Genomic DNA, 262,201 nt, shown 5'->3' on the forward strand with positions numbered 1-262,201 from the left:
TTATTGTTTTCACTGATGCTAACCATACCTGAATGAGCTCAGCTCGATTTTTCAGAGCTAAAACGAGTGACAGAAATTAACATTATGCTAACAATTTAACTTAGTGCGCTAGCCAGGTTTTTATTTATCAAAATGGGGAGCACCTGGTTCATTAATTACATGGGACTCTCTGTTGTTAGCTGGAGCTAACTAATTGTTACTATCAGCCAGTGATGAAGACTTACTTTCTTGAAAAACTTGCGTATATCCATGATTTCTTGCTGTTTGCCGCATGTATGCTAGTGTGTCCGCAGGTATATACGAGCGGAGTGTAAAGTAGCAGTGAAAACGAGGACTGGATTTTCAGTAATGTGGATGTCCCCTGTGAACAACTGGAACGGATTGGATAACGAAGCACTGACGCTACCTTAACAGTGTAAAGTGAAAGGAACCAACCGAGTTATGATCATATTTATGTGAATAGCGACAGGTTTATATTATTATTTCTTTAAACTCATATTCCTGCATCTTTATATTGAATTTGTCTGCAAGTTCTGTAAAAAAAATCGAATTAAAAAAACAACAAAAAACTAAACACCAAATTATTTAGGGGGGCTTAAGAATATTTTAGGGAGGCTTAAGCACCCCTAAAATAGGCCTAACGACGCCACTGCCCACCCCTACTTCACATCACAGGTCAGTGTCACACTGCCCCCTGCTGGTATGGTTAATCTGTCTGCTGTCAGAGTGGCCTTCACTCCAAGTTCTGTAATTTAGAAAAAGATCAAAACTATAAAATTGTTGCTCTGAATGCTTAAATAAAGTGAATCATTAGTTTGAGTTTTTGCAGATACACAATTCAACACACTGAACATCTACAGAGACTTTGGAGTGACGTGTTAGACAGCTTCCAATCAAAACACCAAATGAGGGAGTATGAAGGTAACAAACTCTATGCTGAGCTCAGAGCAGCATTTGGTTACCATATTTCATCTTGGTTTTACTTTAATATGCCACCTATGTGTAGATTTTCATTATTAGCATTGTTACAACTCCAAGAGGTAATCCAAAATATCCCACTATATAATCCAGCATACATGCCAACAGCATAACTCAGTGACATAATCTTCACTACACACACTGTTGATGTTTTCAGATCAGATAAACATGCATGAAAAGAAAATCCACATGTATGAAACCACAGCTGTTCAGTAAATATACAGTTTGTATCGTGGGTGTGTGCTTGAGTGCTCACACACTTAACATGGTTATATTAGCATTTTAACCAATAATCTCAATGAAATGTTTGGTTTATGATACAAAATATAACACAGAGGACGTCATTTAGAGCAACAGAGGAAGAAAAAAACTATTTCTCACCTTCAGTGTTTCCATGGTTGACTGTACTGAGCACTAAAATAATGAATGAAACATCATCAGACATTATGCAACTGACAAAATCACAATAAATATATAAACTGAGGCTTTTTAAAGGTAAGTTTTCAGATGGCACAGTTATTGCTCATCACCTAATTTATGTGTTTCTATTAGCTGTCAAACAGGCTGAAAACATGAAAAAAAAATCTAGTCTGCTGTGTTGAAGCCAGTGGCGGAGCGGGGGGGTGGCTTACTGGGCTTAAGCCCGGGTTGTTTTTTCAGAAGCCCCAGAAGTTTTTGTTTTATACAACTGTATAAAACAAAAACTACACACAATATTCGAAGCACATAGCGCACACTGTGGGAATTTACAACTGTGCGTAAATCCCACCTAATATTGGTATGATCCGAGCTCAGACACAAAGTGACTGAGCGAGGGGGCGGGGGGAGCTGCTGCCTGCGAGTGTGCTGTTGGAGAAGCGCAGCCAGGCAGACAGAGGAGAACTGAAGTTTGACCAGGTACCAAAGCAAATCATTCATACTGTGCAAATAATGTAAATATGACGGTGCATCATGATAGATTGATGTCAAACGGATCACTTGACCCATATTACGTTACTTGCTCTTCAAGCGAATCAACAAATGGCGAAATGAAAAGCCGAACAACAACAATGCTGTTTCTTTAGAGAGTCTTAGCTTACATGTGTGTTTATTTCATATTTTCAGTTGTTTCCCTCCACGGCTAAATAAATCGGTTTCAGTAATGCACTGATATACAAGAATGGACATAAGGGGCTTCTTTCAAAGAAAAAACTCTGGTAGATGTTATTTTGTATATTATGCTTTGTGTGTTGTTCAGTATATTTCTATGCAAAACAAGAAGAATTTCAACACACAGCAGTATATTCACAGTTGAAACCAGATATTTACATACACTTTATGGAAAACACAAGAACATTTTTTTTACTGTAGAACATCAATTTAGAGTAAACTTGTTTTGTTTTGGATGAATAAATATTGAAATATCTTTTGAATTAGTTAAATGCCAGAATAAAGAGACAGAGCTTCTATTTTTATCACTTTCATCAAATTTAGGAGTACATATACACTAAGTTTATTGTTCATTAATAAGAAAACTCCAGACGATTCCATTCTGAGCTGAAGAAGCTTCTGATAGGTTCGTAGAGTCCATGTGAGTAAACTGGTGGCACACCTGTGGATGCATATAAGGCAAAACACAGAGCCTGTTTCTTCAACATGGGAAAATCAAGAGATGTAAACCAAAACACCAGGAAAAGAATTGTGGAGCTCCATAAGTGTGGCTCAAGTTTGAATACAATTTGGTGCCATTTACAATTAAGAAATACAGATAGTTTCTCTCTTTACTCTTAAAGTTAACAAATATGTTTTTATATTTATCAATCTAAAAAAAATAAACATTTAGTCTGATTTGATGTTACAATTTAAAAAGTGTTTTTATCTGAAGAGTTTGTAAATATCTGGTTACAACTGTATATTTGATGATGTTGGTGTTTGGTTTGATTGTCAGCACAGAGAGGGAGAGAGAGGAGCAGAGAGGGAGAGAGAGGAACAGAGAGGGAGAGAGAGGAGAATGAGGACAGAACAGAGATGAACAAGAGCAGGTGAGACACATGTTAGTCAAATGGTTGTTTACCAAAAGTATCACCGTATCATAGGTCCTCATGTATCTCGTACCTAGTGTTTCTTTTTAGGTTTGTTATTTTTCAAATTCTATATTTATTAAGTTATGCAGGCTTGTTTGCACAACAAGGCTAAATAATTATATAAACTTTTCTCAATCTAAATAGTGTTCTTTGGTAGAATTAAAAAATAAGTGTAGTGCAGGTCTATGAAGATTTTTAGTGCTACTATCATCTAGTTCTGGTTCTGTTTTGGTTAAATCCTAAGTAGTCCTGATTTTGAACTGTTGTAGTCCTGTTTTAATTCTGGATCAGTTCTGGGTCTGGTTGAATTGGGGTTTAGTCCCTGTGTCTTGATACAGGCCCGACTCTGTTCTGCCTTGCTGCTTAATTAAAAAAACTAGTTTAAGGTGTCCTGCACATGTGATATATATTTTTCCCTATATGAAGTCATTCTTTTTTTTAACAAAACTCAAAACAGAGCCTATTAATCTTTCAGTCATTTCTAACCACCCCCCCCCCCCCCCCCCCCCAATCCCACATGCATCATACTACCCTTTAGGGCTAAGCCCCGGGTGTATCAAATGTCTGCCTCCGCCTCTGGTTGAAGCTGTCAGGTAAACAGGTTAAAGCAGTGATACAGTGTAATTGTCACCAGTGAGAAACATTTTCCTTCATCGCTGCCATTCAAACAGTAAAGGTGTGTATTGTACTCACAGAATAACCCCAGCAAACAGAGCAAAGAGTGCCCCATCCTCACGTCCAGCCCTGCGCGCTGATCTGCATCTAATCTCAACGTGTTCGACTTTGCATTGATAATAAATGCAGAACAAAGAGAAGCTGCACTTAATGTAGATAAGACCAGAGTTTATATTCAGCGCCTCCTTCTATCACCTCTCTGTGCTTCCTTCCTTTTACACAAACCTCAAACAGCTCCTGTAGCTTTGACTGCAGCAGTTGTGTGACGTGTTCATGTTCAAACTTTTTCTTGTTTTGTGATACACAAGTGTCTTTCAATCCTCTGAAACAAAGTTTTAATTTTGTCGTTTTTTTCTTAGCTAGCTTCTGTATAAATTCATTTTATATATTTTCCTTTTCGTATCCAAGAAATTCTTTTTTCTTTTTTTTTCCAATGAAAAAACAAGTACTGAAGTACCTGACTTGTACTTACAGAAAAACATACAGAAATGTAAGCTTGTTGTTAAAACTTCTTAATTTTTTGTTTTCAGTTATTAGTTTTGAATAATTTAACTTTGGTTTGATTTACAGATCTATTACATTGTTTAATGAAGAACGATAATATTGATTTTACTGAAAGGCTCAGCTTCTCCATCACAGACCAAACTCCTCCTGGATGGAGCAGCTTAATGTAACTGCAGAGTCCAGCAGACAGATAAATATGAGTGAAGTATTAATGTTTGTTTACAAACCCATCATATGTTACAAGTTAAGATTTTGTGGGTAGAAATAGAAATTATTTTATTTAATTCACAGATAGATGAACTTTTACAGCACGTCCATACAGAGACTTAAAGGCAGCTGCTTTTCAGCGTGAGAAACAAGCTGTTCACATTTTCTCATGATGCCCACAAAGATTTCTTTTTCCTTTACTGTCTTATCACCACAATGATGCTATTTTTGTCTGTTTTCACACACTGCCATGCATACTTTAATGTAGCAGTGGAAATTATTGCTATTATTTCAGTACAGGCAGGTCATATAAACATGTGTCATGCACACAAAGGTAAAAGTGAAATTTCCACTGTGCTCTTTGTCTGAATTCCTTGTTAACTTTCTGCTGTGAGCTGATAACATAAAACAAGACATCTGCTAAGCTGAAGACTTTAGGCTGAAACCACAGGCTGCATTTCCTCCTTTCATGGTGAAACAAACCACAAGGTCTGCCAGTAGATAAATATAAGCATGTAGCAGAATAGACAAGGACCAAAAACTGTCTTTCACACACAGATGCATTGTAGCTGCTCGGAAGGACTAAAATGTTCTTCTGTATTGTCACTTTTGCAGTTTGATGTTTTATTATTGTTTGATGTTGCTGCTTGAATAAAAAAATGACTTCATGTGTGCATTTATTGGAGTTTTATTTCAATGTTTTAAAAGTTTTACATAAATTAAAAACATAAAACATTCCCAATGTGGAAAACCTTTCAAAAGATGAATTCAGAGACACAAACATGGATCAAAAACAACTTGCACTGGTGCTCAACAGCTCAAAATGTTTTCACGTCTTTAACTGAGGTTAAGCAGCACAATAAATAACACACTAAGGGAAAACACATTTCAGCAGTTATATATTTAATTAGCAAAAATTAGAGAACACTGGAAAACAATAAGAATAATATACTGTACACAACTGTACAGAATAGAATAGAATAGAATAAAATAAAATATACAATAGGATAAAAATAGAATACAAATGCTATATACAACTGAGTAAAAATATAACTTTGTCAGAAAACAGTATTGCACTTAGTCTTATTGCACATGTGTGTGTTTGATCAGCTGCAAAAGTCTTTGTTGTGGAGTCTGACAGCAGTGGGGAGGAAAGACCTGCGAAATCTCTCCGTCCCACTCAGTGGGTGCTGCAGCCTGCCACTGAAGGAGCTGCTCAGTGCTGTCAGAGTCTCCTGCATGGGGTGTTGGGTAGCAATGAATTGAAAATAGAATAACTAGGCTTTCTGATGTGGAGAATAGAATAGACAATGCAGAGCATATTCAGGTAATGCCACCAGGCGGCACCCTGGTAACTGTTATTGATACATTTACATACACATGTATAATAACTTGCATCTTGACAGTTACAGGATAGAAATACAGATACTCAGAGTTGCACTGATGACCTCTTTGTTTTCTCTTTCAGACAAAAAGAAAATAGAAGAAATAAAAACAGTCACCAGTGTAGTTATAGTTGTTCACCTACTTTCTAGGACAAGGTCATGATTGCTAGTGAAGAGAGAAAACCATCTACAGCACATACTGAGGTGTTAGAGCATATGACCAGCAGTGTTTATCACCATCATGCTGACTTCAGGGGAAAACACTGAGCTAGCTCAACCCAGCTGGTTTAGTTTACCTGACTGAGCAGGAGCCTGACCTGTACCTCCACCTTACTGTGACTAAATGTTTGTGTTTGTGTCATATTTTTAAATTCTTGTGCGATCAGTTAATGATCAAAAGGGAGCGTAATGGAAAGGTTTAATCCTTCTACTTCTTTCAGTCATGCTGACCACGATTGATGCAGAGCTTTAGTTCTCTGTGATGTTCTGTCTCCATCTTTCATATGAGATTCATCACATGTACAAGTTATCTTTTCCTTTAACTGCATCCTGTGACAGCAGCACACAGAGAGCTTCTCTCTGTAAATGTTCTACTTCAGTCCTCTGTGTCAGATACATGCAGACTGCTGTCATGCTCTGAACTCTTAGTGACCGCTTTGCAGATAATGCATCTGTTTATTTCAGGTTTCCATGACAACACCATTACAAACTGTTTAAGTGGTTGTTTTGTTACTTTGTGAATAATCTCATACAGGAAACAAAAATCTAAGATAAAATGTTCAAATGTGAAAAGATTTTATTTCTCCTTCAAACTACAAAAGCACAGAATGATCAGAAACAATAATATACATATATGCACGTTTAATAAGAAATAATTCTTATTTATATAATGTACGAGATCTTTGGACAAACACAGTTAAAGTATTTGTTGGTGCCCATATCAGTATTTACTTGTGAAACACTGCAAACACTGACTTTAAGTTGTGCTGTCAGATACTAAAGATCACATATTTCACACTTTGTTCTCACTGCTGTTGGAACATGTTAGATACATTCAAGGTTTATTACAAAATCTTTATACAAATAACTGAATATAAAGAGCACGAATACACCTGCATTTGTTTTATGCTATAAGAGAGCAATATGTCTGATATTATGATGTAATATTGTAACTGTACATAAAGCTGAGCATGTCTGATATTTGGGCAGCAGAGGAGCAAGAGTGGCTTCATAAAAAGCTTCTTCTTGGCTTTGCTGCTACAGCTCTCCTCACTGACCTGTAAGACAAGGACAAAAAGACAAAGTGATTTCCAACATGTAAAGATATTATGAGCTGAAGACATTTAATAATGTGAAGAATAAATCAGCCTGCATGGCAGCAGAATTACTGAGAGAGCTTCCTGATGTGACTTCAGAATAAACTGCTGCATCAGCTGCAGGACTTGATGTTCCTGTGAATGAAGAGAAGATCATTGAAAACAATAATATCATTAACCAGGAGGAAACTGGATGTCTCCACTGATGCAAAGATAGAACTAGATTTTATTAACCAAGTAATTAGTACGCATGAAAACCTAAATACAAATATTAATATAAACAGATTTACATTTTAGGAGCAGATAAACATGTTGAACAACATTCAGTGGAGATGATGGCAGACTTTGCTCACCTTTGTTTTTCTTGGCTTTTTCTTTTTTGGGCTGTTTGACCTCAGCATACATCAGACTGTCCTCTAAAAGAGACGTCAGAGCTCAGCACACATTTGTTCAGCACAGATATGATACAAAGATGTTGGATACATATGAACTTTAAACTTTTTACAACTAAAGTGAAAGAAATCTAAGTAAAAATCATTTGTTGCCTGTGACACTTCAGCTTTGCATGTGTGTGTTTTGTGATTGAGGTCTGGGTCAGAATCTGTGGATGCTGTGATTCAGTAAAGCTGAAACACTGATTAGTAAGTGAATAACTAAACTCCATGTTGACCTATAATTACCTGCAATATAATGATGTGATGACACATTCAAGTACAAACACTGAATGAGACTGTTGTGACTGTACCTGCAGCTGCTGTCTTCACATTAGTGTAAACAGCACTCTGCTCTGGTTTATGATGCTTCCCTGTTAAGATGATCGAATCCACAAAAGAAAAACATTTAATACATTTTTGGTAAATGGCCTGTATCTGTATAGCACTTTACTAGTCCCTAAGGACCCCGAAGCGCTTTACACATTCAGTCTTCCACCCATTCACACACACATTCACACACTGGTGATGGCAAGCTACGTTGTAGCCACAGCCACCCTGGGGCGCACTGACAGAGGCGAGGCTGCCGAACACTGGCGCCACCGGGCCCTCTGACCACCACCAGTAGGCAACGGGTGAAGTGTCTTGCGCAAGGACACAACGACTGAGACTGTCCAAGCCGGGGCTCGAACTGGCAACCTTCCAATTACAAGGCAAACTCCCAACTCTTGAGCCACATTTTTAAATATTTCAAAAACTTTCCAGGCTTTTTTTCTACATTGTATGTTTTGTGTACTCACACTTATTTCCAAAGTTTTCCAGTTCAATATTAGAGTAAATGACATCTGGAGGTTTATCTGCACCTGAAATGTTCATATTTTAGTTACACAATTGTAAACCAAGGACATGGTGCCAGTTTCCTTAAATTAAAAGGCTGTTTCATCTCTAGCTGCTCTGTGCTTTTCACATGATGTACTGCACCAGTGTTTCAGTGGCTCACACATGAAAACCAACATGACAGATCTTTCAAAGATAAATGAAAAAACAGAAAAACCTTTTACAGAGTTTCATTAGTTGTGTTTAAATCAACAACAGGACTGTCAGATATTTTCAGAGCATGAACCCATCATGGTGTTACTTTTTGTGTTGTTCTGATATGAAACAACAACATTTGTGGATTCTTTCAGTCGAGTTAAAGATACAATCAGGTTGTAAAATCCTGTTTGTTTCTGATCTTTTGTGCATGTAGTCAGTTGGTTATTTGGATGTTTGTCCAACTGAATTTTAATAAAAAACTGAGCACAAACTGAATCTAAGACATGTAAAAGTTAATGGAGATCTGGAAAGACCACATGTGGGGGAGACAAGCGTCCTAGGGTCAGCTGCAGGGACAGTAGGGAGACAGGCAACAGTGTCTAGCAGGTGTCTTCCTGCCTGTGCTTCCTTTAAGGTCCTTGAATGGTTGACCCGGGTTTTGGTGTTTTGGTTTCTCTGGTTTAATATTTTTTTTATTGTTGACATTAGGGCTTTCTCTTATAATGTTATGTTTACATTGTAGTTATCTTTTTATTTTTTAGTTAATGAGAGGTTGTTTATCTCCTTGTGTATTCTCACTCTGTTCTTTATCTCTTTCCATGATTTGTCTACGGTCTCATGTGTCTTAGTCCAGGTCTCAGTGTCAGTCATTTCCTGTTTTATTCTCCCCTGTATCTTGTGTCATTCTGTTACCTCTTTTCCATTAGTAACTAAAACACAGTTTTCAGGGTTTTCCATCAGATCCAGTAGTACTATTTTAGTATTTACTCAGCCGGAGTTCCAAGTGATCCGAGGTGATCCCAAAATGTGACGTCAATAGAGTACATGCCACCGATTGACTGGTCAGTGGCATCACTCGATGAGTTATGAGAGCGTCTTGTTGATAAAAAACAAAAAGGACATTTTTGAAACCGGGCAACCCGGAAATGGCTACACAAGCAACACCGTGGCCCCCGAGTCTATAGAAAGCCACAGACCGAGCAGCAGGTATACAGTGTTGGGAAGGTTAATTTTAAAATGTATTCCATTACAGATTACAGATTACATGCCCCAAAATGTATTCTGTAACGTATTCCGTTACGTTACTCGATGACAGTAACGTATTCTGAATACTTTGGATTACTTAATATATTATCATGCTGTTTACAACTACCTGGCTCCCAGTTGCTTTTAGGATTGATTTTAAAATTTTACTGCTGGTTTTTAAGGTTCTTAACGGTACTGCACCTCCTTACCTGGCAGAGCTTCTTAGCATTTACCGCCCCAGGAGATCTTTGAGGTCAGCAGACCTGATGCTTTTAGATGTTCCCAGGTACATGTAAGGACAAGAAAGACATTGTGGACAAAACAAGACACCCCCCATAATCTTTAGTGACAATATTGTAGTTAGTTAAATGGTCTGATTGTTCACATCTGTATTTTCTTTGATTGTGGTAAAATAATGTGTGCCCCAGTCTCCAAAAATGACATAGTGCAGGAAGCGTAGTTATTCCTCCGTTACACCACAAGAGGGAGTATCCCCTAAAATGAGCAGCTCTAGCGGGAGTAAAGAAGCCAGCCACTACCCATAAGGCAGTGCGCCTATAAGCGTTATGTGAGACTGCAAAAGTGTGTAACGCTGTGCTATGTCCATGTATATATTTGCAGGTAAGCAGATACAAGATGGTAAATAACTTAAAATGTGTCTACAGATGAGTCCACGGGGTTGCAGAGAATGTGGGAAAGTTGGCCGTTAATCCCCACTATGTGTCATTAGTGTATAAGTTATTGGTAGCGATGTGAATTAGCTGTGATGCTAACGATTAGCAGCTAGATCTGATTCATTAGTTTGTGTGGAAACCTCGTGGCACTTTTGTGGATTTATACCTGTACCGGGCTGTAATCACAGCAGATGTAGACTGGTGGATCACACTACCTTGTGTTTATGTTTATTTCATTGTTCCACTGTAAGAAATATTAGTGATTTGAGTTTAAACACTACCCATAAGGCAGTGCGCCTATAAGCGTTATGTGAGACTGCAAAAGTGTGTAACGCTGTGCTATGTCCATGTATATATTTGCAGATGCAGTAAAGGCGAACTCACAAAGCCACACTGGTTTCAATTCATTTTAATTCAAGTGTGCAACAAAATTTGGTGGCAGCGGTGGGATCAGCGGTGCTACTGAGAAGCAGTGTGAGATTACAGAATCGTCACCCACAGTATGGAGTTGGAGCAACTGCAAGACCAGCTAAGTGAGAGCTTGCTACAGTTAAGGTCAGATCAACTACAAGAAGTGTGTTTACAAGCTAAAATCTCAATCGGAAAACAGACAAAGAAGCACACGCTGATCAGAACAATAAGTGAAGCAGTTGAAACAATTATTGTAGTGGAGGAAGAGGAAGTAGCACACACATTCCTGGACAGATTAATTAAAACTGTTAAAGAATTAAAGGAAAGAGATGACCCTACACAGGAACGTGAAGAGAGTGTCAGTAGGGATGCGGTTGCATTGGCCAGTCTACAAGAACAATATGCAGCATTGCAACTAAGTTTTCAAACCTCAACAAAAAGGTTAGAGGAAGAAATGGCAAGATTGACAGACAGAATGGCCTCCCAAGAAACTAGTCAGGGTCTGGCTGCACAGTTACCTACTCGTCCATCACCGTTACCTGCTTCACCAGCAACACAGCCCCCTGAAGTGACTATACGCAGGGAATTTAGAATCAGTGGCCAAATTGGGGAACGGGGTCAGAAAGACAAACTGTCATACTCCAACCTGATTCATCAAATCGAAATGGGACTTAAAAAGAATCACAGCGAAGCTGAAATTATTGAAGCTGTTGTTAGGGCCATAAGCCCAGGCCTAAGTCTCCGTGATATGTTGGAGATTAAAACAGACCTCACCCTCATGCAGCTTCGTACCATACTGAGGGGACACTACAAGGAGGATAGCTCTACTGACCTCTATCATCGGCTGATAAATATCACTCAAGGAAGTAATGAGTCCCCACAGAACTTTCTATTTAGGGCAATCGAGCTGAAAGAAAGACTCCTAGCATCATCAAGGGAGCCAGGGACAGATGAACAATACAGTGTCGAACTGATTCAGAAAAAGTTTCTGCGAGCCGTTGGCACAGGTCTGATTAGCGACAATGTGAAATACCAGATCAAACCCTACCTGGATGATCCAGCAGTCACTGACGATGTGCTGATTGCAAAGACAAATGAAGCGGCCAGCCTTGAGTGGGAGAGGCAACAAAAATTCAGAAAGACCACCCGAGAAATGAAAGTAAGAGAGATAAAAGCAGAGGCACAGTCAGTGCAAGAGGCAGCAGTTGGTGCAGTGGGTGGGCAAGACCAGCAATTCTCCACCTCGACAAAAGGTAAAGCTGCTAAAGCACCAGCAACAGTGACACGCAAGGAAACTGAGCTGTTTGATATCATCAATCAACTAAAAGGGGAAATAGCTGAAATAAAAGGAGTGATTCGTGAGTCGCACCGACCTTCTCCCTTACACCGCCCAAGCCTCAAACGTGGCTGCAGGGATTGTCAGGACAGCAATAGAGGAGAAAACTGCGACCACTGCTTCAAATGTGGACAAAGTGGGCATTTGTCTAGGGGATGCCGCACCCGGAGAAAACTTCCAGACAGGGCAGAGCAGATTGGTATGTCAGCTAGCACAGTGAACCCACGCCCGTCACCCTCTTTTCAGCTACTAAACCAAGGTGAGCAACAACAAGATGTTCACAAACTCTTGACGGACAGTATAAAACATTTGGAGACAAAAGCAGCAGCCGCCACACCAGATAAGAGGAATGAAGCGGTCTCCGTCAGCCTCCTCTCCCCAAAACGAAGAGCCCAGCTCCTCAATCTTATAGGGAGGAAGCACCTGATCACCTGCCTGCTTGAGGGAGTAAAAACCGCAGCGTTGTGGGACACGGGATCACAGGTTTGTCTCATAAATGAAAAATGGAGACAACAGAACATCCCACACCTCAAAGTTAGGAGTTTAACTGAAATCATTGGGCCTGGTATATTAGATGGGAGGGCAGTAAACCAGACACCAATCCCATTTTCCGGGTGGGTTGAAATCAAATTCAGGTTGCCCACAGAAGAGGCTGCACAGTTAGAACTTCTCGTGCCAGTATTAGTAGCTCAGGAAGACGGGGTGGCGGAGGAGCCAATAATTGGCTTCAACGTGATTGAATACATGCTAGAGAGGGGAATAGAGCCACCTCATGCTGTAACAGAAGCTGTTAGCACAGCATTCTCCATTGACTGTAAGAAAGCTGAGGTCTTTATAAAGGTGATGAAGAGTGGAGACGACGGGCTAGGTGAGGGCAGAGTGAAAACTGGGAGAGAATTAATGAGTATCCCACCTGGTCAGACAAGAGTGGTCAAGTGTAGTGTGAGAGCAGGCCCACTCCCAGCAGGTCAGGATGTACTGTTCGAGCCCAGCCCCTACCCTCAGACGTCAGAGGGATTGGAGGTGCAAGAGGGCGTTGTCCATTTACAGCAAGGCAGCTGGTCCCGTATGAGCCTCCCAGTCACTAATACCAAAGCTTATGAGATCATACTGCCTCCGAGAACTGTTTTGGGACAAACTCAGAGGGTTCGAACTATTTACCCAGCAAACACAGTGACAGTGGAAATAGAACAAATGGGAACAACAAGATCTACTGTAGAAGCAACAGCTACACCTCCAGCTAGCCAAATTGGGGAACAGGAAAACAGAACAAGAAGCAACAGTGAAGGTGTTTGAGACCCCCCAGTTCCCCTCGACCATCTCTCTCCGGCACAGCAGCTGAAGATCAGGCAGCTATTAAGGGAGGAGAGTAATGCCTTTGCTCGTGATGAACACGATGTTGGCAATATCCCCTCACTGCAGCTTAAGATCCGCCTCAGCGACCCCACACCTGTTCGCCGAACATATACATCAGTGCCTAAGCCACTTCATAAAGAAGTAAAAGAATATTTGGAAGACTTGCTGAATAGAGGGTGGATAAAGAAATCAATATCCCCCTACTCCAGCCCCATCGTATGTGTGCGAAAAAAGGATGGCGGCCTCCGCTTGTGCTGCGACTATAGGGAGCTAAATACGAAGTCAATCCCGGACCGCCATCCCATACCACGCATACAGGATATGCTCAACACATTGAAAGGAAGCTCCTGGTTCTCGGTCTTAGACCAAGGGAAGGCTTATCACCAGGGCTTCCTGGAAGAGTCAAGTCGCCCTCTCACAGCATTCATCACACCCTGGGGATTGTATGAATGGGTAAGAATTCCTTTTGGGCTGTCGTCTGCACCGGCAGAGTTTCAGAGGTCGATGGAAGAATGCCTTGCAGGGCTGCGGGACGACACATGTCTGCCTTACTTGGATGACAACCTTGTTCATTCAAAAGCATTTGAGGACCACTTAAATGATCTAAAGCAGGTCCTGCAGCGTTATCAGAGCCATGGAGTGAAATTAACACCCAGGAAATGTGAACTGTTCAAAAATCAGGTGAGATTCCTGGGGAGGTTGGTAACTCAAGATGGTCACACCATGGACCCCGCTGACATTGCGCCTGTCCAAGCCTTAAAACAAAGGAACCCCACCACCATTGGGGAAGTGAGGAAGCTGTTGGGATTCATCTCATACTATCGCAACTATATTCCTAACTTTTCGCGCATTGCAAAGCCACTCTATGACCTGCTCTCCTCAGAAAAGCCAGGGGAAGGGAGAGTCAGGGCGTCAAAAGACAACAAAAAGACAAAGAATCAAGGGGGTCAGCTACCATCCTCTCACCCAGTGGTATGGTCAGCTGAGCATCATCAGGTGGTCTGTCAGCTCGTCAACTTCCTCATTCAGCCCCCCGTTTTAGGTTATCCTGACTTTGAGCAACCATTCATCTTACACTGTGATGCATCACAGGAGGGACTTGGAGCTGTGCTTTACCAAAGACAAAATGGGAAGCTAGTGGTTATAGCATATGGGTCTAGGACCCTTACTGCCCCAGAGAAGAACTACCACCTCCATTCAGGGAAGCTGGAATTTCTTGCCATGAAGTGGGCCATATGTGAGAGGTTTAGAGATTATCTCTACTATTCACCACCCTTCATTGTCTACACTGACAATAACCCCCTCACATATGTGCTGACAACGGCAAAACTGAATGCAACCACACACAGATGGGTGGCTGAACTCGCTGACTTCCAGTTCTCCATCAAGTATCGACCTGGTAGAGCTAACAGGGATGCAGATGGTCTCTCACGAATGCCCTTGGATATGGAACACTACATACAAACGTGTACAGAAGCAGTGACACCTGAGGTCCTAAACAGCGTGACTCAGGCTCTGGCTGTTCAGCTGCAGGGAAGTGAACCCTGGCTCTGCCCGTTAAACATCTCAACTGTGGTAGAAGAGCAAAGTGAGGAGGTAGGGATGTCAGGTCTGGAAATCCCTAAGGCAAACTTAAGAGATGCACAAAAAGAGGATTCTGTGATCGGGGAAGTCCTGAAGTATGTCATCTCTAATCGGTGGCCAAAAGGCAGAAAACAGGCAGGCAACAAGGAGATCGCTGCTCTGGCAAGGGAAAAACAGAAACTGCACCTTGATAATGATGGTTTACTGTACAGGAAAACACTCAGCCGAACACAGCTACTTCTGCCTAAGAAGTTCCATTCGCTCATTTATAAAGAACTACATGAAGACATGGGTCACTTGGGGGTGGAGAGAGTTTTGGCCCTCATTCGGGATCGCTTTTACTGGCCTCACATGCAGAAGGACGTGGAGCACTACATAACACAGGTGTGTAGTTGTCTAAAAAACAAGCGTCCCCACAAGCCCACCAGAGCCCCACTGATCAATATCACTACAACGTACCCGTTTGAGCTGGTCTCCATTGATTTTCTACATTTGGAGAAATGTAAGGGAGGGTATGAGTATATCCTCGTGGCCATGGACCACTTTACACGATTTGCTCAGGCTTATCCCTGCAGAGATAAAAGTGCCAAAACAGCGGCAGAGAAAATATTTGGAGACTTTGTGTTGAAGTTTGGTTTTCCCACACGGCTCCATCATGACCAGGGAAGAGAGTTCGAAAACAAACTCTTTGCCAAGCTGGAGGGATACAGTGGAGTCAAGGGGTCCAGAACCACACCATACCACCCCCAGGGAAATGGTCAGGTAGAAAGGTTCAATAGGACACTGCTGGCCATGCTTCGGAACCTCCCAGAGGGGGCAAAAGCAGACTGGAAGGCATCCCTGGCAAAGGTGGTCCATGCGTACAACTGTACGCGCAGCGAGGCTACTGGATATGCACCTTATTTCCTCTTGTTTGGGAGAAACCCCAGACTCCCCATTGATATGATTTTTGGTCTCACAGCTAATGACCAAAGCCCTTCTCATCAAGACTATGCTGAGAAGTGGAAGATTCGCATGCAGGACGCTTACAAACTGGCCTCAGCAACAGCCTGTAAGGAGAGTCGACGGGGAAAAGTGCTCTATGACAGAAAAACACATGGTGCAGAGCTGTACCCAGGGTGCAGAGTACTGGTCCGGAATTTTGGTGAGAAGGGAGGACCAGGGAAACTGAGATCCTTCTGGGAGGACCAGGTGTTTCAGGTGACACAAAGGAAACATAAGGAGAGCCCAGTATATGAGATTAAGCCAGAAAATGGCAAGGGACGTGTCAGAGTCGTCCACAGGAACCTCCTGCTGCCGTGTGACTTCTTACCAGCCGGAAAAGTCAACTCACATGCAGAACTGGGAAAGCAAAAACAGAAAAACAACAAGGACAGACATGAGCGGCATGAGCAAGAGCACAGTTCGGAGGATGAAGATGACTGGAGGGCAATCAGAGGACTGGCAACAGAACAAGGGGAACGTGGTAGACAGTCCTGGTGGACAGAAGCATCAGAGTTCAATGCAGAAAGTGGAGCAGGCAGTAGGGAGGATCTCTGTGATGACAATGACAGGGAACACCAGGAGGATTGCGAAGAAGAGAATCTGGGCGTGAATGATATAGAACACCAACGCGACCAGCATGACGAGGATACAGAGGCACAAGAGGACATTAAAGACACAGAGCAGACGCACCAGCTCGAGATGGAGTGCAGTGACCAAGAGGACACTGACCAGTCACCTGCCAGTGTGAAAAAGTATCCTTTCAGAATGAGAAAACAAAAGCTAATGTTTACTTACCACAAGTTAGGACAGCCAACGTTAGCACTTGAATAAATACCTCAGACACAGTCATATGTTACATATTGCAGTAAAGCAGTTATAACAGTTACATTTTTGGGTTTTTATTAATGCTTATTAGAAGGATAGAAATATTAATTCTGTTTTGTTAGCTATAAAGAAGACAGTGGAATGACCTGTAATGAGAATGGCACCCATGTCATGTAGCGAGGTTATGTCCAGGTGAGAGCACCTTACTCAGTAAAGATGCAGATACCCGTGATATGGATGGAAAAGCAGTGGACTGTTATCGTGCACAATAACACCTGCTGCGACATATGACATGAAGGGGAGATACATGTCATGTGTTTCACTGTGGCTAGCAGTGATGCTGAACTCTGACTCCTAAAGGGATGTAGCCTCCTACGAGCAATGTATAGTTGCCACATAAGGACTGATATTGGTAGAGTGTCGGGACGCCATTAACTTTTTGAGGGGAGAGTGTAAGGACAAGAAAGACATTGTGGACAAAACAAGACACCCCCCATAATCTTTAGTGACAATATTGTAGTTAGTTAAATGGTCTGATTGTTCACATCTGTATTTTCTTTGATTGTGGTAAAATAATGTGTGCCCCAGTCTCCAAAAATGACATAGTGCAGGAAGCGTAGTTATTCCTCCGTTACACCACAAGAGGGAGTATCCCCTAAAATGAGCAGCTCTAGCGGGAGTAAAGAAGCCAGCCACTACCCATAAGGCAGTGCGCCTATAAGCGTTATGTGAGACTGCAAAAGTGTGTAACGCTGTGCTATGTCCATGTATATATTTGCAGGTAAGCAGATACAAGATGGTAAATAACTTAAAATGTGTCTACAGATGAGTCCACGGGGTTGCAGAGAATGTGGGAAAGTTGGCCGTTAATCCCCACTATGTGTCATTAGTGTATAAGTTATTGGTAGCGATGTGAATTAGCTGTGATGCTAACGATTAGCAGCTAGATCTGATTCATTAGTTTGTGTGGAAACCTCGTGGCACTTTTGTGGATTTATACCTGTACCGGGCTGTAATCACAGCAGATGTAGACTGGTGGATCACACTACCTTGTGTTTATGTTTATTTCATTGTTCCACTGTAAGAAATATTAGTGATTTGAGTTTAAACACTACCCATAAGGCAGTGCGCCTATAAGCGTTATGTGAGACTGCAAAAGTGTGTAACGCTGTGCTATGTCCATGTATATATTTGCAGATGCAGTAAAGGCGAACTCACAAAGCCACACTGGTTTCAATTCATTTTAATTCAAGTGTGCAACATACAGATTAAAGACTAAGGGAGAGAGGGCTTTTGCTGTGGCTGCACCCAGACTGTGGAACAGTTTACCTCCTCACATCAGATTCTCCACAAGCCTAGGAACTTTTAAAACTGCTCTTAAAACTCACCTCTTCTCATTGGCCTTTAGCAAGGTTTAACTTATTGTTTTAATTTATTGTTTTATCAGTGAGGTGTTTTATGTACTTGCGTTTTATTGTATTTTATATTTGTATTTTATTGTACAGTACTTTGGTCAGCCTTGGTTGTTTTTAAATGTGCTTTATAAATAAACTTGACTTGACTACGTGAATGTACTATTGCTGTGTGATTTATTACTATTACTGAAGGTCCGCGGCTCCGAACTGTAGTAAAGGGACCTCTGACTAATACGGCGGGGTCCGTGTCGGCTCGTAGCCGAAAAATAGCTTTACTTTGTTGTCTGGGTTAACTTTTCTTGCAAGAGACAGAGAGAGGCGTTGAAAGGCTGCTTCAATGGAACTTATTGTTTCGGAGGAAAACACGAACACGGTGTACAGTCGAGTCTTAATAGCGTACCTGGGCTTGTCAGGCACTCTTCTTGGCTGCAGTGGTTATTATTATATTTACATGCTTCCAGCTCCCGTTTTTGCTCGATGACAACTCGTACCTTTCCTTTTTCTCCCTCCCTCGCTCACACATAACGGGTGTGGCCGTCCATTCTCCCTGCAGCACGGACTACACTGCCCATGAGGCTACATTCTTTAGAGCTATACCTGTAGCATTCTGCCTATTAGCTTAGCACAACAACAACAACAGCAACAACAAAAAGGCGCTCTCTCACCCAAGAAACACGCAGAGAGAGAGAGCGTCACCCTGTAACCATGGCACCTGGAACAACAGAACGTAGCTGTCAAACAAAACCCAAACAGTCCTGACCCGCGACAATATGAAACAGGAAAGTACCGCAGTGTAATCCATTTATTTCAACAAAGTAACTGTATTCTGAATACCACCTTTTAAAACGGTAACTGTAACAGAATACAGTTACTCATATTTTGTATTTTAAATACGTAACGGAGGTACATGTATTCCGTTACTCCCCAACACTGCAGGTAAATCATCGCCGTGATGTTCACCTTTGTTGAATCATTTATGACAAATACTAATTAAGTCATGGGGTGCTCGACCACGTCACTATGACGATGACCACACACATTAGGTGGTACTTGAGCGTGATGGAAAACCAGTCGATCTGAGTAATTATTAATGGAAAAGAGGCGTTAGTTATCACCAGCTGAGTTCACACCTGTTACTCATCATCTCATTATCATGTGTTTTATAAACTGCCTCAGTTTTCCTTTGTTTTGTCACATCTTTCCTCATAGTTTGTTTTTCTAAGAATTGTAGAAATGTGGTTTCCAACTTTTATTTAAATTTGGATTTGTACTGAGTTTAATTTCTACAACAAAGTTGTCATTTAGTTTAGTAACCCTGAAAGATTCCTAATGTAATATGAATAATAATAAAAATAGAAAAGAGGCTCTTACACTTGGACTGTCTGCAGCGATACAACAAGAGCAGGAGAATAATAATGAGAGAGACTCCACAAACCAGTCCAACAATCAACCACACAGGAGATGAAGAGCTGTCAGCTCCTGACATGGTTACTGTAACACAAACAGAAATTAATTATTAATAAATTATAATCTTATAAATAAATACATTCATAAAATGGAGCCAGGTGACTTTGAGAATTAAATCAGACAATCTAATGTTCCTTCTCAGTCATTAAACTCATTTACAAAAATGTATGTTTTGATCCTGCTCACCTTTAACTGACATCCAGCTCTGTGCTGACTCTCTTCCTGAGTACTGACACTTGTAGAAACCTTCATCAGACTTTGACACTGCAGAGATCTTCAGCTCCCCTCGGAGATCATTTTGAATAAGTTTGTCATTGTGATAGAAAAACACATTGGAAAGTATTTTTTGTGTTCTCAAACTGCAGCTCAGACTAACAGAAGCTCCCTCAGTCACAGGATGAACAGGACTCACCAGGATAGGACCATTACCATCATCTGTGACACAACCACACACAATTGTTTCAGTCACATCAGCTGCTGCACACTTTGAGAAAAAGCTGACAAACAATAACAAGAACAGATTGTACAAATGTTCATCATGAAGATCTGATCTTGGATATTTAAAAACTGCTGTATGTGTTTTATTTTTCCCACATGAAATGACTTCACATACAGCAAAGCTGGGACAAATGTTCATTTGATGTCTGAATCATTCAGATCCAAGAAGTAAATGTATAATAACATACTCTGTACAGTGATGTTGACTGCACTGCTGAACTCTCCTGATCCAGACTCACACCAGTACACTGCAGTATCTGACTTTGATGTGTTGATGTCACATGTGGATCCAGTCATTCTCCTACAGTCAGAGTACAGTCGGCCGTCCTCAGAGAACTTCCTCACTCTCCACTCAGTGAAGTTTCCCTCACAGGTCAGTGAGACAGAGTCAGAGGTGAAGTGTTGCACTCTGTCAGGACTCACTGTGAGAGACGCTGCTGAATGAACATCTGGGAACAACATGCAGTGAAGACACAAAGCTCACAGATGTTACAATTCAAAATATCAAAATGATTTTAATGAGGTCAATCTTATTGAACACTTCTTGAATAAAGGTTACAACACAAAATATCTTCATTGAAAGGACAGAGAGAATCAAACTGACCTGCAGACCAGACAAACTTTGGTTGACTGTGATCAGTGTGATACTCTGGGTCTCCTCTTCCAGCTCTGCACACATATCCTGCTGTGTGTGTCTGTCCATGAATGATGTAGGAGTCCTGTGCAGTCCCACTGCCATCAGGTAGCAGCTCATAACTGGAGGATTTCTCTGATAGATCAGCAACAGCTTTATACCAGTAGAAGCTCCATCCTGCAGACGGATGTTCAACCTCACAGTTCAGAGTTACTGAGGCTCCAGGACTCAGCCATGATGGAGACACAGTGAGGACAGGACGGGGTTCATCTGATCAACAAAGATTTTCTCTCAATGTTTCGTCTCTTAACTCTGAATTCAATGTCGCTAAAATGTTGACTCACAAATATTTATGATGAACTTTAAGAGTGAGACTATCTAAACATGTCAAATATCTCAACATGTACTAATAAAAACACATTTTTACAAACTGTTTCTATTTCCAGGTTAAATGAACTATGACTCTACTTACTGTCAGAAACTGTCAGTGTGACTGAATCACTCCACTCTGTTGTTTCATGCTGTGAACTTTTCATTCTGCCCTTACAGCGATAGTTTCCACTGTTGGATGATGAAGCAGATCTAATCCTGTATTCATTTTGATTTGGAGCTTTTATCCTGCTGTTTGTTTCCCACTCATAATCCCACTCAGTGTCTCCTCCATGGATCTCACATCTGACAGTGATCGTCTCTCCTCTGTATATCTCAGACCAGTTTGGATACAGAGTCACAACAGGCCTGTTTGAGGCTGTTACTGTTCAAGAAAGTACAATAAAAACACATGAATGTCAAAAATGTTAATGCCTTTTGTTCTTCATCTTCCTCCTTAATCAGGAATTTATCTGACTTCATGTTAAACTCACCAGTTTTCCCAATCCTGACTGACTGGCTGTCCTCTGTGTAGTAAACTGGGTTTCCTCTTCCTCCTCTGCACCTGTAGAGTCCTTCCTGTGAGACACTGATTTGTCCATTTGAGTGGAAAACTGCATCTTGTGTGGTCAGGGCTTCAGAGGATTTCTCATCTCTGTACCAGTAGTATTTCCATCCAGATGATGATGATGGGTTCACAGAGCAGGTCAGGGTCACACTGCCCCCTACTGGAACAGCTGTGTTATCAGCTCTCAGTTTGGCCTTTGGTTTATCTGCAGTTCAGTTTAGAAAAAGAACAAAAGTCAATGACTGAATCAAACCAGTTGAAATAACTTGGTGGAAATATGTCAATAATAAATATCACATAACTTTAATGGTGAAGCTACAACAAACTGTACAACTATCACACAAACACAACACTAATCTTTCATATTTAATTTGCTGCATTTCTAAGTTAAAAACACACATGAGGAACAATCAGTGGATTTAATGTTTCTTAGTGGATGTGGTGGAGCAGCTGAGACAGATTCAGCATTTGTTCTGCATTTCATCTTTCATGTATTAGAGCTGCACAGCAGAGAAGTTACTCTCATATGTTTTGTTCTCTTCACTGTGAATAAAAAGCTGCTGTTCAGGTTTTTGTTGTTGGAATAAAAACTAAACATTTTACTGACCAACATGAAAGACAGTTATAAAGCTGTAAGAAAGAAGAAGTGCTTTTTCCTTATTTAGATACTCTGGATGAAAGATCTTACATGATACAGTCAGTGTGATGATATCACTCCACTCTGAGAAGAAATAGTCCCTTCTGCCCCGGCAGCTGTATCCTCCACTGTCAGACTCAGTAGCTCTGATGATTCTGTATTCATTGGATGTTGGAGGTGTGTTTAACTTGGCTGCTCTCCATTCATACGTCCACTGAGCTCCTTCACCTCCCTGAATCTCACATCTGACAGTGACTGTCTCACCGCTGTATATCTGAGTCCAGGATGGCTGCAGGGTCACAGTGGGCTTACTGGGAACTGTTCCCAGAAAAATATCCAGTTAGAGACAAATAGAAACATAAAAATTCTGATGTTTAAAACATGAGAGTAACGTGAGTGAAAAAAAATCAACCTCAAACAGGCTACAGGGTTAAACCACACCTCGGGCCAGTCTGACCACTGATAACTGTTTTTGATCACGGCCACATCCCACTTAGTAAAATAGCTACAATCAGCACAAAGACAGTCAAAACCAGGCCAGAGGCAGGATTGTTTCATCAGGATGCACTGAGATATTTTCAAACACCCTGACCTGTAGCCGGTTTTTGATAGCATACTGTGCTACATGAAGAACTGTATAGCACAGCTGCACAGTAGCACAGAGGAAATAGCTCCACAGGGTTATACAGGTCACCCAGAGGATAGTCGGCCATCCTTTGCCCTCACTTGAAGACCTGCACAGCTCCCGCAGTCTCAGGAACACGAAGAAAATCCTTCAGGATCCATCTCACCCAGGTCATGCACTGTGTGAACGTCTACCTTCAGGCAGACATTTCAGAGCCATAAAGACAAAAACTAACAAACTAAGGAACAGCTTTGATCCCTCAGCCATCACCATGCTGAACACTGAACAATCAGATCCAACACAACTCTCATACAGTGGGGCAAAAAAGTATTTAGTCAGCCACCGATTGTGCAAGTTCCCCCACTTAAAATGATGACAGAGGTCAGTAATTTGCACCAGAGGTACACTTCAACTGTGAGAGACAGAATGTGGAAAAAAAATCCATGAATCCACATGGTAGGATTTGTAAAGAATTTATTCGTAAATCAGGGTGGAAAATAAGTATTTGGTCAATAACAAAAATACAACTCAATACTTTGTAACATAACCTTTGTTGGCAATAACAGAGGTCAAACGTTTACTATAGGTCTTTACCAGGTTTGCACACACAGTAGCTGGTATTTTGGCCCATTCCTCCATGCAGATCTTCTCGAGAGCAGTGATGTTTTGGGGCTGTCGCCGAGCAACACGGACTTCCAACTCCCGCCACAGATTTTCTATGGGGTTGAGGTCTGGAGACTGGCTAGGCCACTCCAGGACTTTCAAATGCTTCTTACGGAGCCACTCCTTTGTTGCCCGGGCGGTGTGTTTTGGATCATTGTCATGTTGGAAGACCCAGCCTCGTTTCATCTTCAAAGTTCTCACTGATGGAAGGAGGTTTTGGCTCAAAATCTCACGATACATGGCCCCATTCATTCTGTCCTTAACACGGATCAGTCGTCCTGTCCCCTTGGCAGAAAAACAGCCCCATAGCATGATGTTTCCACCCCCATGCTTCACAGTAGGTATGGTGTTCTTGGGATGCAACTCAGTATTCTTCTTCCTCCAAACACGACGAGTTGAGTTTATACCAAAAAGTTCTACTTTGGTTTCATCTGACCACATGACATTCTCCCAATCCTCTGCTGTATCATCCATGTGCTCTCTGGCAAACTTCAGACGGGCCTGGACATGCACTGGCTTCAGCAGCGGAACACGTCTGGCACTGCGGGATTTGATTCCCTGCCGTTGTAGTGTGTTACTGATGGTGACCTTTGTTACTTTGGTCCCAGCTCTCTGCAGGTCATTCACCAGGTCCCCCCGTGTGGTTCTGGGATCTTTGCTCACCGTTCTCATGATCATTTTGACCCCACGGGATGAGATCTTGCGTGGAGCCCCAGATCGAGGGAGATTATCAGTGGTCTTGTATGTCTTCCATTTTCTGATGATTGCTCCCACAGTTGATTTTTTTCACACCAAGCTGCTTGCCTATTGTAGATTCACTCTTCCCAGTCTGGTGCAGGTCTACAATACTTTTCCTGGTGTCCTTCGAAAGCTCTTTGGTCTTGGCCATGGCGGAGTTTGGAGTCTGACTGTTTGAGGCTGTGGACAGGTGTCTTTTATACAGATGATGAGTTCAAACAGGTGCCATTCATACAGGTAACGAGTGGGGGACAGAAAAGCGTCTTACAGAAGACGTTACAGGTCTGTGAGAGCCAGAGATTTTCCTTGTTTGAGGTGACCAAATACTTATTTTCCACCCTAATTTACGAATAAATTCTTTACAAATCCTACCATGTGAATTCATGGATTTTTTTTTCACATTCTGTCTCTCACAGTTGAAGTGTACCTCTGGTGCAAATTACTGACCTCTGTCATCATTTTAAGTGGGGGAACTTGCACAATCGGTGGCTGACTAAATACTTTTTTGCCCCACTGTATACAGTGTTTACATTGTTATAGCACAGTCTCATGTTTACACCTGCAGGTACGGCTGGTATTTACATCAACACTGTAACAAAGAAACAATTGTATTGTTGTTTGTTATTAAAACAAAATCTGAAACTTTTCACTGCAAGATCTCATTTTTCTTTGGAATCTGAACTTTTGTAGCTAAAATACATTTTTTAAAGGTCTGAATTGTTTTGTTGATGTTTTTTGGAGAGCACATTCTCTGTGAGGGTGAGTCCTTAATCTCACAATTGTGGACTTAAATCAAAAACAAAGTTCAATAAATGTTTCTATTTTCCCACCTCTCCAAGTAATCTTAATGAGCAGAAAACTTATCTGAGGGTTAATAAACTCACAGCTATTAGATAAAGTTGTTAGCACACATTACATAATGACCTCTTAGTGTGGTAGAAATAAAACAATTAAACTCACGAGTTTCTGTAACAGTGACGTCACTGCTGTCCTCTGTGTAGTAAACTGGATCTCCTCTCCCTCCTCTGCAGTGGTACAGACCTCCTTGTGAGACACTAATAACTCTGTTTGCTTCATTTCCTCTCATGAGCTGAGCTTTAGAAGAGACTGAATCACGTCTGAACCAGTCAAACTTCCAGCCAGCAGAGCCCTCCACAGAGCAGCTCAGTGTCACACTGCCCCCTGCTGGTAGGATTGAACTTTGTGCTGTCAGTGTGGCTCTGGGTTTACTTGCTGCTGAAGAAACAAAATAAGTAAAACATTAAAACATAATCAAGGATAAACTTGCTACAGTACTGATCACACTTTAAACATTCACTGATTAATTTATCTACAAACACAAACAGTAATTAGTAATGGGATGGGAGTAGAGAACTGGATTACAGTTGTCCAAGTCCTGGGAATTGTTAGTCTGCCTGCTTATCGATCCAATTTATGAACTCTCGCTTTCAGAGGAAAATGGTGGCGCAGTCTCCAGCGTGGATGTGGAGACAATCACCCACACATGCAGGGCCTTGTGTCACCAGGGTGCAGGGGAGGCACCCCCCCACCCCTCCGGGTCCCCTTCTGGCTGTCTGTGCCTCAATTTTATCTCACAACTTAGACATTCATATTACTCACACTCTTATAACACATACATATAGGATCTTGGGGGTGGGCACGCTAGACGGACTCCAAATTACAATCGGTTGTACACCTCACCCCTGGCGTTGTTGCCCACCTCTCAATTTTAAATACACGTAGACATTGAGGGCTAACAGGAGGGACTATGCGCTTACCTGCTGCTCTCTGGCAGGTAGCTCCATGCCCTCCTGGGTTTTAAAGGCACCTTAGAACACACATGCATCAACACTACAATGAGTGGGTGGAGGGAGGTTTGGAGTTTTCTCTCACCCCCATTCTCTGCGACCTGCTGGAGCGGGGGGGCTAGGAGGAGGAGTTGGCCATCCGACTGCGGTCTGGAGTGTGGGGCCTCCCTGCTGCTGCGGAGTCGGGGCGGTCTGCCTCTCCCCACCGCAGAGAAAAGGGTAACACCACCTGGGTCTGGGTGCAGTTTCCCCCTCCAGGGGCTAGGGTACCTACCCGGGGTATAGAGTGCGCTTGGGGAGTGTGATCGTGTGTACAGTGTCTCTCTATGTCTGTCTCCACGTTGGGTGAGTGTTGAGTAATTGCATATGAGAGCATGAGGGTGGGAATGGATGTTTGTATCTGTGTGTGCCTGTTTGTCTGTGTCTATATGTCAGGTTGGGTATCAGACGCCATCTCTCTGGGGACATCTCAGGCCAGTGGCAGACGCCCTCAGACATCAGTGCGTTGGTGGTTCTTTGTGTCTGGGGATGGGCGCCAAGGTACACACCGGCTCACTCCTTGGTGGCTGCTTATCAGGGCCTGGAGCCTGGGGCTCGCTCGGGCCACTTCGGAGGTGGGGTGCCCCCGGCCTCTCGGCCTGGGGCTCGGTCACTCAGGCACAGCTGGCTGCCGGCGGAGCTCACGGGCGCGTCACTGCAACTCCCCCTGGCTTCTGCTCCGCGGCTGCTGAGTGACCCCTCATCTGGGACTCTCCTCAGCTCTTTCTGGGACAGTGGCGCGGCTGCCCCTCTGTTGGTCTTCCTTGGTCTCTTGTGTTCTGGGGGCCTCTGGATGTCTGGAGTTTTGATCTCCTCCATACCTGCTTCATGCCCTGGAGGACGGGGCTGTGGCCCCCCCACACCCTCTAGCAGATCATTACATGAAGGAACCTTTTAAATACAAGCGCGTCCATGCTCACAGGTGTACACACGGGTGCTCACAAACACACAAACTACACCCTTTTTGGCTCCTACCTCAAAGCACACTGTGTTCTGTTGATCTTACGTGCTGCACAATAATGTTTAATATTTAGTATTTACTGTTATATTCCCATAGATCATCGTGATGTTGTTTATTCTATTACTCTCGTTTTCTTCTGCTTGTTTTCTTTTTTCTTTCTCAACAGGTGATCCAGGTGATTGATATATGTATTTTTTGTCTGCTTATTTTGTTGGTTTTTGTTTTTTGCCCTTTATCCCCGTCCCTCTTCCCCGCTGTTTTTTCCCCCTCTTTCTTTCTCTCTTTTATTTTCCTCATTCAAGTTTAAAAAAAAAAAAAAAAAAAAAAAAAAGTTGTTCATGTTTCTACAGTAAAATCACCATGACGACCGCTTTAAAGTTTCTTTGTGCTGGTTTTGTGTAAGAACTTTTTTGCTTTACTTTTTTTGAGAAATGATCCCAACACTGATCCCAACAAAGAGGGGAAATACCTCCAACATGCACAAACATTTGACCTCACAGCCTCTAATCTGCATGAATGTCTTTGATATTCTGCTTAGAGATGGTGGCGACTCTCAAAGTGGAGCCAATGAGAATCAATAAATTCTTATCAATTCCCATCCCTACCTGCATGTGACACATTAGACTGTTTAACAAACTAAAGATTTCACTGATTTATCATTCTCTTATCAAACTGTCATCTCTGTACATTCCTCTTTAAACTGCTGATATTTTAAGAGCCTCCATGGTGTCTCTCCTTTCTGTTTGCACAGTGAGAAAAACTGTTGTCCTGAGCTGCCTGCAGACAGCTGGATCATTGTTGGAGTTTTCCTGTTAAGACAGATGTAAACATGAAAACATTAAATGTCAGCATGAATCATGGTCCAACTCACATGAAACTGTCAGTCTGAAGGCATCACTCCATCCTGTTAAGAGATAGTCACTGCTACCCCAACATCTGTAGTCTCCACTGTGGGACACTGAAACTCTGCTGATCCTGTATTCACTGGATGTTGGAGGGCTGTTTGTGTTGGGTGCTGTCCATTCATATTTCCACACCTTTCCTTCACCTCCCTGAATCTCACATCTGAGAGTGATTGTGTCACCAGTGAATATCTGAGACCAGCTGTGCTGCAGATTCACAGCAGCCATAACTTTCCCTAACAAACAAATAAACACAAATATTAAATTGAAAAAAAAAAATCAACAAGGAATAAAAAAAAAAAAAATCATATTTATGTGTTACTTTCATTTAATCATTAATTTGTGTTATCTCACAACAAAATTTCAGCCTCACCTTGTTTCTGAATTGTAACTGCAGCACTGTCCTCTGTGGAGAAAACTGGATCTCCTCTCCCTCCTCTGCAGTAATAGATGCCTCCTTCTGAAATACTGATCGTGTGCTCTGATGTTCCAGCTCCTATTTTCTGAGCTCCAGAAAACTGTGAATCACGTCTGAACCAGTCAAACTTCCAGCCAGCAGAGCCCTCCACAGAGCAGCTCAGTGTCACACTGCCCCCTGCTGGCATGACTGAACTTTGTGCTGTCAGTGTGGCTCTGGGTTTACTTGCTGTTGATGTTACAGGAAAGACAAACATCAGACTGTCAGTTGTTTCAGGAAAAACTGTGTTACAATAAATAAAGATTTTAAAGAGAAAGTAAAAAACTTCAAGAATCATTTTAGAAATATGCAATTTGTTGTTTTTTTCAGTAAGTGCTTAATAGTAATGATCAAACTTTACACATTCACTCAGTCATTTAGCTTCTAGCACCAAACAGAAAACATTTACCTGCATGTGACACATTAGACTGTCTTCATGCACAACTACACTACAGATTCCCTCTGATTTATTCTTCATCTATTCAAAGACAAATGTTACAAATACAAAGTACTTTATCCATGTTTAATCCATGGTCAGTTTGTTTGTGTCCCCTCTACTTTTCCCTTTAATAATAGTCTAAAATCACACTACACTGAATGGTGTCTGTTATTGTTCGAGCACCGCGACCATCGCTGACATGGTTCCAACATCATGTTTATGTAGTTTTCTATGATCTTAAATTTAATTACAGAGGAAAACTCAACAATCAGAGAGGCTGACAGACTCCAATGAAGTCTCCAATAAAATAAAACCACACAGGAGTCCTTTGAGTTTAATTCTGCTAAAGATGGAGTTTGTGTTAAGTCTAATTGTTGAATGTTGCCATTGTGTTTCTTAAATTTGTACAGTCTTAGTTCAAGCAGTAGGATCGAAGCCATTCCTTTGATCCTGACCACTTCTCCAACCACTCTGTGCTGGGGGAGGTTTTATTGTAGATACATCCTATCTGAAAGATCTGTTTCTTTTGATGTAAGCTTCCTGGGTTTACGACCCTTTGGTCAGCAGGAGGACACACACACACACACACACACACACACACACACACACACGCATTCTCACATAACACACACACACACATTCTCACATAACACACACACACACACACACACACTTACAGAAGTTCACACATATACATAAAATGCTTTGTCTTAGAACCAAGGGGGCGTGGTTTTGTTCTGACGTGTTTTGTGTGAACTGTCTCCCAATAAAAGGTAGCAGGAGGAGGTCAGATCTGGGGGTCATTTTCGTGGTGGACACAGACGAGGCCTCCCTTGCGCAAATAATCGATCGATCGACTGTCTTGTTTTCTTCATGATGAATAAGTCTCTAGAATTAGCGGGGTTTGTGGAAACACAGACCCAACAGTTTGTGTTCCTCATGAGACCAAACTTTCCAAAATGTGATTGTTGGGTCTAAACTCAGACCCCGCTGTATCTAAGACTTATTCCCATGAAAGAAAAGCAAGGCAACAACGTTCGATTTCTTGCGCAAGGGAGGCCTCTCGTCTGTGACCAGCACGTTGAAATGACCACACTGGTGGCCTCCTCTCGCCGCCTTTTATTGACAAACTTCAAACAATAGTTTACAAAACACCTCCCCTTGCAACCCCCCTTTGGTTACAAAGACAAGGCACTGTATGTAAATGTATACACTGAGTGTGTGTGTGTGTGTGTGTGTGAGAATGTGTGTGTGTGTGTGAGAATGTGTGTGTGTGTGTGTGTGTGTGTTATGTGAGAATGTGTGTGTGTGTGTGTGTGTGTTATGTGGTCAAAGGGTCATAAAACCTAAAAGCAGGAACAACATCCTTGGTCATAAAGAGGGTAGTCTTCCCCCACACCCAATGTATGGTTTACCAAAGATAACACAGTGAAACCATACAAAGGGTAGGAAGCTCTACCAAACATCAAACAGCTCTTCAAGTTAGGATGTATCTACAATAAAACCTCCCCCAGCACAGAGTGGCTGGAGAGGTGGTCAGGATCAAAGGAATGGCTTTGATCCTACTGCTTAAACTAAGACTATACAAATTTAAGAAACACAATGGCGACATTCAACAATTAGACTTAACAGTGATCAACCTGTGGAGGGTCTTGTTTAACGCTGCCACTGCAGCTTGTCTAACATCTGATTGGTTACCATGTAGAGTAAGTCAGCACAGATCAATACTAGAAAATCGACTGCGATGAACTGGTGGTACTGTGGACGTGGGGCAGCCAGGTATCCCAGAATGCATTTCAATTGACAAGCAGTAATTATAGTGCTATCGAGTATAAGTAAAGTTTTAAAATACCCTGTTTGTCTGTCACCAAGTGTACTTTTTTAATCCATACTCAGTTTGTTGCTGACGGAGTGTTTTGAGCTCTCGATGCCACAAAGCACGACTCCAGTCACACAGTTTAACACCCACACTGAGTGAACACTGGACATAATTCACTGGGGTTGTATCTGTGGGGTGATGTTTATTTCATTGATTTATTTAATGCTGATTAAATCAGTTTGACTCAGATTAAAGTTTCATAACTGCACAGTGTTACTGAAGTTTAATGTCTGACTGGAGCGCTTGTTGAACTGAAACATTCACTTGCTTTTTCTATGATGTTCACATGTGTTACATGTTTTTAACCATTAATTTTGAATTAAAACTAACATTAAAAATATTTTTATACAAGAAGAAAAGAAATAATTTCTACCCTGAGAAGAAACGTCTGAACCAGCATGTTGATGCTGTTCATGGACACTGAAGACTGCAGCCTGTCCACAAATGGTTAAATGATCAGTTTTGTAATATAAACACAAACTGTCTGTTATCATGTTTGAAAGTTACTAGAATAAAAAAAAATAAATTAACATCTGATTTGTGATTTTATTTAATAGGCAGATGACTCATTTTCCCAATTAAAGGTTAGATTAACACAATAAGTAATTTGAAATAATCTGGATGAAAGATCTTACATGATACAGTCAGTGTGATGATATCACTCCACTCTGTGAAGAAATAGTCCCCCCTGCCCCGGCAGCTGTATCCTCCACTGTCAGACTCAGTAGCTCTGATGATTCTGTATTCATTGGATGTTGGAGGTGTGTTTAACTTGGCTGCTCTCCATTCATACGTCCACTGAGCTCCTTCACCTCCCTGAATCTCACATCTGACAGTGACTGTCTCACCGCTGTATATCTGAGGCCAGGATGGCTGCAGGGTCACAGTGGGCTTACTGGGAACTGTTCACAGAAAAATATCCAGTTAGAGACAAATAGAAACATGAAGTCATTTTGAAGCCTGGTTTTCTTTTTGCTGTTGTTCAGAGGAGAAAGATTTACTGCATCCTGGTGACACTTTAACTGTAAATGAAGTTGGATTTAAAAATCAGTGTTTACATTTATTTACCGTGTGGTACACGTGTGTGGTGGCCCACTGGTGTATCTGACTCACACAGCCTGTTCTCCACACACTCCACATTTATAAAGTGATCTACAAATCCTAACATTACAGCTAACAGCTGCATTTTCCCTTTGAAGAACCACTTACAGCTACAGAGACAGGGAGTGAAGGTGGACAGTATATCCTTGTTTTTATGGCAACAAATTTACCTTGAAAGTGGTACAACTGTGTATAATATGATTCACAAGCAGAAAGTAAGATTTACAGATGTGTGCAGTGATTTGTGTGCAACTTTTCAGGTCTCCAGTTCACACAAACTATTGTACAAATGTGTCGACACAAACCTGAGTAACTGCTGATCATTGAGGCACAAATTTTAACGTCTGGATTGTTTTTCATATTTCTTTCTTTAAAATTCATCGTCCATAATTCAGAGATGATAATAAATATACTTAATACAATACAAGATGTCTTAACAAGAAGAAGAGCTTTTTTACCTTTTAAGAACTTTTTAACAAAACTTTAAAGAGGAGAAAAACAGCACAGGCCTGTGCAGGCCTACTTTAAATAAAGCATCATTCTGCAGGTCTGTTTGAGTTCAGAATAAGTAAATAAAATGTAGCTGTGGTCCAATAATTGTAAAATAAGAAGAATAATCATGAAAACTATTTGTATATAATTATGTCTTCAGTCCATTTCAATGAGCGATCATCTTCTGTTGTTTTCATGCAGCCACAGGCAGCCCTGAGTATAAAATACATCAGCTCAGGGTCGAAAACATAAAGATATTTATTGCACAATAACAGCATATCTGGTGATAATACACAGCTCACAACAGCTTAAATACATGTGGACGAGTCACCTGACACGCACAGATCACGTCTCGTGCCCACGTGGGGTTTTGAGTCTAATTTAACTGCCAGCTTCACACAGATCCACAAATGTGAGCTGCTTTCAAGTCCCGGTGTGAAACAAATGTGTACAAATCATTGCTTGTTGATCATGTCGTGCACATTTGTAACACTTTCAAGAGATATTTGTTTCCTTGTGGAAAGCAGACTTTGTCGTGTTGACGTGAGTGTCAGAACGGCAGGTTTCTCTCCAGATCCACGGCTCTGACCCACGGAGACCTCTGGCTGATGCTCAGTGTTCTGAGTTTGGCTCGTAGCTGCTAACTAGCTTTCTGCTCTGGGTCAACTTATGGCAAAGTGCAGATATGGAGAGAGGCGTGGGAAGGTCACAGCAGCACACTTTTTTCCTCTGGAGGCGGTGAACACAGTGAACAGCTGGATAATAACATGTGCCTCACAGCTGAGCCTGTCAGACTCTCTCTGGCTGCAGTAGCTGCTGCTATAAACACACTTTTCTTTTTCTCACTCTGTAAACTTCCTCCTGCAGATGTTGGGGATGTTGTGTGGGACTTTTATTTTTCATTTTTTCACCCAAAGCTTGCGGGAGCCACAGCTGAGGGGCGGAAGAGCCGCGGGTTACCGACCCTGATCTGACCTGATGTTAGCTGAGCTGTTGATGACCTCGGATGAAAACATGTTCAGGATTAACCCTTATGTTTGTTTGTCTGTTTTTAGGGCTCTATGGCTTAATACACAGTCTTTCATGTCCACTTAAAGTCAGTTTAATGTGAGGAAGCATTTAGAAAGAGAGGCCAAAAATATTTAACACAAATATTAAACACAATTTAAAGACTAACAGCAGCTAATGAGCAATAAATATGCAGTTTTTCTAGTCTTTTCTGGAGTTGATGCCACAAATTTTATTTCTACATTTCTATGAACGTGGCTCAGGGAGTTGGGTGGCGCATCTCTAACTGGAAGGTTGCCGGTTCGATCCCTGGGCTCTCTGTCCTGGTTGTTGTGTCCCTGGGCAAGACACTTTACCCTACCGCCTACGGGCCGATGGCAAGATATGGCAACCTCACTTCTGTCAGTCTGCCCCAGGGCAGCTGTGGCTACGAGCTTTCCTCCACCAGTGTGTGAGAGTGAATGAATATTGGAATTTTAAAGCGCTTTGGGTTCCTTGAAAAGCGCTATATAAATGCAATCTATTATTATTATTATGAAACACATGAGAAACTTAAATAACAGAAAGTTTAAAACTCACAAGTCTCCACAACAGTGACGTCACTGCTGTCCTCTGTGTAGTAAACTGGATCTCCTCTCCCTCCTCTGCAGTGGTACAGACCTCCTTGTGAGACACTAATAACTCTGTTTGCTTCATTTCCTCTCATGAGCTGAGCTTCAGAAGAGACTGAATCACGTCTGAACCAGTCAAACTTCCAGCCAGCAGAGCCCTCCACAGAGCAGCTCAGTGTCACACTGCCCCCTGCTGGTATGACTGAACTGTGTGCTGTCAGTGTGGCTCTGGGTTTACTTGCTGTTGAAGAAACAAAACCATTGAAAAAATTAAATCATCATCAAGAATACATTTCTTACAGCACTAATCACACTTTAAACATTCACAGAGTAATTTATCTACAAACACAAAAATTAATTAGTTTCCCTGCATGTGACACATTAGACTGTTTAGTCCACTTGCTTATTAATCCTGTTTATTGGTTCTTGCACTGTCGCTACGATCAGCTGATTCCTGTTTGTATCAAAGGAGGAAAATGGTGGTTCAGAAATTACTTTTATTGTTACTGCACAAAGGATGGGAACGATGGTAAAGTGGAGACTGCTGCAGGACAGAAACAACAACGTGATCAACTGTTAACACAACTTCAGCTCTTCACAGTACCTGCACAGACAGTACGCTAACACTAAGCTAGCCAATAACCCAGAGTGATGAATTTCAACAGGTAAGAAACTGATGAGCAGTCAGGCTGCAGCTCCGTTTCTACCTGTTCATGCCTCTACAGTAGAATCACCATGACGACCGATTTAAAGTCTCTTTGTGCTGGTTTTGTGTAAGAACTTTTTTGCTTTACTTTTTTTGAGAAATGATCCCAACACTGATTCCAACAAAGAGGGGAAATACCTCCAACATGCACAAACATTTGACCTCACAGCCTCTAATCTGCATGAATGTCTTTGATATTCTGCTTAGAGATGGTGGCGACTCTCAAAGTGGAGCCAATGAGAATCAATAAATTCTTATCCATTCCCATCCCTACCTGCATGTGACACATTAGACTGTTTAACAAACTAAAGATTTCACTGATTTATCATTCTCTTATCAAACTCTCATCTCTGTACATTCCTCTTTAAACTGCTGATATTTTAAGAGCCTCCATGGTGTCTCTCCTTTCTGTTTGCACAGTGAGAAAAACTGTTGTCCTGAGCTGCCTGCAGACAGCTGGATCATTGTTGGAGTTTTCCTGTTAAGACAGATGTAAACATGAAAACATGAAATGTCAGCATGAATCATGGTCCAACTCACATGAAACTGTCAGTCTGAAGGCATCACTCCATCCTGTTAAGAGATAGTCACTGCTACCCCGACATCTGTAGTCTCCACTGTGGGACACTGAAACTCTGCTGATCCTGTATTCACTGGATGTTGGAGGGCTGTTTGTGTTGGGTGCTGTCCATTCATATTTCCACACCTTTCCTTCACCTCCCTGAATCTCACATCTGAGAGTGATTGTCTCACCAGTGAATATCTGAGACCAGCTGTGCTGCAGTTTCACAGCAGCCCAAACTTTCCCTAACAAACAAATAAACACAAATATTAAACTGAAAAAAAATCAACAAGGAATAAGAAAAAAATCATATTTATAATGTGTTACTTTCATTTAATCATTAATTTGTGTTATCTCACCACAAAACTTAGCCCTCACCTTGTTTCTGAATTGTAACTGCAGCACTGTCCTCTGTGGAGAAAACTGGATCTCCTCTCCCTCCTCTGCAGTAATAGATGCCTCCTTCTGAAATACTGATCGTGTGCTCTGATGTTCCAGCTCCTATTTTCTGAGCTCCAGAAAACTCTGAATCACGTCTGAACCAGTCAAACTTCCAGCCAGCAGAGCCCTCCACAGAGCAGCTCAGTGTCACACTGCCCCCTGCTGGTATGACTGAACTTTGTGCTGTCAGTGTGGCTCTGGGTTTACTTGCTGTTGATGTTACAGGAAAGACAAACATCAGACTGTCAGTTGCTTCAGGAAAAACTTTGTTATATAACAAATAAAGATTTCAACATAAAAACTCAATAGTAATTTTAAAAAAAATCCAATTTATTTTTATTAATTTACAATTTATGTATTTTTTTAATTCAGTAAGTGCTTAATAGGTCACGACCCTGGATGATGGGTTAAGAAGATGGATGGAGTTCAATAATAGATCTCAGGTTTCTCAGGTAGGTCGGTCCCTGATCTCAGTGTGATCATCACACTTGATGCAAACAGGCACCAACAGCACAAGAACAAAAAAGTGTCTTCAAAGCAAATTTGATGAGAATCAACAACTGGCAGCAGCACACATGAGGACAGCACAGGTATCTCAGCTAACTGTTAGCCAGCTAGAGAGCCAGGAGCTAACACTGGATGTATATAACATGATGAAAACTTTATCAGAGTGAATCAAGAATCAGGTGAGACTGTTTTTATGCTCAGCCATCAAACTGTACTCCTAAATGCAGAGACAGGTGAACTATACACTGTTAGCTGATCTGAGGCCAGTTGATTGTGGTCACTCTTATTATCAGATTTTTTAATCTGTTTTTTATTTAAATGTTTGTTTTAAGGATCATGATCACATAAATATATATGCATAACCAGTGCACAGTCAGCAGCATTTATCAGTCATAATTTACACAGATGTTTTTCATACTGTAAATGGTAAATGGCCTGCATTTGTATAGCGCTTTTCTAGTCCATAGGACCCCAAAGCGCTTTACACTACATTCAGTCATTCACCCATGCACACACACATTGGCGATAGCAAGCTACATTGTAGCCACAGCTGCCCTGGGGCGCACTGACGGAGGCGAGGCTGCCAGACACAGGCGCCACCGGGCCCTCTGACCACCACCAGTAGGCAAACACGGGGTTAGTATCTTGCCCAAGGATATTTGGCATGCGGCCAGGATGCAGCCTGGGATCGAACCACCGACCTTCTGATTAGTGGCTGACCTGCTCTGCCACCTGAGCTACAGCCACCCCTATATGCTATCCCCGACCCCAACCAGGGCTGTGATGTGATAACAGAACTCTTCTCTGTTGATGATCAGCCTTTTCTTTTTTCAGCATCTGTATTTCCATCGTCAGACAGCAGCTCTGCTCATTCTGTATTTATTGATCATGTTTGATCCACAACTTCAAATAAATTATAAAAACAAAATAATTGTGTATAATTCTGAGCTGCAGTGGTGGAAACTACACATGTGCAGGTACTGAAGAAACTGAGATCATCACATCTGTGTTTAATGTTTGTTACGATTTTCTCTGATTTTGTTACTAAACTAAAACAAAGAACAATATGACTCAATGAAATGTGTCCAACTTACATGATACAGTCAGTGTGATGATGTCACTGCAGACTGAAAGACTCATGGTGCAGCAGCTGTATCCTCCACTGTCAGACTCAGTAGCTCTGCTGATTCTGTATTCAGATGTTTGAGGTCTGATTATCTTGTCTTCTCTCCATACAAACATCGACTGACTTCCTTCACATCTGACAGTGACTGTCTCACTGCTGTGTATCTGAGGCCAGGATGGTTCGAGGATCACGGTGGGCTTATTGGGAACTGTTCACATAAACACATCAAGTTAGAGATTGATGGAGGCATAAAGCCATTTTGAAGCTGAACTGATTTTTATTGCTGCTGTTAAGAGTCAAAAGATTTACTGCATCCTGGTGACATTTGGACTTGAAAATAATAAGATGTGTTTTTATGAAACAAATTAAAGCAGTTAATTAATATTCTGAGTAAAACCACAGAGTGACTGCACAGAGCTGCAAGATTTAACTCACTCACTGTTTATAAACCCATTTAGTATCTTAAATAAAACGATGCACAAACAGAGAAACAGGATGTGATTTAAAATGGTGCATGAAATATAAAATATCAGATTAAAATTATGCATATTATATGAATGTGAAGAAATGAAAGAAACATTTCTCACCTTCAGCATTAACGTAGAAGAGAGAACCGAGCACTAAAGTAAAGATTAAACATCATCAGGATCAAACTGACAGAAAATCAAAATCAAAATGAACAAAAGTGTTTTTAAAGATTAATTTTCACATGACACAGTTACTGCTCATCAAAATATTTCTGTGCATAAAACACTATGAATATATGAACTTGTACACAACAGTGAGTCAAGTGCAACAAGCAGCGATGTATCCAACACGATACTCCAGACTAAACTGAACCAAGGAACCAGCCAACATTTGTCTGTAACTTTCATAAACATCACAAATATGCTTTGTTCAAACTCTCACATAAACACTTCAAACCAGTGATACACTCTAATTCTCCCACATGAGAAACACTTTCATTAATCAGTGCCATTCAAACAATGTCACAAATGTACTTACACAATAACCCCGTCATGCAGAGCAAAGAGTGCCCCATCCTCACATCCAGCCCTGCTGCACTCTGATCCTCAGCTGATCTCAAACACTTTGACTTTACATCAATAATAAAAAGAGAAGCTGCATTTAATACAGATAAGACCAGAGTGTTTCTTCTGACTGTGGCCTCTCTGTGCTTCCTTTCCTTTTATACAAACCTCAAACAGCTCCTGTAGCTTTGACCACAGCAGTTGTGTGACGTGTTCACATTTCCTGTCCACTGCAAACATGCAGGCTTGCTTCTTGTGTTTGCTTCTTACCTTCTGTTGTTTCAGGTCAGGTGACATATTTACCAGGCCATAGTCATGTTTTATTATTATTTATTTTTATTCTTTTATGTGATTTGTGCAGTGTCCTGTGTGGACATCATAAAGCTGCGATATTTTATCTCGAGTCATCTTATCAGTCAATGTTTGTGTAGATCCACAGACATTTATTGTGCCATACATGAATGCTGTCTTCCCAAAATGTATTGTTTTCAGTTTCTGGCCACCACACTCACTCACTCTCCAGGATTATGCACAGACAATGATCTCCAAATATTTATTTGGTTTCATCTGCTTCCAATATCATATCAAATATCACTCATACGAAGGTGCCAGTGTTCACATTTTGAACAGACAAGTATGGTTTGAAAGAGGAGTGAAAGAGGCCGTCTCTACTGTGAATGACCATCATTAACCAGAGGTGGTGCCTTATGGCGTCAGCTGTCAGCCAACTACAATCCTGTTTTGAGGTCTCTTCCCAGGCACATCAACCCCCACTAGTATCTTTCTTCAAGTGACCTCAATACATCACATGATGGGGTGAGGCAACCTCTCACAGCATTCTCACCCAAAATCTCCGGTGATAATTTCTGAATAAGCCAGAAGTTTTTTTGTTTTTTTAGTGGAACTAAACTCACATTTACCGCTTGGAAAGTCTGAGCAGACACACATACTGTGAGTTAACAATCCAAGATGGCAGCACTGAACCTAAAACGACAGTCAAACTGTAAACTTTTATTTGTACTGCCACTCTTTTGTATTTTTGAATCACTAAATAAGCCAAACACAGAGCACTGATTAGCTTTGATTCATGAATGTGTTTTTTAAGTCCAAAAACTTATAGGTCTATAATGACCCACACCTTTTTTCACAGCTTGGCTCATGTGATGACTCACGTCATTAATTGTGAGTCTTTGACCAACTTAAAGTAAAACCCTCACTGAGGTTGTCTGTGAAGGTTCTCAGTCATCCAGGTCATCGTAGTCAAAGGAGCTTGCAGAGAAAAGCGTCTGGACTTCTTTAAGTTGCTTGAAGACGTTTCACCTCTCATCCGAGAAGCTTCTTCAGTTCTAAGGTCAAATGGTGGAGAGTCCCAGATATAAACCTAGTGGGAGTATCCCCCCACAGAGGGACAAAAGGACCCCCTGATGATCCTCTAATCGCCTGAGCCAAGGGTTACTCCCACTAGGTTTATATCTGGGACTCTCCACCATTTGACCTTAGAACTGAAGAAGCTTCTCGGATGAGAGGTGAAACGTCTTCAAGCAACTTAAAGAAGTCCAGACGCTTTTCTCTGCAAGCTCCTTTGACTAGGGATGGGTATCGAAAACCGGTTCTTGTTGAGAACCGGTTCCCACTGTTTCAATTCCTTGGAATCGTTTGCCACTTTTAAAAACGATTCCCTTATCGATTCCAGACGCCCCGAATGACGTCATCACGTTGAGTAGCGTCTTTTACCCAGTAGGAAACACGGCGCCTGAGCGGCACAAACGCTCAAAAGTTTGGTTACACTTTATGAAAAAGGATGACAACAGGGCAACGTGCAATACTTGCAAAGTAGAGATTTCATCAAAGGGAGGAAACACTACGAATATGCAAAAGCATTTGCTCAAAAAACACGCGATTGCTTTCAACGAATGTCGTGTTTTTGATCCGCTCCGGACTAGCGAAGCTCAACCCAGTAGCAGCGGTAGCGTTTCCACGTCCTCTCCCGTTAATACTGCAGGTAACTAATCAATTAGCATTGCATATTATCAGAATCAGAATCAGAATGGGTTTATTGCCAGATGTTGAGGTTTACAACATTAGGAAATTGCTGCGGTGCTTCAGTGCAACTGAGTGCAACTATGTTAGCGCGATTTACCTTATTACAAAACCTGCTATTACTGTGCGTTGCATTTAGATAACCATGATGAGAGAGACAGAGGCTGGCTGGCTCAGATGCTGGCAGTTCTCGCTGCAGTCTACCGTTAGCGTCTCCTTTCAGGCCAGGATAGACGAATGTCACCGAGCAGTGTCTAAGTTTGTGGTCAAAGGTTTGCACCCATTTGCCACAGCAGATGCCCCCGATTTCACTTTGGTAAGTGAATGTGTTTAATTGTAGGCAGGGACATTACTGGATATTCTTGTGTAATTGCTACAGAATAATTTATGTTAAACTTTGTTATTGCTACAGGAGAATATTTATTTTATTATTTTACATATACATTTTTTTTCCTGGGGACCCTGTGACACCCCATTGAAGAGCCGTAGGCTGTGGATCTCTTAAGATCTCACTGTTGGGTTTGTAAGGCCATGTTACTCCTAAATTTCTATCTTGTTCAAAGAGAAGATATAAAACACAGTTCTAAGCTAATCGACTTTAGTGTTCTCCTTTTAAAAAAAAAAAGAATCGATAAGAGAATCGATAAGGAATCGAATCGTTAAACAGAATCGAAAATGGAATCGGAATCATTAAAATCTTATCAATACCCATCCCTACCTTTGACCCTCACTGAGGTTAAAATACCTGAGACTCTCTACTGTTTGCTTTTAGAAATGAAAAAAGCCTCTTAGATGAGAGGTGACACGTCTTCAAGAAAGCTAAAGAAGTTTAGTCACTTTCCTTCCAAACTTCTTAGACCACCATGAGCTGGATGACTGTGGTTCATACTGTTGCCTCACAGGAAGAAAGTTGTTGGTTAGAATCCACCAGCTGGGCTGTTTGTGTGAAGTTTGCATCTTCTCCCTCCACCTGTCTGGGTTCTCTCCAAAGTCATATATTATTATGTTAACTGGTGATTCAGGTGATTGCCTGCAGGTGTGAATGTGAACATGAATGGTTGTCTGTCTCTCCATAACCTGTCTAGTTGGACCTCATCTGTCACACTATGAAAGCTACTATAGGCTCCGCCCACATTAGACTCCAAAAGGACAACACAGCAGTGAAAGCTTTAAGGTGTGGTAACTTTGTGATTGGCTAATCCCCTCCATATGAGCATAAGGTGTACCTCAGTTTCTCACTTCTCATTCTCAATATACAGTCTATAATATTAGTAATAGTTAAAGCCTGCACACACAGCATCTATCCTTATTCTGTCAAACACTTTCTTACAAAGATAACCTTTGATTAAGGTTTGTTGCAGTATCATCTACACACACTCACAAACATGTTGATATCGAAGTGTTTTAGATTGTTGAACAGCAGGTGTGTTTTTCCTTCCCTCCACTTTTCTGTGGGAAAGGTAAAATACATTAAGATGTTACTTCATGTTTTTATGTTATTTGCAGTTTATGTGTAAACATAAGTGCAAAAGTTTCAGTACATATCAATATGTCATGAGGCTTGAAGACAGCAAGTCTCTGTGATACTGCAGAGTCCAGCAGACAGTTTGGAGTCAAACACTGACGTCATCATCACAGGTGTAGGAACCATTTCTGTAACAGCAGCCAAACAGACACATTAGTATCAGTAGGTTTAGATGATTTACTGGCTCCTCTGCTGGTTACAAAGCAGTGATTATACTTTGGAGTTTTGTGTTATACTGTGAGGAACTGGCCTGTTTGGAAGTTGCAGTAAGAAGAAAACATGTCTGTATATGATGTTGTGGACAGAGAGAGTGATGGATGATTTTATTTATTTCAGAGATAAATGAACATTTACAGCACGTCCATGCAGAGACTCTTAAAGACATGAGCGTGAGAAACAAGCTTTTCACCGTTTCTCTTGATGCCCACATGCTTTATTTATCCTTTAGTCCAGCATGTGTCATCACCACAATAAAGCTACTTTTAACCTGTTTTCACACATTGTCATACCTGCACATTTCCACTGTGCTGTGTTGAGATTAAAGAAGACAAACGTTAGACTTCAGGCTGAAACCACAGGCTGCATTTCCTCTTTTCTTGGAGGCCCAGACAGAAATTTTGTGGTATCAGATTTTCAGCAGATAAAAATAAACCTACAACAGTCTTTTACACACATGCAGTCATCACAGTCTGCTCAGAGAAACAAAGGGGGGTCAGAAAAGAATTAAAGGGTGACCCGAACCACTAGGTTCACATGTCATATGTAGTCTTGTCTACACGCTGAGGCATCTGTCAATTAATATTAATCTGAAACATCATCACCCTCCTTTTTTCTTCTTTGTGTGTGTGTTTGTATTTAGATTTGTGAAGTTGTGCCCTTAATCTTCATAACATCAAAATCAATAATCAAAAACACCAGCAAAGTGCATCATGATGAGACCCAGAATCAAAACATTACAGCAAAGCTGAATACACTAGTGTATATAACACCCAGCAGTGTGATAAATTGTGCTGAGAGAGCATCTGCACCCCATAAGACCAAGAAGCCAAGAACACCAGCATGCTGTGTGAGAAACATGCATGAAAGTCAGAACACCTCTGTCAGTGCATTCACGTGGCTAGTGGGTCCTCTCTGTGGCTGACTGGCTGTTAACCCAGTGAGTGAGAGTTTCTCCCACTGCATTGGGCCGTATCCTTCTGCTGCACTAAAGGACAGTTTTGCAGCCATGTAGCTCTGCTCATGTCATGTGCAGCCTTCCCACATCACATAATTTCTGGGCATGACTGTGGAGTCCAACAGAGCCTCCATGTCCCTCACCCCGAATTGACAGCAGACCTTCGGGGTGTGCCTAGACCCATTTGGGCTTCACTCGTGGGGTCAGCTCCTGAGGCTGAGGGCTCTACGGTCAATAGGTGTTATATCAGTCATTGGGCGTCTCTGACATAAATATGCTGGAGCTGCAAGCTGTCATCCTGGCACTCAAGCAGTTTCTGTCATGACTGTTAGGGTACCATGTTATCATCAAGACAGAAAGCATGGTCACAGTAGCCTACATCAACAGCTAAGGGGGCCGAGGGTCTCCCCTCCTCTGCACGATAGCTACCAGACTGTGGCAGTGGGCTCACCCTGTTCTACTCACTGAAAGCAGTTTATGTGCCAGGACCATTGAACGTGACAGTGGACATTACAATATGTTGAGGGGGAGCCCGATCCAAGAGGAGTGGAGACTCCATCCAGAGGTGGTCCACCAGATCTGGAGTCGCTTCAGAGGGGCAGAAGTTTTTTTCCCCCAGAGAATCGACACATTGCCATCTGTTCTTCTCCCTGCAGACAACTTGGTGCACTCCTCACCACAGGCTCTTCTCTGTGCCTTCCCTCCATACCCCTCCTCCAGTTATTCCTTCACTAGGTCCAGACCGAGGAGTTGATCCTGGTGACCCCTCTTTGGCCACACATGCTAGTTTTCAGTTATCCTGCCAGTCATGACCAGGACACCCCCGGAGCTCCCTGTTCTGAGGGACCTCCTGTCCCAGGTGAGGGGGTCACTGTTCCATCTTTTCCCAGTAGGGCTCAGGGTGACAGCCTGTACCCTGAGAGTGAGAGGCTCCATGCCTGGCCTGATCTAAAAGTGAGAATGCTGCAGGAGTTTTGTGTGCCATCCACCAGGACTGCCTACTGCTTTCTTCGGGGGCTGTTTGCCTCCTGGTGTGCGGCCTGTGTGACCCCATCTGAATTTCACCTGTCCAAGTCAGTGGAGTTATGAATATTCCTCACAGGGGACCTGCACAAGGAGGCAGCTGGGAGCCAGGTTGCCCTGTGCCATCTCTGTGCTTTGGCACAGAACTTCTTACTTATCCGGCCGTTCAGGAAGACAGACCAGCCGTTTGTGAGCTTCCACTATGGAATTCTGGTCAGACCCTTGTCTAAGTCTCGATTGTCCCACAGGGTTGTGGAGGCCATTCAGCAGGCGTATGCCTCTTCGGATGTTCCCCTCCCTTCCAGAGTGCGGACCCACTGTGTCACAATATTAAAAATTTTAATCACTTTCAGCCAATAATCAATATACATATATTTTTTAATTAAAATTATTAACCTATCACAGAGAGAGCTGTGTGTGCATGCAGCTAAATTTGTCCACCACTACAAACAGTCACGTGTTAGAGAGCACAGCTCATGCAGTGAAAACCTTGTGTGCTGTCCATGGTGCTGAAATAATATCAGTTTAATGTATTTTAATATCACTACTTATTAGTCGTGTGCAATACTGCAAGATTTGGTATCAATCTAATACCAAGTAAATACCAGGCCTATATCGCTGATACTGATACCAGTACCAATACTTTTTAATAATTACCATCATCAGTGTTGCTAATTCTGAATGAATTTTCATGACCTTTAAGACAGCCAGGTTGCTTCTTAGATGAAACTGCAGCAGTGCGTACAGGAAAGAAACAGAAAGTAAAGTATCGAGTTCATTACACTCGTAAGGAAAAAGAACGTGTTGGTTGACCAGGAGGACTGGGAGACTATGACAGATACAATAAATTATAAATGGATTATGTCTCCCTCTATTGGCCACCAGCTGTAAACACAGTCAAGTGATTGTACTTGGAAGCTGTGTTCAGAGTCTGACATGAGAAATATGGGAGAGGAACTATATCTGTATGTCCACACTGACACTTACTCTTATTTACCATGGGCCCACCAGCGGAGAATGCGCTTTAGAAAAGAAGAGAAGCTGAGATTTACAGGGATATTTGGTGTATTACGGTACAATCACAATAGTGTAAGCATAGTTTGATTTCCAAAAATGATAACACTTCGCCCAGTCATGAAGAATTTTCTTAATACTGTTTGTTTAAAGAAAATTTTAACATATTTAAACGATGCCTTCTCTGTGCGATCAATGAATGGTGAAATAAAAAATGTGATATAGGCTTTTAGGCAAGAAGCAAAAAATAACTTAAAGACCTCTGGAATTAAAAAAAATGGTATAATGGTACTGGTATACAGTACCGCGATGGTACGAGGGAAATTTCTTTTGCAGTTCGTCTGAAAAGCTGCACTTGCGCTTTGGCATCTTTTAAAGATCATTTGTTCCATCTGTGAGGCAGAACAACCACTCACAAAGCAGCAGCTCGGCATGTGACATCACACATATGACCCATATTTGTGATGTCACACCTGCAGGCCTATAGAAAAACCCGGACATTTTCATCAGTCTCGAAAATCCCCTCGGACAGAACGTGAAAAGAGGACATGTCCGGGGAAAAGAGGACGGTTGGTTACCCTAGATCACACGCTATCGCTGTCTTAACACAGAAAAGTCAACTCCGGCTGGTTTTACCAGGGTGACTCGCACTACTGTATCTCTCGACCAGTTGGGCTCGAGAGAAACGGTTACTGAAAGATGAGAAGAAAAACATTACGAAACTTTACGGTGCATCATTAGAATGCACGGTCCAATCACAGGTAAGTAATGATGACACGTGGAGCACTTGGCTCTCCACAATAGAGAGAGATTTGCAATATAAAAAGAAGGATACACAAAAAATTGAGTGGGCTAGGCTCAAATACTTTTTTGTACTAGTATAGTTCATATTTAAAGTTGATGTTGTATTACATTTCATTTATGTTAAATCTGTTTCCACTTCACTATAAATCTGAAAAAACAGAGTCTGTTTTTTCTCCACTGCTGTTCCACTGTCATACGAATACAATAAAGTATAACGACTGCCAGGTGTTGAAAGCTTTGGATTTTCTGGGGAAAAAAAGGGCAAAAGCTGTCACTTACAGTATGATTTCTGACACTTTTACAGCCAAGATTATGATACCTGGTAAAGGGTCTTTTAAAGGACCTACCTTTGAACAATGATATCTGCTGTTGTTGTTGTTGTTGTTTTCTGTCTGTACCATTCGGCACTGTATTTTTGTCTGATATTTTTCTAAATGAGAGTTTTCATCAGTTCTCACAGTGTGGTATTTTTCCTAGTACAGGTAGATCATATAAAATGTGCAGTCCACACAGAGAACAAGTGCAGTGCTACAGGGGCACACCTGACACTTTTGTATCCCTTCAACTAAGGAAATACTTTATATTTATATCTGACAATATCAGCATGTAGCTGTCAAGAGAACAACACTGTGCTGTTATTGTCTGCATTTCTTGTTGCCTCTTTGCTAAAACAAGTCATTTACTTTTTCTCTTCAACCACAGGCTGCTTTTCCTCTTTTCTGGGGGCTCAGGCAGAAATCATGAGTCACTTTCAGCAGATTAATAAATAGGATATAGCAGACAGTTAGAAAATACATTTTAATCCACATATAAGCATCACGGGTCACTCAGAAGAACAAAGTCGTTTTGTCGTGATATTATTTGATTATTTTTAAAAGCACCACAATTATTTTACACACATCAAACTGTAAACAGCATAAAAGACACAAACATCACCTACAGAAAACAATTTGATCACACACAAAATGTTCTCTGTCATGGCCTCAGTGATGACATGAATAACATTGTAAAATCTGAACATTGACAATAAGTTTTTGTGCATCACAATTTGGAAACATGTATATTAACATAATTCTTATTATTTATTGTTACTTATATGAAAAATATGCAATAAACATCTCCATACAGCAAGCTTTTGTTAAATTCCCCAATTCTTTGATCTTTGCGCTGAAGGAAGAACAACACTCGGTGTATAAATGCTCAATCAACAATCTCTTTAATCGATACAATTCTCTTTATTCCATACAACACTTTGAGCATTACAAACGGCCAGACGGAGATGTGGACAGGAGGGTGTCTGGCAAAATCTCGAAGTGTCTGACCGTTTCTCACACTCTTGTAGCTTCAGCCTCCCTCTAAACTAAGCATTTACATTTTTTCTCTCTCTCAGTAAGTGTAAGTTATGACCTTGGCTTCCTGTGCAGTATGTTTTGTTCTTTCTAATCAGACAAATAAGGCTATGATTCTCTGCAAACAGCATTTCTTATAAATCAGCACTATAATGCATCATAAGACAGTGTAATATTTCATTCCTGTTTTTTCTCAGAACAAATGATCAATTAATTTTATTACATGTACATGGGGATTTTCACAGTTCAGCATCAATCATCAAAATCTGCTGGGGCAGTCCCAACAGCACACAGAGGTCAACAACCTTTGTCTTCTCAAAACTAGGCGCCTGCTAATGTCTCTCTATCTGCTGTCTCCCTTTCTCGTGTCCTTGCTGCCCATTTCTTCGCACACTGTGTTCTCCTTTCTGTCGCCTCTGCTTCTCACATACACCTCTGACTTATTCTCCCAATTCTGTGTGTCTGCTCTATGTGTGAGTGTTTAGCAGCTTGACCTATGGCCTACTTAAATGAATAACGAATACAATGCTTTACTATCGTTAATACAACTAAATCCCTAATACTAAAATAATCTATTCTTACACTTTAAAGATAACATGTAAAATTCAGCAGGAAGTGAGTGAACATCTTATAGAAATAAAACAAAGAGACTGAAACAAACTCACAGAACCAAATCATGAAATTGTGTCTTGATGGAAACAATGTCCCACACCATCCACCCTCCACTTATTACAACAGAAATAAACACAATAGGATTTTAATACAAAGATGAACCTTATAATCAGTCTTCCAGTGTTGATATTAAACCAAGAGCATGTCATTGTTTACACTGACGTTGTTGACGTTGTTCGTGAGTCTTGAGTTTTGTTGAAATAATCTTTTTATGGACCTGAAACAAAATCAGAACAAATACGAGTTTGAAAGTGAAAAACAAAGAAATAATGTTGCCAAAGATGTGATGATGCTTTCTGACACGTTCATGCTTTAATCACACAGAACTGATCTCATCTATTTTATTCAGACATCACAACAGCAGCAGAACACAACTAAAGCCAATCGTATAAAAAGTGATTCAGCTCATCAGCTCCACAAACTTTAGCAATGATGTCACACATTTAACTGCACATGTAATCTGATTACTAATGATTCAGTGTGTGTAGAGTTCACATTTGTACCTGAGGCTGATTCAGGATTCACATTATTGTAGTCAGAGCTCTCCTCTGTGCCATCATGTCTGCCTGTTGTGATGATGGATTATTGTAGTTAATAACATGGAGACTGTCTTCCTCTAAAATTACACAAGTTACAAAAACATTTGACCAATTATTACATTTCATGTTTCTTGTACTCACTCCTCTTATCAAGACCTTCAAGCTGAAATCCAGATGTGACGTTGTTGTATTCATCTGCTGAAATAATGAAGTTTGATCAGTCAGAATAAATATTTACATTTCTTACAGCTCTGCTATTATCAAAGTTTATACTGTTTGTACCACTTCCAGTGTTTCCAGAGCCTCTGATTGATTCATAGACTGAAAGATCACCTACAAGTCATTGAAAATAAGAAAGAAGGAAGAAAAATATTATTTATTTTTGTTTTTGTCACTGTTTGCTGGAAAACTGAGTGTTGAAAACTGTATTAAAGAGAAAAGTAATAATTTCTGGTCTCACCATGAAGAAGAGAGGAGTAAACCTGAGTTTCATTCTGGTTGGATGTTTGTTGTGAAGCAGAGCTTTGATTGGTGCTCTGAGACTGAGTGAGACTGAAACAAATAATGAAAATTTAATGAGGAATAATTCAAAGTTAGCTTCATTTGAAGTTATATAAATGAAACTAAACTGCTGCACCAACCTGTTACAACAGGGTTCTGTAAAAAGCACAAAGATTATTACATCAGTTTGTTTAAAAGTGTCACAGCATTAAAAAAAACATTTTTCACCCTTTATCTGTTTATAGCAACACATCAGCAGCAGCACGACAATAATTCCACTAACAAGTCCGATGATGAACGGAACGATAAATGAACTTCTTTCACATCCAAAACCTGAAACTAGAAAATGTCAGATTTTGGATCTGAAATCTTAATATAAAGAAACAAAAACTGATGTTTACATTGAGATTTTCTGTTTCCTGTCAGAAACTGTCAGCATGACTCTGCTCTGTGGTTTCATGTTGTGACTCCTGTTCTACACTACTTGCAGTCTTACTTGTAGAATTGTTACAGAACTAATTGTGAATTTATGTTGATTTGGAGATTTGCTGAAAATGATTGTTTCACATTCACAATCCCACCTAGTCTCCCCTCCTTGGATCACATTCCTGACACTGATTCTCTAGACTCCACATTTTACATGACTATTCATGTTCAACCATTTCCAATAAGAACATTTTTACAATGCCAAAGAGGTTACCATGAGATATAATGCTGTTTGGCCTTCATAGTAATCCTCAATCATCTATCTATTCAATATTGTTGCTGAATCCAAACTCACCAGTTGTGTTAATGTGAACTTCTTGGCTGTCCTCTGTGTAGTAACCTGGGTTTCCTCTTCCTCCTCTGCACCTGTAGATTCCTCCTTGAGATACTCTGATATCTCTGTTTTGTTGATCTCTGATTTTACCTTCAGAGGTTGTTTGGGTTCGTCTGAACCACTCATATTTCCATCCATCAGAGCTCTGCACAGAGCAGGTCAGTGTCACACTGCCCCCTACTGGTATGATTGTTGTTCCTGCTGTCAGTGTGGCCCTGGGTTTATCTGATGTTATGAAAAAGGAAACATGTACATTTTTCATCCTCTTGACTAAAAATACAAGAAAATACATTTAAACTTTAAAAACTCCCCAGATGAAAGAACAAACTTTTTTCTCTGCACTTTAAGACAGTTTGATTTTCTGTTGCTGAATTGTGTCTATGTCAACATGATGCCAGAGCTGCAGTAACTCTTACATCACAAAGTAAGGATAGTAAAACTATTTGTCCATTTTCTGGCCTGAAGAAGTTACACTGAATGTAAACTAATGGAGTTCACTGCTGAAGGAAACACAATGATGTGTTAAGAGGGAAATGTTTGGTGTTTGTTTTATACTGTATAATAGAAAGAAGTCACCTTTTGTGAAGGTTTAAATGTTTCTTTTCCTTTTTAAAACTATATTTTTATCTGCTGTTGCTGTTATTATACATTAAAACACATACATGTAGTAATGATCGATTACAGCATTTGTGAGCAAAGTAACAGGTAAAATACAGCAGTCCTGGTTAAAGTTTCAAATTTCACAGCATGAAAAAAGTTTCCATAACAAAATTAATTAAAGATACTCTGTATTTTATACTATTTCTGAATATTTGAACACACATTATGAATAAATGCTACTGGTTACAGTGATAAAGCAGGGAGGTCTTCACTGATACAGTCAGAGACAGTAACTAACATCAAATATCAAAAATCACATCATTAATAATATCAGTAAATCAAACATATCCATCACTTATGTGGTTCTACATTCACACACACACACACACTGAACTGGACCATCTTCAGGTTCTGTGAGTGACTTTAAAGGGCTCAATCTCAGTATCCTCCTGCTGGAGGTGACTAGTGGTGGAGATTATGGTAGTCATAGTAACAGTAACAATATTTTTATGTTTATGTTATATTTTTAACTTCCCTCCCTCGATTCTCCTCCATCTGCTGCTTTGCTCTGGTGTCTTTTTTGGAGTGAAGCTGGTGTGGCTCCAACCATAAATGTTTTCAATTGAGCTCTAAATCTAATTGGTCATCATTGCTTTTTGTATTAAACACAGTCATGTGTGTGTTTTATTTTAACAAATGGCAGTGTTTTATGAGAGGACAGGCCAGAATGACTTAAAAAAAAATACAAACTGTAGATTTATTGTTATTTGTTGTAAACTACTACTACTACTATTATTATTATTATTATTATTATTATTATTATTATTATTATTATTATTATTATTATTATTATTATCTCTGTTTATTTCTGTCAGTATTGTCCTCAGGTGATGGAGCAGCAGGTCAGCATTGGCGTCTCTATACCAGCTGAAAGTTCATGACACAAAGTGGTGACAAACTGTCTACAATGAGGCTACTATCAGCTGCAGCTCTTTGTCTGACCAACAATGTAACATGCTTTGTAGACCATTGAATTCATCCTGTGCTGACCATTATGACATTTGTCAAATGGAGATCACACAACAAACATGACTTACTTGATGCTGACAATGTGAAGGCTTCACTCCACTCTGTTGAAGAATATGAGTCATCTCTGCGTCGACTCTTACACATGTAGTCTCCACTGCTGGACTCAGAAACTCTGAATGTCACATCATTATTGTGTGTCCAGTGTGTGGGTGTGCTGGGTCCTCTCCATTCATACCACCACTCAGTGGTTTCACCTCCTTCCTGCACCTCACATGTCAGAGTGATCGTCTCACCTCTGAATATCTGAGGCCAGTTGGGTTGTTGTTTTACAACAACTTTATTGGAAACTGTTTACACATATTAACAGTTGAGATACAAACAGAAACATGAAATCAACATAGAAAACTTCACATTGTATGTTTGATAATCATGAGTGAATGTATATTTCAAACTAAATGACTGAACTCACAGGTTATCTCAATGGTGACATCATCACTTATATAAGTGTAGTAAACTGGGTTTCCTCTTGTTCCTCTGCAGCTGTAGATTCCTCCTTGAGATACTCTGATATCTCTGTTTTGTTGATCTCTGATTTTACCTTCAGAGGTTGTTTGGGTTCGTCTGAACCACTCATATTTCCATCCATCAGAGCTCTGCACAGAGCAGGTCAGTGTCACACTGCCCCCTACTGGTATGATTGTAGTTCCTGCTGTCAGTGTGGCCCTGGGTTTATCTGATGTTATGAAAAAGGAGGAAAATTATATAAATATGCAGATGATTCATTAAAATTGCATAAAAACAATCAATCATACCTAAAACAGATCTGAAGATTTTCAGTTAGTGACTCTGGGTAAATGGATATGGCCCTGGGTCTATATGCTGTTATGAAAAAGCAGGTAAGAAAATATACACCTGATACAATGTAAATGTAAAATATCCTAAATTTTAAAAGATTTCTTCAAGTGACTCAAATTCCAACAAAACAAAATCTACACAAATATTTTCTTTATATTGTTTTTTCTTTCCTCTCAGTTTAAGACATTTCAAATTTTCTCTGATTTCTGTCTCAACATGGTAACAGAGCTGCAGTATAATGAAGGGAATGAGACACAGAAGGAGAGCACAGCTGGGAGTAATAGACTATGTGCACATTAGCATATGCTACTTCCGGTGGGGAAACTCCTGTAGGGCGCTTCGTTTCCGGTGTTATATTCGCTCCTTGTTTACTGCCGCTTTTTCCAAAACAAGTCAACCAAATTGATGAATCGAGGTGAGATTTACATTTCTCGAGATGTCTTGGGCATTTACGGAATATATATGTAGATGCTGTTCATAGACCTGTCGATATTTTTCCCCCGCGCCTCAGAGCAGAACAGAGAAAGGATTTAAATTCTATATTTCTCAGTATTTGTAAACAGCGGTCCCTCGTTTATCGCGGGTGTTATGTTCTAAAAATAACCAGCGATAGGTGAAATCAAGTAGCCAATTTTATTTTTTTGATGGTGGTAAACGTTTCGTCGACATTGTTGTGTTTGTTGGGGAAAAAGCAGTTTGACTGCACTTCAGAGTCACACTGCTAGCCATCGATGCAGCGATTGTGTACTGTGCAGCAGAGACGGCACAGAGGAGATCGTCTGCAGCGATCAGGACGCAGGACACAATGTGATGTAAAAAAAAAAACGTGCAAACTTGCACTAACAAATCTGCTAAACAGCGAGTTGAAAGGTGAACCGCGTCATAGCGAAGGACCACTGTAATTTTGAAGGTAAGTCACAACATACCCTTCATAAATACTAATGTATAGAAACCGTTACCAGCAATCATTCATTTTTTGTGTGGCTTTTTTCACGGTTTGTTAACATGCTGTGTAGGTGTGTGCTTGACTAGCTGATATCGACATAACAGGGAAACATCTGGTTTGACTATTCTTCACCTGTAGTTTGAATGCTGAACATTTGCCTGTTTAAATCATAAGACCAGTCACTATACAGAGATGTGCTTCTGAATGTGGACGATGTGTCTTCTGCTGCAGTGATGCAGTTCTGCTTGTGTTGAGTGATGTAAACAACTGATTGATCTAAACTCTTTAAACGTCAAAATTGATCATTAGATTTTTTTATGACACACAGTGGTGAGTGTTCCCACCTTCTGCTCTTTGTAACTTAACGCGATCTTTCAGTTTTTGTGTTTTGGACATGATTTTGGAGGATGTCTTCACAGTAGCGATTGACCACAAAGTAAAGCTACCAGAAATGTACAACCCCAGATCCTGTCTCAAACCAGGAAGTTATCATTTTCTCGTGCACAGGGTCTATTAGGGGGACGAGACAAGGGAAACAAAACTAGAAACACTGACATGAGACGCAGACCTTCAAAGTAAAACAGGAAACACACCGACTGAACTCTAGACATGTAAACTTAACAGAGACTGAGACAGAACATAGAGACCTGAAACGTGGGACAGAAATGCACAGAGTAAACACAACATGAACACATAAAACAAAACCTAAGAACTAAAACCGTAACAGCCATAACTGATCCTGGGGTAATAATAATAATAATAATAACTACAATAATCAAAACAGCAAAGGACTCAGAACATAAAACATATTATAAAATACCAAAACACACGAGACTCAAAATGCTGAACCGTGACAACTGGAGCATCAGGGGCCAAATCACAAAACACGTTTATGAATGACTGAGCCACACATTTAATTTCTGACTGATTAACATATTATCATTAAAAATAAAAACAGTATTATCAAATATTATAACCCCATTATTGTTTATTATTTTTTAACTTTATAACACTTTATATATTCAGAAATAACTTGGCAGGTTGGGGCCGTAAATCACTTTGTAACATAAGTTTTTGTCATAATATTATCCCCCTCTGATCTCCAAACTTTGGGGAATCCATGTTGTTTTATTTCTTATGACATTTTAAACTCACCAGTTTCCTGAATGATGACTGGATCACTTTCTACTGTGAGTAAATTTGTCCCTTTTATACGTCCTCTGCAGGCGTAGATGCCGCCTTTAGAGGTCACAAGTTCTCCCTTTGATTCACCAGCTACTTTGGTCTTCTGGTTAGAGTAAACACTGGGTTCTCTGAACCAGTCATATTCAAAGTCAGCAGAGTTCTTCACATCACAGGTCAGTGTGATGTGAAGAACAGCAAAACTCAGTGAGATAATCTGCACTACACACACTGTTGATGTTTTCAGATCAGATAAACATGAAAAGAAAATCTACATGTATGAAGCCACAGCTCTTCAGTAAATGTACAGTTTGTATCGTGGGTGTGTGTTTGATTGCTCACACAGTTAACATGGTTATATTAACATTTTAACCAATAAATCAATGAAATGTTTGGTTCATGATACAAAATATAACACAGAGGACGTCATTTAGAGCAACACAAGAAGAAGAAAACAGTTTCTCACCTTCAGTGTTTCCATGTCTGACTGTACTGAGCACTAAAATAATGAATGAAACATCATCAGACATTATACAACTGACAAAATCACAATAAATGGTACCACTTTACAATAAGTCTCCCCTTATAGATGCTAATAAATAGTTTATAGCTATATTATTAATTAATCTGTAAATGCTTTATAAACCATTATTAATGGTTTATTATGCATTAGTTAAGGGTGAGAAAAAGAAAAAAAACTGACCGGTTTGTTGCCAAATAGTGAGCCAAATGTGTTCACCTATATATTTTATCTAGAGTTGCTATATTAAACATTTCAGACTAAGTTACTATCCTGTAAGCACAATCAGCATTTGTAAACATATTTTTTATCATATAAAATTGTACTTCATAAATGCATTATAAATATCCACAACTATCAATTGGAGCTTTGTTGTAAAGTGTAAAGCATAAAACCATTTATTAATGACAAATAAACATTTATAAATGCCAAACTGGAGACTTATTGTAAAGTGTAAAGCATAAAACCATTTATTAATGACAAATAAACATTTATAAATGCCAAATGGGAGCCTTATTGTAAAGTGTAAAGCATAAAACCATTTATTAATGACAAATAAACATTTATAAATGCCAAATGGGAGACTTATTGTAAAGTGTAAAGCATAAAACCATTTATTAATGACAAATAAACATTTATAAATGCCAAATGGGAGCCTTATTGTAAAGTGTAAAGCATGACACCATTTATTTATGACTACTAAACATTTATAAATGACAAAAGAGAGTTTTGTTGTAAAGTTTAAAACATGTCAACATTTATTTATGATCAACAAACATTTCTAAGTATTACTAGGCATTACTATAAAAAGTATAAAGCACCAACAGTTATTTAGCATTGCTAAACTTATATACAAGCCCTTTAAAGATAGCTAAAACTATATTAAGGAAACAAATCCCATCCCTAAATCCACCACTGGCATAAAACAAAGGAAAATTATAATAATTATAATATAATAAATTATTATACCTTAACTGAAACTGCACAGCTGTATTATTTACTCTACACACATTTATACAAATCAAAAAACAAAACAAAAAAACAATAAAATAAACTAACAGGTAAATCTCTTAGTTGTGTGGAAACTCAACACATATGTGAACAGATCTTTGAAAAATGTTTGGTTTTGCACATCTTTTCTTCAGTTCAATATGCTCAAAAAAACAAAACCACTTAGAACAAATTAGGGTTTCAGACAGATTTCCCTCTTCGAATTGGAAGCAAAGTACCAGCGGCCTTCATACTTTCTATTTTGTTTTTTACTTCATCACTGCCTTGAATTGCAGCCTCACATCGCTTAGCAAAAGCTAGTACCGTATCTCCACTAGGCCTGTTGGACAGTAGCTCCTGGTACACATTGGGGACCGCAATAGCAAGCTCCCCAACTGATGAAGTGGACACAACAGTGTTCCTGTCTAGCCCATGCTTCTGAAAAGCTTTGGTCATGGTCTTCGTCTTTGGAAATGTCTTGAGGAGGGATTTGTATCGCAGCACAATGTCATTTGGCGTTTGAACTGAAAATGAAAACAAAGCAAATAATTAGAAAAGCAAATGCTCAAAGCATACTAATCTCTCTCTCTCTCTCTCTCTCTCTCTCTCTCTCTCTCTCTCTCTGTATATATATATATATATATATATATATATATATATATATATCAAGGTCAAGGTCAAGGTTCTTTATTATTTGTCACATGCATAGTTATACAAGTATAACACACAGTGAAATGTAGCCTGACACGCTCCTCGACATGTGCAAAAATTGGGGGGGGGGGGGTGTAGAGGAAGAACATTATATACAGTGGGGCAAAAAAGTATTTAGTCAGCCACCGATTGTGCAAGTTCCCCCACTTAAAATGATGACAGAGGTCAGTAATTTGCACCAGAGGTACACTTCAACTGTGAGAGACAGAATGTGAAAAAAAAATCCATGAATCCACATGGTAGGATTTGTAAAGAATTTATTCGTAAATCAGGGTGGAAAATAAGTATTTGGTCAATAACAAAAATACAACTCAATACTTTGTAACATAACCTTTGTTGGCAATAACAGAGGTCAAACGTTTACTATAGGTCTTTACCAGGTTTGCACACACAGTAGCTGGTATTTTGGCCCATTCCTCCATGCAGATCTTCTCGAGAGCAGTGATGTTTTGGGGCTGTCGCCGAGCAACATGGACTTTCAACTCCCGCCACAGATTTTCTATGGGGTTGAGGTCTGGAGACTGGCTAGGCCACTCCAGGACTTTCAAATGCTTCTTACGGAGCCACTCCTTTGTTGCCCGGGCGGTGTGTTTTGGATCATTGTCATGTTGGAAGACCCAGCCTCGTTTCATCTTCAAAGTTCTCACTGATGGAAGGAGGTTTTGGCTCAAAATCTCACGATACATGGCCCCATTCATTCTGTCCTTAACACGGATCAGTCGTCCTGTCCCCTTGGCAGAAAAACAGCCCCATAGCATGATGTTTCCACCCCCATGCTTCACAGTAGGTATGGTGTTCTTGGGATGCAACTCAGTATTCTTCTTCCTCCAAACACGACGAGTTGAGTTTATACCAAAAAGTTCTACTTTGGTTTCATCTGACCACATGACATTCTCCCAATCCTCTGCTGTATCATCCATGTGCTCTCTGGCAAACTTCAGACGGGCCTGGGCATGCACTGGCTTCAGCAGCGGAACACGTCTGGCACTGCGGGATTTGATTCCCTGCCGTTGTGGTGTGTTACTGATGTGATGTGATGTAGCATAACTTAAGCAGCAAGGAAGGTGATAAGTAAATAGCATTAGCAGACAATTGAAGTTCTTTTTAAGCATACTTTATTGCTAGCATCTCCCTTTTACCATAAAACAATCAATCAGGCATGCAAAAATCCCACTGGCTTTATACAAGACTTTGCCCACACCTGACCTCGTTAGTCCCTACCATTGAACAAAATAGGTCAAACCAAATAATACAATTCTAAACAAAGAACAGGAATAAAGTCATGCATGAAACTGACAAACTCATTTACTCAACTAAATGGTTTGTAAAGTAAAACACTGCATACAATATAACTCAAAAGGCTACTTTAAAGAAAACAAACAATACTATACAAAATGAAAAACCCTCCATTTGGTTACACCCAGTGATCCAATCATTGACCTCATGACCCTATATAAACAGGAAGTAGTGGGCGGCCCTTCCCATACACCCGTCTCACATACAGGACCTGAATGCACAACATGGACACCATGGTAAGTATAACCAAAGCAACATAAAGAAACATAATTTACTAGACATGTGCCTGTAAACAAAAGAAAATTCAGATGATCTGATGGTTAGTAGTGTTTGCTTTAAAACACATGCATGGATGTAAAGAATGTAACTACTGCTACCACAAACAAAACCCGGGATATTGTGTGTTAAGAGAAGTTACACCAGCACTGTCTAAATTAAAGCATTATGGCTGACTGTAAAATAACAGAACACAGAATAACAATATACGCAAGTGACAAATGGCAAATGAATTCTGTCCTAGCCACTTTGTCACAGTGACCTTTGTTACTTTGGTCCCAGCTCTCTGCAGGTCATTCACCAGGTCCCCCCGTGTGGTTCTGGGATCTTTGCTCACCGTTCTCATGATCATTTTGACCCCACGGGATGAGATCTTGCGTGGAGCCCCAGATCGAGGGAGATTATCAGTGGTCTTGTATGTCTTCCATTTTCTGATGATTGCTCCCACAGTTGTTTTTGGTGAGTTAATGACCTTCTTAAGGAACAATCCCACTAGGGTTTAAAGTGCAGTCGCTTTCTTACCAAGCGCCTTAAAACACTTGGAGATTTACATCTACTATGATCTGAGTCAGTGCACTAAAATAGAATCCAGTCTACATGGTGATAACAAAACATGGTGATAACAAAACATTAGTGTCCTAAAAACGGTACAGTCCATCCTCTTTGGGCAACAGATGAACGACTGGCTTCCAACAGGGAAATGATCTCCCCAGTATTTCCTTTATGTATTTGACAATCTCAAAAAGTGATGTCATTGACAAATTGCAATGGGTCACTTCTCTCAACAAGAATTTCTCTAGAAGGTGGTATATAATATAAGGTGGAAATAATTCACGTGTCTTCAACAGCAAACACCATTAAGCTGAAGTTAAACCTGCCTACTGGGAGTTTAAAAAAAATCTCTATTTATGGCTGGACGAGCTCTAATCTTCCTTTAGGAAGCAAGTTTCATTTAATAAGGAGTAGGATCAGTGTAGTACTCTTTTATACCTTGACTAAGGAAGCAGTTTACTGTTAGTCTGCATTAAAAATTGTTTAAATCTAGCACTGGCTTTAATCACTGCTGTTAAATATTTAATCAGTGTCTTCTATGATTGGTTACATTTTATATTAGGATGTAATAAGCATCAAATTATCACTGATGGAGAAACAAACCTTTCTTAGATAAACTAAACCAGCTCCACTCTGATCTGAGTCAGTGCACCTGATGAAGACCCTGGAGCGGTTGGTCCTGGCTCAGCTTCGGCGCCTAATAAGCTCATCACTGGACCCACTTCAGTTTGCCTACCAGCCTGGCATTGGAGCGGATGATGCCGTCATTCACCTCCTACATCGTTCCCTCGCTCACCTGGAGACCGCTGGAAGCACTGTGAGAATCATGTTCTTTGATTTCTCCAGTGCCTTCAACACCATTCTTCCCTCGGTTCTAAAGGACAAGCTGGTGAACTCTGGAGTGGACCATCACCTCACTACCTGGATCCTGGACTACCTCACCGACCGACCACAGTATGTGAGGACTCAGGGCTGTGTGTCGGACAGGGTCGTCTGCAGTACGGGGGCCCCACAGGGAACGGTTCTGGCTCCGTTCCTCTTCACCATCTACACTGCAGACTTCTCCCACAATTCCACCCAGTGCTTCCTGCAGAAGTTCTCTGATGACTCTGCAATAGTCGGCCTCATCACTGATGGGGACGACAAGGAGTACAGAGGTCTGACCCAAGACTTTGTGGACTGGTGCCAGCTGAACTACCTCCAGATCAACGCCAGTAAAACCAAGGAACTGGTGGTAGACTTCCGCAGGCACAAGCATTCTCCACTGCAACCACTGAACATCCAAGGTATGGACATTGAGGCTGTGGACAGCTACAGGTACCTTGGTGTTCATCTCAACAATAGACTGGACTGGACTCATAACTCAGACGCCCTCTACAGGAAAGGGCAGAGCAGGCTGTACCTGCTGCGGAGACTCAGGTCGTTTGGGGTGGAGGGCCCACTCCTGAAGACCTTCTATGACTCTGTTGTGGCTTCTGCTATCTTTTATGGTGTGGTCAGCTGGGGCGGCAGCATCTCTGCTGGGGACAGGAAGAGACTAAACAGGGTGATCCGAAGGGCCAGCTCTGTTCTAGGATGCCCTCTGGACCCAGTGGAGGTGGTGAGTGACAGGAGAACGGCGGCTAAGCTGTCATCCCTGTTGGACAACATCTCCCACCCCATGCAGCAGACTGTGACAGCACTGAGCAGCTCCTTCAGTGGGAGACTGCGGCACCCACGGTGTGGGACGGAGAGATTTCGCAGGTCTTTCCTCCCCACTGCTGTCAGACTCCACAACAAAGACTTTAACTGATCAAGCACACACATCCATACATATGCAATAATACTAAGTGCAATAATCCTTTCTGTCATCGTTGTATTTTTACTCAGTTGTTTATAGTATTTGTATTTGTATTCTATTTTTATCTTATTGTATATTTATTTTATTTTATTCTACTGTATATAGTATTTTATTTTATTCTATTCTGTACAGTTGTGTACTGTATTTATTCTTATTGTATTCTAATTTTTGCCTCATAACTTTTGCACTGTCCACTTCCTGCTGTGACAAAACAAATTTCCCACGTGTGGGACTAATAAAGGTTATCTTATCTTATCTTATCTTAAAATCTAATCCAGTCTACAAACAACCACGTTGGTAACAAACATGAGAGTCCTCTGATCACATGACCTGAAATGGTCAAATGACTGATGCTCTGTTCTTCTTACTAAAACATGTTTATGGATCAGTATGAATCAAACAATAGGAGTCAGTGATGTACTCACAGAATAGGCCCAGCTCACAGAGCAAAGTGGCTCCCATCCTCACATCCAGCAGTGACACGTCTGAAAACTTCTACAACTTTCTGTAAAGAGAGAGAGTGAAGCAGCAGCACAGCAGATACCAAAGAGCTGTGAAGGAAACAAAGAGTTTAAAACTTCTACAACTTTCTTTAAAGAGAGAGAGTGAAGCAGCAGCACAGCAGATACCAAAGAGCTGAGAAGGAAACAAAGAGGTTTTAAAACTTCTCTCTGCTTCCTTCCTTTTACACAGAAATAACAACTTAACAAGGTCTGACCAGATTTTTATGAAAAGGCCTTTAACACACAGACTAAACTGACCAATAACAGACAGACAGTAAGTTTCATTACACATATGTGAGCTGACTGAGGGTTAAAGAGGAAATGAGGAGAACAAAAGTCCAAGACTTGTTTTAAGTGTGAAAAACAATTATTTTATTTAAATATTGTTAACATAAAATAATAACACAAATAATTCTCATAAAATATTTTCAGTGAGAACAGCTGCAGTAAAAACAGATGATAATAACTCATTTGGAAGGTTAAATATTTGGATACAGCACAGCCACAAACACAGCAGTTATATGAATGTTGTAAGTGGTGAAACAGGAAGAATGTAGTTTTAACATTTGTGCTTTAAACCATGTTTAGTTTTGTTTAGTTTAGTTTAGTTTAGTTTAGTTTAGTTTAGTTTAGTTTCCTGATCTATGTCTGTTTTTAGATTTAACACTGCAGCAAAGTTTTACAGAGAATAGTCACAAGAGAAAATAACCAGTGAGCAGCAGTTCACTGGGTGAAAATAACTCAATGTTAGAGGAGAATGGCCAGACCACTCATTGCAACCGAGATATGCAGAACGCATATCTCGGTTGCAATGAATGCACAACATGAAGTAAATGTCATATAGCAGCAGATGACCACACCAGCTGCCATGCCTGTCAGCTAAGAACAGGAAACTGAGGCTATAATTCAAAACCAAAACCTGACAACATGAGTTTGTAAAAACATTGTCTAATCTGATGAGTCTCAGTTTCTGCTGCAACATTCAGATGGTAGGGTCAGAATTTGGCATAACATCATGAAAGCATGGATCCATTGTATCAGAAATTAGGCTGACTGATACTAAGTGTCTTTTACAGAGAACAGATGCAAGAGATATGCATCGCCATAAGAACAGTTTCTTCCCCTCTGCTGTTGGACACATGAACAATAACCATATGACTGTTCCCACCACTAACACATGACCCTACGCTGTGTTCACTGCATCATTCCATGTTTGGCACTGATCACCACCTGCACTCATGTATATATCTTTCTACGTAGCACTCTTAATTCTTATTCTCATGTATATATCTCATGTATAGCTCATGCACATATCTTTCTACGTAGCACTTTTAATTCTTATCCCTACTTTTATTTTTTCATGTCTATTTAAGTGCTATTTATGACACTATGTTTGCACTGAAGCACCGCAGCAATTTCCTAATGTTGTAAACCTGCTCAACATTTGGCAATAAACCCCTTTCTGATTCTGATTCTGATTCTGAGTGTCTGATCATGCAAATCAAATTTATTTCACTTTCATCTGCAAATAAAGTTATGTCCATGTTTCCTTTTTTAGGCTGTGGGACTATAACCTTTAAAGTTTAAATTGATCCAGTTTAAAGTTTCAGAGCCTCAGAAATCAACAGCTGCACTGGGAGCGCACTCAACAATAAAACAATTAATGGGAATAAAAATGTTTCATTCATCGCTCTGTGCTCTACATCTTCAGGTTAATGAGTTTCTACAGCATTCATATCTTATGTTTGATATCATTTACAGATTTTTAACCACTATTTAACAATATCTCTGCAGCAGGTGGCACTATGTGTCCCTCCAAACTATCAAAGCGCAGCTGATTCACAGAAGCAGGATTCAGCTTCGAGAGCAGAGTCCTGCAAATGTGTCGACTGTGTAGACTTTTCATTGGGAGGGACTTTCACCCACCCAACACATGCTTCGTGCATCCTCTAAGGTCCTGACTGCACGCTGTTTGAAGTTGATGATGTCAGCGTCTGAAACAGGAGCTTTGCTAACCTCTGACCTTTCCTACTAAAGTGTTGAACATTATGATCATTCAGCTGTTAGTGAGGGGAGGAGCTGGGTCCCTGTCTGTCTGCAGCAGTGCTGTCAAATTATGCCTCAGCTGGAGGAAGCCAAGACAAGACTACTGATATCAACATTGATATGTTGATATCAATGTTGAATGAGCAGAATGAGCAGAATGAGCATCTTCATTCTGTTTTAGTGATGATTACTAAGGAAGTGTCAATTTTGGACAACCCTACTCTACACACGTACAATGATAAAACTACTCTGATATGTTCTGTCTCTGAAGTTTCACTGCAGATATTTGCGTTTCTAAAATGCAAACATCTGCAGTGATCTTTACTCTTCTTAACATTAAAAAGTAAAAATAAAAATCTAATTATTTATTGAGTAAAGAGAAAAATAACAATGTCTCACCATCAGCATTAACGTAGAAAAGAGTACTGAGTAATGAAGTAAAGATTAAACAGCATCAGGATCAAACTGAGAGAAAATCAAACAAAACAAACAAACTTAGAGCATTGTTTTAAAAGATTCTTATTCATATAAGAAATTTTACCACAGGTGACTTGAATTGGTCACATGATAGGGTGAGGCAAGGTCTCCCCTGAAATCTCTGGTTAGAATTCCTGAATAAGTCAAAAGTTGACAGTCAGAATTTTTTTTGTGGAACGCTTCCTCAACTCAGATCTCCCACTCTGAAAGTCTGAGCAGACCAGTGTACTCTGAGTTAACGATCCAAGATGGCGGCACTGAACATAAACAGGAGTAAAACTGTTATGGTTCGAGGTCGTTTGACCCAGCAGTTTGAGTTTTTTGTGTTTTTGTGATTTCTTTGTGTTGTGATCTTTTAGTTTTCTATTAGTTAGTATTGAGTTTCGACCTGGTTTTGCTTCCAAGTTTAGTCATATTTCTGATCGATGTTTTCTTGTCGCTGTGTCATTTCCTGTTTCCTGTCTGAGTCATGAACTCTGTGTTTGTTCCTTAGTCATGTCCGTGTCTCGTCTCCTTGTTCCCTTGCCACGTTCCCCTCGTACTTCCATGTCGCCTCTGTCAGTCTTGTATGTCCACGTGTGTTCTGTGTCCAGTCATGTCACTGTTTTCGCCTCCCATTTCTGCTTCTATGTCCCCATGTCTGTTTCTTCCCTGGTTCAGGTGTCTTTTTCCGTTTTTTCTGTTTTATTTTGACAGTATCACGTCCTGTGTTTGGTTTGTCTTCCTCGTGCGTCATTATGTTTATTGCAGTTGTGTTTCCCGTGTGTTCCACTTCCCTCGTCAGCCTCTTGTGTATTTTTGGTGTGAGTTTTCATTCGTTCGTTGGCAGGTCATCTTTTCACCATGTGCCATGTTTCTGTTCAGTCAAGTCTCAGGTATTCATGTCCATGTTAGCCACATTCAGGTTTCATGTTCACTGTGTCTAGTGTTAGTTTTCCCCAGTTTAGTTTACTGTTAATATCGTCCTAGTTTCTGTTTGCTTTTGTTTATATTGTTGATCCAGCCTAAAGTAAACGGTTTGTTTTTTGTTAAGTTCATTCCTGTCTCAACCGTCCGCTTTTGCGCTCGCGCCACTCTCCAGTCATCTGGCCACAACAAAGTCTGTACTGCCACTGTGGTGTATTTTTGACTCACTAAAAAAGCTGTGATTAGGTTTGAGCACCAATTAGTCAAAAAAACAAGTATTATGCTGCACTGCTATTCATACCTGCGTGGCTCTAATTTACCAAGAACCAAAACAAATCCTGTTTCCTAGCTTTTTCTGCAACATGCTAACTCAGGAGTGACGTCACTCCCAATTTCCAACATCCGAGTTCAGAGGTGTCTTCAATGCAGCATAATGACCCAAACCTTTATTCACACCTTCGCTCATGTGATGACACACATGATTAGTATTGGGTATACGAACCTTTTTAAGAGACAACTCCCACTGGAGTCTCCACTGTTTGCCTCTAGAAGTGAAGAAGCCTCTTAGATGAGAGGTGACACGTCTTAAAGAAACTTAAAGAAGTTTAGTCACTTTCTTTCCAAACTCCTTAGACTACCATGAGATGGATGACTGAGAACCTACACAGACATTAAACATTAAGAAGGTTGCAGGTTTGAATCCACCAGCTGAGGATTTTTGTGTGGAGTTTGCATGTTCTCCTTGTCTGGGTTCTCTCCAGGTACTCTGGCTTCCTCACACAGTCAAAAGTCACATATTATTATGTTAACTGGTGATTCAGGTGATTGCAACTAGGTGTAGATGTGAACATGAATGGTTGTCTGTCTCTCCATAACCTGTCTAAGTGGAACTCATCTTTCACAATATAAAGGTTATTATAGGCTCGACCCAAATTAGTCCAAAAAGACAACAGAACAACAGAGCAGTGAATGTTTTAAGTTGTGGTAACTTTGCGATTGGCTAGTCCCCTCCATATGAGCATGCAGTGTACCTCAGTTTATCACTCAAAAAGCAAGACAGTGGCCATTGTCAATATACAGTCTATAATATCAATCTAAGTTAAAGTATGCAAACACAGCCTCCATCCTTAATCCTGTCAAACACTTTCTTACAAAGGTTATAATTAAGGTTTGGTGCAGTATCATCTACACATACAAACATGGTGACATCCTGGTGTTTTAGATTCTTTAACAGCAGGCGTGTTTCTTCTTCCCATTACTTTTCTCTTTGAAAGGTAAAATACATTAACATATAATTTCATGTTTTTAGCTTATTTGCAGCTTACACATTTTTGTGTTATACTGTGAGGAACTGGCCTGTTTGGAAGTTGCAGTAAGAAGAAAAACATGTCTGTATATGATGTTGTGGACAGAGAGAGTGATGGATGATTTTATTTATTTCAGAGATAAATGAACATTTACAGCACGTCCATGCAGAGACTCTTAAAGACATGAGCGTGAGAAACAAGCTTTTCACTGTTTCTCTTGATGCCCACATGCTTTATTTATTCTTTAGTCCAGCATGTGTCATCACCACAATAAAGCTACTTTTAACCTGTTTTCACACATTGTCATACCTGCACATTTCCACTCTGCTGTGTTGACTTTAAAGAAGATGAACGTTAGACTTCAGGCTGAAACCACAGGCTGCATTTCCTCTTTTCTTGGAGGCACAGACAGAAATTTTGTGGTATCAGATTTTCAGCAGATAAAAATAAACCTACAACAGTCTTTTACACACATGAAGTCATCACAGTCTGCTCAGAAGAACACAGGGGGGTCAGAAAAGAATTAAAGGGTGACCTGAACCACTAGACTCACATGTCACATGTCTTCTTGTCTACACGCTGAGGCATCTGTCAATTAATATTAATCTGAAACATCATCACCCCCCTTTCTTTTCTTTGTGTGTGTGTTTGTATTCAGATTTGTGAAGTTGTGCCCTTAATCTTCATAATATCAAAACCCCGGAAACACAAGGAAGGTGCATCATGATGAGACCCAGAACCAAAACATTACAGCAAAGCTGAATACACTAGTGTATATAACACCCAGCAGTGTGGTAAACTGTGCTGAGAGAGTATCTGCACCCCATAAGACCAAGAAGCCAAGAACACCAGCATGCTGTGTGAGAAACATGCATGAAAGTCAGAACACCTCTGTCAGTGCGTTCACGTGGCTAGTGGGTCCTCTCTGTGGCTGACTGGCTGTTAACCCAGTGAGTGAGAGTTTCTCCCACTGCATTGGGCCGTATCCTTCTGCAGCACTAAAGGACAGTTTTGCAGCCATGTAGCTCTGCTCATGTCACGTGCAGCCTTCCCACATCACATGATTTCTGGGCATGACCGTGGAGTCCAACAGAGCCCCCATGTCCCTCACCCTGAATTGACAGCAGACCTTTGGGGTGTGCCTAGACCCATTTGGGCTTCACTCGTGGGGTAGCCCAATCCAACAGGAGTGGAGACTCCATCCAGATGTGGTCCACCAGATCTGGAGTCACTTCAGAGGGGCAGAAGTAGACCTTTTTTTCCCCCCAGAGAATCGACACATTGCCATCTGTTCTTCTCCCTGGAGACAACCTGTTGCACTCCTGGCCACAAGCTCTCTCTCCATACTTCCTCCTCCAGTTATTCCTTAACCGGGTACAGACTGAGGAGTTGAGGTTGATCCTGGTGGCCCCTCTTTGGCCCTACATGCTAGTTTTCAGTTTTCCTGCCAGTCATGGCCAGGACACCCTCGGAGCTCCCTGTTCTGAGGGACCTCCTGTCCCAGGTGAGGGGGTCACTGTTCCATCTTTTCCCAGTAGGGCTCAGGGTGACAGCCTGTACCTTGAGAGGGAGAGGCTCCAGGCCTGGCCTGATCTAAAAGTGAGAATGCTGCAGGAGTTTTGTGCACCATCCACCAGGACTGCCTACTGCTTTCTTTGGGGGCTGTTTGCCTCCTGGTGTGCGGTCCACCAGCTGGACCTCCACAAGGCTGCAGTTGACATGATCCTTTGTGTGTTGCATGCTCTGTTGGTCCAAAGGCAATGATGAAGGTGACACAGGGGTTATCCTCTGGCCTAACTCTGGGTTGCTGCTGATGACCTCGATTACCAATCTTGGGTTAAAAATTGACTCTGCACTTACCTTTGATGGCCACGTGAATGGGGTGGTGAAATCGTCATTCTATCAACTCAGGCGTCTGTCGAAGGTTAAACCTTTTCTTTCAAGGCGTGACTTGGAGACTGTTATCCACACTTTTATAACCTCACGCTTGGATTATTGTAACTCCCTTTTAATAGGGGTTGGACCGGGCACTCTGACACGCCTGCAACTAGTACAGAATGCTGTGGCACGGTTTTTATCCGGTAAAAGGAAATTTGAGCACATTACTCCGGTTCTGGCCTCCCTGCACTGGCTTCCAATTGAATTTAGAATTCATTTTAAAGTTCTTTTATTGGTTTTTAAATCTTTAAATGGTCTGGCACCTGCGTATCTGTCTGATTTGCTGAAGCCCTATGTCTCCACTCGTTCGCTCCGGTCAGCTGAGCAGCTGTTGCTCTCAGTCCCCAAATCACGGTTGAAACTGAGAGGAGACCGAGCGTTCTCTATTGTGGCTCCTAAGCTTTGGAATAATCTTCCTCTTCAAATTAGGCAATCGACATCAGTGATGGTTTTTAAATCCAGATTGAAAACGCATTTTTATTCACTGGCTTTTGATTCAGTGGTTGACTGACTTGTATCTTATTGTTTTTGCTATGTTTATTATTTTATCGTATTTATTATTCTTATGGTATCTGTTGTGTTTCTTTTGTTCAGCACTTTGGTCGGCCTTGTGTGTTTTTAAAGTGCTATATAAGTAAACGATGATGATGATGATGACCTATTTGAATTTCACCTGTCCAAGTAAATGCAGAGTTACGAATCTCTCCCACTGGGGACCTGCACAAGGAGACAGCTGGGAGCCAGGTTGCCCTGTGCTATCTCCATGCTTTGGCACAGCATGTCTTGCTTACCCGGCCGTTTAGGAAGTCGGGCCACTTCGGAGGTGGGGTGCCCCCGGCCTCTCGGCCTGGGGCTCGGTCACTCAGGCGCGGCTGGCTGCCGGCGGAGCTCACGGGCGCATCACTTCAACTCCCCCTGGCTTCTGCTCCGCAGCTGCTGAGTGAGCCCTCATCTGGGACTCTCCTCAGCTCTTTCCGGGACAGTGGCGCGGCTGCCCCTCTGTTGGTCTTCCTTGGTCTCTTGTGTTCTGGGGGCCTCTGGATGTCTGGAGTTTGCTCTCCTCCATACCTGCTTCATGCCCTGGAGGACGGGGCTGTGGCCCCCCCACACCCTCTAGCAGATTATTACAAGAAGGAACCTTTTAAAAAATAAAAAACAAGCACGTCCATGCTCACAGGTGTACACACGGGTGATCACACCCACAAACTACACCCTTTTTGGCTCCTACCTCAAAGCACACTGTGTTCTGTTGATCTTATGTGCTGCACAATGATGTTTAATATTTGGTATATTTATATTTGACAATGTCAGCATGAAGTTGTCAAGAGAACACCACTGTGCTGTTATTGTCTGCATTTCTTGTTGCCTCTTTGCTAAAACAAGTCATTTACTAAACAAAACATTTTTCTCTTCATCCACAGGCTGCACTTCCTCTTTTCTGGGAGCTCAGCCAGAAATCATGAGTCATTTTCAGCAGTTTAATAAAATGGATAAAGAAGAAACAACATTTTTATACACATGTAAGCATAACGGGTCACTCAGAGGAAGTGTTGTTGTGATATTATTTTGATTAGTTTTTAAAGCACCAAAATTATTTTACACACATCAAACTGTACACAGCAGAAAAGACAACCTACAGAAACAATCATTTTGATCAAACACAATTTTTTCTCTTTCATGGCCTCAGTGATGACATGAATCACACTGTAAAATCTGAACAATGGACTATACAGTTTTTGTGCATCACAATTTGGCAACAAGTAATGTAATTAACATGAAAATTATTAATTCTTATTAATTCTTATTATTAGTATTATTATTATTATTATTATTTGTTGTTGTTACTGATATGCAAAAATATGCAATAAAAATGTAATACAGTAAGCTTTAAAGATCGCAGGTAAAATCCAGGAGGAAGTGAGTGAAAGATAAATAAAGATATTTTTTTTAAATAAGAGACTGAAACAAACTCACAGAACCAAATCGTGAAATTTTGTCATGATGGAAACAATGTCCAACACCATCCAACCTCCACTTATTACAACAGAAATAAACACAATAAGATTTGAATACAAAGATGAACCATATTATCAGTCTTCTGACATTAAACCAACAGCATGTCATTGTTTAATATAACTGCTGTTGATCTGGATGCTGGCAGTTCTCTAAACGTTGTCAAAATGTTCTGAGTTGGATTTTGTTGCTGATGTTGTTCGTGAGTCTTGAGTTTTGTTGAAATAATCTTTTTATGGACCTGAAACAAAATCAGAACAAATACGACTTCAAAAATGAAAAACAAAGAAATAATGGTGCCAAAGATGTGATGATGCTTTCTGACCTTTTACACTTTCATCCTTTAATCACACAGAACTGATCTCATCAGGGAAACTTACACTTTCCCACATTTTAGCTGCATGTGTGTTTGAAATTTAAGAGGCTCATTATTTTATTCAGACACCACAACAGAAACACAACATAACTAAAGAAAGTCGTGATTCAGCTCATCAGTTTTACAAAACTCTGAAACTTTAAGAGTGATGTCACACATTTTACTGCACATGTAATCTGATTACTAATGATTCAGTGTGTGTAGAGTTCACATTTGTACCTGAGGCTGATTCAGGATTCACATTATTGTAGTCAGAGCTAGGGATGGGTATTGATAAGATTTTCACGATTCCGATTCCATTTTCGATTCTGTTTAACGATTCGATTCTTTATCGATTCTTTTTTTTTTTTTTTTTTTTAAAGGAGAACACTAAGGTCGATTAGCTTAGAACTTTGTTTTATATCTTCTCTTTGAATAAGATAGAAATTTAGGAGTAACATGGCCTTACAAACCCAACAGTGAGATCTTAAGAGATCCTTAAGAGATCCAGCCTATGGCTCTTCAATGGGGTGTCACGGGGTCCCCAGGAAAAAAAAAATTGTAAATGTAAAATAATAAAATAAATATTCTTCTGTAGCAATTACACAAGAATATCCAGTAATGTCCCTGCCTACAATTAAACACATTCACTTACCGAAAATCGACCGTCTCACACTTCTGGGTGCAAATGGGTGCAAGCCTTTTACCACAAACTTAGACACTGCTCGGTGGCATTCGTATATCCTGGCCTGAAAGGAGACGCTAACGGTAGACTGCAGCGAGAACTGCCAGCATCTGAGCCAACCAATTCGTCGACTCCTTCAAATGCGGCCGACAAATGCGTCCTTCATTTCCCCGAATTTGAAGGATGGGTCGGGTGTGTCCTTCGTGGCCAACCATATCCCAGAATTCATAGCGCGGCGCAGCCAAATTTCAGCTGCCAACAATTGCGGCCGCTGCTAAGTTTTAAAATTACTCTTATTAATCTTTCTGGGTCACAAAATAAACTTCTAACATATTTTCAGGCGAGAAAGAAGCTGTGTAAATTTCAAATATCTGCTTGGTTTATCAAGACATCGCATATTTGCAAAAGTGCGCCGACGTTTTTGGAGACGTCTGTTAGCCACCTGCTGGATAGCAAGCCGGGGGGTTCAGTGGTCACTCGAGCCGGCGAGAGCAGCGGAATCACGGCTTCGTCGTTTTCAGACCGCCGCTCTTTCGCTACTCAGGTTAAACATGACATATAAGTCACTCGGATAACTTAAAAATGTAATTGTTTGCCTTTTTTCGGTGTTTTATTGGTTCCGGAGTAAATCGCTTTGGCTGAGATCAAAGTTATTAGATTATTAGATTAAATAAAACGTTATTAATCTATCTGGTGGGTTCCTCCGGGATTTTCACACAGCTGAATAAACGTCAAACAGAAAACTGATTAAACAGAAGTGTGAGACTGTCGAGAATTTACGCCAGTGTCCTGTTATATTTTAGATAGCAAGGAGCAGACGGCCAAGTTTATTAAACTCCACCGAGACAGCGGTGACGCAAATCTGAAGGCTAGACGCAAATCTGAAGGCTAGACCGTTCCGTTTCACAGCCTCGCACTTCCGGCCTTCTCAGTCTTCGAAGGACCCAGCCCACGTAGACCGCGAAGGCCGGGTCCTCCGAAGGATGCAGCCGACGTTTTGGAACACAGCTTCTGTCCGTCTCTCTCATCATGGTCGCCTAAATGCATACTAATGGCAGGTTTTGTAATAAGGCAGATCGCGCTAACATAATATGCGCTGTTAGTTGATTATTTACCTGCCGCATTAACGGGAGAGGACATACAAACGTTACCGCTGCTGCTGGGTTGAGATTCATGAGTCCGGAGCAGAATTAAAAACACGACATTCATTTAAGGTCATTGCGTGTTTTGTGAGCAAATGCTTTTGCATATTCATAGTGTTTCCTCCCTTAAAAGAAATATCTACTTGCAAGTATAGAGATTGACAGACCACGTGACTTTCGTGCATTGCATGCCGGGAACTCGTGGCAAAACAATCCAAGTACCTGCATCAAATGCAAGCATTTGCAGCACCGCAAAACGTTCATTCTTCGGTTCCAATGAATTCTTGCTTTTTCTTTGCCCCCCAAAAAGGTATGTACAAAACGAAGGAGAACAATGCCGGTCCGTACAAAGACAGACTTGATGAAAAGACAAAGAAAAGATACGAGGAAAAAAATCAAACCAGTGAAAGGGTCAGACCCTTACGAGCACACAGAGGGACAAAATACATTAGCATGCTGCCCAACTTTCACCACGCTTACATTTATAATTATACGGTTCTTGGAGTGAGTGCATACACTCATGAAGTTTAGTAACTTCAGGTCACTGCAACAAGCCCAGGTACAGTTTACCGACGGATGGGTACAGGACCTTGAAATGCACCGTGTAGAAAGTAAAGACCATCGTACATATTTACCAGTCTCACAAATCGTCTTCATAAATACACATTCGTTAACCGTTTATTAATAGGACCTTTGAGCTCAATGGTAATTAATTAGTAGTGGAAATTATTTCTGGTAGCATCACAGAAATGTAGCAGTGACAATAATATTGTATGCTGTAATCGTAATGGGCAATTAGTGATACAAAACAACTGTTTTATCCTGTGAATAAAAGTATATGTTTTTGTCAATGTACCATGGTAATAACAGAAGCGAAATGCAATATTGTGTCAGGACCAGTGTTGGGACTAACGCGTTACAGTAACTACGTTATTATTGTGGTAACGAGCACGGTAACTAGTTATTATGCCAAAATCAGGAACGCGTTACTCGTTACTGGGATTTAGATAGGGTCGTTACTCGTTACTTCATGTGGTGGCTATCGCGGAGCTTCCACAGATTCAGTAACATTAGCAAGTGGTGGAAGCCAGCAGGTGGATGAAGGAAAAGGGACGCAGAAGGAAAAGAGACCCGAGGCGGCCGCCGGTCCAAGTGTGAACTGAACTTCAGGTAAGAAGTTATGACCTGCAGTCTCTCTGGGTCAGATATAAACCAAGTTTAGGTGGAGTTTATTTTCGTTATTCTGACTTTTTCCGTACTGCGTGCTAGCTAGCATGACGGAGTTTCTATACAGCTGGGTGGGTGCTATGAAGTTAATGATGTTGAACTTTATTTTGTTCATAAGTTATTAGAGTTGCCAACCGTCCCGTCTGGTATTCAGAGAAAATATTACGCGTTTCTTATTGAGGTGAAAAGGAACAGTTTGTCCCGTAATTCAGCTACAATGAAAAAGGCACAAAGCTGGAGTTATTCTGTGTCTTTGCTGCACAGCTGCCTCTTCCTCTCTCATCCTCTCACCCTCCCTCTCCCATTTCTACTTCAATCATGAAACTGATCAATGATCAGCTGATCGTCTTTTCTCTCTTGTTTGTTTATCGCTCACTTTGCGCCGAAAGAGAAAACCAGCGGATGTCGCGCTAAACAACAGCAGCACGTTTAAGCTTGATCAGCTATTGTTAGAATTTATTTAATATTAATTTCTAGTATCAGCTGATGTTTGCTGGAGCCACAGCTGCAAAAAAGCTGCTGGTCATGATATGGTTTGGATATCTGGTGAGAGGGAAACATGAAGATGAAACCAGGAGATGTCCTTACTGGATCATCAGAGCTGAACAGGTGATGGAGAAACAGGTTTACCTTTTAGGTCACATGAATGAGTTGAAGGGAAGTTATGAACTGTTTCTGAGAGACAAATAACCCCAGGATCCTTTTTTAGGTAGCTGACAGCTGGTAACTGTGCAGGGGCGGGTCTAGCAAAGTGTTGCCAGGGGGGCATGTAGGGCATTAACAGGGAAAGGGGGCCACAATGAAATACTTTTCTTTCTTATTCTCATTTAAAATGTCTAGCATTTAAAAAATAATTATCTGAATCTTACAACAAACGATTGATAGATTGATGCATATATACCATCAAAACAGTGTTTATTTTCATTCAAAGGCTTTATGATTTTTCCTATAATGGTGGGCGGTCTCTAGTCAAAATGCCCAGGCCAATTTTCTGTCCCAGTCCAGCCCTGTATGCAGCTCATCTGCAGTCTGGTGTTACCTACATCTTCCTATTCAGAAGGCAGAATTTCCGAGTTCTGAGTACAATCAAAGCACCACAACTGCAGTTTTTGTGTTGGATGTAAAAGGCGCACATGACACTGTGACGTAGGCTAGAATCATGGCAGCAGTCAATGACGGTCCAGGCGTGGGATTTCTCTCGTGGAAATATGCACGTTATCATATCCTTTCTATTGGTAGGTGGCACAGTGCACTTGTGGCAAGTAAGCAAGCTAGAAGACTGGCAAAGTTATGGAAGCAACACATTAACAAGAGAATTCTGAGTAAAACCAAAGTTACTTTCTCTTAAAAGTAACTCAGTTACTTTGAAAGTAACGAGTAACTTGAAGTAACTGAGTTACTTTTGAGAGAAGTAACTAATAATGTAACTAAGTTACTATTTTAAAGTAACTTACCCAACACTGGTCAGGACAATTTACTATTTATGCACAATAAACAAAGGAGCATAGCGCGACAATTTCTGTTCAGCGCCAGACGTGCTTGTAACCTATATCACCAATTATGTTAAGAAAAATGACGTATTAACTACTACAAAACACTGACCTTTGTGGAAATGCTTGGAGCAGACTAACATGTGAGCTGGAGTGTTCTGGGACGTTATATTTGGTCTTTGAATGGCTGCAATCCAGTCGCCTCTTTGTTACTTCGGAAACATGGCTCGAACAATTTCTCTTCAACGACGTAATCCGATAACAACTGATCTCTTTACCCGTCGGCTTTCCGTGGCTGTCATGCGACCGGCTATTGCAGTTAATAATACAACAGCTTCTTGCCATTTTTTGTGTTTCTTTTTATCGCTGTTTAACTGATTTCAATTGAAAGCCTGCGTGCGCTAGTACCTCTTGCCACGAGTTCCCAGAATTCTTTGCAGTTTTACCCCTGAGTGACGTCACATTTTCAATCTCTATTGCAAGTTGCCCTGTCGTCTCGTAAAGTATAACCAAACTTTTGAGCGTTTGAGCCGCTTAGTAAATGACGCTCCGCAACGTGGTGACGTCATTCGGGGCGACTGGAATCGATAAGGGAATTGTTTGCAAAAATGGCAAACAATTCCAAGGAATTGAAACAGTGGGAACCGGTTCTCAACAAGAACCGGGTTTCGATACCCATCCCTAGTCAGAGCTCTCCTCTGTGCCATCATGTCTGCCTGTTGTGATGATGGATTATTGTATTTAATAACATGGAGACTGTCTTCCTCTAAAATTACACAAGTTACAAAAACAATCGACCAATTATTACATTTCATGTTTCTTGTACTCACTCCTCTTATCAAGACCTTCAAGCTGAAATCCAGATGTGACGTTGTTGTATTCATCTGCTGAAATAATAATGAAGTTTGATCAGTCAGAATAAATATTTACATTTCTTACAGCTCTGCTATTATCAAAGTTTATACTGTTTGTACCACTTCCAGTGTTTCCAGAGCCTCTGATTGATTCATAGACTGAAAGATCACCTACAAGTCATTGAAAATAGGAGTTATAAAAGAAGTTAAATATAATGATTTATTTTTGTTTTTATCTAATAAAAGTTTTTTTTTTTTCTTGATAAGAAACTGAGTGTTAAAAACTGTAATAAAGAGAAAAGTAATCATTTCTGGTCTCACCATGAAGAAGAGAGGAGTAAACCTGAGCTTCATTCTGGTTGGATGTTTGTTGTGAAGCAGAGCTTTGATTGGTGCTCGGAGACTGAGTGAGACTGAAACATTTAGCAAATAATTTAAATTTAATGAGGAATAATTCAAAGTTATTGTTGTGTTTAAAATGAAACTAAACTGCTGCACCAACCTTTTACAACAGGGTTCTGTAAAAAACACAAACATTATTACATCAGTTTGTTTAAAAGTGTCGCAGCATTAAAAAAAAAAAAAAATTAAAGTCGATCAGAAAATCTCTCACTCTTTATTTTTCTGTAGCAACACATCAGCAGCAGCACGACAATAATTCCACTAACAAGTCCAATGATGAACGGAACGATAAATGAACTTCTTTCACGTCCAAAACCTGAAATGAGAAAACTCATTTCAGGTATATAGGTATATGTGTGTGTGTGTGTGTATATATATATATGTGTGTATATATATATATATGTGTGTATATATATATATATATATATATATATGCTAAAATCCAAGAGAAGTAATAAATATATAATTTATATATAAATATATAAATTAATAATGAAAGAAACAAATGACAGAGTCAGTTGTTAGAACCTGCTGAGTGGTGTCTCTAACAGACAGCATGAAATTTTTAAAATTTGTATTGACGCAATTGGATTTGTGAAGAATTTAAATTTAGAAAAACAAAAACTAATGAATACCTTGCACAGTGAGTTTGACTCCATTACTGAACTCTCCAGAGTCAGACTCACACCAGTACACTGTAACACCCTCCTGTAAGCTGTGGATCTTATAAGAGGATCCACGCAGTTTCTGGCAGTCACAGTGAGACAGGAAGCCGTCCTCAGAGAACTTCCTCACTCTCCACTCAGTGAAGTTTCCCTCACAGGTCAGTGAGACAGAGTCAGAGGTGAAGTGTTGCACTCTGTCAGGACTCACTGTGAGAGACGCTGCTGAATGAACATCTGAAAAAGTGAATATTGTAAACCTTTTACTAAACCTCTGCATGTTTCCAAATCTTTATTTCTTGTCACACGTTAACACTCAGTCTCTGTGTTCATCTATTTATCCTCTTTTCTACCAGTATTTTCTTTTCCTCTCTGATTCAGTCTTTTTCATCTTTTTTAGTTTGTTGTTCATTTCTTGGGCCCCATTTCGTGACGATCGTGGCTCAAGAGTTGGGAGTTCACCTTGTAATCGGAAGGTTGCCGGTTCGAGCCCCGGCTCGGACAGTCTCTGTCGTTGTGTCCTTGGGCAAGACACTTCACCCGTTGCCTACTGGTGGTGGTCAGAGGACCCGGTGGCGCCAGTGTTCGGCAGCCTCGCCTCTGTCAGTGCGCCCCAGGGTGGCTGTGGCTACAATGTAGCTTGCCATCACCAGTGTGTGAATGTGTGTGTGAATGGGTGGATGACTGGATATGTAAAGCGCTTTGGGGTCCTTAGGGACTAGTAAAGCGCTATATAAATACAGGCCATTTCTCACCACCCTGTGACAGCTGAGATACATCTGTGGGTCCTCAGTCATTCTCAGGTCATCGTAGTCGTGAGCACTTGAAAAGAAGGTAACTGTTTCCTTCTTTCCAAGCATTCAAGACAGCTGGGATAGACTCAATGTTCCCCACAACCCTGAATTAGAGTTAAGGAAGTCAACAGATGAGTGGATGTTTGTTTCTTTGGGCCTGTCTGTGTCCTCTTCTTTTCAAAATAATCTCCTCATTTTACTCCCCCCATGTGTAATCTGCCCTCCATGTTTCCATGGTGGAGAAAAGGTTGTAATTAGGAAATACCTAATTAGAAAACATAAAAGTACCAGTCATCTGCCAATATGGGCTTTAAATCTCATTTTATCTTTGTCACTGGAAATAGAGGGTAAATAGTCATGGAGAGGAAAGACAAAATCTCTCACCTGCAGACCAGACAAACTTTGGTTGACTGTGATCAGTGTGATACTCTGGGTCTCCTCTTCCAGCTCTGCACACATATCCTGCTGTGTGTGTCTGTCCATGAATGATGTAGGAGTCCTGTGCAGTCCCACTGCCATCAGGTAGCAGCTCATAACTGGAGGATTTCTCTGATAGATCAGGAACAGCTTTATACCAGTAGAAGCTCCATCCTGCAGACGGATGTTCAACCTCACAGTTCAGAGTTACTGAGGCTCCAGGACTCAGCCATGATGGAGACACAGTGAGGACAGGACGGGGTTCATCTGTTCAACAAAGATTTGCTCTCAATCTTTCGTCTCTTAACTCTGAATTCAATGTCACTAAAATGTTGACTCACAAATATTTATGATGAACTTTCAGAGTGAGACTATCTAAACATGTCAAATATCTCAACATGTACTAATAAAAACACATTTTTACAAACTGTTTCTATTTCCAGGTTAAATGAACTATGACTCTACTTACTGTCAGAAACTGTCAGTGTGACTGAATCACTCCACTCTGTTGTTTCATGCTGTGAACTTTTCATTCTGCCCTTACAGCGATAGTTTCCACTGTTGGATGATGAAGCAGATCTAATCCTGTATTCATTTTGATTTGGAGCTTTTATCCTGCTGTTTTGTTCCCACTTATAATTCAAGTCAAGTATTTCCCATATGAACATCATAATGTCAAACAGGTTAAACAAATGTCTTTCTGTTTGGTCTTCAATGAAATTTAGAAACATGAATTCACCTTGTATTGTGTTTTAAACCCAAATTTTAAAAAAAGAAGTTAATCTAAACTGACTGGCTATACTCTGTGTAGCAAACTCTCATCTTCCTCCTCAGCAGAAACCTTACTGTGAGACTGATTTGTCTATTTCACTGGAAAAGAGGATTTCCTGTTTCTACACCTGCAATTCCATCATGGGTTTACCAGGGTGTCACTCACAGCCAGACTCACTCAAGGCTCTTATTTCAGTGTAAGCTGCACTGTATCTTTAATATTTAATTGATTGTTTTAGAGATATATTTGTTGAAATGATAGTAAATATTATATTGAAGTATGAAATAATTTACTGATTAGACTCTAGAAGAAGCATATCTTCTACTGCAGAGATATGAACACTTTCTAATTCTAAGGTTTTTCTTTAACAGTGAGAAGAATAGTGGAAATCAACATCTCTGGAGTTGTGTACTTGTAAAACTTGTTTTGACTGTGGGAGGATGCCAGCGTTCCCATAAGGGAAGATGTAAACATCACACAATGGATTCCTCCCAGTAGACCCACCTATGGCATCAATTTCAAACTGCCATGTCGCTTCATTCTTTAGTTATCACATTTACAAACTTGTGTGTCCCCTTGGCCTTAGAGAGTAAGACCTGAACTAACTACATCGTAATACAGTTTCTGCAAGTTTCTGTAATCCACGTGTGCAACAACATCAGAAAAGAAAAAAAACTTTTAAGTTTATTAAAAAAAATGAAAAAAGTATCTGTTTAAGATCTTTGCCCACTGAAAGCAAAAACTATTTAGTGAGCATCACTAAGACAGCTACAAAGTTGTATCAAAAAGCAGCATTTTTTTTTAACTATTATAGATGAAAGATCTCCAACTTACATGATACAGTCAGTGTGATGATATCACTCCACTCTGAGAAGAAATAGTCCCTTCTGCCCTGGCAGCTGTATCCTCCACTGTCAGACTCAGCAGCTCTGATGATTCTGTATTCATTGGATGTTGGAGGTGTGTTTAACTTGGCTGCTCTCCATTCATACGTCCACTGAGCTCCTTCACCTCCCTGAATCTCACATCTGACAGTGACTGTCTCACCGCTGTATATCTGAGTCCAGGGTGGCTGCAGGGTCACAGTGGGCTTACTGGGAACTGTTCACAGAAAAATAAATAGATATCCAATTAGGAGAAAAATGCTGGGCTCACATGAGGCATAACTGCCACATACATTACCCTTAGTACAGCTGTGAAGTGATTTGCAATTTGGGAAAAGAGGTGCGAGGCAGAGTCTCACATCTTTGATATACAGGTGATCTGAGGCTACTTGTGTATTAGCTGCTTCTAATTTTAAACTCTTCAATCAATCCTGTTCAGATCATATTACAGGACTCCTGGGTTGTTTATAAATATCGGTATGGAGAGTAATTTGCCTTAAGTGTTAAGTGTTGCAAATGTGTACAACATAATCCAGAAGGGTAAAGTAATATCTACAGATGTGTACAATAAGTGTGTAACTTTCAAAGACTCGAGAGCGCCTGGATGACTCACACACAAATACAAAGCAATCTGACCACCAGTGTTGGTCAAGTTACTTGAAAAAGTAATCAGTAACTAATTACTGATTACTTCCCCAAAAAAGTAATTCCGTTACTTTACTGATTACTTATTTTCAAAAGTAATTAATTACTTAGTTACTTAGTTACTTTTTAAAAACACTATTTACAACCTGAATAGGTGATAAAGCGATAGATCTTTCAGCCCAATTCTACTTTTTCTGCATAATCCATCATACAAAATGTAATCAAATGGAAAAGTCTTTTTAAAACTTGTTTTATTAATTTTAATCTTTTAACTTTATGCATCAAGCAAAAATTAAATTATATGCAACATTCTCTAACTGGAAGAAATTTGTTTAACATATAAACCAATTTTCTGCACATTCCAGCACATAAAATAAAATATTTTCTTGGTGTTTACACTCAGTCTTTCAAATAAATGCAAGTGAAACACAGCAGAAAATAAATAAAATCAAAGACTCAGCGGTCCTGTTGCTCTGTTTTCACCTGTATAGCAGGCGGATGTTTGCCCTGGTGCAGGTGTGCCGCAGCGGTCAGTGGAAGGATACGCGAGTTTCTCTGTGAGTTTCCCATTACGTCATAGCGCACTCGTGCTCGCTCGGAATTAAGGGGTTTTTTCGCTGTAAAAAGAAGTTTTCTTCCCACGCAGTGAACAGCGGACGCTAATGTTTTTGTCACTTTTTACAGAATCAAACTCAAAGTTCAGTACTTCCACGCTTTAAACGCTGCACGCTCATACTCTCTCTGCACTCCATTATCCATTGTTGATCTGCACACAGCTGTTGCCACGAACGTCGCACTCACTTACTTCATTTTCATGAGACACTGGCAAAAGAAATCACAGTTTTAGTAACGCAGTAATGCAGCGTGCTTACGGGAAAGTAACAGTAATCTAATTACCTTTTTTGCAATAGTAATCCCTTACTTTACTTATTACTTGAAAAAAGTAAATCGGATTGCAGTAACGCGTTACTGCCCATCTTTGCTGACCACACATAAATCTATTTTACAAATGAGTAAATCCAAAAGTGAATAAATACTGATCAATTATGTACGATTTATTAAGTTCAACATCATGAATCCAATAATTTTACTTTTTAAAAAAACCTTTAACACACGTGGACAAATCGCTTGATACCCACATGGAGATCTGAAACTAACTTCATGCTGCCGGCTTTGCACAGATCTGCAAATGTAAAATGAATTCATGTCCTGGTGTAAAACTGCGACATCTTGGCTTCCAGTGTTTCCCTGTGTTTCTTTTTTCTAAATAAACGAAACTACATGTAACCACTTTTACGAGAAAACATATATTTATTATCTACAGACACCACACAATAGCCTGCCATATCCTGACATGTTTAGGATTATTCATTAGGATAACATTAATCTTAGCCTGGTTTCATTAGAGAATGGTAAGATTACCATCAAAGTGTTATTCCATTTCACCTGGATGATTTCTATATTCAAAATAAACAGATTAGTTTGCATATACTCACTGCAGAGGATGATCCACAGTGAAGTGCAACCAATGTGTCCTCCATCTGCTGACTGGCTGGCTTTTCCAAGCAAAAAAAAAGATCAACACCTCACTTACAAAAACCATATAAAAAACCTAATACGAAAACATTTATAGGCTACTGTTGAGTGTCTGTAATTGGTAAATCTGTGTTTTCTAGTAAAAGGGGTTACGAATTGTTCCGTTTATTTAGAAAAAGAAACGCAGGGATACACTGGAAGCCTAGATATCCCAATTTTACACTGGGGCTTGAACGCATTTTACATTTGTAGATCTGTGCGAAGCTGGCAGCTCAAACCCCATCTGTACAAAACCCCGCAAGGGACATTGGAGGAAAAAAAAATGAAAATGAACTTTTGCAGGATCACGCAAAATAGGGCGCATCCATTGAAGGGTGCATTTGAAGGCCGATTATGTCACAGCCAGGCGACGAAGGCTCTCCATTCGAGTCTGCTCCAAATGTGTCCTTCGTGGCCCAACCTATCCCAGAATTCACAGCCAATTCCAGTTTCCAACAATGGTGGTAGCTACTTAGCTTTAATATTACTTTTACTGGGTCACAAAAGAAACTTTTAAGATATTTTCAGGCAAGAATGTAGCTGTGTAAACTTCAAATATCTGCTCAGTTTATCAAGACATAACATATATTTATATTTGCAAAAGTGCTCTGATATTTTAGAATTAGAATTAGAATTCAACTTTATTGTCATTGCACATGCACAGGGCAACGAAATGCAGTTTGCATCCATCCAGAAGTGCTTTAGTGATATAGATATATTACAATATATATTAGCAATAATATAGATATGTGAGTATATTACATAAATGGGTCTATTATGGTATGTTATAATGTACACGGTATGAAGTATGTTGTGAATATTCTATAACTATAAGTATGTACAGGCTGTAGTGAGTACAAGCTATGTACAGGATATGAACAGGATATAAATATGAAAAACTATACAGAATATGAAATAAATAACTTTACAGAAATCTGAGATATACAGCTATACAGAAATGGGAACTATGCAAGTTGTAAACAGTTGTAGGGTTAAAAATTATCGAATGTACAGAATGATTATTTACACAGAGCTATACAGTAGTGCAGTTAAGATAAGTGAGATATAATTCCTACAGAGGCTATATAAAGTGCTAGTGGTTGTGAGTGGTGGTTCAGTCCATGTTATTATTGTGTGTTTGAGGGTACAGTTGTCCATTGTGGGTGTGTGTGTGTTCAGTCCATGTGTTAACGTGGGTCAGATGTCAGGAGGCGGAGTTCAGGAGTCTGACAGCTGTGGGGAAGAAGCTGTTCCGGTACCTGGTGGTCTTAGTCCGGAGGCTCCTGTAGCGCCTCCCAGAGGGCAGGAGGGTGAAGAGTCCATGTGATGGGTGACTGGGGTCTTTGATGATTTTCCCAGCCCTTTTCAGACACCACTTCCTGTAGATGTCTTTCATGGCAGGAAGTGGTGCTCCGGCGATGCGCTGGGCAGTTTTCACGACCCTCTGCAACGCCTTCTGGTCCGAGGCAGAGCAGTTCCCGTACCAGACTGTTATACAGTTGGTCAGGATGCTCTCGATGGTGCAATGATAGAAGTTCACCAGGATGTCTGAGGACAAGTGGTTCTTCTTCAGAGTCCTCAAGAAGAAGAGGCGCTGGTGAGCCTTCTTGACCAGCTTGGAGCAGTTGGTCGTCCAGGTGAGATCCTCGGAGATGTGGACTCCCAGGAACTTGAAGCTGCTCACACGCTCCACAGCCGTCCCCTTAATGTGGATGGGTGGATGTGGGTCAGCATTCCTCCTGTAGTCCACGATGAGCTCCTTGGTCTTCTCGGTGTTAAGCAGCAGGTTGTTTCTGTCGCACCACTCAGCCAGACGATCCACCCCCTCCCTGTAGGCGGCCTCATCGTTGTCACTGATGAGGCCAATCACCGTGGTGTCATCTGCAAACTTAATGATGGTGTTGGAACCATCAGCAGGTCTGCAGTCGTCAATCAATCAAAGCTTTATTCGTCACATGCAGGTTGCCCTGCAGTGAAATGGGACCCCCCCAGACCTTACACATATAGCACAAACATTACATGGGGATACAGGTCGGAGATTGGTAGAATCAGAGAAAAAACATTGAAATGTACACTACAGTGGGGAAAGTACAAGAGGAAAAAGAGACCCCTACTCATGCTGTGCTTCCATGGTAGGACAGGATGAGAACAGGAAACAAAAAAAACTCCTTTGCACAAAAAAGCACATAAATGTCCACAGCACAACATTGTGAAGACATGACAAGCCACAGGGGTGGGTGGGGGGTGAGGAGTAATCCGAAGAAACACAGCAGCCACCCTGCACAGCGCTATCATTCCAGCGCGGCACACAGACCCGCCGTGTTCCCTCGCCGGAAACAAGCATCGAAGGCGTTGGAAAGGGAGGGGGGATGAGTGAGTGCCTATCAGTGTAAGTGTATGTGTGTGCGTGTCCATAGTTCAGCGGAGACAGTGTCCTTCGCTCTATCAGGCTAAGTAAACAGTCTGCCAGCCAACCCAGGTGGCCTTCATGGGACGGGAAGAATAGTCATCACACAGTCGTTATCAGGGAGTTGTTTTGGTGGGCTCCAGCCTTGGGCCTAGCAGCTGGCGCCGTGGTGTCCAAATGTTGAATATTGTTGATTTCTCCTTTGTGAGCAGCTCGAATTTAGCACTCTGACACTGGTCCCTCGATCTCCCGTTGGAGAGCCGCGAGCCTCCCCATGATGGTATCAAACTTCTGTTCCATGGTGTTGTCAGTCTTTTGATTCTGAGACCTCACAACTGCAGTGATCCGTTCCGCGATGTTTTCCAACTGTCGCTCAAGGGTGTCATTTTGAGCAGGCCTTTCTCTGATGTTTCCCCTCATACGCTCAATGGTGTTGTTTTGAGCCTTCACAGCAGCTGTAAGCGTCTCCAAGGTGTTGACCATATTACGTTCGTTGTGAGAGGTCGCGCCTCGTCCCGTCGCTTCGAATCCAGCGGGCAGCCCTGTGGGGGTTTGAACAGCCGGTTCCGCTCTTATTTCTCTGATAAACCAGGGCTAAGCCAACGCCGATCAGCATGAACCCTGTTATCATGGTTCCGAATAGGTGGGTGAAGAGGGAGTAGAGGAAAGGGCTCATCACACAGCCTTGTGGTACACCAGTGTTCATCCTGATTGTAGATGAACAGTGGTTATCCAGCCGGACATGTTGGGGGCGGTTGGTCAGGAAGTCCAGTAACCATTTGCAGATGAGGGAACTGATGCCCAGGTCTGTCAATTTTCAGAGACCTCTGACCGTAAAGTCAAGGCTCACAAGAGCTGGTGAGAATACTGCACTGCCGGCACATCGTGCCTCGACCTCCCGGTCAGCTGAAGGATGCGACCTTGCTGTTACTGTCTCCAATCAGCTCGCTAGCTACTGCATTCTGGGAACACGGTCCAGTATGTAGCTAAATCCATTTTCAGTTAGTATGTTTAATTATTTTATTTTAAAATTTATATTTTTTTAAGACCATTGTTGGTTTTAATCTAGTTTAAACCACACCACTCCACTAGATTTAGCTGAGATCTGAGCAAGAGCAAATGTCAACAACTGAGTGAGAGGGGCTGTTATTGTGTGTGTGTATATGGATAATAGCAAACACTGAAATACATTTCTTGCATGCAGCAATGAATTTTAGATGCTCAAATTAAACTTTTCTTCGCTCAAAATAATTTTCTCCTCAAAATGCAACATTTGCGTTTGCAAATTCTTTTTTATGTGTGCTCAGAATAGAGGCACAAAAATAATGCCATACAAAGCCATAAACCAGATTAGTGGCCTGTTGAATGCTTAAAGTCTAGGTTGGCATTATATTTGAAAATAAAGTAATTTTAACTTGTCTTTCTAAAGAATTAAATTAAATCCCACAGTTGAATCATAAGAAACATTTTGGGGTTGCCTATGTTACATATAAACACTGCCATATGTTTTATCTGGTCCTTTTTCTGATTAGAAACTTTATATATTGGAAGTTGGCTTTTAACAAGCATGTAATGATCCATCCATCCATTCGCTTCCGCTTATCCTTTTCAGGGTCGCGGGGGGCGCTGGAGCCTATCCCAGCTGTCATAGGGCGAGAGGCGGGGTACACCCTGGACAGGTCGCCAGTCTGTCGCAGGACTAACACACAGGGACAGACAACCATTCACACTCAATTTCACTCGCACATTCACACCTATGGGCAATTTGGATTTTCCAATTAACCTATCCCCACAAGCTGCATGTCTTTGGACGGTGGGAGGAAGCCGGAGTACCCGGAGGGAACCCACGCAAACACGGGGAGACCATGCAAACTCCACACAGAAAGACCCCGGCCTGATGTTGGAATTGAACTCAGGACCTTCTTGCTGTGCGGCAACAGTGCTAACCACCGTGGCACCGTGCTGCCAAGCATGTAATGATTACATTTAAATTAGGTGGGCCTTTTTTTAAGCACATATCTCTTTAGGCCCAAATTGACTGATAATTATCCAGACTGACAAATGGGACATTGAATGTCACCTTTCTGGTGGGGAGGGAGCCTGAGATTGTCTAAATTGGGGTCTATTCTATAGCAAATGCAGAAAATAATGTTTTAGGAAAGTAAATTAGTTGGTGTTCTAAAAAATACGATTGTTTGCTTGCAGGACACCAGGAGAGATGAGTCCTCCGTCACAGATGGTGCGGTCAGTGAAGATGGTCACCTGCAGCTTTAAGGTCATTGCATCTCCAACCCACATTAAGGATAATAAAAAATACTTTTAAAAAAAAACATCCGAGATCGGGCACCAAGCCCCAAGTGCGATAGAAGGATCAGTGAATGTGAGAGTAACTGACCTGAAAGACAGGATCATGGCGAAGCTTGAAACCTGGATCCCCCATAGCTGGTTACCAAGACTACGTGAAGTACCCTCAGAAGGTCTACTAAATGATGTGAATGCTACGGACAACCCTACCGCCACGATTACCGAGACTAACAAGCTGATCTACATTACGGCAGCAGTGATCATTGAGATGCTTGGCTACAAGTTGAACAGCCACAAGGAGCAATACCCCCCATGGAGAAGGAGACTAGAGGCTAAGATCAAGTTAGCATGGAGGGAGGTTAGCCAGCTATCAGAGCTGCAGAAAGGTGCGATGAAGAAGGTGCCTAAGAAGTACAGCAAGCTGTCCATACCTGAGGCCTTGGAAACTGCAAAGCAACGACTCACAGCCTTGGCCAGCCGCTTGAAGAGGTACACCAGAGAGATCGAAGGCAGGAGAATAAACCAGTTGTTCTCCACAGAACCAGCTAAGGTGTAGTCTTAGTGGCAGGGGAACAATATGACAACAGCACCGCCAAGGCTGGAGACGGAGCAATACTGGAAGAGCATATGGGAGAAGGACGCAACCCACAACAGCAATGCTCAGTGGCTAGTGAATCTGAGGGCAGGCCAAAGCAACATCCCTGAACAGGGTCCAGTAACCATCACAGTGGCAGATATCCAAGAAAGGGTGTCTAGTATGAAGAGTTGGACAGCACCAGGAGCTGACATGGTTCACGCCTACTGGCTGAAGAAGCCTACTGTACTCCATGAGCGCCTGGCAGCACAAATGAACCAGTTGCTAGTTGATGAGAGACGAAGGCCAGACAGTCCTGATCCTCAAGGACCCCCAGAAGGGACCAGTCCCATCCAACTACCGACCAATAACCTGCCTCAGTACCACATGGAAGCTCCTGTCAGGCATCATACTGGCTAAGATGAACAGGCACATGGGTCAATACATGAGTGGGGCACAGAAAGGGATTGGCAAGAATACCAGAGGTGCAAAACTCCAGCTACTGGTAGACAGAGCAGTCGCCCGAGACTACAAGACTAGGCTGACCAACCTGTGCACTGCCTGGATTGATTACAAGAAGGCCTATGACTCGATGCCCCACTCCTGGATCCTGGAATGCCTGGACTTATACAAGATCAATGGGACCCTAAGAGCCTTCATCAGGAACTCAATGGGGATGTGGCGTACAACACTAGAGGCCAACTTCAAGCCCAGAGCACAAGTAACCATCAAGTGCGGGATCTACCAAGGAGATGCTCCTTCCTCAATGCTGTTCTGCATAGGCCTGAAACACTCAGTGAGATCACTGACAAGACTGGCTACGGATACCAACTACAGAATGGAGCAGCTGTCAGCCACCTCCCGTACATGGATGACATCAAGCTGTATGCCAAGAGTGAACAAGACATTGATTCACTGATCCACAGCACCAGGATATACAGCAGTGACATTGGAATGTCGTTCGGACTGGAGAAGTGTAGTTGGATGGTAACAAAGAAAGGGAAGGTAGACAGAACTGAGGGGATATAACTACCAGAATGAAACATTGCAGACATAGAGGACAGCTACAAGTACCTGGGGATTACACAGGCAAATGGGAACCATGAAGAGGCCACTAGGAAAGCTGCAACCTTCAAGTACTTGCAGAGGGTCAGGCAAGTCCTGAGGACTCAGCTGAACGGTAAGAACAAGATCTGGGCGATCAACACCTACGCCCTGCCCATGATCAGGTACCCTGCTGGGGTGATAAGCTGGCCAAAGGAGGAGATAGAAGCCACTGGGCTGTGGATGTCCGGGCCCAGGTCTCCTCCACGCCAACTTCATGCTCTGGGGGCTATATTGTGTTTGTTTGCTATTTTCTTCTTTTAACAGGTGATCCAATGGATTTTCACAGTGTCTTCTTTTACTTTCCCCCCTTCCCCTCTATTTTCTTTCTCCCTTTCTTTCTCTTTCTCCCTTTCCATATAATTGTCTGTCCAAATTGTAATAACTTAAAATAAAATAAATAAATAAACAATGACAATATAGATTAATCAAGTGGAACAATGTGGCATTGGCATATTTTGTCCACTTGAAAAAATAAATCCATTGGGCATCTTTCCTGGCCTTCAGACAACAATTCTGATTGCTAAAGTACCGAACGGGACAGGCAAAAATAAACTTAAATTAAATTTAAAAAAAAATATTGGGCAGCAGAAACCCGAGGAAGAGGAGGGGCCATCATGGAAGGACAGGCCCCTTCATGATATGTACCACCGGCAGATAGAGGAAGTGGCTGACATCCAGAAGTCCTACCAGCGTCTGGACAAAGCTGGACTGAAAGACAGCACAGAAGCATAAGATCCATAGAGGCTGTGGTCTACCACACCAGGCAAGACCCCAGGTGCAGGCTGTGTAAATATGCCTCTGAGACAATCCAGCAGGCTGTGTAAAGATGCCTCTGAGACAATCCAGCACATAACAGCAGGGTGCAAGATGTTAGCAGGCAGGGTATACATGGAACACCATAACCAAGTGGCTGGCATAGTGTACAGGAACATATGTGCCGAGTACAGCCTGGAAGTCCCGAGGTCAAGATGGGAGTTGCCCCTTAGGGTGGTGGAGAATGACTGTGGTAAGATCCTGTCGGACTTCCAGATACAGACGGACAAAATGGTGGTGGCTAAACAACCGGACATAGTGGTGGTAGACAAACAGAAGAAGACGGCTGTAATGGTAGATGTAGCAGTTCAAAATGACAGCAACATCAGGAAGAAGGAACATAGAAGCTTGAGAAATCCTAAGGCCTCAGAGAAGAGCTCAGGAAGATGTGGAGGGTGAAGGTAACAGTGGTCCCAGTGGTAATCGGAGCACTACATTCTAAAAACTAAAACTCACATTCACTTAAATTTTTTGAGGCAACACTTTTACACTTAAAAATACTGAGTAGATTGGAAACCAGTCAAATCTGTTTAATATACTTGATAAATTGAATAACTAAAGTTTAAACATATTAAGTTGAAATAAACTTAGTCCCTATGGACCCCAAAGCACTTTACACTACATTCAGTCATCCTGAATGTGTGTGTGAATCATTCAGTCATTCACACACACAGTCACAGACTGGTGACGGCAAGCTACATTGCAGCCACAGTTGCCCTGGGGCGCACTGACAGAGGCGAGGCTGCCGGACACTGGCGCTACCGGGCCCTCTGACCACCACCAGTACACTGTAAACCCCAACAGTCTACCTGACTTATAAAGTTTGTGGATATAACAATTAAAATTCCTCACAAAGTTGAAACAACTTAAAACTTTTCTGTTCGGTTAACGATTCAAACAGTTATAATTGTACATGGCTTAGAAGTTAAGAGTAAATACTGCTTTCTTAATTATGATTTTTGAGTAAATGTTTTTTTCCGAGCTCCGCATGTGGACGTCATGACGTCTTCTCTCTAACCTGAACGACGTTGACAGAAAATTCTGTTCAATATGGCTGCCCTTCTCGAGCGACTGGAGAACACATTTGGAGAAACTTGTAAGTAAAACTGAACCTTCGTTATGTTTATTTTTTCCCGTAAAAAAGCAAGTATATTAATATGTTGCAGCCAATAACTTGTTTTCGAATGCGCTGTTGTGTTAAAAAGCACAGACCCAGGTGGTGAATTGTTGTTCGCTGTTGTTCGCGCTCTTTTTCAAACATAGATTATGTCGTCAGTTTTACAGTTTTAACGATTAAAACACAGTTTTACTAAGAATCACACATAAAGAAAGGGTCTTAGTGATATTTTAACGACCCCTTGCCAACGCAAGAAAGTTGGCGTTTTTACAACAGCACTCTCATTGTTCGGCAGGGTTTTTTTTTTCCCCTTCTCATTAGCATCGTTCAAAAGTGACTTAGCTAGCAGTGGTAACTTCTATCTAAAACAATTGAAATATAGCAAGGTGTTGTATATTTAGTGTGCTGATAAGGTTTTCAATATTTTTATTTTTTCTTCCAAGGCTGAAGACCAAAGACAAAAAGACAGAAGAAAAAAAAATTCAGACTGCAATTAATTTCAGGTGGAGACAGTAAACACAGGTGAGTTGAAAAATCTATTGAAGAGTCCTTTCTTCATGGTCATTAAAACATTTTTAGGTTAAAAGACCTGTGTCATGAATCGCTGTGCGGCAGGCAGGAGTTGGACCCAAAATGCAGGACTCAGACTTAGGGGATGAACTCAAAATCACAGCTTTAATTGCTGCTCACAGAAAACGAGCATACAAAACTAAACTGGGAAAATATAAACTCACAGCTTGCAGAGAGGCACACGAGGAAACACACAGCTTGAGGGACAACACAGCACTGACTCAGAGAAACACAGGGTTTAAATACAATGGGAAGTAACGAGGGGAATGAGACACAGAAGGAGAGCACAGCTGGGAGAAATCAGAACTGACGAGACAAGGGAGCAAAGTAGGATACACTCACATGAGACACAGACCTTCAAAGTAAAACAGGAATTAGCACAGACGCAAACTAGACTAGGGGAGACAGAGCAACTAAGAAACACAGAGGGCAGCTACCAAATACTCAGAACTAAACAGAATACAAGAACACCAAACTAAGACACTACACTAAAGAATACGCTGGGACAACAAAGAGAACTAAGAACATAATACAAAAAACTCAGAGGCACAAGAAACTCAAAACACTGGGTCACTGACCCAGGACCGTGACAACCTGTTTTTTTGTTTTTTTTAAATCATGCCCTGGCTTTGTCACACTGAATCATGTTGAAAAGATCTATTTTCATGGCTCCCCCCATTACCATTTCCTTGTACTTCTTTCTACCAGTCTATTTTATTTTGTGACATTAACATCTTAAATGTACCCCTAATTATTAATAGCTGTGTTAGTATTTATAATGCATTTTTTTTTTTATCATGTGCAGATCTACCAAGGGTCAGTGGCACAGTTCACCTTTTGTGGTAAGTTATAACACTTCATATGTGGTCACACAAGTAAGTTGTTTCATCAGTTGTTCAGTTCTTATAAAATGTTGTATAATTGTACCAAATCACTGAGGATACATCCAATGTGTAAATCACAATCAACAATTTTACTGTGATATTCGCTCGTGTTTAGAGAATCTCCATTATCTTTGTTACTGAGTTTCCATTTTTATAGGGCCAAATTTGTATTAAAAATTAATATTTTCATATGATGTGAAATGACTCAATCATTTCTAATTTTTAGAAGAAACCATTCATTAAGTCCCTTAAGGTGAAGATTTCATATATTGATAATGATAAAATTAACACAAATTAAAACTTTCACTGATAAACACACAATTTTTCCTTGCTTTGAACCCCATGTTCTATATAGATTACAGCTCTGATCTGGAGAACACTATTTTAAAATACTGTGTAGGGTTTTTGTCAAATGATTAAGAAACAGACTCTCTGTCACAAGAGACAGAAAGGTTGTATCTTAAAAGAAAAGTCTCCAAAATTTAGTAGAGTCTGATGTCATGCAGTTTCATAAACATGTATTCTCCCCAAAGAATGACACCTGAAAACTTTGCGTTAAATGAACTTTTCTTTTCCCTTTTTAGGAGGCGCCTGATATCAATGTGAAACGCACTGCAGTACTTCGTGCCCTTCCTGTATACCTGCGGGAGGAGGACCCAGAATTCTTTTAGACATGTAATGTAAGTGTATTTATGCATTACTTAAATTCTGCCAGTAAGATAAAATGCTATGGATTTTTTTAAATACAATTTAATACCCTAGCAGCTACCAAATTGTACAAACAAAATACCCTCTCTTTAGAAAACCCTCACACAAACACACACACAGGTCAGGAGCAGGGCACAGGCGTATCACAGCACTATGGCTATGCTGCAGGTGGCCCAAAAACCAGGCTGAAGTCAAGATTTAGTTTCTTTTTGAGATAAAGTCATGAAATAAAAAATTACTTTTTTTTTTAGAAAAATAACAAAAATACAAATTATGTAATGCAAGAAGCTAACACGTTAATGTACATTTTTCAAAAAAAGTAGAGTACCCTAACTCGTTACAAAGTAACCCACTACACTGCTGAATGTTTTGCTAGATTACAGGTCATGCTTGTCACATTCTCTCAAACCAACCTTACTTATTTAATTGGGGCGATCATGGCTCAAGAGTTGGGAGTTCGCCTTGTAATCAGAAGGTTGCCGGTTTGAGCCCTGGCTCCGACAGTCTCGGTCGTTGTGTCCCTGGGCAAGACACTTCACCCGTTGCCTACTGGTGGTGGTCAGAGGGGCCGCTGGTGCCAGTTTCCGGCAGCCTCGCCTCTGTCAGTGCGCCCCAGGGTGGCTGTGGCTACAATGTAGCTGCCATCACCAGTGTGTGAATGGGTGTGAATGTCTGGATGACTGAATGTGTAAAGCGCTATACAAATACAGGCCATTTACCATTGATACTGTGTCTATTCCAGGCGGACGCATTGGATGAGTCGACCCTCATTGACACTTCAGTTGCCCTTCTCACAGTGGTTACCGACGGCGCTTCCCAGTCCAGTCCATTTTACTTCCTCAAGCATGGCTGTTGTGGTGAAAGGCGGCTAGGTGATGCGTGATATTCCCAGATTTGCAGATGCATTTTCTTTATTGTTTAGCTTGATCTATGCTCTGCATTTAGACTACCCCAGGAAGCTGGTTCACACATTTGCCTTTGTCCAAAATATCTTCATGGGGCTTGATGACGGCAAACCCCTGAAACCCCTGCCTACATGCTCTTAAGGAATATAAGGCAATGTTTGTTAGGACACGCACTCTGTTACTGAGCACTTTGTTTGAAGCACTTTAAGCACTTTAAGTTTACTACAGGCTTTGGGTGGATTTAACTCCATCAGTTTACCTAATTTTCCTATACTTGACTGCCTTATCTGGTTATTTGGAAGCTGATCGTCTTTGTACCCATTTTAAAAAATTGTTTTTCATTTCTATTTTAAAAAAAAGTGATTAGTATTTTACTTTTTGTTTTGCATTTTTGTGTATTTTGAGAAAGATGCAATTAGGACTGATGTCGTCCTTTGTGATTTTATAAAAAGATAAATGTTCTACACAGAATTTATAATGCTCACTTTATGGTGCCGATGTCCATGTTAGTTGTTTTATAAAAACATTTGTGATGTTTTTAAATTTTCATGAAAAAATGTTAAATAAACAAAATGTAAAGTAACTGAATTTCCGTACTTTTTTTTTTGTTAGTAGTCTACACTCAAACATTGAAACATAAATATCTTTTAATTAATAATCAGATAATTTGAGTTTAGGTTGTAATATAATTGCATTGTGTTGCATCAAAATAATAAACTACAAGAAACACAAAAATATTGAAATTAAAGTATACAGTCTTTGAGTAAAGCTCAATTAATAAAATATAAAATATAATTTTAAATTTTTAGGTTAACAATAAATACAAATTTTGAGTACCCCATACTTAGAAGATATGAGTTTTTGTACTTAAATCTTTTGAGGTAATCAGTTTCCACAAAAGTTTTAAGTTCAGTCAACTTGTTCGGGTTTACAGTGTAGGCAGTAGGCAACCAGTAGGCGACCGAGACTGTCGGTGCCGGGGCTCGAACCGGCAACCTTTTGATTACAAGATGAACTGCCAACTCTTGAGCCACGATCACCTCCTAACATTCGAATATGAATTTTATTGTATTTCACTGGTAGTCTAAGTCTAAAAAAAACAAACAAACTAATATGTAGTCGTGTGTTTCATAATACATGTATGAAAAATGTAAAAATGTAAAACATTGTTAAACATGTTAAACATTGCTCCTTACCATGCATGGAGGGCGACATGGAGACATGACCTATTGCAAGTTCCCGTTCTTATCATTTAGCGAGACACTTAGTTCTGCTTTTCTGCATACCTCATACACACAGTTTAAGTTCATTGAAAGGTTGTATGTCTATGTATAGTATGGTTGGAAACACGCACATGCACCTACACACACACACACACACACACACACACACACACACAGAATACAGACACTGATGTTGTTCAGATATGCCTGCTTAAGAATGTATTTGTAATTGCATATTCATGAATGATTGCTTGCTGACAATAAAAAGGGCTGTAGTGAAGGAATCAGTCGAAGTGGGCTGAGTTCAGATGAAGGAATCTTTTCCTCAACTTTGGCTGACTTGCCTCGCGAGCCACAAACACAAAGAGCACCTTCTTGCCCTGTTTTGTCGTGCAGTTATTGGTCTTGTGTTCCAGCGGGGTTTTGTACTTTAAGAAACCCAACAGTCCTTCTTTCGGTATACCAAAAATAGAGGCGGCTGCTCGACTTGACTGAGATGGATGCCTTCCTCAAACCATGATCCAAAGTGTGCGAGATGAAATCACGTGCGGTGTCGTGAGATTTAACATTGCTATATTATTGACTTACTTTACTCGAACATGATATGAACAATTTAATATACCTTCTCTGCATATCATGTAGTTTCTACACTATATAGTTACACTTAACTTTAAAGCATGAGGCAATTGTGTTGAATACACGCAAGATGCTTACATAAATCCAAGAGATGGCCAATCCCTTTTTTCCAGTGTATAATAAAACATTAAGTTTTTGTACAAAGTATCGGTATCAGATCAGTATCGTTGCAGCCCTAGTACCCGAGAACTTTAACATTTTAATAAACTGTAGTTGACTCTGTGTGTTGGTTCCTCTGAAAGCTGATTGAAAATTTCAAAGACAAATGGCTTCTATAAAAATAGTCAAAGTCAAACCTTTTAATATATTCAGTTTAAACCCTTAAAGAAAGCAGATGTGGTGATCTGAAATGAATGTGTTATATAAACTTTTCTGTTCAGATCAATAACTTTAGACATCATTAACCCACTGATTACTCTGCATGACAACATGATTTAATGGTTGTAAGTAGCAAGGATTTAAAAAAAATGTTGTTTTAAAAATCGACAATAAGAAGAGGGTGACTGCAATTCTCCGAATTTTCTCAGAGTTTTAGACTTTATTGTTTACTCTAAATGAAATGTTTAAACTCACAAATTTCTTTAACTGTGACGTCACTGCTGTCCTCTGTGTAGAAAGCTGGATCTCCTCTCCCTCCTCTGCAGTGGTACAGACCTCCTTGTGAGACACTAATAACTCTGTTTGCTTCATTTCCTCTCATGAGCTGATCTTTAGAAGAGACTGAATCACGTCTGAACCAGTCAAACTTCCAGCCAGCAGAGCCCTCCACAGAGCAGCTCAGTGTCACACTGCCCCCTGCTGGTATGACTGAACTTTGTGCTGTCAGTGTGGCTCTGGGTTTACTTGCTGTTGTGTTTACAAGGGGAGGGGGGGGTACGTTAGATTATCATTTACTTCAAGGAAAATAACAATAATAACATAAATTAATTAATAATAAAAAAAATCATACCTCAAATAGTAATTAACCTTTTGATCCACAAACACCAAAGAGTAGTAGACAGATATAAACATGAAAACATGAAATGTCAGCATGAATCATGGTCCAACTCACATGAAACTGTCAGTCTGAAGGCATCACTCCATCCTGTTAAGAGATAGTCACTGCTACCCCGACATCTGTAGTCTCCACTGTGGGACACTGAAACTCTGCTGATCCTGTATTCACTGGATGTTGGAGGGCTGCTTGTGTTGGGTGCTGTCCATTCATATTTCCACACCTTTCTTTCACCTCCCTGAATCTCACATCTGAGAGTGATTGTCTCACCAGTGAATATCTGAGACCAGCTGTGCTGCAGTTTCACAGCAGCCAAAACTGTTCCCAAAAAAACAAACATTTAAAGAAAAATCAACAGGAAACAAACAAAAAAAATGAATTAAAAAAAAATCATAGTTATAAATTCTAATTTCAATTTAATCATTATTTTGTGTTTTACTTCACAACAAAACTTAACTCTGACCTTGTTTCTGAATTGTAACTGGAGCACTGTCCTCTGTGTAGTAAACTGGATCTCCTCTCCCTCCTCTGCAGTGGTACAGACCTCCTTGTGAGACACTAATAACTCTGTTTGCATTATTTCCTCTCATGAGCTGAGCTTTAGAAGAGACTGAATCACGTCTGAACCAGTCAAACTTCCAGCCAGCAGAGCCCTCCACAGAGCAGCTCAGTGTCACACTGCCCCCTGCTGGTATGACTGAACTGTGTGCTGTCAGTGTGGCTCTGGGTTTACTTGCTGTTGAAGAAACAAAACCATTAAATCATTAAATCATCATTAAGAGCAAATTTCAGTACTGATCACATTTTAAACATTCATGGAGTAATGTATCTATGAACACAAAGATTAATTGCACATTAGCCTGTAACTGAAGATTTCACTGATTTATCATTCTCTTATCAAACTTGCTGATATTTTAAGAGCCTCCATGGTGTCTCTCCTTTCTGTTTGCACAGTGAGAAAAACTGTTGTCCTGAGCTGCCTGCAGACAGCTGGATCATTGTTGGAGTTTTCCTGTTAAGACAGATGTAAACATGAAAACATGAAATGTCAGCATGAATCATGGTCCAACTCACATGAAACTGTCAGTCTGAAGGCATCACTCCATCCTGTTAAGAGATAGTCACTGCTACCCCGACATCTGTAGTCTCCACTGTGGGACACTGAAACTCTGCTGATCCTGTATTCACTGGATGTTGGAGGGCTGTTTGTGTTGGGTGCTGTCCATTCATATTTCCACACCTTTCCTTCACCTCCCTGAATCTCACATCTGAGAGTGATTGTCTCACCAGTGAATATCTGAGACCAGCTGTGCTGCAGTTTCACTGTAATGCTGTTACGAACTGGGAAAGAAAAACATATCTGTTTCCAGCAGCAGCTTTTTATCATAATTATGTGAATGACTTGTTGTGCAGCAATCTTTAAAATTAACTCATATATTGATTTTAGGATTCATTCAGTGTGCAGATTCTCATCTGTTAACTACTTTAAGATTTTGATAAGCTGTGTTTGTTCCTCTGCAAGCTGATTAAAAATTTAAAAGATGAATGGTTTCCATAAAACATATTATTATATTATTGTAGGTAAGTTAAAATAACATACAGTGATCCAGAATGAATATGTTATTTTTGTTTCATTGTATTTTTATTTACTTTTCTGTTCAGATCAATAAATATATTGTTATACATTGTTAATTCACTGATTACACTGCATGATGTATGATTTAATGTTTTTCAGTAACAACTAAAGGTGTATACATTTTTCTACACACATAAAAAATGTGTAAAAACATACTGAGCAAGAAGCAGACAGAAAACTGAATTCTTCTATCTGTGCCTGTACAGACACAGTTTCAAACTGATTTCTTAAAGACTTTGTTGTTTTATTCCAAATGAAATGTTTAAACTAACCAGTTTCCTGAATGGTGACTGAGTCACTTTCTGTTATGGTGACATTTTTCCCTTCAGCTTTACAGGTGTAATTTCCTCCTTTAGAGACAGATATCACTCTGCCTGATTCATGAGTTATTATGGACTTCTCTTCAGATGAAGTTTGTCTGAACCATTCATATTTTAATTTAGCAGACTCCTTCACATCACAGGTCAGTGTCACACTGTCCCCTGCTGGTATGTTTGTGCTGTCTGCTGTCAAAGTGACCTTCTCTCCAAGTTCTGAAAGTTAGAAATACAACAAAACAAGATCATTATTCACATTTTATATCAAACAGGCTGTGAAAATAATGTTGCATCACTTTTTCAGTGTCAGTGATTGTCTGGGGAGGCATATCCATGGAGGGACACACAGAACTCTACAGGCCAGGCAACACCACCCTGACTCCCATAAGGTACTACGAAGAAATGCTTGGACCCATTGTAGAACCCTGTGCTGGAGTCCTGGGTTCCACCTGGTTCACGACAATGCTCAACCTCCTGTGATGAGACTATGCAGGCAGTTCCTGGAGGGTGAAGGAATTGATTCCATTGATTTCCCACCAATCATTGGAATCCTCTGCTTAACACCTCTGGGATATTATGCTTCTATCCATCAGACACCAAATATCATGCCACACTGTCCAGGAGCTCAGCATTAGAGCCAGCTTTGGGACTGTAGTCCCGCGGGATGCAAAGCAATTCTTTTGGGAGCAGGCAGTTTTAAGATTGCTGTGGCTAAAAATAGACAGCAGGTCCCCAGAGCCATCATATTACACTACAATGTTCAGAGGGTTGAATATATTTCCTTGAAATGTGTTAGATTCTTCTTCTGTTTTTAAGCTGCTCTTGTTCATAATAATATGATATTTGCACATTTGATCTTTGAAAATCTTTTCAATAACTGCACTGATATTTGTACATCTGAATCATTTTTGACCTCAGTTTCCAAGTGTATTTTTGATTCGAACCTGAGAGATTTTTGTTGAATTTGGGTTTAATTCTGTTCTTGTTCTATTGAAACAACACATTCAATTTAAACTTATTTCATCATACAGTATTGATAGTCTTCAGTCATGTGACTGACTCGCTACCCTCGTGGGCAAAACAGGATGTCCAATAGTGGACAGTCAGTAATACTGCTGGGAAAAAGTAGTCAAGACTATTTGGATCATCTATCCACAGAAGAAAGATGAAGATATGAAGAGAAACTGAATTTCTGGGTCTTGTGATGCATATTCTGCTCTTGCAGCTTTATTTAAATCCCTGGAAGTGTTTAAGTCTTTGCCAGAGAATTGTATTCATCCTTGCAATTCACAGATTCCAAGAGTATTTATTCCTATTATTGTCTGTATGTATAGTTTTTTTTGTGTGTTTTGTTTATATATATATATATATATTTTTTTATTTTATTTTATTTTTTTATTTTTATTTTTATTTTTATTTATTTTTTTTTTACACCTTTGAGTCTTTCAGTTAATACAACAAAGGTACATTGTGATAGTCTGTACCCCAATACATCAAACAGGTGAGGCAATATATCTGTTCTACTTTTGGCATCAGTGGTACTGGATTACTAATTCAGTTTGTAAAAATGATGAAATAAGTGCACAGAAAGAAACATCTGTATCAGTAAATCACACTCTGCCTCTCACCTGGTAGTTTTAAAACTGAAATTTATTAAATTTAATTTCAAATGTATCGTATAAAATTGTTAGATCAGCTCCCTCAACCTCATCCTCCAGTAATTCCCTCTTCCACTTTTCACTTTCTGTTATGATCCAGTACAGCTGAAGCTTCACGTATGCTGGGAGCACTGCAGCTCCAGCCTTAAATACTGGGCACCTAAATCCCCAAACTGCCACATCAAATACTCAGTTAAATTGTACTCACTCCGGTTCTTACTGACCCCATCTCTGTTTTCTCTTAGACTCTCATCTATCCTGACCACTTGGCCTCACTCAGCTGGTTCACTTCTCCCTTCTACTTCCTGTTGGTAACCCCGAATTTATTCTAACGCACCCACTTCCTGGCTTTCCTCATCAAACCAGAAAGACACAGAGAGCCAGGGGCTTTCTCTCCATGGATAACCAGCCCCCCACATTTCTTACAGTGACCTGTTTGGTATCTATAGAAATATACTACCTGATAATTTATACTGTTAATGTAAAAAAAAGAGGAACAAAAGAAAAAAAACACATCTTACCTTCAGCATTTCCATAGAAGAATGAACTGAGCACTAAAATCAAGATTGAAACATCATCAAAGTGACAGAAAATCATCTCATTATGAACTAAAACATTTATAAAAAGGTGAAGATTACACTGTGTGCTCATTCTCTAATTTATGTGCTTATAGACTTTAAACTGATATAAGACAATTGAACACAATGTAGTGCCAATCAAATTCTTAGACAAACTTGTTCTCCCTTCAAAAACTCTCAAGTTACACAATGAAAAACTGTTTTCTTTATTCAGTGTCATATAAACAGAGAAAATCAGTTTTGTACTTACAGAATAGCCCCGGTACACAGAGCAAAGAGTACTTCATCCTCACATCCAGCTCTGCTGCACTCTGATCCACAGCTAATCTTTAAGTGTTTTCGTTTCCAAAAATAAATAAGTAGAAGAAAGAGCCGCTGTTTTCCTCGTATAGATAAGAATGTAACTTCTTCTTCTCAGTGGCCTCCATTCTTCCTTCCCCTTTAAACTGAGCTTAAACATCTGCTGTATACTGGAAAAGCTCAAAATCTCACCAAGTGTATTTATCTTATTTCTAGTCAAAATATCTTATTACACTTAAAATACGACACAATCGGCTAAAGAGTAACATTTCAGTAAGATATATGAACCTGTTTTAAGACAGGTTAAGACAGGCTTGAAACTAGAAAATTTCCACTCATTCCATTGACAGGTTTTTTCACTTAATACAAGATATTTCTGCTTGAAATAAGTGCAAAATCTGACAATGGAACAAGTGAAAATTTTCTAGTTTTATGATTCACTGTCTAAAAACAATTATATCTTACTGAAATTTTACTCTTTAGCTTATTGTGTGTTATTTGAAGTATAATGAGATATTTTGACTAGAAATAAGACAAATATACTTGTGTAGAAAAGTAATGCTGTCAATCAAAATGATGTAATTCTGTTCAAAATGAAACATACTACGTTGGTCTCTCAGCACACCGAGCAGGGACCTGAGCAACAGCAAATGCCAACACCTGAGCGACAGGGGCTGTTATTGTGTGTATATGGATAATAGCAAACACTGACATACATTTCTTGTACGCAAAAATGAATTCAGTTCGCTCAAATTAAGCTTTTCTTTGCTCAGAATAATTTTCTCCTTAAAATGCAATATTTGTACTTACAAAAATTATTTACATGCCCTCAGAATAGAGGCACAAAAATAACGCCATAGAAGGGCAGACCAGGAGAATTAACTCAAATGCAAACAACGACAGAGACACTGTTAGATGTAATTACTCAGTTTTATTTACAAACTGTGATATGACAAATATGAACTGTGAACTATGGCACAAACGTGGAGCATAAATTATGAGCTATTGTCACAACCCGGCTCAAAGGACGTGACAAGCAAGTTGGAGACCACTGTCCCGATTCTTTGATGATGTGCTGAGAACAAACAACCAATACTCAGAGCAGGTCCAGTCAACCACAATTATTTATTAAGCACATGCATGTGGAGATGTACACAATACCACCTTCTGTGTTGCTCTCCAAGAGGAAGCACACAGGCTTCACTATTTTAAAGGGCTGAACACGCCCTGTCTGCATAGGCAAAGTATTATTATCATGCAACAGTGACAGTTAACTTCAACCCCCTCTAAGGCACTAATGTTTACACCTCACAGTCTCAACGCTCTTTCACCCCAAGCTGTTTCCTCTTATTCTCTTTTAGCAGCATGAAAATAGGCAATGTTCTCTGTAAGTCTGCACAAAGCTTCCTATTCTGCACAGTTTCAGTCTGGCTAAGCAATCTAACACAGTTTATAACTGAAAGGTGGCCTTTTTTAATACACTGGCCTGTTATTAAATGCATAAAACAAAATACACAGCAATAAGCACTAGAAAATGTAGTTTCCTACATCTTGCTCTGACTGTCTGTATAGACACTACATTTTTTTCTTTTAGTAATTACATAAACAAATTCATATAAAGCACACGACAACATTCTGTTTTTATGAACTGATTTAGCCTTTTTACAGTTTTTCTGCCCTTTTTGAAACCCACCTGTCTGGCTCTGATTTTTGCTGTTTTTCTTACTGCCTCCACTAAGGAAGAGGGAGATGATGCATGTGCTCTCTTTGCTTTTTGCTTTCTGTACCTGGCAAGGAGGTTGACACCCTACCTCCAAATATGAAACTATTCAGGGCAAAGTTTTATAATGGGTGAGTAAATATTATGATATAAGGTATAGGAGGTTGCGGAGAGTGGTGGCTCTGGAATGTTAAACAGCACAATTGGATTTGTGAAGAATGTAAAGTCAGAAAAAAAAACTAATGAATACCTTGCACAGTGAGTTTGACTCCGTTACTGAACTCTCCAGAGTCGGATTGACACCAATACACTGTAACACCCTGGTGTAAGCTGTGAATGTTGTAAGAGGATCCATTCATTTTCTGGCAGTCATGACAGTGAGATAGGAAGCCTTTTTCAGAGAACTTCCTCACTCTCCACTCAGTGAAGTTTCCCTCACAGGTCAGTGAGACAGAGTCAGAGGTGAAGTGTTGCACTCTGTCAGGACTCACTGTGAGAGACGCTGCTGAATGAACATCTGAAACCAACATATAAAAGGAGTAACAACAAAATTCATAGTAAAAAATGCATTCCTCGGGTTGTTATTTCAGATAGTTTCAGATATTTCATTAAGTATATTACTTCAGGTCCATTTTTGTAATCTACAGTAAGTACAGTGCTGCAAATTCTTTGTTTTTTTTGCAAACACACAAATTTCCACCAATGACTACCTCTGCATATCTTCTTCTTTCTCGTGGTTTTCTCCTCCTTTTGTCAACTGAATTAGAAGGAAGGAGAATGATTTGTTTGGTTGGTTGTTTCCTTGGCACCACCTCTCTCCCTATACAGCTTTAATGGACTCCAGCCTTCTAATTACCCTGAAGTGGGTGGGTGATTATAACAGTGGAAAAATGGTTGTCTGTTTCTTTGTGGTTTATAATGCATCTTTTTGTCTCCTGGGATGAATTAAAACAATTTACTGACTGATAGAAACCTGTTTTTTTCTTGGGTTTTTTTTTTTTTTCATATCAATAAATGGAGGGAAACAGTAATTCAGCCTATTTTAGTATGTTAAATGAGACAAATGGAAAATTGCTTCCTCAAGAAACATCATCAGGTCTGAACAGTTAGGGTATGTCAGTTATGTTATTTATGATCAAATGAATTTTCACTATGGGCTATTAATCTAATTATATGTCAGGATTTACAAAAAACAGATGGATAGCAATAATGAGAGACAAAAACTCTCATCTGCAGACCAGACAAACTTTGGTTGACTGTGATCAGTGTGATACTCTGGGTCTCCTCTTCCAGCTCTGCACACATATCCTGCTGTGTGTGTCTGTCCATGAATGATGTAGGAGTCCTGTGCAGTCCCACTGCCATCAGGTAGCAGCTCATAACTGGAGGATTTCTCTGATAGATCAGGAACAGCTTTATACCAGTAGAAGCTCCATCCTGCAGACGGATGTTCAACCTCACAGTTCAGAGTTACTGAGGCTCCAGGACTCAGCCATGATGGAGACACAGTGAGGACAGGACGGGGTTCTGTTGAGACATTACATTCTCAGAGTGATGATTGACTATGTATAAATGTATATATGCCATGCAGTATTTGTATGCAGCGAAATTATTATTTAACAGTCAACAGTTTACACTATTATTTCAACTATTACCAAATACACAATAAATAACTTCATAATTTGCTGTTTATATTTTCAATATGTGTGAATTATGACTTCACTTACTGTCTAACACTTTCAAATTAACAGGTTCACTCCACTCTGTTAAGAAATAGCCCCTACTGCCCCGACATCTGTATTCTCCAGTGTGAAAATCTGAAGCTCTGCCAATTCTGTATTCTTTATATACTGGAGGTCTGCTTAACTTGGCTGCTCTCCATTCATACGGCCACTGAGCTCCTTCACCTCCCTGAGTCTCACATCTGACAGTGACTGTCTCGCCGCTGTATATCTGAGTCCAGGATGGCTGCAGCTGAATTGTTGTGGGCTAAGCGAGAGTGCAGCAGAAAGCAGCCTTACACCCATAGCTTTCTTGGGCAAACCTTTGTGCCATTAAGCACATGAGGTGTGCTTTATGCCTTGAGTGCATAGTCCCTCAGTACATAAGCAATCTGCCAGGCAGAATATTGCTAGAAGAGTGGACCACACCTGTTTAGGCCTTGGAAAAAAGAGTTCTGTGGAGCTTATCTATGATAATTGTGTACATTGCTTAGGCCCATACCTTGCATGAGTGGTTAGCAGAGATCCGACCTAATACATAAATTCCTTTATCAAACTCAAGTGAAAGAAGCCACTCTGAATAGGGAGCTGGAAAAGGTTAAGATAGTTGGGAGTGTGGTACGGACGGACCAGGTGGCAGTCCATACCACCTGGATGGCCCACGGTGTTGCTGTGGGTTCATCTCCACTGTGTGTCTGGTGCTCCAACTCTCTCCTGAAGAAAGTAAGTGTCAAATCGGCCTCTTTTATTTCGAATGTGTTGGATGTAGGTTAAACTGATGTTTTAACTATGTCTCAGAGGGTGAGGATCTCCCTCAGAGGCAATTCTATTCTATAAAAAAGCAGGTGGAGGGGCATTTGGTGCAAACAGGCTCTAGCCTGCAGCATTCATAGCATCAAGGCTGTTGTCCCAACAAAACACAAAGCAGGTTTTAGCCCATTTAAGCCACACACGTCTCAGGCATGTGGCTGGATTCCAGTACAGGGACACTCTCCCTGAAACCGGTGACAGGCCTAACCTACATTGTCCCATTTTTGTTTGGCCCTGACCTGGAGGTTATGCTTATGTTTACTGGAGCTAATTGCAGCTACAGTCCATTCTGTCCCACTCGCACTCCAGAGCATGCGGGCTGTTCAGTACCATCTCCTCGGACTGGTGCATTGCCTTCAGAAGAACCTGTAGACCAGATTATTGGTGATGTCTAGGTTACAGGAATCTCTCTGTTGGTAGGAGCAACCAGCCTATTTCAATAGGGGAAGCACATTGGGACCAGTCCTTTGTCATTGGGTCGTGATAGCAGATGCCTGCATTGTTGGCTAGGAAGCAGTTCACAAGGACAAGTGTCAGCACACAGTGCAACAATACCTATCTGGCTCTTTGTAATTTTCTCCCTGAGTTAAGGATTACAATGGACCACTGATGATGGAAATTACAATGGCAGCGACTTATAAGAAACAGAAAAGGGTGTCACGGCGGTGTACACCAGTGTGTTTGTGAAACGTACCCAAAAGCAGACACTAGAGAGATGAACTGAAATTTTAACCAAAAGCAGGTCATTTATGTAGGCTGAAAAACTTGGACACAAAACAAGGTGAAAATGAACAGAAGCAAAAGTAAAACTAAAGACCTAAACTGGGTAAAGTAGACCGTGCCGAAGTAACATGAACATGATTCTGAACAGGTGCATGAGACGAACTATGAAGAGAAAAAAAAAACATGACCTGAACAGAATCATGAAAATACTTTAACCTTATGTTAGATGGAGGGAAGGAACACAGATGACCCGACAAAGACTGATAGAAAACACACAGACTAATTACACACGGGAGGTGATCAGGGGAAGTGGAAATACATGAGGAAACAGCTGATACAAATAAACATAATGACACCACGGAGGAAGTAAAACAAAACACATAGAACATGGAGACACCTGACTCTTCACAATAAAACAGGAAACACTGAGAGACGTAGACATAACAACACAAGCTAGACAACATGAAACATGCAGACAAGAAATACTTGAAACTAACTCAGAAGACCTAGGTGAAACATAACTAGACAACTCAAGGCAAACTAAATAATAATCCTAGAACTTAACATTATCTTCAAAATACAACAAAGGAGATCAAAACAAACAAAGGGGGCTTGGGCTCTTCCCATACCAGCCAGTCCTTTAAACTGTGCCCCTTCTGCCCTCCTCAAGATGATGATCCAAGGGCTGCTGGGCTCCTGTTGTGCCTTATCAGGGCCTTGAGGGTATAACTTATTTTGACCCAGGGCCACAGTACAACAGAACACAGTTGGTTGTCTGTTACAGAGCTAATTTCCTAGGAAAAGTGGCCAATAATTGGAGGTGATCCAAAAGACAAATGAAATGTCAGGCAGGCCAGCTGCTGCAAAGGTGTGTGTGCATTCCACATGTGGTCTGGACACTTTCTGGACTTTATGGCAAGGCCCTTCTCTCTCAGACATCTGTGTCTCCAGTAGTTACTTTTGTAAGTAATATTTCAGCAGAGTAGGAAAAACACTTGAGAACCAAACTTCAGAGAGCAAGAATGTGTCCATATTCATAAATAATTATTGGTGAGAGACTCAGTGGTGAGTACAAAAGCACTCTGGTTGTGTATGGCTAACTGCTTAATTACATGGTCCTGCTGGAGCAGCCAAGTCTGCTCTGTTTCCACGTGTGTCTTGTAAAGTCCCCGTTCATATGACATATTTAGGGTGGAGAAATAGTATTGACACAATACATAATGGCTGGGTACTCTGTAAAACAGGTCCTCTGAGTGGAGAGGCTGTCTCTCTAGCTCCAGGCCACCCAGAATGGCATTCTGGTAAAAGTCAAACCAAGAAGCCAGACATGGACATTGCTCACATTGCCATAGCAACAATTAATACAACGTCAACAAAGGTGGTTTGTCTGAAAGAATACGCACGTTAAGTGCTCTGTGTGGATCAGTAACTGTACATATGCAATACTCCAATACACAGTCCTGGTCCCCAAGGACCACCAGAAGGGACTGGTCCCATCCAACTACCGACTAATAACCTGCTTCAGTACCACATGGAAGCTCCTGTCAGGCATCAGAGCAGCTAACATGAACAGGGACATGGCTCAATACATGAGCAGGGCACAGAAAGGAATTGGCAAGAATACCAGAGATGCAAAACACCACCGCGACCGTTAGACTGAGCAGTCAGATGAGACTGTGAGGCTAGGCTGACCATCCTGTCCACTGCCTGGATTGATTACAAGAAGGCCTATGACTCAATGCCCCAGGATCCTTGAACACCTAGAACTATACAAGATCAACAAGACCCTAAGAGCCTTCATCAGGAACTCAATGGGGATGTGACGAACAACACTAGAGGCCAACTTCAAGCCCATAGCACAACTCGCCATCAAGTGCGGGATCTACATAGGCCTGAACCCACTCAATGAGATCATTAACAAGACTGGCTACAGATACCGACTAAAGGATGGAGCAATCGTCAGCCACCTCCTATACATGGATGACATCAATCTGTATCCCAAGAGTGAACAAGACATCGATTCACTGATCCACACCACCTGGATATACAGCAATGACATCGGAAAGTCGTTCGGACTGGAGAAGTGTAGTCGGATGATAACAAAGAGAGGGAAGGTAGTCAGAACGGAGGGGATCGCACTACCACCAAGATGCTAGCAGGCAGGTCATACATGGAACGCCATAACCAAGTGGCCAGCATAGTATACAGAAACATCTGTGACGAGTATGGCCTGGAAGCCCCAAGGTCAAAATAGTCATTCTCAGTCGAGAATGACCGAGCTAAGATCCTGTGGGACTTCCAGATACAGATGGACAAAATGATGATTGCTAATCAATCGGACATAGTAGTGGTAGATAAGCAAAAGAAGATGGCCGTATTAACTGATGTTTCTTTTAACAATTCTTTCTTTTGCCGAAAGTCTACAGAAACAAACAAACAAAACAAAAAATATCACATTGTCACATCCTTCAGGAAGCACTTTTTTAAAGAAATTATCACATTTAACACATTCACTCAATAATGTATCCTACTTTTCATATATTAGATTTTATAAAGCTACTGTAGAGCTTGTCTTTCTAGGCTCTCAGTCATCCAGGTCAAGGCAATCTAAGGAGCCTGGAAAGAAAAGTCACTGGATTTTCTCTTCTTGAAGAAAAAAAAATCTTCTGGAAATTTCTTGAAGACGTTTTGCCTCTCATCTGAGAAGATTCTTCAGTTTTAGGAGGACCGCTCCTCACCACACTGCACTGCATACATGTTGTTGTTTAGCTTGTTTTGTCCTTGGGATGAAACAGTTTTTGTCTAAGGGTGTGGCTGTGTCTGAAGTGCACTGGGATGTCATTTTGGGGGAAAACTCTTTGAGTTTCTCTGATAAAACTGCTTTAGGAACTTTCTTTACATGTATCTGTTCCTTTCCCTTCTGTTATAGATGGAACATTTTCTGCCTGGTGTTGCAGGATCCTGATTATTCCAGGTCTGTGTTCCAGAGGGTGGTGGGAGTCAAAGAATAGGAACTGGTCTGTGTGTGAATTTCTGGTAAACTTCAATGTTGAGGTTTCTATTCTCCTCAATGTGCACAGCACAGTCCAGAAATGACAAACTATTATCCTTTATATCTTCCCTGGTGAACGTTATGTTTCTAGTCACTGTTGATGTGAGCAGTGAAAGTTTCTACTTCTTGAGTTTTGATTTTGACCCAGGTGTCATTCATGTATCTGTACCAGTGGCTACGTGCTGTCCCTTTAAAAGAGCCAAGAGCCTTACTTTCCACCTGCTCCATGTAAAGTTTGGCTACAATTGGTGACACTGAGGAGTCCATTGCACATCCATGTTTTTGTCTTTAGAAACCCTTGTTGTATTAAAAATAAGCGGAAATGTGGGAGGAAGTAGTGCCAGACGGTATGTTTGCAAGATGGCAGCAGTTGATCTGGCGTTTGAAGAAAAAGTCTCCCTTCTCTATTCACTGTGGAGAGCAGAGCAGCGGCGTAAAGGACGCTTTACACATTAGTCATTACAAAAATTTATTTGAAATAATATTAAGATGCTCAAACCGAAAAACATTAAACATAAATATATATAATATAACTATTTACAGAGAGACAAAAATAAAAAGGACCCAGCTTAAAGTGGAAGAGCCTCAGGGAGAAGGAGGAGAAAAATAAAAACATTGTTTCTGCCCTGGAGAGCCCGCTGCCTCATCAGAAAACTACTGATTGCTAGAATGAATGGCTTTGGCTGGACCTGCCCCTTTGAAGGTCAGAGCATCACATCACTAGGCTCCTGATTGGTTGTCGTGGCGTGACTTGAAGCTGGAGTTCAGATTTTTCCAACTCGACCAGTAGATGTGATACGCGCTAATGCACAAAATGCACCACACAAACTGCAGCGCGTATTTTATGTCGCGCTTCAGACGCGTCAGTCGCGCTTCAAACGCGTCAGTCGTGCAACCAGGTAGCGTGAATCAGGCAGAAAAGCGTTTTCGCGACACAAACCTGCTTCTGAAGTTTCGCGCGACCCCCAGTCATACTTCATCGCGCTCCTCCATTGACTTTACATGTAAACCTGAAGCTCTGGTCACGTCTATCGCGTTGGGTTTGAACGCACCCTAACAGTGTGCAAATCTGATAAGGGGTAAAACTGGTTCTGTTTTCTAAGGAACTGTCTTCTTGTGTGTAGTAATTTTCTGGCAGTCTCTACACCCTAAGTTGTAGGTATCCAAGTGAAAAGTGAGACCACATCTAAGGACACTATGGTTTCATCTGGATCAAGTGTTTCTGGACGTTGTTGGTGAAGTTAGTGGAGTTTTTGATGTGATGGGGTGTATTCCCCACAAGGGGCGCTAGGATTGTAGTGAGGTGCTTCGAAATAAAGTTGTAGGTGGCTGAGTTACTGGAATGGTTCGCAACCGAGTCTGAAGTGGCGGGAATGAGGATCAGCACCTCCAAATCTGTGACCATAGTTCTCAGCCAGAAAAGGGTGGAGTGCCCACTCCAGGTCGGGGACTAGTTCCTGCCCCAAGTGGAGGAGTTTAAGTATCTTGGGGTCTTGTTCACGAGTGATGGGAGAAGAGAGCCAGAGATCAACAGACAGATTGGTGCTGTGGCTGCAGTGATGCGGACCCTGTACAGGTCTGTTGTGGTAAGGAGAGAGCTGAGCATAAAAGCGAAGCTCTCAATTTACCGGTCGATCTACGTCCCTACCCTCACCTATGGTACGAGCTGTGGGTAGTGACCGAAAGAACGAGATCGCGGATACAAGCAGTGGAAATGAACTTCCTTCGAAGGGTGGCTGGCCTCTCCCTTAGAGATAGGGTGAGAAGTTCGGCCATCCGGGAGGGGCTCATAGTAGAGCCGCTGCTGCTCCACATCAAAAGAAGCCAGTTGAGGTGGTTCAGGCATCTGACAAGGATGCCTCCTGGGTGCTTCCTGAGTGAGGTGTTCCCAGGAAGTCCCACCGGGAGGAGACCCAGGACACGCTGGAGAGATTATATCTTTCGGCTGGCCTGGGAACGCCTTGGTGTTCTGTGCTTAGGCTGCTGCCCCCGTGACCTGGCCCCGGATAAGCAGAAGAAGATGGATGGAAGGAAAATCTGAAAAGTGTGTGTTCATTCATGATGCTGCCATCACCATGTTTCATAGTGCTGATGGTGTGTTTAGGGTGATGAGCAATGTTACTTTTCCGCCACACGTAGTGCTTTGCATTCAGGCCCAAAGGTTCAACTCCGATCTCATCTGACCAGAGTACCTTCTTCCACATGTTTGCTGTGTCCCTACAAGGGTCCTGGCAAACTCCAAACAGGACCTTTTATGTTTTTCTGTCAACAATGGCTTTCTTCTTGCCACTCTTCTGTATAGGTCAGATTTGTGGAGTACATGACTTACATTTGTGTTGTGGACAGATTCTCCCACCTGAGCAGTGGATTTCTGCAGCTCTTCCAGAGAGACCATGGACCTCTTGGAAGCTTCTCTGACCAGTGCTCTCCGTGCTTGGTCTGTCAGTTTAGGTGGGCAGCCGTATCTTGGTAGGTTTGCAGTTGTAGCATACTTTTTCCATTTTTGAATGATAGATTGAACAGTGCTCCCTGAGATGTTCAAAGTTCTGGATATTTTTTTTATAACCCAACACTTCTTTAAACTTATCTACAACTTTATCCCTGACCTGTCTGGTAACTTCCTTCATCTTCGTGTCGCAGTTTGTTCACTAATGTTCTCTAACAAACCACTGAGGCCTTCGCAGAGCAGGTGTATTTATAATGAGACTACATTGCACACAGGTGAGCTCTATTATCTAATTGGATTACTCTTAAGGCAAGTGATTGCACTGGATTTTATTTAAGGGTATCAGAGTACACGAGGCTGAATACAAATGCATGCCACACTTTTCTGATTTTTATTTGCTTAAAATTTTGAAAACCATGTATCATTTTTGTACCACTTCACAATTATCTGCTACTTTGTGTTGGTCTATCACAGAAAATCTCAATAAAAAGCATTTAAGTTTGTGTTTGCAAGGTGACAAATATGTAAAAGTTCAAGGGTTATGAATACTTTTTCAAGGCATTATATATACAGGGTATTGTGTCCCCTGGAAACAGACAGTGGTATGAGTACAGCTACTCTATAGATTTCACTTATTTAATAATCTTTCTTCTATAGTGTCCCATCTGTATATTCCCCTGCATATTTAATGATAGTAATCCTGTTGAAAGAAACCAAAGAATGTTCTTGTTACCTCCTGCTCTGTTAGGCTGTTTCAAATTACTGTGCAGTAATCAGAATATTTAAATTCAAAATTTTACCTTCAGACTGAGTTTTAGTAGTTTCTGTTCATGCTCTGTCTCTATGCCTTTAATATGATATGCTTTCATACAGTATGTGTATCATTTGATAATTAGGGCTTTGGCAAATTCAAGGGGCAAAAAAATAAAGAAATATGCAACAATGTATGCATTCAGAAACAAAGAAAAAGCAAACAAACAAAAAGTAGGAAAGGATTTCTCACCTTCAGCATTTCCATGGAAAAGAGTACTGAGCATTAAAATAAAGATTGAATCTCATCAGACCTTGTGAAACCTACAGAAAATGAAATCAGAATAAACTAAACACACCATGATCATACTGGTTAAAAACAAAATCTCCCATTCCCCACTTAAGAAAAACAGGTTAAACCAACAGAAACATCAGTCTGTAGCAATCAAACCAGGCCAGACTGCATTGAACTAACTGAATAACCCCAGCATGCAGAGCAAAGAGGTCCACTTCCTCACATTCAGCACCGTTGCTCTGCTAAATGGAACCAAGTTATTTTTCTTGGTAAAGCCTTTCTTCCCCTTTTCAGTGACATTTCTTGTTCACTGTAGACATTCACTTCTTTTTTCTACGTAGGTTTATACATTGTGCCCATGAATACAAAATGTAGCACTAGGGTTTATCTGAATTGTATTCATTTTATAGCATGACAAAAAAACGAAATGAATCGTATCATATCATGTCATTACATTATTTGCAGAATATTAAATATGTCCAATGCTTTTGCATCCACAGCATATATATGTGATTTGTGTTGACTTGCACATTTTTTTTCTTTTTCTCTAACCTTCCTAGTCACCATGTTCTCTCTTATTTATTCATTGGGTGTGTTTATTTCAACAGAAAGGTTCAGTTATAACTTCCTTTCTTTTCCACCAGCCCCAGAAAATTTACCTTCTTTTTGCATCCTTGCAATTTGCAAAACACCACCACTGTGTGTAATCTGCTTTGATGGTTTAAATGGTTTTGATGGTCCTTTTTTTTTTTTTTAGTTTTTCTAAGATGGTGAAGTTGAATATTTTTAACTGTTTATATGCTATATTTTATATAATATATAACAAACATATATATAATATATTTGCTTTCCAGCCTGCAGCTCCATATGGTGGCACAAAAAGTCTTACCTTCCAATTAGTGTTGTACGATATAAAATGGCTGCTTAAGGTGCTTTTCTATTCTTTCTGAGCATTCAAAATGTTTTTAGATTCACATGCGTTCACACACTGTGGTGAAGCGTGTCGTAGGTGCCGTGCGGACGCACCTGCACGGCAGATGCCTCAGTTATCAAATCTAGATGCCTCAATTCCGCTTGCTGCTCTCAGAAATGTCTGCTGAGCACCATGACCTGCTATTGCACAATGATGTCAGGCGGCTGTCCAAAGGCAGGTCACTGGATCATGTCTGTGATCTCAAAGAGATCATAACTTTTCTCTGCAACAGCAGGCAAAAAAAACCAGACTTGAATCGCATAATGGACAACAGCTTCATGGCCGGTGTCTGCTTTCTGAACGACATATTCAAATACCTGAATGACCTCAATGTGGGACTACAAGGCAGAGGCAAAACTGTCACGGAACTTGTGGAACAGATGCGTGCATTCCAAGTCAAGCTGAACCTTTTCGCAGCTGACTTGAGCACAGGCCGGTAGCTGCATTTTCCAACACTCCGCAAACGTATCTCATCACCGGCACAAGTCACGGATGTGATGACTGATTTCATTGCGAGGTTGAAAGAGAACTTTTCTGGTCGATTAGATGGACTTGCTTTACCCACAGAGGTGATGAGTTTTTCCAGAGACCCATTTAGTGTTTCAACAGAAGGCGACTTGTCCGTCAGAGCAAAGGAGGCCGTCCTTCCACTGACGAGGGGAAGTTCATACTGGAACTTGTTGACATGCAGTCATCCTAACGAACCTGCACTGACATCTTATGAGCCAAAAGTTGGTGATATTGTTCAGAAAAAAAAGTCACTTCTCCCATTAATAATGTCAGGGTAACTGTAACTTACATATCAACATAATGTGGAATGTCAAACAGGCCATGACTAATTACAGGGGTTCATATAAAACAAAACTGTATTACCTCAGTGTGCAGCAGTAAATGTTGTATTCTTATGAGTTACTGCTCTGGGTTTGAGCACTGATAGCTTTGATAGGATTGACTGTTCTATTTTAATTCTGTTAAATGCACTTTAAGATGTGTCTGGGTCACCATAGTATTTTTTTTAAAGGGAACTTTCAAAATGCATTTCAATCTTGTTTGTTCAATCTAGCTTCTACCTGAGATATGTGTCACAAATGCTGCTGATAAGAATCATTTCAAGTAGTTTCCACTTTTAGCTGTCCCATTGACTAGATTATCTGTCATTCCACATCTGCTTTTGTATCTGCATTTCATCTCCTCCACCTGTTGGGCTTAAACCAGAATTGACTTTGTTTTAAATGACAATGAGTGCCTTTAAATAAATGTTCTCTTTTAGATTCATGCACAACACTGAACAGCTGTAACATGTACTCTCAGACAGACACACAACAACAACAACAACACACCTTATTTATATTGCACTTTTATTAACAATGTTACAAAGTGCTTCCCAGAAAGAAAATTATAATATATAAAAATAAAGGAAATTGTTAAAAAGATAACAATTGTGGTGATTGTGGCTCAAGAGTTGGAAGTTCGCCTTGTAATCGGAAGGTTGCTGGTTCGAGCCCCGGCTTGGACAGTCTCGGTCGTTGTGTCCTTGGGCAAGACACTTCACCCGTTGCCTACTGGTGGTGGTCAGAGGGCCCGGTGGCGCCAGTGTCTGGCAGCCTCGCCTCTGTCAATGCGCCCCAGGGTGGCTGTGGCTACAATGTAGCTTGCCATCACCAGTGTGTGAATGGGTGGGTGACTGGATGTGTAAAGCGCTTTGGGGTCCTTAGGGAATAATAAAGCGCTATACAAATACAGGCCATTTACCATAAAAAACAGATATACAGTACATTAAAGGCCATTAAAATTATTATCTAATGGGAGAGAAAAAAGCAAAACCCACTGAGAAATTCTTTCTGAAGCAAATATAAACTCAGACTATCAGGATTATTGCTTTGAATTCAAAATCTTCTCCTTTTCACTCAAAGTGACTTCGAGTTTTTAAGAGACTTTAAAGAGAAAAACAGCTAAAGAGCTGCTGTTAAGATTTTAGAGCTGTGGCTGAATTTGGATTAACATTATTGTAGTCAGAGCTCTCCTCTGGGTCACCACATCGCCCTGTTGAGATGATCAAATGAAAGCATTTCAAAACAAACTCCCTCTGTTTTGTCCACAAATGCATTTATTATCAGTGAGAATAATTACCAATGTATATTTTGCATTTCAAATCTCACATTTTGTGCACTCACTTGTCTTGTTAATGACTTCGAGCTGAATCACAGATGTGACATTGGCGTAATCACCTTCTGCTGGACCTGAAATAATAATCTGATTGACTTTAATGATAAACAGAGTTATTGTATAATCATCCAGCTTCCACAAGCTCTGTATTAATGAAAGTGTAAATTTTACCATTTTCAGTGTTTTCACACCTTCTGACTGTCTCATAGACACAACGACCACCTGCAGGTCAGAGAAAATCAGTCACCTCATGTCTGTGATACTAATTGAAACACAAATATTCTTGCAAATAACGTTTATATTAAAAGCTGCAGCAGATGTAATAAGTACAGTCTTGTTGCAAATAGGATCAGAATATTTAAAACTACATGACAAACTAACCATGAAGAAGAGAGGAGTACACTTGCTGCTGATCTTCACCTTTATTAAAATATACAATAATATTTTTACTTTTACATGAAGCTCATGATGCATTTGTGTCTTTGAATGATAAAGAGTTTGTAGTAAGTAAAGGAAAAGTGCTCACTGTTGGTCGTTGTGCAGCGATACAACAAGAGCAGGAGAATAATAATGAGAGAGACTCCACAAACCAGTCCAACCATCAACCACACAGGAGATGAAGAGCTGTCAGCTCCTGACACAGTTACTGTAACACAAACAATAAAGCTTAATTATATTTTATATTTCATAACATCAGTTTATAAAATATCTAGTTCATCTATTTTCTTTGACTAGAAATCACTTTGAATCAGCGTCTCCTATGACTTTACTCCGCACAATGAACACATCAACACAAGCCCAGTCTCTTAAATTTCCTCTTAAAATGTTGACTTCATTAAATCGGCTTTACAAACTTTTATTATATAAACATGTCAAACAGTCAAACAGAACTAATTGTGAATTTATGTTGATTTGGAGATTTGCTGAAAATGATTGTTTCACATTCATAATCCCACCTAGTCTCCCCTCCTTGGATCACATTCCTGACACTGATTCTCTAGACTCCACATTTTACATGACTATTCATGTTCAACCATTTCCAATAAGATCATTATTACAATGCCAAAGAGGTTACCATGAGATATGATGCTGTTTATCTTCATAGTAATCCGCAATCATCTATCTATTCAACATTGTTGCTGAATACAAACTCACCAGTTGTGTTAATGTGAACTTCTTGGCTGTCCTCTGTGTAGTAAACTGGGTTTCCTCTTCCTCCTCTGCACATGTAGAGTCCTTCCTGTGAGACATTGATTTGTCCATTTGATGGGGAGACAACATCCACTGTGGTATTATCTCTGTACCAGTAGTATTTCCATCCAGATGATGATGATGGGTTCACAGAGCAGGTCAGGGTCACACTGCCCCCTACTGGAACAGCTGTGTTATCAGCTCTCAGTTTGGCCTTTGGTTTATCTGCAGTTCAGTTTAGAAAAAGAACAAACAAATAAATGACTGAATCTAAATAATTTAAAAAAACTAGATGGAAATGGTGAACATGACCAAATTTTGATGACAAGATAAAATAAACTATAAACTCATTTTTATCAACACTGTGAAAGTTTTCTTAGCTGTATTTAAAAAAGTAATTTGTCATGGTCTGGTGACTCCCTGTTTATGAATGAATGAATGAAATTCATATTTGTCACATGCTGTTGCCTGCAGTCAAAATGGACCTCTTCCGACCATACATATATTACACAAACATCACATTACAGGTCAGTATAGGTAGCATTTAAGAAAAACAATGAAAATACACAACATCGGGGACAGGAGGAGAAAAAAAGGACTCTACTCAGACTGGGCTCCACTAGGAGAGCAGTCTGTGTGTGTCTGTGTCAGTTGCATGAGTATGTGTGTGTGTGTGTGTGTGTGTGTGTGTGTGTGTGTGTGTGTGTGTGTGTGTGTGTGTGTGTGTGTGTGTGTGTGCGCGCGCAGTCGGGAGAGTTGGAGGTACCAAATTTCCTTTTTTTTTTTTTTTTTTGATTGCCTTCTTGCGAACGCCGTCTGTTTTCCACATTCTGCAACGGTAAAATACGACTTTGAGGCGGATATTTGTTTTACCAAATGGACAATTGCTGTTGACAAAACTCGCCTCATGGTTGACTCTTTTCCACAGAGGGGGGGTGCTTTAATAAACTTATTCGAAAATGAGCTTTTTTCCACTAAGACTTATTTTATTGGGAGATGTACGAAATTATTTACCGGGTTACAAGCAATGATAATATCGGCTGTTGACTCCTCAGCGTCATCATTTTCTATCTATTGAGAAAACCTATTGTAAAAGTATTGAAGAAAAAAACTCTTCCGCCGTCTCACTCCTCCTTGGCCCGCGGTGTGTGTGTGTGTGTGTGTGTGTGTGTGTGTGTGTGTGTGTGTGTGTGTGTGTGTATGGCCTGGTAAATGGTAAATGGCCTGTATTTGTATAGCGCTTTACTTGGTCCCTATGGACCTCAAAGCGCTTTACACATCCAGTCATCCACCCATTCACACACACATTCACACACATTGGTGATGGCAAGCTACATTGTAGCCACAGCCACCCTGAGGCGCACTGACAGAGGCGAGGCTGCCGGACACTGGCGCCACTGGGCCCTCTGACCACCACCAGTAGGCAACGGGTGAAGTGTCTTACACCTGAGTGCTTCCTGAGAGCAAAACTTTGTAATGAGAAAAATTACTGTAGTAATGTGTCTGTAATAAACTGAGGCCATTTTCTGGTCTTTGGTTCGGCTTCTATGACCTGAATAAAGGTGCAGCATCTGGTGCTCATGAGGCCAAACATCTTTCCTGAAAATCTGCACAAACCTCAAACCAAAATACATAAAAAGAACTGGCGACAATTACAGAAGCATAGCCCCTGATAATTACAGTTCTTCATTTTAAACCCAAGCTTCAAATTTGACTCTATTTCCCAGAATGCAACACTGTGCTATTTTTAAAAAGAGACGTTTACTTCCAGTGGAAACACAAAGCCTTAATGTAGGGATAAAGGAAAATCTAAACAGCTTCCTAAGAAAGTCAAAACTCGATGGACAAAAGTTTTTCTATAGTAAAGAAACTTTTTTGTACAATTTGTAAACAGTAATCTGTATCCACATGTAAGACGTGCATTGAAATATATTTATTTATATTTCATAGAGAATCCATTGTCTGTTATTTGGTTTTGTCATTATTTTTTATACAGAAGTCATAAATATCTATGTAGTTATTTTGTGTATTTATTTTGTATTTGAAAGCTTTTATTTTCTTTGTGACCTTTGACTTCCCACACATGTCATTTCCTGTAGTTTTGAAGGAGGCCCTGCTGGGGAGAGATGAGATTATGCTAATGATCCTGTTACAGAGGTTAAGCACAGTAAAAGTGCTAAATGGTTCTAATCTTTGTTGCTGTACTCATAGACACTGCCTTATACTGAGCAGGTGGCTGTTTGCTCTCCTTCCTGCTCTCTTTTTCAAACCTGTGCATGTAGAAGCCCAATCACATGAAGTTGCTGAACTTAATTAATTTTCATTTAAACAGTGTTGGAGAATAAACTCGCCTCAGCAGGCAAAGCAACTGCTAACTCTGCTGCTGAGTTTGCAGCAACAGTGTGAGGCCAGACCAGCTACACACAGTGAAATGAAATGGCTTCTTTCTTTGGCCTTGATCCCCCAAATTTCATAAACTGTGTCCTGGTGGTTTTAATGTGACCTCACTGAAAGACAAACAGACTGAAGAACTGCTGGTATCACTGCTGTGATTGTGCTTTCTGCTCTCAGTGTGGCTCTGACTCTGACTGGTACCAAACACAAGGTTATAATCTCACACAGGTAATCTGTCTTAGTTCAAAACTACACAACAGACGCAATTGATTTGTTATTTATTCATTAAAAATGTCATTCTTTATATTCTCCTTTAATGAATCATTGTGGAGTCACAGTGCACTCAGTTGTGAGTCTGTTTGCACAGTGAGTTTGTTGGAGGGTCTGAATTGTTTCTTGATGTCGAGTTTAAAACAGGAAACAGGAAACTTCAGTTTGAATCATAGACCAACTCACATGAAACTGTCAGTGTGAAGGCATCACTCCATCCTGTTAAGAGATAGTCACTGCTACCCCGACATCTGTAGTCTCCACTGTGGGACACTGAAACTCTGCTGATCCTGTATTCACTGGATGTTGGAGGGCTGTTTGTGTTGGGTGCTGTCCATTCATATTTCCACACCTTTCCTTCACCTCCCTGAATCTCACATCTGACAGTGATTGTCTCACCAGTGAATATCTGAGACCAGGATGGCTGCAGCGTCACATCAGTCCTGTTGGAAACTTTCCACAGCAAAATTCCTCAATTAGGACACAAAAGGAATGAATTAACATTTTCATTTCAAATAAAAAACAGTATTATCAAATATTATAACCCCATTATTGTTTATTATTTATTAACTTTACAACAGTTTATATTATCAGAAATAACTTGGCAGGTTGGGGCCGTAAATCACTTTGTAACATAAGTTTTTGTCATAATATTATCCCCCTCTGATCTCCAAACTTTGGGGAATCCATGTTGTTTTATTTCTTATGACATTTTTAAACTCACCAGTTTCCTGAATGGTGACTGGATCACTTTCTACTATGAGTAAATTTGTCCCTTTTATACGTCCTCTGCAGTTGTAGATGCCGCCTTTAGAGGTCACCAGTTCTCTCTTTGATTCACCAGCTACTGCGAACTTCTGGTTAGAGTTTAAACGGGGTTCTCTGAACCAGTCATATTCAAAGTCAGCAGAGTACTTCACATCACAGGTCAGTGTCACACTGCCCCCTGCTGGTATAGTTAATCTGTCTGCTGTCAGAGTGGCCTTCACTCCAAGGTCTGTAATTTAGAAAAAGATCAAAAGAATAAAATTGTTGCTCTGAATGTTTGATGCAAACTTAAATAATGTGAATCATCTTTTGCAGCCACACAATTCGACACACTGAACATCTACAGAGACTTTGGAGTGACGTGTTAAACAGCTTCTAATCAAAACACCAAATGAGGGATGAAGGTAACAAACTCTATGCTGAGCTCAGAGCAGCATTTGGTTACCATGTTCATGTTGGTTTTTCCTTTAATTTGTCATCTGTGTGGAGCTTTTGATAATTATCATATTTACAGCTTCATAAGGTAATCAAAAAAAAAAAGCTGTATAATCCAGCATACAATCCAACAACATAACTCAGTGAGATAATCTGCACTACACACACTGTTGATATTTTCAGATCAGATAAACATGAAAAGAAAATCCACATGTATGAAGCCACAGCTCTTCAACAAATATACAGGTTGTATCGTGGGTGTGTGTTTGAGTGCTCACACAGTTAACATGGTTATATTAACATTTTAACCAATAATCTCAATGAAATGTTTGATTTATGATACAAAATATAACACAGACGAGCAAAACAGGAGAAGCTAAATACTAGTTAAGATCAACACATATGATATAAATGGAAGAAAAAACTGTTTCTCACCTTCAGTGTTTCCATGTCTGACTGTACTGAGCACTAAAATAATGAATGAAACATCATCAGACATTATACAACTGACAAAATCACAATAAATATATAAACTGAGGCTTTTTAAATCTTCACATGGTACAGTTATCATCAAATTTATGTTTCTATTAGCTGTGAAACCGGCTGGAAACATGAAAAAAAACTAGTCTGCTGTGTTGAAGCTGTCAGGTAAACAGGTTAAAGCAGTGATACACTGTAATTGTCACCAGTGAGAAACATTTTCCTTCATCACTGCCATTCAAACAGTAAAGGTGTGTATTGTACTCACAGAATAACCCCAGCAAACAGAGCAAAGAGTGCCCCATCCTCACGTCCAGCCCTGCACGCTGATCTGCATCTAATCTCAAAGGTTTCGACTTTGCATTGATAAAGAGAAGCTGCACTTAATGTCGATAAGACCAGAGTTTATATTCAGCGCCTCCTTCTATCACCTCTCTGTGCTTCCTTCCTTTTATACAAACCTCAAACAGCTCCTGTAGCTTTGACCACAGCAGTCATGTGACGTGTTCATGTTCAAACTTTTTCTTGTTTTGTGATACACAAGTGTCTTTCAACCCTATTTAACAAAGTTTTTGCTTTTTTTTTCTCAGTTAGTTTCTGTTTAAATTTATTTTATTTACTTTGCTTTACATATCCAAGAAACTCTGTTTTTGGAAAAAAAAATACTGAAGTACCTTTCTTGTACTTAAAGTGCAAAAACTGAACAAAAACATACAGAAATGTAAGCTTGTTGTTAAACCTTCTCAAATTTTGGTTTTCAGTTATCAGTTTTGAATAATTTAACTTTGGTTTGATTTACAGATTTCTCCATCACAGACCAAACTCCTCCTGGATGGAGCAGCTTAATGTAACTGCAGAGTCCAGCAGACAGATAAATATGAGTGAAGCATAAAGGTTTGGTTACAAAACCATCATGTGTTACAAGTTACGATTTTGAGGGTAGAAATAGAAATTATTTTTATTTAATTCACACATAGATGCATTTTTACAGCACATCCATACAGAGACTGAAAGGCAGCTGCTTTCCAGTGTGAGAAACAAACTTTTCATATTTTCCCACAAAGATTTTATTTTCTTTATTGTGTCATCACCACAATGATGCTACTTTTGTCTGTTTTCACACACTGCCATGCATACTTTAATGTAGCATTGATAACTATTGTTATTATTTCAGTACAGGCAGGTCACATAAACATGTGTAATGCTCACAAAGATCAAAGTGAAATTTCCACTGTGCTCTTTGTCTGAATTCCTTGTCTGAAAACTCTCTGCTGTGAGCTGATAACATAAAACTACACAACTGCTAAACTGAAGACTTCAGGCTGAAACCACAGGCTGCATTTCCTCCTTTCATGGTGATACAGCCACAAACCATGAGGTCAGCCAGTAGATAAATATAAACCTGTGACAGAATAGACAAGGACCAAGGATCACACACACACACACACACACACACACACACACACACACACACACACACACACACACACACACACACACACACACACACACACATACAGATGCATCGTAGCTGCACAGGAGGAATAAAATGTTGATCTGTATTGTCACATTTGCAGTTTGATGTGTTATTATTGTTTGGTATTGCTGCTTGAATGAAACAGTCACTTTACTGGTGTGAATTTATTGGAGTTTTATTTCAGCATTTTAAAAGTTTTAAATAAATTAAAAACATAAAACATTCGTAACGTGTAAAACCTTTCAAAAGATGAATTAAGAGACACAAACATGAGTCCAAAGCAACCTGCACAGGTCCCTAACAGCTCAAAATGTTTTCACATCTTTAACTGAGGGTGTTGATTTTGACTGTACACTGTGTGTCCAGACACATGATGTCTGTGCTGCGAAGTAAAACAGAACGAGGGCTGTAACAGCAGCACAATAATCGCACACTCAGGGTAAACACATAAAAACACTTTCAGCATTAAAAAAATCTTTAATGACCTGAATCATTGCTGAGAAAAATTACATAAAAATACACAATAACATTAAGCTGTGAAGAGCTGCATGTGAAAACAATATTGGGCCGTTCACCTCTTCTGTTTCTCCTTCATTAGTGCCTGAAAACCAATATGAAGGTGTTTTATTATCACCTACGCAGCTGAAATGGTAAATAAGACTCCTACACTTTCCTATAAACGTCACAGTTAATGAAGCCTTTTTTCTTAATCTATAAAATAAGGTTTCTGTCTTTCTTTTTCCCCTGTTGTCTTCACTTGATCCACTTTGCTTCTGTCTGCCTCTGTGTCCCACCTTTACTGACATTTATTTAATAATTTTAGTGCTTTTACTTCAAGTTTATAGTGTCATCTCCACGCCCACCGTGTCTTGTTTAAGTGTCTATTTTGCCAAAGTGTCTGACATTTTATTTCCCTTAATATCCACATGTGCTGGAACACAAATGAGTCTGATTTAATGCCGTGCATGTTTCTCTGTTTTCACACAGGTGAAGTCAGCTGAAATGAAAGAAGTGTTGGAAAGTCTTTTCCTTCAGCACAGCACAGAGCAGGTATAAATAAATACTAATCTATAGGAGGAGTGTTGGTGACCACACTGGCACCCAGTGGGGCATCACTAGTGTTTAGATGCTGTTTTGTTTCTCCTCATCACTTGCTAGAAAGTAGGAGGTGTCTCTGCGCTAGTAGAGCAGTAATGTGCCTGTTGTACAATGTAAGTACAATGATAAGCTTAAATGAATGTTTTAGGTCTGATGTTTCTGAAATTCTTGTGAGATCAGTTAACCCTTTAAGACCTACCATAGAACCAAGTCCGCCAGAGCTTATATTATATTTTTACATGCTGTGGAGCCATTTATGGGAGCATTTTAAGTTGCTATACATCAATACAACCATTATAGCCCAGATTTTAATAATATGTATTCATTAAGTGCATAGTAATTACATAAATTGCAGAAAAGTGCAAGAAACTACAAAAAAATCGTTTTTGCTTTTTTAACATATATTTGTAGTTAGAGAAATTTAAGAGGCTTGTCCCTCAAAACTGTAAATACAAAAAAGTTGCACAAAATAGTTTCCCACCACAGGAAATTTATTTTGAGTGTCTTCATAGTTTTATTTTTGAAATACACCAATTTTTATATACTGCAGGAAAAACGAAAATAAATATTATACTGCAAATTTGCAAAAAACAGCATATGCATCAAAATAAACTATTTCCAGCAGTGCAATATGAGTCCTAAGCATCCCAGAAACGACACAGAAAGTCATAAAGTCAAAGATAACTTTTAAAAAGAGCAGTATAGGCCCTGAGGCCCTGATGGTAAAAAAGACTACATTTCCGCGAAAATGACGTCACTTCCGGTTTCGGGCAGGTAATGGCGGAAATGCAAAAGTTCGCGCTGACATCTATTCCAACGTAGGAAGTGTTATGAACAGCTGATCGGATCGGCAAAGCGTGTTTCTGGAATATTATGTTTTTGTTGCTTCAAGCGCTTTTTATACAGGTTTTGCAAAGCTTTATGTGGAAGGAAACCGTGACCTAGGACAAGCTGATGGCATCAGATGTAAGTACAACTCCTCCGGTTTCATATGCAAAAAAAATTTTTGCGCTAGCTTACGTGGTTGCAGAGCTACCGGGATTTAAAAATAGTTACGCAAAACAGAGCGTGCCCGCTCCGATCGGCTGTAAAGGGTTAATGATGTAAATGGAGTGGAGTGCAAAATTATAATACTGTGACTTCTCTGAGTCGTGCTGACCATGATTGATGCAGAGCTTTAGTACTCTGTGATGTTCTGTCTCCATCTTTCATATGAGATTTATCACATCTACAAGTTATCTTTTCCTTTGACTTCATCCTGTGACAGCAGCACACAGAGAGCTTCTCTCTGTAAATGTTCTACTTCAGTCCTCTGTGTCAGATACATGCAGACTGCTGTCATGCTCTGAACTGTTAGTGACCGCTTTGCAAATAATACTCACATCTGCTTATTTCAGGTTTGCATGATAACGCAGTTACAACCCGCTTGTTTTGTTAGTCTGTCAATAATCTCATACAGGAAACAAAAATCAAAGATAAAATGTTCAAATGTAAAAAAAAATTATTTCTACCTTCTAACTAAAAGATGCGAAAAATGATCAGAAACACAAAAATATACATGAAATACATTCAAATATATTCACTGCCTATGATATAATTCTTATTTATATAATGTAAACAAACACAGTTAAAGTATTTGTTGGTGCCCATATCAGTATTTACTTGTGAAACACTGCAAACACTGACTTTAAGTTGTGCTGTCAGATACTAAAGATCACATATTTCACACTTTGTTCTCACTGCTGTTGGAACATGTTAGATACATTCAAGGTTTATTACAAAATCTTTAATAAAAAACTGAATATAAAGAGCACGAATACACCTGCATTTATTTATGCTATAAGAGAGCAATATGTCTGATATTATGATGTAATATTGTAACTGTACATAAAGCTGAGCATGTCTGATATTTGGGCAGCAGAGGAGCAAGAGTGGCTTCATAAAAAGCTTCTTCTTGGCTTTGCTGCTACAGCTCTCCTCACTGACCTGTAAGACAAGCACAAAAAGACAAAGTGATTTCCAACATGTAAAGATATTATGAGCTGAAGACATTTAATAATGTGAAGAATAAATCAGCCTGCATGGCAGCAGAATTACTGAGAGAGCTTCCTGATGTGACTTCAGAATAAACTGCTGCATCAGCTGCAGGACTTGATGTTCCTGTGAATGAAGAGAAGATCATTGAAAACAATAATATCATTAACCAGGAGGAAACTGGGTGTGTCCACTAATGCAAAGATAATTGAGTATGACAGATTTTAATCAGCTGATGGATTGTCCCTTGGAGATGATGGCAGACTTTGCTCACCTTTGTTTTTCTTGGCTTTTTCTTTTTTGGGCTGTTTGACCTCAGCATACATCAGACTGTCCTCTAAAAGAGACGTCAGAGCTCAGCACACATTTGTTCAGCACAGATATGATACAAAGATTTTGGATACATATGGACTTTAAACTTTTTACAACTACAGTGAAGGAGAGTGAAATCATTTGTTGCCTGTGACACTTCAGCTTTGCATGTGTGTGTTTTGTGATTGAGGTCTGGGTCAGAATCTGTGGATGCTGTGATTCAGTAAAGCTGAAACACTGATTAGTAAGTGAATAACTAAACTCCATGTTGACCTATAATTACCTGCAATATAATGATGTGATGACACGTTCAAGTACAAACACTGAATGAGACTGTTGTGACTGTACCTGCAGCTCCTGTCTTCACCTCAGAGTAAACAGCACTCTGCTCTGGTTTATGATGCTTCCCTGTTAAGATGATCAGATTAATGAAAATTTTAAACACTTTAAAAACTTCCCAGGCTTTTTTCTACACTGTGTGTTTTGTGTACTCACTCTTCTTTCCAAAGTTTTGAAGTTTAATAAGAGAGTATGTGACGTCTCGCGGTTCATCTGCACCTGAAATGTAAAAATGTTTGTGAACACATCACATTCAATTTCATTAGTTGTGTTTAAGTCAAATCCAGGACTGTCAGATATTTTCAGAGCATGAACCCATCATGGTGTTACTGTTTGTGTTGATCTGATATGAAACAACAACATTTGTGGATTCTTTCAGTCGAGTTAAAGATACAATCAGGTTGTAAAATCCTGTTTGTTTCTGATCTTTTGTGCATGTAGTCAGTTGGTTATTTGGATGTTTGTCCAACTGGATTTTGATAAATGTTCTTTGAAAAGCTGCTGAGCACAAACTGAACCTAAGAAATGTTCCTGTTAATGGAGACTGAATGAAAAGTCAATATTAATAATGATAATAAAGATCGGTTTAAGTGCTGACCAGGATGAACAGAGTTGTATTCATGAGTTTCATCCTGGTTGACTCCATGATTTGTGGAGGAGCCCGGACTGTGACTCTCAGACTGGATCGACCTGAAACAGGAAATAAACACAATAAACTCAAAAGTAACTGATGTTTGTTTAAAATAATAATAAAAAGTATTTTACCAACCTGGTGAAGCAGGAACCTGTGAAAGAGACAAATGTTATTACACATGTTTGTGATGTAAATTGTTCGATCAGAATACATGTATATGTGTGAATAATTAAAGTGTGTGTAGTAAATAAACTCTGTAATACAGCATGAAAAGAAGAGGCTCTTACACTTGGACTGTCTGCAGCGATACAACAAGAGCAGGAGAATAATAATGAGAGAGACTCCACAAACCAGTCCAACAATCAACCACACAGGAGATGAAGAGCTGTCAGCTCCTGACACAGTTACAAGAAACAATAATTATTCATTGATGAATTATATGTATTTATATATATAATTTTACAAAATTAAGCCAGGCGACTTTGAGACTTAAATCAGAAAATCTAATGTTGCTTCTCAGTCATCAAACTCATAAAAATCCATCACATATTTTGATCCTGCTCACCTTTAACTGACATCCAGCTCTGTGCTGACTCTCTTCCTGAGTACTGACACTTGTAGAAACCTTCATCAGACTTTGACACTGCAGAGATCTTCAGCTCCCCTCGGGGATCATTTTGAATAAGTTTGTCATTGTGATAGAAAAACACATTGGAAAGTATTTTTTGTGTTCTCAAACTGCAGCTCAGACTAACAGAAGCTCCCTCAGTCACAGGATGAACAGGACTCACCAGGATAGGACCATTACCATCATCTGTGACACAATCACACACAATTGTTTCAGTCACATCAGCTGCTGCACACTTTTAGAAAAAGCTGACAAACAATAATAAGAACAGATTGTACAAATGTTTTTCATCATGAAGATCTGATCTTGTGTATTTAAAAAAACGCTATTTCTCCAGATAAATTACACACATACAGCAAAGCTGGGACAAATGTTCATGTGACATCTAAATCATCCAAATCCAAGTAGTAAATGTATAATAACATACTCTGTACAGTGATGTTGACTGCACTGCTGAACTCTCCTGATCCAGACTCACACCAGTACACTCCAGTATCTGACTTTGATGTGTTGATGTCACATGTGGATCCAGTCATTCTCCTACAGTCAGAGAGTCGGCCGTCCTCAGAGAACTTCCTCACTCTCCACTCAGTGAAGTTTCCCTCACAGGTCAGTGAGACAGAGTCAGAGGTGAAGTGTTGCACTCTGTCAGGACTCACTGTGAGAGACGCTGCTGAATGAACATCTGGGAACAACATGCAGTGAAGAGACAAAGCTCACAGATGTTAGCATTAAAAATATCACAGTGAACATCTACGTTTGACTTCTTTGTGGTTCACAGGAGTCCTGATAGTCATGCAGCCAGATTTACAGACTTTCAAATCATCAACATGAAGATTATAAATCCTCAAACTGACCTGCAGACCAGACAAACTTTGGTTGACTGTGATCAGTGTGATACTCTGGGTCTCCTCTTCCAGCTCTGCACACATATCCTGCTGTGTGTGTCTGTCCATGAATGATGTAGGAGTCTTGTGCAGTCCCACTGCCATCAGGTAGCAGCTCATAACTGGAGGATTTCTCTGATAGATCAGGAACAGCTTTATACCAGTAGAAGCTCCATCCTGCAGACGGATGTTCAACCTCACAGTTCAGAGTTACTGAGGCTCCAGGACTCAGCCATGATGGAGACACAGTGAGGACAGGACGAGGTTCATCTGTTCAACAAAGATTTGCTCTCAATCTTTCGTCTCTTAACTCTGAATTCAATGTCACTAAAATGTTGACTCACAAATATTTATGATGAACTTTAAGAGTGAGACTATCTAAACATGTCAAATATCTCAACATGTACTAATAAAAACACATTTTTACAAACTGTTTCTATTTCCAGGTTAAATGAACTATGACTCTACTTACTGTCAGAAACTGTCAGTGTGACTGAATCACTCCACTCTGTTGTTTCATGCTGTGAACTTTTCATTCTGCCCTTACAGCGATAGTTTCCACTGTTGGATGATGAAGCAGATCTAATCCTGTATTCATTTTGATTTGGAGCTTTTATCATGCTGTTTGTTTCCCACTCATAATCCCACTCAGTGTCTCCTCCATGGATCTCACATCTGACAGTGATCGTCTCTCCTCTGTATATCTCAGACCAGTTTGGATACAGAGTCACAACAGGTCTGTTTGACACTGTATTCAGGAAATGAACAAATGAATGAAAAAAGGGGTCAATTTCCATCAGATACTTTTCATCAGGTAGTGATTTGGGGTTCATTAACTTTGAACTGACCAGTTTTCCCAATCCTGACTGACTGGCTGTCCTCTGTGTAGTAAACTGGGTTTCCTCTCCCTCCTCTGCACCTGTAGAGTCCTTCCTGTGAGACACTGATTTGTCCATTTGAGTGGAAAACTGCATCTTGTGTGGTCAGGGCTTCAGAGGATTTCTCATCTCTGTACCAGTAGTATTTCCATCCAGATGATGATGATGGGTTCACAGAGCAGGTCAGGGTCACACTGCCCCCTACTGGAACAGCTGTGTTATCAGCTCTCAGTTTGGCCTTTGGTTTATCTGCAGTTCAGTTTAGAAAAAGAACAAAAGTCAATGACTGAATCAAACCAGTTGAAATAACTTGGTGGAAATATGGAAATAATAATTATCACATAACTTTAATGGTGAAGCTGCAACAAACTGTACAACTATCACACAAATACAACACTAATCTTTCATATTTAATTTGCTGCATTTCTAAGTTAAAAACACACATGAGGAACAATCAGTGGATTTAATGTTTCTTAGTGGATGTGGTGGAGCAGCTGAGACAGATTCAGCATTTGTTCTGCATTTCATCTTTCATGTATTAGAGCTGCACAGCAGAGAAGTTACTCTCATATGTTTTGTTCTCTTCACTGTGAATAAAAAGCTGCTGTTCAGGTTTTTGTTGTTGGAATAAAAACTAAACATTTTACTGACCAACATGAAAGACAGTTATAAAGCTGTAAGAAAGAAGAAGTGCTTTTTCCTTATTTAGATACTCTGGATGAAAGATCTTACATGACACAGTCAGTGTGATGATATCACTCCACTCTGAGAAGAAATAGTCCCTTCTGCCCCGGCAGCTGTATCCTCCACTGTCAGATTCAGTAGCTCTGATGATTCTGTATTCATTGGATGTTGGAGGTGTGTTTAACTTGGCTGCTCTCCATTCATACGTCCACTGAGCTCCTTCACCTCCCTGAATCTCACATCTGACAGTGACTGTCTCACCGCTGTATATCTGAGGCCAGGATGGCTGCAGGGTCACAGTGGGCTTACTGGGAACTGTTCACAGGAAAATATCCAGTTAGAGACAAATAGAAACATAAAGATAAAAAAAATAAGACGGAATAAATTCTTCTATTTGTCAGGAGGTGTCTCTCATTTCAGGGTTAATAAACTCACAGTTGTTGAATGAAATTGTTAGCACAGAACACAAAATAACATCTCTCAGTTTGGCAGCAATAAAATAATTGAACTCACGAGTTTCTGTAACTGTGACGTCACTGCTGTCCTCTGTGTAGTAAACTGGATCTCCTCTCCCTCCTCTGCAGTGGTACAGACCTCCTTGTGAGACTCTGTTTGCTTCATTTCCTCTCATGAGCTGAGCTTTAGAAGAGACTGAATCACGTCTGAACCAGTCAAACTTCCAGCCAGCAGAGCCCTCCACAGAGCAGCTCAGTGTCACACTGCCCCCTGCTGGTATGACTGAACTTTGTGCTGTCAGTGTGGCTCTGGGTTTACTTGCTGTTGAAGAAACAAAATGAGTAAAACATTAAAACATAATCAAGGATAAACTTGTGACACTACTGATCACACTTTAAACACTGATTAATTTATCTACAAGCACAAACAGTAATTAGTAATCCTGCATGTAGGGATGGGAGTAAGGAACTGGTTCCCAGTAGTCAAAGTCCTGGGAATCATTAGTCCCTGCCTGCTTATCGATCCAACTTATCGGTTCTTTAACTCTCGCTTTCAGTTTGCAGTAACAGTTTTCCTGTTAAGACAGATGTAAACATGAAAACATTAAATGTCAGCATGAATCATGGTCCAACTCACATGAAACTGTCAGTCTGAAGGCATCACTCCATCCTGTTAAGAGATAGTCACTGCTACCCCGACATCTGTAGTCTCCACTGTGGGACACTGAAACTCTGCTGATCCTGTATTCACTGGATGTTGGAGGGCTGTTTGTGTTGGGTGCTGTCCATTCATATTTCCACACCTTTCCTTCACCTCCCTGAATCTCACATCTGACAGTGACTGTCTCACCGCTGTATATCTGAGGCCAGGATGGCTGCAGGGTCACAGTGGGCTTACTGGGAACTGTTCACAGAAAAATATCCAGTTAGAGACAAATAGAAACATGAAGATAAAAAAAATAAGACGGAATAAATTCTTCTATTTGTCAGGAGTTGTCTCTCATTTCAGGGTTAATAAACTCACAGTTGTTGAATGAAATTGTTAGCACAGAACACAAAATGACATCTCTCAGTTTGGCAGAAATAAAATAATTGAACCCACGAGTTTCTGTAACTGTGACGTCACTGCTGTCCTCTGTGTAGTAAACTGGATCTCCTCTCCCTCCTCTGCAGTGGTACAGACCTCCTTGTGAGACACTAATAACTCTGTTTGCTTCATTTCCTCTCATGAGCTGAGCTTTAGAAGAGACTGAATCACGTCTGAACCAGTCAAACTTCCAGCCAGCAGAGCCCTCCACAGAGCAGCTCAGTGTCACACTGCCCCCTGCTGGTATGATTGAACTGTGTGCTGTCAGTGTGGCTCTGGGTTTACTTGCTGTTGAAGAAACAAAATAAGTAAAACATTAAAACATCATGAAGAATAAACTTGCTACAGTACTGATCACACTTTAACCATTCACTGATTAATTTATCTACAAACACAAACAGTAATTAGTAATCCTGCATGTAGGGATGGGAGTAGAGAGCCGGATTACAGCATACAGGATGAGAGTGATGGTAAAGTGGAAACTGTTCTAGGACAGAAACAACTGCATTCAAATAATCACCTGTTAACACAACTTTGGCTCTTTAAAGCACAGCATGCTAACGCTAAGCTAGCCAAGAACCCAGAGTGACGTTAAAGCTGAGTGAATGCTGACCCCAGACCAGCACTGTGAGAAATGAGTTGTGATTTACAGTAAAGCTGCTGCTGAAATTCAACAGGTAACAAACTGATGAGCAGTCAGGCTGCAGCTCCGTTTCTACCTGTTCATGTTTCTACTGTAGAATCACCATGACAACTGATTTAAGGTCTTTTTGTGCTGCTTTTGTGTAAGAACTTTTTTGCTTTACTTTTTTTGAGAAATGATCCCAACACTGATCACAACAAAGAGGGGAAATACCTCCAACATGCACAAACATTTGACCTCACAGCCTCTAATCTGCATGAATGTCTTTGATATTCTGCTTAGAGATGGTGGCGACTCTCAAAGTGGAGCCAATGAGAATCAATCAATTCTTATCAATTCCCATCCCTACCTGCATGTGACACATTAGACTGTTTAACAAACTAAAGATTTCACTGATTTATCATTCTCTTATCAAACTGTCATCTCTGTACATTCCTCTTTAAACTGCTGATATTTTAAGAGCCTCCATGGTGTCTCTCCTTTCTGTTTGCACAGTGAGAAAAACTGTTGTCCTGAGCTGCCTGCAGACAGCTGGATCATTGTTGGAGTTTTCCTGTTAAGACAGGTGTAAACATGAAAACATGAAATGTCAGCATGAATCATGGTCCAACTCACATGAAACTGTCAGTCTGAAGGCATCACTCCATCCTGTTAAGAGATAGTCACTGCTACCCCGACATCTGTAGTCTCCACTGTGGGACACTGAAACTCTGCTGATCCTGTATTCACTGGATGTTGGAGGGCTGTTTGTGTTGGGTGCTGTCCATTCATATTTCCACACCTTTCCTTCACCTCCCTGAATCTCACATCTGAGAGTGATTGTCTCACCAGTGAATATCTGAGACCAGCTGTGCTGCAGTTTCACAGCAGCCCAAACTGTTCAACAAACAAATATAAAAATTTAAATAAATATATCAAGAAGAACCACAAAACAAATAACAAAAATCATAGTTATAGTGTTACTTTAATTCATTTATAAATTTCAGTTGTATTTCACAACAAAATTTCACCCTCACCTTGTTTCTGAATTGTAACTGCAGCACTGTCCTCTGTGGAGAAAACTGGATCTCCTCTCCCTCCTCTGCAGTAATAGATGCCTCCTTCTGAAATACTGATCGTGTGCTCTGATGTTCCAGCTCCTATTTTCTGAGCTCCAGAAAACTCTGAATCACGTCTGAACCAGTCAAACTTCCAGCCAGCAGAGCCCTCCACAGAGCAGCTCAGTGTCACACTGCCCCCTGGTGGTATGATTGAACTGTGTGCTGTCAGTGTGGCTCTGGGTTTACTTGCTGTATAAGATACAGAAAAAGTTAATCTTTAAATTGTTGGTTGTCTAAGGAAGAAATTTCTTACAGCACTGATTATGTGTTAAACATTGACCAATTTAGAAAACAACGTGTAATTTTTCTGCATGTGAGACTTCGACTGCCTAGAAAAGTTTTTTTTTTTTTTTTCAAATCAAAAATAGTTTGAATGCCTCATCTCTGTTTTCTGGTCATTACTGCTTTAATAGTTACAGTGCCGTGAACAACTTCTTTACTTTCTGTCGGAGTGGGAGGAGAGTGTTTGAAAGAGAAGTATGTGTGTGTTTTTAAAGTCGTCTTACTACAAATATTATTAAAAAGTTATTTGAAAAAATCAAGTTCACACACAAAAGCTGACTGGAAGTTATTTTCTATCATTTAACATTTCATTTTAAATGTTGTACACAGCTACTACAACAGCAAAATAAAATGTTAAGCTGATGTTCATCACTTTCATGTATTTGTACAATTTTTAAAATTATAACACATTATTTGTTTTAATTCTTTTAATTATGCAGAGATGGGTGAACTGTTAACTGTTAGTGATCTGAGCCCAGCAGTAAAACTGGGACATCTGAGCTTCTGTTGTTTACCTGTGTTTGTTTGTTTGTTTGTTTGTTTGTTTGTTTGTTTGTTTTGTTTTGTTTTTAAATAAAGTGAGTGTAAAACAGCTGAATCACAGACAGAAACTTATTTTTAAAGAATGAACATAAACACACTTTTCTCCACAAAGTCGTTTTCTGTACAAATGAGACTTTTTCAGGAAGAAGTTGGAATGAGTTTGATTTGCTTTCATAAAATCACTTTGAGGTTAACATGCAAATCAATGAGTTCAATAGAAATAAAATCAAAAACCTTTCTATCAAACCCACTCGTGTGTGTGTGCTTCAGATTAATTTTAATCTACGCCAGTATTTGATGAGATGATTGAATGACTTTTATTCTTTTTTTAAAGAAGTTTCATATTTGTTTTCATTTGTTGAGGGAGTTTGAAGAACTATATTTTATCCTGTTTGTGTCATTATTGTCCTCAGGTGATGGAGCAGCAGGTCAGCATTGGCGTCTCTATACCAGCTGAAAGTTCGTGACACAAAGTGGTGACAAACTGTCTACAATGAGGCTACTATCAGCTGCAGCTCTTTGTCTGACTAACAATGTAACATGCTTTGTAGACCATTGAATTCATCCTGTGCTGACCATGACGACATTTGTCAAATGGAGATCACACAACAAACATGAAATCAACACAGAAAACTTCACATTGTATGTTTGATAATCATGAGTGAATGTATATTTCAAACTAAATGACTGAACTCACAGGTTATCTCAATGGTGACATCATCACTTCTATCAGTGTAGTAAACTGGGTTTCCTCTTGTTCCTCTGCAGCTGTAGATTCCTCCTTGAGATACTCTGATATCTCTGTTTTGTTGATCTCTGATTTTACCTTCAGAGGTTCTTTGGGTTTGTGTGAACCACTCATATTTCCATCCATCAGAGCTCTGCACAGAGCAGGTCAGTGTCACACTGCCCCCTACTGGTATGATTGTTGTTCCTGCTGTCAGTGTGGCCCTGGGTCTATCTGCTGTTATGAAAAAGAAGAGAACAAAATGCACACCTGATACAATATAAATGTATAAAAGGTTAAAAAAAATCATTTTTTTAAATCACCCCCCCCCCCCCCCCCCCCCAATAAAATCTACAAATGTCTTCATTATATATATTTTTTTCCTACAGTTTAAGTCACTTTAAATTTTTCTGATTTCTGTCTCAACATGGTGACAGAGCTGCAGTAATTCAGGTTGTAGATTTCTAAATAAGCACAGTATGAATGTTTGTTCAATCTCAGGCCTGAAGAAGTCACACTGAATGTAAACTAATGCAGTTCAAGGAAACACACACACACACACACACACACATTTAGACAACAGAAACATCGTCACCTTAAATTATATGAATCTTTTGATGTTTCTTTTTTTTTTATTATTTAAATTAAGTTTCATCCACAGTTATTCTTGTTATACAGTAAAACATGCACATGCTGTAATGACATATTGTCTGAGTATTTTGGTTGCAGTGTGTACTGTGAACAAAGTTAGGTAAAATGCAAGGATCTTTGTTAAAGTTCCAACACATAAGAAATACAATACTTTCAATGAAACATTTATTAAACACACATTTTTATAATTCAGATGTATTTTAACAGGAATCATCACATTATTAATCACTGAGGACTTACCTAATACAGTTATAAAGACAGTATTACTGATCTCTCTATAATGTGACCCCTTCCAGGTACCAGAACACTGATATTCACCACTTTGATCTGTAGAGTTAATTTCCAATGTGTAGTCTTTGTTCTCCCTGTAGGGGACATAGTCTCGACCATCCTTCTTGATTTCGTAATACCAGTCAGTGTGTCTTCCTTCATTCATGTCACACTTGAAGGTAACAAACTCTCCAATGAAATAACTGGACGAGCTGGGTTCAATAGTTAGCACAGCAACTAGAATCCAACACAAACAAACAATCAGACAACAGACAATCTGAAACACTTTATGCTCAAGGCAGAATGTTGATTGATTATTAATACTTTATTTATGTAGAGTCATACAGGTTGAGAATAATCTTTGCTAAATAAAAAGGAAGAAATAGAAAAAGTGAAAACTGTTCAGTCACCTTGAGCGTGTCCACTGCAGACGAGCGTACAGAGCACTACAATAAAGACAGAAACTTCAGACATTATCAAACTAAAGACACTCAAATCATGTGAGTGTTTTGTTGATGTTAGATTTGAAATGTAACATGTTAAAAGGCTGTTTAAATCTAGCACTGGCTTTAATCACTGCCGTTATATGTTTAATCAGTGTCTACTATGATTGATTACATTTTATATTAGGATGTCAAAAGCATCAAATTATCACTGATGGAGAAACAAACCTTTCTTAGATAAACTAAAGCAGCTCCACTCTGATCTGAGTCAGTGCACTAAAATCTAATCCAGTCTACAAACAACCACGTTGGTAACAAACATGAGAGTCCTCTGATCACATGACCTGCAATGGTACAAATGACTGATGCTCTGTTCTTCTTACTAAAACATGTTTATGGATCAGTATGAATCAAACAATAGGAGTCAGTGATGTACTCACAGAATAGGCCCAGCTCACAGAGCAAAGTGGCTCCCATCCTCACATCCAGCAGTGACACGTCTGAAAACTTCTACAACTTTCTGTAAAGAGAGAGAGTGAAGCAGCAGCACAGCAGATACCAGAGGTGTGGACTCGAGTCACATGACTTGGACTCGAGTCAGACTCGAGTCATTAATTTTATGACTTTAGACTTGACTTGAAAAAATGTTCTAAGACTTGTGACTTGACTTGGACTTTTACACCAATGACTTGGGACTTGAATTGGACTTGAACCGGTTTACTTGAAAAGACTTGATATTTTACCCCAAATATAAAATTTAACATGCATATTATATAGAGATTGAAAATGTGACGTCATTCACGGGTAGAACCGCAAAGGATTCTGGGAACTCGTGGCAAGCGGTACTAGCGCACGCAGGCTTTCAATTAAAATCAGTTATACAGCGATAAAAAGAAACACAAAAATGTCAAGAAGCTGTTGTATTATTAACTGCAATAGCCGGTCGCATGACAGCCACGGGAAGCCGACGGGTAAAGAGATCGGTTGTTATCGGATTACGTCGTTGAAGAGAAATTGTTCAAGCCATGTTTCCGAAGTAACAAAGATGCGACGGATGGCCTGGATTGCAGCCATTCAAAGATCAAATATAACGTCCCAGAACACTCCAGCTCACAGGTTAGTCTGCTCCAAGCATTTACACGAAGGTCAGTGTTTTTTAGTAGTTAATACGTCATTTTCATAACATAATTGGTGATATAGGTTACAAGCAAGTCTGGCGCTGAACAGAAATTGTCGCGCTATGCTCCTTTATTTATTGTGCATAAATAGTGAATTGTCCTGACACAATATTGCGTTTCGCTTCTGTTATTATGGTACATTGACAAAAACATATGCTTTTATTCACAGGATAAAACAGGTTTTTTGTATCACTAATTGCCCAGTACGATTACAGCATACAGTATTATTGTCACTGCTACATTTCTGTAATGCTACCAGAAATTATTTCCACTACTAATTAATTACCGTTGAGCTCAAAGGTCCTATTAATAAACGGTTAACGAATGTGTATTTATGAGGACGATTTGTGAGACTGGTAAACTTATGATACGTACGATGGTCTTTCGTTCGACACGGTGCGTTTCAAGGTCCTGCACCCATCTGTCGGTAAACTGTACCTGGGCTTGTTGCAGTGACCGGAAGTTACTAAACTTCATGAGTGTGTGCACTCACTCCAAGAACCGTATGATTATAAATATGCATATAAATATGCTAAGATGAGATAGCTGACTTCATCTAACTAGCAAATGTTGTCCAGGCTATGTTGGTGAAACAGTTTTTTTTTAATGTGTATGATATTTTTGTCATGCGATTTTAAAGCCGGTCCTACAACCGCATCCAAGAATAACATGCAGCTTATCTCAGAACTGTCGGTGAAAATTATTCTTGGAGCTAGGTTTAATTGAGCTGCATTTTAAAGAGGTGCAATTTCACAATTTGTGTATATTTTCTAAGTTCACTATTTTGTCATGTGTTGAGAAAAACACAGATTTTAAAATTACATGGTCTAATATTTACATTTAGCATAACTGCAACATTATTTTTTCGTTTTGTTTTTTTTTAAAGACTCGAAAGGACTTGAAATTCAAAGTTTCAGACTTGTGACTTGACTCGGACTTTTACACCAGTGACTTGAGACTCGACTCTGACTTGCCTGACATTACTTGAGACTTGACTTGAGACTTGAGGATAAAGACTTGAGACTTACTTGAGACTTGCAAAACAATGACTTGGTCCCACCTCTGGCAGATACCAAAGAGCTGTGAAGGAAACAAAGAGGTTTTAAAACTTCTCTCTGCTTCCTTCCTTTTACACAGAAATAACAACTTAACAAGATCTGACAAGATTTTTATGAAAAGGCCTTTAACACACAGACTAAACTGACCAATAGCAGACAGACAGTAAGTTTCATTACACATATGTGAGCTGACTGAGGGTTAAAGAGGAAATGAGGAGAACACAAGTCCAAGAATTGTTTTAAATGTGAAAAACCTTTATTTTATTTAAATATTATTCAAATAAAAAAAAGAATAATAATAATAATCATCATCATCATCATCATCATCATCTTTGTCATAAACTGTAAGTATTATCAAACATTTGTCTTACATTATTTCAAAGGCTATTTATAATTTTAATAAATATTTCCAAACCTCAAGCACACAGATGTATGAATAAAGGAGAGTAAATATCAATAAATATATTGTTAGATTCTAATATTATTTTATGCCATGTTATACCCCTAATTAAAGATTGTGAATTATTATGTAGTTTTAGTTTGTATTATTCTCCTGAATTAGAAGAAGCTGATAACTATTGCATTAGTTAAACTGATGTGCATTATATTAAACTGTTGATTTATTGTGAATGAATGATATTGTTTTATGATGCATTATACTGCTGAGTTATAAGAAATACTGTTTGCAGAAAGTCATCGCCTTATTTGTCTGATTAGAAGAGAACAGAATATACTGGAGTTTTCTGCCCCATCTCAGCAGGAGCAGATAAACGGGGAGCCAAGGTCGTAGCTTAGGCGCTGTGTGAGAGAAGGCATGTGAATGTTTATGCTTTGTATGATAAGGTGGAGGCACCAGAGGCTATAAAAGTTTGAGCAATGCTCCACCATTTTGAGATTTTGAGGCTGTCTGCATCAGTGTCCATCTCCCACGTGTGTGATCATTAAAAATCATCGTTTGACTCAACCCGACCGGACCAGTGTTGTTATTGTGGTTTTTCTCTTGTTTCCATCCCCAATATTTTGAACCTTAACATTTTGGTGGCTCGTCCTGTGGTATTGGGGTGGAATTTAAAAGTTTGGACGGTCCGAGGTTGTCGAACGGACAGGCACAAGCCAGTGGTCTGATGTGAGTGGGCATAAGCCGGCTTATCTAAAGGTAAGGCACTACCTGTTGAATTATTTCCAAAGTGTGCCAAATTGGATATGACTAAATTAAAGTCTACTCACTGAAATTACTGGTAGAGGGTCTGTTTTGATTGTGATGAGGATCCGCGTGTGTTATGCAGTTAAAGTCGGCTAAGAGTCTTTAATGAAGTTGAAAAAGTATGAAATGCTGGGTTAGAGTCCCAAGGAAATGAAAGAAATGCTGGGTTAGAGTCCCAAGGCATTGAGATAAAGGCTCAAGTAGTTTGTTAGGGAATTGGTCATGTTGTTGGTTAAAGTCCAAATTGGTTATAAGTGTGGTCCTGTGTGATTATAAGTGAGGGTTGGCTCCATTGACCTCTAGGTGGCACTTGCCTTAGTCAGACTCTTGTTTTAGGGTGTTGACTGTTGTTTCATATTGTTATAAATTATTATAGAACGGCGGTTAGAGTCCGCTAAGAAGCGCATTGCTCAGAGGTAACGCTTGCCGGGGTTGGGGACGCTCAATGCCCGTCCTCTTTGAGGGATAGTCAGTTGGTTTACTGTGGAGCCTGGGGCACTCCAGAACAACTAAGTGGTTTCACCACTTCACCGTCAGATACGGTGTTATGCGCTTTTTTGGATACTGTTCAATTGAGTTAGGGACTTTAGGGATTAGGCCAGATACAGTTAGAGTCTGATACTGGTTGATTGATTACAAAAAAGTGAGACTTTCTTCGGTAAGACCTGTTATTTTAAATTTGTCGAAATTGTGTAGGTGATCTTTAGAAATTAGGTCAGAAACTGTTCCAGAAGTAACAGATACTGTTTGATTGATTACAAAAAAGTGAGACTTTCTTCGGTAAGACCCGTTATATTAAATTTGTCGAAATTTGTTAGGCGCTGAACTTGTCAGGCCTGTCAGTGATTGTAAATATAAGACGTCTTTGTAATATAAAATAAAAGAGTTTTGCCTGAGCTTTGTGTGAGACTCTGTGTGACGTGCAGCTGCAGCGCTGCGAGCTATTTTTAGACTGTGTGTGAACATGCAAATGAGCTGTGACGCGCACAGAGGACTTTTGTTGCTGTTTAGCGTGTTTTTGAGCTTTATAATTATGAGTTGCAAACAATGATACATGCCTGTAATTAAAACGCTGATTTTGCTGATTATAATATTACAAATAAGGTTTTGAGTGACTAGGGTGTGAATGATGTTGGGTTTTAAAGCTGAAACTCAGAGAGGAGTGTGTTGGGAGACTGTCATGTAGTCTGCAGTGCAAAGGTGGGCGTCTTGCCTGCTGGTCTATTTAACAGTGATGAAAATGATATTAAATAAATTTCTCAGTGTGTTGATACAGGTGGCTACGGGCCTGGACCAACTGCCCCCACAAGCACAGCGGCCGAAGCAAAATTATAGTAATGGAAACCAAACTCAGCAAGAATCAGCAGCTGTGGAAAAGACAGCAGCTAGCAGAGAATTAAAGGAGAAATTAAGAGAAGTTTTAACACATAAAATTGGGGCCAACAGACTTGTGGAGGTTGGGAAGGCGTCCGGAGCATCACAACAAAAAGGTGAAACAAAAACACACAAGCAGAGAAATGTGAGAGAGAGGCACGTGTTAGAGAAATGCCTCGTTTGAGAAAAAACGTTAAATTAGCCCATTTACAAACGCACATACACGCAATGAAGAAACAGCTTACACCCATGAACACGTGAAGATTTTCCAGCAAGTAAAGCAGTGAAACTTAACATATACCTGCCGTTAAATAATAAAGTTTATCCACTACTAACAAATAAATTCTCTGGGTTGCAGGACAACAACTTAACTTCAAAAAAAAAAAAAAAAAAAAAAGACACGACAAATTTAGTGGTTAATAAAAGTCAAATTGTGACATGTTTTCTGCTGATTGATTAATACAAGTGATTACTAAATGAAAGAAAATTCCAATTTTTGTGCTTTTAAACATGATCTTAAGAATTTTAACATGTACCTGTGTTGTCCTGTCAGCTTGGCGGGTCATGAGTGGATTATATGGAGAGAAAAAACAAAAAAAGGGGGAGAGAAGGCTGACACAGGGCCTGGTCCCGTTATTTCTCCCCTCTCTGAATAACGCAGCCAAAATAACATCATTTTCCTGTTCGTTTGTTTTTGTTTTGTGTTTGTTTTGTTTTTTCTCTTTATGCTTGATTACAGGCTGCTTTGTCGGCCCGGGAAGCCGAGGCGGACCCTGGACTCCTGCTCTCCCCTCTACCATCGTTGCTCTCTCCTTTACCATCTTTGATGTGACCCTGACTAAATGCTAAAGCAGCTGGACCCACAACAACAACTTGAAAATGTCAACAGTGCTGCAGGAAAACGATCTCATGCAGCAGAGACGGAGAGCGTTAAATCCAAGGCCCGTTTCACTACACGAGGAGATTTCCGTCAGCGTCTCTTCTTTCTGAGAAGACTGAGAAAGGCCTGGCTCCCACCACCGATTCTGACCACCTTATATAGAGGAACTATCGAGAGCATCCTGAGCAGCTGTATCACTGTCTGGTTTAGGAACAGCACCATGCCGGACAGACAAGCTCTACAGAGGGTTGTGCAATCAGCTGAGCGCACCATCCGCTCCGAGCACCCTGACCTGCACTCAGTCTACAGCAGGCGGTGCTGGACCAAGGCCAGGAAGATCGTGAAGGACCTCAGCCATTCCAACAACAGACTGTTCTCTCTGTTGCTGTGTATGTGACAAATAAACATCTGGATTTGGAAAACGAGGCACTCGCAAAGCCATCAGCATTGTGCCTGATCGGACACACCCCTCTCACACACTCTTCACACTCTTGCCATATGGAAAAAGACAGCTTCAGCTGACAGAGCTGTGACGAGACGCCCATTAAGCCCAGATGAAAAGAGAGGCCGAGCAAAACAATGCTGACCTTAACCACTCTGCATTAAAACTGTGCAGGATAGTGACGGACCAACAATGACCATCGGGCAGCAAAAAGGGCGTGCCAGAGACAGGAGGAGTAACTGAGGTCAGGAGGCACCTCAGAATGGACAAAACACCAGGAGAAAATGAGCTGAAGGCACAGGTGTTGGGGCTCGGCCAGGAGCTGACCTCTGAGAAGAGCCGAACAGCAAAGCCGCAAAAGGCCGTGGAGCAAAGCAAGGAAAACATCGATGGACTTCAATCTGAAGTGGACGGAAAAGATTGTGAGGTTTCTGCCCCTCAGTAAGAGCTCAAGGCATCAGAGCAGAAAACTGAGCATGGCTCAGGAGGAGCTGGCTGATTATCGAACCCATCAGACTTGGAGTCCCAGACACACGACTTGAAATCAGGCTCAGGACCTCAACAAGGAGATGAGAACAAAGCAGAACAAGCAGCAGTGACAGCAGCTGAACTTTGACCTGAACAAAGTCTTGACTTGGCTGGGAGAAACAGAGGAAGAGCTGGAGCAGCAGCGTAGACTGGAGCTTGACACTGACATCCAGACGATTGAGCTGCGTATTAAAACCCTGAAGGAGCTACAGAAGAAAAAGGGTCAAGCTAAGGAGGAGTGGAATAAGGAGAAGATGCAGGATACTGGAGAAAAAGACCTGCCTCAATTGGGGCCAGAACCAGTATGGACAGAACTTTGAGCAGCAGCACCAACGGATGCAAACGGACTGAAAAGGAGGAGGGCAGGACCCCAGGGCACGCTTCAGGCCGTGGTTTACCCAGAACACCAGAACAGGAAAGTGATGAACACAAACACCCACACAAACACACACATCTACATGCATTGACTCAGAATGAAGAGAAACACACATATGAACATATACACTCGTTGATTGAGTGAGAAATGACACACACACGTGCAAAAAAAAAAAAAAAAAATCGAAATGTTGATTCAATTCACTGAGAAGTGATCCACACACACACACACACATCTACAAGCTTGTGCAATAAAGAGTGATACACACACACGCTGATGCAATGAAGAATGCTTTACTAACAAATGCTGCACACAAACATCCGAATATGGAGTCGGTTACAACTATAAGAACTCATTGATTGTTTATTGGTTAAATGCATTTCATGCCACACAGAGGGCATCTGTGTAGATTTAGGGGACAAGGTCTAAAGTAGTTTGGTTGTGAAAACAATGTCTGTGCGTGATGTCTGTTTATGGCTTAAGGCCTCCACTGAATTGTGTACTGTGCTTCACACAGCCTGATAAGGAGCAGTGGTACAGAGTGAAAATGATGAGTGAATGGTGTGAGTTTTATTTCGGAGAGAATATGAAAAGGTTGTGTTGATTTGACTCAGTTGTTTAAGTTTCTGCCAAAGCAAAACATTTGTGTGCAACCAGTGTCTACTATTGAATTAAGTTGATCCAACATGTATTTGTCAGTGAAAAAAAAGGAGTTATGGTGCCTGTATGCCTACACAATATAGTGTGTGAAGTTTTGGTTGATTTTTGGGTTTTGTTTGACACTAGGTTGATTCTATCAGTGAGGTTTGGATTGTTCTCTTTCTATAAGAGAGAGAAAGATGGTTTGAACTTTGGACATGTTTGCAAAGGGCCCCAGTATCTGTTATTATATGAGTGTTTTATTGTTTACGTTTGTTTTTGCTTTTGTTACAGTGCACTGAGATAAGAACATCAGAGAGGTATGATCCACCGGTGGTGATATTTTGGTATTTTGTGAGTTCCTGATTTAACAAATCAGCTCTTTAATCCAGGCCTGAGAGAGTGAATTTTAAAGTGTTATAAAATATTCTTATTGAAAACAGTCGCAAAGTATTTTTCTCCATGATTATAATGGGCTTGGGAGAAATTCACTTATATGGGACACTGATCCTGAAGCCTAAAAGGATTGCAGCGAGTCAATCCAGTCCAAAGAAGGAAAAACAAACAAGGAACTGTTTCCTTTAAAATGATGACGTCATCTTGCTGGTGATGGAGCCTCGAATAGGTTGCGCGTGAGACTCCATTATCAGCAACTTCTGGTATGAATGTGTGTGGATGTATGCATGTGTCTGGACTGTGATGGACTGACGACTAAAAGTTTTAACTAAATTGATACTGAGACAAAAACGGTGCCGACTTTAGGATTATTGAATGTCCACAGACAATTCACCCAGCCTGTAAAAGAAGGGTGGATGTTTTGTCTTGCTTTGTTTTGTTTGCAAGAACAGAAGAATGACAGAGACTAAAGGGGGAGGCTGTAGCTTCACAGCAGTGTGAACTGCAGACTTAACCCTTTGGTTGCTAATTTTGAGTTACTGATGTTTGCATTAAGGAAATTGTGTTTTAGTAGCTGTGTTTTAATTAATGGATCATATTATATGGTTGGGAATGTTAAATGCTAAAGTGAAGAAAAGGTTTGATTCCACTCATGACTGAACATGTTATTATTAACCATAGTGGGTCACTGTAAAAAGTCAATTAATTTTTTATTTAGAGGTAAAAAAAACAAACAAAAACCCTCCACCGAGGTCTATGAATAACAGGGGAATGATAGACAGCCACACTCAAAATGGAGATATGTAATGATAAACACTGGTCCCCGTCTTTTGGGTGCTTTCTTGAAGTAGTCAACAATTTAAAAGTAAGATAAAATAACAGGGGCATGTGCTGAGGGGTGGTGCTGCACAAGAACAAGGGTAAAATAAAGAAAATATTGTTTTTAGTTTTGAGAAGTGCAAATTAAAATGTACCATTACACTCAGAGGATCAATATAAAGTTTGATATATGTTAATTTTGAATGAAGTACATGACTGGTGACTGTTCTGTCCTGAGCTTTTGTTTTTACAGCACCCGCTTGATCACACCAACAGTTTCTCGCCACCGAAGAGGGGTACTTGCAAAAAATAGAGAATGGGGAGGAATATCATCAAAACTGGAAAAAGGTAATCCCCAAAGGGGGTGATAACGCCATAACTTTCACTTATGGTCAAATTCTCAAAATTTGACCCTGAACTTAAAAAATTCTTCAAACATTTAGAGACAGAGTGGAGGTTTAGATCAACACATGTCACAAACCACATAAGGCTGGAGCATTTGAATCAAAAAGGTGAATTGATACGCAGCAAAATGTTGATCATACTGATTATGTTTATTCCAGTGTGCAGAGCAAGGTTATTATTATTAAAGACAACAAATGAAATAACGAAAACTAGAAGTGGAAAAAATTTGCGTTAACGGAAATAAAATCAAAACAAAAAGGAAAACTAACTAATACTGTAATGAATGTTCACAAAATTAACTAAAATTAATTGGATGTATAGCAAAATCTGTTTAGTTGCATTGATAAGTATTTTCATTTTTTCTTTTTCTTTTTTCTTTTTTCTTTTTAAGATAAATCAAGTGTTGGGACGGTAAAATAAACACATTACAAAAACAAAATTGTTTTTAACTAATTTTATTTAAATTTTACAACATGTGCACCACAGTGCACAAGGGGAGTTCATTGATCACGAAGGTGAAACAAACAACGTTCAAGAGCTATTTAAGAAGATTACACGTTCCACTGAAATTTTTGTAAGCAGGATATTAAAACTGATTTATATAACAATATCATAAAACTGTAGATCAGGGATCAACTTAGAAGTCACTGACACTTCACTAGCTGTAAGCCATTGGTTCAGGAACAAGTGATTGCACTGGGCTTTCTATTTCGCAAAAGTCAATTCATTTATGATATCTGAGGAAGTACTGTGATTTTTTATTTTTTATTTGGAGACACAAAGGAACATTTGGCACTTCCCACATCTCACATATGTTTTACTGTTGCAACCATTCTACAACTGAAATGCCTTGGACTGTTAACCATTTCAGGCAAGTGGAGTTAACCATATTTTGCTACACTCTCATCGGACGGGGGCTTCCTTTTATTGATCTTTGGAGAGAAGTCTCCATTACTGGTACTATTCAGGTCTTGTTCACATGTTTGTCCCAGGTTTTTCAGCCAAGAGGAGCCTGAACTCCAGATACTGTGAGTTCTTTTCACACATTGAGATCACTGATAACTTTTAGCAACGACGTGATCTTGTAGAAACAATTAGGTGTCATGGATTCAACTATAATTACGACTCTTATTTTTTTTACTTTACTGGAAAAGATTTCTGCATTTTACCCATATTTTATTTTTAACTCAAAATCAAAAAATTCTAGATTCTCCTACATGTTGGTTTTGCACCAGATAGGATGACAGATTTTAGGTGGCCCTGTGTTTTTCTCTATTACATCTGCCACTGCATCTCGATAATCTTTGTGTGGCTCCTACCGGGTTCTCACCCTCTCCTACCTGGCTCACATGACTCTCATCCTCTGAAAAATCTATGTTTGAATCTCCCTTAATAACTCTGTTAAGAATTTTCTCCGCCTTTGTCAAAAGTTGTCTACTAGGAAACAGTGAAATATAAGTACAAAGTCCCAATGTGTAGAGCACACATTAATAAATTAGTTATGTTCTCTGTGAAACTAAATAAGCCTAATTCTTAAAGACCCCTCAAATCATTTACTAGATGTTTATTTTTTGAATAAAATAAAAATCTGAGTTTAACAAAACATTTTAAATGTAAAAATCAAGCTTACCTTTCTTTCTTCCATAAAATGTGCTTGTGGGCACGCCAGCCATTTTGAAAAGGTGGGAAAAACAATTGACAAGGCCACACTCCCACACATGTGATATAATTTTAAAGGTACTGTTGTCCTCTCTAAGAAACATCAGGACTTAGAGGAGTGGCAAGTAGAGTATGAGAGCTACAAGCAAAAACTAAAATGTGTACTACAGTGCGCAAAAATGAATTACTGGGCCATCAGGGGGTTATGAGGGACAACTATAAAACTAAAAATCCCACAAACCTCGAAGTGCACTTGAAAAGCTCACACAAGAAGGTTAACCTAGCTTACCTAGAAGACCTCATCAGGGGGAGCACACTCCCCCTCCTTGAAGAGCTCCCCCACTCAACCCGCATCCCCCGAAAACAGCTAACCTCAGATAAGGCAGCGTGATGTATCCCGAGATAACAGGACTGGGACATCTAAATAAAGGTGTGAAACAATCGCCTTCAAAAGGTTATCAATTCACTTCAACCAAAATTAGGAACACTCGGTGCGGCAAGAGTTAATAGTTATTAGTCTCAACACCCAAGGATAACCAGAAGAGCATGATTGATATGATGGAACTGAGATTTTGTTACATTTAATTTTTGCAAAACACAACTAAAACTAAACTGAAACTAAGGATTTTCAGAAAATAAAAACTAGACTAAACTAGCAAAGAATTGGTAAAAAGTAATTACAACTGGTAAAAATTGAAAAATCTGGAGTCGAAACTAAATAAAAATAGCAACTAATGAAAATGGCGAAACGTTTAAAACCCTGGTGCAGAGATTGGCAAATCTGACCAGGAAACGTTATAAAATGGATTGTCAGAACAGTCAGCGTTAAAGCCACTTTTGACAGTCCATACTAGGATGGCATTGGATATCTTCGGGGCAGAAAAGGGTTGGTGTGACCAAGGTGTGGTTTGGCTTGTTGCATGTATATTTGAGATCATATGGCTCTGGATGGACCAGTTACCAGGGCATGGAAGGAGGACAGACTCATTAAAGGAGGAGAAGGAATTTCCTGGGATTGGAGATCCTCTGGGTGAGTGGTTGATTTAAAGCATTCACAAAATAGAAGTTATCTGTTGTTATTGATTGGTAATAGATTGATAATTGGCCACATTTACAGCTGTATTGACTTGTTGTGGACGTAGTCGACTTCAGGTTTAAACACTCTAATTAACAGGTTGAAAATAGTGACATTAAAGGAAGAGTATGCAGCGCCACCCTGTCAGACGCCAGTGATGGTGGAGCTCACTGATGAATCAGGTGAGCTGGATTCATGGCTGATTCAAAACTAAGATCCCCCTGCTGTGGTCAGTAAGGGGAGAACAGGGGGAAATAAAATTAAGAATAAAAGAGGCATTTATAAACGTTTAGGTGTCAAGTGAAACGGGATAAAAGGGGGTGTTTTACTGTTATTTTTAATATCAGCATTATTATTGTATGAGAATCATGCAACAAGCATTGCATCGATGATCATTTATTGAAGCTTTTGACCTTATACTAACATCTGTGTTCCTGTGATTGTTATAACCTCTGATGAATCTTCTATTTACAGGTGTTAGGATAATGATATAATTTTTCATTGCAGGTGTAACCATGATCATTTTTATACATATTGCAACTTGTTGCTCATTGTAGAGTTGTGCTCAAGTTAATAAGGGTTAAAAGCTACAGTCAGCGCGAATGTCTGACTGATCTATTGAGGGAAAAGGCTTCGAGCATAGAAGGCCGCACGTGCTTACAAAACACTGATATCATGTTATTCTTTGTGATCTTTTCTTCAATTATGTCTTTAAGTTTAGTTTAAGTAGTGGCAGTTAATTAAACGACATTTATTAAAATATTAAATACCTGAGTCAGAACGTTACACGCGGATCACCTTAAGAGTCTGGGAAACTTTGTAGCTGCCTAACTTTTTTTTTTGAATGTTCTAGCTCCGTTGATTTGACACATTGGAATGTGTCAAAAAAGGGGGGGGGGAAGGTTGAGCTTTAACATCAAACAAGGAGTATTTGAAAAATTTTATAACTTCTTTTGTGTCTTTAATACCTTAGGAATGGTAAAACTTAAGCTAATAGCGGTCCGAGAAGTTTCTGGTCTTGTGTAGAGAATTAGTGAGAACCATAAGATCATAACGTCTATGTTTAAGCATTAATAATTGAAATGAACTGAATAGCGTTTAGAAGATTTGTTAATTTCTTTGTCTTTTGTTAAAAAGAGTGGTTTCAATAATTTTCAGACACACTTTGCAAATGTGCTTATAATGAGTTGGCACTTGGTCTTTTGAAGGTCATAAGCTTCGTTCGGCGTGATTGTCCGGACTGATATATTGCAGGTATTGACTTTGAGTGCAGAGGGCTAAATGCAAACACGCTTACACACACATAGGATATGATTAGAATAAGTCCCTGGGACATTCTGAATGTTTAGACCAATTCTGAATCACTAGAAGGTCAGTAGATAACAACATTAGATTATTAGGGTTAGGAAGAGAGGTGTTTTGGTTTTCTGTCTCTTACAGAGAAAGGAACAGACACCAGACGAGGTCACAGATATGCGAGGATCCTCCGCAGCAGAGACAGACACAGTGACTGCCGAGACATCAACTGGGTCCAAGGGTCATGGCGTTTGGGCTCCAGCTAGTCACCACAAAAGGATGGATCCCATAAACACAGCAATAACCATGAAGGGGTTGGCGGAAATCCGGGAACACCAGACCAACGAAGTTCGAGAGGCTTTTGGGCAAAAAGGGGAACACCTTCCTGTTCCTTTTTCTGGAGGATACACAGATCGTTGTTTGAAATCGGGGCAGAATAATCCCCTGATCTGTGCCACGACTGAAGGGTTGTCTAACCCCTAAGGTTGAAGAATGAAGAGCAGAGGATCACCCAACTGGACGACACTGGTAGCTGCAGCAATAGAATAAAGGCTAAAAGCTGTGGGAGACCTGGGGAGTGTCATCTGTACCTGCTATTGTTGGAATAATAGTTTTTCTTACATCTGAACTGCGCAAACACAGAGGTCATCCCACATATGGTTCGCCCCTCAGGGGGACAAAGGACCTCAGGAGTGAGAAGAGATGAACCCGGCCACACTGAATTGAAGGGTGTTGGTGAGGTCATTATTCTAATGACCTCATCAAGGGGAATTGTTAGATTCTAATATTATTTTATGCCATGTTAGACCCCTAATTAAAGATTGTGAATTATTATGTAGTTTTAGTTTGCATTATTCTCCTGAATTAGAAGAAGCTGATAACTATTGCATTAGTTAAACTGATGTGCATTATATTAAACTGTTGATTTATTGTGAATGAATGATATTGTTTTATGATGCATTATACTGCTGAGTTATAAGAAATACTGTTTGCAGAAAGTCATCGCCTTATTTGTCTGATTAGAAGAGAACAGAATATACTGGAGTTTTCTGCCCCATCTCAGCAGGAGCAGATAAACGGGGAGCCAAGGTCGTAGCTTAGGCGCTGTGTGAGAGAAGGCATGTGAATGTTTATGCTTTGTATGATAAGGTGGAGGCACCAGAGGCTATAAAAGTTTGAGCAATGCTCCACCATTTTGAGATTTTGAGGCTGTCTGCATCAGTGTCCATCTCCCACGTGTGTGATCATTAAAAATCATCGTTTGACTCAACCCGACCGGACCAGTGTTGTTATTGTGGTTTTTCTCTTGTCTCCATCCCCAATATTTTGAACCTTAACAATATCTACAGAGTAAAACCAAACTCCCTCTGCCTGCAAGCAGACACTTCTGGAACTAATTAAAGGTGTTTCTAACCCCTGATGTAACCTGTCTGTGCTCCGTCTCTCACCCTAAGACATCTGGAAGAGGTGTTGCCTTGTAGGTAGCTATAACTGTTATAATTGTATTAATAGCGAAAGACATTGTTTTTAGCGTCCTGTAACCACACAGTGGTCTGATGAGTCTCAGTTTCTGCTCCAACATTCAGATGGTAGGGACAGAATTTGGCAGAACCAAATCAATCAAATCAAATTAATTTCACTTTGATCTCCAAACAAACTACAGTGATTTCCATGTTTCCTTGTTTAGGCTGTGGGACTGTAACCTCTAAGGTTTACATGTTTCCAGTTTAAACTTTCAGAGCCTCAGAAATCAACAGCAGCACTGAGACTGGACTCAATGATAAAATAGTTAACAGGAATAAAAATGTTTATTTTACTGCTCTGTGTGCTACATCATCAGATTAATGAGTTTCTACAGCATTCATATCTTATCCTTTTTTACAAAAGTGTTACATTTTAATGTTTTAAGTTTGATATTATTTAAAGATTTTTAATCACTATTTAATAATATCTCTGCAGCAGGTGGCACTATGTGTCCCTCCAAACTATCAAAGCGCAGCTGATTCACAGAAACAGGATTCAGCTTCGAGAGCAGAGTCCTGCAAATGTGCCGACTGTGTAGCCTTTTCATTGGGACAGAGAGGGGGAGGGACTTTCACCCACCCAACACATGCTATCGTGTATCCTCTAAGGTCCTGACTGCACGCTGTTTGAAGTTGATGATGTCAGCGTCTGCTGAATGTTCATTGGTTGGCAAGTGTAGTGAAATACAGCAGGAAAGGAAGAAGCACAAAAAACACTTCAAAGGTCAACAATGCACACATGAGAGAGCGTAAATCTGGCGTGCGATGGCTCCTTTATGCATCAAATTGTGCCTCAGCTGGAGGAAGCCAAGACAACACTATGGATATCAACACTGATGCAAATGAGTATCTTCATTCTGTTTTAGTATTGATTAACAACACAGTGTAGATATCTAACCCTACTCTAGATCTAATCTCTATGATAATAAAACTACTCTGATATTTTCTGTCTCTGACATTTCACTGCAGATGTTTGAGTTTCTAAAATCTGATTGTCTTTTGTTAACATTAAAAAGTAAAAATAAAAGTCTAATTATTTATTGAGCATCAAAAAGGAGAGAAAAATAACCATGTCTCAGCATCAGCATTAACGTAGAAGAGAGTAATGAAGTAAAGATAAAACATCATTAGGATCAAACTGACGGAAAATCAAACAAAACAAACTAAATTAGGACATTAGTTTTAAGAGTTTAAGAGTATTTTTCTGTCTCTGTGCATAAAAAGTACGTTTGACACATGAGAAAACATTTTTAAACTTATAGTTATAAAAAATGTTATAAAAGTTTAATTTAAAATGTATTAATATATGACCTTAAAGACAATGACAATGAGTCAAGTGCAACAAGCAGCGATGTATCCAACACGATACTCCAGACTAAACTGAACCAAGGAACCAGCCAACATTTGTCTGTAACTTTCATAAACATCACAAATATGCTTTGTTCAAACTCTCACATAAACACTTCAAACCAGTGATACACTCTAATTCTCACACATGAGAAACACTTTCATTAATCAGTGCCATTCAAACAATGTCACAAATGTACTTACACAATAACCCCGTCATGCAGAGCAAAGAGTGCCCCATCCTCACATCCAGCCCTGCTGCACTCTGATCCTCAGCTGATCTCAAACACTTTGACTTTACATCAATAATAAAAAGAGAAGCTGCATTTAATACAGATAAGACCAGAGTGTTTCTTCTGACTGTGGCCTCTCTGTGCTTCCTTTCCTTTTATACAAACCTCAAACAGCTCCTGTAGCTTTGACCACAGCAGTCATGTGACGTGTTCACATTTCCTGTCCACTGCAAACATGCAGGCTTGCTTCTTGTGTTTTATTCCTATCTTCTGTTGTTTCAGGTCAGGGGACATATTTATGTTTTATTCTCAGAGACTTTTATATGATTTGTGCAGTGTCGTGTCATGACTAGGGATGGGTATCGCTTAGGTTTTATCCGATACCAGTACCAAACCGGTACTTTTGAAACGGTGCTGGTGCTTAAACGGTGCTCGAACCAGTGCTTAAAGAATGGAAAAACACAAACTTTGTCCAAAAACCTCTCATGTTTAGCTAGTTTTTTTGCAAAAAGATAACAATGTTAGCCTTTTCTGCAGCTATGGGGCATATATTGTATCACTCTTGGCTGGAAGCAGTGCTTAAACAATGGAAAAAACACAAACTTTGTCCAAAAACCTCTCATGTTTAGCTGTTTCCCACTTTTTCTTTGGTCATTTTAGCCTTTTTGGCCAGGGTGAAGGGAGTATCTGCCATCAAACAAGAAGACAGCCGCATGTAACTACGACGGCGTTTGCTAGTTCACCTTACATGCATTAATGTAATAACGTGGTTAGCCTACTCAACGTAAATTACACACGAACAACATTAAGCTACTCACGCAGAGAAGAACAGCTGCTGCTGCCATCATCATCCTCATCATTTCTGCTACACTGGCAGGGCTAGGGGCCAGGACTCTCCTCTTCGGGTTCTTGCGGGATGTTACTAACTCCGGTCCGATGACAGGCATCACACCCATAGTAGGTACGGTGCATTTCTCGGCTTTAAAAAAAACGCTATGCGTCGTCAGGTGTTTCATCAGATTCAAGGTGTTACCTCCTTTGCACAGTATCACCTTAAAGCACTTCTTGCAGGCTGCTGAGTTTGCATCTTTGGCTGTGAAGTACAGCCAGACTTTTGACCGCTTCGCCTTGGGCATTTCTAATCTGTAGTTCTGCTCTAAAAGAACGTGTGTACCTGGGCCCGCCTACTATCCTTGGAAAGGTAAAATGATTGGCTAGAATCTGAAGTGTATCACATCTCAGGAAAAAAAAGCACCGAAATAAAGCACCGAAATGTGCGCTGCTTTTCGGTCTGTTTATGTCAGAACCGGTGCCATGATAACACCGGATACCAGTACCTATCTTGAACCTTGAATTGGTCACATGATAGGGTGAGGCAAGGTCTCTCCTGAAATCTCTGGTTAGAATTCCTGAATAAGTCGAAGTTGCCATTCACAATTTTTTTTTGTGGAACGCTTCCTCAACTCAGATCTCCCACTCTGAAAGTCTGAGCAGACCAGCGTACTCTGAGTTAACGATCCAAGATGGCGGCACTGAACATAAACAGGAGTAAAACTGTTATGGTTCAAGATTGTTTGACCCAGCAGTTTGAGTTTTTTGTGTTTTTGTGATTTCTTTGTGTTGTGATCTTTTAGTTTTCTATTAGTTAGTATTGAGGTTAGACCTGGTTTTGCATCCAAGTTTAGTCATATTTCTGATCGATGTTTTCTTGTCGCTGTGTCATTCCCTGTTTCCTGTCTGAGTCATGAACTCTGTGTTTGTTCCTTAGTCATGTCCGTGTCTCGTCTCCTTGTTCCCTTGCCACGTTCCCCTCGTACTTCCATGTCGCCTCTGTCAGTCTTGTATGTCCACGTGTGTTGTGTCCAGTCATGTCGCTGTTTTCACCTCCCATTTCTGCTTCTATGTCCCCATGTCTATTTCTTCCCCGGTTCAGGTGTCTTTTTCCGTTTTGTCTGTTTTATTTTGACAGTATCACGTCCTGTGTTTGGTTTGTCTTCCTCGTGCGTCATTATGTTTATTGCAGTTGTGTTTCCCGTGTGTTCCACTTCCTTCGTCAGCCTCTTGTGTATTTTTGGTGTGAGTTTTCATTTGTTCGTTGGCAGGTCATCTTTTCACCATGTGCCATGTTTCTGTTCAGTCAAGTCTCAGGTATTCATGTCCATGTTAGCCACATTCAGGTTTCATGTTCACTGTGTCTAGTGTTAGTTTTCCCCAGTTTAGTTTACTGTTAACATCGTCCTAGTTTCTGTTTGCTTTTGTTTATATTGTTGATCCAGCCTAAAGTAAACGGCTTGTTTTTTGTTAAGTTCATTCCTGTCTCAACCGTCTGCTTTTGGGCTCGCGCCACTCTCCAGTCATCTGGCCACAACAAAGTCTGTACTGCCACTGTGGTGTATTTTTGACTCACTAAAAAAGCCGTGATTAGGTTTGAGCACCAATTAGTCAAAAAAACAAGTATTATGCTGCACTGCTATTCATACCTGCGTGGCTCTAATTTACCAAGAACCAAAACAAATACTGTTTCCTAGCTTTTTCTGCAACATGCTAACTCGAGAGTGACGTCACTCCCAATTTCCAACATCCGAGTTCAGAGGTGTCTTCAATGCAGCATAATGACCCAAACCTTTATTCACACCTTGGCTCATGTGATGACACACATGATTAGTATTGGGTCTACGAACCTTTTTAAGAGACAACTCCCACTAAGGTTAAAATACTCTGGAGTCTCCACTGTTTGCCTCTAGAAGTGAAGAAGCCTCTTAGATGAGAGGTGACACGTCTTAAAGAAACTTAAAGAAGTTTAGTCACTTTCTTTCCAAACTCCTTAGACTACCATGAGATGGATGACTGAGAACCTACACAGACATTAAACATTAAGAAGGTTGCAGGTTTTAATCCACCAGCTGAGGATTTTTGTGTGGAGTTTGCATGTTCTCCCTCTACCTGTCTGGGTTCTCTCCAGGTACTCTGGCTTCCTCACACAGTCAAAAGTCATATATTATTATGTTATCTGGTGATTCAGGTGATTGCAACTAGGTATAGATGCGAACATGAATGGTGGTCTGTCTCTCCATAACCTGTCTAAGTGGAACTCATCTTTCACACTATAAAAGTTATTATAGGCTCCGCCCACATTAGTCCAAAAAGACAACAGAGCAGTGAATGCTTTAAGGTGTGGTAACTTTGTGATCGGCTAGTCCCCTCCATATGTGTCACGGATTGCCGGGGCAAGCCGTGTGGAATGTAGGAAGGACCCAAAAGGCAGCAGCTCTGGTGCAGGTGAGTGTTTATTTACAGGGGTGGGTAAGTACAAACAGCGGTGGCGACAAAACATGAAACTGGAAACCTAAACTGGGTAAACTAATAAGACAAACCAGAACGAGGATGCAGGGAGGTCCGGAGAAATACATACGGGAAGACGCAGGGAGACCAAGGGGAAACAACACAGACGAACCAGCAATTACTAAGACAGAAAATACAACTTAAATACACTCAGAGAACATAGGGAGATTACACACAGGTGGGAGACACAGCTGGGAGTGATAAACATGACGAGACTAGGGAGGCAAACTGAAAACACTCACATAAGACGCAGACCTTCACAATAAAACAGGAACTTGCACATGAAAGGACACAAACTAAGAAACGCGGACTAGATACAGGAACACACGGGCAGAACAGAGTAAACACTAACCAGAGGAAGAACAGAACCAAAATCGTGAAGAGAAAACACAAAACGCTGGGTCAAAAGGACCCAGGATCATGACAATATGAGCATGCAGTATACCTCAGTTTATCACTCAAAAAACAAGACAGTGGCCATTGTCAATATACAGTCTATAAAATCAATCTAAGTTAAAGCCTGCAAACACAGCCTCCATCCTTAATCCTGTCAAACACTTTCTTACAAAGGTTATAATTAAGGTTTGGTGCAGTATCATCTACACATACAAACATGTTGACATCCGGGTTTTTTTAGATTGTTTAACAGCAGGTTTGTTTCTTCTTCCCATCACTTTTGTGTTTGAAAGGTAAAATACATTAACATATATGTTAATATATTATATTAACATATATTAACATATATATATAAACATGTCTGTATATGATGTTGTGGACAGAGAGAGTGATGGATGATTTTATGTATGTCAGAGATAAATGAACATTTACAGCACGTCCATGCAGAGACTCTTAAAGACGTGAGCGTGAGAAACAAGCTTTTCACCGTTTCTCTTGATGCCCACATGCTTTATTTATTCTTTAGTCCAGCATGTGTCATCACCACAATAAAGCTACTTTTAAACTGTTTTCACACATTGTCATACCTGCACATTTCCACTCGGCTGTGTTGACTTTAAAGAAAATAAACCGCAGGCTTCATTTCTTCTTATGAGGTATCTGACTTGCAGAGGATAAAAATAAACCTGTTGGAGAAAAGACACAACCAACAACTATCTCTTACACATGTAGGCATCAAAGTCTGTTCAGAGGAAGAAAGACGTTATTCTGTATTGTCTTATTTACAGTTTGATCTTTTAGTTTTACTGCTTATTGCTTCTTAAATAAAACGGGTCACTATATTAATTTAAAAAAAGATTTGCATTTATCAAAATAGTCTACAGTTTTCTCCACTCTGTACGAGTGCAATGTATGGTGTCCAAACAACCAAGTTAACCAGCAGAGTATGAGGAGGAAGCAGAGGGGCGGGGATCAGGAAGGTCAGGTGGTTATCAGGAGGATAGAAAAGAGCAAAAGGGTTGGGTATAATTTCTGGATTTCCATCATAAAAAAAATGTCCACCAGAAAAAGTCTCAACACGATGTAAGACAATGTCACACCAACAGGGGGCACTATAATCTGAACCTTAAAGCCATGTCTGCTGATTCAGAGCTTGAAAACAACGTTTAAATAAAGGAGATGAAAGAAAATAAAATTACTAAAATACACAAAAGGTAAGATTGTGTTAAAGCTGCATGTTGGCCATGACTTGTTATGGACCTGAAACAAAAAACAGAACACATACAACTGAAAAACTGACAAAGACTTAAAGGTGCTGAAGATGTGGGGCTGCTGTCTGATGAGATGTGTGTTGCAATAACCTGTCAAAACACGGATCAGTACAAATGATTAAACTTGTGATGGTGCTTTGTACACAGTTTATTTAACATGTTGTGTCACAACGTTAGAAATTATGAATCACTTTCAGCCAATAATCAATAAGAAACGTTTCACCCTTTCTGTAGCCACACAACAACAGAAGGAGGATAATTAGCATGAATCCATGTTGTTCATGTTGTTTCTGACTCAGTCGATGTCACAGCTGCTCACTGATTCTGTTCTGTTGCTGCTGCTCTCCCTGATTCAGGTTTTACATGTTTGCATGTCACAGCAGAGAGTGGACAGTGCAAAGTTAATTAGCAATTAGAGAACACTGGAAAACAATAAGAATAATATACTGTACACAACTGTACAGAATTGAATAGAATAAAATAATATAAAATGTATAATAGGATAAAAATAGAATACAAATGCTATATACAACTGAGTAAAAATATAACTTTGTCAGAAAACAGTATTGCACTTAGTCTTATTGCACATGTGTGTGTTTGATCAGCTGCAAAAGTCTTTGTTGTGGAGTCTGACAGCAGTGGGGAGGAAAGACCTGCGAAATCTCTCCATCCCACACCGTGGGTGCTGCAGCCTGCCACTGAAGGAGCTGCTCAGTGCTGTCAGAGTCTCCTGCATGGGGAGGTAGCAATGAATTGAAAATAGAATAACTAGGCTTTCTGATGTGGAGAATAGAATAGAATAGACAATGGAGAGCATATTCAGGTAATGCCACCAGGCGGCACCCTGGTAACTGTTATTGATGCATTTACATACACATGTATAATAACTTGCATCTTGACAGTTACAGGATAGAAATACAGATACTCAGAGTTGCACTGATGACCTCTTTGTTTTCTCTTTCAGACAAAAAGAAAATAGAAGAAATAAAAACAGTCACCAGTGTAGTTATAGTTGTTCACCTACTTTATAGGACAAGGTCATGATTGCTAGTGAAGAGAGAAAACCATCCACAGCACATACTGAGGTGTTAGAGCATATGACCAGCAGTGTTTATCACCATCATGCTGACTTCAGGGGAAAACACTGAGCTAGCTCAACCCAGCTGGTTTAGTTTACCTGACTGAGCAGGAGCCTGACCTGTACCTCCACCTTACTGTGACTAAATGTTTGTGTTTGTGTCATATTTTTAAATTCTTGTGCGATCAGTTAATGATCAAAAGGGAGTGTAATGGAAAGGTTTAATCCTTCTACTTCTTTCAGTCATGCTGACCATGGTTGATGCAGAGCTTAGTTCTCTGTGATGTTCTGTCTCCATCTTTCATATGAGATTTACCACATGTACAAGTTATCTTTTCCTTTAACTGCATCCTGTGACAGCAGCACACAGAGAGCTTCTCTCTGTAAATGTTCTACTTCAGTCCTCTGTGTCAGATACATGCAGACTGCTGTCATGCTCTGAACTGTTAGTGACCGCTTTGCAAATAATGCATCTGTTTATTTCAGGTTTCCATGGCAACACCATTACAAACTGTTTAAGTGGTTGTTTTGTTACTTTGTGAATAATCTCATACAGGAAACAAAAATCAAAGATAAAATGTTCAAATGTGAAAAGATTTTATTTCTCCTTCAAACTACAAAAGCACAGAATGATCAGAAACAATAATATACATATATGCACATTTAAGAAATAATTCTTATTTATATAATGTACGAGATCTTTAGACAAACACAGTTAAAGTATTTGTTGTTGCCCATATCAGTATTTACTTGTGAAACACTGCAAACACTGACTTTAAGTTGTGCTGTCAGATACTAAAGATCACATATTTCACACTGCTGTTGGAACATGTTAGATACATTCAAGGTTTATTACAAAATCTTTATACAAATAACTGAATATAAAGAGCACGAATACACCTACATTTGTTTTATGCTATAAGAGAGCAATATGTCTGATATTAGGATTTAATATTGTAACTGCACATAAAGCTGAGCATGTCTGATATTTGGGCAGCAGAGGAGCAAGAGTGGCTTCATAAAAAGCTTCTTCTTGGCTTTGCTGCTACAGCTCTCCTCACTGACCTGTAAGACAAGCACAAAGAGACAAAGTGATTTCCAACATGTAAAGATATTATGAGCTGAAGACATTTAATAATGTGAAGAATAAATCAGCCTGCATGGCAGCAGAATTACTGAGAGAGCTTCCTGATATGACTTCAGAATAAACTGCTGCATCAGCTGCAGGACTTGATTTTCCTGTGAATGAAGAGAAGATCATTGAAAACAATAATATCATTAACCAGGAGGAAACTGGATGTCTCCACTAATGCAAAGATAGAACTAGATTTTATTAACCAAGTAATTAGTACGCATGAAGCCCTAAATACAAATATTAATATAAACAGATTTACATTTTAAGAGCAGATAAACATGATGAACAATATTCAGTGGAGATGATGGCAGACTTTGCTCACCTTTGTTTTTCTTGGCTTTTTCTTTTTTGGGCTGTTTGACCTCAGCATACATCAGACTGTCCTCTAAAAGAGACGTCAGAGCTCAGGACACATTTGTTCAGCACAGATATGATACAAACATGTTGGATACATATGGACTTTAAACTTTTTACAACTACAGTGAAGGATATAAGAGTGAAATCATTTGTTGCCTGTGACACTTCAGCTTTGCATGTGTGTGTTTTGTGATTGAGGTCTGGGTCAGAATCTGTGGATGCTGTGATTCAGCAAAGCTGAAACACTGATTAGTAAGTGAATAACTAAACTCCATGTTGACCTATAATTACCTGCAATATAATGATGTGATGACACGTTCAAGTACAAACACTGAATGAGACTGTTGTGACTGTACCTGCAGCTCCCGTCTTCACCTCAGAGTAAACAGCACTCTGCTCTGCTTTATGATGCTTCCCTGTGAAGATGATCGAATCCACAAAAGAAAAACATTTAATACATTTTTAAACGTTTCAAAAACTTTCCAGGCTTTTCTTCTACATTGTATATGTTTTGTGTACTCACACTTATTTCCAAAGTTTTCCAGTTCAATATTAGAGTAAATGACATCTGGAGGTTTATCTGCACCTGAAATGTTCATATTTTAGTTACACAATTGTAAACCAATGACATGGTGCCAGTTACCTTAAATTAAAAGACTGTTTCATCTCTAGCTGCTCTGTGCTTTTCACATGATGTACTGCACCAGTGTTTCAGTGGCTCACACATGAAAAACAACATGACAGATTTTTCAAAGATAAATGAAAAAACAGAAAAACCTTTTACAGAGTTTCATTAGTTGTGTTTAAGTCAACAACAGGACTATCAGATATTTTCAGAGCATGAACCCACCATGGTGTTACTGTTTGTGTTGTTCTGATATGAAACAACAACATTTGTGGATTCTTTCAGTCGAGTTAAAGATACAATCAGGTTGTAAAATCCTGTTTGTTTCTGATCTTTTGTGCATGTAGTCAGTTGGTTATTTGGATGAAACTGAACCTAAGAAATGTTCCTGTCAATGGAGACTGAATGAAGAGTCAATATTAATAATGATAATAAAGATCGGTTTATTCTCCCCTGTATCTTGTGTCATTCTGTTAACATGTTTTCCATTAGTAACTAAAACACGGTTTTCAGGGTTTTCCATCAGATAGTTCTGATTCCATCAGATCCAGTAGTACTATTTTAGTATTTACTCAGCCGGAGTTCCAAGTGATCCGAGGTGATCCCAAAATGTGACGTCAATAGAGTACATGCCACCGATTGACTGGTCAGTGGCATCACTCGATGAGTTATGAGAGCGTCTTGTTGATAAAAAACAAAAAAGCCATTTTTGAAACCTGGCAACCCAGAAATGGCTACACAAGCAACACCGTGGCCCCCGAGTCTATAGAAAGATGACCGAGCAGCAGGTATATCATCGCCGTGATGTTCACCTTTGTTGTATCATTTGTGACAAATACAAATTAAGTCATGGGGTGCTCGACCACGTCACTATGACGATGACCACACACATTAGGTGGTACTTGAGCGTGATAGAAAACCAGTCGATCTGAGTAATTACTAATGGAAAAGAGGCGTTAGTTATCACCAGCTGAGTTCACACCTGTTACTCATCATCTCATTATCATGTGTTTTATAAACTGCCTCAGTTTTCCTTTGCTTTGTCACATCCTTCCTCATAGTTTGTTTTCCTAAGAATTGTAGAAATGTGGTTTCCAACTTTTATTCAAATTTGGATTTGTACTGAGTTTAATTTCTGCAATAAAGTCGTCATTTAGTTTAGTAACCCTGAAAGATTCCTAATGTAATATGAATAATAATAAAAACAGGAAAGAGGCTCTTACACTTGGACTGTCTGCAGCGATACAACAAGAGCAGGAGAATAATAATGAGAGAGACTCCACAAACCAGTCCAACCATCAACCACACAGGAGACGAAGAGCTGTCAGCTCCTGACACAGTTACTGTGACACAAAACAGAAATTAATTATTAATAAATTATAATCTTATAAATAAATGCATTTATAAAATAGAGCCAAGTGACTTTGAGACTTAAATCAGACAATCTAATGTTCATTCTCAGTCATCAGACGTGTTTAGAAAACTCCATCAGATGTTTTGATCCTGCTCACCTTTAACTGACATCCAGCTCTGTGCTGACTCTCTTCCTGAGTACTGACACTTGTAGAAACCTTCATCAGACTTTGACACTGCAGAGATCTTCAGCTCCCCTCGGGGATCATTTTGAAGAAGTTTGTCATTGTGATAGAAAAACACATTGGAAAGTATTTTTTGTGTTCTCAAACTGCAGCTCAGACTAACAGAAGCTCCCTCAGTCACAGGATGAACAGGACTCACCAGGATAGGACCATTACCATCATCTGTGACACAATCACACACAATTGTTTCAGTCACATCAGCAGCTGCACACTTTTAGAAAGAGCTGACAAACAATAATAAGAACAGATTGTACAAATGTTTTTCATCATGAAGATCTGATCTTGTGTATTTAAAAACTGCTGTATGTGTTTTATTTTTCCCACATGAAATGACTTCACATACAGCAAAGCTGGGACAAATGTTCATGTGACGTCTAAATCATTCAAATCCAAGTAGTAAATGTATAATAACATACTCTGTACAGTGATGTTGACTGCACTGCTGAACTCTCCTGATCCAGACTCACACCAGTACACTGCAGTATCTGACTTTGATGTGTTGATGTCACATGTGGATCCAGTCATTCTCCTACAGTCAGAGAGTCGGCCGTCCTCAGAGAACTTCCTCACTCTCCACTCAGTGAAGTTTCCCTCACAGGTCAGTGAGACAGAGTCAGAGGTGAAGTGTTGCACTCTGTCAGGACTCACTGTGAGAGACGCTGCTGAATGAACATCTGGAAACAACATGCAGTGAAGAGACAAAGCTCACAGATGTTAGCATTAAAAATATCACAGTGGAAATATACATTTGACTTCTGTGTGGTTCACAGGAGTCCTGATAGTCATGCAGCCAGATTTACAGACTTTCAAATTATCAACATGAAGATTAAAATTCCTCAAACTGACCTGCAGACCAAACAAACTTTGGTTGACTGTGATCAGTGTGATACTCTGGGTCTCCTCTTCCAGCTCTGCACACATATCCTGCTGTGTGTGTCTGTCCATGAATGATGTAGGAGTCCTGTGCAGTCCCACTGCCATCAGGTAGCAGCTCATAACTGGAGGATTCCTCTGATAGATCAGGAACAGCTTTATACCAGTAGAAGCTCCATCCTGCAGACGGATGTTCAACCTCACAGTTCAGAGTTACTGAGGCTCCAGGACTCAGCCATGATGGAGACACAGTGAGGACAGGACGGGGTTCATCTGTTCAACAAAGATTTGCTCTCAATCTTTCGTCTCTTAACTCTGAATTCAATGTCACTAAAATGTTGACTCACAAATATTTATGATGAACTTTCAGAGTGAGACTATCTAAACATGTCAAATATCTCAACATGTACTAATAAAAACACATTTTTACAAACTGTTTCTATTTCCAGGTTAAATGAACAATGACTCTACTTACTGTCAGAAACTGTCAGTGTGACTGAATCACTCCACTCTGTTGTTTTATGCTGTGAACTTTTCATTCTGCCCTTACAGCGATAGTTTCCACTGTTGGATGATGAAGCAGATCTAATCCTGTATTCATTTTGATTTGGAGCTTTTATCCTGCTGTTTGTTTCCCACTCATAATCCCACTCAGTGTCTCCTCCATGGATCTCACATCTGACAGTGATCGTCTCTCCTCTGTATATCTCAGACCAGTTTGGATACAGAGTCACAACAGGCCTGTTTGAGGCTGTTACTGTTCAAGAAAGTACAATAAAAACACATGAATGTCAAAAATGTTAATGCCTTTTGTTCTTCATCTTCCTCCTTAATCAGGAATTTATCTGACTTCATGTTAAACTGACCAGTTTTCCCAATCCTGACTGACTGGCTGTCCTCTGTGTAGTAAACTGGGTTTCCTCTTCCTCCTCTGCACCTGTAGAGTCCTTCCTGTGAGACACTGATTTGTCCATTTGAGTGGAAAACTGCATCTTGTGTGGTCAGGGCTTCAGAGGATTTCTCATCTCTGTACCAGTAGTATTTCCATCCAGATGATGATGATGGGTTCACAGAGCAGGTCAGGGTCACACTGCCCCCTACTGGAACAGCTGTGTTATCAGCTCTCAGTTTGGCCTTTGGTTTATCTGCAGTTCAGTTTAGAGAAAGAACAAAAGTCAATGACTGAATCAAACCAGTTGAAATAACTTGGTGGAAATATGGAAATAATAAATATCACATAACTTTAATGGTGAAGCTACAACAAACTGTACAACTATCACACAAACACAACACTAATCTTTCATATTTAATTTGCTGCATTTCTAAGTTAAAAACACACATGAGGAACAATCAGTGGATTTAATGTTTCTTAGTGGATGTGGTGGAGCAGCTGAGACAGATTCAGCATTTGTTCTGCATTTCATCTTTCATGTATTAGAGCTGCACAGCAGAGAAGTTACTCTCATATGTTTTGTTCTCTTCACTGTGAATAAAAAGCTGCTGTTCAGGTTTTTGTTGTTGGAATAAAAACTAAACATTTTACTGACCAACATGAAAGACAGTTATAAAGCTGTAAGAAAGAAGAAGTGCTTTTTCCTTATTTAGATACTCTGGATGAAAGATCTTACATGATACAGTCAGTGTGATGATATCACTCCACTCTGAGAAGAAATAGTCCCTTCTGCCCCGGCAGCTGTATCCTCCACTGTCAGACTCAGTAGCTCTGATGATTCTGTATTCATTGGATGTTGGAGGTGTGTTTAACTTGGCTGCTCTCCATTCATACGTCCACTGAGCTCCTTCACCTCCCTGAATCTCACATCTGACAGTGACTGTCTCACCGCTGTATATCTGAGTCCAGGATGGCTGCAGGGTCACAGTGGGCTTACTGGGAACTGTTCACAGAAAAATATCCAGTTAGACACAAAAAGAAACATGAAGATAAAAAAAATAAGACAGAATAAATTCTTCTATTTGTCAGGAGTTGTCTCTCATTTCAGGGTTAATAAACTCACAGTTGTTGAATGAAATTGTTAGCACAGAACACAAAATGACATCTCTCAGTTTGGCAGAAATAAAATTATTAATCTCACACGTTTCTGTAACTGTGACGTCACTGCTGTCCTCTGTGTAGTAAACTCGATCTCCTCTCCCTCCTCTGCAGTGGTACAGACCTCCTTGTGAGACACTAATAACTCTGTTTGCTTCATTTCCTCTCATGAGCTGAGCTTTAGAAGAGACTGAATCACGTCTGAACCAGTCAAACTTCCAGCCAGCAGAGCCCTCCACAGAGCAGCTCAGTGTCACACTGCCCCCTGCTGGTATGACTGAACTTTGTGCTGTCAGTGTGGCTCTGGGTTTACTTGCTGTTGATGTTACAGGAAAGACAAACATCAGATTGTCAGTTACTTCACGAAAAACTTTGTTACAATAAATAAAGATTTTAAAGAGAAAGTAAAAAATTCAAGAATCATTTTAGAAATATGCAATTTGTTGTTTTTTTCAGTAAGTGCTTAATAGTAATGATCAAACTTTACACATTCACTCAGTCATTTAGCTTCTAGCACCAAACAGAAAACATTTACCTGCATGTGACACATTAGACTGTCTTCATGCACAACTACACTACAGATTCCCTCTGATTTATTCTTCATCTATTCAAAGACAAATGTCACAAATACAAAGTACTTTATCCATGTTTAATCCATGGTCAGTTTGTTTGTGTCCTCTCTACATTTCCCTTTAATAATAGTCTAAAATCACACTACACTGAACGGTGTCTGTTATTGTTCGAGCACCGTGACCATCGCTGACATGGTTCCAACATCAAGTTCATGTAGTTTTCTATGATCTTAAATGTAATTTTGAATAATGTAAACACCTTATTTACAGAGGAAAACTGAACAATCAGAGAGGCTGACAGACTCCAAGGAAGTCTCCAATAAAATAAAACCACACAGGAGTCCTTTGAGTTTAATTCAGCTAAAGATGGAGTTTGTGTTCCTCATGAGACCAAACTTGCCAAAATGTGATCAACCTGTGGAGGGTCTTGTTTAACGCTGCCACTGCAGCTCGTCTAACATCTGATTGGTTACCATGTAGAGTAAGTCAGCACAGATCAATACTAGAAAATGGACTGCGATGAACTGGTGGTACTGTGGACGTGGGGCAGCCAGGTATCCCAGAATGCATTTCAATTCACAAGCAGCAATTATAGTGGTATAGAGTATAAGTAAAGTTTTAAAATACCCTGTTTGTCTGTCACCAAGTGTACTTTTTTAATCCATACTCAGTTTGTTCGAGCCTATTTGCAAAAGTGCTTCAATGTTAGCTTGGCTAACTGTTAGCTGTTAGCTCTCGATGCCACAAAGCACGACTCCGGTCACACAGTTTAACACCCACACTGAGTGAACACTGGACATAATTCACTGAGGTTGTATCTGTGGGGTGATGTTTATTTCATTGATTTATTTAATGCTGATTAAATCAGTTTGACTCAGATTAAAGTTTCATAACTGCACAGTGTTACTGAAGTTTACTGTCTGACTGGAGCGCTTGTTGAACTGAAACATTCACTTGCTTTTTCTATGATGTTCACATGTGTTACATGTTTTTAACCATTAATTTTGAATTAAAACTAACATTAAAAATATTTTTATACAAGAAGAAAAGAAATAATTTCTACCCTGAGAAGAAACGTCTGAACCAGCATGTTGATGCTGTTCATGGACACTGAAGACTGCAGCCTGTCCACAAATGGTTAAATGATACGTTTTGTAATATAAACACAAACTGTCTGTTATCATGTTTGAAAGTTTACTAGAATAAAAAATAAATAAATTAACATCTGATTTGTGATTTTATTTAATAGGCAGATGATTAATTTTCCCAATTAAAGGTTAGATTAACACAATAAGTAATTTGAAATAATCTGGATGAAAGATCTTACATGATACAGTCAGTGTGATGATATCACTCCACTCTGAGAAGAAATAGTCCCTTCTGCCCCGGCAGCTGTATCCTCCACTGTCAGACTCAGTAGCTCTGATGATTCTGTATTCATTGGATGTTGGAGGTGTGTTTAACTTGGCTGCTCTCCATTCATACGTCCACTGAGCTCCTTCACCTCCCTGAATCTCACATCTGACAGTGACTGTCTCACCGCTGTATATCTGAGTCCAGGATGGCTGCAGGGTCACAGTGGGCTTACTGGGAACTGTTCACAGAAAAATATCCAGTTAGAGACAAATAGAAACATGAAGTCATTTTGAAGCCTGACTTTCTTTTTGCTGTTGTTCAGAGGAGAAAGATTTACTGCATCCTGGTGACACTTTGACTTTAAATGAAGTTGGATTTAAAAATCAGTGTTTACATTTATTTAATGTGTGGTACACGTGTGTGGTGGCCCACTGGTGTATCTGACTCACACAGCCTGTTCTCCACACACTCCACATTTATAAAGTGATCTACAAATCCTAACATTACAGCTAACAGCTGCATTTTCCCTTTGAAGAACCACTTACAGCTACAGAGACAGGGAGTGAAGGTGGACAGTATATCCTTGTTTTTATGGCAACAAATTTACCTTGAAAGTGGTGCAACTGTGTATAATATGATTCACAAGCAGAAAGTAAGATTTACAGATGTGTGCAGTGATTTGTGTGCAACTTTTCAGGTCTCCAGTTCACACAAACTATTGTACAAATGTGTCGACACAAACCTGAGTAACTGCTGATCATTGAGGCACAAATTTTAACGTCCAGATTGTTTTTCAGATTTCTTTCTTTAAAATTCATCGTCCATAATTCAGAGATGATAATAAATATACTTAATACAATACAAGATGTCTTAATAAGAAGAAGAGCTTTTTTACCTTTTAAGAACTTTTTAACAAAAACTTTAAAGAGGAGAAAAACAGCACAGGCCTGTGCAGGCCTACTTTAAATAAAGCATCATTCTGCAGGTCTGTTTGAGTTCAGAATAAGTAAATAAAATGTAGCTGTGGTCCAATAATTGTAAAATAAGAAGAATAATCATGAAAACTCTTTGTATATAATTATGTCTTCAGTCCATTTCAATGAGCGATCATCTTCTGTTGTTTTCATGCAGCCACGGGCAGCCCTGAGTATAAAATACATCAGCTCAGGGTCGAAAACATAAAGATATTTATTGCACAATAACAGCAGATCTGGTGATAATACACAGCTCACAACACCTTAAATACATGTGGACGAATCACCTGACACGCACAGATCACGTCTCGTGCCCACGTGGGGTTTTGAGTCTAATTTAACTGCCAGCTTCACACAGATCCACAAATGTGAGCTGCTTTCAAGCCACAAATCATTGCTTGTTGATCATGTCGTGTGTGTTTGTAATACTTTCAACACAAATTTGTCTCCTTATGGAAAGCAGACTTTGTCGTGTTGACATGAGTGTCAGAACGGCAGGTTTATCTCCAGATCCACGGCTCTGACCCACGGAGACCTCTGGCTGATGCTCCGTGTTCTGAGTTTGGCTCGTAGCTGCTAACTAGCTTTCTGCTCTGGGTCAACTTATGGCAAAGTGCAGAGATGGAGAGAGGCGTGGGAAGGTCACAGCAGCACACTTTCTTCCTCTGGAGGCGGTGAACACAGTGAACAGCTGGATGCTAACATGTGGCTCACAGCTGGGCCTGTCAGACTCTCTCTGGCTGCAGTAGCTGCTGCTATAAACACACTTTTCTTTTTCTCACTCTGTAAACTTCCTCCTGCAGATGTTGGGGATGTTGTGTGGGACTTTTATTTTTCATTTTTTCACCCAAAGCTTGCGGGAGCCACAGCTGAGGGGCGGAAGAGCCGCGGGTTACCGACCCTGATCTGATCTGATGTTAGCTGAGCTGTTGATGACCTCGGATGACAACATGTTCAGGATTAACCTTTATTTTTGTTTGTTTGTTTGTTTGTTTAATGGCTCTATGGCTTAATACACAGTCTTTCATGTCCACTTAAAGTCAGTTTAAGGTGAAGAAGCATTTAAAGAGAGAGGCCAAAAATATTTAATAAAACACAATTTAAAGACTAACAGCAGCTAATGAGCTATAAATATGCAGGTTTTTTTGGAGTTGATGCCACAATGTTTATTTTTACATTTGTATGAAACACATGAGAAACTTAAATAACAGAAAGTTTAAAACTCACAAGTTTCCACAACTGTGACGTCACTGCTGTCCTCTGTGTAGTAAACTGGATCTCCTCTCCCTCCTCTGCAGTGGTACAGACCTCCTTGTGAGACACTGTTTGCTTCATTTCCTCTCATGAGCTGAGCTTTAGAAGAGACTGAAGCACGTCTGAACCAGTCAAACTTCCAGCCAGCAGAGCCCTCCACAGAGCAGCTCAGTGTCACACTGCCCCCTGCTGGTATGACTGAACTTTGTACTGTCAGTGTGGCTCTGGGTTTACTTGCTGTTGAAGAAACAAAACCATTAAACAAATTAAATCATCAACATGAATACATTTCTTACAGAAATAATCACACTTTAAACATTCACAGAGTAATTTATCTACAAACACAAAAATTAATTAGTTTCCCTGCATGTGACACATTAGACTGTTTAACAGACTAAAGATTTCACTGATTTATCATCCTCTTATCAAACTGTCATCTCTGTACATTCCTCTTTAAACTGCTGATATTTTAAGAGCCTCCATGGTGTCTCTCCTTTCTGTTTGCACAGTGAGAAAAACTGTTGTCCTGAGCTGCCTGCAGACAGCTGGATCATTGTTGGAGTTTTCCTGTTAAGACAGATGTAAACATGAAAACATTAAATGTCAGCATGAATCATGGTCCAACTCACATGAAACTGTCAGTCTGAAGGCATCACTCCATCCTGTTAAGAGATAGTCACTGCTACCCCGACATCTGTAGTCTCCACTGTGGGACACTGAAACTCTGCTGATCCTGTATTCACTGGATGTTGGAGGGCTGTTTGTGTTGGGTGCTGTCCATTCATATTTCCACACCTTTCCTTCACCTCCCTGAATCTCACATCTGAGAGTGATTGTCTCACCAGTGAATATCTGAGACCAGCTGTGCTGCAGTTTCACAGCAGCCCAAACTTTCCCTAACAAACAAATAAACACAAATATTAAACTGAAAAAAATCATAAATTAATTGTTACTTCAGTTTAATCATGATGTTTCGTTTTATTTCACAACAAAATTTCACCCTCACCTTGTTTCTGAATTGTAACTGCAGCACTGTCCTCTGTGGAGAAAACTGGATCTCCTCTCCCTCCTCTGCAGTAATAGATGCCTCCTTCTGAAATACTGATCGTGTGCTCTGATGTTCCAGCTCCTATTTTCTGAGCTCCAGAAAACTCTGAATCACGTCTGAACCAGTCAAACTTCCAGCCAGCAGAGCCCTCCACAGAGCAGCTCAGTGTCACACTGCCCCCTGCTGGTATGACTGAACTTTGTGCTCTCAGTGTGGCTCTGGGTTTACTTGCTGTTGATGTTACAGGAAAGACAAACATCAGACTGTCAGTTGCTTCAGGAAAAACTTTGCTATATAACAAATAAAGATTTCAACATAAAAGCTCAATAGTAATTTTAAAAAAATCAATTTATTTTTATTAATTTACAATTTATGTATTTTTTTAATTCAGTAAGTGCTTAATAGGTCACGACCCTGGATGATGGGTTAAGAAGATGGATGGAGTTCAATAATAGATCTCAGGTTTCTCAGGTAGGTCGGTCCCTGATCTCAGTGTGATCATCACACTTGATGCAAACAGGCACAAACAGCACAAGAAAAAAAAAGTGTCTTCAAAGCAAATTTGATGAGAATCAACAACTGGCAGCAGCACACATGAGGACAGCACAGGTATCTCAGCTAACTGTTAGCCAGCTAGAGAGCCAGGAGCTAACACTGGATGTATATAACATGATGAAAACTTTATCAGAGTGAATCAAGAATCAGGTGAGACTGTTTTTATGCTCTGCCACCAAACTGTACTCCTAAATGCAGAGACAGGTGAACTATACACTGTTAGCTGATCTGAGGCCAGTTGATTGTGGTCGCTCTTATTATCAGATTTTTTGTTAATCTGTTTTTTATTTAAATGTTTGTTTTAAGGATCATGATCACATAAATATATATGCATAAAGTTGCATAACCAGTGCACAGTCAGCAGCATTTATCATTCATAATTCACACAGATGTTTTTCATACTGTATGCTATCCCCGACCCCAACCAGGGCTGTGATGTGATAACAGAACTCTTCTCTGTTGATGATCAGCCTTTTCTTTTTTCAGCATCTGTATTTCCATCGTCAGACAGCAGCTCTGCTCATTCTGTATTTATTGATCATGTTTGTTCAACAACTTCAAATAAATTATAAAAACAAAATAATTGTGTCATAATTCTGAGCTGCAGTGGTGGAAACTACACATGTGCAGGTACTGAAGAAACTGAGATCATCACATCTGTGTTTAATGTTTTTTACGATTTTCTCTGATTTTGTTACTAAACTAAAACAAAGAACAATATGACTCAATGAAATGTGTCCAACTTACATGATACAGTCAGTGTGATGATGTCACTGCAGACTGAAAGAGTCATGGTGCAGCAGCTGTATCCTCCACTGTCAGACTCAGTAGCTCTGCTGATTCTGTATTCAGATGTTCGAGGTCTGATTAATGTGGCTTCTGTCCATACAAACAGCGACTGACTTCCTCCACATCTGACAGCGACTGTCTCACTGCTGTATATCTGAGGCCAGGATGGTTCGAGGATCACGGTGGGCTTATTGGGAACTGTTCACATAAACACATCAAGTTAGAGATTGATGGAAGCATAAAGTCATTTTGAAGCTGAACTGATTTTTATTGCTGCTGTTAAGAGTCAAAAGATTTACTGCATCCTGGTGACATTTGGACTTGAAAATAATAAGATGTGTTTTTATGAAACAAATTAAAGCAGTTAATTAATATTCTGAGTAAAACCACAGAGTGACTGCACAGACCTGCAGGATTTAACTCACTCACTGTTTATAAACCCATTTAGTATCTTAAATAAAACGATGCACAAACAGAGAAACAGAATGTGATTTAAAATGGTGCATGAAATATAAAATATCAGATTAAAATTATACATATTATATCAATGTGAAGAAAACAAAGAACCATTTCTCACCTTCAGCATTAATGTAGAAGAGAGAACCGAGCACTAAAGTAAAGATTAAACATCATCAGGGTCAAACTGACAGAAAATCAAAATCAAGATCAACTAAAGTAATTTTTTAAAGATTAATTTTCACATGACACAGTTACTGCTCATCAAAATATTTCTATGCAAATTAACTATAATCTAGTAACAAGTTTAAAAAAACATGAATATATGAACTTGTACACAACAATGAGTCAAGTGCAACAAGCAGCGATGTATCCAACACGATACTCCAGACTAAACTGAACCAAGGAACCAGCCAACATTTGTCTGTAACTATCATAAACATCACAAATATGCTTTGTTCAAACTCTCACATAAACACTTCAAACCAGTGATACACTCTAATTCTCACACATGAGAAACACTTTCATTAATCAGTGCCATTCAAACAATGTCACAAATGTACTTACACAATAACCCCGTCATGCAGAGCAAAGAGTGCCCCATCCTCACATCCAGCCCTGCTGCACTCTGATCCTCAGCTGATCTCAAACACTTTGACTTTACATCAATAATAAAAAGAGAAGCTGCATTTAATACAGATAAGACCAGAGTGTTTCTTCTGACTGTGGCCTCTCTGTGCTTCCTTTCCTTTTATACAAACCTCAAACAGCTCCTGTAGCTTTGACCACAGCAGTTGTGTGACGTGTTCACATTTCCTGTCCACTGCAAACATGCAGGCTTGCTTCTTGTGTTTGCTTCTTACCTTCTGTTGTTTCAGGTCAGGTGACATATTTACCAGGCCATAGTCATGTTTTATTATTATTTATTTTTATTCTTTTATGTGATTTGTGCAGTGTCCTGTGTGGTCATCATAAAGCTGAAATATTTTATCTCGAGTCATCTTATCAGCAAATGTTTCTGAACATCCACAGACATTTATTGTGCGATACATGAATGCTGTTTTCCCAAAATGTGTTGTTCTCAGTTTCTGGCCACCACACTCACTCACTCTCCAGGATTATGCACAGACAATGATCTCCAAATATTTATTTGGTTTCATCTACTTCCAATATCATATCAAATATCACTCATTTAAAGGTGCCAGTGTTCACATTTTGAACAGAAAATACTGACGGTTTGAAAGAGGAGTGAAAAAGTACATCTATGTCCACTGTGGATGACCAGAGGTGGAGCCTTATGGCATCAGCTGTCAGTCACCTACAATGTAGTTTTGAGATCCCTTCCTTGTGCCACAACCCCTCCATGGTGCTTTCCTCAGGTGACCTCAGTAGGTCACATGATGGGGGGAGGAAAGGTCTCACAGTGTTCTTACCCCAAATCTCTGGTGATAATTTTTGAATAAGACAGAAGTTGGAAATTCTGAGTTACCAGTCGAAAAGTTTTTTTGTGGAACTAAACTCACATTTACTGCTTGGAAAGTCTGAGCAGACACACAGACTGTGAGTTAGCAATCCAAGATGGCAGCACTGAACCTAAAACAACAGTCAAACTGTAAACTTTTATTTGTGCTGCCACTCTTTTGTATTTTTGAATCACTAAATAAGCCAAACACAGAGCACTGATTAGGTTTGATTCATGAATGTGTTTTTTAAGTCCAAAAACTTATAGGTCTATAATGACCCACACCTTTTTTCACAGCTTGGCCCATGTGATGTCATGATTAATTGTGGGTCTTTGACCCACTTAAAGTAAAACCCTCACTGAGGTTAAAATACCTGAGACTCTTTACTGTTTTATTTTTAGAAGTCAAAGAGCCTCTTAGATGAGAGGTGACACGTCTTCCAGAAATGTAAAGAAGTTTAGTCACTTTCCTTCCAAACTTCTTAGACCACCATGAGCTGAATGACTGTGGTTCATACTGTTGCCTCACAGGAAGAAAGTTTCCTGTTAGAATCCACCAGCTGGGCTGTTTGTGTGAAGTTTGCATCTTCTCCCTCCACCTGTCTGGGTTCTCTCCAAAGTCATATATTATTATGTTAACTGGTGATTCAGGTGATTGCCTGCAGGTGTGAATGTGAACATGAATGGTTGTCTGTCTCTCCATAACCTGTCTAGTTGGACCTCATCTTTCACACTATGAAAGCTACTATAGGCTCCGCCCACATTAGAGTCCAAAAGGACAACACAGGAGTGAATGCTTTAAGGTGTGGTAACTTTGTGATTGGCTAATCCCCTCCATATGAGCATAAGGTGTACCTCAGTTTCTCACTTCTCATTCTCAATATACAGTCTATAATATTAGTAATAGTTAAAGCCTGCAAACACAGCATCTATCCTTATTCTGTCAAACACTTTCTTACAAAGATAACCTTTGATTAAGGTTTGTTGCAGTATCATCTACACACACTCACAAACATGTCGATATCGAAGTGTTTTAGATTGTTTAACAGCAGGTGTGTTTCTCTTTCCCTCCACTTTTCTGTGGGAAAGGTAAAATACATTAAGATGTTACTTCATGTTTTTATGTTATTTGCAGTTTATATGTTAACATAAGTGCAAAAGTTTCAGTACATATCAATATGTTATGAGGCTTGAAGACAGCAAGTCTCTGTGATACTGCAGAGTCCAGCAGACAGTTTGGAGTCAAACACTGACGTCATCATCACAGGTGTAGGAACCATTTCTGTAACAGCAGCCAAACAGACACATTAGTATCAGTAGGTATAGATGATTTACTGGCTCCTCTGCTGGTTACAAAGCAGTGATTATACTTTGGAGTTTTGTGTTATACTGTGAGGAACTGGCCTGTTTGGAAGTTGCAGTAAGAAGAAAAACATGTCTGTATATGATGTTGTGGACAGAGAGAGTGATGGATGATTTTATTTATCTCAGAGATAAATGAACATTTACAGCACGTCCATGCAGAGACTCTTAAAGACATGAGCGTGAGAAACAAGCTTTTCACCGTTTCTCTTGATGCCCACATGCTTTATTTATCCTTTAGTCCAGCATGTGTCATCACCACAATAAAGCTACTTTTAACCTGTTTTCACACATTGTCATACCTGCACATTTCCACTGTGCTGTGTTGAGATTAAAGAAGATGAACGTTAGACTTCAGGCTGAAACCACAGGCTGCATTTCCTCTTTTCTTGGAGGCCCAGACAGAAATTTTGTGGTGTCTGATTTTCAGCAGATAAAAATAAACCTACAACAGTCTTTTACACACATGCAGTCATCACAGTCTGCTCAGAGAAGGGGGGTCAGAAAAGAATTAAAGGGTGACCGGAACCACTAGAATAGAATAGAATAGAATAGAATAGAATAGAATAGAATACTTTTATTTGTCAATTTCTTCAAATGTACTTGCCATACAAAGGAATTGAAATTACATTTCACACTGTCCCATGCGTAGGCATTGACAACAATAAGGTGCAGATGCACAACAAAAACAAAAACAGCCCTAACAATAAGATAATAAATAGTAATATAATAATATAAATAGTGCTAAAAGAATACTAAAAAATATATATATAGCAGCAGGTGTGTGCAATTGCAATGCAAGTCAGGAATGTTTTCAGTTCTTGGTTCAGAGAGTGTTTCCTTGTTGGAGAGTGTGGGGGGGTAGAGTCCAATCTGTCTACTATACTTCTGCCAATCTGGTGATTCTGCTGGCTGGGAGCCGGGAGGGAAGAGAGTTCAGCAGTCTCACAGCCTGGTGGATGAAGCTGTTGGTGAGCCTGGTAGTGCGGGAGCGGAGACTTCTGTATCTCTTTCCAGAGGGCAGGAGGCTGAACAGACAGTGCGCGGGGTGGGTTGCATCGTTGACAATTGTGATGGCTTTGCGGGTGAGGCGAGTGGTGTAAATGTCTTGCAGGGAGGGGAGTGGTACACCAACTATCCTCTCAGCTGTTCTCACAATGCGTTGTAGAGCTTTTCTGTTATAGTCAGTGCAGCTACCGCCCCACACAGTGATGCAGCTGGAGAGGATACTTTCAATAGTGCCTCTGTAGAATGTAGTCAGGATGGGTGGTGGAGCACTTGCCCGCTTGAGTTTGCGCAGGAAGTAGAGGCGCTGTTGTGCTTTCTTGGCCAGTGATGCTGTGTTGGTGGTCCAAGAGAGGTCCTCACTGATGTGCACCCCCAGGAACTTGGTGCTGCTCACCCTCTCCACCGCAGCGCCGTCGATGGTCAATGGGGGGTGACAGGTGTGGCCTCTCTGGAAGTTGACAATAATCTCCTTGGTCTTACTGACATTTAGCAGGAGGTTGTTGTCTCTGCACCACGTGGTCAGGAGCTCAACCTCTTTCCTGTAGTGGGTCTCATCGCCCTTGGTGATGAGCCCCACCAGCGTTGTGTCGTCCGCAAACTTCACAAGGTGGTTGGAGCTGTAGGTTGGTGTGCAGTCATGTGTCAACAGGGTGAAGAGCAGAGGACTGAGCACACAGCCTTGTGGAGCCCCCGTGCTCAGGGTGATGCTGTTTGAGACCTTGTTGCCCACACGCACCGCTTGAGGCCTCTGGCTGAGGAAATCCAGCAGCCAGTTGCAGAGGGAGGTGCTGAGGCCCAGTCTGTCCAGTTTACAGATGAGTTGTTGTGGTATTATGGTGTTGAATGCTGAGCTAAAGTCTATGAACAGCATTCTCACATATGAGTCTTTCTTGTCCAGATGAGTTAGGGCTGGGTGGAGGGCAGAGCAGATTGCATCCTCTGTGGATCGTTTCGCTCTGTATGCGAACTGGTGTGGGTCCAGGGTGGGAGGTAGGGTGGATTTGATGTGTGACATGACTAGTCGTTCAAAGCACTTCATAATAATGGGTGTCAGTGCCACGGGGCGGTAGTCATTGAAACAGGCTGGGGATGGTTTCTTTGGCACAGGTATGATGGTGGCAGTCTTGATGGGACAGTGGCTTGCCTCAGGGAGGTGTTAAAGATGTCTGTGAAGACATTCTTCAGCTCCTCTGCGCAGTCTTTCAGCACACTACCAGGGATGTTATCTGGACCCGCTGCTTTCCGGGCGTTGATGGTGATGAGTGTCCTCTTCACGCTGGCAGCAGACAGGCACAGAGGCTGGTCGTGTGGAGGTGGTGGTGTTTTCTGTGGGCGTGTGTTGTTCTGTGCTTCAAATCGTGCAAAGAAGCTGTTCAGGTTGTTGAGCAGAGTGGTGTCGCTCTCACAGCTACGCGCTACAGGCTTGTAGTCTGTAATAGCCTGGATGCCTTGCCATAGGCTTCTTGCATCCTTGCTATCATTGAAGTGGGAGGTTATCTTGTGTGTGTAGTCCTGTTTCGCTTTCCTGATGCCACGGGACAGGTTGGCTCTCGCTGTTCTCAGGCCTATTTCATCCCCAGCTCTGAAGGCCTTGTCTCTGGCCTTCAGCAGCCTGTGGACATCTCCTGTTAGCCATGGCTTCTGGTTGGCTCGAGTTGTGATACTTTTCACCTGTGTTACATCATCAATGCATTTGGTGATGTATGAGCTCACCGTGTCTGTGTACTCCTCGATGTCTATGATGTTATTGTAGGTGGCTGCTTCCTTGAATATGTCCCAATCAGTTGACCCAAAGCAGTCTTGAAGAGCAGAGGTGGCCTCCTGTGGCCACACTCTTACCTCTTTCATAACAGGTTTGATGACCTTCACTCTCTGTCTGTATGCTGGCATTAGCATAACAGTGAGGTGATCAGAGGTGCCGATGTGGGGGAGGGGGATGGCTTTGTATGCTCCTTTTTCCTGTGTGTAGACCAAGTCCAATATGTTGTCTCCCCTTGTTGGAAAATGTACATGCTGATGAAACTTTGGGAGAACAGTTTTAAGATCAGCATGATTAAAGTCTCCTGCGAGGATGATGAAACCGTCTGGGTGTGCTGTTTGTTGCTCACTGATGGCCTGATACAGTTCGTTCAGCGCCGCATTTCTATCGCTGTTGTTGCTAGATGGAGGTATATAGGTAGCGACCAACAAGATCGAACTTACCTCCCTGGGCAAATAGAAAGGGCGACACTTCACGATCATGAACTCCGCCAGTGATGAGCAGTGTTTGCGTACTACAGTGGCATCCCGACACCACTCGTCACGGATGTAAACACAGACCCCGCCACCTCGGGTCTTACCTCCGTCTACGAGAGCCCTGTCGGCTCTGTAGCATGCTAGCTGCTCCAGTTGTATGGCCGAGTCCGGAATGTTGTCATTAAGCCATGTCTCAGTGAAAACTAGCACACAACAGTCACTTACTTTGCGATTCGCTGATCTCAGAAGTCGTATGTTGTCCATTTTATTGTCCAGAGATCGTACGTTGGCTAAGAGGATCGATGGTATGGCTGGGCGAGTTGGCTTAGCCTCAAGCCTGACTCGGACACCTCCGCGCTTGCCCCGCTTCCTTGTCCTAGCGCACCGCTTTCGACGCCTCCTTGCCCGGGGAGGGTTAGCAGGCGAGTCCGGTGAGTTGCTAGGCCAGCTAGCAGGCTGTCGCAGAAGTCCTATCTCCCTTAGCATCTCAACGTTAGTGTTCAAAACTTGGCAAATCTTGCTTCTCCGAATGTGTAAGAGAGCCTGACGACTGTACACATATTCCGACGTGGACTGGCGAGAAACACTTGCAGAAAGACATTTACTTGACGAACAAAACATCGCATTTTCGGGAGAGCGTGAGGTCGCTGCGTCTACACGCGCCGCCATTTATAGAGACTAGACTAGACTACTACACTAGACTCACATGTCATATGTAGTCTTGTCTACACGCTGAGGCATCTGTCAATTAATATTAATCTGAAACATCATCACCCTCCTTTTTTCTTCTTTGTGTGTGTGTTTGTATTCAGATTTGTGAAGTTGTGCCTTTAATCTTCAATAATCAATAATCACAAACACCAGCAAAGTGCATCATGATGAGACCCAGAATCAAAACATTACAGCAAAGCTGAATACACTAGTGTATATAACACCCAGCAGTGTGGTAAATTGTGCTGAGAGAGTATCTGCACCCTATAAGACCAAGAAGCCAAGAGCACCAGCATGCTGGGTGAGAAACATGCATGAAAGTCAGAACACCTCTGTCAGTGTGTTCACGTGGCTAGTGGGTCCTCTCTGTGGCTGACTGGCTGTTAACCCAGTGAGTGAGAGTTTCTCCCACTGCATCGGGCCGTATCCTTCTGCTGCACTAAAGGACAGTTTTGCAGCCATGTAGCTCTGCTCATGTCATGTGCAGCCTTCCCACATCACATAATTTCTGGGCATGACTGTGGAGTCCAACAGAGCCTCCATGTCCCTCACCCTGAATTGACAGCAGACCTTCGGGGTGTGCCTAGACCCATTTGGGCTTCACTCGTGGGGTCAGCTCCTGAGGCTGAGGGCTCTACAGTCTACAGCTGTTATATCAGTCATTGGGCGTCTCTGACATAAATATGCTGGAGCTGCAAGCTGTCATCCTGGCACTCAAGCAGTTTCTGTCGTGACTGTTAGGGTACCATGTTATCATCAAGACAGAAAGCACGGTCACAGTAGCCTACATCAACAGGTAAGGGGGCCGAGGGTCTCCCCTCCTCTGCATGATAGCTACCAGACTGTGGCAGTGGGCTCACCCTGTTCTACTCACTGAAAGCAGTTTATGTGCCAGGACCATAGAACGTGACAGTGGACATTACAATATGTTGAGGGGGAGCCCGATCCAAGAGGAGTGGAGACTCCATCCAGAGGTGGTCCACCAGATCTGGAGTCGCTTCAGAGGGGCAGAAGTTTTTTTCCCCCAGAGAATCGACACATTGCCATCTGTTCTTCTACCTGCAGACAACTTGGTGCACTCCTCACCACAGGCTCTTCTCTATGCCTTCCCTCCATACCACTCCTCCAGTTATTACTTCACCAGGTCCAGACCGAGGAGTTGATCCTGGTGACCCCTCTTTGGCCACACATGCTAGTTTTCAGCTATCATGCCACTCATGGCCAGGACACCCCCGGAGCTCCCTGTTCTGAGGGACCTCTTGTCCCAGGTGAGGGGGTCACTGTTCCATCTTTTCCCAGTAGGGCTCAGGGTGACAGCCTGTACCCTTAGAGGGAGAGGCTCCATGCCTGGCCTGATCTAAAAGTGAGAATGCTGCAGGAGTTTTGTGTGCCATCCACCAGGACTGCCTACTGCTTCCTTCGGGGGCTGTTTGCCTCCTGGTGTGCGGCCCACCAGCTGGACCCCCACCAGACCACAGTTAACATGATTCTTTGTGAGCTGCACACTCTGTCGGTCCAAAGGCAATGATGAAGGTGACACAGGGGTTATCCTCCGGCCTTACTCTGGGTTGCTGCTGACGACCCCATCTGAATTTCACCTGTCCAAGTCAGTTGAGTTATGAATATTCCTCACAGGGGACCTGCACAAGGAGGCAGCTGGGAGCCAGGTTGCCCTGTGCCATCTCTGAGCTTTGGCACAGAACTTCTTGCTTATCCGGCCGTTCAGGAAGTCAGACCAGCCGTTTGTGAGCTTCCACTATGGAATTCTGGTCAGACCCTTGTCTAAGTCTCGATTGTCCCACAGGGTTGTGGAGGCCATTCAGCAGGCGTATGCCTCTTCGGATGTTCCCCTCCCTTCCAGAGTGCGGACCCACTGTGTCACAATATTAAAAATTTTAATCACTTTCAGCCAATAATCAATATACATATATTTGTTAATTAAAATTATTAACCTATCACAGAGAGAGCTATGTGTGCATGCAGCTAAATTTGTCCACCACTACAAACAGTCACGTGTTAGAGAGCACAGCTCATGCAGTGAAATCCTTGTGTGCTGTCCATGGTGCTGAAATTATATCAGTTTAATGAATTTAATATCACTACTTATTAGTCGTGTGCAATACTGCAAGACTTGGTATCAATCTAATACCAAGTAAAGACCAGGCCTATATCGCTGATACTGATACCAGTACCAATACTTTTTAATAATTACCATCATCAGTGTTGCTAATTCTGAATGAATTTTCATGACCTTTAATAGAGCCAGGTTGCTTCTTAGATGAAACTGCAGCAGTGCGTACAGGAAAGAAACAGAAAGTAAAGTATCGAGTTCATTACACTCGTAAGGAAAAAGAACGTGTTGGTTGACCAGGAGGACTGGGAGACCATGACAGATACAATAAATTATAAATGGATTATGTCTCCCTCTATTGGCCACCAGCTGTAAACACAGTCCAGTGATTGTACTTGGAAGCTGTGTTCAGAGTCTGACATGAGAAATATGGGAGAGGAACTATATCTGTATGTCCACACTGACACTTACCCTTATTTACCATGGGCCCACCAGCGGAGAATGCGCTTTAGAAAAGAAGAGAAGCTGAGATTTACAGGGATATTTGGTGTATTACGGTACAATCACAATAGTGTAAGCATAGTTTGATTTCCAAAAATGATAACACTTCGCCCAGTCATGAAGAATTTTCTTAATACTGTTTGTTTAAAGAAAAATTTAACATATTTAAACGATGCCTTCTCTGTGCGATTAATGAATGGTGAAATAAAAAATGTGATATAGGCTTTTAGGCAAGAAGTGCAAAACAAAAAATAACTTAAAAACCTCTGGAATTAAAAAATGGTACAGAAAGAAGGCCTTATCTGTATAAGAAAAATTACCTGTACCGCGATGGTACGAGGGAAATTTCTTTTGCAGTTCGTCTGAAAAGCTGCACTTGCGCTTTGGCATCTTTTAAAGATCATTTGTTCCATCTGTGAGGCAGAACAACCACTCACAAAGCAGCAGCTCGGCATGTGACATCACACATATGACCCATATTTGTGATGTCACACCTGTAGGCCTATAGAAAAACCCGGACATTTTCATCAGTCTCGAAAATCCCCTCGGACAGAACGTGAAAAGAGGACATGTCCGGGGGAAAGAGGACGGTTGGTTACCCTAGATCACACGCTATCGCTGTCTTAACACAGAAAAGTCAACTCCGGCTGGTTTTACCAGGGTGACTCGCACTACTGTATCTCTCGACCAGTTGGGCTCGAGAGAAACGGTTACTGAAAGATGAGAAGAAAAACATTACGAAACTTTACGGTGCATCATTAGAATGCACGGTCCAATCACAGGTAAGTAATGATGACACGTGGAGCACTTGGCTCTCCACAATAGAGAGAGATTTGCAATATAAAAAGAAGGATATACAAAAAATTGAGTGGGCTAGGCTCAAATACTTTTTTGTACTAGTATAGTTCATATTTAAAGTTGATGTTGTATTACATTTCATTTATGTTAAATCTGTTTCCACTTCACTATAAATCTGAAAAAACAGAGTCTGTTTTTTCCCCACTGTTGTTCCACTGTCATACGGATACAATAAAGTATAACGACTGCCAGGTATTGAAAGCTGAGGATTTTCTGGGGGAAAAAGGGCAAAAGCTGTCACTTACAGTATGATTTCTGACACTTTTACAGCCAAGATTATGACACCTGGTAAAGGGTCTTTTAAAGGACCTTTGAACAATGATATCTGCTGTTTTTTGTCTGTACCGTTCGGCACTGTATTTTTGTCTGATATTTTTCTAAATAAGAGTTTTCATCAGTTGTCACAGTGTGGTATTTTTCCTAGTACAGGTAGATCATATAAAATGTGCAGTCCACACAGAGAACAAGTGCAGTGCTACAGGGGCACACCTGACACTTTTGTATCCCTTCAACTATACTTTATATTTATATCTGACATTATCAGCATGTAGCTGTCAAGAGAACAACACTGTGCTGTTATCGTCTGCATTTCTTGTTGCCTGTTTGCTAAAACAAGTCATTTACTTTTTCTCTTCAACCACAGGCTGCTTTTCCTCTTTTCTGGGGGCTCAGGCGGAAATCATGAGTCATTTTCAGCAGATAAATAAATAGGATATAACAGACAGTCAGAAAAGACATTTTTATCCACATATAAGCATCACGGGTCACTCAGAAGAACAAAGTCGTTTTGTCGTGATATTATTTGATTATTTTTAAAAGCACCAAAATTATTTTACACACATCAAACTGTAAACAGCATAAAAGACACAAACATCACCTACAGAAAACAATTTGATCACACACAAAATGTTCTCTGTCATGGCCTCAGTGATGACATGAATAACATTGTAAAATCTGAACATTGACAATAAGTTTTTGTGCATCACAATTTGGAAACATGTATATTAACATAATTCTTATTATTTATTGTTACTTATATGAAAAATATGCAATAAACATCTCCATACAGCAAGCTTTTGTTAAATTCCCCAATTCTTTGATCTTTGCGCTGAAGGAAGAACAACACTCGGTGTATAAATGCTCAATCAACAATCTCTTTAATCGATACAATTCTCTTTATTCCATACAACACTTTGAGCATTACAAACGGCCAGACGGGAGATGTGGACAGGAGGGTGTCTGGCAAAATCTCGAAGTGTCTGACCGTTTCTCACACTCTTGTAGCTTCAGCCTCCCTCCAAACTAAGCATTTACATTTTTTCTCTCTCTCAGTAAGTGTAAGTTATGACCTTGGCTTCCTGTGCAGTATGTTTTGTTCTTTCTAATCAGACAAATAAGGCTATGATTCTCTGCAAACAGCATTTCTTATAAATCAGCACTATAATGCATCATAAGACAGTGTAATATTTCATTCCTGTTTTTTCTCAGAACAAATAATCAACTAATTTTATTACATGTACATGGGGATTTTCACAGTTCAGCATCAATCATCAAAATCTGCTGGGGCAGTCCCAACAGCGCAAACAGGTCAACAACCTTTGTCTTCTCAAAACTAGGTGCCTGCTAATGTCTCTCTATCTGCTGTCTCCCTTTCTCGTGTCCTTGCTGCCCATTTCTTCACACACTGTGTTCTCCTTTCTGTCGCCTCTGCTTCTCACATACACCTCTGACTTATTCTCCCAATTCTGTGTGTCTGCTCTATGTGTGAGTGTTTAGCAGCTTGACCTATGGCCTACTTAAATGAATAACGAATATAATGCTTTACTATTGTTACGAGTTCAAAATTGGGGATGGAGACAAGAGAAAAAAACCACAATAACAACACTGGTCCGGCCGGGTTAAGTCAAATGATGATTTTAATGATCACACGCGTGGGAGATGGACACTGTATGCAGACAGCCTCAGATCTCAAAATGGTGGAGCATTGATCAAACTTTTATAGCCTCTGGTGCCCCCACCTTATCATAAAAGCCTAAACATTCACATGCTTTCTCTCACACGGCGCCTAAGCTACGACCTTGGCTCCCTGTTTATCTGCTCCTGCTGAGATGGGGCAGAAAACTCCGGTATGTTCTCTTCTAATCAGACAAATAAGACAATAACTTTCTGCGAACAGTATTTCTTATAACTCAGCAGTATAATGCATCATAAAACAATATCATTCATTCACAATAAATCAGCAGTCTACTGTAATGCAAATCAGTTTAACTAATGCAATAGTTATCAGCTTCTTCTAATTCAGGAGAATAATGCAAACTAAAACTACATAATAATTCACAATCTTTAATTAAGGGTATAACATGGCATAAAATAATATTATAATCTAACACTATCGTTAATACAACTAAATCCCTAATACTAAAATAATCTATTCTTACACTTTAAAGATAACATGTAAAATTCAGCAGGAAGTGAGTGAACATCTTATAGAAATAAAACAAAGAGACTGAAACAAACTCACAGAACCAAATCATGAAATTGTGTCTTGACGGAAACAATGTCCCACACCATCCACCCTCCACTTATTACAACAGAAATAAACACAATAGGATTTTAATACAAAGATGAACCATATAATCAGTCTTCCAGTGTTGATATTAAACCAAGAGCATGTCACTGTTTACACTGACGTTGCTGACCTTGTTCGTGAGTCTTGAGTTTTGTTGAAATAATCTTTTTATGGACCTGAAACAAAATCAGAACAAATACGAGTTTGAAAGTGAAAAACAAAGAAATAATGTTGCCAAAGATGTGATGATGCTTTCTAACACGTTCATGCTTTAATCACACAGAACTGATCTCATCTATTTTAATCAGACATCACAACAGCAGCAGAACACAACTAAAGCCAATCGTATAAAAAGTGATTCAGCTCATCAGCTCCACAAACTTTAGCAATGATGTCACACATTTAACTGCACATGTAATCTGATTACTAATGATTCAGTGTGTGTAGAGTTCACATTTGTACCTGAGGCTGATTCAGGATTCACATTATTGTAGTCAGAACTCTCCTCTGTGCCATCATGTCTGCCTGTTGTGATGATGGATTATTGTAGTTAATAACATGGAGACTGTCTTCCTCTAAAATGACACAAGTTACAAAAACATTCGACCAATTATTACATTTCATGTTTCTTGTACTCACTCCTTTTATCAAGACCTTCAAGCTGAAATCCAGATGTGACGTTGTTGTATTCATCTGCTGAAATAATGAAGTTTGATCAGTCAGATCAAATATTTACATTTCTTACAGCTCTGCTATTATCAAAGTTTATACTGTTTGTACCACTTCCAGTGTTTCCAGAGCCTCTGATTGATTCATAGACTGAAAGATCACCTACAAGTCATTGAAAATAAGAAAGAAAAAAAAATATTTATTTTTGTTTTTGTTTAATAAAAGATGTTTTTTTTTCTAAAGAGAAAGAAAAAAGTAATAATTTCTGGTCTCACCATGAAGAAGAGAGGAGTAAACCTGAGTTTCATTCTGGTTGGATGTTTGTTGTGAAGCAGAGCTTTGATTGGTGCTCTGAGACTGAGTGAGACTGAAACAAATAATGAAAATTTAATGAGGAATAATTCAAAGTTAGTTTCATTTGAAGTTATATAAATGAAACTAAACTGCTGCACCAACCTGTTACAACAGGGATCTGTAAAAAGCACAAAGATTATTACATCAGTTTGTTTAAAAGTGTCACAGCATTAAAAAAAATATTTTTCTTGTAAATTTTCAAACAGAAAGTCTCTCACCCTTTATCTGTTTATAGCAACACATCAGCAGCAGCACGACAATAATTCCACTAACAAGTCCGATGATGAACGGAACGATAAATGAACTTCTTTCACATCCAAAACCTGAAACTAGAAAATGTCAGATTTTGGATCTAAAATCTTAATATAAAGAAACAAAAACTGATGTTTACATTGAGATTTTCTGTTTCCTGTCAGAAACTGTCAGCATGACTCTGCTCTGTGGTTTCATGTTGTGACTCCTGTTCTACACTACTTGCAGTCTTACTTGTAGAATTGTTACAGAACTAATTGTGAATTTATGTTGATTTGGAGATTTGCTGAAAATGATTGTTTCACATTCACAATCCCACCTAGTCTCCCCTCCTTGGATCACATTCCTGACACTGATTCTCTAGACTCCACATTTTACATGACTATTCATATTCAACCATTTCCAATAAGATCATTATTACAATGCCAAAGAGGTTACCATGAGATATAATGCTGTTTGACCTTCATAGTAATCCTCAATCATCAATCTATTCAACATTGCTGAATCTAAACTAACCAGCTGTGTTAATCTGAACTTCTTGGCTGTCCTCTGTGTAGTAAACTGGGTTTCCTCTTCCTCCTCTGCACCTGTAGAGTCCTTCCTGTGAGACACTGATTTGTCCGTTTGATGGGGAGACAACATCCACTGTGGTATTATCTCTGTACCAGTAGTATTTCCATCCAGATGATGATGATGGGTTCACAGAGCAGGTCAGGGTCACACTGCCCCCTACTGGAACAGCTGTGTTATCAGCTCTCAGTTTGGCCTTTGGTTTATCTGCAGTTCAGTTTAGAAAAAGAACAAAAACAAATAAATTATTGAATATAAATAATTTTAAAAACTAGATGGAAATGGTAACATGACCAAATCTTGATGACAAGATAAAATAAACTTTAAACTCATTTTTATCAACACTGTGAAAGTTTTATATTTTCTTTGCAGTATTTAAAAAGTAATTTGTCATGGTCTGGTGACTCTGTGTTTATGAATGAACAAATGAATGAAGCCCATATTTGTCACTTCCAGTTGTCTGCAGTGAAAATGGACCCTTCCCACCTTACATATATTATACAAACATCACATTACAGGTCAGAAGAGGTAGCATTTAAGAAAGGCAATGAAAATACACAATATTGGAGACAGAAGGAGAAAAAAAGGACTCGACTCAGACTGAGTTCCACTAGGAGAGCAGTTTGTGTGTGTCTGTGTCAGTTACACGCATATGTCAAGAATCAAGAATCAAGAATCAAGAAAGCCTTTATTTGTCACATGCAAGTTGCCCTGCAGTGAAATGGACAGCATTATGGAAAAACACTGAAATGTACAACACAATGGGCAAGTCGAGGAGGGGAAAAAAGAGACCTCTACTCATGCTGGGCTCCTATGGGGGGACAGCATGAGAACAGAAAACAAACAAACCTCCTCTGCACAAAGAGCACATAAATGTCCACAGCACGACATCATGAAGCACGCGACAAGCAACAGGGGTGGGTAAGGAGTGAGAAGTAAGCCAATGCAGACGCAGCGATCCTGCCCTGCAGGCTGCAGCTATTCATCCAGCGGGGCCCAGACCCGCCATCTGACTCGGCCTTGGAGATAAGCGTATGAGGGCGTTTGGAACAAAGAGTCTAAACACAGTTTGTCATCAGGGGAGAAATTGTTTGTTATGTTCAGCTCCAGCCTTGAGACCACAGCTGGGACCGATGTGGTAGAAGCATGAAATAATGGTGGTGTTCTTGCTTTAGTATGAACCACTGCATGTCAATTTTACAGTCAATCTAATGTCCATCACTGGTTCCTCACCATTCTCGTTGGAGAGCCGTGAGCCTCTCCACGATGTTATCAAGCTACACCGAGATGTTATCCAGTTTGCTCATAGAGCATAAGTGTTCACGACAGCTGTGAGCCTCTCCAAGATGTTGTCAGATGTTGTCAGAGTCTCAGCACTCACAGCAGCTGCAAGCTGGCAGATGTGCCCACTACCACACATTTGGACTGATTTGTGACCACTGTTTGGGAGGGATGGTTATATTGTGTATCTGGAATGAATTTTAGGTCTCTACGTCCATCCCATGGGGAATGGGAGCAGTAACAAAGGTGTTGTGTTTATATTTTTGTTGAGTGTATATAAAAGGATGGAGTGGTTTCCAGTAAAAAGGAAAAGTGAGCAAACACTGCATCATCAAAAACATCATTCACTGTTATTTCCATCTACATATAAAATAATGTTGAGCTGTGTGTGCGCGTGTGGTTTGTGGATCGGCTGGGAGAGAGGAGTCTGGAGGACTGAGGATGTCACAAATTGAATGTTTGGGTCAATTATGAACACTTTTTTTTAATGTGTGTGTGTGTGTGTGTGCCTGTGTGTGTGTGTGTGTGCGTGTTCATATTTAGTATGTTAATCAGAATTTAACACCAAAGGGCCGTAGTCCGTGACAAACATAACAAAACTCTGTTTGTATTTTTATTCCAGAACCAGTATATCATTAATAATTCAAAAACATTGGTACCAGTTCAGCTCAGTAGGTGAGCAGTCTGGCCAGGTTCGAGTCCCAGCACGCACCCCTTTTTTCATTTCTATTCTCTCACTCGGCTTTCCTGTCTATCTACATTGTCTTTTACTTTTACTATATAAACATGTCAAACAGTCAAATCTTAATATAAAGAAACAAAAACTGATGTTTACATTGAGATTTTCTGTTTCCTGTCAGAAACTGTCAGCATGACTCTGCTCTGTGGTTTCATGTTGTGACTCCTGTTCTACACTACTTGCAGTGTTACTTGTAGAGTTGTTACAGAACTAATTGTGAATTTATGTTGATTTGGAGATTTGCTGAAAATGATTGTTTCACATTCATAATCCCACCTAGTCTCCCCTCCTTAGATCACATTCCTGACACTGATTCTCTAGACTCCACATTTTACATGACTACTCATATTCAACCATTTCCAATAAGAACATTTTTACAATGCCAAAGAGGTTACCATGAGATATGATGCTCTTTCTCTTCATAGTAATCCTCAATCAACAATCTATTCAACATTGTTGCTGAATACTAACTCACCAGTCATGTTAATCTGAACTTCTTGGCTGTCCTCTGTGTAGTAAACTGGGTTTCCTCTTCCTCCTCTGCACCTGTAGAGTCCTTCCTGTGAGACACTGATTTGTCCATTTGAGTGGAAAACTGCATCTTGTGTGGTCAGGGCTTCAGAGGATTTCTCATCTCTGTACCAGTAGTATTTCCATCCAGATGATGATGATGGGTTCACAGAGCAGGTCAGGGTCACACTGCCCCCTACTGGAACAGTTGTGTTATCAGCTCTCAGTTTCGCCTTTGGTTTATCTGCAGTTTAGAAAAAGAACAAACAAATAAATGACTGAATCTAAGTCATTTAATCAACTAGATGGAAATGAGAAACATGAACAAATCTTGAATAAAATAAACAGTAAACTCATTTTGATCAACACAGTAAAATTTTACATTTACTTTGCTGTATATAAAAAGTAATTTGTCATGGTCTGGTGTGTTAGGGTCCCTGGGTCGTTGACCCAGTGTTTTGTGTTTTTGGTTCTTTGATTTTGTTATTTCATTATATTCTAGCTTTGCTTTATGGGTTTAGGATCATTCTTAGTTTAGGTTCTCTTGGTGGGGTTTGGTTAGAGTTTTAGTGTTCTGGTTTTCTGTCTGTGTTCCATAGTTGCTGTCTCCCCTGTCTGCTGTATCCCCACATCCAGTCAGTGTCTGTGTCTGCCCTGGTCCCACGTCTTTGTTCCCTTTGTTATAGTGCCTGCCTGTGAGTCTGTGTTATGTTTCCTGTTTTACTTTGAAAGTCCATGTCTGATGTTAATGTGTCTGGTTTTGCTTCCCCTTGTCTCGTTAGGCTAGATTTGCCCCAGCTGTGTTTCCCTCCTGTTACCCAATCCCTGATTGCTCCCTCTGTGTATTTAAGCCCCGTGTTTCTTTGTGTCTGTGTTGTGATCTACTCTCATTTATGCTGTGTTCTGGTTGCCTGGTCATGTAAGTTTATTTGGATTTCAGATTTCTGTTACTTTTTGCCATCCAGCAATAAAAGCTGAGTTTTGAGCCACTTTCTGCCTCTGAGTGTCTGCACTTTGGGTCCTTCTACTTCCACTCCTACCTGCACACAGCCTTAACCTGACATGGTGACTCCGTTAGTGGTTTTTCATGGTTTTGCCTTTTGTATTTCTAGTTCCCTTTGTTATTCTTTGGTACTTCAGTTATTATTCTAGCCCTTTCGTTTTGTCACTGTTACGTCTAGTGCTCCTGGTTTCTATGTTCATGTATTCCTGTTTTGCTTCGACAGTCCCATGTGCTGCGTCAGTCTATTCTGTATTTTTCCTCCCTGTCTTCTCTCATCAGATTAGGTTCAGCTGTGCCTCCCTGTTATGTATTCCCTCGTTACCCACTGTATGTACTGTGTGTTTCCCTTTGTTCCCTGTCGATTCGGCTGCGTTTCTCCTGTTTATCACAAACTGCATTTCTCAGGTTTTGATGTTCCAATTCCCACGTCTCAGATCTTTAATTTCTTATTTTGGTTTTTTTTTAATGTTTTCCCAGTTTAGCTTTTGCTTGTTTAGTCTCTTTCACCTTTTGCTTTTGTTTGTATTCTGCTCTTCCGTAATAAAGGTTCACTCTCAGTTCAAGTCGGTTTTCAGTGTCTGCATTCGGGTCTGACCTCTCTCAGCACCCAACTCTCCTCCAACACTGAATACTTTCACTAAAGTGATTGGTCATCATTGCTTTTTGTATTAAACCAGGTCATGAGATATAACCAGGTCTCCCACCCCCATTCTCTGCGGCCTGCTGGAGCGGGAGGGCTAGTAGGAGGAGTTGGCCGTCCGACTGCGGTCTGGGGTGTGGAGCCTCCCTGCTGCTGCGGAGTCGGGGTGGTCTGCCTCTCCCCACCGCAGGGAAAAGGGTAACACCACCTGGGTCTGGGTGCAATTCCCCCCTCCAGGGGCAAGGGTACCTAGACCCGGTTTGTAGAGTACGCTTGGGGAGTGTGATTGTGTGTACAGCGTCTCTTTATGTCTGTCTCCACGTTGGTTGAGTGTGGAGTGAGTGCATATGAGAGCATGAGGGTGGGAATGGATGTTTGTGTCTGTGTGTGCCTGTATGTCTGTGTCTATATGTCAGGTTGGGTATCAGACGCCACCTCTCTGGGGACACCTCAGGCCCTCCAAGGTTTGGAGGCCTATCTCCACCCACCACCACTTCCCCTGCCGGTGGCGGACTCCCTCAGGTGTCGGTGTGTTGGTGGTTCTTTGTGTCTGGGGGTGGGCGTCCGGGTACACACCGGCTCACTCCTTGGCGGCCGCTTGTCGGGGCCTGGGGCCTGGGGCTCGCTCGGGCCCCTTTGGAGGTGGGGTGCCCCCGGCCTCTCGGCCTAGGGCTCGGTCACTCAGGCGCAGCTGGGGGCCGGCGGAGCTCACGGGCGCGTCACTGCAACCCCCCCCTGGCTTCTGCTCCGCGGCTGCTGAGTGAGCCCTCATCTGGGACTCTCCTCAGCTCTTACTGGAACAGTGGCGCGGCTGCCCCTCTGTTGGTCTTCCATGGTCTCTTGTGTTCTGGGGGCCTCTGGATGTCTGGAGTTTTGATCTCCTCCATACCCGCTTCACACCCTGGAGGACGGGGCTGTGGCCCCCCCACACTCCCTAGCAGATCATTACATGGAGAAACCTTTGGAATGCAAGCATGCTGATCCACACAGGTATGCACACATGGGTATTCACAGACGCGGACTAAAGCTTTCTTGGCTGCTGCCTCAAAGCACACTGTGCGCTGTCTATCTTGCATGCTGCACAATATCGTTTATTACTTAGTAAATACTGATATCTATGACTAGCTAGTTTATTGTGATGGTGCTTTGTTTTCTCTATTATTATGTTGCTCTTTGTTGTTTGCTGTCTCCTCTGTTTGTTTGTTTGTTTGTTTTTTTCTCCATACAGGTGACCCAGGAGTTTTTTTTTGTTTTTTTTTTTTTTTTTTTTTGTCTCTCTTCCCCCCCCTTCTCACCGTCTCTTCTCCCCTTGGGTTTTCTTTCTTTCTCTCCCCCTCTCTCTCTCATTCATTCCCCCTGTCCTATTTATTTAAAAAAAAAAAAAAAAATGACAAAGGATGAACTGAAGCTCTGCCATCACGTAATGTCGCATACTGCTGTTTCTGATGTCATTTAAAAAAAAAAAAAAAAAAAAACCAGGTCATGTGTATGTTATATTTTAACAAATGGCAGTGCTTTATGACATGACAGACCAGAGTGACTTATTCTTTCTTATAGAAATTGTAGATTTGCTGCTATTTCTTTGAAATTATTATTATGTCATCATTGTCCTCAGGTGATGGAGCAGCAGGTCAGCATTGGCGTCTCTATACCAGCTGAAGGTTCATGACACAAAGTGGTGACAAACTGTCTACAATGAGGCTACTATCAGCTGCAGCTCTTTGTCTGACTAACAATGTAACATGCTTTGTAGACCATTGAATCCATCCTGTGCTGACCATTATGACATTTGTCAAATGGAGATCACACAACAAACATGACTTACTTGATGCTGACAATGTGAAGGCTTCACTCCACTCTGTTGAAGAATAGGAGTCATCTCTGCGTCGACTCTTACACATGTAGTCTCCACTGCTGGACTCAGAAACTCTGAATGTCACATCATTATTGTGTGTCCACAGTGTTGGTGTCCTGGGTCCTCTCCATTCATACTCCCACTCAGTGGTTTCACCTCCTTCCTGCACCTCACATGTCAGAGTGATCGTCTCACCTCTGAATATCTGAGGCCAGTTGGGTTGTTGTTTTACAACAACTTTATTGGAAACTGTTTACACATATTAACAGTTGAGATACAAACAGAAACATGAAATCAACACAAAACTTCACATTGTATGTTTGATAATCATGAGTGAATGTATATTTCAAACTAAATGACTGAACTCACAGGTTATCTCAATGGTGACATCATCACTTCTATCAGTGTAGTAAACTGGGTTTCCTCTTGTTCCTCTGCAGCTGTAGATTCCTCCTTGAGATACTCTGATATCTCTGTTTTGTTGATCTCTGATTTGAACTTCAGAGGTTGTTTGGGTTCGTCTGAACCACTCAAATATCCATCCATCAGAGCTCTGCACAGAGCAGGTCAGTGTCACACTGCCCCCTACTGGTATGATTTTTGTTCCTGCTGTCAGTGTGGCCCTGGGTTTATATGCTGTTATGAAAAAAGAGAAGAAAATGTACACTTCATCCATTATAAAGGTAGTTTAAAACATTTCAAATGTTTGCCATTTTTCTGTCTCAACATGGTGACAGAGCTGCAGTAATTCAGGTTGTAGATCTCTAAATAAACACAGTATAAATGTTTGTCCAATCTCAGGCCTGAAGAAGTCACACTGGATGTAAACTAATGGAGTTCACTGTTGAAGGAAACACAATGATGGGTTCAGAGGGATCTGCCTAGTTTCAGGTTTAGATAACAGAAACATCACCTTAATTTTTTTTAAGCTTTTGATGTTTCTTCTTCTCCTTATTTAAAATTTATTTCATCCACAGTTATTTTATTTATACAATAAAATACACACAGTAATAATAAATGACAGTGTGAGTATTGTAGTGCTGACAATGTATTGAGAATTTACATCTGTATTTCAAGAGGAATCATCACATTATTAGTCATTGAGGACTTACCTAACATAGTTACAGAGACCGTATTACTGATCTTTGTATAAGATGATCCCCTCCTGCGACCACAGCACTGATATTCTCCACCGTGACTTGAATATTTAATTTCTAATGTGTACTCTTTGTGTGTGATGTAGGGGACAACTTCTCGACCATCCTTGTTGGTTTTGTATTCCCAGTCAGTGTCTTCTCCTTCATTCATGTCACATTTGAAGGTAACAAACTCACCGAAGAAAAAACTGGACCAGTTGGGTTCAATAGTTAGCAGAGCAGCTAGAATCCAACACAACCACAAAGTTAACAGCCTGAAACACTTTTATGCACGACACAATCTGTGACAGTATGTTCATACACTGTTCATATATTGAATAATAATTACATATAAAACATAGGTGAACTGTAATTAAGATTCAGTATTTTGAGATGAAACCTTACTAAATAAATGAAAAGAAAGAAGTAAAGTCAAAACTTTTCAGTCACCTTGAGCGTGTCCAGTGCCGAGGAGAGTACAGAGCACTACGATAAAGACAGAAACTTCAGGATTTATCAAACTAAAGACATGTTCATGTTTACAGTTACAGTTATAGTTCGTCCATGTCTGGCTTTACCTTTCCCCAGTTCTGGTTATAGTTTAATTTTACCTTTAACTTTTGCTTTTTGCGTTTCTCATCAGCCTGAATAAACAACTTACTTTTTGTTAAAGTTCAGTTCTGTCCCTCGTGTTTTCTGCTGCTAACACACCGGCACTGATTCAGAAATAAACCTTTCTTAGATAAACTAAACCAGCTCCACTCATTCATGGCTTGCAAAAGTATTCGGCCCCCTTGAACTTTCCCACATTTTGTCACATTACAGCCACAAACATGAATCAATTTTATTGGAATTCCACGTGAAAGACCAACACAAAGTGGTGTACATGTGAGAAGTGGAACAAAATCATACATGATTCCAAACATTTGTTACAAATAAATAACTGCAAAGTGGGGTGTGCGTAATTATTCAGCCCCCTTTGGTCTGAGTGCAGTCAGTTGCCCATAGACATTGCCTGATGAGTGCTAATGACTAAATAGAGTGCACCTGTGTGTAATCTAATGTCAGTACAAATACAGCTGCTCTGTGACGGCCTCAGAGGTTCTCTAACAGAATATTGGGAGCAACAACACCATGAAGTCCAAAGAAAACACCAGACAGGTCAGGGATAAAGTCATTGAGAAATTTAAAGCAGGCTTAGGCTACAAAAATATTTCCCAAGCCTTGAACATCCCATGGAAAACTGTTCAAGAAATTCAGAAATGGAAGGAGTATGGCACAACTGTAAACCTACCAAGACAAGGCCGTCCACCTAAACTCACAGGCCGAGCAAGGAGAGCGCTGATCAGAAATGCAGCCAAGAGGCCCATGGTGACTCTGGACGAGCTGCAGAAATCTACAGCTCAGGTGGGGGAATCTGTCCAACTATTAGTCATGCACTGCACAAAGTTGGCCTTTATGGAAGAGTGGCAAGAAGAAAGCCATTGTTAACAGAAAACCATAAGAAGTCCCATTTGCAGTTTGCCACAAGCCATGTGGGGGACACAGCAAACATGTGGAAGAAGGTGCTCTGGTCAGATGAGACCAACATGGAACTTTTTGGCCAAAATACAAAACGCTACGTGTGGCGGAAAACTAACACTGCACATCACTCTGAACACACCATCCCCACTGTCAAATATGGTGGTGGCAGCATCATGCTCTGGGGGTGCTTCTCTTCAGCAGGGACAGGGAAGCTGGTCACAGTTGATGGGAAGATGGATGGAGCCAAATACAGGGCAATCTTGGAAGAAAACCTCTTGGAGTCTGCAAAAGACTTGAGACTGGGGCGGAGGTTCACCTTCCAGCAGCACAACGACCCTAAACATAAAGCCAGGGCAACAATGGAATGGCTTAAAACAAAACATATCCATGTGTTAGAATGGCCCAGTCAAAGTCCAGATCTAAATCCAATCGAGAATCTGTGGCAAGATCTGAAAACTGCTGTTCACAAACGCTGTCCATCTAATCTGACTGAGCTGGAGCTGTTTTGCAAAGAATGGGCAAGGATTTCAGTCTCTAGGTGTGCAAAGCTGGCAGGGACATACCCTAAAAGACTGGCAGCTGTAATTGCAGCAAAAGGTGGTTCTACAAAGTATTGACTCGGGCGGCTGAATAATTACGCACACCCCACTTTTCAGTTATTTATTTGTAAAAAATGTTTGGAATCATGTATGATTTTGGTTCCACTTCTCACGTGTTTGTATTGGTCTTTCACGTGCAATTCCAATAAAATTGATTCATGTTTATGGCTGTGATGTGACAAAATGTGGAAAAGTTCAAGGGGACCGCAAGCCACTGTATGTGAGCTGACTGAGCGGCTAAAGATGAAATGAAGAGATCACAAGTCCAATACTTGTTTAATTGTGAAGAACATTTATTTTATTTGACATGTTAAATACTGTTTGTCATAAACCATCACTAGTATCAAACATTTGTCTGCTGCCCTCAGGTGAATGTATGGCTATTCACCCTATGCAGCGAGCTTAACATAAGAGGAGATGGTTCCAGGAACGACAGGACACATCGCTTTGTCTTTGTGTCTTTAACTGAAGACCGTTTTTTCCTCTTTTAATTTGTAAGACTGTGAACATACAGTAAAATAATACGTAGCATCAGTATCAACATATTTTGTAAACAAAACAGAAGTTAGCAACATAGCTTTCCTTATGCTTTACATTCACCATTAACATCTTTCCTTATACGTTCAAATAACCTTTTAAGTAACATGAAAGTAACAATCTTACAGAAAATGAAGTTAGACATTGCTTACTTACAGATTATGGCTCAACAAACTCCCCAACGATGTAAACTGGGCTTAAAGTTGTGCAGCTTGTTTTCTGCTCCATGCATTTTCTCACACTGCCCGCGTGAACTTTGCCTGCTGCTTACAACACATCACCAAAGGGGGCAGTGTAGCGCACACCAAACAACCAAAGAAGAATCACAAACTGAAGGGGTAATACTGCCCACTATTGGGAAACCTGAGAAATGCGCCAGCCAAAGAAACCCAACAAAGTAACAACCGAGGGGCAGAATAATTTGTCTTCTCACATGTAAAGATACATTATTTACAATTTTTTAAAACTATTTATAATTTGTTTTTATATTTACAAACCTCCAAGCACACAAATGTATGAATAAAAGACAATAAATATCAACATATAAAAATATAAATAGTTAAACTAAACTCCTCTCTACCTGCATTCATACACTGCTGGAACTAATTAGAGGTGTTTTTACACCTGAAAATTAATTTGAACACACTGCTAGATTAAAATAAGTTTAAAAATTAATGTCTTAAAACTTGACTGAGGTCTTACAGAAACAGACATTTTGTTTTATTTGTTCCTTGTTATGCTTTTTTATATTTTTTAGAAACTTTATTGCTAACTTTACTGAGCATAACTACCCTCACAAACATCGATGACAACTTAAATCACAAACACAATGACGCCGTTAATGTATGTGGCAGCCCTACTTTTTAAAATACTGAATTCAGACAGGGTCAAACCGCTGTGGATATTTATATGAAGAAACATGGTTTACAGTAAAGAATATAATGACCTTTTCCTTCCTATCATAGATATAATTATCAAGTACACTGTTGCTGCTTTGTAAAGAGCCACACGTTGTTGATGAGACACTAAAAGCTGCAGTACAAAATACAGCCAGGTATTTTCTTACACTTATGTGTCCAGCACAAAATCATTAAAGTCTTTGAACTATACAGTAAATACATTTCCATCAAGCATGAAAAAAGTAACTTGACTGTACCCGTCTCTCACCCTAAGACAGCTGGAAGAGGGTCAGTTGGAAGTCTTTTTCACACAGAACACACACCAAGAATATCTGAGCAACCAAATCAAATAAATTTCACTTTGATCTGCAAACAAACTAAAGTGATTTCCATGCTTCCTTTAATAGGCAGTGGGACAGTAACCTTTAAAGTTTAAATGGATCCAGCTTAAAGTTTAGAGCTCGCCTGAGAAAGCAACACTGGGAGAGCACTAGTAATTTGTAGTGTCACACGAATGCTCTAGCAACATTATACATATATTATAAATAGGATGAAGAGGAAAAACACCTCACCTTGAGTATTTCTATAGGAGAACGTAATGAGCACTGAAGTAAAGATGAAAAAGTCATGAGGCTCAAACTGACAGAAACTGACTCATGATGAATCCGGGCATTTTGTAAAAGTGAATTTCCAAAATTCATCAAAAGGTTTCTGTGCATATAAACTAATATCAGGACATTTCAAAATTTAAGGAAACAAAAAAACTAAATTTTTAAATTGTTAATAGTTTAAAAAACTAATAATGTAACAAATTTTAAACAATAACAATGAGTCAACTCCAAAAACAGTGGTGTATCCAACAAAATGCTCCACCCTAAACTGAGCCAAAACAGCAACCAACATTTTGCTTTAAAATCATCAAAATATTCTCAGTTTGAACTCCCAGTTAAATTGTTTTAAAGCAGTGATGCACTGTAATTCTAACAAATAATACATCAAACAACATCAAAAATGTACTTACAGAATAACCCCGTCATACAGAGCAAAGTGTGCCCCATCATCACTGCACTCTGATCCACTCTGATGCGATGCAGATGATCAAAAAGTGTTTTCTATGAATAATAAATGCAGAAATAGAAGCTGAACTTAAACCAAATAAGGTCAGTTTTTCTCTGACTTTTTTTTCTGTCTTTCACCTCTCTGTGCTTCCTTCGCTTTTACACCTACCTCAAACAGTTCCTGTAGCTTTGACCACAGCAGTTGTTTGACATGTTTACATTTCCTGTCCATTGCAAACACATATAGGTTTCTTTCACATGTTGTGTTTCACATGTCTTTCTCTATAATATACAAATGTGTATTTTGTTCCAAGTCAGGATGTCAGTTCATAGTTTTTGCCTTTTACTTCTTTGAAAACTCTCACGGCATTTTTAAGTGTCCTGTGAAACAATTTTAATCTGCAATGTTCATCTTCTGTCAGGTCTCTGGGAACTTGGAGTCACCTTATCAGCCAGTAATTTTATATATCCACAGATATTCATAGTGCCATCTATAAATCTTAAAAAAAAAATGTATATGTACTGGTTGTCATAACATTACTACCTTGGGGACTCTGCACACACAGCAAGACCTAGTCCTGTTCTGGACTCCATCTGAACACATTTATCTTGGTCTGATTTGACAAAAGTGGTGTCCCAGCATTCATCAAGCCAAATCTTTTTTTTTTTTTTTTTTTTAATTTTTTTTTTTAGAACAGTTTAGTTTTGCAGTTATATGTGTTGTTCTTAAGCAGTGTCCTTTATGCTGTTTGAGCCGCAACTCAATTTTATTTATTTATTTTTTTCAAAGTAACTGTCGGTCTGATGTACCTCTCTCTCTCTCTCTCTCTCTCTCTCTCTCTCTCTCTCTCTCTCTCTCTCTCCCTGAACTCACATTTATTCTGTCTTTTCATTTATTTATTTATTTTAATGTCCAGTGGATAATGGAAATCACGGGTGCATTTTTATTGTTGTTTACTTCTAACTTATAAATATCAAAGTTTTGTAGAGTTTAGAGCTTTGTAGTCTTTGCTTTTGATTGATTATAACAAGAAATATGTTAAGATGTTTCCCCCATACTTCATAAAAACATATATGATGTATTTCATAGTTCGATTAAAGATTATCATGTAGCACTGAAGTGAAAAAGCTCGCTCAGCCTCAGAATAGATCTGTGAATGTTCTCACTTTGTGCTGGAAATATGTTTTAAATTTGGCTGTGACTCCAAACACAGGAAATGACTCACTGTGTGGCTGAACTGTAGCTAAAGCTTAACACGAAATCTAAAGACAACATTTATATTCAGTGTTACTTTTTTTTATCTGACGGCATATCAAAGTAACATTAAGTACTAACACATTTGATCTGGAAACAATTCTTTGTCTTACTTGGACATCAACATACAGATTAGACCTGAGCATCTGACTAAATGTCAAAAATCAGGAAAGAAAATCCAAATAGATGATGTGAAAAACTTATTTAAAAGCTGCAATTAAAAAAAAAACAAAAAAAAAAAGGTTTGTTTCAAAAGCTACATGTTGTGGATCAAGTTTATGTCTGTGAAGGTTCTCAGTTATCCAGGTCATCGTAGTCAAAGGAGCTTGGAAAGAAAAGCGTCTGGACTTCTTTAAGTTACTTGAAGACGTTTCACCTCTCATCCGAGAAGCTTCTTCAGTTCTAAGGTCAAATGGTGGAGAGTCCCAGATATAAACCTAGTGGGAGTGACCCCCCACAGAGGGACAAAAGGACCCCCTGATGATCCTCTAATCGCCTGACCCAAGGTGTGAAACTGGGTGTGGGTCCCAATCAGCCAGAGTTTCGGGTGAGTTCATTGTAAAACCTGGCCCCACCTTATCATGCGAATTCCTGAGATCAGATGGCCCAGGATGTGAGTGGGCGTTAAGGCGTCTGGGAAGGGATCTCAAAACTGGATTATAGATGGCAGAGAGTTGGTGTCGTAAACCACCGCCTCTGTTCAAAGATGGTCGCTCACAGTGGACATAGATGGCTTCTTTCACTCCTCTTTCAAACCATCTGTCCTCTCTGTCCAAAATGTGAACATTGGCATCCTCGAAAGAGTGTCCTTTATCCTTAAGATGCAGATGGACTGCTGAGTCTTGTCCTGTGGAGGTGGCTCTTCTGTGTTGTGCCATGCGCTTGTGAAGTGGCTGTTTGGTCTCTCCAATGTAGAGGTCTGGGCATTCCTCGCTGCACTGTACAGCATACACCACATTGTTAAGTCTGTGTTTTGGCGTTTTGTCTTTCGGGTGAACCAGTTTTTGTCTGAGCGTGTTGCTGGGTCTGAAATGCACCGGGATGTCATGCTTGGAGAAAACCCTCCTGAGTTTTTCTGATACACCGGCAACATAGGGGATGACAATGTTGTTGCGTCTGTCTTTCTTATCCTCCCTCGCTGGTGTCTGGTCTTCTTTTCTGTGCCTCTTTGCTGACTTTAAGAACGCCCATTTAGGATAGCCGCACGTTTTGAGTGCTTCCTTTACATGTGTGTGTTCCTTCTTTTTTCCTTCAGGCTTAGAGGGAACATGTTCTGCCCGGTGGTGTAGGGTCCTAATTACTCCAAGTTTGTGTTCCAGAGGGTGATGGGAGTCGAACAGGAGGTACTGGTCCGTGTGTGTGGGCTTCCGGTAAACTTCGATGTTGAGGTTGCCCTTCTCTTCAATGTGCACAGCGCAGTCCAGGAAAGGCAAACAGTTGTCCTTTGTGTCTTCCCTGGTGAACTTGATGTTTTTATCCACAGCGTTAATGTGCGCAGTGAAGGATTCCACTTCTTGTGTCTTGATTTTGACCCATGTGTCGTCTACATATCTGTACCAGTGGCTGGGTACTCTTCCTTTGAAAGAGCCAAGAGCCTTCCTTTCCACTTCCTCCATGTAAAGGTTGGCTACAATAGGTGACACGGGGGAGCCCATGGCACAGCCATGTTTTTGTCTGTAAAAGCCTTCGTTGTATTTGAAATATGTAGTGGTGAGGCAGAGGTCTAACAGTGTGCAGATCTGATCGGGTGTGAAGTTGGTCCTGTCCTCCAAGGAGCTGTCTTCTTGTAGTCGTTTTCTGACAGTCTCCACGGCCTCCGTGGTGGGTATGCAAGTGAAGAGAGAGACTACATCAAAGGACACCATGGTTTCATCTGGATCCAGCGTAAGTTTCTGGACCTTGTCGGTGAAGTCGGTGGAGTTCTTGATGTGGTGTGGGGTGTTCCCCACGAGAGGAGCAAGGATGGTAGCAAGGTGTTTAGCAATGTTATAAGTGGCTGAGTTTATGCTACTGACTATGGGTCTGAGTGGGACAGCTTCCTTGTGGATTTTAGGAAGTCCGTAAATGCAGGGTATGGCATCCCCTGGGTAAAGGCGGTGATATGTAAGGCGGTCAATAATTTTGTCCTTTTCAAATTCTTGAAGGCAAGCTATAACTTTCTTTTTGTAGCTGCTTGTGGGGTCTCGCTTTAAGGCTTCGTAGGTATTGTTGTCCCTGAGGAGAGTAGTGATCTTTGTATGGTAATCTGTAGTGTTTAGGACCACTGTGCATCTTCCCTTATCAGCTGGTAAAACAGTGATGTTGTGGTCTTTGCTCATTGAAGCGACTGCCTTCTTTTCCTGTATTGTGAGGTTGGATGGAGGGACTTTGGCACTGGAGAGCGTGGCTGAGACTTTCATCTTGATTTGCTCTGCTTCTGTCTGTGATAATTTATTAATCCGTATGGCAGATTCTGTGGCTGTGATGAGGTCCACTATGGGCAACTGTTGTGAGATCCCTTCCCAGATGCCTTAACGCCCACTCACATCCTGGGCCATCTGATCTCAGGAATTCGCATGATAAGGTGGGGCCAGGTTTCACAATGAACTCACCCGAAACTCTGGCTGATTGGGACCCACACCCAGTTTCACACCTTGGGTCAGGCGATTAGAGGATCATCAGGGGGTCCTTTTGTCCCTCTGTGGGGGGTTACTCCCACTAGGTTTATATCTGGGACTCTCCACCATTTGACCTTAGAACTGAAGAAGCTTCTCGGATGAGAGGTGAAACGTCTTCAAGTAACTTAAAGAAGTCCAGACGCGGCTCAAGTTTATGCAACTCTACCATGTAGAAATTTAAAGTATGTATTTCTAGTATTTAATTTACAAATGTTTTGAATTACATCCTTCTTTAAACCAAAGACTGATATTGATTACTTCGATTAAACTGAAGTCCAGCCCTCTGTCCAAACTATTTAAGTATGTGTAGAACACCACATCAGAAGATGCTGTGATGTATTACCTGACTTATGGTGATGACCAAAAGTCTTGTTCTGTAGCCTTGTTGAGAGATATATGAGCATTTACAGCATGTCCACGCAGAGACCCTTGAGGGCAGCTGCTTTTCAGTGTGAAAAACAAGCTTTTCACAGTTTCTCTTGATGCCCACACAGTTTTTTTCTGTCGATTTTTGATCTGTTTTCACAGAATATTATGCATACTTAAATGTAGCAGTGATAATTATTACAATTATTTTACTACATATAAATCATTTAAAAATTTACCATCCACACAGGGATCAAAGTGAAACTTCCTTTGTTCTTTTTGCATCTTTTGTCAACTCTCGTCAACTCATTCTTGTTTGCTGCACGCTGCTCTATGATCTTTAAAACAGACCACTTTGGGCTGAGACCACAATCTGCATTTCCTGTTTTCTCGGTAGCCTGACTCGAAACCATGTTGTTTTTCAGTAGATTAAAAATAACAGTTTTACACACATGAAGGCCTGCTCAGAAGAACAAAGATGTTTCCAGTTTGGTCTTTTAATACTGCTTGATATTGCTTCTCATCATTGTAGTTTTTTGTAGATCTGAATTTACTGTATTTTTGTTTGATTGTTTAAAAAAAGTTTTGCGTTAATGAAAAAGTCTACAGTATTCTGTATTTGCAGTTTATATTGAGAGATTTATCCAATAACACAAACAGAGGTCAATACAGTCTGCTCTGGTGCTCAACAGCTCCAAAGTTCTTCATGTCAACAGCTGAGGTTGTTGATTTTGACCATACACTATGTACTTCACACATGATTGCAGTGCTGCAAATATAGTGCTGCACAGTAGAAAAGGCAGAAAGAAGGCTGCAAAGGGACAAGAGTCACACACACAAACTCTTCACAATCCATTAACAATTCAATCATTCAATTAATTTCAAAATACTTTACTTCATTAATGAATTTAACTTTTACTGAGACAAATAGGACATACAGTAAGCTGTATATATATATATATATATATATATATATATATATATATATATATGATATATGATGTTGTGGACAGAGAGAGTGATGGATGATTTTATTTATTTCAGAGATAAATGAACATTTACAGCACGTCCATGCAGAGACTCTTAAAGACATGAGCGTGAGAAACAAGCTTTTCACCGTTTCTCTTGATGCCCACATGCTTTATTTATTCTTTAGTCCAGCATGTGTCATCACCACAATAAAGCTACTTTTAACCTGTTTTCACACATTGTCATACCTGCACATTTCCACTGTGCTGTGTTGACTTTAAAGAAGACAAACGTTAGACTTCAGGCTGAAACCACAGGCTGCATTTCCTCTTTTCTTGGAGGCCCAGACAGAAATTTTGTGGTGTCTGATTTTCAGCAGATAAAAACAAACCAACAACAGTATTTTCCACACATGCAGTCATCACAGTCTGCTCAGAGAAACAAAGAACAAACGGGGAGGGGGTGACCTGAACCACTAGACTCATATGTACTATCATCTACAGGTTGAGTCATCTGCCAATTAATAGTACTCTGAAACTTCCTTAGTCCCACCCCAACCCAAACCCCTGAATTCATTTTAAATGAAACTCAGACTTTCAGCTTTCAGCAAATGTGAGAAACTAAAGCATATTTTAACACAGTCCCAACAGTGGTGGTCTCACAGGGGCTTCATCGAGCTCTCCATCTGTGGAGGGTACTCGACCATCCTGGAGGAGGGCCAAGGGATGGGTCCCGTGACTGCCAGTTAGTCCTCACAGATGACTCCCCAACAGGTTGGTGTACAGTCCATGAAGGCTCTCGGCTCAACAGCTGTTAGATCAGTCATTGGGTGTCTCACACATAAATGCTGGAGCTTCAAGCTGTCACCCTGGCACTCAAGCAAGTTCTGTCGGGTCTGCAGGGGCACCATGTCATCGTCAGAACAGACAGGGCAGAAGACAACCTTTTTCTTTTTATATAGAGAGTCAACATTTTTCTATCTGTTCATCTCCCTGCAGAACAATGTCCCTCCCCTTGCATGTGACAACCTGGCAAATGCTTTTCCCTTCCCTCTATATTTCCTCCTCCAGTCATTCCTTTGCAAGGTCCAGACCGAGGAGGTGGGGTTGATCCTGGTGGCCCCATTTTGGCCCCACATGGCCTGGTTTCCAGCTGTCCCACTACTCCTGTCCAGGACTCCCTTTTCTGAAGGTCCTCCTGTCCCAGGTGAAGGGGGTCACCGTTCCATCTTTTCCCAGTAGGACCCAGTAGCGCTAGGGGTGTTTTGCCGGAAACCAAAAAGAACATAAATGGGAAAATAAATGACAACTGGCCAGCTTACTTGATACAGTCTGACGTACAGATTCCAGGGAAGTTAGAAGCCAGACTTAAAAGGCACAGAGGGAGACTGAGAGGTGAGGTGCTGGGACGTGAATTGAATCTCTGTATAGACTCGGAGAAGATGATCTCCACAAGCTCCGGTAGGTGGGTGAGCAGTTACACAGACCCCCCTGAAAAGGACAATACTCCGACACTAGACGACCGTCGTGCAGCTCCTTAAGAACGCTTCTGATGAAAGCGTCTGACGAGTAGCAGGTGTGCCAGAGGCTCAGTGAATTGGTGCCCCGCCTACCTGCAGTGATGGGAATAACGGTGTTACAAGTAACGGTGTTACTAACAAGGTTACTTTTTTCAGATTAATGAGTAATCTAACTAATTGCTATTTCAATCGTTACAACATAGTTACCGTTACAAACGTTAAGCAACGGCATGCGGTGCGGTTGCGTTACTTTTTGCCAACAGACGGTTGAAGCTGTGTTCAGCTTACCACATCCTATATCAGTTGCACAGAAGTAGCTGTCTACGTAAGTCATCTGGGTGCTACGGCTTTAAGTAACTGCGCGTGCTCCTGCGGACGGCAATCACTTTCTGGAAGACGACCACTTTTTGGCACAACACCTGGAGCTAAGGGGGCAAAACAATCGCATGAGTGCTGCTGTTCGACTGAGGAAGAATAAAGTAGTCGTGGTAAGCCAATCACACGACTACTTCAAGATGACAAAGCAACAGGGTGATATATACCAGTTTTTAAATTGTGTTTATAGGCCAGAGTCATGATAAACAATATGTACGTGTGTTTTTTCCTGAATAGTTTCGTCACGTTTACTGTCTAAGAACAACGCTAGCAAACAGTTTCAGACTGACACCCAGTGACTTACAAATAGAAGGACTGGTCCCCCATTTCCTCCCATGAGTCCTGGATCTGGTTCTTCAGTGCTGTGCTTTTGAGATGCTGGAGGTTGCTGAACTGCAATGTCTGTCCCTGAAAACCACTTTTTTTTGCTGGCCATAAAATCTGCCAGGTGGATTAATGAGCTCTGTCGGTACACAGGCAATGCTGGTTGCTGGACTGGAAAGTGGTGATCCTCCGGCCCAACAGTTACGAACATCTCCCACTGGGGACCTGGACAAGGTTGCAGGCCTGGTTGCCCTGTGCCATCTCTGTGCTTTGTCACAGCATGTCTTGCAAATCTGGTCGTTCAGGAAGACAGACCACCTTTTTGTGAGCTTCCACTGTGGAATTCTGGGCAGACCCCTGTCTAAGTCACAATTGTTCCATAGGGTTGTGGAGGCCATTCAGCAGGCATATGCCTCTTCAGATGCTGATCTTGGTTCTTTGGACACAGTTACACCTACATTTACAACACACAGAGATTTATTTTTCTTCTGCAACATGTTGTGATGTAAATAATAGACTCTGAAGTCAAAGTCTTTTTCCTTTATCATCACAACTCTGGGAAATATTTAACACTCAGACAAGCAGACTAATGCATTGCAATAAAAAATAACTGAATTGCGCCCTCTGTTGAGTACCAGCTCTAAACACAACCCAGTGTTTATATTGGAGAGGTGTTTTTGTATGAGAAAGGTGGAGAATGACAAGGATCTGACTGTCTGAAGTTACACAAAGAAAAATATATTCAGATCTGGTTTTGTGGGTAGAGAGAGTGACAGATTCTCTTGAGATTTAATGCAAATATACATACACTTTTGCAGTGAAATGCTGCAAAGAGAATACACTCAGAGAATACACATATAACCAGGGACAGGGACCCTAGAAACAGTACAACAGTAAATTGTTGCATTTTTCTTTTTAACAGAAATTATTAACCTATGCCCATAAATGTAAAAGAGAGATCTATATGTGCATGCAGCTAAATTTGTGCAGGTCCACCACGACAAACAGTCACGTGTTAGAGAGCACAGCAGTGAGAACCTTGTGCGCTGTCCATGGTGCTGAAATTTTAAGGTAAATAAATTTAATATTTCACTATTTCTAGACGTGTGTAATAATGCAAGATTTGATATTAATCTGATTTCAAGTAAAATACAAGACTGATACCAGTGCCAATACTTTTTAATAATTAAGCTCCATCATCAGATTGCTAATTCTGACTGAATTTTCATGACCTTTAAGTGTTTTCTTTTGTCCTTTGGATTATTAATTAGTTCAAACCTGGGACAGAAATAAAAACAATAATCTAGCACATCTAATAGTATTTTAACTACAGTAATCAGACAGTATCTTTTTCACATTTAGCACAACAGGGTAATTATATTGAATCAAATCTGAGTCATACTATGTTTGGTATATTTGTTTCAATTCCTGTAATTGTTTTCATTTAAATGTTTCAGTTAGATAAATGTATTATATCAAGGTTTTAGCATAATTGAGACTTTAGGAGTTGGCTAAAGTAAGAATGAGCCATTTCCACTATAAATTAAAGTAATATAACTGAATTATCACTATTTTCACAGTTATCTACATAGATATTCTTTACTTACTGGGTTGCTGGATGGTCCTGGTTAGCTGAGCACACTCGATTACTTGTTTGCCTGGCACTGCTGAGTCAGTGACAGTAAAACATAAAACACAAGAGAGGAGAAGCAAACTGTGGCTGCTCTGTGACACCTGAAAGCAGCAGCATTTACACAGACAGCCAGGTTGCCTCTTTGATGAAACTGCAGCGGTGCATACAGGAGAACAGAAACTGAAGTATCAAGCTCATTACACTCGTATTGATCAACATTGATACAAATGCTGGTATCAAAATTATCAATATTTGAATCAATCTGCACATGATTACTATTTATTTGAGTCCAATAAAACTTTATTAATGAAACTGTATTTTTAAAGTGTATTAATGTAAATGCTTTGATCACTATGACATCCATCCAAGGCCTGATTATTTTCATGATAGGGTCCAAAGTCAATATCATCATTCCTCTGTTCTCTCTGTTCTTCAGTCATATCAACTCTTCTCACTCCTTACAATAAATTATAAATGGATTAATGTCTCCCTCTATTGGCCACCAGCTGTAAGCACAGTCCAGTGCTTGGACTTGGAAGCTGTGTTCAGAGTTTGACATGGGAAATATGGGACAAGGAGCTATAACTTTATATCCACACTGACACTTAAAGCCCGTCACAGGACCGACCTTGAACACTGATGTCTCTCTGATGTGGAGAATAGATGACTTCAAATGTTCTATTAGAAAGATTTCGGGTAGCAATGAAGTGAAAACAGAATAACTAAATGAACATATCATAAATAATGATAAGAACAGCTAAGATAAGATAAGATAAGATAAAACTTTATTAATCCCTCGGGTGGGTTCCTCTGGGAAATTCGGTTTCCAAAAGCACAGCACCGACAGAAGTTACAGTTACAGAATATTATATATATAAACACACACACATATATAAATACAGAGACAATATAAATAAAATATACGAAGGGGATAAATAGAATAAATAGGAATAAAAATAAAAATACAAGTGAATTGCACATTTCAAGTATTGAGGTCTATTGCACCATTGACTATTAACAAAAGTATTGCACAAAAGGTATTGCACAGTGAGGTGAAGAGGCACTACAGCTTAATTGTTCCCCCCTCCTTTGTCCACCTGTCTCCCCTCCCTCTCCCCTCCAGAGAGGAGTTAAACAGTCTGATGGCGTGTGGGACAAAGGAGTTTTTAAGTCTGTTAGTTCTTGTCTTGGGGAGAAGCAACCTGTCACTGAACAGACTCTTCTGGTTGTTAATGGCCGTGTGCAGAGGATGCCCAGCATTGTTCATAATGTCCAGCAGTTTTTTTAGTGTCCTTTTCTCTGCCACTGACACCAGAGTGTCCAGCTTCATGCCGACCACAGAGCCAGCCTTCCTGATCAGTTTCTCCAGCCTGGATGAGCTGTTAGGAAGCTGGAGTTCATGGAGGAAACCCACACAGATGCAAACTCCACACAGAATCACCTACACCTGTGATTCAAGAACAGTACAGCACATATGGAGCACACACAGAAAATGATATCATTAATATGAAAATGAATTTGCCTCTAAAAAGTAAAATATGAGAACTTAAATTAAACAATAAATTTGATGGTTCTTTCATAATAAATGAGCAGATCATAAATCAACAATCAGGAAAACAGCTGCTCATGAAATTCCCGCTGTGCTCTTTGTCTGAACTCCTTGTTTCCTCTCTGCTGTGTGAAGTTTGATGAGAACATGAATCAATCATAAATCTGCTGAAAAGAAGACTTGTGGCTCAAACCACAGGCTGTGTTTCCTCTTCTCTATGTGGCTCAGTCAGAAATCAGGAGCTCCTTTAATTTCAGTGCATAAAAAAAATCATGAAGCAGAAGAGAAAGTTAGAAACTATATTTTAAGTAGTTTAAAAGCGATTTGATTTTTACCAGCTCACTTTATTAAACAGATAATAAAGAATCTACAGTGTAATAACATAGATAAAATAGAAATAGAAAATCAAGATTTATATGTCATACACAGAGTTTTCATGGCTTTGGTGAACATGAGACTGACACTGTCAAAATAAATTGGTAGTACATGAAAGTACGGGCCAGACCTCCCAGAGAAAACTGGAAAAACTGCTACACAGTAAAAAGGCTGCTGAGCATAACGTCACAGCAGTTGTTACTTCCCATCATGTTGATAGCTTTAGTTCATTTTGGAGGGTTTGAAGCTGTTTTAAATGACAATGAGTGCCTTTAAATAAAAGCTCTCTTTCAGTGGATTCATGCACAACACTGAACAGCTGTAACATGTACTCTCAGTCTGACACACAACAACAACACACTTTATTTATGTCACACTTTTATTAACAAAGTTGCAAAGTGCTTCACAGAAAGACATTTATAATATATTACAAATACAAGAAACAATTAAAAAGACAAAAACAGATCTGCAGTACATTAAAGTCCATTAAAATTACTATCTAATGGGAGAGAAACAAGTGAAACACACTGAGCGAAGTGAGGAAATATAAACTCAGGCTATCAGGATCATTGCTTTGAATTCAAAACCTTCTCCTTGTCACTCAAAGCGACTTCAAGTATTTAAGAGACTTTAAACAGAAACAGAAAAAACAGCTAAAGAGCTGCTGTTAAGACTTTAGAGCTGTGGCTGAATTTGGATTTTGTCACAATCTGTAGCTGCAGACTCTGTGGCTCTTTGTAAGGATCCAAATGCAGACAAAATCAAAATTTTAACAAAAAAACGTTTTTCATGGCTGGAAACAAACATGAAGCAAATCAGGTTAACCAAAAATAAACAAAGAACTGACTGAGAAAAAACAAACAAACTGGGAAAGCTGAAACTTAAAGTAACAGGAAACCTGGAACACTGGGAATACCTTTGAAGGATTGAGAGAACATGGAGACATAAGGATTAGCAGATGCACTGACAACAGACACTATGGCTGTATCCCAGTTCAGGGTCTGCACCCTTAAAGTACGCAGCCTCAACGATCCTCAAGGGCCGTGTACTCAAAGACCGCTAAGGCCGGAAGTGCGAGGCTTGTGTAATGGGACGGTCTAGCCTCCGTTGCGCTGATACTGTTGTTTGTCAATAAAGTTTAAAAAAAAAAAAAAAAAGCCTCTGTTGCGCTGCCCAGGTTGCCTAGCAACCACGATACTAACCACTGGAAATGTGTCACAGCTTTGTCTGACAGAAATGAAGGAGAAAATCTTTTGTTCATTTATTTGTTTCTACATGAGCTTTGATCATTCTCTGTAAGATTAAGCTCAGCTATTGAACGGCGTATATTTTAAAGTAAAGGCTTTGAAACCAAGTTAGTACAAACATCACTAATGTCACATAACTTTGCCGACATGTGGCCAACAGTAATGTTTAATGTTCTTCGTTATTAAACATTTGCAAATAAATAAGTGACATAATATTCAGTACTTAAAGTGTACTCTTCGGCCGCTTTTTTCTGCAAATTTATCCACACCCATCACGCGCTATGCATTCTGGGATATGTTGGGCCACGAAGTCTACACTGCCACAGCCTTAAAATTCAGGGAAATGAAGGACGCATTTCAGGGCCGCATTTCGAGCAGCCTTTGAATTGGGACAGCCTTCGGCGCGCCGCTGTGACGTAATCGGCCTTGAAATGCGTACTTTAAGGCTGCAGACCCTGAATTGGGATACAGCCAATATATACACAAGAGGGTGATCAGTGGAAACACATTGGGAAAACAGCTCTGATGAATTAAATATAACGAGACAGGGAAGCCAAACCAAACACACTGAACACGGGATGAAATGCTGTCAAAATAAAACAGGAAGGACATGAACACATGAGCTTGATGCAGAAACAGGTATAAACAAACAGAGAGACAAAAGACGAAACACAAGGAGAAGACAAAACACACTGACACAACTAAGACACACGGAGGGCGAGTGAGCAGAGACATGGATGACGCAACAGACTCTCACAAGCGACACAGGGATGAGACAAACACACAAGTGGAACCTCACAGACAACAAACCATAAACTGGAAATACAAGAAAACTCAGAAACATAGAAAGAACTAAACTCCTGCTTAAACTGTATAAACTTAAACTTAGACCATCTTCACACTTTCACAGAGAGACTCACAAAAGCAAAATAGCCTCAGAATCTTTGGTCAACGACCCAGCACCCTGACAGATTGACATTATTGTAGTCAGAGCTCTCCTCTGCGTCACCACGTTGCCCTGTTGAGGTGATCAAATGAAAGCATTTCAAAACAAACACCTTCTGTTCTCTGCTTAAATGCATTTATTATCAGTGAGAATAATTACCAATGTATATTTTGCATTTAAAATCTCACATTTTGTGCACTCACTTGTCTTGTTAATGACTTTGAGCTGAATCACAGATGCGACATTGGCAGCAATGAAATAATAATCTTACTGATGTTAATGTTCCCTTCCGTGAATCTCAACATTATTATGTTGGAGGGGTTTGTGTGTCCCATGGATCCCAGGGGCTGTGTTGTTGTTGGAGGGGGGGCCTCCTGGTAGGGTCTCCCATGGCAAATTTTATCCGGTCCCTCACCCAGGACCAGACAAACAATAATAAAAAAAAAAAACCTGAATGAAAGGAACAGTTCACTCTGCCCTTGAAAGGGTTAATGGGGTCCCGCCATGAAGCAACGTCTGGGGAGGGTGCCTAAGAGCAAGCACCTGGTGGCCAGGCATTGGTCCATGGGGCCCAGCTGGGCATAGCCCAAAAAAAGGACATGGGTCCACCCTCCTATAGGCCCACCACTCGCAGGAGGAGAGGGGAGTAGATTGGTGCTACGTCCACTGTACCGGTACGTCAAGATGAAGAGAGAACTGACTGTAAAAGTGAAGCTCTCAGTTTACATCTCTACCCTCACTTATGGTCACAAGCTCTGGGTTAGTGACCCCAAAGAACAAGATCGTGGATATAAGCAGTGGAAATAAGCTTACTTCAAAGTTTGGCTTGCTTCTCCTTTAGAGATAGCATTAGGTGTTTGGCCATGTGGGAGGGGCTCAGAGTAGAACCACATTTGAGGTGGTTCAGGCATCTGACAAGGATGCCTCATGTGTGATGTTTTTCAGGCATGTCCCACTGTGAGGAGACCCTGGGGCAAAAAGAGGAAATGCTGAAGAGATTATATCTCTCGGCTGGTGTGGGGAAGCCTTGGTGTTCCCCCAGACAAGCTGGAGGATGTGGCCTCTCTGTTTAGGATGCTGCCCCCACGACCTGGTCCCAAGTGTAAGAAAATAGTTGGACGCATGGACTTCAATGTTAAACAAAGTTATTATATAATCATCCAGCGTCCACAAGCTCAATATTAATGAAAGTTTATACTTTACCATTTTCAGAGTTTTCAGACCTTCTGATTATCTCATAGCCACAACGATCACCTGCAGGTCAGAGAAAATCAGTCACCTCATGTCTGTGATGCTATTTTAAAAAACAAATACTATTGAAAATAACATTTATATTAAAAGCTGCAGCAGATTTAATAAGTACAGTCTTGTTGCAAACAGCAGCAAAATATTATAACTGGATGAAAAACTAACCAGCAAGAAGAGAGGAGTACACTTGCTGCTGATGGTGTTGATTAAACATCTGCTCATTAACAGCACCTTTATTAAAAATGTAGAATAAGACTTTTGCTTTTAAATGAACCTCATGATGGATTTGCGTCTTTGAAGGATAAAGAGTTTGTGTTAAGTAAAGGAAAAGGTCTCACTGTTGGTTGTTGTGCAGCGATACAACAAGAGCAGGAGAATAATAATGAGAGAGACTCCACAAACCAGTCGAACAATCAACCACACAGGAGATGAAGAGCTGTCAGCTCCTGACACAGTTACTGTGACAACAAACAATAAAGTTTAATTATACTTTATAATTCATAAAATCATTTTAGGAAAGTTCTCAGAAAATAAAGCGAGGTAACTTCAAGCCTTAAAACAAAACTCATTTATAAAAATCCATCAAATGTTTTGATCCTGCTCACCTTTAACTGACATCCAGCTCTGTGCTGACTCTCTTCCTGAGTACTGACACTTGTAGAAACCTTCATCAGACTTTGACACTGCAGAGATCTTCAGCTCCCCTCGGGGATCATTTTCAATAAGTTTGTCATTGTGATAGAAAAACACATTGGAAAGTATTTTTTGTGTTCTCAAACTGCAGCTCAGACTAACAGAAGCTCCCTCAGTCACAGGATGAACAGGACTCACCAGGATAGGACCATCACCATCATCTGTGACACAATCACACACAATTGTTTCAGTCACATCAGCTGGTGCACACTTTGAGAAAGAGCTGTCAAACAATAAAAAGAACAGATTGTACAAATGTTCATCATGAAGATCTGATCTTGTGTATTTAAAAACTGCTATTTCTCTACATAAAATGACTTCACATACAGCAAAGCTGGGACAAATGTTCATGTGACGTCTAAATCATTAACATCCAAGAAGTAAATGTACAATAGCATACTCTGTACAGTGATGTTGACTGCACTGCTGAACTCTCCTGATCCAGACTCACACCAGTACACTGCAGTATCTGACTTTGATGTGTTGATGTCACATGTGGATCCAGTCATTCTCCTACAGTCAGAGTACAGTCGGCCGTCCTCAGAGAACTTCCTCACTCTCCACTCAGTGAAGTTTCCCTCACAGGTCAGTGAGACAGAGTCAGAGGTGAAGTGTTGCACTCTGTCAGGACTCACTGTGAGAGACGCTGCTGAATGAACATCTGGAAACAACATGCAGTGAAGAGACAAAGCTCACAGATGTTAGGAACAAAAAATGTCAAATTAGTATTAGAAAAAAAATAATGAGCTGAATCTTGGTGGATTACAGTGATGACACAACTTATTAGACAGACTGACCTGCAGACCAGACAAACTTTGGTTGACTGTGATCAGTGTGATACTCTGGGTCTCCTCTTCCAGCTCTGCACACATATCCTGCTGTGTGTGTCTGTCCATGAATGATGTAGGAGTCCTGTGCAGTCCCACTGCCATCAGGTAGCAGCTCATAACTGGAGGATTTCTCTGATAGATCAGGAACAGCTTTATACCAGTAGAAGCTCCATCCTGCAGACGGATGTTCAACCTCACAGTTCAGAGTTACTGAGGCTCCAGGACTCAGCCATGATGGAGACACAGTGAGGACAGGACGGGGTTCATCTGTTCAACAAAGATTTTCTCTCAATCTTTCGTCTCTTAACTCTGAATTCAATGTCACTAAAATGTTGACTCACAAATATTTATGATGAACTTTAAGAGTGAGACTATCTAAACATGTCAAATATCTCAACATGTACTAATAAAAACACATTTTTACAAACTGTTTCTATTTCCAGGTTAAATGAACTATGACTCTACTTACTGTCAGAAACTGTCAGTGTGACTGAATCACTCCACTCTGTTGTTTCATGCTGTGAACTTTTCATTCTGCCCTTACAGCGATAGTTTCCACTGTTGGATGATGAAGCAGATCTAATCCTGTATTCATTTTGATTTGGAGCTTTTATCCTGCTGTTTGTTTCCCACTCATAATCCCACTCAGTGTCTCCTCCATGGATCTCACATCTGACAGTGATCGTCTCTCCTCTGTATATCTCAGACCAGTTTGGATACAGAGTCACAACAGGCCTGTTTGAGGCTGTTACTGTTCAAGAAAGTACAATAAAAACACATGAATGTCAAAAATGTTAATGCCTTTTGTTCTTCATCTTCCTCCTTAATCAGGAGTTTATTTGACTTTATGTTAAACTGACCAGTTTTCCCAATCCTGACTGACTGGCTGTCCTCTGTGTAGTAAGCTGGGTTTCCTCTTCCTCCTCTGCACCTGTAGAGTCCTTCCTGTGAGACACTGATTTGTCCATTTGAGTGGAAAACTGCATCTTGTGTGGTCAGGGCTTCAGAGGATTTCTCATCTCTGTACCAGTAGTATTTCCATCCAGATGATGATGATGGGCTCACAGAGCAGGTCAGGGTCACACTGCCCCCTACTGGAACAGCTGTGTTATCAGCTCTCAGTTTGGCCTTTGGTTTATCTGCAGTTCAGTTTAGAAAAAGAACAAAAGTCAATGACTGAATCAAACCAGTTTAAATAACTTGGTGGAAATATGTAAATAATAAATATCACATAACTTTAATGGTGAAGCTGCAACAAACTGTACAACTGTCACACAAATACAACACTAATCTTTCATATTTAATTTGCTGCATTTCTAAGTTAAAAACACACATGAGGAACAATCAGTGGATTTAATGTTTCTTAGTGGATGTGGTGGAGCAGCTGAGACAGATTCAGCATTTGTTCTGCATTTCATCTTTCATGTATTAGAGCTGCACAGCAGAGAAGTTACTCTCATATGTTTTGTTCTCTTCACTGTGAATAAAAAGCTGCTGTTCAGGTTTTTGTTGCTGGAATAAAAACTAAACATTTTACTGACCAACATGAAAGACAGTTATAAAGCTGTAAGAAAGAAGAAGTGCTTTTTCCTTATTTAGATACTCTGGATGAAAGATCTTACATGATACAGTCAGTGTGATGATATCACTCCACTCTGAGAAGAAATAGTCCCTCCTGCCCCGGCAGCTGTATCCTCCACTGTCAGACTCAGTAGCTCTGATGATTCTGTATTCATTGGATGTTGGAGGTGTGTTTAACTTGGCTGCTCTCCATTCATACGTCCACTGAGCTCCTTCACCTCCCTGAATCTCACATCTGACAGTGACTGTCTCACCGCTGTATATCTGAGGCCAGGATGGCTGCAGGGTCACAGTGGGCTTACTGGGAACTGTTCACAGAAAAATATCCAGTTAGAGACAAATAGAAACATGAAGATAAAAAAAATAAGACGGAATAAATTCTTCTATTTGTCAGGAGTTGTCTCTCATTTCAGGGTTAATAAACTCACAGTTGTTGAATGAAATTGTTAGCACAGAACACAAAATGACATCTCTCAGTTTGGCAGCAATAAAATAATTGAACTCACGAGTTTCTGTAACTGTGACGTCACTGCTGTCCTCTGTGTAGTAAACTGGATCTCCTCTCCCTCCTCTGCAGTGGTACAGACCTCCTTGTGAGACTCTGTTTGCTTCATTTCCTCTCATGAGCTGAGCTTTAGAAGAGACTGAATCACGTCTGAACCAGTCAAACTTCCAGCCAGCAGAGCCCTCCACAGAGCAGCTCAGTGTCACACTGCCCCCTGCTGGTATGACTGAACTTTGTGCTGTCAGTGTGGCTCTGGGTTTACTTGCTGTTGAAGAAACAAAATAAGTAAAACATTAAATCACCCTCAAGAATAAACTTGTTACAGCACTGATCAAACTTTAAACTTTCACTGATTAATTTATCTACAAACAGAAACAAAGTAGTTTTTGTTGGAGCTCTTTAAAGCACCTGCAAGGATAGCATGCTAATGCTAAGCTAGCCAATAACCAAGAGTGATTAACTTCATCCTAACAAACTGATGAGCAGTCAGGCTGCAGCTCCATTTCTACCTGTTCATGTTTCTACTGTAGAATCACCATGACAACCGATGTAAGGTCTCTTTGTGCTGATTTTGTGTAAGAATTTTTTTGCTTTACTTTTTTCTAGTAATGATCCCAACAAAGAGGAGAAATACCTCCAACATGCACAAACATTTGACCTCACAGCCTCTAATCTGCATGAATGTCTTTGATATTGTGCTTAGAGATGGTGGCGACTCTCAAAGTGGAGCCAGTGAGAATCAATAAATTCTTATCCATTCCCATCCCTACCTGCATGTGACACATTAGACTGTCTAACAAACTAAAGATTTCACTGATTTATCATTCTCTTATCAAACTGTCATCTCTGTACATTCTTCTTTACATTGCTGATATTTTAAGAGCCTCCATGGTGTCTCTCCTTTCTGTTTGCACAGTGAGAAAAACTGTTGTCCTGAGCTGCCTGCAGACAGCTGGATCATTGTTGGAGTTTTCCTGTTAAGACAGATGTAAACATGAAAACATTAAATGTCAGCATGAATCATGGTCCAACTCACATGAAACTGTCAGTCTGAAGGCATCACTCCATCCTGTTAAGAGATAGTCACTGCTACCCCGACATCTGTAGTCTCCACTGTGGGACACTGAAACTCTGCTGATCCTGTATTCACTGGATGTTGGAGGGCTGTTTGTGTTGGGTGCTGTCCATTCATATTTCCACACCTTTCCTTCACCTCCCTGAATCTCACATCTGACAGTGATTGTGTCACCAGTGAATATCTGAGACCAGCTGTGCTGCAGTTTCACAGCAGCCCAAACTGTTCAACAAACAAATAAAAACAAATATTAAACTGAAAAAATTATGTTTATAAATGGTTACTTTAATGTAGTCATTGTTTGTTTGTTTTTTATTTCACAACAAAATTTAACCCTCACCTTGTTTCTGAATTGTAACTGCAGCACTGTCCTCTGTGGAGAAAACTGGATCTCCTCTCCCTCCTCTGCAGTAATAGATGCCTCCTTCTGAAATACTGATCGTGTGCTTTGATGTTCCAGCTCCTATTTTCTGAGCTCCAGAAAACTGTGAATCACGTCTGAACCAGTCAAACTTCCAGCCAGCAGAGCCCTCCACAGAGCAGCTCAGTGTCACACTGCCCCCTGCTGGTATGACTGAACTTTGTGCTGTCAGTGTGGCTCTGGGTTTACTTGCTGTTGAAGAAACAAAATAAGTAAAACATTAAAACATCATGAAGAATAAACTTGCTACAGTACTGATCACACTTTAACCATTCACTGATTAATTTATCTACAAACACAAACAGTAATTAGTAATTCTGCATGTAGGGATGGGAGTAGAGAACTGGATTACAGCATACAGGATGAGAGTGATGGTAAAGTGGAAACTGTTCTAGGACAGAAACAACTGCATTCAAATAATCACCTGTTAACACAACTTTGGCTCTTTAAAGCACAGCATGCTAACGCTAAGCTAGCCAAGAACCCAGAGTGACGTTAAAGCTGAGTGAATGCTGACCCCAGACCAGCACTGTGAGAAATGAGTTGTGATTTACAGTAAAGCTGCTGCTGAAATTCAACAGGTAACAAACTGATGAGCAGTCAGGCTGCAGCTCCGTTTCTACCTGTTCAAGTTTCTACAGTAAAATCACCATGACGACCGCTTTAAAGTCTCTTTGTGCTGATTTTGTGTAAGAACTTTTTTGCTTTACTTTTTTTGAGAAATGATCCCAACACTGATCACAACAAAGAGGGGAAATACCTCCAACATGCACAAACATTTGACCTCACAGCCTCTAATCTGCATGAATGTCTTTGATATTCTGCTTAGAGATGGTGGCGACTCTCAAAGTGGAGCCAATGAGAATCAATAAATTCTTATCAATTCCCATCCCTACCTGCATGTGACACATTAGACTGTTTAACAAACTAAAGATTTCACTGAGTTATCATTCTCTTATCAAACTGTCATCTCTGTACATTCCTCTTTAAACTGCTGATAATTTAAGAGCCTCCATGGTGTCTCTCCTTTCTGTTTGCACAGTGAGAAAAACTGTTGTCCTGAGCTGCCTGCAGACAGCTGGATCATTGTTGGAGTTTTCCTGTTAAGACAGATGTAAACATGAAAACATGAAATGTCAGCATGAATCATGGTCCAACTCACATGAAACTGTCAGTCTGAAGGCATCACTCCATCCTGTTAAGAGATAGTCACTGCTACCCCGACATCTGTAGTCTCCACTGTGGGACACTGAAACTCTGCTGATCCTGTATTCACTGGATGTTGGAGGGCTGTTTGTGTTGGGTGCTGTCCATTCATATTTCCACACCTTTCCTTCACCTCCCTGAATCTCACATCTGAGAGTGATTGTCTCACCAGTGAATATCTGAGACCAGCTGTGCTGCAGATTCACAGCAGCCCAAACTGTTCAACAAACAAATATAAAAATTTAAATAAATATATCAAGAAGAACCACAAAACAAATAACAAAAATCATAGTTATAGTGTTACTTTAATTCATTTATAAATTTCAGTTGTATTTCACAACAAAATTTCACCCTCACCTTGTTTCTGAATTGTAACTGCAGCACTGTCCTCTGTGGAGAAAACTGGATCTCCTCTCCCTCCTCTGCAGTAATAGATGCCTCCTTCTGAAATACTGATCGTGTGCTCTGATGTTCCAGCTCCTATTTTCTGAGCTCCAGAAAACTCTGAATCACGTCTGAACCAGTCAAACTTCCAGCCAGCAGAGCCCTCCACAGAGCAGCTCAGTGTCACACTGCCCCCTGCTGGTATGATTGAACTGTGTGCTGTCAGTGTGGCTCTGGGTTTACTTGCTGTATAAGATACAGAAAAAGTTAATCTTTAAATTGTTGGTTGTCTAAGGAAGAAATTTCTTACAGCACTGATTATGTGTTAAACATTGACCAATTTAGAAAACAACGTGTAATTTTTCTGCATGTGAGACTTCGACTGCCTAGAAAAGTTTTTTTTTTTCAAATCAAAAATAGTTTGACTGCTTCATCTCTGTTTTCTTTTCATTACTGCTTTAATAGTTACAGTGCCGTGAACAACTTCTTTACTTTCTATCGGAGTGGGAGGAGAGTGTTTGAAAGAGAAGTATGTGTGTGTTTTTAAAGTCGTCTTACTACAAATATTATTAAAAAGTTATTTGAAAAAATCAAGTTCACACACAAAAGCTGACTGGAAGTTATTTTCTATCATTTAACATTTCATTTTAAATGTTGTACACAGCTACTACAACAGCAAAATAAAATGTTAAGCTGACGTTCATCACTTTCATGTATTTGTACAATTTTTAAAATTATAACACATTATTTGTTTTAATTCTTTTATTTATGCAGAGATGGGTGAACTGTTAACTGTTAGTGATCTGAGCCCAGCAGTAAAACTGGGACATCTGAGCTTCTGTTGTTTACCTGTGTTTGTTTGTTTGTTTTATTTTATTTTGTTTTCAAATAAAGTGAGTGTAAAACAGCTGAATCACAGACAGAAACTTATTTTTAAAGAATGAACATAAACACACTTTTCTCCACAAAGTCGTTTTCTGTACAAATGAGACTTTTTCAGGAAGAAGTTGGAATGAGTTTGATTTGCTTTCATAAAATCACTTTGAGGTTAACATGCAAACCAATGAGTTCAATAGAAATAAAATCAAAAACCTTTCTATCAAACCCACTCGTGTGTGTGTGCTTCAGATTAATTTTAATCTACGCCAGTATTTGATGAGATGATTGAATGACTTTTATTCTTTTTTTAAAGAAGTTTCATATTTGTTTTCATTTGTTGAGGGAGTTTGAAGAACTATATTTTATCCTGTTTGTGTCATCATTGTCCTCAGGTGATGGAGCAGCAGGTCAGCATTGGCGTCTCTATACCAGCTGAAAGTTCGTGACACAAAGTGGTGACAAACTGTCTACAATGAGGCTACTATCAGCTGCAGCTCTTTGTCTGACTAACAATGTAACATGCTTTGTAGACCATTGAATTCATCCTGTGCTGACCATTATGACATTTGTCAAATGGAGATCACACAACAAACATGAAATCAACACAGAAAACTTCACATTGTACGTTTGATAATCATGAGTGAATGTATATTTCAAACTAAATGACTGAACTCACAGGTTATCTCAATGGTGACATCATCACTTCTATCAGTGTAGTAAACTGGGTTTCCTCTTGTTCCTCTGCAGCTGTAGATTCCTCCTTGAGATACTCTGATATCTCTGTTTTGTTGATCTCTGATTTTACCTTCAGAGGTTCTTTGGGTTCGTCTGAACCACTCATATTTCCATCCATCAGAGCTCTGCACAGAGCAGGTCAGTGTCACACTGCCCCCTACTGGTATGATTGTTGTTCCTGCTGTCAGTGTGGCCCTGGGTCTATCTGCTGTTATGAAAAAGAAGAGAACAAAATGCACACCTGATACAATATAAATGTATAAAAGGTTAAAAAAAATCATTTTTTTAAATCCCCCCCCCCCCCCCAATAAAATCTACAAATGTCTTCATTATATATATTTTTTTCCTACAGTTTAAGTCACTTTAAATTTTTCTGATTTCTGTCTCAACATGGTGACAGAGCTGCAGTAATTCAGGTTGTAGATCTCTAAATAAGCACAGTATGAATGTTTGTTCAATCTCAGGCCTGAAGAAGTCACACTGAATGTAAACTAATGCAGTTCAAGGAAACACACACACACACACACACACACACACACACACACACACACACACACACACACACACACACACACACACACACATTTAGACAACAGAAACATCGTCACCTTAAATTATATGGATCTTTTGATGTTTCTTTTTTTTCATTATTTAAATTAAGTTTCATCCACAGTTATTCTTGTTATACAGTAAAACATGCACATGCTGTAATGACATATTGTCTGAGTATTTTGGTTGCAGTGTGTACTGTGAACAAAGTTAGGTAAAATGCAAGGATCTTTGTTAAAGTTCCAACACATAAGAAATACAATACTTTCAATGAAACATTTATTAAACACATATTTTTTTATAATTCAGATGAGTATTTTATCAGGAATCATCACAGCATTAATCACTGAGGACTTACCTAATACAGTTATAAAGACAGTATTACTGTTCTTTATATAATGTGACTCCTTCCTGCTACCAGAGCACTGATATTCACCACTGTGGCCTGTCGAGCTAATTTCTAATGTGCAGTCTTTGTTCTCCCTGTTGGGGGCATACTCTCGACCATCCTTGTTGATTGCATAATACCAGTCAGTGTCTTCTCCTTCATTCATGTCACACTTGAAGGTAACAAACTCTCCAATGAAATAACTGGACCAGTTGGGTTCAATAGTTAGTACAGCAGCTAGAATCCAACACAAACAATCAGACAACAGACAATCTGAAACACTTTATGCTCAAGGCAGAATGTTGATTGATTATTAATACTTTATTTATGTAGAGTCATACAGGTTGAGAATAATCTTTGCTAAATAAAAAGGAAGAAATAGAAAAAGTGAAAACTGTTCAGTCACCTTGAGCGTGTCCACTGCAGACGAGCGTACAGAGCACTACAATAAAGACAGAAACTTCAGACATTATCAAACTAAAGACACTCAAATCATGTGAGTGTTTTGTTGATGTTAGATTTGAAATGTAACATGTTAAAAGGCTGTTTAAATCTAGCACTGGCTTTAATCACTGCCGTTATATGTTTAATCAGTGTCTACTATGATTGGTTACATTTTATATTAGGATGTCAAAAGCATCAAATTATCACTGATGGAGAAACAAACCTTTCTTAGATAAACTAAACCAGCTCCACTCTGATCTGAGTCAGTGCACTAAAATCTAATCCAGTCTACAAACAACCATGTTGGTAACAAACATGAGAGTCCTCTGATCACATGACCTGCAATGGTACAAATGACTGATACTCTGTTCTTCTTACTAAAACATGTTTATGGATCAGTATGAATCAAACAATAGAAGTCAGTGATGTACTCACAGAATAGGCCCAGCTCACAGAGCAAAGTGGCTCCCATCCTCACATCCAGCAGTGACACGTCTGAAAACTTCTACAACTTTCTGTAAAGAGAGAGAGTGAAGCAGCAGCACAGCAGATACCAAAGAGCTGAGAAGGAAACAAAGAGGTTTTAAAACTTCTCTCTGCTTCCTTCCTTTTACACAGAAATAACAACTTAACAAGTTCTGACAAGATTTTTATGAAAAGGCCTTTAACACACAGACTAAACTGACCAATAACAGACAGACAGTAAGTTTCATTTCACATATGTGAGCTGACTGAGGGTTAAAGAGGAAATGAGGAGAACACAAGTCCAAGACTTGTTTCAAATGTGAAAAACCTTTATTTTATTTAAATATTATTCAAATAAAAAAAAGAATAATAATAATAATAATCATCATCATCATCATCATCATCATCATCATCTTTGTCATAAACTGTAAGTATTATCAAACATTTGTCTTACATTATTTCAAAGGCTATTTATAATTTTAATAAATATTTCCAAACCTCAAGCACACAGATGTATGAATAAAGGAGAGTAAATATCAATAAATATATTGTTAGATTCTAATATTATTTTATGCCATGTTAGACCCCTAATTAAAGATTGTGAATTATTATGTAGTTTTAGTTTGCATTATTCTCCTGAATTAGAAGAAGCTGATAACTATTGCATTAGTTAAACTGATGTGCATTATATTAAACTGTTGATTTATTGTGAATGAATGATATTGTTTTATGATGCATTATACTGCTGAGTTATAAGAAATACTGTTTGCAGAAAGTCATCGCCTTATTTGTCTGATTAGAAGAGAACAGAATATACTGGAGTTTTCTGCCCCATCTCAGCAGGAGCAGATAAACGGGGAGCCAAGGTCGTAGCTTAGGCGCTGTGTGAGAGAAGGCATGTGAATGTTAATGCTTTGTATGATAAGGTGGAGGCACCAGAGGCTATAAAAGTTTGAGCAATGCTCCACCATTTTGAGATTTTGAGGCTGTCTGCATCAGTGTCCATCTCCCACGTGTGTGATCATTAAAAATCATCGTTTGACTCAACCCGACCGGACCAGTGTTGTTATTGTGGTTTTTCTCTTGTCTCCATCCCCAATATTTTGAACCTTAACAATATCTACAGAGTAAAACCAAACTCCCTCTGCCTGCAAGCAGACACTTCTGGAACTAATTAAAGGTGTTTTTAACCCCTGATGTGACCTGTCTGTGCTCCGTCTCTCACCCTAAGACAGCTGGAAGAGGTGTTGCCTTGTAGGTAGCTATAACTGTTATAATTGTATTAATAGCGAAAGACATTGTTTTTAGCGTCCTGTAACCACACAGTGGTCTGATGAGTCTCAGTTTCTGCTCCAACATTCAGATGGTAGGGACAGAATTTGGCAGAACCAAATCAATCAAATCAAATTAATTTCACTTTGATCTCCAAACAAACTACAGTGATTTCCATGTTTCCTTGTTTAGGCTGTGGGACTGTAACCTCTAAGGTTTACATGTTTCCAGTTTAAACTTTCAGAGCCTCAGAAATCAACAGCAGCACTGAGACTGGACTCATTGATAAAATAGTTAACAGGAATAAAAATGTTTATTTTACTGCTCTGTGTGCTACATCATCAGATTAATGAGTTTCTACAGAATTCATATCTTATCCTTTTTTACAACAGTGTTACATTTTAATGTTTTAAGTTTGATATTATTTAAAGATTTTTAATCACTATTTAATAATATCTCTGCAGCAGGTGGCACTATGTGTCCCTCCAAACTATCAAAGCGCAGCTGATTCACAGAAACAGGATTCAGCTTCGAGAGCAGAGTCCTGCAAAAGTGTCGTCTGTGTAGACTTTTCATTGGGACAGAGAGGGGGAGGGACTTTCACCCACCCAACACATGCTATCGTGTATCCTCTAAGGTCCTGACTGCACACTGTTTGAAGTTGATGATGTCAGCGTCTGCTGAATGTTCATTGGTTGGCAAGTGTAGTGAAATATAGCAGGAAAGGAAGAAGCACAAAAAACACTTCAAAGGTCAACAATGCACACATGCGAGAGCGTAAATCTGGCGTGCGATGGCTCCTTTATGCATCAAATTGTGCCTCAGCTGGAGGAAGCCAAGACAACACTATGGATATCAACACTGATGCAAATGAGTATCTTCATTCTGTTTTAGTATTGATTAACAACACAGTGTAGATATCTAACCCTACTCTAGATCTAATCTCTATGATAATAAAACTACTCTGATATTTTCTATCTCTGACATTTCAATGCAGATGTTTGAGTTTCTAAAATCTGATTGTCTTTTGTTAACATTAAAAAGTAAAAATAAAAGTCTAATTATTTATTGAGCATCAAAAAGGAGAGAAAAATAACCATGTCTCAGCATCAGCATTAACGTAGAAGAGAGTAATGAAGTAAAGATAAAACATCATTAGGATCAAACTGACGGAAAATCAAACAAAACAAACTAAATTAGGACATTAGTTTTAAGAGTTTAAGAGTATTTTTCTGTCTCTGTGCATAAAAAGTACGTTTGACACATGAGAAAACATTTTTAAACTTATAGTTATAAAAAATGTTATAAAAGTTTAATTTAAAATGTATTAATATATGACCTTAAAGACAATGACAATGAGTCAAGTGCAACAAGCAGCGATGTATCCAACACGATACTCAGACTAAACTGAACCAAGGAACCAGCCAACATTTGTCTGTAACTTTCATAAACATCACAAACATGCTTTGTTCAAACTCTCACATAAACACTTCAAACCAGTGATACACTCTAATTCTCACACATGAGAAACACTTTCATTAATCAGTGCCATTCAAACAATGTCACAAATGTACTTACACAATAACCCCGTCATGCAGAGCAAAGAGTGCCCCATCCTCACATCCAGCCCTGCTGCACTCTGATCCTCAGCTGATCTCAAACACTTTGACTTTACATCAATAATAAAAAGAGAAGCTGCATTTAATACAGATAAGACCAGAGTGTTTCTTCTGACTGTGGCCTCTCTGTGCTTCCTTTCCTTTTATACAAACCTCAAACAGCTCCTGTAGCTTTGACCACAGCAGTCATGTGACGTGTTCACATTTCCTGTCCACTGCAAACATGCAGGCTTGCTTCTTGTGTTTTATTCCTATCTTCTGTTGTTTCAGGTCAGGGGACATATTTACCAGCTCATAATTATGTTTTATTCTCAGAGACTTTTATATGATTTGTGCAGTGTCGTGTCGTGACTAGAGATGGGTATCGTTTAGGTTTTATCCGATACCAGTACCAAACCGGTACTTTTGAAACGGTGCTGGTGCTTAAACGGTGCTCGAACCAGTGCTTAAAGAATGGAAAAACACAAACTTTGTCCAAAAACCTCTCATGTTTAGCTAGTTTTTTTGCAAAAAGATAACAATGTTAGCCTTTTCTGCAGCTATGGGGCATATATTGTATCACTCTTGGCTGGAAGCAGTGCTTAAACAATGGAAAAAACACAAACTTTGTCCAAAAACCTCTCATGTTTAGCTGTTTCCCACTTTTTCTTTGGTCATTTTAGCCTTTTTGGCCAGGGTGAAGGGAGTATCTGCCATCAAACAAGAAGACAGCCGTATGTAACTACGACGGCGTTTGCTAGTTCACCTTACATGCATTAATGTAATAACGTGGTTAGCCTACTCAACGTAAATTACACACGAACAACATTAAGCTACTCATGCAGAGAAGAACGGCTGCTGCTGCATCATCATCCTCATCATTTCTGCTACACTGGCAGGGCTAGGGGCCAGGACTCTCCTCTTCGGGTTCTTGCGGGATGTTACTAACTCCGGTCCGATGACAGGCATCACACCCATAGTAGGTACGGTGCATTTCTCGGCTTTAAAAAAAACGCTATGCGTCGTCAGGTGTTTCATCAGATTCAAGGTGTTACCTCCTTTGCACAGTATCACCTTAAAGCACTTCTTGCAGGCTGCTGAGTTTGCATCTTTGGCTGTGAAGTACAGCCAGACTTTTGACCGCTTCGCCTTGGGCATTTCTAATCTGTAGTTCTGCTCTAAAAGAACGTGTGTACCTGGGCCCGCCTACTATCCTTGGAAAGGTAAAATGATTGGCTAGAATCTGAAGTGTATCACATCTCAGGAAAAAAAAGCACCGAAATAAAGCACCGAAATGTGCGCTGCTTTTCGGTCTGTTTATGTCAGAACCGGTGCCATGATAACACCGGATACCGGTACCTATCTTGAAACTTGAATTGGTCACATGATAGGGTGAGGCAAGGTCTCTCCTGAAATCTCTGGTTATAATTCCTGAATAAGTCGAAGTTGCCATTCACAATTTTTTTTTGTGGAACGCTTCCTCAACTCAGATCTCCCACTCTGAAAGTCTGAGCAGACCAGCATACTCGGAGTTAACGATCCAAGATGGCGGCACTGAACATAAACAGGAGTAAAACTGTTATGGTTCGAGGTCGTTTGACCCAGCAGTTTGAGTTTTTTGTGTTTTTGTGATTTCTTTGTGTTGTGATCTTTTAGTTTTCTATTAGTTAGCATTGAGGTTAGACCTGGTTTTGCATCCAAGTTTAGTCATATTTCTGATCGATGTTTTCTTGTCGCTGTGTCATTCCCTGTTTCCTGTCTGAGTCACGTCCTCTGTGTTTGTTCCTTAGTCATGTCCGTGTCTCGTCTCCTTGTTCCCTTGCCACGTTCCCCTCGTACTTCCATGTCGCCTCTGTCAGTCTTGTATGTCCACGTGTGTTGTGTCCAGTCATGTCACTGTTTTCGCCTCCCATTTCTGCTTCTATGTCCCCATGTCTATTTCTTCCCCGGTTCAGGTGTCTTTTTCCGTTTTGTCTGTTTTATTTTGACAGTATCACGTCCTGTGTTTGGTTTGTCTTCCTCGTGCGTCATTATGTTTATTGCAGTTGTGTTTCCCGTGTGTTCCACTTCCCTCGTCAGCCTCTTGTGTATTTTTGGTGTGAGTTTTCATTCGTTCGTTGGCAGGTCATCTTTTCACCATGTGCCATGTTTCTGTTCAGTCAAGTCTCAGGTATTCATGTCCATGTTAGCCACATTCAGGTTTCATGTTCACTGTGTCTAGTGTTAGTTTTCCCCAGTTTAGTTTACTGTTAACATCGTCCTAGTTTCTGTTTGCTTTTGTTTATATTGTTGATCCAGCCTAAAGTAAACGGCTTGTTTTTTGTTAAGTTCATTCCTGTCTCAACCGTCTGCTTTTGGGCTCGCGCCACTCTCCAGTCATCTGGCCACGACAAAGTCTGTACTGCCACTGTGGTGTATTTTTGACTCACTAAAAAAGCCGTGATTAGGTTTGAGCACCAATTAGTCAAAAAAACAAGTATTATGCTGCACTGCTATTCATACCTGCGTGGCTCTAATTTACCAAGAACCAAAACAAATCCTGTTTCCTAGCTTTTTCTGCAACATGCTAACTCAAGAGTGACCTCACTCCCAATTTCCAACATCCGAGTTCAGAGGTGTCTTCAATGCAGCATAATGACCCAAACCTTTATTCACACCTTGGCTCATGTGATGACACACATGATTAGTATTGGGTCTACGAACCTCTTTAAGAGACAACTCCCACTAAGGTTAAAATACTCTGGAGTCTCCACTGTTTGCCTCTAGAAGTGAAGAAGCCTCTTAGATGAGAGGTGACACGTCTTAAAGAAACTTAAAGAAGTTTAGTCACTTTCTTTCCAAACTCCTTAGACTACCATGAGATGGATGACTGAGAACCTACACAGACATTAAACATTAAGAAGGTTGCAGGTTTTAATCCACCAGCTGAGGATTTTTGTGTGGAGTTTGCATGTTCTCCCTCTACCTGTCTGGGTTCTCTCCAGGTACTCTGGCTTCCTCACACAGTCAAAAGTCATATATTATTATGTTAACTGGTGATTCAGGTGATTACCTCTAGGTATAGATGCGAACATGAATGGTGGTCTGTCTCTCCATAACCTGTCTAAGTGGAACTCATCTTTCACACTATAAAAGTTATTATAGGCTCCGCCCACATTAGTCCAAAAAGACAACAGAGCAGTGAATGCTTTAAGGTGTGGTAACTTTGTGATCGGCTAGTCCCCTCCATATGTGTCACGGATTGCCGGGGCAAGCCGTGTGGAATGTAGGAAGGACCCAAAAGGCAGCAGCTCTGGTGCAGGTGAGTGTTTATATACAGGGGTGGGTAAGTACAAACAGCGGTGGCGACAAAACATGAAACTGGAAACCTAAACTGGGTAAACTAATAAGACAAACCAGAACGAGGATGCAGGGAGGTCCGGAGAAATACATACGGGAAGACGCAGGGAGACCAAGGGGAAACAACACAGACGAACCAGCAATTACTAAGACAGAAAATACAACTTAAATACACTCAGAGAACACAGGGAGATTACACACAGGTGGGAGACACAGCTGGGAGTGATAAACATGACGAGACTAGGGAGGCAAACTGAAAACACTCACATAAGACGCAGACCTTCACAATAAAACAGGAACTTGCACATGAAAGGACACAAACTAAGAAACGCGGACTAGATACAGGAACACACGGGCAGAACAGAGTAAACACTAACCAGAGGAAGAACAGAACCAAAATCGCGAAGAGAAAACACAAAACGCTGGGTCAAAAGGACCCAGGATCATGACAATATGAGCATGCAGTATACCTCAGTTTATCACTCAAAAAACAAGACAGTGGCCATTGTCAATATACAGTCTATAAAATCAATCTAAGTTAAAGCCTGCAAACACAGCCTCCATCCTTAATCCTGTCAAACACTTTCTTACAAAGGTTATAATTAAGGTTTGGTGCAGTATCATCTACACATACAAACATGTTGACATCCGGGTTTTTTTAGATTGTTTAACAGCAGGTTTGTTTCTTCTTCCCATCACTTTTGTGTTTGAAAGGTAAAATACATTAACATATATGTTAATATATTATATTAACATATATTAACATATATATATAAACATGTCTGTATATGATGTTGTGGACAGAGAGAGTGATGGATGATTTTATGTATGTCAGAGATAAATGAACATTTACAGCACGTCCATGCAGAGACTCTTAAAGACGTGAGCGTGAGAAACAAGCTTTTCACCGTTTCTCTTGATGCCCACATGCTTTATTTATTCTTTAGTCCAGCATGTGTCATCACCACAATAAAGCTACTTTTAACCTGTTTTCACACATTGTCATACCTGCACATTTCCACTCGGCTGTGTTGACTTTAAAGAAAATAAACCGCAGGCTTCATTTCCTCTTATGAGGTATCTGACTTGCAGAGGATAAAAATAAACCTGTTGGAGAAAAGACACAACCAACAACTATCTCTTACACATGTAGGCATCAAAGTCTGTTCAGAGGAAGAAAGACGTTATTCTGTATTGTCTTATTTACAGTTTGATCTTTTAGTTTTACTGCTTATTGCTTCTTAAATAAAACAGATCACTATATTAATTTAAAAAAAGATTTGCATTTATCAAAATAGTCTACAGTTTTCTCCACTCTGTACGAGTGCAATGTATGGTGTCCAAACAACCAAGTTAACCAGCAGAGTATGAGGAGGAAGCAGAGGGGCGGGGATCAGGAAGGTCAGGTGGTTATCAGGAGGATAGGAAAGAGCAAAAGGGTTGGGTATAATTTCTGGATTTCCATCATAAAAAAAATGTCCACCAGAAAAAGTCTCAACACGATGTAAGACAATGTCACACCAACAGGGGGCACTATAATCTGAACCTTAAAGCCATGTCTGCTGATTCAGAGCTTGAAAACAACGTTTAAATAAAGGAGATGAAAGAAAATAAAATTACTAAAATACACAAAAGGTAAGATTGTGTTAAAGCTGCATGTTGGCCATGACTTGTTGATGTCCACTTCTCTTTATGGACCTGAAACAAAGAACAGAACAAATACAACTGAAAAACTGACAAAGACTAAAAGGTGCTGAAGATGTGGGGCTGCTGTCTGATGAGATGTGTGTTGCAATAACCTGTCAAAACACGGATCAGTACAAATGATTAAACTTGTGATGGTGCTTTGTACAGTTTATTTAACATGTTGTGTCGCAACGTTAGAAATTATGCATCACTTTCAGCCAATAATCAATAAGAAACGTTTCACCCTTTCTGTAGCCACACAACAACAGAACGAGGATAATTAGCATGAATCCATGTTGTTCATGTTGTTTCTGACTCAGTCGATGTCACAGCTGCTCACTGATTCTGTTCTGTTGCTGCTGCTCTCCCTGATTCAGGTTTTACATGTTTGCATGTCACAGCAGAGAGTGGACAGTGCAAAGTTAATTAGCAATTAGAGAACACTGGAAAACAATAAGAATAATATACTGTACACAACTGTACAGAATTGAATAGAATAAAATAATATAAAATGTATAATAGGATAAAAATAGAATACAAATGCTATATACAACTGAGTAAAAATATAACTTTGTCAGAAAACAGTATTGCACTTAGTCTTAATGCACATGTGTGTGTTTGATCAGCTGCAAAAGTCTTTGTTGTGGAGTCTGACAGCAGTGGGGAGGAAAGACCTGCGAAATCTCTCCGTCCCACACCGTGGGTGCTGCAGCCTGCCACTGAAGGAGCTGCTCAGTGCTGTCAGAGTCTCCTGCATGGGGAGGTAGCAATGGATTGAAAATAGAATAACTAGGCTTTCTGATGTGGAGAATAGAATAGATAAATAATGCAGAGCATATTCAGGTAATGCCACCAGGCGGCACCCTGGTAACTGTTATTGATGCATTTACATACACATGTATAATAACTTGCATCTTGACAGTTACAGGATAGAAATACAGATACTCAGAGTTGCACTGATGACCTCTTTGTTTTCTCTTTCAGACAAAAAGAAAATAGAAGAAATAAAAACAGTCACCAGTGTAGTTATAGTTGTTCACCTACTTTATAGGACAAGGTCATGATTGCTAGTGAAGAGAGAAAACCATCTACAGCACATACTGAGGTGTTAGAGCATATGACCAGCAGTGTTTATCACCATCATGCTGACTTCAGGGGAAAACACTGAGCTAGCTCAACCCAGCTGGTTTAGTTTACCTGACTGAGCAGGAGCCTGACCTGTACCTCCACCTTACTGTGACTAAATGTTTGTGTTTGTGTCATATTTTTAAATTCTTGTGCGATCAGTTAATGATCAAAAGGGAGCGTAATGGAAAGGTTTAATCCTTCTACTTCTTTCAGTCATGCTGACCATGGTTGATGCAGAGCTTTAGTACTCTGTGATGTTCTGTCTCCATCTTTCATATGAGATTCATCACATGTACAAGTTATCTTTTCCTTTAACTGCATCCTGTGACAGCAGCACACAGAGAGCTTCTCTCTGTAAATGTTCTACTTCAGTCCTCTGTGTCAGATACATGCAGACTGCTGTCATGCTCTGAACTGTTAGTGACCGCTTTGCAAATAATACTCACATCTGTTTATTTCAGGTTTCCATGACAACACCATTACAAACTGTTTAAGTGGTTGTTTTGTTACTTTGTGAATAATCTCATACAGGAAACAAAAATCAAAGATAAAATGTTCAAATGTGAAAAGATTTTATTTCTCCTTCAAACTACAAAAGCACAGAATGATCAGAAACAATAATATACATATATGCACATTTAAGAAATAATTCTTATTTATATAATGTACGAGATCTTTAGACAAACACAGTTAAAGTATTTGTTGTTGCCCATATCAGTATTTACCTGTGAAACACTGCAAACACTGACTTTAAGTTGTGCTGTCAGATACTAAAGATCACATATTTCACACTGCTGTTGGAACATGTTAGATACATTCAAGGTTTATTACAAAATCTTTATACAAATAACTGAATATAAAGAGCACGAATACACCTACATTTGTTTTATGCTATAAGAGAGCAATATGTCTGATATTAGGATTTAATATTGTAACTGCACATAAAGCTGAGCATGTCTGATATTTGGGCAGCAGAGGAGCAAGAGTGGCTTCATAAAAAGCTTCTTCTTGGCTTTGCTGCTACAGCTCTCCTCACTGACCTGTAAGACAAGCACAAAGAGACAAAGTGATTTCCAACATGTAAAGATATTATGAGCTGAAGACATTTAATAATGTGAAGAATAAATCAGCCTGCATGGCAGCAGAATTACTGAGAGAGCTTCCTGATATGACTTCAGAATAAACTGCTGCATCAGCTGCAGGACTTGATTTTCCTGTGAATGAAGAGAAGATCATTGAAAACAATAATATCATTAACCAGGAGGAAACTGGATGTCTCCACTGATGCAAAGATAGAACTAGATTTTATTAACCAAGTAATTAGTACGCATGAAGACCTAAATACAAACATTAAAATAAACAGATTTACATTTTAAGAGCAGATAAACATGATGAACAATATTCAGTGGAGATGATGGCAGACTTTGCTCACCTTTGTTTTTCTTGGCTTTTTCTTTTTTGGGCTGTTTGACCTCAGCATACATCAGACTGTCCTCTAAAAGAGACGTCAGAGCTCAGGACACATTTGTTCAGCACAGATATGATACAAACATGTTGGATACATATGGACTTTAAACTTTTTACAACTACAGTGAAGGATATAAGAGTGAAATCATTTGTTGCCTGTGACACTTCATCTTTGCAGGTGTGTGTTTTGTGATTGAGGTCTGGGTCAGAATCTGTGGATGCTGTGATTCAGTAAAGCTGAAACACTGATTAGTAAGTGAATAACTAAACTCCATGTTGACCTATAATTACCTGCAATATAATGATGTGATGACACGTTCAAGTACAAACACTGAATGAGACTGTTGTGACTGTACCTGCAGCTCCTGTCTTCACCTCAGAGTAAACAGCACTCTGCTCTGGTTTATGATGCTTCCCTGTTAAGATGATCGAATCCACAAAAGAAAAACATTTAATACATTTTTAAACGTTTCAAAAACTTTCCAGGCTTTTCTTCTACATTGTATATGTTTTGTGTACTCACACTTATTTCCAAAGTTTTCCAGTTCAATATTAGAGTAAATGACATCTGGGGGTTTATCTGCACCTGAAATGTTCATATTTTAGTTACACAATTGTAAACCAATGACATGGTGCCAGTTTCCTTAAATGAAAAGACTGTTTCATCTCTAGCTGCTCTGTGCTTTTCACGTGATGTCCTGCACCAGTGTTTCAGTGGCTCACACATGAAAACCAACATGACACATTTTTCAAAGATAAATGAAAAAACAGAAAAACCTTTTACAGAGTTTCATTAGTTGTGTTTAAATCAACAACAGGACTATCAGATATTTTCAGAGCATGAACCCATCATGGTGTTACTGTTTGTGTTGTTCTGATATGAAACAACAACATTTGTGGATTCTTTCAGTCGAGTTAAAGATACACTCAGGTTGTAAAATCCTGTTTGTTTCTGATCTTTTGTGCATGTAGTCAGTTGGTTATTTGGATGAAACTGAACCTAAGAAATGTTCCTGTCAATGGAGATGAATGAAGAGTCAATATTAATAATGATAATAAAGATCGGTTTAAGTGCTGACCACTTACTCGAGGTCTCAGTGTCAGTCATTTCCTGTTTTATTTTCCCCTGTATCTTGTGTCATTCTGTTACCTCTTTTCCATTAGTAACTAAAACACAGTTTTCAGGGTTTTCCATCAGATAGTTCTGATTCCATCAGATCCAGTAGTACTATTTTAGTATTTACTCAACCGGAGTTCCAAGTGATCCGAGGCGATCCCAAAATGTGATGTCAATAGCGTACATGCCGATTGACTGGTCAGTGGCATCACTTGATGAGTTACGAGAGCTTCTTATTGATAAAAAAAAAGCCATTTTTGAAACCCGGCAACCCGGAATTGCTACACAAGCAACACCGTGGCCCCCGAGTCTATAGAAAGATGACCGAGCAACAGGTATATCATCGCCGTGATGTTCACCTTTGTTGAATCATTTGTGACAAATATTAATTAAGTCATGGGGTGCTCGACCACGTCACTATGACGATGACCACACACATTAGGTGGTACTTGAGCGTGATGGAAAACCAGTCGATCTGAGTAATTACTAATGGAAAAGAGGCTTTAGTTAGTTAGTTAACACCTGTTACTCATCATCTCATTATCATGTGTTTTATAAACTGCCTCAGTTTTCCTTTGCTTTGTCACATCTTTCCTCATAGTTTGTTTTCCTAAGAATTGTAGAAATGTGGTTTCCAACTTTTATTTAAATTTGGATTCGTACTGAGTTTAATTTCTACAATAAAGTCGTCATTTAGTTTAGTAACCCTGAAAGATTCCTAATGTAATATGAATAATAATAAAAATAGAAAAGAGGCTCTTACACTTGGACTGTCTGCAGCGACACAACAAGAGCAGGAGAATAATAATGAGAGAGACTCCACAAACCAGTCCAACCATCAACCACACAGGAGATGAAGAGCTGTCAGCTGCTGACACAGTTACTGTAACAGATAACAGAAATTAATTATTAATAAATTATAATCTTATAAATAAATGCATTTATAAAATAGAGCAGATTGACTTTGAGACTTAAATCAGACAATCTAATGTTCATTCTCAGTCATTGGTTTAGAAAACTCCATCAGATGTTTTGATCCTGCTCACCTTTAACTGACATCCAGCTCTGTGCTGACTCTCTTCCTGAGTACTGACACTTGTAGAAACCTTCATCAGACTTTGACACTGCAGAGATCTTCAGCTCCCCTCGGGGATCATTTTCAATAAGTTTGTCATTGTGATAGAAAAACACATTGGAAAGTATTTGTTGTGTTCTCAAACTGCAGCTCAGACTAACAGAAGCTCCCTCAGTCACAGGATGAACAGGACTCACCAGGATAGGACCATTACCATCATCTGTGACACAATCACACACAATTGTTTCAGTCACATCAGCAGCTGCACACTTTTAGAAAAAGCTGACAAACAATAATAAGAACAGATTGTACAAATGTTTTTCATCATGAAGATCTGATCTTGTGTATTTAAAAACTGCTGTATGTGTTTTATTTTTCCCACATGAAATGACTTCACATACAGCAAAGCTGGGACAAATGTTCATGTGACATCTAAATCATTCAAATCCAAGTAGTAAATGTATAATAACATACTCTGTACAGTGATGTTGACTGCACTGCTGAACTCTCCTGATCCAGACTCACACCAGTACACTGCAGTATCTGACTTTGATGTGTTGATGTCACATGTGGATCCAGTCATTCTCCTACAGTCAGAGTACAGTCGGCCGTCCTCAGAGAACTTCCTCACTCTCCACTCAGTGGAGTTTCCCTCACAGGTCAGTGAGACAGAGTCAGAGGTGAAGTGTTGCACTCTGTCAGGACTCACTGTGAGAGACGCTGCTGAATGAACATCTGGAAACAACATGCAGTGAAGAGACAAAGCTCACAGATGTTAGCATTAAAAATATCACAGTGGAAATATACATTTGACTTCTGTGTGGTTCACAGGAGTCCTGATAGTCATGCAGCCAGATTTACAGACTTTCAAATTATCAACATGAAGATTAAAATTCCTCAAACTGACCTGCAGACCAGACAAACTTTGGTCGACTGTGATCAGTGTGATACTCTGGGTCTCCTCTTCCAGCTCTGCACACATATCCTGCTGTGTGTGTCTGTCCATGAATGATGTAGGAGTCCTGTGCAGTCCCACTGCCATCAGGTAGCAGCTCATAACTGGAGGATTTCTCTGATAGATCAGGAACAGCTTTATACCAGTAGAAGCTCCATCCTGCAGACGGATGTTCAACCTCACAGTTCAGAGTTACTGAGGCTCCAGGACTCAGCCATGATGGAGACACAGTGAGGACAGGACGGGGTTCATCTGTTCAACAAAGATTTTCTCTCAATCTTTCGTCTCTTAACTCTGAATTCAATGTCACTAAAATGTTGACTCACAAATATTTATGATGAACTTTCAGAGTGAGACTATCTAAACATGTCAAATATCTCAACATGTACTAATAAAAACACATTTTTACAAACTGTTTCTATTTCCAGGTTAAATGAACTATGACTCTACTTACTGTCAGAAACTGTCAGTGTGACTGAATCACTCCACTCTGTTGTTTCATGCTGTGAACTTTTCATTCTGCCCTTACAGCGATAGTTTCCACTGTTGGATGATGAAGCAGATCTAATCCTGTATTCATTTTGATTTGGAGCTTTTATCCTGCTGTTTGTTTCCCACTCATAATCCCACTCAGTGTCTCCTCCATGGATCTCACATCTGACAGTGATCGTCTCTCCTCTGTATATCTCAGACCAGTTTGGATACAGAGTCACAACAGGTCTGTTTGAGGCTGTTACTGTTCAAGAAAGTACAATAAAAACACATGAATGTCAAAAATGTTAATGCCTTTTGTTCTTCATCTTCCTCCTTAATCAGGAATTTATCTGACCTCATGTTAAACTGACCAGTTTTCCCAATCCTGACTGACTGGCTGTCCTCTGTGTAGTAAGCTGGGTTTCCTCTTCCTCCTCTGCACCTGTAGAGTCCTTCCTGTGAGACACTGATTTGTCCATTTGAGTGGAAAACTGCATCTTGTGTGGTCAGGGCTTCAGAGGATTTCTCATCTCTGTACCAGCAGTATTTCCATCCAGATGATGATGATGGGCTCACAGAGCAGGTCAGGGTCACACTGCCCCCTACTGGAACAGCTGTGTTATCAGCTCTCAGTTTGGCCTTTGGTTTATCTGCAGTTCAGTTTAGAAAAAGAACAAAAGTCAATGACTGAATCAAACCAGTTGAAATAACTTGGTGGAAATATGGAAATAATAAATATCACATAACTTTAATGGTGAAGCTGCAACAAACTGCACAACTATCACACAAACACAACACTAATCTTTCATATTTAATTTGCTGCATTTCTAAGTTAAAAACACACATGAGGAACAATCAGTGGATTTAATGTTTCTTAGTGGATGTGGTGGAGCAGCTGAGACAGATTCAGCATTTGTTCTGCATTTCATCTTTCATGTATTAGAGCTGCACAGCAGAGAAGTTACTCTCATATGTTTTGTTCTCTTCACTGTGAATAAAAAGCTGCTGTTCAGGTTTTTGTTGTTGGAATAAAAACTAAACATTTTACTGACCAACATGAAAGACAGTTATAAAGCTGTAAGAAAGAAGAAGTGCTTTTTCCTTATTTAGATACTCTGGATGAAAGATCTTACATGATACAGTCAGTGTGATGATATCACTCCACTCTGAGAAGAAATAGTCCCTTCTGCCCCGGCAGCTGTATCCTCCACTGTCAGACTCAGTAGCTCTGATGATTCTGTATTCATTGGATGTTGGAGGTGTGTTTAACTTGGCTGCTCTCCATTCATACGTCCACTGAGCTCCTTCACCTCCCTGAATCTCACATCTGACAGTGACTGTCTCACCGCTGTATATCTGAGTCCAGGATGGCTGCAGGGTCACAGTGGGCTTACTGGGAACTGTTCACAGACAAATATCCAGTTAGAGACAAAAAGAAACATGAAGATAAAAAAAAAAATAAGACGGAATAAATTCTTCTATTTGTCAGGAGTTGTCTCTCATATCAGGTTTAATAAACTCACCGTTGTTGAATAAAATTGTTAGCACAGAACACAAAATAACATCTCTCAGTTTGGCAGAAATAAAAATTTTAATCTCACGAGTTTCTCTAACTGTGACGTCACTGCTGTCCTCTGTGTAGTAAACTGGATCTCCTCTCCCTCCTCTGCAGTGGTACAGACCTCCTTGTGAGACACTAATAACTCTGTTTGCTTCATTTCCTCTCATGAGCTGAGCTTTAGAAGAGACTGAATCACGTCTGAACCAGTCAAACTTCCAGCCAGCAGAGCCCTCCACAGAGCAGCTCAGTGTCACACTGCCCCCTGCTGGTATGACTGAACTGTGTGCTGTCAGTGTGGCTCTGGGTTTACTTGCTGTTGAAGAAACAAAATAAGTAAAACATTAAAACACCCTCAAGAATAAACTTGTTACAGCACTGACCAAACTTTAAACATTCACTGATTAATTTATCTACAAACAGAAACAAAGTAGTTTTTGTTGGAGCTCTTTAAAGCACCTGCAAGGACAGCATGCTAATGCTAAGCTAGCCAATAACCAAGAGTGATGAACTTCATCCTAACAAACTGATGAGCAGTCAGGCTGCAGCTCCATTTCTACCTGTTCATGTTTCTACTGTAGAATCACCATGACAACCGATGTAAGGTCTCTTTGTGCTGATTTTGTGTAAGAACTTTTTTGCTTTACTTTTTTCCAGTAATGATCCCAACACTGATCACAACAAAGAGGGGAAATACCTCCAACATGCACAAACATTTGACCTCACAGCCTCTAATCTGCATGAATGTCTTTGATATTCTGCTTAGAGATGGTGGCGACTCTCAAAGTGGAGCCAATGAGAATCAATCAATTCTTATCCATTCCCATCCCTACCTGCATGTGACACATTAGACTGTCTAACAAACTAAAAATTTCACTGATTTATCATTCTCTTATCAAACTGTCATCTCTGTACATTCCTCTTTACATTGCTGATATTTTAAGAGCCTCCATGGTGTCTCTCCTTTCTGTTTGCACAGTGAGAAAAACTGTTGTCCTGAGCTGCCTGCAGACAGCTGGATCATTGTTGGAGTTTTCCTGTTAAGACAGATGTAAACATGAAAACATTAAATGTCAGCATGAATCATGGTCCAACTCACACGAAACTGTCAGTCTGAAGGCATCACTCCATCCTGTTAAGAGATAGTCACTGCTACCCCGACATCTGTAGTCTCCACTGTGGGACACTGAAACTCTGCTGATCCTGTATTCACTGGATGTTGGAGGGCTGTTTGTGTTGGGTGCTGTCCATTCATATTTCCACACCTTTCCTTCACCTCCCTGAATCTCACATCTGAGAGTGATTGTCTCACCAGTGAATATCTGAGACCAGCTGTGCTGCAGTTTCACAGCAGCCCAAACTGTTCAACAAACAAATAAACAGAAACAAATCATGTGGGAGCAAAAATACATTTAAATATATTAAGTCTTACTTTAATTTAAACATGAATTTGTTGCATTTCAGAAAAAAAACTATAAACATTCACCTTGTTTCTGAATTGTAACTGCAGCACTGTCCTCTGTGGAGAAAACTGGATCTCCTCTCCCTCCTCTGCAGTAATAGATGCCTCCTTCTGAAATACTGATCGTGTGCTCTGATGTTCCAGCTCCTATTTTCTGAGCTCCAGAAAACTCTGAATCACGTCTGAACCAGTCAAACTTCCAGCCAGCAGAGCCCTCCACAGAGCAGCTCAGTGTCACACTGCCCCCTGCTGGTATGACTGAACTTTGTGCTGTCAGTGTGGCTCTGGGTTTACTTGCTGTTGATGTTACAGGAAAGACAAACATCAGACTGTCAGTTGCTTCAGGAAAAACTTTGCTATATAACAAATAAAGATTTCAACATAAAAGCTCAATAGTAATTTTAAAAAAATCCAATTTATTTTTATTAATTTACAATTTATGTATTTTTTTTAATTCAGTAAGTGCTTAATAGGTCACGACCCTGGATGATGGGTTAAGAAGATGGATGGAGTTCAATAATAGATCTCAGGTTTCTCAGGTAGGTCGGTCCCTGATCTCAGTGTGATCATCACACTTGTTACAAACAGGCACCAACAGCACAAAAACAAAAAGTGACTTCAAAGCAAATTTGATGAGAATCAACAACTGGCAGCAGCACACATGAGGACAGCACAGGTATCTCAGCTAACTGTTAGCCAGCTAGAGAGCCAGGAGCTAACACTGGATGTATATAACATGATGAAAACTTTATCAGAGTGAATCAAGAATCAGGTGAGACTGTTTTTATGCTCAGCCACCAAACTGTACTCCTAAATGCAGAGACAGGTGAACTATACACTGTTAGCTGATCTGAGGCCAGCTGATTGTGGTCGCTCTTATTATCAGATTTTTTGTTAATCTGTTTTTTATTTAAATGTTTGTTTTAAGGATCATGATCACATAAATATATATGCATAAAGATGCATAACCAGTGCACAGTCAGCAGCATTTATCAGTCATAATTCACACAGATGTTTTTCATACTGTATGCTATCCCCGACCCCAACCAGGGCTGTGATGTGATAACAGAACTCTTCTCTGTTGATGATCAGCCTTTTCTTTTTTCAGCATCTGTATTTCCATCGTCAGACAGCAGCTCTGCTCATTCTGTATTTATTGATCATGTTTGATCCACAACTTCAAATAAATTATAAAAACAAAATAATTGTGTCATAATTCTGAGCTGCAGTGGTGGAAACTACACATGTGCAGGTACTGAAGAAACTGAGATCATCACATCTGTGTTTAATGTTTGTTACGATTTTCTCTGATTTTGTTACTAAACTAAAACAAAGAACAATATGACTCAATGAAATGTGTCCAACTTACATGATACAGTCAGTGTGATGATGTCACTGCAGACTGAAAGACTCACGGTGCAGCAGCTGTATCCTCCACTGTCAGACTCAGTAGCTCTGATGATTCTGTATTCAGATGTTCGAGGTCTGATTAATGTGCCATCTCTCCATACAAACAGCGACTGACTTCCTTCACATCTGACAGCGACTGTCTCACTGCTGTATATCTGAGGCCAGGATGGTTCGAGGATCACGGTGGGCTTATTGGGAACTGTTCACATAAACACATCAAGTTAGAGATTGATGGAAGCATAAAGTCATTTTGAAGCTGAACTGATTTTTATTGCTGCTGTTAAGAGTCAAAAGATTTACTGCATCCTGGTGACATTTGGACTTGAAAATAATAAGATGTGTTTTTATGAAACAAATTAAAGCAGTTAATTAATATTCTGAGTAAAACCACAGAGTGACTGCACAGACCTGCAGGATTTAACTCACTCACTGTTTATAAACCCATTTAGTATCTTAAATAAAACGATGCACAAACAGAGAAACAGAATGTGATTTAAAATGGTGCATGAAATATAAAATATCAGATTAAAATTATACATATTATATCAATGTGAAGAAATGAAAGAAACATTTCTCACCTTCAGCATTAATGTAGAAGAGAGAACCGAGCACTAAAGTAAAGATTAAACATCATCAGGGTCAAACTGACAGAAAATCAAAATCAAGATCAACTAAAGTAATTTTTTAAAGATTAATTTTCACATGACACAGTTACTGCTCATCAAAATATTTCTATGCAAATTAACTATAATCTAGTAACAAGTTTAAAAAAACTTGAATATATGAACTTGTACACAACAATGAGTCAAGTGCAACAAGCAGCGATGTATCCAACACGATACTCAGACTAAACTGAACCAAGGAACCAGCCAACATTTGTCTGTAACTTTCATAAACATCACAAATATGCTTTGTTCAAACTCTCAGATAAACACTTCAAACCAGTGATACACTCTAATTCTCACACATGAGAAACACTTTCATTAATCAGTGCCATTCAAACAATGTCACAAATGTACTTACACAATAACCCCGTCATGCAGAGCAAAGAGTGCCCCATCCTCACATCCAGCCCTGCTGCACTCTGATCCTCAGCTGATCTCAAACACTTTGACTTTACATCAATAATAAAAAGAGAAGCTGCATTTAATACAGATAAGACCAGAGTGTTTCTTCTGACTGTGGCCTCTCTGTGCTTCCTTTCCTTTTATACAAACCTCAAACAGCTCCTGTAGCTTTGACCACAGCAGTCATGTGACGTGTTCACATTTCCTGTCCACTGCAAACATGCAGGCTTGCTTCTTGTGTTTGCTTCTTACCTTCTGTTGTTTCAGGTCAGGTGACATATTTTACCAGCTCATAATTATGTTTTATTATTATTATTTATTTTTATTCTTTTATGTGATTTGTGCAGTGTCCCGTGTGGTCATCATAAAGCTGAAATATTTTATCTCGAGTCATCTTATCAGCAAATGTTTCTGAACATCCACAGACATTTATTGTGCGATACATGAATGCTGTCTTCCCAAAATGTATTGTTTTCAGTTTCTGGCCACCACACTCACTCACTCTCCAGGATTATGGACAGACAATGATCTCCAAATATTTATTTAGTTTCATCTGCTTCCAATATCATATCAAATATCACTCATACGAAGGTGCCAGTGTTCACATTTTGAACAGAAAATACTGACGGTTTGAAAGAGGAGTGAAAAAGTACATCTATGTCCACTGTGAATGACCAGAGGTGGTGCCTTATGGCATCAGCTGTCAGTCACCTACAATGTAGTTTTGAGATCCCTTCCTTGTGCCACAACCCCTCCATGGTACTTTCCTCAGGTGACCTCAGTAGGTTACATGATGGGGGGAGGAAAGGTCTCAAAGTGTTCTCATCCCAAATCTCTGGTGATAGTTTTTGAATAAGACAGAAGTTGGAAATTCTGAGTTACCAGTCGAAAAGTTTTTTTGTGGAACACAACTCACATTTACCGCTTGGAAAGTCTGAGCAGACACACAGACTGTGAGTTAGCAATCAAAGATGGCAGCACTGAACCTAAAACAACAGTCAAACTGTAAACTTTTATTTGTGCTGCCACTCTTTTGTATTTTTGAATCACTAAATAAGCCAAACACAGAACACTGATTAGGTTTGATTCATGAATGTGTTTTTTAACTCCAAAAACTTATAGGTCTATAATGACCCACACCTTTTTTCACAGCTTGGCTCATGTGATGTAGTGATTAATTGTGGGTCTTTGACCCACTTGAAGTAAAACCCTCACTAAGGTTAAAATACCTGAGACTCTTTACTGTTTTATTTTTAGAAGTCAAAGAGCCTCTTAGATGAGAGGTGACACGTCTTCCAGAAATGTAAAGAAGTTTAGTCACTTTCCTTCCAAACTTCTTAGACCACCATGCGCTGGATGACTGTGGTTCATACTGTTGCCTCACAGGAAGAAAGTTGTTGGTTTGAATCCACCAGCTGGGCTGTTTGTGTGAAGTTTGCATCTTCTCCCTCTACCTATCTGACTTCTCCCCAGAGTCCAAAGTCATATATTATTATGTTAACTGGTGATTCCAATGATTGCCTGCAGGTGTGAATGTGAACATGAATGGTTGTCTGTCTCTCCATAACCTGTCTAGTTGGACCTCATCTGTCACACTATGAAAGCTACTATAGGCTCCGCCCACATTAGAGTCCAAAAGGACAACACAGCAGTGAATGCTTTAAGGTGTGGTAACTTTGTGATTGGCTAATCCCCTCCATATGAGAATGCGGTGTACCTCAGTTTCTCACTTCTCATTCTCAATATACAGTCTATAATATTAATAATAGTTAAAGCCTGCACACACAGCATCTATTCTTATTCTGTCAAACACTTTCTTACAAAGATAACCTTTGATTAAGGTTTGTTGCAGTATCATCTACACATACTCAGATACATGTCGATATCGAAGTGTTTTAGATTGTTTTACAGCAGGTGTGTTTCTCCTTCCCTCCACTTTTCTGTGGGAAAGGTAAAATACATTAAGATGTTACTTCATGTTTTTATGTTATTTGCAGTTTATATGTTAACACAAGTGCAAAAGTTTCAGTACATATCAATATGTTATGAGGCTTGAAGACAGGAAGTCTCTGTGATACTGCAGAGTCCAGCAGACAGTTTGGAGTCAAACACTGACGTCATCATCACAGGTGTAGGAACCATTTCTGTAACAGCAGCCAAACAGACACATTAGTATCAGTAGGTTTAGATGATTTACTGGCTCCTCTGCTGGTTACAAAGCAGTGATTATACTTTGGAGTTTTGTGTTATACTGTGAGGAACTGGCCTGTTTGGAAGTTGCAGTAAGAAGAAAAACATGTCTGTATATGATGTTGTGGACAGAGAGAGTGATGGATGATTTTATTTATTTCAGAGATAAATGAACATTTACAGCACGTCCATGCAGAGACTCTTAAAGACATGAGCGTGAGAAACAAGCTTTTCACCGTTTCTCTTGATGCCCACATGCTTTATTTATCCTTTAGTCCAGCATGTGTCATCACCACAATAAAGCTACTTTTAACCTGTTTTCACACATTGTCATACCTGCACATTTCCACTGTGCTGTGTTGAGATTAAAGAAGACAAACGTTAGACTTCAGGCTGAAACCACAGGCTGCATTTCCTCTTTTCTTGGAGGCCCAGACAGAAATTTTGTGGTGTCTGATTTTCAGCAGATAAAAATAAACCAACAACAGTCTTTTCCACTCATGCAGTCATCACAGTCTGCTCAGAGAAACAAAGGGGGGTCAGAAAAGAATTAAAGGGTGACCGGAACCACTAGACTCACATGTCATATGTACTCTTGTCTACACGCTGAGGCATCTGTCAATTAATATTAATCTGAAACATCATCACCCTCCTTTTTTCTTCTTTGTGTGTGTGTTTGTATTTAGATTTGTGAAGTTGTGCCCTTAATCTTCATAACATCAAAATCAATAATCAAAAACACCAGCAAAGTGCATCATGATGAGAACCAGAATCAAAACATTACAGCAAAGCTGAATACACTAGTGTATATAACACCCAGCAGTGTGGTAAACTGTGCTGAGAGAGTATCTGCACCCCATAAGACCAAGAAGCCAAGAGCACCTCTGTCAGTGCGTTCACGTGGCTAGTGGGTCCTCTCTGTGGCTGACTGGCTGTTAACCCAGTGAGTGAGAGTTTCTCCCACTGCATTGGGCCGTATCCTTCTGCTGCACTAAAGGACAGTTTTGCAGCCATGTAGCTCTGCTCATGTCATGTGCAGCCTTCCCACATCACATAATTTCTGGGCATGACTGTGGAGTCCATCAGAGCCTCCATGTCCCTCACCCCGAATTGACAGCAGACCTTCGGGGTGTGCCTAGACCTATTTGGGCTTCACTCGTGGGTCAGCTCCTGAGGCTGAGGGCTCTACAGTCTACAGCTGTTATATCAGTCATTGGGCATCTCTGACATAAATATGCTGGAGCTGCAAGCTGTCATCCTGGCACTCAAGCAGTTTCTGTCGTGACTGTTAGGGTACCAAGTTATCATCAAGACAGAAAGCATGGTCACAGTAGCCTACATCAACAGGTAAGGGGGCCGAGGGTCTCCCCTCCTCTGCACGATAGCTACCAGACTGTGGCAGTGGGCTCACCCGGTTCTACTCACTGAAAGCAGTTTATGTGCCAGGGCCACTGAACGTGAAAGTGGACATTACAATATGTTGAGGGGAGCCCGATCCAAGAGGAGTGGAGACTCCATCCAGAGGTGGTCCACCAGATCTGGAGTCGCTTCAGAGGGGCAGAAGTTTTTTTACCCCAGAGAATCGACACATTGTCATCTGTTCTTCTCCCTGCAGACAACTTGGTGCACTCCTCACCACAGGCTCTTCTCTGTGCCTTCCCTCCATACCCCTCCTCCAGTTATTCCTTCACCAGGTCCAGACCGAGGAGTTGATCCTGGTGACCCCTCTTTGGCCACACATGCTAGTTTTCAGTTATCCTGCCACTCATGGCCAGGACACCCCCGGAGCTCCCTGTTCTGAGGGACCTCCTGTTCCAGGTGAGGGGGTCACTGTTCCATCTTTTCCCAGTAGGGCTCAGGGTGACAGCCTGTACCCTGAGAGGGAGAGGCTCCATGCCTGGCCTGATCTAAAAGTGAGAATGCTGCAGGAGTTTTGTGCGCCATCCACCAGGACTGCCTACTGCTTCCTTCGGGGGCTGTTTGCCTCCTGGTGTGCGGCCCACCAGCTGGACCCCCACCAGACCACAGTTAACATGATTCTTTGTGAGCTGCACACTCTGTCGGTCCAAAGGCAATGATGAAGGTGACACAGGGGTTATCCTCCGGCCTAACCCTGGGTTGCTGCTGACGACCCCATCTGAATTTCACCTGTCCAAGTCAGTGGAGTTATGAATATTCCTCACAGGGGACCTGCACAAGGAGGCAGCTGGGAGCCAGGTTGCCCTGTGCCATCTCTGTGCTTTGGCACAGAACTTCTTGCTTATCCGGCCGTTCAGGAAGTCAGACCAGCCGTTTGTGAGCTTCCACTATGGAATTCTGGTCAGATCCTTGTCTAAGTCTCGATTGTCCCACAGGGTTGTGGAGGCCATTCAGCAGGTGTATGCCTCTTCGGATGTTCCCCTCCCTTCCAGAGTGCGGACCCACTGTGTCACAATATTAAAAATTTTAATCACTTTCAGCCAATAATCAATATACATATATTTTTTAATTAAAATCATTAACCTATCACAGAGAGAGCTATGTGTGCATGCAGCTAAATTTGTCCACCACTACAAACAGTCACGTGTTAGAGAGCACAGCTCATGCAGTGAAAACCTTGTGTGCTGTCCATGGTGCTGAAATTATATCAGTTTAATGAATTTAATATCACTACTTATTAGTCGTGTGCAATACTGCAAGATTTGGTATCAATCTAATACCAAGTAAAGACCAGGCCTATATAGGGGAGACCGGGGATAGTTGTAACGTGGGTCAGTTGTAACACTTCCAATTTCTCCAATCAGGGCTAAGTTTCAAATGATGTGACTCATCCTGTACATGCCCAATTCAGTTCTGCTATCACATGTGAAAAATCAGCACATTTTGTCAAACACAGATAATTTAACATGAAAAAAAGTAATTTGTATGTCAAAAAGTAAGTTTTTCTACTTTATTTCAATTTCTAATAGCATTATCTGCTTTGCAGTTAAACTCATCAAACTTAAATTATGTTATTTGTATGTCTATGGGGATATATTCTGTGTAGGTCTTTAGTGCTAATGTTTTAGTCGTTGGCTGTAATGTTAGCTAGTTCATGGCTATAGGAGTCTGGGTCAGTTGTAACAATAATGCAGATTTTACAACTTACCACACTATTACTTTAACTTATATTAAACAAGTTGGGGCAATGACATCAGCAGAGAGAGGCTCACTGGTCGCTTTTGTATATGCGGGTAATGACATTGGCAACACAATTCCTCCACTGTTTGTGTTCCCACACATACATTATGCAGACCACTGTGTCAGAGATGGACCAGTAGGAAGTACTGGTAGTGGAAATAAATCAGGATGGGTGCAAGAAACAGATTTCCTCATCTTTCTGAAGCACTTTGCAAACCACACCAAGGTAAGCCAGGATAAAAAGTAATGGAATTGCGATGCTGGTGAACAACTACATTTTTTCAGCTTCATTGTTATGTTCAAAATTGGTGCAAGAGTTGTAGGTTATAATGCCCACTGAGCCAATGAGGCCAAACTCAAGGAAGACCAACCAAAATTAATGAAATATTCAGTTGCAGAAAATTCCATAATTTGTCTTTTTTGGGGGGGTTGGAATATGTTCAAAAGCTAGATTTCTGCATTCTGTCACACACACACACACACACACACACACACACACACACACACACACACACACACACACAGCTACATAAATGGATGTAAGTGCATTCATGTGTTGAATAAACAAAGATTACATGTTAATGTTTTGTTAGTACCCTTATTTCATTGTGTTACATTTTACCCCAGGATATGTTACAACTAACCCAGACTATGGGGTTAATTGTAACATTTCACTCTTTGTGTTTGAGGCCATACCATGCAATGGGTAATTGTGCTGCAGAGAAAATAGCTGCACTATTTAATAGCAGAGACATGTAAATACTTTGCATTACATTTTGAATCCACTACCTTAAAAATGTTACAACTATCCCCGGTCTCCCCTACTGGTACCAGTACCAATACTTTTTAATAATTACCATCATCAGTGTTGCTAATTCTGAATGAATGTTCATCACCTTTAAGACAGCCAGGTTGCTTCTTAGATGAAACTGCAGCAGTGCGTACAGGAAAGAAACAGAAAGTAAAGTATCGAGTTCATTACACTCGTAAGGAAAAAGAACGTGTTGGTTGACCAGGAGGACTGGGAGACCATGACAGATACAATAAATTATAAATGGATTATGTCTCCCTCTATTGGCCACCAGCTGTAAACACAGTCCAGTGATTGTACTTGGAAGATGTGTTCAGAGTCTGACATGAGAAATATGGGAGAGGAACTATATCTGTATGTCCACACTGAAAGCTGAGGATTTTCTGGGGGAAAAAGGGCAAAAGCTGTCACTTACAGTATGATTTCTGACACTTTTACAGCCAAGATTATGATACCTGGTAAAGGGTCTTTTAAAGGACCTACCTTTGAACAATGATATCTGCTGTTTTCTGTCTGTACCATTCGGCACTGTATTTTTGTCTGATATTTTTCTAAATGAGAGTTTTCATCAGTTGTCACAGTGTGGTATTTTTCCTAGTACAGGTAGATCATATAAAATGTGCAGTCCACACAGAGAACAAGTGCAGTGCTACAGGGGCACACCTGACACTTTTATCCCTTCAACTAAGGAAATACTTTATATTTATATCTGACAATATCAGCATGTAGCTGTCAAGAGAACAACACTGTGCTGTTATTGTCTGCATTTCTTGTTGCCTGTTTGCTAAAACAAGTCATTTACTTTTTCTCTTCAACCACAGGCTGCTTTTCCTCTTTTCTGGGGGCTCAGGCAGAAATCATGAGTCATTTTCAGCAGATTAATAAATAGGATATAGCAGACAGTTAGAAAAGACATTTTTATCCACATATAAGCATCACGGGTCACTCAGAAGAACAAAGACGTTTTGTCGTGATATTATTTGATTATTTTTAAAAGCACCACAATTATTTTACACACATCAAACTGTAAACAGCATAAAAGACACAAACATCACCTACAGAAAACAATTTGATCACACACAAAATGTTCTCTGTCATGGCCTCAGTGATGAATAACATTGTAAAATCTGAACATTGACAATAAGTTTTTGTGTTCTTATAAATCAGCACTATAATGCATCATAAGACAGTGTAATATTTCATTCCTGTTTTTTCTCAGAACAAATAATCAACTAATTTTATTACATGTACATGGGGATTTTCACAGTTCAGCATCAATCATCAAAATCTGCTGGGGCAGTCCCAACAGCACACAGAGGTCAACAACCTTTGTCTTCTCAAAACTAGGCGCCTGCTAATGTCTCTCTATCTGCTGTCTCCCTTTCTCGTGTCCTTGCTGCCCATTTCTTCGCACACTGTGTTCTCCTTTCTGTCGCCTCTGCTTCTCACATACACCTCTGACTTATTCTCCCAATTCTGTGTGTCTGCTCTATGTGTGAGTGTTTAGCAGCTTGACCTATGGCCTATGTAAATGAATAAGGATATAATGCTTTACTATCGTTAATACAACTAAATCCCTAATACTAAAATAATCTATTCTTACACTTTAAAGATAACATGTAAAATTCAGCAGGAAGTGAGTGAACATCTTATAGAAATAAAACAAAGAGACTGAAACAAACTCACAGAACCAAATCATGAAATTGTGTCTTGACGGAAACAATGTCCCACACCATCCACCCTCCACTTATTACAACAGAAATAAACACAATAGGATTTTAATACAAAGATGAACCATATAATCAGTCTTCCAGTGTTGATATTAAACCAAGAGCATGTCATTGCTTACACTGACGTTGCTCATGTTGTTCGTGAGTCTTGAGTTTTGTTGAAATAATCTTTTTATGGACCTGAAACAAAATCAGAACAAATACGAGTTTGAAAGTGAAAAACAAAGAAATAATGTTGCCAAAGATGTGATGATGCTTTCTGACACGTTCATGCTTTAATCACACAGAACTGATCTCATCTATTTTATTCAGACATCACAACAGCAGCAGAACACAACTAAAGCCAATCGTATAAAAAGTGATTCAGCTCATCAGCTCCACAAACTTTAGCAATGATGTCACACATTTAACTGCACATGTAATCTGATTACTAATGATTCAGTGTGTGTAGAGTTCACATTTGTACGTGAGGCTGATTCAGGATTCACATTATTGTAGTCAGAGCTCTCCTCTGTGCCATCATGTCTGCCTGTTGTGATGATGGATTATTGTGTTTAATAACATGGAGACTGTCTTCCTCTAAAATGACACAAGTTACAAAAACATTCGACCAATTATTACATTTCATGCTTCTTGTACTCACTCCTTTTATCAAGACCTTCAAGCTGAAATCCAGATGTGACGTTGTTGTATTCATCTGCTGAAATAATGAAGTTTGATCAGTCAGAATAAATATTTACATTTCTTACAGCTCTGCTATTATCAAAGTTTATACTGTTTGTACCACTTCCAGTGTTTCCAGAGCCTCTGATTGATTCATAGACTGAAAGATCACCTACAAGTCATTGAAAATAAGAAAGAAGGAAGAAAAATATTATTTCTTTTTGTTTTTGTCACTGTTTGCTGGAAAACTGAGTGTTGAAAACTGTATTAAAGAGAAAAAGTAATAATTTCTGGTCTCACCATGAAGAAGAGAGGAGTAAACCTGAGTTTCATTCTGGTTGGATGTTTGTTGTGAAGCAGAGCTTTGATTGGTGCTCTGAGACTGAGTGAGACTGAAACAAATAATGAAAATTTAATGAGGAATAATTCAAAGTTAGCTTCATTTGAAGTTATATAAATGAAACTAAACTGCTGCACCAACCTGTTACAACAGGGTTCTGTAAAAAGCACAAAGATTATTACATCAGTTTGTTTAAAAGTGTCACAGCATTAAAAAAAACATTTTTCTTGTAAATTTTCAAACAGAAAGTCTCTCACCCTTTATCTGTTTATAGCAACACATCAGCAGCAGCACGACAATAATTCCACTAACAAGTCCGATGATGAACGGAACGATAAATGAACTTCTTTCACATCCAAAACCTGAAACTAGAAAATGTCAGATTTTAGATCTGAAATCTTAATATAAAGAAACAAAAACTGATGTTTACATTGAGATTTTCTGTTTCCTGTCAGAAACTGTCAGCATGACTCTGCTCTGTGGTTTCATGTTGTGACTCCTGTTCTACACTACTTGCAGTCTTACTTGTAGAATTGTTACAGAACTAATTGTGAATTTATGTTGATTTGGAGATTTGCTGAAAATGATTGTTTCACATTCACAATCCCACCTAGTCTCCCCTCCTTGGATCACATTCCTGACACTGATTCTCTAGACTCCACATTTTACATGACTATTCATATTCAACCATTTCCAGTAAGAACATTTTTACAATGCCAAAGAGGTTACCATGAGATATAATGCTGTTTGACCTTCATAGTAATCCTCAATCATCTATCGTTTTGATCAAAGCTGTGAAAGTTTTATATTTTCTTTGCTGTATTTAAAAAGTACTTGAAGATTGATTAATAAGCTGGTCCGTCTTTAGGACCTGGGAGTTTAAAGGGATCAATCTCAATCAGCCTCCTGCTAAAGGTGAGTGGCAGTGACTCAGAGTTATGAGACTGTTAATCATAGAAACAGTACCACTATTTTTGGTGGTATGTCTGTGTGTGTTTATTTATTTGATCAGATGATAGTTCAGAATTACTTTTATTCTTTTTATAGAAATTGTAGATCAATTGTTATTTGTTTGAATATATTATTTATTTATCCTGTTTATATCATTATTGTCCTCAGGTGATGGAGCAGCAGGTCAGCATTGGTGTCTCTATACCAGCTGAAGGTTCATGACACAAAGTGGTGACAAACTGTCTACAATGAGGCTACTATCAGCTGCAGCTCTTTGTCTGACCAACAATGTAACATGCTTTGTAGACCATTGAATTCATCCTGTGCTGACCATTATGACATTTGTCAAATGGAGATCACACAACAAACATGACTTACTTGATGCTGACAATGTGAAGGCTTCACTCCACTCTGTTGAAGAATATGAGTCATCTCTGCGTCGACTCTTACACATGTAGTCTCCACTGCTGGACTCAGACACTCTGAATGTCACATCATTATTGTGTGTCCACTGTGTGGGTGTCCTGGGTCCTCTCCATTCATACTCCCACTCAGTGGTTTCACCTCCTTCCTGCACCTCACATGTCAGAGTGATCGTCTCACCTCTGAATATCTGAGGCCAGTTGGGTTGTTGTTTTACAACAACTTTATTGGAAACTGTTCACACATATTAACAGTTGAGATACAAACAGAAACATGAAATCAACACAGAAAACTTCACATTGTATGTTTGATAATCATGAGTGAATGTATATTTCAAACTAAATGACTGAACTCACTGGTTTTCTCAATGGTGACATCATCACTTCTATCAGTGTAGTAAACTGGGTTTCCTCTTGTTCCTCTGCAGCTGTAGATTCCTCCTTCAGATACTCTGATATCTCTGTTTTGTTGATCTCTGATTTGAACTTCAGAGGTTCTTTGGGTTCGTCTGAACCACTCATATTTCCATCCATCAGAGCTCTGCACAGAGCAGGTCAGTGTCACACTGCCCCCTACTGGTATGATTGTTGTTCCTGCTGTCAGTGTGGCCCTGGGTTTATCTGCTGTTATGAAAAAGGAGAGAACATAATGCACACCTGATACAATATAAATGTATAAAAGGTTTAAAAAAAATAATTTTTTTAAATCCCCCCCCCCCCCCAAATAAAATCTACAAATGTCTTCATTATATATATATTTTTTTTTTCTACAGTTTAAGTCACTTTAAATTTTTCTGATTTCTGTCTCAACATGGTGACAGAGCTGCAGTAATTCAGGTTGTAGATCTCTAAATAAGCACAGTATAAACATTTGTCCATTCTCAGTCCTGACTAATTCACACTGAATGTAAACTAATGCAGTTCACTGTTGAAGGAAACACAAAGTTAGGTAAAATGCAAGGATCTTTGCTAAAGTTCCAACACATAAGAAATACAATACTTTCAATGAAACATTTATTAAACACACATTTTTTATAATTCAGATGAGTATTTTAACAGGAATCATCGCAGTATTAATCACTGAGGACTTACCTAATACAGTTATAAAGACAGTATTACTGTTCTTTATATAATGTGACTCCTTCCTGCTACCAGAGCACTGATATTCACCACTGTGGCCTGTTGAGCTAATTTCTAATGTGCAGTCTTTGTTCTCCCTGTTGGGGGCATACTCTCGACCATCCTTCTTGATTGTGTAATACCAGTCAGTGTCTTCTCCTTCATTCATGTCACACTTGAAGGTAACAAACTCTCCAATGAAATAACTGGACCAGTTGGGTTCAATAGTTAGCACAGCATCTAGAATCCAACACAAACAGACAATCAGACAACAGACAATCTGAAACACTTTATGCTCAAGGCAGAATGTTGATTGATTATTAATACTTTATTTATGTAGAGTCATACAGGTTGAGAATAATCTTTGCTAAATAAAAAGGAAGAAATAGAAAAAGTGAAAACTGTTCAGTCACCTTGAGCGTGTCCACTGCAGACGAGCGTACAGAGCACTACAATAAAGACAGAAACTTCAGACATTATCAAACTAAAGACACTCAAATCATGTGAGTGTTTTGTTGATGTTAGATTTGAAATGTAACATAAATAAAACACTGTTGGTAATGATGTGTCTCATTTCTTGATCAATGGTGAGTTAATGACCTTCTTAAGGAACAATCCCACCAGGGTTTAAAGTGCAGTCGCTTTCTTACCAAGCTCCTTAAAACATTTGGAGATTTACATCTACTCTGATCTGAGTCAGTGCACTAAAATCTAATCCAGTCTACAAACAACCATGTTGGTAACAAACATGAGAGTCCTCTGATCACATGACTTGCAATGGTACAAATGACTGATGCTCTGTTCTTCTTACTAAAACATGTTTATGGATCAGTATGAATCAAACAATAGAAGTCAGTGATGTACTCACAGAATAGGCCCAGCTCACAGAGCAAAGTGGCTCCCATCCTCACATCCAGCAGTGACACGTCTGAAAACTTCTACAACTTTCTGTAAAGAGAGAGAGTGAAGCAGCAGCACAGCAGATACCAAAGAGCTGAGAAGGAAACAAAGAGGTTTTAAAACTTCTCTCTGCTTCCTTCCTTTTACACAGAAATAACAACTTAACAAGGTCTGACCATGTCTGCCAGATTTTTATGAAAAGGCCTTTAACACACAGACTAAACTGACCAATAGCAGACAGACAGTAAGTTTCATTACACATATGTGAGCTGATTGAGGGTTAAAGAGGAAATGAGGAGAACACAAGTCCAAGACTTGTTTTAAGTGTGAAAAACATTTATTTTATTTAAATATTATTCAAATAATAAAAAAAATAATAATAAAATAATAATATTAATAATAATAATAATCATCATCATCATCATCATCATCTTTGTCATAAACTGTAAGTATTATCAAACATTTGTCTTACATTATTTCAAAGGCTATTTATAATTTTAATAAATATTTCCAAACCTCAAGCACACAGATGTATGAATAAAGGAGAGTAAATATCAATAAATATATTGTTAGATTCTAATATTATTTTATGCCATGTTATACCCCTAATTAAAGATTGTGAATTATTATGTAGTTTTAGTTTGCATTATTCTCCTGAATTAGAAGAAGCTGATAACTATTGCATTAGTTAAACTGATGTGCATTATATTAAACTGTTGATTTATTGTGAATGAATGATATTGTTTTATGATGCATTATACTGCTGAGTTATAAGAAATACTGTTTGCAGAAAGTCATCGCCTTATTTGTCTGATTAGAAGAGAACAGAATATACTGGAGTTTTCTGCCCCATCTCAGCAGGAGCAGATAAACGGGGAGCCAAGGTCGTAGCTTAGGCGCTGTGTGAGAGAAGGCATGTGAATGTTTATGCTTTGTATGATAAGGTGGAGGCACCAGAGGCTATAAAAGTTTGAGCAATGCTCCACCATTTTGAGATTTTGAGGCTGTCTGCATCAGTGTCCATCTCCCACGTGTGTGATCATTAAAAATCATCGTTTGACTCAACCCGACCGGACCAGTGTTGTTATTGTGGTTTTTCTCTTGTCTCCATCCCCAATATTTTGAACCTTAACAATATCTACAGAGTAAAACCAAACTCCCTCTGCCTGCAAGCAGACACTTCTGGAACTAATTAAAGGTGTTTTTAACCCCTGATGTGACCTGTCTGTGCTCCGTCTCTCACCCTAAGACAGCTGGAAGAGGTGTTGCCTTGTAGGTAGCTATAACTGTTATAATTGTATTAATAGCGAAAGACATTGTTTTTAGCGTCCTGTAACCACACAGTGGTCTGATGAGTCTCAGTTTCTGCTCCAACATTCAGATGGTAGGGACAGAATTTGGCAGAACCAAATCAATCAAATCATATTAATTTCACTTTGATCTCCAAACAAACTACATTGATTTCCATGTTTCCTTGTTTAGGCTGTGGGACTGTAACCTCTAAGGTTTACATGTTTCCAGTTTAAAGTTTCAGAGCCTCAGAAATCAACAGCAGCACTGAGACTGGACTCAATGATAAAATAGTTAACAGGAATAAAAATGTTTATTTTACTGCTCTGTGTGCTACATCATCAGATTAATGAGTTTCTACAGCATTCACATCTTGTCCTTTTTTACAACAGTGTTACATTTTAATGTTTTAAGTTTGATATTATTTATAGATCTTTAATCACTATTTAACAATATCTCTGCAGCAGGTGGCACTATGTGTCCCTCCAAACTATCAAAGCGCAGCTGATTCACAGAAGCAGGATTCAGCTTCGAGAGCAGAGTCCTGCAAATGTGTCGACTGTGTAGCCTTTTCATTGGGACAGAGAGGGGGAGGGACTTTCACCCACTCAACACATGCTTTCATGCATCCTCTAAGGTCCTGACTGCACGCTGTTTGAAGTTGATGATGTCAGCGTCTGCTGAATGTTCATTGGTTGGCAAGTGCAGCGAAATATAGCAGGAAAGGAAGAAGCACAAATACACTTCAAAGGTCAACAATGCACACATGCGAGAGCGTAAATCTGGCGTGCGATGGCTCCTTTATGCATCAAATTGTGCCTCAGCTGGAGGAAGCCAAGACAACACTATGGATATCAACACTGATGCAAATGAGTATCTTCATTCTGTTTTAGTATTGATTAACAACACAGTGTAGATATCTAACCCTACTCTAGATCTAATCTCTATGATAATAAAACTACTCTGATATTTTCTATCTCTGACATTTCAATGCAGATGTTTGAATTTCTAAAATCTGATTGTCTTTTGTTAACATTAAAAAGTAAAAATAAAAGTCTAATTATTTATTGAGCATCAAAAAGGAGAGAAAAATAACCATGTCTCAGCATCAGCATTAACGTAGAAGAGAGTAATGAAGTAAAGATAAAACATCATTAGGATCAAACTGACAGAAAATCAAACAAAACAAACTAAATCAGGACATTAGTTTTAAGAGTTTAAGAGTATCTTTCTTTCTCTGTGCATAAAAAGTACGTTTGACACATGAGAAAACATTTTAAACTTATAGTTATAAAAAATGTTATAAAAGTTTAATTTAAAATGTATTAATATATGACCTTAAAGACAATGACAATGAGTCAAGTGCAACAAGCAGCGATGTATCCAACACGATACTCAGACTAAACTGAACCAAGGAACCAGCCAACATTTGTCTGTAACTTTCATAAACATCACAAATATGCTTTGTTCAAACTCTCAGATAAACACTTCAAACCAGTGATACACTCTAATTCTCACACATGAGAAACACTTTCATTAATCAGTGCCATTCAAACAATGTCACAAATGTACTTACACAATAACCCCGTCATGCAGAGCAAAGAGTGCCCCATCCTCACATCCAGAGGTGTTGGACCTCAACACTGAAGAAACCAAACAGCCACTCGATAAACGCACTAAATAACACAGATGTCTCTGTCCCTCGCTTTGCATCCTGTTATGTCATTTTTTCCAAACTCCCGTTTCTGCTTCCATGTCTGTTTCTTCCCTGGTCTGAGTCTCAGGTCTGTGTTTCTTAGTCTGCACGTTTCCTGTTTTATTTTGACAGTATCACGTTCTGTGTTTAGTTTTGCTTCCAGCTGTGTTTCCACTTCCCTCGTCACCCTCATGTGGTGTGAGTTTTCATTCGTTCATTGGCAGGTCATCTTTTCACCGTGGGCCACATTTCTGTTCATCACGAGTCACATCTCAGGCATTCATGTCATTCATGTTGGTGACATTTAAGTTTCATGTTCACTGTCTCTAGTGTTAGTTCTCTCCAGTTTAATTTACTGTTAACATCGTCCTAGTTTCCTTTCGATCTTCATTTATATTGTTGGTCCAACCTAAAGTAAACGTCTCAGTTTTTGTTCATTCCTGTCTCGAACATCTGCTCTTACTCTTACACCACGCACCGGCCACCCAGCCGTGACAAAAAACTTTAAAAACTTTACACTGTTGTGTATTTTTAACTCCTTGAATGAGCCATGATTATGTTTGAACACTGATTAGTCACAACAACAAGCATCATACTGCACTACTATCATACCTGCATTGCTCTAACTTGCCAAGAACCAACACAAATCCTGTGTTTCCTGTCGTTTTCTGCAACTCAGGAGTGATGCCACGCCCGATTTCCAACTTCCAAGTTCGGAGGTATCTGGAATGCAGCACAATGACCCACTTTTCACACCTTGTCTCATGTCATGACACACATAATTAATAGTGGATTCATGACCCTCTTAAGGGACAACTCCCACTATGGTTGTCTGTCTGGGTTCTCTCCAGGTACTCTGGCTTCCTCCCACAGTCCAAAGTCATATATTATTATGTTAACTGGTGATTCAGGTTGTTGCCTGCAGGTGTGAATGTGAACATGAATGGTTGTCTGTCTCTCTATAACCTGTCTAGGTTATCTTTCATATTATGACAGCTACTATAGGCTCCACCCACATTCAGTCCAAAAGGACAGAACAGTGAATACTTTAAAGTGCGGTTACGTTGTGATTGGCTAGGCCCTCCACATGAGCATGTAGTGTGTCTCAGTTTGTCACTCAGGCTATTGTATTAATCATAGTAAAAGCATGAAAACTCAGCCACCATCCTTCATTCTGTCAAACACTTTCTTACAAAGGTTATGATTAAGGTTTGTTGCAGTATCATCTACACAAACTCACCAACATGTTCATATCCAAGTGTTTGATTGTTTAACAGCAGGTGTGTTTTTTCATCCCACCACTTTTCTTTTAGAAAGATAAAATACATTAAAATGTAACTTCCTGTTTTTAGCCTATTTTCAGGTTATATGTAAAAGTTAAGTGCAGAAGTTTCAGTACTTATCAATATTTTAATATTGTAATGCTTCAAGATATAAAGTCTAAAAAGGCCTAAAAACTTGGGGACTCTGTGATTCTGCAGAGTCCAGCAGACAGTTTGGAGTCAAACACTGACGTCATCATCACAGGTGTAGGAACCATTTCTGTAACACCAGCCAAACAGACACATTAGTATCAGTAGGTTTAGATGATTTACTGGCTCCTCTGCTGGTTACAAAGCAGTGATTATACTATGGAGTTTTGTGTTATACTGTGAGGAACTGGCCTGTTTGGAAGTTGCAGTAAGAAGAAAAACATGTCTGTATATGATGTTGTGGACAGAGAGAGCGATGGATGATTTTATTTATTTCAGAGATAAATGAACGTTTACAGCACGTCCATGCAGAGACTCTTAAAGACATGAGCGTGAGAAACAAGCTTTTCACCGTTTCTCTTGATGCCCACATGCTTTATTTATTCTTTAGTCCAGCATGTGTCATCACCACAATAAAGCTACTTTTAACCTGCTTTCACACATTGTCATACCTGCACATTTCCACTGTGCTGTGTTGACTTTAAAGAAAACAAACCACAGGCTGCATTTCCTCTTATAAGGGTATCTGACTTTCAGCAGATAAAAATAAACCTGTTGGAGAAAAGACACAACCAACAACAGTCTTTACACACATGTAGACATCACAGTCTGTTCAGAGGAACAAAGATGTTATTCTGTATTGTCTTATTTACAGATTAATCTTGTATTTTTACTGCTCATTGCTTCTTAAATAAAACAGATCACTGTATATATTTCAAGGTTTGGTAAAATGTTTTGCATTTATCAAAATCATCTACAGTTTTCTCTACCTGGAGGCAAAAACAAAGACAATGTATGGTGTCCAAACCACCAAGTTAACCAGCAGATTAGGAGGAGGATGCAGAGGGGCGGGGATCAGGAAGGCCAGGTGGTTATCAGCAGAATAGGAAAGAGCAAAAGAATTAAGTGTGGTGTTTATTTTTCCATTAAAAAAAGATTTGTCCACAAGAAAAAGTCTCAACACAACATAAGATAATATCACACATGTTGTGTCACAACATCAGAAATTATGAATCACTTTCAGCCAATTATCAAGAAACGTTTCACCCTTTAGCCACACAACAACAGAACAAGGATAATTAATATAAATCTACAAACAACAAATCTCTGAGTTCATGTTGTTTCTGACTCAGTCGATGTCACAGCTGCTCATTGATCCTGTTCTGTTGCTTCAGGTTTTCCATGATTGCATGTTGTCAGCTGATCTCAGAACAGCAACATGACACTGAATATTAATGGTGTGGGAGTGTGTGGTTTAGGAAAATGGAAAATTTATGCACATAGTGTTATATATATCCACACAACACATGACAGGCACTGTGGATTCAAGAGCACTGGGCATAATCAGCAAATAACCACAGATGCATGATGGGATATGATTTAATTTTGTGTAAACTTCTGAACAAGAAACGAGCTGATATGTTTGAGGTGGACAGCTGACTGTAGTTTGTAGTAGAGATGGACCGATCCGATATTACGTATCGGTATCGGTCCGATACTGACCTAAATTACTGGATCGGATATCGGAGAAAAATAAAAAATGTAATCCGATCCATTAAATATCACGAAAGCACCTCGCAAAACTTGCAACACGCCGTAACTCACCTCAGAACGTTAGCACGTCGGAGCAGTATGCATCACGTGATAGAGCGGCTGTGGCATGCGGGACCTGTCGGTGGTCTGGATAGCATTTGGAGCTTCGCTAGCAACCCGGCATTTCATCTCCGACAAAGTTATCCCCGAGAGAAGTAAAGCAAGTGTGTAAGTCCATCTCTGAATGTTTGTAAAGCATTCCTCCGTTAAGCTTAACAAGCGACTGCCTCTTCTTGCTGCTACTTCAATCATGAAACTGCTTAATGATCAGCTGATCGGCTTTTCTGTCGCGAGGCCATCTCTCTTGTTTGTTTTTGGCCCACTTTGCACCAGAAAGAGGAAACCAGCGGCTGAACAACAGCAGCACGTTTAAGCTTGATATGCTGTTGTTAGAATGTATTTAATATTACTGTAACGATGGTTAAGTGTTATTGTACAGTGACATGTTGGTTATCTCTGCACACTGTTGTTGTTCCTTTAAGATTCATGTTTGGTTGTGCTGCAGGAAGTAGGGAGGGTGGTGTACAGGAAGGGGAGGGGGGACCTGGTTGTTCTGTGTGTGTGTGCCAGGCTGAAGAGAGGTGTAGTACGAGGGCGCTCTCCCCTGAGTTAGCAACCCGCTTGCTTATGTGCCGAATAAACGGACAAACTGAGACCCAACCGTCTGGTTCTTGTGAATGTTACATTGGTGTCAGAAGTGAAGAAAGAAAAAAGAACCCCAGAATGCCCGACACCCTGTTGCTGGCGACGCTTGCCGTTACGAGACGAGGATGTTGCCGGGCAGGATTAAGAAGGAGACGGAGGAGACGGAGGAGAGGGAGGTTCGTCCGCGCTCGCCCGCCCATGGAGTGAGGGAAACGGCGCTGCGGCTGTCTGCCGAGGCTGGATTTTCTCCAGGTTTGACTAGGCTCGGGAACTGTTCGCACAGCGGCCGCGATTCCGGCGGGAAGGAGTCGACCTCGCTTGGCGCGCCGTCACGTGATGTAAACAAACATGGCGGCGCCCAGCAAGCTGCAGCGAATATAAAAACGCCTAAGTTCAGTGGCAAGACGCCATGGGAAGTGTTTATCGCACAGTTCGAGCTGTTAGCTGTTGCAGCTGGCTGGTCTGAGGAACATAAAGCTCTCCAGTTGGCTTTGTGCCTGTGTGAGG

General features: G+C 40.1%; 7 protein-coding genes across 7 annotated transcripts; all 7 read right to left on the minus strand.

Moving 5' to 3' along the window:
- Nucleotides 1–17,118: 17,118 nt before the first annotated feature.
- Nucleotides 17,119–120,770, minus strand: LOC146636224 (basement membrane-specific heparan sulfate proteoglycan core protein-like). Its single transcript, XM_085350303.1, has 32 exons — nucleotides 120,707–120,770; nucleotides 119,793–120,065; nucleotides 119,257–119,521; nucleotides 116,369–116,634; nucleotides 112,802–112,814; nucleotides 104,001–104,261; nucleotides 103,552–103,558; nucleotides 97,977–98,223; nucleotides 97,143–97,409; nucleotides 96,532–96,804; nucleotides 96,126–96,386; nucleotides 95,648–95,920; nucleotides 79,589–79,823; nucleotides 78,420–78,475; nucleotides 52,034–52,297; nucleotides 51,633–51,911; nucleotides 51,460–51,462; nucleotides 49,897–50,160; nucleotides 37,412–37,651; nucleotides 35,748–36,020; nucleotides 35,348–35,614; nucleotides 34,070–34,342; nucleotides 31,525–31,791; nucleotides 28,488–28,760; nucleotides 28,084–28,344; nucleotides 25,365–25,637; nucleotides 22,430–22,696; nucleotides 20,775–21,074; nucleotides 20,359–20,619; nucleotides 19,859–20,107; nucleotides 19,577–19,696; nucleotides 17,119–17,225 (listed from the first exon to the last, which is right to left on the minus strand). Exons 1-32 carry the CDS (start codon nucleotides 120,768–120,770, stop codon nucleotides 17,119–17,121), a joined length of 7,002 nt encoding a protein of 2,333 aa, XP_085206429.1.
- Nucleotides 120,771–125,361: 4,591 nt separating this feature from the next.
- On the minus strand, nucleotides 125,362–136,400 carry LOC146636225 (Fc receptor-like protein 5). The gene is made up of 20 exons (XM_085349477.1): nucleotides 136,364–136,400; nucleotides 135,891–135,926; nucleotides 135,451–135,717; nucleotides 134,526–134,796; nucleotides 132,918–133,192; nucleotides 132,523–132,783; nucleotides 131,280–131,552; nucleotides 130,815–131,081; nucleotides 130,236–130,499; nucleotides 129,771–130,037; nucleotides 128,633–128,908; nucleotides 128,131–128,430; nucleotides 127,701–127,958; nucleotides 127,211–127,459; nucleotides 126,941–127,037; nucleotides 126,610–126,701; nucleotides 126,168–126,230; nucleotides 126,021–126,080; nucleotides 125,635–125,697; nucleotides 125,362–125,486 (listed from the first exon to the last, which is right to left on the minus strand). Exons 1-20 carry the CDS (start codon nucleotides 136,398–136,400, stop codon nucleotides 125,362–125,364), a joined length of 3,801 nt encoding a protein of 1,266 aa, XP_085205603.1.
- Nucleotides 136,401–159,556: 23,156 nt separating this feature from the next.
- Nucleotides 159,557–167,826, minus strand: LOC146636226 (Fc receptor-like protein 5). The gene is made up of 10 exons (XM_085350304.1): nucleotides 167,751–167,826; nucleotides 166,980–167,246; nucleotides 163,004–163,303; nucleotides 162,559–162,831; nucleotides 162,071–162,307; nucleotides 161,783–161,902; nucleotides 160,458–160,520; nucleotides 160,291–160,350; nucleotides 159,900–159,962; nucleotides 159,557–159,681 (listed from the first exon to the last, which is right to left on the minus strand). The coding sequence occupies exons 1-10, from the start codon at nucleotides 167,824–167,826 to the stop codon at nucleotides 159,557–159,559; spliced, it is 1,584 nt and encodes a 527-aa protein (XP_085206430.1).
- A 1,372-nt stretch (nucleotides 167,827–169,198) lies between these two features.
- Nucleotides 169,199–172,688, minus strand: LOC146636227 (putative high affinity immunoglobulin gamma Fc receptor IC). The gene is made up of 5 exons (XM_085350305.1): nucleotides 172,652–172,688; nucleotides 172,206–172,238; nucleotides 170,243–170,515; nucleotides 169,866–170,126; nucleotides 169,199–169,473 (listed from the first exon to the last, which is right to left on the minus strand). The coding sequence occupies exons 1-5, from the start codon at nucleotides 172,686–172,688 to the stop codon at nucleotides 169,199–169,201; spliced, it is 879 nt and encodes a 292-aa protein (XP_085206431.1).
- A 7,366-nt stretch (nucleotides 172,689–180,054) lies between these two features.
- LOC146636228 (basement membrane-specific heparan sulfate proteoglycan core protein-like) lies at nucleotides 180,055–223,112 on the minus strand. The gene is made up of 22 exons (XM_085350306.1): nucleotides 223,076–223,112; nucleotides 222,603–222,638; nucleotides 222,167–222,433; nucleotides 221,197–221,467; nucleotides 219,613–219,887; nucleotides 219,218–219,478; nucleotides 217,969–218,247; nucleotides 217,596–217,856; nucleotides 216,561–216,824; nucleotides 216,096–216,362; nucleotides 215,334–215,612; nucleotides 214,943–215,218; nucleotides 214,441–214,740; nucleotides 214,044–214,304; nucleotides 186,103–186,207; nucleotides 185,987–186,002; nucleotides 185,806–185,897; nucleotides 185,642–185,692; nucleotides 185,501–185,557; nucleotides 180,599–180,735; nucleotides 180,274–180,369; nucleotides 180,055–180,219 (listed from the first exon to the last, which is right to left on the minus strand). Exons 1-22 carry the CDS (start codon nucleotides 223,110–223,112, stop codon nucleotides 180,055–180,057), a joined length of 4,053 nt encoding a protein of 1,350 aa, XP_085206432.1.
- Nucleotides 186,648–204,644, minus strand: LOC146636229 (Fc receptor-like protein 5). The gene is made up of 5 exons (XM_085349869.1): nucleotides 204,518–204,644; nucleotides 193,847–194,113; nucleotides 193,104–193,370; nucleotides 192,705–192,983; nucleotides 186,648–186,913 (listed from the first exon to the last, which is right to left on the minus strand). The coding sequence occupies exons 1-5, from the start codon at nucleotides 204,642–204,644 to the stop codon at nucleotides 186,648–186,650; spliced, it is 1,206 nt and encodes a 401-aa protein (XP_085205995.1).
- A 10,048-nt stretch (nucleotides 223,113–233,160) lies between the features above and the next one.
- On the minus strand, nucleotides 233,161–255,003 carry LOC146636230 (Fc receptor-like protein 5). The gene is made up of 16 exons (XM_085350307.1): nucleotides 254,967–255,003; nucleotides 254,512–254,547; nucleotides 254,072–254,338; nucleotides 253,337–253,603; nucleotides 252,936–253,214; nucleotides 240,261–240,533; nucleotides 238,350–238,616; nucleotides 236,695–236,994; nucleotides 236,262–236,522; nucleotides 235,759–236,007; nucleotides 235,476–235,583; nucleotides 234,119–234,181; nucleotides 233,952–234,011; nucleotides 233,561–233,623; nucleotides 233,280–233,342; nucleotides 233,161–233,168 (listed from the first exon to the last, which is right to left on the minus strand). The coding sequence occupies exons 1-16, from the start codon at nucleotides 255,001–255,003 to the stop codon at nucleotides 233,161–233,163; spliced, it is 2,601 nt and encodes an 866-aa protein (XP_085206433.1).
- Nucleotides 255,004–262,201: the final 7,198 nt, after the last annotated feature.

The sequence above is a fragment of the Diplotaxodon limnothrissa genome, linkage group LG3 (assembly GCF_057381915.1).
Source record: "Diplotaxodon limnothrissa isolate DT_005_m linkage group LG3, D_limnothrissa_male_GT1.1, whole genome shotgun sequence".
NCBI lineage: Eukaryota > Metazoa > Chordata > Actinopteri > Cichliformes > Cichlidae > Diplotaxodon > Diplotaxodon limnothrissa.

What these genes read in the sequence shown, in the direction of transcription:
- LOC146636224 (XM_085350303.1), bottom strand. Translation starts at nt 120,770, where the DNA reads ATGTCTGATGATGTTTCATTCATTATTTTAGTGCTCAGTACAGTCAGA. An exon ending in CGTCACTGTTGTGGAGACTT is followed by an intron (nt 31,792 to 34,069) that starts GTGAGTTTTAAA and finishes TTCTGTGAACAG; the next exon opens with TTCCCAGTAAGCCCACTGTG. An exon ending in CTTCAGACTGACAGTTTCAT is followed by an intron (nt 25,638 to 28,083) that starts GTGAGTTGGACC and finishes TTTCTTCAGCAG; the next exon opens with CAAGTAAACCCAGAGCCACA.
- LOC146636225 (XM_085349477.1), bottom strand. Translation starts at nt 136,400, where the DNA reads ATGGGAGCCACTTTGCTCTGTGAGCTGGGCCTATTCT. An exon ending in CGTCACAGTTACAGAAACTC is followed by an intron (nt 130,038 to 130,235) that starts GTGAGTTCAATT and finishes TCCTGTGAACAG; the next exon opens with TTCCCAGTAAGCCCACTGTG. An exon ending in ATACAACTCTGTTCATCCTG is followed by an intron (nt 126,231 to 126,609) that starts GTCAGCACTTAA and finishes TTTACATTTCAG; the next exon opens with GTGCAGATGAACCGCGAGAC.
- LOC146636226 (XM_085350304.1), bottom strand. Translation starts at nt 167,826, where the DNA reads ATGAATTTTAAAGAAAGAAATCTGAAAAACAATCTGGACGTTAAAATT. An exon ending in AATGATCAGCAGTTACTCAG is followed by an intron (nt 167,247 to 167,750) that starts GTTTGTGTCGAC and finishes TTCTGTGAACAG; the next exon opens with TTCCCAGTAAGCCCACTGTG. An exon ending in AAAGTTTGTTTGGTCTGCAG is followed by an intron (nt 162,832 to 163,003) that starts GTCAGTTTGAGG and finishes TGTTGTTTCCAG; the next exon opens with ATGTTCATTCAGCAGCGTCT.
- LOC146636227 (XM_085350305.1), bottom strand. Translation starts at nt 172,688, where the DNA reads ATGGGGCACTCTTTGCTCTGCATGACGGGGTTATTGT. An exon ending in CTGCATGACGGGGTTATTGT is followed by an intron (nt 172,239 to 172,651) that starts GTAAGTACATTT and finishes TCTTTACTTTAG; the next exon opens with TGCTCGGTTCTCTCTTCTAC. An exon ending in CTTCAGACTGACAGTTTCAT is followed by an intron (nt 169,474 to 169,865) that starts GTGAGTTGGACC and finishes TTTCTTCAACAG; the next exon opens with CAAGTAAACCCAGAGCCACA.
- LOC146636229 (XM_085349869.1), bottom strand. Translation starts at nt 204,644, where the DNA reads ATGGTGCCCCTGCAGACCCGACAGAACTTGCTTGAGTGCCAGGGTGAC. An exon ending in GGTCTCTGTAACTATGTTAG is followed by an intron (nt 193,371 to 193,846) that starts GTAAGTCCTCAA and finishes TTTTCATAACAG; the next exon opens with CATATAAACCCAGGGCCACA. An exon ending in CTTCACATTGTCAGCATCAA is followed by an intron (nt 186,914 to 192,704) that starts GTAAGTCATGTT and finishes ACTGAACTGCAG; the next exon opens with ATAAACCAAAGGCCAAACTG.
- LOC146636228 (XM_085350306.1), bottom strand. Translation starts at nt 223,112, where the DNA reads ATGGGAGCCACTTTGCTCTGTGAGCTGGGCCTATTCT. An exon ending in ACCATTGAGATAACCTGTGA is followed by an intron (nt 219,888 to 221,196) that starts GTTCAGTCATTT and finishes TTATACAGCAAG; the next exon opens with TAAACCCAGAGCCACACTGA. An exon ending in CGTCACAGTTACAGAAACTC is followed by an intron (nt 216,363 to 216,560) that starts GTGAGTTCAATT and finishes TTCTGTGAACAG; the next exon opens with TTCCCAGTAAGCCCACTGTG.
- LOC146636230 (XM_085350307.1), bottom strand. Translation starts at nt 255,003, where the DNA reads ATGGGAGCCACTTTGCTCTGTGAGCTGGGCCTATTCT. An exon ending in AGTTACAATTCAGAAACAAG is followed by an intron (nt 238,617 to 240,260) that starts GTGAATGTTTAT and finishes GTCTGTGAACAG; the next exon opens with TTCCCAGTAAGCCCACTGTG. An exon ending in TCGCTGCAGACAGTCCAAGT is followed by an intron (nt 234,182 to 235,475) that starts GTAAGAGCCTCT and finishes TGAACATTTCAG; the next exon opens with GTGCAGATAAACCCCCAGAT.